The sequence below is a fragment of the Zootoca vivipara genome, chromosome 17 (genome assembly GCF_963506605.1).
Source record: "Zootoca vivipara chromosome 17, rZooViv1.1, whole genome shotgun sequence".
Taxonomy (NCBI): domain Eukaryota; kingdom Metazoa; phylum Chordata; class Lepidosauria; order Squamata; family Lacertidae; genus Zootoca; species Zootoca vivipara.
In genome coordinates, this window is record NC_083292.1 from 20,183,551 (window position 1) to 20,471,908 (window position 288,358).

Here is a 288,358-nt window from a genome sequence, read left to right on the forward strand (position 1 = left end):
GGAGAGAAGCAACACACTCAAATTTCTGCTGGGGACCACCTCTTCCTGTGATGTATGTATGATGTTTTTTTTTGGGTGGTCTTGAGCTACAGGGTAGGCAATTTCAAAAGTCTGTATAAGAGCTTGCACACCAATGTTTGGGGTTCCTCTCCTCCCTCCTGCTTGGGGTGAGTGGGGGACCCTGTTGCAACAGTTTAGTAAAGATCAGGCTTACTAGCTGCTTTGCTTCTCAATACAGTGGTGCCTCGCAAGACGAATTTAATTCGATCCGCGAGTCAATTCGTTTTGTGAAAAATTTGTCTTGCGAATCGCGGTTTCCCATAGGAATGCATTGAAATTTCTTTTTTTGCCCACAGGAACGCATTAATTAAATTTCAATGCATTCCTATGGGAAACCGCGATTCGCAAGATGAATTTTTCGCAAAATGAATTCGTCTTGTGAGTCACCATCAGATCGCAAGACGCATTCGTCTTGCAAAAAATTTCTCTTGCAGGGCATGCGTCTTGGGAGGTACCACTGTATTCTCTGGTTTTTTCTCCTACCGACAGAGAACCTACATAAGGACTCTATACGGGCTCTTGGGTACCCCATAAGGCGAAAAGGAGGTGTTTTTTTCTTATAACAGACTCAATGACCCTCAGGGTCCCTTCCAACTCTACAATCTATGATTCTATGATTCAGATTCTATTGTTACAAGCTGCCCCAATCTCCAGTGGTGAAAGTTGCCAGGGGTTCCATGTTTGTTTCCTTGGGATGAAGGTCAGCAAAAATTGTGATGTCTTTAGGACATGCAGTTTTTATTTACACATATTTACAACTTAAGATAGAGGAGCTCATACCCCAAAGTTCTTGCGTCTCCATTCGTCACAGCTTTGGGTCCAGCCCAGAGCAAGCAAGTCCCTGTGCCTCCAGCTCCCAGCCTGGTTCCAGCTCAGCTCTCTCATATACCGGTAGGTTTGCCATTTTTCAAAATCGTTGAGCTTTTTATTTAGGAAAACCCAGAAAACATAGAAAAAGGACACCTACCGTGTTTCTCCTTAAATAAGACACAGTCTTATATTTATTTTACTCAAGAAAATAAGCCTATGGCTTATTTTTTTTGGGGGGGGTGTCTTATTTTTTTTTATTACCGGTAAATACCGTATGGTTCTGGGCGCTTGCCTCCTCCTGCCATGGCCGGCGTTGCTGATGCTGGGTCCCACTGGCTCGGCGCACTGCCGCTCTTGCCGGCTCCCGCTCAGTCGGGGTGCGGCGTGCGCTGCAGCTCTTGCTGGCTCCCGCTTGGTTGGGGCTTGGCGCGGCGCGCGCTGCGGCTCTTGCCGGCTCCTGCTCAGTCGGGGCTCGGCGCGGTGCGCGCTGCGGCTCTCACCAGGTCCCGCTGGGTTGGGGCTTGGCGCAGCACGTGCTGCGACTCTCGCCAGGTCCTGCTTGGTCGGGGCTCGGCGCGGCGTGTGCTGCAGCTTTTGCCGGCTCCCGCTCGGCCGGGGCTCCATGTGGCACACGCTGCACATCCGGTTCCTGGCACGGACAGGCATCTTCCTTTTCCTCTTCCTTGGCGCCATCCAGACCAGCTCCCACCACTACCCGGTACGGCTTATTTTTGGGGTATGTCTTATATTTAGTCAACTCATGAAAATCCTGCCATGGCTTATTTTGTAGGTACGTCTTATTTTATGAGAAACACGGTACCTAGAGCAGCTAGGTAAGGTTTGGGCAGAGCCAGGAGGGCCCCGTTCTGGAGTTGTAGCGCTTGCAACCTGGTTCATTCTTTTGGTATGTTGATGAGGACACCTAAGTGGCCAGATAAGGTCATTGCCTTATGAAGAACTTTCTTAAATTCTATGCTTCTCTACATACAGGACTCAAAGTATTGGAAGCGACTCAGGACACATACAACCTGAGCATAGGACAGAAGGGCTCCCATCACTAGCACCCCAACAGATCTTGCTTTCCCGTTAGGTTTCCAGGGAAGCCTCAAGCAACAGCTTTGGGCCCAGAGACATGTCTGTGTGTCTCTTGGCTTCCAACATCAGCCCAAACTCAACATCAGGCAGAACTCAAGAGAGACGTTGACTCAGCAGACTCAGCTCATAACCGACGTGGTGTGTTCCTACTCCCATCAGTCCCAGTGTGGCCGATGGTCAGGTGGATGGGAGTTGTAGTCGCAACCCCTGCTATTCCAGCTTAGTTCAAGGACGGCCTTATCCTATACGTGCCCGTTCAGCCAATTCAATATGCAGAACTGACACTGTCACATCATGTTCATTCCATGCTTGCAAGGAATCGATCCTTCAGTGCGGCTGATTACTCTATGGAACTCTCCGCTCATTGATATTAGGCAGGTGTCTTTTCTGTTTTTGGCAGAAAAATCATTTTTGTTTCAGCAAACCTACCCAGGCATGTAATTTTAAGAGTTATTTTTTAAAAAACAACAACAACAAATAATGGTTTTAAGATTGCTGATTTTAATGATGTTAATTTGTTTTGAATATATATTGGTATTTTTAATATAGTCTGTAGTCCTTTGTAAACTGCTTTGTAAACAGTTGTCTTTTTAAATTATTCAAGCAGTATACAAATATACTTGAGTAAGCAGTATACAAATTTCATTGAATAAAAATAAATATAATATGCCTGATATATATGCAATATATCTGAGACTTTTCTCCCAGGGAGGTGGGGATAAGGGCAACACTAGAATGGGGCCTTTTGTAACAATCCTGTGAAGTAGTTTAGGCTGAGAGACAGTGATAGGTCCAAGGTCATGCAATGAGCTTCATGTCTGTGCCGGAATTTGAACCCTAGTCTCTTACAGGCCCTAGTCCAACTCTCTAACCACTGCACCACATACAAATGGTAATAATAATAATAATAATAATAATAATAATAATAATAATAATAATATAGTATTTACACTCATGGAAATGTAAGAATGCTGAGCTGAATGGAGCAGTGATTTCTAAATCTGTTGCAAATGGGACAACAATAGATGGCATTGTTGTCTGCCAGAGAGGGAACTGGTAAGGCTTTTTACAGGTGGTCTGAATTTCACAGTTCATGGTTTTCCATAATGATACATTACATCTTTTGAGGCCACGCTATTGCATCCTATAATTCTGGTCGCAGTCCAGGACTCAGAAACCCACAATTGTACAGCTGTATTCATTAGACATGCTCCAAGAACATATCCCAGTAGGATCCGGTTTTTATCTGAAGATTAAAAGCTCAATAAAGCCTTGATTAAAGAGAGAGGCGCTCTATTCTCAACACACACACCCTTGGATCGCAGGGTTGCCGCAACCCATATAAATTAGGAATCTTCATAAATGCGATTGCTCACGTTTCCTGAAGAAGGCGGCTTGGCAATTTTAACAGCTGCGGAAAGAAATAAGCAAATACTCCTCCTCCCCCACATTTCCCTCCCCACTATGGAACTGTAACAATGGGGCACCTGTTTGATTGCTGCCTGTTGGTCAGAGGCATTGCAGTTTGTTCAACAGGAGTGGCTATGGCAGGCACCCCCAAACTGCGGCCCTCCAGATGTTGTGGCCTACAACTCCCATGATCCCTAGCTAACAGAACCAGTGGTCAGGGATGATGGGAACTGTAGTCCAAAACATCTGGAGGGCCAAAGTTTGGGGATGCCTGGGCTATGGCTAGAAAGGTATGGGAGAGAGCACTTTCAGAGCATCCAACAAGACACGGGGAGAGGTGATAAGGCAGGTCAAACATGCCCGATTTGATACAATTTGCCTTCCTTTATTAATCTGGCAATAAGATCAATGCCCCCACTCTGGCCACTCACATTCATCTATGGAGGGGCTTCATAACAGATAAATAATATGTTTATTTGTACAATGTCCTAGATATAACTTCTGCTTATGTGCCTTGTTGTTGTTGTTTAGTCGTGTCCGACTCTCCGTGACCCCATGGACCAGAGCACGCCAGGCATGGGCGTAGGCATGGGGGGGCAGGAGGGGGCAATTGCCCCCCCTAGAAGCAGGGCCACTGGCCAGCCTGCCCCACTGCCCGCCCGGTGCCGTCTCCCTTCTCCCTGGCTGGCTGTGGGGCGGGCGGCGGGAAAGCACCAGAGCCGCGCAAAGCGTTTGGCTGGCTTTCCCTCCCTCCGCCCCACAGCCAGCAAGGGAGAAGGGAGACGTCCCTTCTAGCCGGCTGGCTGTGGGGCGGGCGGAGGGAAAGCCAGGCAACCGCTTTGCGCGGCTCTGGGGCTTTCCCTCCACCTGCCCCAGCGATTGCAGAGGGGGAGGAGGGGATCGGAGCAGCCCGATTTCGGGCTGATCCTGGCTCCCCCTCGTCCCGATCGTGGAGGGGGAGGAGGGAGTCGGAGCAGCCCGATTTCGGGCTGATCCTGGCTCCCCCTCGTCCCTTCCTATCGCGGAGGGGGAGGAGGGAGTCGGAGCAGCCCGATTTCGGGCTGATCCTGGCTCCCCCTCGTCCCTTCCGATCGTGGAGGGGGAGGAGGGAGTCGGAGCAGCCCGATTTCGGGCTGATCCTGGCTCCCCCTCGTCCCTTCCTATCGCGGAGGGGGAGGAGGGAGTCGGAGCAGCCCGATTTCGGGTTGATCCTGGCTCCCCCTCGTCCCTTCCTATCGCGGAGGGGGAGGAGGGAGTCGGAGCAGCCCGATTTCGGGCTGCTCCGATGTGGCCCCGCCCCCGCCCCTTGGCCCCGCCCCTGGCCCCGCCCCTTGCTCCCCGCCCCTGCCCCCCCTGATTTTCATCCTGGCTACGCCCCTGACGCCAGGGGTCACAAAGAGTCGGACACGACTAAACGACTAAACAACAACAAGGCACATAAGCAGAAGTTATATACAATGTCATACATATGTGCCAAAAAGATATAACTTCAGCTTATGTGCCTTCCTATATACATATAAATGTAAGGCTATCGTCACACTGCAGTTCACATGGCCATCAATAGGTGGCCCCACTAACTGCACTGAATGGCAGGCAAGTGAGTGAACAAGCAGCATGGGGGGGCAGCCAGCCCAGAAGAGTTGTTTAATGGAGGGGTTGAGGTGCTTCAGAGAGCAGTTTGGCAAACCGCTCTTTAAAGCAGTGTTTCTCAACCTTTTTTGGGCCACGGCACACTTGTTCCGTGAAAAAAATCACGAGGTACACCACCATTAAAAAAGTTAAAAAATTTAACTCTGTGCAGCCCTATATTATAATTATGACTGTAAGAAACACTTGCCAAATACTGCTTTCTGGCGGGTCAGTGTTGTGTATTGGCGGCCGCCAGGCTCGTTTGCACTGAGCTTTGGGAAAGAGGAGGAGAAATATTGCTTTCCGGCGGGTCAGTGTTGTGTATTGGCGGCCGCCAGGCACGTGACAAAGCAAATCGCCCTTCTCATTGCCGCACGTCGCGGCACACCAGCCAGCGTCTCGCGGCACACTAGTGTGCCGCGGAACAGCGGTTGAGAAACGCTGCTTTAAAGCACCTATCCCCTCCTTTTAAAAGGGAATGGGGCTTGGGGTGAGCTGTGGGGGGATAGCCGAGGGTGAGGTGTAAAAAGAGATGTATTTGGTCAGGTATAAAACCCAGTTGTTCTGGATTACAATCAGCCTTAGCCAGCCATGAATGGAACAATCTAGAATGTAGCAGATATACATGTACACACAACTAAAAACTTCATTTTGGGTTTATTGTTCAATAAAAGCACAAGTCTTATTTGGAAGAGGAAAAAAAAGGACATTGCTCCAAACAAGGGCATAATTTCACATGTTTAAGTATTTTCAGACTAATGACATCCTGCAGGTCTAGAACGTACCCACCCCACTCAAAAGTAGCTAATCTTGCGGTTCACATCAACTTTATGGGGAGTTGGATTGCCTTTAATTAAAAAATGAAAGCAGGAAAAGCTTCCTAAAGGCAGAGAATACCCAACATTTAACCTATCTATTCCTACTGTCATAAATATCTCACATACACCAAAATTATATTAATGACAAACGACTTGTTGCTACGTTCCACATACAGATACAAAATGCTGGAGCATGGCTTGTAAGACCTTGATAAAACCTGGGGTCATAGAGGCGGTTGCACCCAATTAAATCTTGCAGAAAGTAGGCCCATTGAAATGAACAGACCCAAGCTATCCATGGTTATTATTTTGAATGGGTCTACTCTGAGTGGGATTAGCATGGCCTACAACCCCAGGCGTTAATTTGCAACTAGGGAGTGTTTCTATAAAAAGGATTAGTTGATAAGGTGTTGTTGCAATCCCAAGTTTCTGTAAGACTGGCTTGGCCTGGCCTGGCCCAATGCAAGAACAGCCCTTGAGAGAACAAGCAATAATCATGAGAATCTGGCAGGGAACGGGATAAAGACCAGCGCACTGAGGACTCCATGTCTCTCAAGGACCAAGGCGTTCTCAGTCTTATTCAGTAGTTAGACATTGACGCTCTAGGTAGACTCATAAACTTTGGTGGATTACGGCAACCCAGAGGGACAACTTTAGTGCAAAATCAGGGGTGGGTGTGTTGGTGAACCTCCCGGAGCAGCCCATGGTTCAAAGGGCCCAAGAACAGCGCTCGATTGCAGTGAATAGCTCAGAACGTGACACAGAGGAGAGCCGGGTTTTCTGACACTCTGTGACATTTACCTGTCTGGTGGCTCCCAGAGCATCACATTTAACAGGGTGTGGGATTCAGTCACATCCTGGCAAATTCAGGTGATGCCAATAAAAAGAGGATTGGGTGATGTTTGCACAACAAACCTGCTTCTAAACCAAACCAAACTAATGGATGTTTTGCAGGAAGGAAAGTGATGGGGAAAGGCACTGGGAAAGTGGGTATAACAGCTGCTTGAATCAGCATCGTTTGCCTGGCAAACAGATCAGCATGGTTTCTCAATGAATGATGGATGTTGTATAACCTCCACACAAGCTTTGTGCAAATAAAAAGCAGGATGGATACTCAATAGACGGGCTGTTCGAGAGTGATTTCTGACCCTACACTTCTGTATGATTTCATCCAGGCAAGGGGACTACATCTAATCTTAGCATACGAGCCATAGGAGGGATGCCCTGGACCATGGGCACACAAGCCGGCAGCTTTCAAGCAGGGAGAAAGACCTCAGTTAACTGTGGCACCAGGAAGACTGTGCAGCTTAACTGAGCAGAGTTACTCCAACTGCTGGAGTAAAGGCGGTTGGACTTAGACAAGTTCTGCTGCAACTTTAACATACAGAGTCAGACCTATTGGTCTATCTTGCTCAGTATTTTCCATACTGAGTGGCAGCTGAGTCCAGGGTTTCAAGCACAGAATCTCTCTCAGTCCTACATGGGGGTGCCAAAGGGGGATTGACCCTGCGACCTTCTGCATGCAAAGTGAAGGCTAGATGGCAAATGAGCCCGTATACCTCTGCCCTGCCCCTCCCCAAGGGAAGGACCGATGACTGCCATAGGGCCCCTGCCCTCTTCAAGCTGAAGGAATTTCAAGTGTCATCGAGCTTGTTGCCTCCTCAACCTGTGGAACACCTGGACAGCCTTGGGAAGTTGGTGGGCTGATGTAGTAGAGATTCAGGGAAGGTTGGGCATCACCTGGGGGAAGCTAAGAAGGTCTCAGCACCTGAGAAAAGGCCCACTCCCACCACCCCCTCTAGCCCGTGACACAACCTGAGTGAGTGAGTGCTTGCAAGCTGGGTCAGTGGGAGCCACCATTTTAGTGTCCCACAATGCCCCAACACATCACAGTTGCTAGGAATCGTGGGAAATGCACACGGCAGTTGGAGCTCACCCAGGCGCCAAACGATCTGAACTGCCCTCCCTTCAGATGCCAAACAGATAAATAACCGCACAAAGTTCTGAAGACATCTGAAGGCGGCCCTGTATCGGGAAGTTTTTTTATGTCTGATGTTCTGCTGTGTTTTTATTATGTTGGAAGCCGCCCACAGTGCAGCTGGGGCAATTTTTTATAATATAACCACCATGGTTTTAGAAGTTGACCGCCACCTCTCACCTTCCTCTGAGAAACATCCCAGAGGTTGCATCTCAGATGGTGACAAGACTTCTGGAATGAATCCCTCTGGCACGGAGGTGGGGAGCCTCAGGTCTGGGGGCCAATTCTGGCCTCCGAACCTCTCTCTATGTGGCCTTTGGGGCTCTCCCCAGGGCATGCCCCTCGTTGTCCCTGTTTCGCATTCTCCTTGAGTGCTTTTCACTGGTTGAAAAGTGCCCTTGAACCCCGATAATGCCATTTTGCTTGTCTAGATGGAGGGAGGGGAGGGGAGGGGTGTTTGCGTGCCTATGTGTGTAGAAACTATCTGGCCACACAAGGGTAAAATTTGCATTTCTTGCCCCGCCTAACACTGACATGTGGCTGCCTAGTAGAGGGGAATGTGGCCCTTGGGCTGGAAAGTAAAGATTCCCTGCTCATGGCAAGGACCTGGGTCATGTGATTTTAAAAGGCTACTGATACGAAAGCCACACACTGATCTGATTGGAATACTGGGAGGAAGCAGCAGAATGTTTTGAGGAGGAAAGAATGCTCTTTATAAGAAAAAAAAATGTACAACATCAAGTGGCAATTGCATGTAGAGCGAGAAACAGGGCGTAGGGATGAAGGGAGCTGGGAACTTCTAGATGGGCCATCCTTCAGGCGCAAGTTGCTTCTTGGTTCTCCAGAGGTATTTCATTACCATAGCTGCCGTCTCCATACTGGATGTAAGGAGGTATTTGAGGAGCCTCGATGATCAGCAGCCCCTCTGGTGACAAGGATGCAAAAACTGTGACGGGATCCACTTCTCCAGGAAGCCTAGTGAGGGAACATAATGATTCATAAATAACACACACATTATCATTCAGCCCAGACACCGAGATCCATCTCTGAGGGCCTTCTGGTGGTTCCCTCACTGCGAGAAGTGATGTCACTGGGAACTAAGTACGGTAACAGGGCCTTCTCGGTAGTGGCGCCCGCCCTGTGGAACGCCCTCTCACCAGACGTCAAACAGATAAACAATCTGAAGGCAAAACAAAATAAAAAAAATTCCTTCCAGCAGCACCTTAAAGACCAACTAAGTTTTTTTTTATTTTGGTATGAGCTTTCGTGTGCATGCACACTTCTTCAGAGCACACAAAAGCTTATACCGAAATAAAAAACTTAGTTGGTCTTTAAGGTGCTGCTGGAAGGAATTTTTTATTTATTTTGTTTCGACTACGTCAGACCAACACGGCTACCTACCTGTAATCTGAAGGCGGCATATCAATTCTAATAATTAATTTTCTTATTTCCCACCTCTTTCTCTGAGGAGCTCAAGGCGGTGTACATGGTTCTCCTCGTCTAAACCCCGCAACAACCCTGAGAGGTAGGGCTAGGCTGGGTGAGGGATTTGAACCTTGGTCTCCCTGGTCTGACACTCTTCCCACTAACCCACACAACTAACAATGAATGAATCAGGCATCTCTGGTAGCTAATCATTTGGCCTTAAATGTAAACAGGGTACACACCCTACACTGAAAGGACACGATTCCCCACCCACCCACAAAAGAAAGATCCTGGGAACTGTAGTTAAGAATGTTGGGAATTGTAGCTATGCAATGGGGTAAAAGCTACACCTCCCAGGATTCTGTGAAGGAAGCTATGTGTTTTAAACATCTTTTAAATTTCTGGTGTGTATTCATAAAGGGGGGAAAGTTTAGAAGGGAAAAGGCTTAGGAGAGGGATTATGCTCGCTTTTCTTGCTTCCCCCCCTTATTATTTTTTTTAAAGGGGTGTTGTATTGTAATACAGGCTTTGTGTTAAATCTGTGCAAATTCTTTGGCAACTGGTTTGGCCAGATGCCTTCGTTTAAGCTGAGTACAAGCACATCAAAGGAAGCTTTGGCGTTGCAAGCAGGAAAGAAGCATTCCCAAATAAGGAGCTCTTGTGAAACTCAAGAGACAGGCCAGCCATGGCCTAGTTGGGTTCTCAGCGAGATGGTAAACCTGGAGAAGACTCTTCTACCCTTTGTGACCTGCAGTCCCCTGCTGTTATTTTTTTTCTTAATGGCAGGGAAAGTTCCGGAGCATGACTCATCGCTTAAAAGTAAACAACGAGGGCCCGAGAGCATGATGAGGCATAGATTCTAAAATAGACATCAAGAAACAACTTTGCAGAGCAACTCCAGGACTGAGCTCAAAGCCCTACCCGAACCATCCATTGAAAGCAGTATGATACAACTTTAAGCAATCTAGGCTTCCCGCAAAGGCTCCCGGGAAATCCATGTGGCTCAGTGTTATCTACACGGAGGCCTCTTCTGCACCGTACATTTAAAGTGGTATCGTACCACTCCAAACAGCCACAGCTTCCCCCTAGGGTTGCCAGACTCAATAGAGGACAGGACTTCTGTGCCTTTAATTGCCCTGCTCTCTTTTGAGTCTGGAAACCTTAAACCTTAATTTCCAAGCAAAGGGTCTGCTGGTTTCTCTTTAAGGTTTCCAGACTCAAAAGAGAGCAGGGCAATTAAAGGCACAGAAGTCCTGTCCTCTATTGAGTCTGGCAACCCTAGCTCCCCCCCCCAAAGAATCTGATGGCCATTTATACCTTTGGCACCTCCCTGCTGCTGCCCTCTGACTTTTTAGCACCCCCTAAGGCAGGCATGTCAAACCTGCGGCCCTCCAGATGTTTTGGACTACAATTCCCATCTTCCCCAACCACTGGTCCTGCTAGCTAGGGATCATGGGAGTTGTAGGCCAAAATATCTGGAGGGCCGCAGGTTTGACATGCCTGCCCTAAGGTAACCCCCACTGCCCAGGGGGCAGTGCCACCTGCTTTGGGATCCACTGCCCCACAGTGGTGGAGCTCTGGCCAAATGCCACCCTGTCCTGTGAGGGGTGGGGAACACCCAAGGATTTCCATGAATGTGCAGAACGCCCCTACTCTAGAGTTCTGAGGGGTCTGTCCCCCTCCTCCCCTCTCCCAATTAACCTCTGTCTCCGGACAGCCTGGGTGTTCCTCAAAATGCCTATCAGCTCTGAGCATCAGCACAAGATAGCCATGAGAGTGACCACGCTGCTGTCACTCCGGGGAGGAAAGGTCAACATTGCTCCAGCCTTACTGGCACCCAGAGAGCCCTGTATCATCTTTACAGGAAAAGGTTCCAGGAGCGTGATGGGCAGAGGTCAAAGAGTCAGCGAGCAAGTGAGAAGGAAGGAGAGGCTTTCAATCTGCTTGCCTGGTGAGCTGATTCTGTAATAAAAATCCTGCCAAGCGGGGAAGGGGAAAGCCTGAATGTCGGTTCAAGGCAGGGAGCACACATCCTTGAAATCCAGGGCAGGTTGGCCTCCGCAGCATACGATGCATTCAGCATCCCTAACAGCTGACCCCGATCAAACTAGTGTTCAGAGAAGTTAACCTAAAGGCAACCATTTATTTATTTATTTTCTGTTAAAAACAGGTTTCCACTAATTTTGTGCCCTTCAGATGTTGGCTGGGGCTGATGGGTAGGGCTGTCAGTTCAGGAGCATCCCAGACCCTGAGATTTCAGGGCCCAAACCTGAGACCTACTGGCAGTCCCTGGGGATGTCACGGTGACAGGCCCCGGTGATTCTTCCTCTGCACTCTCTCCCACCACTGACCTCTGGAGACAGAGGTTAATTGGGAGAGGGGAGGAGGAGGAGGACAGACCCCTCTGAAAGTCTATGGAATCATTTGTAGCTTGCTTCTGCCAGGCTTAAGCTTGCAAGGGGCACTCATAGTACATTCCCAGCCGGAGATTCAAGCCCTCTCTCTGCCACATGGAGGGGGCCAGGAAAAACCAGGAGAGTTCAGGTCAGTCCTGGAGATCTGGCAACCCTATTGGTGGGAGTTGCAATCCCAAACATCTGGATTTGGAGTTGGCTCAGGGTTGGCGAACTCGTGGCTAAGTCATTGTTGAACTCCAGCACCCAATCAGCATGACCCACCCCCATTTTAATTTGCCCCAAATCAAATGCCCTGTCCTATAGATCTATGAAATCTGGGTGCCCAGTGAGAAGGGTGGTAAGTGGTGGCACAGCTGGGTCATGAGGAGCCCTTTGGAGATGCTGGAGACCTTGGCTGATCGGTGGCACTGGACCCAGGCAGAGATATACTTTCCCCAGACGTATTTAGAAGCTCCCTGGCAAGGTAAGGTAAAGGACCCCTGGACGGTTAATTCCAGTCAAAGGCAATGAGGTGTGGTGCTCATCTCACTTTCAGGCCGAGGGAGCCGGCGTTTGTCCCGAATGGAGAAAAATCCCGGAAATCCCCCGGATTTCCTACCTGCCAGGGAGCCTCTATTTTGGGTGCCTCTCTTCCCATGTGTGGGCACCGGAAATCGGGCAGAGCGGCACCGGAGGTCGCTTCTATGCATGCCTGGCGGCCATCTTGGTGACGGCCGCTGCCATGCAGCCACCACCAAGATGGCCGTCTGGCATGCATAGAAGTGACTTCCGGTGCCGCTCTGCCCGATTTCTGGTGCCCACACACGGGAAGACTGGCCCCGGAAGTAGCTTCTATGCAACCTCCGGTGCCGCGCCGCTGCTGATCCCGCATTTTTCAGCGGGATACTTGGCAGGTATGAGCTCGTCTCGTCATGTAGATTCAAACCGCTGACCTTCTGATTGGCAAGCCCAGTGCTTTAGACCATGTGCCACCCATTTCCCTGGGAAATGAAGCTGTGAAATACTTACTGGATTTTCTTGGTAAAGTTTTTGGATACAATTCCGCCTTCCATCTGTTGTTCTTCATGTTTACCTGCAAAGAACAGAGGGGTTTTTTTTTGGTGTAGAAATTCCACAGCGCAACAAATTTCCATCAAGCTTGCCACACATTCTGGTTTGTTAACTCAGCTGGTTATTATAATTTCATGTTGCTGGGGAGCGGGGAGGGCGTTAAAGCAGCAGTTCTCAAACAAGCAGACCACCTGAAAATTGTAGGCGGGTCTCAGTGGACTACTTGGCGATCTTTCATTCATATAGCACCAGCATCATTTTCAAATCTAGCATGGAATTATCAAAATCACAGTCCGCGGAGGAGCGCCACTTACCTAGTACATTTTAAGAATGTACTAGGTAAGTGGCAATTTTACCTAGTAAAATTTTAAGAACAATTACCGGTAGCAACTACACTAGCTGCATCTGCACTATACATTTAAAGCTGTACCATCCCACTTTAAACAGTCATGGTTTCTCCCCAAAGAATCATGGGAATTGTAGTTTGTTAAGGGTGCTGGGAATTTTTTACTGTTGCCTTCTAAATAATGTTATGACTTTATACAGTTTCAGCTCTGTGGGGTTTTATTCCTTTGCCCTTACTTTTTAAAAATTGATTTGTCCCTGTAAAGTTTCTTTCCCTTTGTTCTCTGTCGTAGCTTTTTTAAAAAGAGATTTGTTAAACTACAATGAAGGCATTTTGCTGTTGCAATGAATTCATTTTGCTGTTGCAATTTTGTTTAATCCATATATATATATGGGGTGGCCTATGATTGCATGGGCGTACCCAGCGAGGGGCAGCTGCCCCCCCAGAAGCAAAAAAAATAAAATAAAAATACCGTATTTTACGGACCATAACCCACACTGAAAACTGAAGGGGAAAAGTCGCTGTGGGTTATGGAAATCGGGCTGTTTCCGCCCCCTCCGCGGCTGCAGCCAGCAACAGGAACGTGGGAGGGGGGAGGAGCAGCCTGAGCTGGGGGTGGTGGTGGACGGGAGCTCCATCCTTCCTTCCCCCCTCTTTCTTTCTTCCTTTTTCTCTCTCCCTCTCTCACCTCTTCTTTTCTTTCTCTTTCTTTCTTTCTTTCTTTCTTTCTTTCTCTTTCTTTCTTTCTTTCCTTCCTTCCTTCCTCCCTTCCTCCCTTCCTTCTCTTCCCTCCCTCCCTCCTTCCCTCTCTCTTCCCCTCTCTTGCCCCCCCTAGTTTTGATCCCAGGTACGCCCCTGTATGATTGTATAAATAAAATAAACAGTGGGATAACATGGGCATAAATAGCATGGGATGCAAGCTGAACTTCTCTGCCCTGAAGCAAAGCAGGATCATTTATTATTTTAACTACTAAATGTTGCTCCCATTTCTTACAATCAAGAAAACCTTATATATATATATATATACTGTATATATATATATATATATATATATATATATATATATATATATATATATGCCAAATATCCTCAAACTATATTAATGATTTTTTGCCCATTAGTTTTTATTAATTTTTCAAAATTGTTAACCAATTAACCTCAAATTACCATATTTTCCAGTGTATAAGACGCCCCTTATTTTTGGGGACTAGAAATTAAGAAAATGCACTATGCACTATCTGTGTATAAGATGACCCCTTATTTTAAACTTGAAAAAAATTAGGGAAAAATATAGTCTTATACACAGAAAAATACAGTAATTCAAATTTAAAAGCTGACTTCCCACCCTTCTCCCATGATGTTGCCATTCCTCCCCTCCCTTTTCTTGCTGCATTATATAACATAAAAAGGTAAAGGTAAAGGACCCCTGACAGTTAAGTTCAGTCACTCATCTTGCTTTACAGGCCGAGGGAGCCAGCGTTTGTCCGCAGACAGTTTTTCCGGGTCATGTGGCTAGCATGACAAAGCCGCTTCTGGCGAACCAGAGCAGCGCACAGAAATGCCGTTTACCCTCCCGCTGAAGCGATACCTATTTCTCTACTTGCACTTTTTAGCGTGCTTTCGAACTGCTAGGTGGGCAGGAGCTGGGACCGAGCAACGGGAGCTCACCCCATTGCAGGAATTCGAACCGCCGACCTTCTGATCGGCAAGCCCAAGAGGCTCAGTGGTTTAGACCACAGCGCCACCCGCATCCCTATTATATAACATACTTTTATCTAATTCAGAACTAAATTTATGATTTCATAGTTTTCAGAAACAATGGATTTCAGGAGAAAGTTTTTCTCCCTATCTCAGAACTAGAACTCAAGAGTCATTTGATAAAGCTGATTGTGGGAAGATTCAGGAACGGCAGAAAGAATGATTTAGTCACACAGTGCATAGTTAAAACTATGGAATTCGTTCTGACAAGAAGCAGGGATTGCTGCCGAATTGAGTGCATTTAAAGGAGGATTAGACAAATTCCTGGAGGATGCAGTTATTGATGACCCATAACCATGATGGCTGTGTTCTACATTCACTGTCGGAGGCAGGGTACTCTGTTGTTGGGAATCACAAGTGGGGAGAGGTGATGTTATATAATTAATAATAATAATAATAATAATAATAATAATAATAATAATAATTTATTATTTATACCCCGCCCATCTGGCTGGGTTTCCCCAGCCACTCTGGGTGGCTTCCAACAGAAAAATGAAATAAAATAATCTATTAAACATTAAAAGCCTCCCTAAACAGGGCTGCCTTCAGATGTATTCTAAAAATCTAGTAGCTGTTTTTCTCTTTGACATCTGATGGGAGGGCGTTCCACAGGGCGGGCGCCACCACCAAGAAGGTCCTCTGCCTGGTTCCCTGTAACTTGGCTTCTCGCAACGAGGGAACCGCCAGAAGGCCCTCGGTACTGGACCTCAGTGTCTGGACAGAACGATAGGGGTGGAGACGCTCCTTCAGGTATACTGAACGACCTGCATCCAGGACCTGCTTGTGGGTTTCGAAAGAGGTATCTGACTGGCCACTGTGAGAACAGGATGGACCTTTGGCCTGATCCAACGAGACTTTTATTACGCTCAGACACCAAATGCATGGTTGAACAGGAATGTTTTAAAACTCTACCTACAGGTTAATAATAAGGGAGGAGAGATACCGGTCTTTGCCAGCCAGGGCAGCAGCCAGCAGCGATTTAAAAACATGCTGTGCTCCAATTACTGTGGACGTTACTGATATGCTGTTCAGCTGCTGCGTCTATTTTTGACCTGGCCAATCCTTGTGCCTGGATTGTATTCTTCTAGCTACTGAATGGTAGCTAGATACCAAGGTGGGGTGGTACTGGTATATCTCTGTATTAAATACATATATAGTGGTACCTTGGTTCCCAAACGGCTTAGTTGTTGAACAAATCGAACTGTTGTGGTTTGCGGATGTTTTTAGGAAGCTGAACATCAGACGTAGCTTCTGCTTGAGTGCAGGAAGCTCCTGCAGCCAATCGGAAACTGTGCCTTGGTTTTCGAATGGTTTCAAGAGTCGAATAGACTCCCGGAACGGATTAAGTTCAAGAACTAAGGTAAGTTCAAGAAAAGGTAGTAGCCAACTAAATTTTACTATGAGTAGAACTATTGAGATTACTCGACCTAAGTTGGTTATGTTCATTAATGTCAATGAGTCTACAATGAGTAGGATTAGCACTAGACACAACCAAGTATCTTCATATTTGCTCCATGTTTTGCTTCTGATCACATTTCACTGGTGGGCAACTCTCGCTTGAAGCCATGAATCCGGTTGCAGCCTTTATGCTAAGCATAGGAGTGGAGGATAGGTTCATGGCTACCAGCCAATGAGACGCTTCTCCATGAATTGGTCCAAAAGTCTTTTAACTAATCCAAGTTCCTGTGGGAACGAGTTCCGTAGTTCAATTACGTACTGTACGAAGAAGCCCTTTCTTCTGTCTTTCAGCGCCTGCTAAACACATTCTTGTTTAGACAAGCCTACCCAGATTCTTAGAAATGCTGGCATGAATTTTACCTTTCTGTAAACCGCTTTGAGGTGCTTTTTAAACCCAACAATCAAGCAATGATTTTATGAAATCAATCTGTCCTGAATCTTCCAGCTTTCAGCTTCGTGGGATTCCCCTGAGTTTCAGTGTTATCGGAGAGGGAGAAAAACCTTTTCTCTTGCACTTTCTCTATGCCGTGCATCGTTTTATACATGAGGCTCCAGCATCGCCAGGAACAGCTGCTGTCTGAGGCACCGCCATAAAAAACGCTCAGAAAATCTCTACGGAATGGAATTCCCTGGCAAGAGGGCACCCACAGACTGCCCTCATGGCAGACAGGTTGTCTCTGCCGTCATTCCCAACAGCTTCTGGGCGAATTAGCGAGAGCCTCAGCAGGAGCGAATCCACCTCAGATACAGCTCTGGAGAAACAACTGCTGCTTGCTGACATTCTCTCCCTAGGCCACATTCACACCGCACATTCAAAGCACTATGGTGACATTTTAAACATCCTCAGCTTCCCCCAAAGAATTCTGGGAGCTGTTGTTCGCTAAGGGTGCTGGGAGCTGTCCCCCTCGCAGAGCTACAATTGCCAGAGTGGTTTAACAACAGCATTTATTGTTTATTTATATGCTGCCCACCTGGCTGGGTCGCCCCAGCCATTCCTCCTTCCTGGTCAACGCTGAGAATTATAGTTCCGGGAAGGGAATAAGGGTCTCCTGACAATTCTCAGCACCCTGAACAGACTGCAACTCCCAGAATGCTTTGGGGAGAGGCAGTGAAAGTGGTATCATAGCGCTTTAAATGTATAGTGTGAAAATGGCCTCAGTACATTTAGCATGGATTTCAGTCACCACACGGAACATTGCATAGCTGCCAAGTTCTCCCTTTTTTAAAGGGAAATTTCCATTATGCTGAATAGGCTTCCTTGCGAGAAAAGGGAAAACTTGGCAGCTATGCAGAACATGGGTACTTATTCTAGGCAGGCCGGATGTCTGACCAGCGCTGTGATTATCCATGAACCACCTGTTGATGCGCAGAACAATAATGTAGGGAGAGAGACAGATTGCTATCCATCAACAACCTGATTAAAACTGTTTGCACACTATACTTTAAAGGACATTCAAAACACATTCCTTTCCTCAAAGAATGACAGGCACTGTAGTTCCACCCCTTACAGAGTTAAAATTTCCAGCAACCCTTAAATTGCCCAGAATTCTTTGAGGGGAAGGGTGCGCTTCAAGTACGTTTTAAAAGTATAGTTTGTACACAACAGGTCTCCCAGATGGCTGCTATTTGCGGGTGAGATTCAAGGCTCATCCATACTGTCGTTCAATATTGATAGCCAGTTTCCTGTACCTCTGCATATTCTCCGTTGTCTGTATGATATTTCTCCTCTAAATCACTGTCTTCACACACTTTCTCCTTCCTCAATGTGGATTTTTTAATAAAAAAATACCCTCTTCTCCCTTTTGGAAGTATGAGGAAATCCAAACTGAGAGAAGGGTGTACGACGGCCGCAATTTGTAGGAGAACACCATACGGACAATATGATGGTCGTCAAATAGCCGGCTTTGTCTAACCTCCCTGAAAACCAATCACGATGAATGCTCATGAAGAGATTGTCTGGAAGTGACCTAAGGGATGTCCCCAACTTAAAAATAAATGCAGGAATACTTCCACCTCAGAGATCTCTTGCCTTGAGTGAGCATGTGTGTGCTGTCATAGCACATGGCATCACATGGGGATGGTGAATGCATTTGCAGTGTTACGCACATGCTAGTGCAAAACTGATTAGACCAGCTTCCCCCAGCCAATGACTAGTGGTGGTGTGTGGTAACACAGAGGCAGGCTTTTTCACTGGAGACACCAGTATTGTGGAATGCCCTCCCTGCTGAAATATGAGAGGCCCCATCACTATTGGCATTCCGCTGGCTCCTGAAGGCACAGCTGTTTAAGGAAGCATTGCCCCTGAATTGAACTTGTGATTTTATCATTGTAAATGTTTTCTTTTCTTTTCTCTCTCTCTCTCTCTCTTTCTTTTTTAAAACTGTATTAACTGTCATGCTTCCAAATTGTTTTAACGTGATTGTGCATTTGTGTATGTGTGTGAAATTATGGATTGGCTTCATATTTGCAAACCACTTACAACAAGTCATTTTTTCATATACGTGGCATCAATCTAATCATCATCATCCTCCAATGCCTTCCATATGTTTTGGACCACAACTCGCATCAGCCCCAGCCAATATAATCTACAGTAGTGTATAATTTACATGTGCCATCTTCTGTGGATGGGGGAATATTAGAACTGGTTCAGACATGCATGTTGATGACTAAACCATCAAACAAGGCTGGGCAGTGCCACTACTGGGGAAGTGGCATAGATCAGTGGTTAGGGCAGTTGCTTTGCATGCAGAAAATCACAGGTTGGATTCCTGGGACTGGGGAATACGTGCTGCCTGAAAACCCCAATCACTGCTCCTTCTTAAAGTAGACAGTATTGAGATACATCAGGCACCCCCAAACTTCGGCCCTCCAGATGTTTTGGACTACAATTCCCATCCTGTTAGCTAGGGATCATCGGAGTCGTAGGCCAAAACATCTGGAGGGCCGCAGTTTGGGCATGCCTGAGCTAGATGGATTAATGGCTTGACTTGGTATAAGACGGCTTCCTATGCTCCTTTTATATCAGGGAAGGGACGTAGCACAGTGGTAGAGCATCTGTTTTGCATGCATAAGGACGCAGGTTCGATGCCCAGCATCCCCAGCAAGGGCTGGGAGAGATCCCTTGCCTGAAAGCCTGGAGAACCTCTGCCAGGTAGTGTAGACCAGGGGTTCCCAACAAAATTTTCTCAAGGACCCCTCATCGAGCCGCTATTGTGACAAGGACCCCCATTAATTCCTAATCCTAAAATTAAAAAGTGAGAGCCAAATTAAGAGTCTTTTTATATTTTATATTTTTAACCAACGGTCCATTTTTAACTACGCGAACTGTAGCTTCCGCGAAAAACAACGCTTTGTTTACAAACACTACTGTTTTGCAAAGAGGCAGTGCGCACCAGGGAGGAGGGAGGGGAATGGAGAAGACAGGGTACCTGCGCAGTAGCGCACACATGAAGCCGACGCACGCAAAGCATCTTGGGGAGGGGAGCGTTAGTAGAATGCGCGCGCTGCCTCTTTGCAAAACAGTAGTGTTTGTAAAGCGCCACCTAACGGCATGCAGCAGAACTACTGCCTCTATCTAATTCTAGTTTTGCGCTAGACTCTGCTCATGCAGGAAGCGGCCAAAACAAAAAATCTGTTATCATACGAAATATATTTAATATATTTTTTATTCTAATAGCATCTTGCGGACCCCTCTGGCATAGCTCGCGGACCCCTGGGGGTCCCCGGACCACCTGTTGGGAACCACTGGCCTAGACAGTAGTGAGCAAGGTGGACCAATGGTCTGACTCAGTATAAACCAGCTTCCTGAGAATCACAGAACTCCAAACAGAAGGCGATCTCAAAAACAAGCAGTTCACACATGTGGCAACCAGCCAGGAATCAAATGACGCACTTTGCTCTCATTCTCCCTGTCTCACAAGCCCGACAGGCTTCAGCTAGATGTTGGGATTGAATGTCACTAACCCCCTGCATGCTTCGGAAAGCAGAGGCCTCCTCGCTTTCAACTTTGTCTCTTGAAGACCCTTGCTCAGGCCTTTGCAGCTGTTGAATCATTCTTATAAAGAGCCAGTCGCGTTAGTGATCATTCTGCATTGTTTTCAACGCTCCTTTAGGCTTCCCTGCATTTGTCTACATTCTTACATATCACTTAGGTATTTTATAGGAGTGGGTGGTATATAGATACTTTAATATCAGATGGGCAGCATATAAATAATAAATTATAATAATAATATTATTACAGTATTAATGCACGGATCCCAGAAAATCCCATTAAAGCACATTAATTCATTCCCCCCCCCCCCAGGTTGGGACAATGAAAAAAAGAGGCTTTGGTTGATTAGTTTCCCCGCCTCCCCGTCTTCAAACGGGAATTGAATTTCAGTGAATTCGGAGATTATAAAATTAATCACGATAGGTGCTTTCTGGATATAGTGAAGGCTGTCCAATCAGTAACATACATTTCTTCCCCCACCCTCCCAAAAATCCTAGGCAGTTTGTTAAGGGTGCTGAAAGTTGTTAGGAGATCCTATTTCCCTCACAGAACTACAATTTCCAGCATGGTTCAACAGTCAATCCCTCTTCTCGGGGAACTCAAACAAACAAACAAACAAATATTATACCCTGTCCATCTGGCTGGGTTTCCCCAGCCACTCTGGGAATTGCAGCTCCCTGGGAGGAATAGGGGTCTCCTAATAACTCTCAACACCTTTAAAAACTACAGTTCTCGGGATTCTTTCGGGGATGCCGTGACTGCAAAGTCAGTGATTTAGTGGTTAGAGTGTCAGAATAAGACCTGGGAGACCCAGGTTCAAATCCTCCCTTGGCCCTGTAGCTCACTAGGTAACCTTGGACCTGTCGCGGCCTCTTAAGCCTCACCTACCTCACAGGGTTGTTGTGGAGGTTAAAGAAGGAAGCGAAGAATCACGTACGCTTCATTGAGGGGGGAACAGGTGGGATAATACAGATGCAATAAAACAAATAATAAATAAGATGCGATCACACTGGCCTTAACTGGGTAGTGAAGATGGGTTCTTAGTCTTACACACATTTCGAACGCTTGCTCCGACATGTACCTCCCCACCCCACCCCAAATCCAGAATGACGCCCCTCTGCTTAATTTCCCCATCACTCACCTGAGACTTCCACATAACCGTCCTTGGTTTTCACTGTCAGCTCCTCAGGTTTAAAGCTCTGCACATTGACACACACTTTCCACGGCTCCCCGGAAAAGGGCGGAGGGCTGCCCCCAAAGGCCGGACCTTCTGTGTACTCCCCAAATCTGGGGCCATATCCTGGCGGGGATAGGCCGGTGGTCCGGGACCTCAGCGACCCTGGCCACGCTGGACCCAGTCGGGAGCGGGCCCAGTCCGGCCAGTCTGAGGTCAGGCCTGTGGGAAAGGAGGGCAGGCCAAAGTCATCGTCCAGAAGCCGCGAAGACAAGCTGGGTTCCCGGAACGTGTCTCGAAGGGTCCGGTGCCGGCCGGGATAATGGCATGAGAAGGGGATCTGGCTGTCACCCATGACAAGCTTCTTCTGAGTCTGAGCCGAGAGGAGTCACAGACTAAGGGAGAGAAAAATCCAACAATGATAACGCGGTTGAATTTGGGGCCCAAAAATGTCACTCAAGTGCTGTATGTGAAATTTCAGCTTCAAAGGTCCCGGTTCGATACCTGGATACTTCCCCCCCTTTAAAAGCACCCAAAATGAAAATGTTTCCGTCCACAAATCTGAAATGAGAAAGCACCTCTTCGACGCTGACTTGCAGAGAAATCCAAGCAGGTGAGCTGCTGTTTGCTTTTGAATTCCGGAGAGGAGGCAAGCAATCCTTTGGCCGCAAGGTTTAAAAGCAAATGCACCTGGCTGCTGTGGTTTCCCGATTAAAAACTCCCTCTACTGCTCCTCACACAGGAGCTTAAATAAACCTCTTTCGTAAGAGTCGCGAAACTTCTCTGAAGTTCCAGGCAGCTGCTTGCCCTCTATTTATAAGCGCTTTAGTGCTGCTGCTGCTGCTGCTGGTGTTGCAATGCGTGCCCAGCAAAGCCGTATTTTGGGAGTGGGTGAAACAGCCCTGGAGAATCTGGGTTGAAACAGCTGACTTCACCCCAGTGGGACAGACAAGCCCCAATGGAGAGCCAAGTTTAGACAGCCTCTCTCACCAGCCCCACCCTCTCCTTCCTTGGCTCCCTCCCTCTTAACATAGAGCAGGCAAGGCTGCTATTATTAGTCTGGGGTGTCAGGCCTGTTCCTCTGCAAACTTCTCTTAATATCACCTCCTGGGGGGTTTGCCCTGAAAACAAAGAGCCTTGGTGTTGTGGCACCTTTAAAAAGCCAAGGGACATAGGAAACTAACTTATGTTTTTGGAGGAAAGCCTTTTAGCTCAGTGCTTTGCAAGCAGAAGGTCCAATCCCTGGTTTCCATCTCCAGGTAGGGCTAGGAGAGATTCCCGGTTTGAAACCCTGGGGAACTAATCAGTGTTGACGATCCTAAGATAGATGGAGCAACTCAGTCTAATGGATATTTATTTGGGGGAAATCCATGGGTCAGTGGAAGAGGACCTGCCTTGCATGGATGAAGCTCCCGGGTTTAATCCCTGGCATCTCCAGGTAGGAGAGGGTTCTTCTGTGGCTGCTCGGTTATGCTAATGCATGGGTAGGCAAAGTAAGGCCCAGGGGCCGGATCCGGCCCAATCGCCTTCTCAATCCGGCCCATGGACGGTCTGGGAATCAGCGTGTTTTTACATGAGTAGAGTGTGTCCTTTTATTTAAAATGCATCTCTGGGTTATTTGTGGGGCCTGCCTGGTGTTTTTACATGAGCAGAATGTGTGCTTTTATTTAAAATGCATCTCTGGGTTATTTGTGGGGCATAGGAATTCGTTCATATCCCCCCCCCCAAAAAATAGTCTGGCCCCCCACAAGGTCTGAGGGACAGTGGACCGGCTCCCTGCTGAAAAAGTTTGCTGACCCCTGTCTAATGCATCAGGAAGAACCACCGGGACAAAATTGCAGTAAACTGTAAGGCAGGGGTCCCCCAAACTAAGGCCCAGGGGCCGGATGTGGCCCAATCGCCTTCTAAATCCGACCCGCGGACGGTCTGGGAATCCGCGTGTTTTTACATGAGTAGAATGTGTCCTTTTATTTAAAATGCATCTCTGGGTTATTTGTGGGGCATAGGAATTCGTTCATATATTTTTTCAAAATATAGTCCGGCCCCCAACAAGGTCTGAGGGACAGTGGACTGGCCCCCTGCTGAAAAAGTTTGCTGACCCCTGCTGTAAGGTCTAAATTGGAAAATATCACATGCTTTGTGAAGTCCGCAATCTACACGTGCATCTGCATTTTATGAGCGGGTTAGTTCAGGCAGCGGCTCTGCTTTTTATACACAGTTGTATAGTTAAATAGATATTTCTTTTCCCGACAGTGTTTGCATGGTTTTGTCATGGCCTTTGGCTAGTACAGTAAAGCTTATTTTGATTGATTTGAGGTAGGCCTGGGAGAGCTGCTGCAAATCCGTGTGGGCAATGCTGAGCAATATCTGTGTTTATGGGGCATTTGTTCTGGGATAGTTATATGACGAAGAGCATGACCACTATTCTTATTTATTGATGATGATTACGAGTGATTACATTTATTATTATAATTATTTTATTTATAATTATCCCAATTCATTCATCATGTTTAGGGAAGTTTTTAATATGCTGTATTGTTTTTAACATTCAATCGGGAGCCGCCCAGAGTGGCTGGGGAAACTCAGCCAGATGGGCCGGGTATAAATAATTTATTATTATTATTATTATTATTATTATTATTATTATTATTATTATTACCTGTATTACCGTATTATTATTATTTTGTCATTTTGATTTGAGGGGCGCTTATACCATCAGCCATTCATCCACTTTTCAGTGAGGGGTCTCCTAACAACTCTCAACATCATTAAAAACTAAAGTGCTCAAAAATTTTTTGGGGGAAGCCATGACTGCAGAGGTAGAGTGGTGTAGTGGTTAGAGTGTCAGACTAGGACCTGGGAGACCAGGTTCGACACCCCCCACTCAGTTATGAAACTCACTAGGTGGGCTTGGGCCAGTTGCTTCCTCCCAGTCTAACCTATCTCACAGTACTGTGGAGGAAAAGGTGGAATATAAATGCAATAATAATAATGAATATATTGCCTCATCTTGTGGCAGTGAGTCCCACAAGTTAATTACACACCGTGTGAAGAAGTACACACCGAGGTGGGGCGTTGAGGACACTTCCCTTGGGTGCAACCCTGTCTGGGGGCAATAGGCATCAAAATCATGCTGTAATAATATTATTTTAATACCTGTAATTATCATTATGTAATGTTTTCCTTTCAGCGTGGAATAATTAAAGATGAGCTAGCCTTGTGCAGTAGTGGTTAGAGCAGGCACCCCCAAACTGCGGCCCTCCAGATGTTTTGGCCTACAACTCCCATCATCCCTAGCTAACAGGACCAGTGGTCAGGGATGATGGGAATTGTAGTCCAAAACATCTGGAGGGCTGAAGTTTGGGGGTGCTTGAGTTAAGAGGGTCAGATTAGAATGCAAGAGATCATGGCTGAAGTCTCCACCCATTGAACAACTCCAGTCCTTTAGCTCAGTATTGTCTATCGAGGGAAACTTTGGCCCACCAGATGTTGCTGAACTACAACTCCCATCATTCTTGACTATTAGCCATGACTGCTGAGGCTGTTGGGAGTTGGAGTCCAACAACAACAACAACTGGAGGGCTGAAGATCCCCCCAAGCCCTCTTCTGACTGGCGGTGACTCTCTAGGGTTTCAAAAAGGAGTCTTTCCCAGCCCAGGAAACTGTGTTGTTGACCACCCATCCGCCTGCCCTTTGTTTTGTGCATACAGTGGTACCTCGGTTTTCGAACGCCTCCGTAGTGGAACGTTTCGGAACTCGAATGCCACAAACCCGGAAGTAAATGCCTCGGTTTTCGAACGCGCCTTGGAAGTTGAACAGGAAACGCGGCTTCTGTTTTGAGTTTTCCGTTTTGAGGCATCTGCTTTTCGAATGTTTTGGAATTCGGATGGACTTCCGGAACAGATTAAGTTCAAAAACCGAGGTTACCACTGTACTAGGAATGCCCTCAAGGAAGCCCGGGAATAGAAATTCAAGGTAAGAATTTCAGTTTCCCCCCAGCCCAAAGCATGTGCCGCACTGCTGAGCTATGACAATTCCTCTGGCACTCAGTCTTGAAGCTTATGGGGAGACCCTGGGCCACAATCTTTGAGTCTGTCCCACCTCACAAGGTTGTTGTGATAAAAGATGTCTATGGGAAGAACCACCTAAGACCCTCAGGACCAGGGGTCAAATGCAGCTCTCCATGCCCCTCTGTCTGTCCCTTGGCATATTCCCCAGGCCACACTCTGCACTAGCCCTGCTTCATGCCCCAAATGTTTTTGCCTGGCTGGAATGTGTCTTTGATCATGCCTCAATGCTTGTCTGGGTGGAAGACACAGAGGTGTGTGTATAGAAGGTAGCTTAATGTACAAAAGTAAAAATTCCATTCATTGCTCTACTCACTTTTGCCTCTGGCCCCCAGAATGTTGCTCACGAGAGAATGTGGCCCTCTGGTTCTAAAAGGACCCCGCCCCCCGGTTTAAGCCTCCCTGATCTCCTTGGATGAAGAAAGCAAAATGAGCCCTCTAAATAAATAAAGCTTTCCAGATAGTAGATTAAAAAGCTAGACGTCAGCTTTCTCGGAGGCTTAGTCAGGGCAGCAGGCCACACCCGCATCCTAACCCAGCATAGCACATTCAGCTTTGTCAAGAAGGATAAAATGTGTGTGTGTGTGACATCAAACAGTGGCAGTAGCCTGCAGGAGTTACCCGCAAGCCACCTCTCAACAGGAGCAGTCTTGCCTACGCAGCTTCAACATCATATCCTCAGTAATATCTTTTAAAAGCCCATGACAATATGCCTTAACCCACCATTGGTTCCGGGCGAACGGGGTGAAGAGTTCAGAAAGCTTGTCTCAGGTTTAGGAATGTCTATTTATGGCAGCGAGTGCCAAGGCTGTTTTTAAAGCACTGCTTTTAAAAGTTGGCAACCTTATTTGCAGGCAATAGCCTGCTTCTTAGGGTCGAATCATGTTGCCTGATGTTGAACCAGACCAGACTATGATTGGCATCAGGAGGGATTCCTATCACCGGTCACCCGAGAGCTCTTCTTAACTAGAAATGTGGAGGATTAAAACCTTAGATTTTCTCCATGGATGAGATGAACTAAATGCACGGGGTTACAATAAACAGGGTGGATTTGATTTGAATCACTGTTTTTTTACAGAAAGACTCATTCTTGCGGGTATAATCTTAATATTTACAACCAGAGGAAGGCTTTGGAATAATAAATTTTCAGAGTAGTTTTTACAGTTATATCAATTTTTTTTATTTGATTATACTATTAGAAATACATAGACCAATAATTATGAAATTATTGTGAGGTTTAATAAGTTAACTGTTTATATTTGGGCAACTTTTCTGCTGTACTTTTATTGGAAGGAGAAAAATAATCATTTCCTTAATGACAATTCAAACAATTTATTTAACTAAAATAATAACATTATAGCAAATGTATCTATGTTTGTTAACTGATGTGGTTAAACAATTAAAAAAAACCAAAAACTTAGACTGAGTTTTAGCACATATGAAAAACTTAAAACAAATCCTTATTTCCTGATGAATAGCCTTTGGACTATAATGTAACTTAAATAGAAAACTATCTTTAGAATGATTTTTCCTCCAAAAACATTTTATTTTAAAAACCCGATTTAAAAAAAATAAATCAGATTTAAATAAAAAATCTGATTTAAATAAAAGAATCTGATTTTTTAAAAAATCATTAATTTTTATCCACCCTGGCAATAAAGGCACTTGATATTATAGAAAAATAGGGGAGGGGCTCACTTAGAACAAAATATTGCGGTGTGGAGTGTTTTAAACTGTTTTTTAAATTGTGTTTTAAATGTTGTAACCCGCCGTGTGACATTAGGGTGAAGGGCAGATAAATAATAATAATGAGTTAAAAGGGCCTGACCCTCTTTTTGGATCGTTTTAGGATTCTCCTCATTCCGGAAACTAGTGTTTACCCCCGGCAGAGCTATAATTCCTGGCACCAAGAAACAAACTTCAGTTTCCAGAATTCTTAGTTTTAAGTGTATGGTGTATAGGCAGCCTAGGACAGAATACTGAAACTGTAGAAGCTAAGTGTCTTTACTTAAGGTCTATACAAACTGCTTGCCTTCAACGAACTATGCGTTCCGGTTTGAGCAGTTTAGAAAGCAGATTATGTCTCGCCACATGTGCGAAATTGACTGAGCCTGAGTCAGCACCCAAAGGGAGCGTCCTACTGTCAGTAGGTGTTGACAGCCGGTATCTAAGGAAAGTCTGGACCTGGTGGAGTAACTGGGAAGGATGAACCTTCAGGGTAAGCTGGTTTTTCGAGGTACCGTACTTCTGCACAATCTCAAGATTTCCCCAAGCCTGCTGGTGCTCCCATCTTGTGCCTGGATGCTGTGTTTTTGACAACATAAACAACAGCTCTCGTAGCTCCAGCACTGGAAATAGAGGGAATTTAGTCTGATTGGAAGGGACCCAGGTGGCGCTGTGTTAAACCACAGAGTCTAGGGCTTGCTGATCAGAAGGTCGGCGGTTCGAATCCCCGTGACGGGGTGAGCTCCCGTTGCTCGGTCCCAGCTCCTGCCAACCTAGCAGTTTGAAAGCACATCAAAGTGCAAGTAGATAAATAGGTACCGCTCCGGCAGGAAGGTGAAGGGCATTTCCATGCGCTGCTCTGGTTCGCCAGAAGCAGCTTTGTCATGCTGGCCACATGACCCGGAAGCTGCCTGCGGACAAACGCCGGCTCCCTTGGCCTATAGAGTGCGATGAGCACCACAACCCCAGAGTCGGACACAACTGGACCTGATGGTCAGGGGCCCCTTTAGTCTGATAGGGCTCTGAAGTAAGCAACTGTATATTCTAGCCTAAAACTGTAGTCAAATCCATACCACATACAGTGGTACCTTGGTTCTCAAACTTAATCCGTTCCGGAAGTCCGTTCCAAAAAACAAAGCGTTCCAAAACCAAGGTGCGCTTTCCCATAGAAAATAATGCAAAATGGATTCATCCGTTCTAGACTTTAAAGAACAACCCCTAAAACAGCAATTTAAACATGAATTTTACTATCCAACGAGACCATTGATCCATAAAATGAAAGCAATAAACAATGTACTGCAGTCACACAATCAATCAATAAGTAGCTGAACTGGGTTCCACACAGTCACAAAAAAACAAAACAAAAATAGACGCAAAATAAATAGCAAAAACAGACAGACCTCAGTGTAACACTCAAAACGGGAAGTGTGGCACTCAAAACGGAAGCGTAACACTTGAAACGGAGCACGTTCGGCTTCTGAAAAAAGTTCGCAAACCAGAACACTTACTTCCGGGGTTTGCAGTGTTAGGGTTCCAAGTTGTTTGAGTACCAAGGCATTTGAGAACCAAGGTACCACTGTATTTTAAGCACACAGTTCCCTCTGCCCCAAGAATGCTGGGATACTTCCCTTAACAAACTGCGGCTCCCAGGATTCTTTGGGGGAAACCGTGCACTTTAAATTTATGTTGTGGATGCAACCCGTTGTAATGAAAGTTCAGAAGCTGCTGCCAGTCAGTGTAGACAATATTGAGCTATATGGGCCAGTGGCCTGACACAGTATAAAGCAGCCTCCTATGAGAGGGAAATTAGCTCTGTGACAGAGCATATGATTTATATTCAGGTGGTCCCAGGCTCTATCCCTGGCGTCTCCGGGTAGGGCTGGGGCAGAACCTCACCTGAAACCCTGAAGAGCTGCTGCCGGTCAGTGTAGACATAATGGAGCTAAATGGACCAATGGTCTGACTTGGCATATGACAGTTTATTTACTTAATTATTTCAGGTTTATATATATAGATATATATAAAATAAATAAATCACCAAACCACTTTTTTAAAAAAGCATCATGGTGGTATACAGCATTCCCTACTATTCTTAACTTTATTTTGCTAGCGGTGTGTGTGTGTACCGAGACTGAGAGAACAGCTTACATGTAAATCTTGTTGAAGGGTGGGGTATAATAAATACCTAAAGTTGGGAGGCTCTAGAAGACATCGGTCACAGACGATAAAAGGAAATACCATTCCTGACTCAGTTGAGTTTAACAAGATCTCAGTCGTTCGACCACCCCTGGAGACTTAAGGCATGCATACCTGTCATCCACAGTCTGAATCCAATCTGCCTAACATTACATCACATGTGAGATAATTACTGTTTATAAAGGGGAACTAGGCACTCCCAATTGGGCCTGAGGCCTAAAAAGAGGCAGCATCGAATTCCTCTGTGAACTCAAAACTCAGCCATTCCATTCTGCACTCTGCAAAGTAGTTGAGGACGCAAATTTTAATCTTGGTTTTTAATCCTCTTTTATTTCATAAAATTTATACACCCCTTGATTGTAGAGTGCTCAGTCCCTGTATATTCCAAATGAACTGGCTGTTCCATCTCAAAAGGTTGGTGATGGAACTGAAGCCTTTTGCTGTTGCCTAGCGACCGCAGGGCACCCTCCCAAACCTCTTAGGGCTGGCCTGGAAGAGAATGGGATATGTTTCTCGCTGCTGTTGCTAGGCAACCACCAGTGTTTCCCTGTCCCCTGAATCCACAACACAGCTGGCTAGGAACAAGGGCCAAAAAGTGACCTGTGATGCAGGAGGTCTGCAATCATATCCCCTGACATTTTTAATTTTTTTTACTTCCTCTAAAGCAGCCAGATTTTGACTGGGGATAAGTTCCATTGTAAGACCATGACCTCAGCTAACCACTTAAAAGTGCCCTCATCAGCACCCCCAAAGAATAGGCTAGGTTGCAAGAGCCATCCCTAAGGAACGATGCCCTCCGGGCTAATGGGTGGGCATTCCCTCCAACCGGCCCTGTCCTAGCCCAGGCATCCCCAGACTCAGCCCTCCAGATGTTTTGGGACTACAACTCCCATCATCCCTAGCTAACAGGACCAGTGGTCAGGGATGATGGGAATTGTAGTCCCAAAAACATCTGGAGGGCCAGGTTTGGGGGTGCCTGTCTTAGCCGCTAGAAAGAAGAACAGTAGCCCTGGACATGGGAGTGAGTGACCTAGAAGCAGGCCGGGAGCTGGAGACACAAGAGACCTGCTTGCTCTGCCCTGGATCCAGAGCTGTGACTAATGGAGAAGCAAGATCTGTTGGGGTGTTCATGCTGTGAGCCCCTCCATCTTATGCCCAGGTGGTAAAGGTAAATAAAGGGACCCCTGACCATTAGGTCCAGTCGTGACCAACTCTGGGGTTGCGGCGCTCATCTCGCGTTATTGGCCGAGGGAGCCAGCGTACAGCTTCCAGCTCATGTGGCCAGCATGACTAAGCCGCTTCTGGCGAACCAGAGCAGCGCATGGAAACACCGTTTACCTTCCTGCTGGAGCGGTGCCTATTTATCTACTTGCACTTTGACGTGCTTTCGAACTGCTACGTTGGCAGGAGCTGGGACCAAGCAGCAAGAGTTGGGACCGAGCAACGGGAGCTCACCCCGTCGCGGGGATTCGAACCGCCGACCTTCTGATCAGCAAGTCCTAGGCTCTGTAGTTTCACCCACAGTGCCACCCGTGTCCCACATGCCCAGGTGGTATATATGTGTAAATAAAACTATATATCCTAAAGACACCACAGTCTCCAACGAAGCAGTATTTTTTCTGTTGTGAGACTAATTATAGCACTTTTTCCTCTCTCTCTTTTTTTGCTGGGGGATAGGGCAGTGGGAGATTTACTTTAGGAGGATGGAGACATGAGAATGGGCTTTTTCTGCAGTGTAATGCTCTCCCCAGGGAGGTTGACGGTGCCTTCATGATATACCCTTAGGTACCAGGTGAAAGGGACATGGGTGGTGGATGTGGTCTAAACCACAGAGCCTAGGGCTTGCCGATCAGAAGGTCGGCGGTTCGAATCCCCACGATGGGGTGCGCTCCCGTTGCTCGGTCCCAGCTCCTGACAACCTAGCAGTTCAAAAGCACATCAAAGTGCAAGTAGATAAATAGGTAGGAAGGTAAAGGGCGTTTCCGTGCGCTACTCTGGGCACGCAAGAGCCATGATCAGAGTTCAAGGGCACTCGTGACATAAATCAATAAAAATACATAGCAAGCTAAGGTCTTGTGTTTGGTAGCTATCCAGCTCAGACATGAAACATAGCAAGGAAGAATCATAAAGTTGGATGGGACTACCAGGGGCCATCTAGTTCAACCCCCCCCCCTTTGCTAGATATCCTAACACTCTTTGCCTCCTTAGCAAATCTCCATCTGGCACTTAACGCCACACCTCATTATCCCATTGAGAGTCGCTCAGCAAATCGCCTGTATGGCAAAGCCACACGGATGGAGACGCCCGCCTGCCCTGCCCTTCCCCTCGGCAGGAATGAAACAAGAAGTTTCCTCCCATCCGCTCTTCTCTCCATTTTGGTTTGTTGCCTTCTTTCCTTTGACAGGTGGCCACTCTGGTTGCCCCTCCCTCCTTCCCCTGTCAAGGCCGTTGCCAGTTTTTTGAGAGGGACCTGGGCAAAGTGCCCTCCCCCTGGCGTGATTATCTTCCTTGAACCCAGTGCTTCTGGGACCTGCCTCGGATATGTATGTCATGGCCCAGAGGCGTAAGGGTAAGGGATGGCGGTAGAAATTTCATGCAGTTTGCATTTAAGCCCTACCTATTTTGTACAGACAAACTAAAACAGCTACCCTTCAAAAATTTGCACTTTTTAGGAGTTTGCGACACAGTTCTCTAGCCAAGAAGTATGTACAAAAATGCCTATACTAGGGTAGTCTCCATAAAAATGCAGACGACATACAATAATGCATTATATCAGGGGAGATTGCTTTGCAAAAAAAATATGTTCCTTAAGAGCCACTGCCTACAAAAATGTGTATACAGTCATACCTCGGTTTAAGTACGCTTTGGTTTGAGTACTTTCAGTTTAAGTACTCCGCGGACCCATCTGGAATGGATTAATCCACTTTCCATTAGTTTCAATGGGAAAGTTCGCTTCAGGTTAAATACGCTTCAGGTTAAGTACAGACTTCCAGAACCAATTACACTCATACTTCGGGTTAAGTACGCTTCAGGTTGAGTACTCTGCAAACCCGTCTGGAACGGATTAATCCACTTTCCATTACTTTCAATGGGAAAGTTCGCTTCAGGTTAAGTACGCTTCAGGTTAAGTACAGACTTCTGGAACCAATTGTGTACTTAAACCGAGGTACCACTGTATTTGGATGAATTCATACTAAAATGCTGATGAATTTTCTTTTTTGTTAAAAAAGGCTAACTGATGTGGAGATGTAGTGGCCTGAACTGAAGATTGGATAAATGTGTAGGGTTGCCAGACTCAATAGAGGACAGGACTTCTGTGCCTTTAATTGCCCTGCTCTCTTTTGAGTCTGAAAACCTTAAAGAGAAACCAGCAGAGCCTTTGCTTGAAAATTAAACAAAGGGTCTGCTGGTTTCTCTTTAAAGTTTCCAGACTCAAAAGAGAGCAGGGCAATTAAAGGCACCGAAGTCCTGTCCTCTATTGAGTCTGGCAACCCTAGAAATGAGAAACAGAAAACGGAAACTGACAGATATCTCACCCATCTTTCATCTGGGATAAAGAAGATGGTGGTTGCAGCCACGTGGCCTAGCACTTTATTTCATGATTTATTAGTTTAACAATATGCATATACTGCTTTATTGTGTGGGTGGGTGGGGGAGAGAGAACCTCTTCTTCTCAATGGCAGGAAAACCATGGTTACATGGTTAGAGAGCTATACCATGAGCCCGGGTTTGGACAACATGCGAATCCAAACTACAACCGTATCTGTACTGCACCTTTAAAGCAGTATCACACCACTTTAAACAGCTGTGGCTTCCCTCAAAGAATCTTGGGAAGTGTAGTTTGTAAAGGTTGCCGAGAGTTGCTAGGAGACTCCCTATTCCCCTCATAGAGCTACTGTTCTCAGAGTGGTTTAACAGTCAATTCCTCTTCCCAGGGGATTGAGGGGGAAAGGGGTCTCTAACAACTCAGCATTTTTGAGGTGCCTTTGGGGGGAAGCCATGACTGTTTAAAGGGGGTATTATCCTGTGTTTCTGGGGATCAATATTGCAATCCTATACACAGTACAGTTATGTGGGAATAGGCCCCACTGATGCTATAAGACATACTTCTGGGCATCACGCACAGGAATCATGTGCTGCAAGGTTAAATTATTATTTCATCATCAAAACCTCAGACAGGGCCTACGGCTTTAATCAGCATGGTAAATGTGGAGAGCAAGGCTTATCTGAACCAAGACACCAACATATAAAGGAGAAAGTCATGAGGGAAGATTTGTTAACAGGCTTACATCTAAATTCAGAAACCTGTGAAATAACATTCCAGTTTCAGACGATACTCTTCTACTAACATGAAACCTGCTGCACCTGAATTTATTGGCAAGTTTGATTTAACTAATCTGGGACTCGGTTGAGACCAGGGTTGTCTCTACTGCTAACACTGTTACGGCCAGTCAGTATGGAACATTTGCTCCGATTTATTTCCCAATCAGCCTTTTGTCCATCAGTTTCAATGCATTCCTAACCACACTTTTTCAAAAATTGAGTATGTCATGCCACGGCGACAAAGCTCTTCATGCCTTTTAATTGCACCAACCAAAAGTTGCAGTATATGTACTCTTGAATCCCTCCTGCAAAAATACTGACAGTCTGGAGGCATTGTGCGTTCTCACCAATAACAGCTGTTGTGAAAGGTCACCGCAATAAACTAGGAGATATTTGAGCTTCACATAAACATGCCTCTTATCTCTGGCATTTCTTAACCCACTTTCTCTCTCACACACACACAGGTGTTGAGAGAGAATCTGCCAACCAGAAACAGCACTTCAGAGAGAAAGAGTCTTGTGGGGCCTTAAAGACTTCGTTTTCCGGTGCACAAAAGCTCGTGCTAGAAGAATATAGTTGTTAACCATTAAGAATATAGTTGTTAACCTTTGTTGCTATCGTTGCAGCAGACCCAACACTGCAAAACCCACCCCAGGAAAGTCTAAAACTTGGTGAATCCGATGCCCAATGTTTACTGTGGCACAATAAACCTTTAAAGTAGCACGTGATGCTCTGTTTATCTGTGTGGTTTGCTCTCCCAGGCTAAATCCCACCAGAACGGGAGGTCTGAAATGCATGCAGGAGATCTAATCTCTGAGACCTCCACATATGCAGTTTGAAAGCATGACCCCTCCCATAGCTCAAAGCATCAAGTCTTCCTCCCCCCCTCCCCGGCTTCCTTTGGGCGAGCAAGCTAGCAGTCTCTTACCCACAGAAGACTCTGTCTGGAAACGTCTCCAAAGGATGCCGGGCAGTGCCCAGTCACTGAACAAGGCTCTGGGGTGTTCCCTTCCCAACTGAGCAATGGCGCCTTCAGTGCTGAATCAGACGAGCACCAGTCACTTCTCCTACTCCTCTTGACAGTTCAGCAATGCAGATAGAAAAAGCTTTCAGCTGTGTCCCTGGCTTCCCTGGGCAAGCGGCCACACAGCAAAGCGGTGTTCTGGCACTGGGCAGAGGTGGAGCGAGGCAATGCGCCAGGAGAGGCCCTACTAGGAAAAGGAGCTTGGGGGTTGTTAGTTTTATTTTTGCTTGGCTTTTTCCCCCAGCAGAGATGGCCCTGGCTCAAAGCCCAGCACTCTCTCCGGAAGGCCTGCGATTTTTGCCCAGTCGCTTCTGACCCTGAGACTTGGAGGCCGGAGCGAGGAACTGCATTTAACTCCACCCAACCTTCATCAGCTGGAAACTGCTGATAGCAATTGGGCTTTTATTGGATGGAGGGGGAAAGAAGGGATCAAAGATACAAACGCAGGCTGGGTGGCTGCAGGCTGTTTTTCAATTAACCCTCTGGGAAGAAGAAGGAAAAAAAGGCCTTGAAATACCTATTGGCCGAAATGCATTTCCTGGAAATAAAAGCCACATTTTCCCCACACCTGCACCCTTTCCAGGATCTTGAGACGCCTTCTCTTTCATTTTGGTGTCCTGGATTTGAGCCAGCTGCCAAAATAAAGGAGTGAAATGAGAAATGAACCATGCTTTCAATTTCGTTTCTCTCTCTTGTTTCCCTCCCCCACCAGTCTTAAATTCATTTCTGCATCTATTTGTGGTTGGAAAAGAAGAAACCCTCATTTCACCTAATATTTTGGGCTCCTTTCTTTGGGAGAAAGGACAGGATATAAATTCAATAAATAAATAAATAATGCACACGTTTTTATACACAGCTTTAATACTGTACACACGTTTTTGCAAGTGATTTTCCCTAATGAAAAGGATCTTTTTGTATGTTACTTTACTAATGCATGCCTTTTCAATAGATTTGTTTTTGTATAAACATTGTCTGCAAAACATTGTCTGCAAAATTTGCCGCACTGTGAACGTTGAAGGGCAGCTGTGTTTAGATTCACACACACTGGTCTGAAAAGTGTGAATTTGTCTCTCATTAAAATGCAAGCAAAAACGGCATCTCTCCCCCCCCCCATCCCTGGGCCAGATCACTATTCCTGGGCCTTTTAAAAAACGCCATGCCTCACATTACCTCCCTCTTTTTCTGCTGTGATCAGTGTTGCCATTATTTTGTATTACCTTGGATCCCAAATGCCTTGGTACTTGGACGTTTTGGCTTCCGAACGCCGCAGACCCGGAAGTGAGTGTTCCGGTTTGCGAATGTTCTTTGGAACCCGAACATCCGACGTGGCCAAGGATGCTGGGAGTTGTTGTTGTTGTTGACATCTGTTTGTCTCGAGATGTTGGACTGTGAGGATGAAATGAAGCTGCTGCATTAGCACTGAAGTGACCGCTCCGCAGTGCAAGCCTGGGCAGTGTGTATTGAGGTCCTGGGCTTCCCAGATGACAAGACCCCCCCCCCCGGGCCTCACTGATGTGGTCCAAAGAAAAGCAGAGCAAGATGTTTGGCACCAGCTTGGCTGCAGGAGTAGCTGGAAGGAGGCGTACAAGGCACCATTCAGCTGTCTTAAGGACTCAACTCCAGATTTTTTTTAAGGCTTTACTCCTTAACCTTTTCTTCTCCTGAAGGTATCCTGCAAGGCAGCAGTGGTTTCGGATCAGAGTTTTCCTTCTTCTAAATCAGGCATCCCCAAACTGCGGCCCTCCAGATGTTTTGGCCTACAACTCCCATGATCCCTAGCTAACAGGACCAGTGGTCGGGGATGATGGGAATTGTAGTCCAAAACATCTGGAGGGCCAAAGATTGGGGATGCCTGTTCTAAATGGAACCTGGGCTACCTTCCCAGGTTGATGATACCCACCTGCCCCCTTTGTATTTGTAGTCCAACAATACCTGGAGAGTCAAAGGTTAGCTACCAATGCCCTGTGGTAGGGATGGAAGGTTATGCCAATTTCACTTATCTTAGTTTCTCATTTCCCCAAATTTAAACTCAGTTCTTCACATTTTGCAACAATTTGAGGGTTGCTTTTTTAAAATCCTCATGAACATTCACCAGCAAATTTATTGCAAATTTCTCCTAACGTATACATTTTTAATATGCAGTTCTGACTAATGTGCCTTCTGACTAATACATGGCATTTTGCAGGTAATTTTCAGTAATATTTTAATGCACCTTTCCCCTAATCTGATCTATGCATTTTTAGAAACAATTGATGTGAGAACTGCATTGCAACATTTCAGATAAGCCTGAATTTTCAAGGATAGCTGTGTCTTACTTTGCATTTTGTTTCGGAAGGTAGGGATTTGATAGATTTCACTTTAAACATGTATTGAATCAGATTTCTCTTCCACCCCTAGCCCTTGGTGTGAAAAACAGAATTGCAGCATGGGAAGAAAACCCTGGGCGGGGCTAGGAGGAACAGAAGCTATGCAAGGAAAGGGCAAATATTGTAAAGGGGTTGTTACAATATATATAGAAAAACTGGTTCAAGGTTGCTTTAGCTTCAGATGCAGCTAGAACAGGGTCCCCAAACTACAGCCCCCGGGCCGGATGCGGCCCAATCGACCTTCCAATCCGGCCCGCGACGACCCCCGCCGCCCGCTGCCGCCGCCCGCTCTCACGGCGCGCGGCGCAGCGACGATCTAAAAAATAGGCAAAAAATCGCCGAAAATCCTTTGTGCGCATGCGTATGGGCCTCTCCCGACCCGGAAGAGGTCATTTCTGGTGCACTTCCGGGTCGGGGGAGGCCCATACGCATGCGCACAAGCGATTTTCAGCGATTTTTCCCCGCCCGTGTGCGTGTGCGCATGTGCACGGGCGCGCACTCCCCCGCCCTCCGGCCCGCCACCGGCCCGCCACACGGTAAGTCTGGGGACCCCTGAGCTAGAACAAATGTTGTGGTTGCTCGTGTTATGGACGTGTTTATTATACTTATTTTTTTTAAAAAAAAACTGGTGAAACAGGAAGGGAGTTCAGAGAGCAGGGGTCTGATCTTGATGGAGACAATATTAGGAGTTAAGCATACATGGGTAAATTTATATAAGAACAAAATAATGTAAGAAGTGTTAAGTATAGTAATTTAATTCACTGAAATTGTAAATGCTTGTAGGCATTACTCTGTGCTTGAATTTGATTGGTTGGTAACTGAATTCTGGAGAGTTCTCTAGTAGTTCTTATATGATTGGCTAACGGTCACATGAGAGGCATCTAGTGAAGCAGAGACTCCATTTTATGTGAAGCAAGATGACTGTATTTTAGAATCCACTGTGAAGCATGTGACTGTAAATATTTATGCTTCAATTCGTCAATAACTATAGCTTTCTGCAAGTAAAGTTCTTGAATGTTGAAGTCTGGACATTGCTTTAATTTCCAAAGAAGGGTGTCAGTCATGATTTGAGCTTCTTAGCTGTGGTTTCGCTACTCAACAAGAAGAGCCTGCTGGATCAGGCCAATGGCCCATCTAGTCCAGCATCCTGTTCTCACAAGGACCAACCTGCAAGCAGGATTTGAGCATGAGAGCATTCTCCCCTCCTCTGATTTCCAGCAACCAAAGCCGTAAACAGTTGGCAGTTCCAAATGTAGGACCTGTTTATTGCTCTTTGGTTTCGCCACCTATGTAAATCTGACTGAAGAAGACTTGCACTACCATTGATACATGTCCCACCCCCCCACTCATTCACAAGTGATTTTCTACTAGAGCTGCAAAGTGGATTCCAGCATCTTGTTCTCCCAGTGGCCAACCAGTTGCCTGTAGGAAACCTTCAAGCAGGATCAGGGCCGGATTTAGGTTTGATGAGGCTCTAAGCTACTGAAGGTAATGGGGCCCTTTATATGTCCAGCTGCTCTTTGTCAGCAACAAATTGTCGCTGTTTTTTGTGTTGAATATATGCTATATGGTAATTGATGGACCTAATCGGTCTCTAAAGCCATTTGCTCATGTTGTCATGCAACCAGTCCGTGCAGAATGTAGGCATCCTATATATAGAAATGAGCAAGCCAGTGATATTTTAGGGAGCAGGCTAGAAGGCGAGGCCCATGACTTACATCAGAGGAGCCTACACAACACAAAACACTGTTGCTCTATGGGTTTTATTTGCTTTTTATCTTATACTAGCTGGCCAGGCCACGCATTGCTGTGGCTCATCCCTGTGATTCCCCCTAGCCTGTCCCGATCCATGACCTATCCTATCCCCTCCTGCCCCCAACCCACACCCAGGCGAGTCCCCACATCCATTCGGCCTAGTCTGTAAAGGTGAGCCTCCATTTGGCCTAGTCCGTAAAGGCGAGCCTCCATTTGGCCTAGGTAGCTGCAGTACCAGTGTAGCCTCCGATAGAGGGTCAAGGTTTTCTAGCTGTAGTACTAGTTTAGCCGCCACTAGAGGGCGCCGTGTTGCAACCTCTTTTGCCTTCTATTTCCCAGCTTCCCCGGATGTCCACTGGAGGGAGCACTTTTTTGTACAGAAATCCAGGTTTCTACCTGTGCTAGGTGTGTCATCTGGTCAATGTAAGTGGATGGTCCCCCCCCCACATGTGACTCTGATGTTGTGGGCAAATTTGAGGGCAATCGGGCAAGCGATTGTGGAGAAAGATGTGGAATAACAAACACGCACCTTCTACATATATATATATATATATATATATATATATATATATATATATATAATGTATATCCAGTGGTTTTTTCCTTTAATTTTTTTGGGGCCCCCCAAGAGAGTGGGGCCCTAAGCTATAGCTTGTTTAGCTTATACGTAAATCCGCCACTGAGCAGGATCTGAGCACAAGAGCGCTTTCCCCCTCCTGTGTTCTCCAGCAACAGGTATTCAGAAGCATCGCTGCCTCCAGCAGTGGAGGTAGATCAGGGGTCAGCAAACTTTTTCAGCAGGGGGCCAGTCCACTGTCCCTCAGACCTTGTGGGGGGCCACACTATATTTTTTTGGGAGGGGGGAATGAACGAATTCCTATGCCCCACAACAAATTACCCAGAGAAGCATTTTAAATAAAAGGACACATTCTACTCATGTAAAAACACACTGATTCCCAGACTGTCCGCGGGCTGGATTTAGAAGGCGATTGGGCTGGATCCAGCCCCTGGGTCTTAGTTTGCCTACCCATGATGTAAGGCATAGCTATAGTGGCTAATAGCCATTGATAGCTTTTTCCTGCATGAAGCTGTCTACAGTCAAACCTCGGTTTGCGACCGCCTCCGTTTGCGACAGCTTCGGTTTCCAACCACCGTGGACCCGGAAGTGTTTACATCTGGGTTCCGCGGCGCTCGGATGCACAGAAGCGACCTGCGCAGTGTGCGCATGTGCAGAAGCGATCTGTGCAGCGCGCACGTGCGCAGAAGCGCTCTAGCGGTGCTTCGTGCATGCGCAGAAGCGTGCATCGGGGAGCGACCGATTTGGGGAGCGACAGGCTCCGCAGAACGGATTGCGGTTGCAAACCGAGGTAGGACTGTAATTGTCTTTTAAAAGCATCCAAGTTGATGGCCATCGGTTACCAGCCACTGACAGCCTCATTCTCCACAAATTCATCTACGGTAATTTACTGTGATTTCTTGGTGTTGAGGTTGTACAACAATATGCATCCATGCTGATTTGCTTGTAGGGTGTTTCTGCATCTGCATGTTAAAATCATTTCTACATCTGCTTGTCAATTGCTTACTTTCTAGTGCCTTTCCCAATCGCTATCTCCTAAATGCAAGACATCCGTTCGTTTCTAAGTGGATTTGCTATGGCGACGGAAAGCTTCAAGGCCGTTTTATTGCTCAAACCGACATTTCTGGTATGTACTTGAACCCCTTCTGCAAAACAGTGGCATTTTGTGTGGATTAATTTATTTCAGGAACAAAACCAAGCAGTAACGACGGATGAGAATGAAACACAGCAGGATTTTATTATTATTATTATTATTATTATTATTATTATTATTATTATTATTATTATTTGTACATTTGTGTGTGTGTGAAAATTCTTCAGGAAGACTAAAGAATACAGCCATGTCAAAGGTCGTTTAAAAATAATAATTCTGAATTTCAATGAACCAATGTTTTGGAGCGGCTTAGTAGCTGCTTGTCAAAATGTGAGAATGAGAGGGATGTGTTACCTGCTACCCATCACACACAATCCATTCCATAGCTTTGTTCTAAAGGATTTGAATTCATGTCAGGACTGACTCTACCATTAGGTGGAGTGAAGCAGCTGCCTCAGGCGGCAGATTTTGAGGGGCAGGCAGTGGTGACAAGGAGTTGGAAGACAGCCTGCTATGCCCCTTAGGCTAGCCTGCTCCCCTCACAGGAGGGCAAGTAGACAGAATAAAATTCAACTGCCAATTGCGTCGGCTTCTGGATCTGAAATGAAGACCACATCTTGCCTTTTGCCTTGTTCTGCTTCAGTTCAGATGCTTCAGGGAAAAAACCCCTCTATCTCTCCTTCATGAAATGTTCTACTGTGTGTGTTCTTCTTCAGAATACGTAGCCGTCACATGTGAACAGAATTTAAAAGGAAAACACAACCTGGTCTGGGTCTGAAACATTTTAGATTTCTGAGATGTTCAGTTGCTGTTTTCCTTTGTTAGAGAGGAACTAGTGGTTCTCAAAAGGAAATGATTATTATTATTTTTTTGGGGGGGGGAGAAAACCACCCCTCAACAACCGAAAACCCAGTGACAGAATTGTTTTCATTTTTAAAAATCCAAATAAATAAACAAATAAATAAACAATAAATAAATAAATAAATATGTGACACCTGTCTCTCATCATATATACAGTGCATGATAAATTAACAACAACAACAACAATAATACCAGTGGTTTGGCTGGAGACATAAATGAAGTGGTAACATGTAAGGTGGAAGAACAGTTCAGCATTTAGCAGTTAAAGCAGAGAGGGAGGGAGAGAATCAAACCTTTAATGCGGAGACCACAATACTACCCCCCCCCCTACCCCAGGAAACCGCTGTAGCTTCAGGGGCTAGAGCATCTGCTTTGCATGCAGAAGGTCCTGGGTTCAAGTCCTGGCATCTCTAGGTACGGTTAGGAGAAAGACCAATGCCTGATAACCCAGAGAGCTGCTGCCAGTCATTGTAGACCAGAAAGACCATCGGTCTGACTCAGTATAAGGCAGTTTCCTCCATAACCACTGAATTCAGTGGCACTTACTTTTGAGTAAGCAGTTCATGTTTCGGATTGGGCTTTTTGAAATCTCTTGGAATGGAGGTAGCTGTCTTTTGGTGAGATTTCCCCCAAACGTTTTCCCATTCTTTGGATGCAGAGTGGGAAACCAGACTTGGGGGGGGGGGAGTAATTACATGCACAAAATGGGAAATATTTAAAGGTGTTTATTTTAGGGGAGTTTTCTTGGCAGGGATACTGGAATGGCTTGCCAGTTCCTGCTCCAGGTGGATCACGTTTAGTCAAAACTCTCCACTATGACCTGTCCATCTTGGGTGGCCCTGCACAGCATAGCTAGCTCATAGCTTCTCTGAGTTATTCAAGTTCCTTCACCACGACAAGGCAGTGATCCGTGATGTTGGGAAAGATGGAGGGCACTAGGAGAAGGGGACGACAGAGGACGAGATGGCCGGACAGTGTTCTCGAAGCTACGAACATGAGTTTGACCAAACTGCGGGAGGCAGTGCATGACAGGAGTGCCTGGTGTGCTCTGGTCGGACACGACTGAACGACTAAACGACAACAATTTTAGGGGAAGCTGGAGATTTTTGTGAGTGCAGAACAGGAGAACGTATTGGGCAGGGTTGCAATTCCCAGAGTTCCCCAGGGAGAGGGATCAATTGTTACACCACTCTGGGAATTGTAGCTCTGTGAGGGGAAGAGGGATCCTCTAACGCCTTTCAGCCTCCTTAACAAACTATAGTTCCCAATATGATAAAGAAGGCTGATCGCCGAAGAATTGATGCTTTTGAATTATGGTGCTGGAGGAGACTCTTGAGAGTCCCATGGACTGCAAGACGATCAAACCTATCCATTCTTAAGGAAATCAGCCCTGAGTGCTCCCTGGAAGGACAGATTGTGAAGCTGCGGCTCCAATACTTTGGCCACCTCATGAGAAGAGAAGAATCCTTGGAAAAGACCCTGATGTTGGGAAAGATTGAGGGCACTAGGAGAAGGGGATGACAGAGGACGAGATGGTTGGACAGTGTTCTCGAAGCTACGAACATGAGTTTGACCAAACTGCGGGAGGCAGTGCAAGACAGGAGTGCCTGGCGTGCTATGGTCCATGGCAGGCATGTCAAACCTGCGGCCCTCCAGATGTTTTGGCCTACAACTCCCATGATCCCTAGCTAGCAGGACCAGTGGTTGGGGAAGATGGGAATTGTAGTCCAAAACATCTGGAGGGCCGCAGGTTTGACATGCCTGGTCCATGGGGTCACGAAGAGTCGGACATGACTAAACGACTAAACAACAACAACAACGATTTGGGGGGGGGGAGCTACAAAAGTGGTAGCTAGAAGCAAGCTGGTTTAGGGGATAGTCTACGTGGCATGCGTTGTTCTGTCTTCTGGCATCTCAACCCTCCCCCCCCCACGGCCATACTGCTCCTTCCCACACCCGCCATTGGAAGCCTCTGCTTCAGTCTGCCTTATGGTAGGGCCAGTCCCCAATTTGGCACTAAACTCTGTGGAAGTTGCTGCTCATGACAGAGCAGTTGTCCCAAGAAATCCCTGAAATCTGCATGTCCACATTGGCTTCGGGGGGCACACCCTTAAATTTTGTTCTAGGAGGAGCACCACAACTGAATGCTTGGTTTAGCCGGTCACAGTTGTTGAGGGAGTCAAGCAGCCCCCAACCTAGGGTGGGATTGTGGGTAGAGGCAGGGGTATCGCAAGGGGTGTGTGGGGTGTGTGGTATTATGCCGTGGGGGGGGGCGGACGAAATCCCCCCAGGCGGATCTGCGTGGCGGCACTCGCACCCCTGGCAGGCAGATTTTCACGATTGGCGTGATCATTGTTATGAAAATACGCCTGCTGGTCGCGCAAATCCGCCCGGCAATCAGTCTGGCACACCCCGGCCGGCGGCGGTCACATTCCTGGCAGGTGGTTTTTTATGCGATTGGCGGTTGGATTTGCGTGATCTGTGGGAACTTAGGGGTACCCTTAAAAAAGCTCAACCTTTCCTTAAAAAACTCAACAACTTTGGGGCACCCTCCCTAAAACGTTCCCCAAAATTGCAGTGCGGGGTGTGTGTGACAAAAAATGTGCACCTGGTACCACCTGACCTTGCTACGCCTCTGATTGCATGCAGCACTGTTTCTGACTGCTGTGGTTCGTCTTCCATACAAAGCAATGTTCTTTTTCTCCAGGTCCACTGGGGCAAAATTGTGAAACTTGTGATTTAGGTTAACTAACTATGTAAATTGCTTTGCCATTGCAATAGGGCCCAACCCTATTTTGTGATTGTCAGTTGTTTTAAGCTGCTTTTAACGTTGCGTCTCGCCGTCCGCTGTGGTTGAGATTACGTAATTTCTGTAATCTCGTAGATTATGTTGTCATTGCATTATTTTCGTTGTCTCGTAGATTATGTTGTCATTGCATTATTTTCGTGCATTATTTTCATGACTGTAAGTTGATTTAAACTGTTTTTAACGTTGAGTTTCAATTGTTGCAATCCAGTGTGAGACCTTAGGGTAAAGGGCAGGTAATAAATTTAAATAATAATAATAGTAATAATAACAATGGTAATGTTTTTCCACCCATCATTTCAATGCAAAGAAAGCAGAAGGGGGATGTAATCAGCAACATATGATTTGCAGATTGAAACCAATAACAGTGAATCCCAATTGAATGCACTGGATTGATTTCAACTCCAGATATGGGACCAAACACCAGCAATTTCCACTCCTATTTCCATTTTCATCAGAGTTCCCTGACATTCCTATTTAGGGGGAAAGAGCCAGAGGCAGCAAAATATAGTAAAACTGAGCCTGAACGTCACTCGAGGGCCTCTACATCCCTGCATTAAATGAAACAAAACAACCCTAATAATAATAATAATAATAATAATAATAATAATAATAATAATAATAATAATAATAAATACTAATAACTTAGTGCTAAAAAATGGGAATAAATTAAACTTTGATAGCGACAGCAAGTGATTGACATGCAACTCAGCACCAAATCCCAAACGTAATAAATAATTACAGCAATCAATAAATAACAAAGGAACATATATCAGCAAACGGTCGGATTGAGGAAAAAAGAAGGAGCCTTTGCTTGCACGGACTCAAACGCCTGTGGACAGCCCCTCTCTAAGCAGGCACATCTTTCCAGGGTCTGCAACCACCCCTATGGGGTCTGGCAGGAAAGTTTGGGGTGGGTGCAATACAGAGGAGGAGGGGGTTCTTCAGAGATCCCTCCCACCTCCAATAAATAACACGGAACTTCTCTCTGTCTCTCCTTTCTTTGCCTCTATACAGGTTTTACAAAGATGAATGTTGCTACGGGCTGATGGGTGATTAATCATAGAATCGTAGAATCATAGAGTTGGAAGAGACCACAAGGGCCATCCAGTCCAACCCCCTGCCAAGCAGGAAACCCCATCAAAGCATTCTTGACATATGCCTGTCAAGCCTCCGCTTAAAGACCTCCAAAGAAGGAGACTCCACCACACTCCTTGGTAGCAAATTCCACTGCCGAACAGCTCTTGCTGTCAGGAGGTTCTTCCTAATGTTTAGGTGGAATCTTCTTTCTTGTAGTTTGATGTGTAAGCCTTCCTCAGAGTGACTTCACTTATCTATGTTGGAGATGGTATTTCACTTCACTTTACCCCCTCCCTCAAATTCCCTGCATCATTAGCTCAGTGGATTTTAACTCCTCCTCATTAATTTCGGAGGTGGGTTTGAGAATCGTAGGTTGGGGGTGGTCCTGGTTGTGGGGAACCCGTGGCCCTCCAGCTGATGTGGGACTTCAACTCTCCAAAAGAACTTAAAAAGAGCCCAGCCAAAGCCCATCTAGTCCACCATCCTGTTCTCCTGATGGCCAATCAGGCGACCCCATTGGGAAGACCACAGACACCCATGACTTTTGGCCATGTTGGCTTGGAGTTGATGGACGTTGGACTTAACGAGGAAGTTTGACGATCCAGTTTGACGTCCTTGGGAGGCCGGCAACTGGTTTGTCGTCACATGACTGTCACTCTCCGGTGGCAGAAAGCGAGATTTCGGCAGCTGCCTGCGTCAGCCAGGGAAGATTGAGGGTGCAGATCACAAGAGGAAGAAGGGCAAGGAGGACAGAAGCTGAAAGGGATCGATCACAGAATGGTAGAGTCGGGAGGGCCATTCAGGTCCAGCCCCCTGAAATGCAGGATTCTTAATGGATGACATAGTCTACTCCCCCTTAATGGGGAGCAACAGGAACCAGCAACGTGACCTGCTGAATAGTGGAGGAATTTGGGGTGCGGCATCAAAAGCATTTCCTCAACAGGACGGTCCAAAGCTTGCTGTGATACAGGCAAGAGGAGGATACACCCAGTTCTCTTGAGTTCCAAGAGCTGATGGACTGGTGTGAAGCACCCCTGCAGGAGAAACGTGCTAGAGACAGCCCAGGTTTGCACTCGCCGGTCTGCAATGACAAAGGATCAGTTTCATGGCTGGTTTCCCCCCATGGGTTGGTGGGTCAGGTGGAAAAAGAAAGAAAGATGCGTCCCTCTGGGGCGTCCCCCGCAACTTAGGGTTGCTAAACGAGTGATGTCGTTTGCTTCTGGTCAAGAACAGGATGCCTTTCCGGATCTGCCCCTTGAGAAACACATTCCGTTGACTCTGTTGAAGAGGGGACCTCCTGGCCATGGTCCGCTAACGCCGCAAGCTGTCGTAGCTGCCTGCCGACTCGCCGCTCCTGCTGCCGCTTCGCCGGCTGTTCCGTGCCCCTGAGCTGCTGCCACTGCGGCTCCGGTCGCTGCCGCTGCTGCTCCAGCTTCTGCTGCGGCTGGTCCTTTTGCTGGAGTAGCTGCGGCTACTACGGCTGGGGGAGGGGCTGAAGGGGCTGTGCCAGGAGGAATAGCTGCTTATGCTGCTGGGGGATGAGGAAGAGGGGCTGGGGCGGTAGTAGGGGATTGGGCGCTTTCGGGCACTGCGGAGACAAAAGAAACAAAGAGGGAAGCTTTTTTTTATTCCTTCTCTCATTATGCAAGAACTCCCGGACATGCAAAGAAGCCAATGAGAGCAAAAATTTTGTCCAAATTTTGAAAGAAATTTCAAAAAAGAAAATTAAATTTGCAGTTTACATTTATAAATTTGAATCAATTTAGATTGCTTTTAAATGCAAAATCCATTTAGATTATTTTTATAGATTACAGATTATATAATCTATAATATATATATTATATAATAAAATCTATAATATGTAGACCATATAATCTATTATATAGATTATGTAAACTAATCTATTATATATAATAGATTATATTATATTTATATAATTATATTTAAATGCAAAATGCAAAATCAGTTTTAAATTCATGAAGTTTTCATTAAATATAACAACAACAACAAAACCGTTTATTGTGAGGACCATGCCTGTACACAAATATCAACACAACAATAATTAAAAAATGTTAAAATTCATTGCATACTATCCCAACAAAACCTTCATCCCACAAAACAGAAAGAGAAGGAAAACAAGCAACGAGTTAAACAGACGATGAAGGGGTCTTTACTTTATCATCCATAAATCTTTCCCTGGCTTTCATGTCCTACATCACAAAGACCGCTACCACATGGGTAATTTGTGGGTTAGCATCAACTAACAAAAAATTTACTCTATCTTCAGGATTGATTATAGAGTTGGGTATAGTTTGCAGCATCGCGTCTCTAAAGCCCGAGTAAATGGGGCAATAGAGGAGGTAATGTATAAGATCCTCTTTAATTTTCATGAAGCAAGGGCATAAACGGTGTTCTGCTGGGATTTTTGTAAATCTACCGGTCAGGTATACAGTTGGCAATGTTTGAAACCGGGCCATTGTGAAAGCTCTCCGAAGGGTGGGATCAGTGATATCCACCAGGTAGTTGGCACAGATTTTGACTGCCTTTACTCGGGGGAACCAGTAGGAAAACCCAGAATTTTTTTATCTTCGTGGTGTCTAAAAAGGCGTCTTTTTCAAAGATCCATTCCCGAACTTTATCAGGGCTCCACAGTTTGAGAGTATTAAACTCGGGTAGATTGTATCTGGATACAATATCTAATAGTTTTAGATGCCAAATAGTATTATATTGTAAAGATACAAAGGCTTGTTTAGCAAATAAGGTGTTTGAGGCATTTGCGAGGTTGATGAAAAAACGTAGAAATCTTAAGTGGGCCCTGGCAGACACAGAAGGTAATCCTACTTCCACTCTTAAGAAGGCTGCCGGAGTACCTTCTTAAGAGTATCTATCCATTAAATATATAGATTTAAATTAAATATATAGATTTAAATGTGCAGAATCTTCACCCTGACGCTCTTTGTGCGCTCAAAATCTTTGCAACCGAAGTTGATCTCTGGTTCAAATTATGGAATTACAACATCAAGTTTACCGCATGTACGATACTAAAAGAGAATATTATGAAACTTATGTACCATTGGTATTTGACCCCAAAGGACAAAAAATGTTGGAAGTGCAAGGAGGAGGATGGTGATATATATCATATGTGGTGGCAATGTAAAATACAGTGGTACCTCTACTTACGAATAACTCTACTTACGAATGTTTCTACTTACGAACGGAGCTCCATCCGCCATCTTGGATGCGGTTTTCTACTTACGAATTTTTAGATAGGGTTGCTTCGACTTATGAATTTTTTCTCCCAATGCATTTCTATGGGATTCGACCTACAATTTTTTTTTGACTTACGAATGTGCGTTCGGAACGCATTAAATTCGTAAGTAGAGGTACCACTGTAGTTAAGCCTTTTTTGGGAGCTAATTTACAATGAGTTTAAAAGATTGTTAAAATATACATTCCCGAAGAAACCTGAGTTATTTTTGTTGGGCTTAATAGGAAGTGAAATAAGAAAGGAGGATGTAAGAATATTTATGTACGCCATCACAGCAGCTAGAGTGCTCCTGGCGCAGAAATGGAAAACAACTGAGATTCCATCAGTAGAGGATTGGAGAGGTAAAATGGTAGAGTATATAGAACTGGCTAAATTGACCGGGAGGGTAAGAGACCAAAAAGATCAGAAAATCCAGAAAGAATGGGGTAAATTTGTGGAATATCTTAAAACGTACTGCAAAACATCAACAATGCCTATAGTGATCTTGTAACACCTGCATCTGTAATAATAGGGACTATATAGAAGAGGACAAGGTATAGTTAAACAAATAAGAAATGGATTCATAAGAGCGCAAGTAGAAAAATTTGACAAATAAAACCAAAGTTGAGGGAAAGGGGAAGTCGAGTTCGGCAGAACATATGTTGAATATGTTGTAACTTAATGAGATATCCCTAAAAATGTATAATTTGGGATATATATATATGTCTATGTTGTGTTTATGTTGAAATTTTGACTATGTTTATTTGTGAAAAAAACAATAAAAATTATTATGAAAAAAAATCTTTGCAACCTGCAATGGTGCAAAATTCGACGCAAATTTAGTTCAGTGCTGTCAATATATATTTTACTGCATTTCTATCTCACCCTCACAGCAACATTCCGCCCAACATTTCTCTGATGAAAATAGGGATGTCCTGTTTAATAATAATAATAATAATATACCCCGCCCATCTGACTGGGTTGCAACATATATACAGTCCTACCTCAGTTTAAGTATGCCTCGGTTTGAGTATTTTCAGTTTAAGTACTCTGCGGACCCGTCTGGAACGGATTAATCCACTTTCCATTACTTTCAATGGGAAAGTTCGCTTCAGGTTAAGTACGGACTTCCGGAACCAATTGTGTTTGTAGACCGAGGTTGGCAGGAGCTGGGTGTAATTCCCAAGCGGGTGGCAGCTCAGCCCTGACACCCAACCTTTCAAGGTGGTTTGATCACCTTGACAGCAGCTGAGAAGGACAATCTTCTTTTTTACCTCTGGGACAGCCCTAGCTCACCTTGTTATGCGTCGGGCTTCCAGATGGCTGGGGGAATCTCTTCTCCGCTTCCTCATGGGTGAATATGATTGTTTGCGGCGCCGGCGGTCACGGTGCCTGTGAGACTCCTTCCCACTGGACCCATACTTGTGATCTCGTTCACGGTCCCTGAGGAGAAAAAAAGATAATCCCACGGACGATCAACAATGCTTATTTTAGTAATTGCTGGAGATGCAAAGAGGTAGAAGGAATGTTCTTTCATATGTGGTGGACTTGTAAAAGGGTAAAAGAGTATTGGGAAATGATCCATAATGAATTGAAAAAAATGTTTAAAAGTACTTCCCCCCGAAAAACCCAGAATCCTTTCTGTTGGGGATAATTAAGATTGAAATTCCCAGGTGTCAAAAAAGGTTATATATGTACATAGCTGCCAAGTCTCCCGTATTCCCCAGGAAACCCCTGTTTTTCCAGCCGTTTCCCGCTGGCAGCCCGGATTTTTTAAAAAAACCTGTAAATCCCCCGGATTCTTACTGGCCCGGGGAGGCTCCTTCTGCGCATGTCTGGAGTCTCTGGGCATGCGCAGAAGCGATTTCTGGCGCTGTGGCCATTTTGGAAATGGTCAGAGCATGTGTAGAAGCAACTTCCGGTGCTGCTCTGCCCAGTTCCAAAATGGCCGCAGCGCGACTTCCGGTGCCACGCCGCTGCAGATCCCGGATTTTTCAATCTGGGAGTTGGCACCTATGTATATGTATGCCACTACTGCGGGCCGTGTTTTGTTAGCCCCAAAATGGAAAATGAGCAAGGTTCCAACCAAAGAAGAATGGCAACTTAAGTTGACAGAATATGCACAACTCGCAGACTTAACATATAGAAGAAGAGAACAAGAAGAACATACAATTAGAGAAGATTGGAAAACGTTTATTGAGTATATGGGAAATAACTGTGTATGGCTGAAGACACTGGCAGCATTAAGATAAATTGAACAGTGTAAATAAGTTATGATGGATGTAATAATGGAATACTGAGTGGTATAGTTTCTGTAAATATGCAGGGATTTATGATACGTAAAATGAACCATGGAAAGAGAAGAAGGGAACTCATTGATATCTTAAGGATGTAAAAATGAGTAAATTGTAAAACAGAAAATTTAATAAAAAATTTATATAATGCTTATCTTAGCTCAGGCAAACACACACGTTCTTGTTGTTTACTGGATTTAGCAGCTGCCGATTTACTGCCCACCAAATCCAAGTCGTTCCTATCTCTTAAATATCTGCGAATGCCAAATCTCTTTCAACCATCTACAGAGCCTTCAAACATCATTCCGCAACCACCCTGTGAACTGCCCTGAGACCCCCAGGTATAGGGTTGTATATACATTCAATGAATGAATGAATGAATGGAGATCCTGGATGAGAAGTGTGTGGATGGTAAGATGTGGGCACTGGACACAGCATAAGCGAGTGGTACCTGATAGGACTATAGCGAGCATAGCTGGGACTTCGTCGTTGCCTGGAACTTCTGCTCCCGGGGCTTCTCTTGCCGGACTTGGGTGAGTAGCTAGGGGAACGTGAATAGGATCTGGAAACAGGTGAGATTTAAATATAAGGCTGATGGGAAAGCGCAAGAGGCGCAAGATTCAACCCCCAACAGATGCCGTATGCACTGGAAGGTGGTCATGCTGAGGTTGTGGTTACACAGGGCCACAGAACTGGTTCACAGAGACTTCTTGCTACCTGGTGTAGGCTTCTGTTGAGCTCAGGGGTGGAGAACCCTTTGGTCCTCTAGATGCATACCTTCCAACATTTCTCCGATGAAAATAGGGATGTCCCATTCCATAATGATAATTTTACTATTTATACCCCACACATCTTAGTGGGTTGACCCAGCCACTCTGGGAAGCTTCCAACATATGGATGGAAACATAACAAAACATTAAACATTTTATTAAAAAAACAAAAACTTTCCCTATACAGGATTGCCTTCAGACGGCTAGGGGGGTCAGATAACTCCATACCCTCCAACGTTTCTCCAATGAAAATAGGGACATCCTAAGGAAAAATGGGACATTCCAGGATCCAATCAGAAACCAGGATGGCTTCTGTAAATCTAGGACTGTCCCTGGAAAATAGGGACACTTGGAGGGTCTGTAGATGTTGTTGGACCTCAGCTCCCATCAGCCCCTGCCAATGTGTCCCACTGTCAAAAACGTTGGGAGTTTCATAGATCATAGAATCGTAGAGTTGGAAGGGACCCTGAGGATCATCTGGTCTGACCCCCTGCCATGCAAGAATATGCAGCTGTCCCATATGGGGATTGAACCTGCAACCTTGGCACTATCAGCACCATGCTCTGACCAACTGAGTTGTAGTCCAGCAGCACCTGGAGAGGCACAAATTTCTCAATCTGCCTGGTATGAATGGCAGCCAGTGTGGCACAATGGTTGGAGCATCGTACAAGGACCTGGGAGACCCCGGTTCGAATCCCCCCACTCAGCCATGTGAAGCAGCTTGGGGGCCAGTCACTGCCTCTCAACCTAACCACCTCGTGAGGTTGTTGGGAGGGTAAAATGGGGACTTGGAGAACCATGACCTCCTTGGAGGAAAAGGTGGGATATAAGCACAATATATAAATAATATACACATTTATATCATGCATTTTAAAATACTACCTGATCAACCTAAACCTCTATGTGGTTTCAAAACTTTTTAAAGCAAGCGCCCCCCCCCCCCCCGGACATGTATATTTGATATAAATTTAAACATGTAATTTTATTTGTGTGAAAACTGCTGATTTTGTTTTTGAATTCATTTTTAGGTTTACTTTTTTAAAAAAACATTTTGGTAAATTGAAATGTATATTTTATGTAAGCTGCTTAGAAGCTTCGATGACTAAGCAGCATATAATTCCAATGTAAAGAATGAGTTCGCATAAAAATGCAGACCTCTGCAGTTTCAAAACAAATATACATAATCAAATTCCACGTTAAAAGTATGTTTCAGGATAAAAGTAAAGGTAAAGGGACCCCTGACCATTAGGTCCAGTCGTGACCGACTCTGGGGTTGCGCGCTCATCTCGCATTATTGGCCGAGGGAGCCGGCGTATAGCTTCCAGGTCATGTGGCCAGCATGACAAAGCCACTTCTGGCGAACCAGAGCAGCACATGGAAACGCCGTTTACCTCCCCGCTGTAGCGGTTCCTATTTATCTACTTGCACTTTGACGTGCTTTCGAACTGCTAGGTTGGCAGGAGCTGGGACCGAGCAACGGGAGCTCACCCCGTCACAGGGATTCGAACTGCCGACCTTCTGATCAGCAAGCCCTAGGCTCAGTGGTTTAACCCACAGCACCACCTGGGTCCCATGTTTCAGGATAGGCTTCTCTAAATGTAAAATGCTTTGGTGGGTCCTGAAAATGATAAGAGTGAAGGTGCCTCTCTGATATCAATGGGGAAGGGAAGTTCTAGGGAGTCAGTACTGCCAATAGATGACCCTAAAGATACCTCACCTTGTCCCTGATGAACAGGATCTGCTGTGTGAAGACCGGGATCCCGCCTTGTGATGTAATAAATGGGAGTGGTTAGACTCTGGAGATGACCTGCTGGATGTAGAATCATTCCGGGCACATGACCTAAGAGGCGAGCCAGAAAAAAACAACGGTTGAAAACAAGACTTTCTTTTCTGAGTGCCCAGGAGATTGCAACAACCCTTTTCTTGAAAAGGGATATTTCACACCCAAAAATAGCATTCTAGCCTTACAGGAACTTGGTACAGCAAACCAGTTTCCACTCCAGTTTCACTCCCTTTAAAAGATGCAATTCGAAACACAGAAAGCTGCCTTATACTAGGTCAGGCTACTCATCCATCTGGCTCTATACTGGCTACTCTGACTGGCAGCAGTCTACTCTTTACCCATCACTGCTAACAGAGACCCTTTTGCCTTGCATGAAAAAGGTCCCAGTTTCAACCCCCAGCATTTCCAAGTAGGGCTATGTGAGAACCCTCTCTGAAACCCGTGTCAGCCATGAATTTGTCTAATCCTCCTTTAGAGCAATCTAGGTTGGTGTTCATCCCTGCCTCCTGTGGCAGCGAGTTCCATAGTTTAACTAGGCGCTGTATGAAGAAGGACTTTCTTTTATCTGAATCTTCCAACATTCAGCTTCATTGGATGTCCATGATTTCTAGTGCCATGGGAGATGCAGAGAAACCTTTCCCTGGCCAATCACGGCATGCATAATTTTATAAACTTCTTTCATCACCGCTCAGGAGCTACAGCAACTTCCTGTTGCTCCGGAGCTCAAGACTTTCGGGGTGGTTGCTCACCTTTCATCCTTGGCTCGAACCCTTGGAGATGGATTGTCTAAAGTTGCCCCCTTAGTCCGGGAGAAGCAGCTGGTGAAGGAATTTCCTGAATCAGAACTGCTCCCGCTGCTCACCTTCCCGGAAGAGAAGGCCCGGCTGAAACCATCACAGACTTGATCACATGGTGGTTTGGGGCCCCCCTTTGACCTGGATGCACTTGTCTGGGTGGATGGAGGGGAAGAAGTATCATTTCCTGAGTCGTATTCATGGGGCTCTCCATTCTGTTGGGCCAGCCTGCCAACCCGACCCTCTGCTTTTTTAAAGAGGTCAGCAGGACACCCAGACTTTGAAATCTGCAAGCAAAAAAAAGCCATTGGCCAGCGTTTAAATAGATTTTTCCTCAGCCCATTAGTTTTGTCTGATTTTATACACTCAATCATTATTTTATTTTATTTTCAAATAAACCTTTTTTCTTTTCTTTTTAACCATCATGATGCACAGTCTGTAATCAAAGGAAAGAAAGGAAGGAAGGAAAGAAGGAGAAAGGAAGAAACAAACAAAGAAAGAAAGAATAAAAAAACCAAACAACACATCTCCCTGAAAGAAAGAAGAAATGTCTGTTTTCCCCACCCAGATATAAACTGGAAGATTTTAAGGCATCATGCAAAGAGTCCTAGGCATGCGAATCAATGTTGAATGAAAGATCAAATAAAAAAATATATAAAGCAGACTTAAAACCAAAGCCTTCTCTAAAAACAAAGGGGTTGAAAAAGAAAAGGAGTATCTTTAAAAAGACGGACAGACATATGCCTTAGAAATTAAACAGAACAGAACAGAATCCTGCAAGCATAAACCAGCTAAAATTAAGCACTTCTAGTTCCCATTGATTGCAGCAGGGGAGCCTTAAACAGCCATCGCTGACCTGGTTCCCTCCAGATGCCCCCTGCTGGTGGGGGCTGATGGGAGTAGTAGTCCAGAACATCTGGAAGGCATCAGGTTGGCAAAGGATGGTATTAATCGTGCACAGGTTCTTCCTTGAAGAAACCAACAGAGTATAAGGAGGTAATCCTATGCACCTGAATCCCCCAACTTGGGAAGTCCTCCAGCCTGTTTTGGATGACAACTCCCATCAACCAACATGGTAAATTGTCTGGGGTAATGGGAGATGTAGTCGAGCAAGATCTGGAGTGCCACAGGCACCCCATCCCTTATACAAACAAATGTCCTGTCTTGCCCTGACTTTGACTGGATGCCACTGGAAGGACATAAGGCTGGCCAGTGGTTTCAGCACCATGGAGAGCTCCAAGTGAGCTACTTGCCCCAAGAATGCCTGGGACTTAATTGAAGCCTTCATTGCCTCCAGGAGCCAGAGCAGCTCTTCTGAGACACCACACCTTCCTCAAGGTGTGGAAGGACATACTGTCTGGGACTGATGGGAATTGTAGTTCAAAACATTTGGAAGGCACCAGGTTAAGGAAGGCTGCTGTACACATGATATGAGATTAAATCCCATTTGAATGCAGTGGGGCTCGATCCCCATTAGATATGGATCAATTGCATGCTCCGTTGAAAGGAGTGAGACTTAACTCCTAAGGGAACATGCCTGGAGCCAAGCTGTAGAAGAGCTTAACTTTGGCTGGGATCTTGCCCTTTTGTGATTGATCTCCATTTCAAATCAATCAATCAACTCTCGACAAGGAGATGGGATGTCTATCACAAACTTTAAAATAAAAGGAATATCTTAGGAATGGCATAAAGGAAATCTGGCAGGCAAATTGTAATGCCTTGAAACAATAATCAAAAGAAGAAAATTAAAGATAACTTTAAGAAAACAAAAAGCAAAAACTCCCTCTGGGAAAAAAAGGTAGACATATATATATCTCTTGGTGTGTTTCTCCCCCTCCTAGAAGGCACAGCTCAGGAATGGGGAACCAATGGACCCCCCAGGTGCTGCTGGACTCCATCTCCCAGCATCCTCAGCAGCCAGAATGGCCAATGGTGGAGGACGCTGGGATTTGTATTCCTGCAATATCCAGGAGGCCACAGGTTAGTCACCCCTGGTACAGCTCATACTTTCCAGTGACCTCTAGTAATAAATGTCCTAGCATCTTGCGGTTTTCATCCACTTACCAATCAAGATTTCCTCCTTTAGTAGGGTAAGGTGTAAGAAAAAGGGAAGAGTGGGCATCATAAGTCCATCATTAGAGTCTCAAATTACAAGAGAAGATTAAAAAAAAGAAGAATCCACAAACCCTCTCTCTATCTCTCTCCACTCAAGTGTTGGGTGGTGTTTTGTTTTTGTCTTGTCCGATTTTAAACAGCTTTGCCACCATTTTTTCTCTCTCTCTCCAAACAATCCCTTTCGAGCTATTTCCTTTTGATCACTTGTTTATCTGGGATTTATATGGCATCTATTCATATCATCACCTTTGGCTTTTAATGCTGACCCACATAAAAAATAATAATTAAAAAACCATTAAAAGGAGAACGGAGATTTATTTTCATTTATTTTTTTGTAAAAGAAAAAGAAAAAGGAAGATTTCCCGCTTTGCTTTTTAGTGAGGACCAAAAGGAAGACATAGGCACTGGCTACAAAGTACGAACACACCTGTTCTCCCATTGATGCTTTGTGGCTCCCCACAATATCATCAGATCCATGGGGAGATGTTCCTGGGTTCTACGGCAGCTCATACTAGCCTCCCCTGCAGACTGTCCCAATGCAGATTGCAAGATGTAGCAAAAAACAACAACCACCTCCAAATCTCACAAAGCAAGCTGCCTTATACCAAGTCAGCCCCCTGACCTTATCTAGCTCAGGACTGCTTTTGCTGTCCGGCAGAAAGGGACAGCTGGTGCCCATTGAGACTGCTGGGGAAGAAGGCAGGGAGTCCAACAGTAGAGGGCGCCAGAGCCAATGACAGGCAGAACCAACTGATTCTAGTTCCCCATCCTTGTCCCTACTGAGTTATGCAAGGGGCAAGACTGCGACTAAGGGAGAGGAAGCTGAAAGCCAGGGCTGCCCCCTGGAAGTGGAAAAGCAGGCAGCAGAGATTGAGTTCTGGTGGGGGCAGTGCCCCATTCTCCACTGGCATCCTTGGGCAGCTGTCAGGGCCTCGGGGGTCCCATCTGCCAGGTGGCCGGATATGGGATCTTTCCAGCATTTTAATTACCCACAATGCCCCTGTCATAGTGTTGCTACTCCATTGTGAGCAATGAAAACTAAAAAGGGGTCGGTCTTCTTCATTTCTTGCAATGCCCCAGAATGATGTTACACCAGGGGCATTGTGGGTAATTAAAGCGGTGGGTGGTTCTCAAAGCCCTTTGCCACAGACCCTTGCCAAGGTGAGGAGGAATGTACCAGGGGACACCCTCAAGCAGGGGTTCCCAAAGTGGGTGGTACCATCCCTTTGAGGGGGATTACCTAGGGGGTGCTAAGAGGCAAGTGGGAAGGTGTAAATGGCTATCAGACTTTGAAAAGCTAGTATTATGGGATCATGTTCATCAATTTTGTTGAATTAATAATAACACATAATAATAATTTTATCATTTGCACTCAGCCTACGTGACTGACTTGCCCCAGCCACTCTGGGCGGCTTCCAACAGATATAAAAACACGAGAAAACATCAAACATTGGAAACTTCCCTATACAGGGCTGCCTTTAGATAATAATAATAATAATAATAATAATAATAATAATAATAATAATAATAGTAGTTTATACCCCGCCCATCTGGCCGGGTTCCCCAAGCCACTCTGGGCGGCTTCCAAAAAAACATTAAAATACAGAAATCCATCAAACATTAAAAGCTTCCCTAAACAGGGCTGCCTTGAGATGCTTTCTAAAGGTCTGGTAATTGTTGTTCTCTTTGACCTCTGGTGGGAGGGCATTCCACAGGGTGGGTGCCACTACCAAGAAGGCCCTCTGCCTGGTTCCCTGTAACGTGGCTTCTCGTAGCGAGGGAACCGCCAGAAGGCCCTTGGAGCTGGACCTCAGTGTCCAGGCTGAATGATGGGGGTGGAGACGCTCCTTCAGGTATACTGGACTGAGACCATTTAGGGCTCTAAAATGACTCAAACTAAATGGTTTATACTGGATTTTCAATAAATGTGCAATTAAGGGCTACTTGCTTTGAATTTTGTCATGATACCACCTTCCTTAGCAGGGATGCCAACTTGAATAAAATATTGGGGGAGGGGGCACGTAAGCCCTGCCCTGCATAATTGATCACAAGATGTGGTACATGTACACTATCTGAATGGCAATGTCCATCAACTTTGGGGGTCCCCGGCCCCCTCAAATATTTTATGGGGGCGACGACGTAAAGACCTCGGCCCCTGGGAGTTGGCTCCTAGGTTCCTTAGTGGGTTGTGCAGACTGCTATTCTGAGCACAATCATACCTTGGTTTTCGAACAGCTTAGTTCTCGAATGTTTTGGCTCCCAAATGCCGCAAACCCGGGAGTGAGTGTTCCGGAGTGCAAACTATTTTTGGAAGCCAAACGTCTGACATGGCTTATGCGGCTACTGATTGGCTGCAGGAAGCTCCTGCAGCCAATTGGAAGCCGCACCTTGGTTTCTGAACGTTTTGGAAGTCGAACGGACTTCTGGAATGGATTCCATTCGAGAACCAAGGTACGACTGTGATGGTCAGGGTAGGGGGAACTGGGGGATGAGTTTATGGAACCAAGAAAAAGTTTCAGAGCAACTACCCTAGACTATCTGCATATAAAGAAACTGAAATATTAACTCATTTAATGTGGGGCCCGGGAACTAACCCTCAGACCAATGTTCCACAGTTGCTGCGCAGATACCTTCTGCCATTCATTCTCAAATGCGTTAATTTCACGGTGGGTGCTTTGTTTCATATCGCTTTGCTTAGATCTCCATCTAGGTGAAACGATGGAAATTGCTCAGTTCTCTTGTCAAGAGAACATTGCTGTTACCATTTTGCCGCCAGGCCATGGGACTGTGAGACAGGCAAGAGTCCTGCAGGGGGAACTTCACTAAGCCTACTTACTGTTATCAAAAGTCCCATTGAACTCCGCAGGACTTAACTTCTAACTAAACATATTTGGGATCAGGCTGTTTGCAAGTTTCTGGTCGGGTCAAAACATTATTTAATTGAAGTGGGAGGAGGAGAAAAGAAAGGCTCGTACCTCGGGCTTCAATTTCCACCGAATGCTTAGCTCAAGAAGCAGGGTAGCCCAATAGGTTACAAAAGTATAATTGAAGCGAATTTTCCAATTAAACTGAACAAGCCTGTTTGGTGTGCTTTAAATGCCTCCTTGGAGAGAAGTTGCTATCAATTTTCTAAACCATATGGAACCAGCAATTTTGCAGCATGCTTAAGAAACCTCTCTCTTTCTAGGGGGTCTTTCTTGTGTTTTAAAGCTCCAACTTCAAAGTCAGAATATCCTTCCCTTCCCTTAGGTGCCTGGCGGCGGAACAAGCCTGCACAAATCCACAGATTTTCTGCATGAAGTCCCAGATTTTTCTTTGGCTGTTCTTTCCTTTACTCTCTCATACAACACTCCCACCCCACCCTGAAAGTGTGCACATCTATTATCAAAATGTGAGTGACAGCCGCCAGCTTGGTTGGTTTCAGAAAAGGATCCAGCAAATCCACGAAGGATATGGCTGTCGATGGCTGCTAGCCACAGTGGTTATGTTCTACCACATAAGCATGTTGGAAGAGCCTGCTGGATCAGGCCAATGGCCCATCTAGTCCAGCATCCTTTGCTCACAGTGGCCAGCCAGATGCCTGTGGGAAACCAGCAAGCAGGATTCGAGCACAAGAGCCCTCTTCGCTCCTGTGGTTTCCAGCAACTGGCATTCAGAAGCATCACTGCTTCCGACTGTGGAGGCAGAGCATAGCCATTGTGGGTAGTAGCTATCGACAGCCCTCTCCACCATATTGGAGGCAGTGTGCTTCTGACTGCCCAGTGCTGGAAACTCTGGGATGAAAAACTCTGGGATGAAAAGAGGGTGTGGTCTGTTGTACTAGCATGGAGGAACACACAACCTCCATCTTCTGATCAGTGTGTGTTTGCCCTTTTGTATGATGCTGTGTGTTTGGAGAAGTGACTGCTTAGTCCAGTGATGGAGAACCTATGACACGCGTGTCGGACATGACACACAGAGGGCTCACTGCTGGCACACGCCCCATCGGCCCATTTGTGCTGCTGTTGCTGCTGTTGTTTTTCCCCCATTTGTTCTCCCACTCCTCCTACAGCTTGTCTCCGCTAGAGCTTGTCCCCGCTGTTAAAACCCAGATCCTTTTTTGTTGTTGTTGTTGCTGGTAGCCAGAGATTGTTTTTTAACCCTTTCTGTGCTGAGAATACCTCATTGCCGACACCTGACCCACTACCAGCTGGCTCAGGAGAGGCTGAGGCGGCTCCTGGGTCCAGTAACCCTCCGGCGTCTCCTGAGCTGCAGAGACTCAGAGCTGAGAGGAGGAGAGACCTGAGTACTCGCAGGAGGAGTGCTTGCCTTCAGGTGAGACAGGGTGGTGAGTCATCGGGGGATCGGGACCGGCCATTACCTCGTCAGAGATAAAAGGCGGCCAGACCCTGCCCCAGGTTGCAGGAGCAACATTGCTGCTTGTCAGATCCTGCCTGTGGTCCTGTTCCTGACCTTGCCTAGTTTCCTGCCCTGCACCCTGCCTTAGCTTCATCGGACTGACCCCTCGTTGATTCCTTAGACTTTGGACTGGCCATGGACTTTGGCCCTTGGACCAGCACATCAGGTCCTGTTTATTGGCTTCTCAGAAATGTCATCTGGTACTAGCCCACCATGAGAACAGGATGCCATTTGCCGTGAATCAGCAGTGCTCCTCCTAATCCTCCTCCTCATCTTACTTGCAGTATTTGTAAACAACAACAACAACAACAGGCTGGCCTCCTGTTTGGTGAAGAGCCTTCTCCTTCTGCTCATCTGGCCATAGACTTATTCAGAATCTTGAGAAGCCACCCACAATGTTCCAGAGGAAGGCTACATCAGCCGTTCCAAAGCACTGTGGGAAATTCAAAGCGATGGGTGGTTTCCCAGCGCCTGCTGTTGCTAGGCAACTGTGCGGGGCTTGTAGGCCACATGTCAGCAACAGTAAGCCTTGTCAGTGTGCTGGAATGCCAAAGCTGTCTAGACCAGGGTTAGCCTTCCAATACAGTGGTACCTTGACTTACGAACAGCTCGACAACCGAATTTTTCGACTTGCGAATGGGGCAAATGGCCGCACGCTTACGGATTTCTCGGCATCTGAACGGAAACCGCGGTGGTTTTAGATAGGGTTTTTTCGACTTACGAATTTTTCGATGGGGTTGCTTCGACTTACGGATTTTTCCGTTCCCAATGCATTCCTATGGGAAATCGCGTTTCCAATGGCGCTTTTCGACTTACGAATTTTTTGACCTACGAAGGTGCCTTCGGAACGGATTAAATTAGTAAGTCGAGGCACCACTGTACTGGGAACTTCAACTTCCATCACCCCTGAACATTGGCTGGGGCTCATGAGAATTCTCACAAGTATCTAGAGGGTGCCATGTCAACTTCCCCCGGTCCAGACCTAGATCTGAACTTTCCCCTGCCATAGCTCAAGTTTAACCGTCCTTTTTTTAAAAAAAATTAACTCAATTAGTGCTTTTGCTATTAAGCTCCCCAGGAGGCATCCTGATTAAATTTAATGGGCAGTGGAATAATAATGCTTAACAACGAGTGTTCAGAGTTAAAGTATAGCAACAGCAACTATCTCCATAGCTTCCCTCTCAGGCTACCCTTACCGATAGGAACAGACAACCCTTGGTCATAGAGTGGGGAGACTGGTTGCCTTTCTCTCCTTTGATGCTCAGCTTAATTCTATTGGATCTGACATTTACAAAGATCCACTGGAAAAAGCAAAGTTTGTGCTCTCCCTCCTTCTCTATCTCTTTCTGGAGCAGAAAGTGGCTTTGCGTGGCACCCAAGGCACTTGCTCAAAAATCCAAATCTGCTCATTAACTGAAAGAGGTGGGTGACCCCTCTTTCAACTGTTACTCAATATGTTAACTACGCTAAACGTTCAGAGTGAGTCATAAATAGGGGTGGGTGACTCTGTCTCTTTCAATTTCTCATTTTTCCAATCTTCAGTTCTCCACATCAGCTTGCATTAAAAAAAAAATCCTCATGAAAATCCACCAACATTTAAGAGCACATTTATCCTAATATGCTCATTTTAAAAAATTCAATACAGTGGTACCTCGACTTACGAATGCCTCGACTTCCAAAGGTTTCAACTTATGAAGTTGGCAAACCTGGAAGTATTTTCGCCTCGCGCGTGCGGTCTGCGCCTGCACAGAAGCGGCATGCGTGGTCTGCGCATGCGCAAAGCGCAAAATTGCGCTTCGTGCATGCGCAAAATGGACGCTTCAACATCCGAAGGTTTTGATTTACGAAGAGCTCCGCGGAATGGATCGCCTTCGTAAGTCGAGGTACCACTGTATTGCACAATATACACTTTTTTTTTTTTGCAAAACCATTTCCCCCTAAAACATTGAATTTTTGTGTGTTACTACTAAATAGATGGGACCCAGGTGGCGCTGTGGTTAAACCACTGAGCCTAGGGCTTGCTGACCAGAAGGTCGGCAGTTCGAATCCCTGTGACGGGGTGAGCTCCCGTTGCTCGGTCCCAGCTCCTGCCAACCTAGCAGTTCGAAAGCACGTCAAAATGCAAGTAGATAAATAGGGACCGCTACAGCGGGAAGGTAAACGGCGTTTCCATGTGCTGCTCTGGTTTGCCAGAAGCGGCTTTGTCATGCTGGCCACATGACCTGGAAGCTATACGCCGGCTCCCTCGGCCAATAATGCGAGATGAGCGCGCAACCCCAGAGTCGGTCACGACTGGACCTAATGGTCAGGGGTCCCTTTACCTTTACCTTTTACTAAATAGATAGATAATTTTTAATGGACACTTTATCCCAGGATATGAACGTAAGAACATAAGATAATGAGAAGAGTTTGTTGAATCAGGCCAATGACCCATCTAGTCCAGCATCCTGTTCTTACAGTGGCCAGCCAGATGGCTCTTGAGAAGTCTGCAAGCAGATTCAAGCACAAGAGCAACTCTCCCTTCCTGTGGTTTCCAGCAACTGGTATTCAGAAGCATTTCTCCCTGCATAGCTGCCAAGTCTCCCGTATTCTCCGGGAAACCCCCGTTTTTCCAGCTGTTCCCAGCTGAAAAAACGGATTTCCCCCCGGTTTATTCTGCCGCCGCGGCCATTTTGGAACTGGGCGGTGCATGCTCAGAAGCGACTTTTGATGCTGCTTTGCCCAGTTCCAAAATGGCTGCAGTGCGACTTCTGGCGCGATGGCCATTTTGGAACTGGGCAGAGCAGCATCAAAAGTCACTTTGGAGCATGCTCCACCCAGTTCCAAAATGGCGGCAGCGCTACTTCCGGTCTGCTACTTCCGGTCTGGTCCCTTATTTCTCTGACAGGAACTTGGCAGGTATGTCTCCCTGTGACCATGGAGGAAGAGCATAGCTATCATTGGCTAGTAGTTTTTGATAGCCTTCTCCTCCATAAATTGATCAAATCCTCCTTTGAAGCTATCCAAGTTGGTGACCACCACTGACTTCTACCTGTCCTGAACCTTACAACATTCAGCTTTAGTGGATGCCCATGAGTCCTAGTATTTCTCCATATCATGCCTCATTTAGAAACTTCTATCATGTCAACTTTTTGACTCGCCTGTTCTCTAAATGAAGAAATCCCTTACATCTCCACCTCGCCTCATAGAAGAGTCACTCCACCCCCTCCATCATCTGAGTCGCCCTTTTCTGAACCTGTCCCAACTCTAGAATATCCTTTTTTGAAGTGAGGCCAAGTGTGGTTTGCACCATCAATATACATTTTTGTACACATCACTCGACTCGAGAACTTGGATTTGCAAACTCCAAAGAGGCGCGAATTCTGAAGGATGGCTAAATTTCAGTTCTCCTATTGTAGATTCACCTTTAAAAGCAAACTGAATCAAATTCCGCCCCGGTTTCCAGCACACGTCACCTAAAACCGAAGGCTGTGCTTTTCATGCAACACAGCTTCCTTCTTCTAGCATCTCTTTCAAAGTACAATGGTCTGCTTGTAAACCTACCTAGGAGGAGCTATTGCAGAGAAACTTCTACACATAGGGGGCAGAAGTGCCCAGACCAGATTTCACACACAGCACAGTTTCCATTTTGCTGCAGTTCACATTCTGCTAAAAACCATGCTATTTGTCTGCTGTCCCCAGTGGCAAAATTACATATGCAATGTACAAAATCAGTCAGATACATTCCGCAAGTCACTTTGCCATTGTATCATTTGCAGACTGAAAGCAACAACAACAGTGAATACTGATCGTTTTTGCTGGATTGATTTCCAATACAGACATGGAACAAACAAGGAAACGCCAGCAATTTCTGCTCTCATTTCTGGTTTTGTTGGAACGCTCTTACATCCCTACTTCCGAGTCTTTTTAGTTTCTACGCCTGAGGGCAGGGCCCAACTCTCTCTGTCTCCGTCCCTGTCTCTCTCGTTAATGTGAGCCACTTGGGGCCCTGCCATTGGGTAGTTTGAGATGGCAACCTCAGGTGGCATATACTGTAGGATGGCAGCAAAATATTGAGCTCCGTAAACCACATGCCCTCAGGCGTGATAAAGGATACTATACTGTCACCGGTGTTAAAGTCTGGTCTGTTGGTGTACAAGGAACGGGGGTGGGGTGGGCATCTTCTCACCCTTTGCCTCAGGCAGCAGAATGTCATGGGCCAGCCCTGACATAGGGCAATGATATTTGCTTGAAATGACACACACACACACCAAATAAATACATTTTTGAGAGTATGCACTAACCAAGGTGAGGCCATGAAGATTCCGCACACTTTCACTTGAATGCTCTGATTTAGGGAAATGGGGGTCTCAGGATGTTGGGGTTCGAACAGTGGCGTAGCAAGGGGGGCGATGGGGGTGGGTCGCCCCAGCTGCCACCCTGGAGGGGGTGTGACACTTGGCGCCCCACCCCACTGGGGAACATTTTTTAAAATTTTCTGTTGCATGAGATTTTTCAACTGTTCTTATATGTTCTTTCAATGCTGATTTCATATCTGAAGTCGGTTTTGTTCTGTAAGCTCTAGTTTTTTTGCAAGTCATGTTTTTCACTTTTTACCAGAGCCGCATGGGGGGGTGACAAAAAAAATTCCGTACTGGGTACCACCTGGGCTTGCTACACCTCTGGGTCCAAATGCAGCCATCCAGACCTCTCTCACCTGACCCTTGATACTCTCCCTGGACCACACCCTTCTTCATAGACCACATCCCTCACCAGCTCCGCATCACACACCCACCTAAGTGATCATCTCTGGCTGGACTTCTGAGTGATAATGCCTCTCGCTTACCTGGTTTGAGGACAGGAGAGGGTTTGGTGTGAGTGTGCGGCTAGAAACCAGCCTACTGTATGAAGGTGAAACTTACATCCATTGCTCCACCTGCTTTTACATCTGGCCTCGCCCACCACTAGCATGTGGCCCCTGGAATGTAGCCGAGAAGGAAATATGGCCCTTGGCTGAAAAGGGTTCCCCAGTCCTCTAACACCTACACAGGAACACTTGTTTGCTTGTTTTATATAAAAAAGGCCCTAGCAAAAAAGCAAGCACATTAAATTAACACTGCATGGCCGCTCCTCTGTCTGGCTTGGAGGTGGAGGAAAGGCAAGCCTTGGTGCCAGAAGTAGATTCATCCAGGCAGGCTTTGAGCACAAACAAACCCGGCCTTGAGCTCACAGTGATTGCTGTGCCCAAGCCAGCCCTGTTACATCCGTGTGTTCAGAGGAAGAAGGATGCCCCCGGGAGCCGGATGCCCATTTTCTCCTCTGATGCTCACAAGGTGTCTATTAGCATCCATGGGAGCAGCCACGGGGCCTGGTTATCGAGAGTCCTCCAGTATCCCCCTTTGTCTCTCACCACCCTTGCACCTCCGCTCCCACCCAAATCAATGCAAATGTTGCTTTTTTAAAAAACAGGTTTAATCTTGCGTGCCTCAGAGGACCGAACCGCCTGGGTGCAAGAGGCAGCGAATCCACCGAGCGGAAGAGGCACGCTACAAGAGACACCCGTGTAAAATATCATCGCTGGAGGCCACTGCCTTGGTAAATGTCTCCTCTGTATTATTCATGGGCTACAGCCTAAGCAATCTCTCGTCCTCCTCCCCACCCCACCCCATCCTCCGCTCTCCCTTTCTCTCCACCCTCTGTGCAAAAAACGGCACGCTCTCTATACATCAGAGAGCCATGCCGTTAATAATGCATAGAGCTTTGAAACCGACTTTTAGTATAACATGCCTGTAATTGAGTCATAAACATTGCATAACGGATCCTTGGGGCCTTAAACCAAGGGGCAAAGCAGAAAGATGGATACTTACAGCTTCCGAGGCAGGGAGCAAGCTGTCGTTCTGGGGGGTGCAGCCGGGGAAAGGAGTTGTGGTCAGCTCTCTAGTGCCATCGGGCTTTCGAGGGCTCTTCAATGAGTGCCAGGAGTGTTTCCATCTCGCTTTGCGGCCTTCCTCCCGTGACCTGGCTCCCGGCCTGGAGGGAGAAGGGGGTGGCTCCTACTTAGGAAGATGCCTCATAGTGTCAGGACGAAGAAGAATTGTGGGAGGCAAGGGAACCCCCCCCCCAAGGGAACCCCCAGAGGAGGAAGGTTCAGAGCCAGGGGATTGGTGGTGGGAAACTGAGGAGAGGTCAGAGGGAGAAGATTGGGAGGAGGTGCCGGATGTCGAAGGGGCAACAGGGTTTAGTGAGCAGGAGGAGCCTGTGACGGGGAGCAGTTCAGACTCTGAGGCTGAAGCAGAGGAGGGGGGTAAAGAGACTGCTGAAGAGTCCAAGGAGTCTCCCTCTCCTTTTTTAAAAATTATAGTAATATTTTACTAATATTAACAACAAAATATAACAATATGCCAAAACAAGAAAGAAACAATTCCAAATCTTACAGATTAAAACATGAAACTAAGAATGAAAGAAAAGAAAAAAGAAATGAAGATAAAGGACAAAGAAAAAAGAAGAAAGACTGACATATTCCCAACACCATATTCATCGTTACATAACCAAAATGGATAAAATAAAGATTTCCACTGACCTCACAACACTTCATTTCAGTCTCATTATATCTTTCTGTATTTCCCTATTATCTCAATCCTAATTTATTTAGATATATATATGTCAATATTCCTTCCCCTTTCTATTCACGAGGTCATTCTAAACTCAACCAGATATTTACCCTTGAACCTTATTTTTTTTAAAAAAATATTCATTCAAACAGTCCCATTCCTTCTTCACTAGACTCTTTGGTTTTTGTCAGTTTAGCTAACTCCAAGTATTCACAAAGTTTACATAGCCATTCTTCCTGGTAGGTATTTGTTTCCCTTTCCAGTACTTAGCTACCAGGATGCTTGCCGCTGATGTCGCATATAAGAATATTGTAACTTTATCTTTTGGAATGTCATCGTTTAATATTCCTAATAGTCTCCCTCTCCTGCTGCGACAAGCACCCCTCCCCCCTGGTCTCCCAGAACACACAAAATAATGAGGAGAGCAGAACAGAGGCTAGAGGTGAGCAGACACAGTTGAAACATCCCACAGTTGGGATAGAAGGAGCCTTTGAAGAGATGGAAGGCAGGGACCTTCAGTCCAGGCAACTGCTTCACAAGGGCAAGGCCTACTGGGAAGTGTTGCTGAATTGTATACCGTTTCCTTGAATAAAGAGGATTTCAGATAGGGTTCTCTTCCAACCTTACATGGAGGTGCCACTGGGGAAGAGACTTTGGCTATGGCCCTTCCCTTAAGACAGTGGTTTTCAACTAGTGTGCCGTGGCACGCTGGGGTGCCTTGAATGATAGTTGGAGGGGCTGTGGACAACACTGGCCTCTGTCCCTCTTTTCTTCCCTCCCTTCCTCCGATGCCCTCTCACGTCTTTGCCTCCCAAAGGCTTGCACACCTGTTTGTTGCAGCAGCACCTGGCTACAAGCTCCGCAGGTGAATGGTGCCTCTGGGGCTGGCCAGGGGGTGCTTCCCAGGCCACTGTGGGGCAGTGTGAGGAGGCACCTCCCTTTGGGGCAGGAGGGCAGCTCAGAGGCCTGGGTGGGGGGGCAACCGTGGCTGCCCAGAAGACTCCCAAGGAGAGGGGAGAGGAGGCTGAGGGAACACTCCACAAGGGAGGGTGTTTGAAAAAGGGTGAGAGGCTGCCAGCTCTGCAGGCGAGGGGTGACAGAACTGGGCTCCTGAGCCCCACAGGGGTGCTGAAGGAAGAATGTGATTGGTCCAGGGAGCCGTGGACTCAGAAAGGTTGAAAACCTCCGATGCCTTAAGACATAGGAAGATAGGAAGCTGCCTTCTACTGAGTCAGGCTGCTGGTTCATCCAGCTCAGTATTGTCAGCACTGACTGGCAGCAGCTCTCCAGGGTTTTAGACAAAAAAAAAACCCCAGGTAAGATTCTTACCTGCTTCCACAGCTCTCTGTGAGGGAATTGGTGCTCTCTGAGCCAGAGTGGCAGCGGCGATGGCGGCGGCGATGGGATTTCTGTGATTGATTGCGAGAGCTTTTGGGGGAAAAGACAGAAAAGCAGAACACCTTAACATTCACCTGCAGGTGGGAAGCTGTCTTTGAAAGGTTCATGGAGCATTGGGAGATGTAGCCAGTATGTTTCCGAGCACAATTCAAAGTGTTGGTGCTGACCTTTAAAGCCCTAAATGGCCTCGGTCCAGTATACCTGAAGGAGCGTCTCCACCTCCATCATTCTGCCTGGACACTGAGGTCCAGCACCAAGGGCCTTCTGGCAGTTCCCTTGTTGCGAGAAGCCAAGTTGCAGGGAACTAAGCAGAGGGCCTTCTCGGTGGTGGCGCCTGCCCTGTGGAACGCCCTCCCAACAGATGTCAAAAAGGAAAACAACTACCAGACTTTTAGAAGACATCTGAAGGCAGCCCTGTTCAGGGAGGCTTTTAATGTTTAATAGATTATTGTGTTTTATTTTTCTGTTGGAAGCCGCCCTGACGGCTGGGGAAACCCAGCCAGATGGGCGGGGTATAAATAATAAATTATTATTATTATTATTATTATTATTATTATTATTATTATTATTGCCAGAAAATACAGCTGGCAAATGCTAGCTCATCAGTTGTAGGGCTAAATGAAAACAGCTTTCCTAAAGCCTCTCCAATGGCCCTCCCCAACCTGGTTGTCAGACTACAACTCACCTTGTCCATGACCATTGACCCTGCTGGCTGGGGCCCATGGGAGTTATAATCCAACAACATCTGGATGGCATCTGTTTACAGAAGGCTGTGACATGGAATTCCTGCCAAATTGGTTTATCAGTGAGCCCAGTGTCACGTATGCAAGAATCTGACCTGACTGCAAAACTGGTAAGAACCACCTAAGGAGGAACCTAATGGCAGAACGCTGCAGTAAATTGGAAAACAACTCCATATAAGGTACAAGGAGGGTTCTAATATGTACAGTAAAAAAACACCGGGTTGAGTAAGTGTTTTCAAGGGCTATGGTTGTATGGGAGATGATGTGGCGCAGGGGTGGGGTGGCAAAACACGGACATGACGTCATGCACGCCCACCTACATGTAGTGTGTGTGATGTCGCTCGCACTATGTGGGTGGGTGCATGTGACATAGCACGTCCGCATCACAGCGGCAGACATCCACAATCCTGAGGGAGAGATGGCGCTCCTGCACACGGCTTCATAAATAAACACGACACAAGTCCCCACTCCCCAACAAACGCTTGAAACTATTAAGAATGCTTTCTCAGTACATACAAAATATTTAAAAAATCCTTCCAGTGGCACCTTAGAGACCAACTAAGTTTGTCATTGGTATGAGCTTTTGATGCAGGTGGCGCTGTGGGTTAAACCACAGAGCCTAGGGCTTGCCGATCGGAAGGTTGGCGGTTCAAATCCCTGCGACGGGGTGAGCTCCCGTTGCTCGGTCCCAGCTCCTGCCAACCTAGCAGTTCCAAAGCACGTCAAAGTGCAAGTAGATAAATAGGTACCGCTCCGGCGGGAAGGTAAACGGCGTTTCCGTGTGCTGCTCTGGTTAGCCAGAAGCGGCTTTGTCATGCTGGCCACATGACCTGGATGCTGTACGCCGGCTCCCTCGGCCAATAACGTGAGATGAGCGCTGCAACCCTGGAGTTGGTCACGACTGGAGCTAATGGTCAGGGGTCCATTTACCTTTACCTTTTAAGGTGCCACTGGAAGGAATTTTTTATTTTCTTAACACGGCTACCTACCTCTAACAAGTTCTCAGTACATGTACACAATGGTTTTCAAGCAAATGCAACATGGTTAGCACAGATTTGGTTTTTTTATTTATTTACTCTGGTTTTACATTTTAAAAACGCTTATATCATTATCATCTTCTTCTTCACCATCATCAATGGTACTTATATGCTGCCTAATAGCAAAGTTTTCTGGGTGGTTTATAGTAGCAATAAGAACCTAAGTGTGAGGGCAGCAGCATTCCAATAACTAGGGTGAACAACCATTACAAATGACTCTCTTCCTTCTCTTTCAAGGACACAGATGGTATCATTTCCTTTCATTTTAATTTCCTTATATATTAATCCACTTTCCATTACTTTCAGTGGGAAAGTTTGCTTCAGGTTAAGTATACTTCCGGTTAAGTACAGACTTCCGGAACCAATTGTGTATATCAGTGTTTCTCAACCAGTGTGCCTCCAGATGTTTTGGGACTACAACTCCCATCATCCCTAGCTAGCAAGACCAGTGGTCAGGAATGATGGGAGTTGTAGTCCCAAAACATCTGGAGGCACACTGGTTGAGAAACACTGGTGTATATAAACTGAGGTACCACTGTATTGCTATTATATGGATTTTTCTTTTTCTTTTCTTTTGGGACAACAGGACTACCTCCCCCCCCTTTTTTTTTAGCCTAAGAGCTTATTTGAGGCAACGACCCCCACCCACCCACCCATGTACGCACCAATTTGCATGCATGCACAAATCAACCACGAATGCTGCTGCAGTCATAGCGGCTGCCTCCACTTACTGTTTCTTGTGTTTTCTCTCTTCCTTCCTTTTGCCTTTGGGGCTTGGGGAACTAAATAAGAGGGTGGGAAGAAAATATAAGCTAATGAACGGGTAACCGGCCATTTGATTTAGAGAGCTGGTAAAAGTTCAACGGGGGCATGCAAACCTGTGCCACTGTGCTTGTTTATTTATTTACTTTTATTTCATACAATTTATATACCATTGATGGTAACCCCCCCGAAAAAAACACTACCCTCTGAGCAGTAAAACCATAAAATTAGCAGCAAGAACAATTAAAAACAACTACAGTATTCGGAACAGGGGTCAGCAAACTTTTTCAGCAGGGAGCCGGTCCACTGTCCCTCAAACCTTGGGGGGGGGGGCGGACTATATTTTGAAAAATAAATGAATAAATGAAGGAATTCCTATGCCCCACAAATAACCCAGAGATGCATTTTAAATAAAAGCACACATTCTACTCATGTAAAAACACCAGGCAGGCCCCACAAATAACCCAGAGATGCATTTTAATTAAAAAGGGTACATTCTACTCATGTAAAAACATGCTGATTCCTGGATCATCCGCAGGCTGGATTTAGAAGGCGATTGGGCTGGATCTGGCCCCTCGACCTTAGTTTGCCTATCCATGATTTGGAACATTTTTTAAAAAAAAACCCTGAAACAAGCGATATACTAAAGAAGGCATTGAAACTGGCTGGGGCAACCCAGTCCGATGGGCGGGGAATAATAAAAAAATAGGATATCCCTATTTTCACTGGAGAAATGTTGGAGGGTATGTGGTAGTGATCAGCAACCGGGAGCCTTCCCCATTAGATCTGGTTGGACCAAAATGGTTATCCTCCACTGACCACTGGCGAGCTGGTTAAGCCTGTGATTCTAGAATTATTCCAGACAGTTTAGGCAAGTTTTTCCAAAACCCTCACTATCCTTACCTGTGTCTTCTCTTCTTTGAAGAAAACCTGGAACATAAAATGCAAAATATTAAAATAAAAATAAAAATGAGTAAACCAGGCAAGAGCATCACCGGACAGAATCAGCAAACATTTTGTGTGAAAACCAGCCTCAGATAACCAAAACGCTTAAGCCTAATTAATACATGAAAGGGTTAATGGTATAGAGTAAGCTGCCCTGCTGGGCTTAGCTGAGGTCACTTCCCCTCACCCTGGGAGGAAGAAGGTTACCAAGCCTTACCAGTCGACTTACGGTAAGAAGCTTAAACTGTGAAGAAGTTTGAGCTGGTTGCTCCAGTTCAGCCGCATGGCTCTTATCAGTCACTCTTGTGTTCCTATACTAATACTGGTAATTTAGGAACTTTTACCACTTTGTAAGTAAGCTAAGTTTTGCTGCCTCTGCAGATGTATGGAATAGCACATGAACCAGACCTTTGAAGAGTTTGTAAGTAAACCAATTTTTAACTTACCAAATATGTGGCTTTTTCTTACGCGGGGGGAAGTGGGAAACTTTGGAAGGAACTTGATCTCATGGTTGGCACATTCCTCTTAAATATGCTTTTATCTCTATGTATGAATACATAATATTGTTACAAAAGTCGAGTGCCACCCTCTTTCTCTGCCGAGCAGCGGCAAGAGGCCATGAGGTTCTGGGAACTCACCCAGGATCTGTGTTCCTTTGGAGAATTGAGAATTGCAGAGACTGTCGTAGCTTTAAGAAATATGGTTTATTCCCTGATTTACACCTTCGGTCTGCATGGAGGGAGTTCCGATCTTATAGCATGGTTATTTCAAGAGGGGCTTGTACCCCACAGCAGTGTAGCCCTGGAGTCCAAGGCCTCTCTCCCAGGCAGCAAGCAGCCAGCCTGCCCAAGATGGATCCCATTCGTTCTTTTCCTTTCTTCTTCCCCACAGAACACCTTGCTAAGAAACTGTCCTTTTCTGTCACCTCACACCTAGTTATCCTGTCAACCTTCCAAATCCGCAGTCTCTGTTCACACCTCAGGGCAAGGAGGGACTTCTCTCACATTGCCAATGGCCCTCAAGGGCCCTGTATTGTTTCTTTCTGGCCCTAGCTTGGCCAGGTCATTTTGCATAGGTTAGCCCATTCCTCTGCAGCTTGCATTTCTCCCTTCGCATCCCAAATCATCAAAATCTTACCATTTATTAATATCTAGGGTTTAGGGGGAGGGTCCCCCCAAACCTATAACACTTTATTTTGTATAAATACGAACCTTGCATCCCAACGTGGAATATATTTTATGCTATTCATTAGTTTTTAAGCTCTTTTAAAAATGTATTTTTACTCCTCTTGAGCTTATGACTTTTCCATGATGTATTTTAGCTTGATGTTTCGTTTGCTATATTTGCAAATCATACTAGTTTTTTTAAAAAAGAAAAAATGAGCAAAACCAAGGCAGCTAATATTTTATCTTGGCTCCGTGACTGTTCCTGGCAGCTTATAAAATTTTGCCAAACCTAGGGACGATAGAGAAATTCATTTGGGTCCCCATTTTAAGGGGGACCCCTCTGGACAGCAGAGAAAGCAAGAAGACAGGTGCGTGGGGGGTGTATGGCTGAGGTTGGTGGGATAGTCCTGTGGGATCTATTCCACTGGGAGCAGTCAAGTACAACATTCCTTGTTTTGCTAGAGTGGACATGCAAGGGAATGTTTGGTCCAGCCAGTCAAAACTTCCTGTTCCTCCTGGCCTGGAGCATCCTTCCTTGCATGTGACTACTTGGGTGGGTGTTACCTTTCCATACCTGGTAAAAGGCCAAGGTATGCTGCCACTCTTTCCCTTTCCCATCTTCCTTTCTTCCTGCGAACTTCCCGGACTGCTAACTGCAGTCACTAGGTCAGCCCACATATGGGGTAAACCTGTTTGTATATGCTTGTAACTTTATGCCTTAAGCCTGCCTTCAGGGATCACACTGTGCTCTGCCTGATGGTGAGCAAACTTTCTGTTTTATTGCTTATGAATAAGTCTGTGGTGTCTTTATTCGTTTAGGAGGGATTCAAGGGGTCTTACCAGGAAAACATCAGAACACATTTCAGTCTGGACAAGCCAGATTGAATTGTGTATTGTCTTAAGAAATGCACAGGAGTTTGCAAGTAGTTTTCTGCTGTGCAAAGGGGAATGCACTCTTTTAAGTAAAGGAACTTGCTAGCGCAAGTTAGGAAGGATATTAATAAACAATATATCCTCTCCTGCCACCCTGAACATTCCCACAGGTCCACCCTAACTGACTAGCCTCCCCTGCCTTTCCCCCCTGGCCACAGTAGGGATTGAGGCCAGGGGTAGGAGGCAAATGAGCAGGCAATGGTGAGCAGAAGGACCAATAACATCTCTCCCCAAATCTGGAACCACCCGTACAGTGGAGTCCTCTTGAGTAGGAGGAAATTTGGCAAGCATTCAGGGGTGGGAGCACAGCAGAAGAAAGACTTGCCTGTTTCTTTTTCTTTTCTTTGAGCTCTTCTTTTTCTTCTTCTTCTTCAGTGGGGAGGGGCTGCAGGACGGAGACCTAGGGAGAAGTCACAGAATCATAGAATTGCGGGGTTGGAAGGGACTCCTGAGGGTCATCTAGTCCAACCCCCTGCAATGCAGGAATCCTTTGCCCAATGTGGGTCTCAAACCCATGACCCTGAGGTTCAGAGTCTCGCGCTCTGGTGACTGAGCTAAGGCAGGGCACTCATTTTGCCAAGAAGCCAAGCCCATTGCTGCTAGCCGTGCAAACGAAAGGGCCTCAACATCTTTCCCTGCTTTCAGGGACAACCCAGATGTTTGAACGCAGCAATATGGTTTATTCTTTCTAATAGAATTTAGAAAATTCTTTCTAAATTACAGGGGTCTATGTGTGCAGACTTGCAGGGGGCAGGTAAAGGTAAAGAAAGGTAAAGGACCCCTCAAAGGCAACTATGGGGTTGTGGCGCTCATCTCGCTTTTCAGACCGAGGGAGCCAGCGTTTGTCCACAGATAGCTTTCTGGGTCATGTGGCCAGCATGACTAGACCACTTCCGGTTTAGTTTTGGGTTTGCCAATTAGAAGGCCGGCAGCTGAATTCGGGAGATGGGGTTACAGGAAGCACACCCTTCTGAGTAATACCCCTCCCCACCCTCTGACTATACATAAGGGTCTGGTGACTTCTGTTTCAGTGTATCTGAAGAAGTGTGCATGCACACGAAAGCTCATACCTATGACAAACTTAGTTGGTCTCTAAGGCACTACTGGAAGGATTTTTTTTTAATAAAAAAATTATTATTATATTATTCCAAGATTCTGCATTCTCAAGCCTCTCTTTGTAAATACTGAATAAAAAGCAGTTGGTAAGGATTTTTCCTTGTCTTATCTGTTCCTGGCAATCTGCAGTGGGGGTTGGTTCCTCTGCTGCCTGACACTGGTGCAGAAATAAGGCAGTGATGGATTTCCACTCACCTCCTTCTCTTCTTCCGCGTAGATTTCTTCTTTTTCTTCTTTCCCTTGGTAGGAGGTGGTGTGAATTCCTCAGTAGTACAGGATGGGCTTTGGATAGAGGAAGGGAAAGAGAGAGAGAAGATATAGAGTTTGTATGATGACTACGAACCACGGTGGCTGTGTTTTGCCCCCACTGTCAGAGGCAGTAGTACAATGTGCCTCTGAAAATGGGTTGCTGGGAATCGCGAGTGTTGTTGCGTTCATGTCCAGACTGCAGGCTTCCCGCAGGTATCTGGTCGGCCACTGTGAGAACAGGATGCTGGACTAGATGGGCCACTGGCCTGATCCGGTAGGCTCGTCTCATGTTCTCATGTGTCAATCACAGCCATCTGTCAACATCTTGACAGGTCTGATCCCCAAAGTATGGTTTCCTGTGAAGGATGGGGTCTTGCGGGAGATCCGTAACGTAGGGCGAATGTTTAATTGCCATGTTCCGGGTAATTTAGCCATGCTTGAAATTAACTGTCTCCTCCAGGGATTTATTGCAGATCTAATGAGAGAGTTACTGTATGTTAACTGGCTTGGCACCGAGTTATTTAAGACATATTTATCGAGGTTAACAACTCTATAATAGATTTATACATTTGGCTCCTCTCCGTAAATATGTTTTAAAATAAATTAATCAGACTTTAATTTGCATAGGATAATGGTTGCAAAGTACGGGCATCCGCCTAATTTATTTTTAAAAGAGACTTGGCAATGTTTATTAAATAGCAATCAATTACATAAATAGGAGATTTAGGCTGCAATCCCAAGGTTTGGACATGGTGGTGTGGAACTGATAGAGGCTTGGTCACCTTATCCAAGGCTCTGCCAGGCTGCTGCCAGAAGGGCAGAAGTGAGAGCGGAGAAGGCCTCTTGCATCCCTCCATCCTTTCCCCGTGCACAAAGGTTTTTTCAGAGGTGCCCCATGCTATTGGTCATCTTTTCCCCAACTGCAGGCTAGTCATTGCATTCTGCACCAGCTGGAGCCATGAGACTGTGCACAAGGGCAACCCTACATTGCAGTAGTCCAGGGGCCATTGGATTGTAAGGCCAATTGCAAGAGTCCCTTGGAAAAAAATCACAGGGAGTTGTTCCAGCTATAACAGAGGCTCATTTATGTACTACCTTTGAAGGTGACCCGGAAACTACAACTAATCCAGAATGCGGCAGCTAGGCTGGTGACTGGGAGTGGCCGCCGAGACCACATAACACCGGTCTTGAAAGATCTACATTGGCTCCCAGTACGTTTCCGAGCACAAGTGTTGGTGCTGACCTTTAAAGCCCTAAATGGCCTCGGTCCAGTATACCTGAAGGAGCATCTCCACCCCCATCGTTCAGCCCGGACACTGAGGTCCAGTACCGAGGGCCTTCTGGCGGTTCCCTCATTGCGAGAAGCCAAGTTATAGGGAACCAGGCAGAGGACCTTCTTGGTGGTGGTGCCCGCCCTGTGGGACGCCCTCCCATCAGATGTCAAAGAGAAAAACAGCTACCAGATCTTTAGAAGACATCTGAAGGCAGCCCTGTTTAGGGAGGCTTTTAATGTTTAATAGATTATTTTATTTCATTTTTCTGTTGGAAGCCACTCAGAGTGGCTGGGGAAACCTAGTCAGATGGGCGGAGTATAAATAATAAATTATTATTATTATTATTATTATTATTATTATTATTATTATTATTACTACTACTACTACTAGATTTAGATTTTTTTAAAAAAACCTTGCCCTATCTGAAAGCCTCAGAACAACCTACAACCAAGAAGCAAAATGCCTTTGTCCTCTGTGTGAGGAACAACCCCAGGCATGGCCTCAAGGCAGGTGATGAGTCAACTTTGTCATATCCAAGCAGCTCTGGATCTAGCTAGCACTGACAAGTGCCTACGTGCCTTTCTGAATTCATTGGAAGGTAGGGTATAAACTGAATACATACATATGTACATACAGGAAACCAAAAACAGCTCAGGAAAGAGCACCTAAAGTCACGATCCCATGCACACTTACTTGAGAGTAAGCTCAACTGAGCACTGTGAGAGAATTATTTCTGAGTAGTGATTTTAGTTAGCTCTATGTTGCAAACCACCTTGAGCTTGAGGAAAGGTAGTGTGTGATATGTATATCTCTAATGCTTTGGTGATGCCACCACTGGGAGCTGCCGTGGTTGGCAGTGACCCATGTCAAAGCCTTTTCAGTTGTGGCTCCAGCGGCGTAGCGAGGCACCGCGACACCCGGGGCGGCAAAATGCCATGCACCCGGGGGGGGGACGGCATCGCTACGTAACAACGCATACATCGCTACGTGGCAGGGTATCGCCGCACCCCGCGACTCCCAAGCCGAGCCTCCAGCCTCCTACGCTGGAGGCTTGGCTTGAGAGTCACGGGGGTGGGGTACCAAGTGGCACCCCCCCCAGTGGAACTCGGGGCAGACCGCCTCCATCACCCCCTCAATTGCGACGCCCCTGGGTGGCTCCCTGTTTTGGGGAATGTTCAGAAAGGTGTGCCTGTTGCCCTCATTATTAACTTTTAGGAGGAATTAGTTGACCCAGGCATAGAACCTGTGATCACTGTATGGTGTGTGTGTGTGTGTGTGTGTGTGTGTGTGTGTGTGTGTGTTCGTGTATGTGCATGCGTATAACAACTCATACATATTTATCAAGGTTAACAAGGTTAACTGTATAATAGATTTATATATTTGGCTCCTCTCAGTAAATATGTTTTAAAATAAAATAATCAGACTCTAATTTGCTTGGGTTAATTGTTGTAAAGTACGAACATCCGCCAAATTTATTGTTAATTGTAATTTCTTTTGTTTTAACCATTTTAGAATGCTTTTATTTTTAAATTATGCATCTGCTTGCTGCCCATGGCTCCTTTGGGAGAAAAGGTGGGATATAAAGTCAGCCAACCAATCAACCAACCCTGTGGAACGCCCTCCCATCAGATGTCAAGGAAATAAACAACTATCTGACTTTTAGAAGACATCTGAAGGCAGCCCTGTTTAGGGAGGCTTTTAATGTTTGATGTTTTATCATGTTTTTAATCTTCTGTTGGGAGCCATCCAGAGTACTTGGCCAGATGAGCAGGGTATAAATATATTATTATTATTATTATTATTAGAATTTATATACTGCCCTATACCTGGGGGTAAACTGGGTTCAGCATTTAAAGGAGGATGTACCTAACTTTCTCATTCCAGAAGAGTATGCAAACTGAAACACTGCCATCCTTTGAGAGTTGCATTTCTCTGAATTTCGCATTGCGGTTCTCTAGCCAATCAAATTTTGGGGAAGTGGCCATAAAAACGCAGATATGAGTAAAAGCAGCATTCCAAAGATGCATTCCAACAGGGAAAGCTGCTTTATAAATACCTGCAAAAAAATATGCCTATCCTCATGAAAAATCATCGGTATTTTCAGGTGGACTTCAAAAAAAAAATGTAGTGTAGTTCTCTAGCCAAGCAATACGTACAAAAAGGCCTACACTTTTTGGGTAAAGGGTGTGTGGAAGCACAAACATGAGAACAAAGATACAAAAATGCATTGTATCAGATGGAATGGATACAATTTCTATAATTAATAACATTGATGTAACAAATAATATAATAAAATTGATAAAATTGTTGCAAGAAGGTGTCTATTAGGCAACATTGCATACCAACATATGAATACAGTGGTACCTCAGGTTACAGACCATATCTGCCAAGTCCCAGTTAGAAAAATATGGGATCAGCAGCGCCGGCACCGGAAGTCGCTTCTACGCATGTCCAGACATGCATAGAAACAACTTCCGGTGCTGGCGCTGCCTGATTTCCGGTGCCCAGACATGGGCAGAGCGGCACCGGAAGAAATCTGGGGGAATTACGGGATATTTCACCATTCGGGATGACAGCGGGAAACGGCTTTAAAAATGGGGGTTTCCCGGGGGAAACGGGAGACTTGGCAGCTATGTTACAGACACATCAGCTTACAAACGCTTCAGGTTACAGACTCCACTAACCCAGATATAGTACCTCGAGTTAAGAACTTTGCTTCAGGATGAGAACAGAAATTGCACGGCGGCGGCAGCAGCAGGAGGCCCCATTAGCTAAAGTGGTGCTTCAGGTTAAGAACAGTTTCAGGTTAAGAACAGACCTCCAGAACGAATTAAGTTCTTAACCCGAGGTACCACTGTATTAGGAGAAATCTACACTAAGATGAATTTTTATGTTACATACATGTTACATACAACAACAACAACAACAACAACATTTGCAAACTAGAGTGGATTCCCCTCTGTTTTTATCATGTATTTGTTGTTTGCATATCGTAAGGGGAAGGGCTTATAGAGAACAGCCCCCCCCTCATCAGAAGCAGCCCATCTCCAAGCAGTCATGAAAGCGAAGGGACGGATGAGGAAAGTCAGGGGATGAAAAGGGAGTGCCAGACCTCTGGCAACATCCAGGAGCCCCTGCTCCACAGGCAGGAAGAGAGGGAGAGGGGAGGAGAGGAGAGGACACAGGCAGAACATAGACCCTTCCCCCCCCCCGACTCCGGAATTGAGGAGGAGGAGAAAGGGGAGGAGATTCGCTGTCCCGAGGCTTTTATGCTGGCCCAAATCGTGGAAGGGGGTAGTGCCGGATTCTGATTCGGATTGAGAAGACATGAAACTGACAGCTCACTACACTGTAAATAATGCGCACTAATAAAGACTTTTGAAAGACAAGTATGTGGAAGGTCGTTACTCAGGAGTAGTCGCAAATACACATATTGTATTTTTGTGTTGTGAACTGCCCCGAGGTCTGTGGATGAAGGGCGGTACACACATTTAATGAATAAGAAGAACAGCAACTTACTCCTGGAAATCTACCTACCTGCCAGTGTGATGCAGTGGTTAGAGCGTTGTACAAGGACCTGGGATTTTTTTTTGATGCGGTTTATGTATTGTTTGTGACTTTTGTAATTGTGCTAATGCTGTATTGTTTTAATATCCGATTGGGAGCCGCCCAGAGTGGCTGGGGAGACTCAGCCAGATGGGCGGGGTACAAATAAAATATTATTATTATTATTATTATTATTATTATTATTATTATTATTAGGGTTTGAATCCCCACTTGGCCATGAAGCCCATTGGGTGACAGAGGCGCCATCTCGCGGCCAGGATTGGGGCCCAGCATGACGTGGCTTCCTTCCTCACCGTGCTTGGCCTTCTCCACCCCCTGAACACAGCCTGGCCCCCCTGCCAGCAGAAATTGAGGGGGCTGAAGACATCTCTGCCCCTAGGAGTTGGTGCGCCTCCTGGATGACCTTAGATCAGTGATTGCCTCTTAGCCTAACCTATGTCACAAGGATGTTATGAGGAATAAATGAAGAGGGGGAGAACCATGTAATGTCACCTTGAGCTTCTTGGAGAAACAGGTGGGAAATAGATCCAATAAAGAAATAAATACTACCGGTCTACTTATCTAATTTCTTTCCATCCCCCTCTCCGTGTGTGTGTGTGTGTGGGGGGGGGGGGGAGAGAGAGAGAGAGAGAGAGAGAGAGAGAGAGAGAGAGATTCAGTTAAGTGGCACCCTGAAATATTTCAGAACCAGTAATGAAGGATGAGTCACTGTGAGCCAGCTCAGCATGAAAGAGCCGAGATATTGGCATGATGCAAGCAAAGGCCTTTGTGTTTTTGATCAAGGGCGTACAGTCCCTCTCATGCCGTCCGTTGCCGTTTAAAAGCATCCTCTTCACTATTTCCCTCTTGGTGAGGGTTTCAAAGATCCCAATGAAGATTTGTTAAGTGATCCTCACAGCACCTACTGCTGCCTTTTTTCCTTTTTAAAAAATAAGGGGTGTGATGTGCTATTAAAAAAAAGAAAATCTGCATCAATGATATCTTTACAAAGAACTCGGTCACCTTATTTAAGATCAAGCTGTCTTTTAAGAGGCTCGTGTTATCAGCAGATGAGCATTTGTTCTTGGGAAGCGTGATGAACGCAATTCCAGGAATGTCTCCTTTGTCTCTAGCCCTACCTAGTTCCTTTGGTCCTTGTGAAAGATGCTCTTAGAAGCGCTGGACCCTCCCAAGGTTCATCTTATGCCCACAAAAGCAACACAGTTGTTTAAAGCCTGGATAGCTCAGATGGTTACAGGGTGGTGCTGATAACACCAAGGCTGCAGGTTCGATCCCCGTATGGGTCAGCTACATATTCCTGCATTGCAGGAAGTTGGACTAGATCAGGGGTGGCCAACTTCCAAGAGACTGCGATCTACTCACAGAGTTAAAAACTGGCAGTGATCTACCCTCTTTTGGGGGGGTTCAGGTCAAAGCTGTTGAGGTGTTTTTAGGCAGGAAAGCCCTGTTTTTTTTGGGTTCATGTAAAAGTTGTTGAGCTTCTTTAGGAAGGAGGAAAGCAACATTGAGCTTTTTTTTAGAAAGGAAAGCCCTGGTTTTGGTGGTTCAGGTCATTTTAGGGGTACAGGACAAAGGTGTTGAGTTTTTTTAGGGGAGACAAAGGTTTTTTAGCTTCTTGGGGGGGGGAGCCACTGATCTACCGGTGATCTATCACAGACATCCAGTGATCTACTGGTAGATCACGATCTACCTGTTGGACATGCCTGGACTAGATGATCCTCAGGGTCCCTTCCGACTCTACAATTCTGTGATTCTATGTGCTTTATGAACTCAGCAGCAGACCAACTACCTCAACCTGACCGAGCTGGTGATTTATATGTGCCGTTGACTAGGACAGGAAGCACAGGTTGGGTTGATTGTACAGCACAGAGGGCTATTTTTAAAAGAGGGGCCGTGGGTGGCGCTGTGGTCTAAACCACTGAGCCTCTTGGGCTTGCCGATCGGAAGGTCGGTGGTTCGAATCCCCATGACAGAGTGAGCTCTCGTTGCTCTGTCCCAGCTCCTGCCAACCTAGCAGTTTGAAAGCACGCCAATGCAAGTAGAAGATAAACGGCGTTTCTGTGAGCTCTGGCTCCTGTCACGGTGTTCCCTTGTGCCAGAAGCAGTTTAGTCATTCTGTAAACATGCCCCAGAAAGGTGTCTGTGGACAAATGCTGGCTCCCTCGGCCTGAAAGTGAGACGAGTGCCACAACCCCATAGTCGCCTTTGACGGGACTTAACCGTCCAGGGGTCCTTTACCCTTTGCTATTTTAAAGCTATGGAGTCAAAGTCAGCTGGGGCCTGACATGGCTCAGATGCAACCTTCTCTGATGTTTTAATTTTGACAGGTAACAATGATTCAAGTTTGTGCTTTTCGCGTGGTTCATTTCTATGGATCATAGAATCATAGAGTTGGAAGAGACCACAAGGGCCATCCAGTCCAACCCTCTGCCAAGCAGGAAACACCACCAAAGCATTCTTGACATATGCCTGTCAAGCCTCTGCTTAAAGACCTCCAAAGAAGGAGACTCCACCACACTCCTTGGTAGCAAATTCCACTGCCGAACAGCTCTTACTGTTAGGAAGTTCTTCCTAATATTTAGGTGGAATCTTCTTTCTTGTAGTTTGAATCCATTGCTCCGTGTCCACTTCTCTGGAGCAGCAGAAAACAACCTTTCTCCCTCCTCTATATGACATCCTTTTATATATTTGAACATGGCTATCATATGACCCCTTAACCTTCTCTTCTCCAGGCTAAACATACCCAGCTCCCTAAGCTGTTCCTCATAAGGCATCGTTTCCAGGCCTTTGACCATTTTGGTTGCCCTCTTCTGGGCATGTTCCAGCTTGTCAGTATCCTTCTGCTGTGTGGCTGGTGTAAGCTTAAAATGAAATATACCCCCTCATGAACTATCTGTAACCCTGGAACAGGCTCCCATCTAATGATATGACCTGGAACGAATAAGAAACACCCTGAATAGCTCAACTGGTAGAGCATGAGACTCTTAAGCTCAGGATCATGGGTTCGATCCTCACATTGGGCAAAAGATTCCTGCATTGCAGGGGGTTGGACTAGATGACCCTCGTGGTCCCTTCAAATTCTACAGTTCTATGACAGTCACAGAAAAGAGCAGCATACTAATCTTTGCGTTTACCAGCAAAACTTAATTGTCACTCTCCAGAAACCAAGTTTGGCACAGACAATGAAATCTCTCTCAGTGTATGTTTGTTATTCAAGAACTTGTTGCCTCAGTGTATGTTTGTTATTCAAGAACTTGTTGCCTTTCCACAATTAGAGTTGTGTCTCCTCCATCTAACCTAACTTATGGAGGAAGGCCATCTCGCAGGTAAACTGGTTCCAAATTGTTTAGGGCTTTATATGCTCACTTCATGCCCACCTCTCATTTTTATTTGGTTTAGGGTTTGGGCGTTTCGTCTCCTCTTTGAGGCCTCCTAAAGCTGATGTGGATTTAATTGCACCTCTCTGATTGCAATCTGATTGCAATCTAAGTCTAATTAAGAAAAGCAACTACAATGCACTTCAGGCCGGTACAGCAGTAAGCTCAAAAATCTGGGCATCTGTAGCGGCCTCACCTCCCACTTTCCTGCAGCAGTTGGAAGCAAAACAATTACATGCTTTAATTCCGGGGACAGTTTGGCAAATAGGGCCCTTTTAAACAACAATCCGCTTGCCGCAGGCTTCATTGCCCCTGCCTTCAAAGTGACAAAGAGCAAAGGTCGGTCGATAGCAGAAAGAAGCTACAAAGGATGGGGCGGAGGGAGAGGTGCTCACACTCTTTTTCATCCTCCTTCATCCATTAGAAAGACTTTGGTCTTCAGACAGCGGAAGCAGGAGCAGGGGTGGGAGTGGTCTCCACAATTGTCCCCAGCGACAGGGTGGAAGGCAGGGAGCCCAACAGCAGGTGGCGCCTGAGCCAATGACAGCCACAGCCAACTAATTCTACTGTTGTCCCCATCCTCCTCCCTGCTGAGTTCTACAAGGACAACGGTGAGACTAAGGCCACATTGACACCATGCATTTATTATGGGCAGCGCTGTATCGGAAAGTTTTTTATGTTTGATGTTTTATTATGTTTTTATATGTGCTGTAAGCTGCCCAGAGTTGCTGGGGAAACCCAGCCAGATGGGCAGGTTATAAATTGTTGTTGTTGTTGTTGTTGTGTTGTTGTTTGCACTGTGATTCTACTTTACATGGTCACAGCTTCCCTCAAAGAATTCTGGAAGCTGCATGGTTGGTGGCCTTCTCTTTAGGGTGGTTTGCCTTGAAGCAGTACGGTGATTTAGGCTCTATTTTTACTCTCTTCAAACTCCCCGGCATGCTTGCACTCAGGTGCTGAAAACATGAGGTCCAAGCCCACACAGTGCCTTAAATGGATGGCAAGGACTACTTCTTAATTGCCACCCGGGCTTATTATATCCGAAAGAGAGACAGGCAACCTTGGAATGCAGAATCTTAAAAAAATAAAATAAAATAAAAAAACAAAAAAACAACAACCCCAGGCTGCTCTGAAAGACTGCGGCAAAGACTGCAGTGCGGGGAAGCTGAAGCAGTCAGCTTTCTCTTGACTTGGATGTAAAGCCCTTTCTGGGGAAGTCGGCAACTGAGCCATCTCGCCAGCCTCTTGGAGGACACGTGGGCGCAAATGGGTCCCCTTTAGGCAGAACTCTCATTACTTTACCATGTTTTATTGAAGAAGCGGCAGAAAGCATTTCATCCGAAGACAGCAGGGAGTAGGAAAACAAAGGATTACTTAAGGAGGCACGTTCCTTTGCTGCTAGCCCTGGGTCTAATGACCAAGCAAGGCTAAACTAAAATAAAAAAAAATGCAAATGCTATTCTAAAAGCCTTTTGTGCCAGCCATTTCAAAGGAACTAGGTGCCCTGCAGTCTGGAGGGCACCTAGTTCCTACGGGTCCGTGACTGCAGGGCACCTAGTTCTTACGGGTCCGTGAATAACCTGTCTTCTATACCAAAAGGTTAAACGGAAGGTAGACTGAGACCTGCTGTTAGATTCCTGCGTGGTTTTCAGCAAATCGGGGGGAAACATTTGTCAGCCTGAAGGTCACATACCTTTCTGAGCAACCTGCCACGGGAGCCACATGCCAGAGTTGGGCAGGGGAAGAGGCCAGAGATGCAATGCTAGAACTCATGCGCAGCCAAGGAAGTGGAATGTTGGAGGTTTCAGGACAGATAAAAAAGAAGGACTTATTTCACACAGCGCATAGTTAAACTATGGAACTCACCCCTGCAGGAAGCAGCGATGGCCACCGACTTGTATGGCTTTAAAAAAAGGATGAGACAGGTTCATGGAGGATATGGCTATCGATGGCTTTGGGGCTTGGTGGAGGCTATGCTCTGCTTCCACAGTTGGAGGCAGCAGTGCTTCTGAAGACCAGTTTCTGGAAGCCACAGGAGGGGCAGAGATGTTCTTGTGCTCATGGTTTCCCACGGGCATTTGGTTGGCCACTGTGAGAACGGGATGCTGGACTAGATGGGCCCTTGGCCTAGTCCAGCTAGCAACAAATGTGAATTCTACCTTTGTACAGGAGGCTTAGTTTCCACACACACTAACCCCCGTTCTCTCCTCCACGCAGGCAAGCAAGAGACATGATCAGACTTCAAGGACACATTCCAGTCAGGGAAAAACACTCAAGGAAAGTACAAAGCAGGTGTAGCCTGTGGAGAGTCTCGAGGGGCAGATGGAGTGACCTGGAGAGGCCTCAGGCCCTGAGTCTTACCTGCACGATTTGTACTTCGCATACTCCTGGCTGTCTTTCAACCTCACACAGCCATTGGTGCTAGAGGTCTCTTGAGTTTGGCATAGCTCCTCCGGGTGCTTGTTGTCTGTCGGAAGCGGCAGGCAACTGAGTGCCTCAGTGCTGGAACAGAAGGAGGCAGAAGAAGAACCTTGTCAGTGAAACATTCACAGGGGTGGGTGGGGGCAGACAGGGCTTCTATTGCAAGCTCCATGGGGCAGAGAACTCTCAGGACCAAGAGAGCACGGCCATTTACTTTGGATCTGCCTAGCCTGTATTGCTAGGGATCAGTGCCCACAAAGGAAGTGGCAATGGATGCCAGAGGCTCGTCCAGATCAGGTCAAAGACAAGGCAAAGCAAATCAGGACCATGGACACTTCCCAGGGCCTCCTGCTACCCTGTTTCTCCTAAAATAAGACATACCCATAAAATAAGCCATAGCAGGATTTCTAAGCATTTGCACAATATAAGCCAGGGGTCCCCAGACTTTCTGCGCGGCGGGCCGGTGCCCGCCGCGCCGACCGCGCGGTGCGCCGGAGGGCAGGGGAGTGCGCGCGCAGCGGGCCGGAGGGCGGGGGAGTGCGCGCCCGTGCGCATGCGCACACGCACACGGGCGGGAAAAAAATCGCCAAAAATCGCTTGTGCGCATGCGTATGGGCCTCCCCCGACCCGGAAGTGCACCAGAAATGACCTCTTCCGGGTCGGGAGAGGCCCATACGCATGCGCACAAAGGATTTTCGGCGATTTTTTGCCGATTTTTTAGATCGTCGCTGCGCCGCGCGCCGTGAGAGCGGGCGGCGGCAGCGGGCGGCGGGAGTCGTCGCGGGCCGGATTGGAAGGCCGATTGGGCCGCATCCGGCCCGGGGGCCGTAGTTTGGGGACCCCTGATATAAGCCATACCCCGAAAATAAGACATAGTGATAGGCGCAGTTCTGGAGGGCCCCAAGGAAGAGGCGAGGCTGGACGCGTAATAAAAAATAAGACATCCCCTGAAAATAAGCCACTGTGGGTTTTTTTTTAAAAAAGGAAAAATAAATATAAGATGGTGTCTTATTTTCAGAGAAACACGGTACCTGAGCGTGGGAAGATGTTGCAGCAAAAGGCCAGCAAAGATAGCAGAGCCACTGGGAGCTGTCCACGGTCCTGATTTTATTTGCCTTTGACCTGACCTAGAAGTGTCTGTTGCCACATACTTTGAGGGTCTCCAAGCCACGCCACCACTCAGTCCACCTAGTCCAGTGTTTCCCAAACTTGGTTCTTCAGCTGTCTTTGGACTACAACTTCCATCATCCCTAGCTAGCAGGACCAATGGTCAGGAATGATGGGAATTGTAGTCTAAAAACAGCTGGAGACCCAAGTTTGGGAAACACTGATCTAGCCCATGTGGTCAGACTCCAACACACATGAGCCCCAGTCAGCATGAGTAATGACCAGGGGTGACGGGATTGAGTCCAGCAACATTTGTAGGGCCAAAGATTCCCCCATGCCTGCAATTTGGATCTGGCTTTGGATCTGGTGACTCTCTTGCTACAGATTCCCCCCTCCCTGTCTCCATGAGATTGTTCTGTAAAAACAGTGTTTGAGGTGGTTCAGAGCATATTGAAAGCAGTCCAAAAGACACCTGGGTACTTGTGGTGTACATTCAAACCCTTTAGCTTCATAAAAGGCATAACAGAGGCATCCCACTTACTGAATAGATCAGTAATAAAGTATTTATTTTTTAAACAAAAACAAATGAGTTTCGATGATACATAAGAGAAGAAGAAGAAGAGTTTGGATTTGATATCCCGCTTTATCACTACCCGAAGGGGTCTCAAAGCGGCTAACAATCTCCTTTTCCCCTCCTCCCCCACAACAAACACTCTGTGAGGTGAGTGGGGCTGAGAGACTTCAAAGAAGTATGACGAGCCCAAGGTCACCCAGCAGCTGCATGTGGAGGAGCGGAGACGTAAACCCGGTTCCCCAGATTCTGAGTCTACCACTCTTAACCACTACACCACACTGGTTCCCAGTGTGGGGCATAATAAAGAGTGGGGCATAATAAAGCAGTAGTTGAGGGTGCAGTTTTGAAGATTCATTTTAAGCTTTTCCAGTGGCAGGAGTACCTCTCTCTTACACACACACACACACACACACACACACACACACACACACACACACACACATACACCTGCTACAGCTCCACATCTATTTCCAGACCTTCCTCCACAGGTGTTACCCCACTCTTCCAGGACAGGAACTTGACCTGAGGCACTTAAGAGAAGCTGCACTCCTTAGGAAGCCATAAAGTTAGCGGAACCTCCAGGAAGGAATCATTTACCTAAAGGTGTAGGAGGTCCTGGAAACCACAACAGCATTTTTCCTGCTCACTTATGCATTTATTTATTTTTAAATCACCAAGCTAGAGGACAAACGATGTCGATTCCAGGGAAGAAAGATAGCACAGAAGTTGTCTGAGTGTGCCCTGGTGGTGTCTGAGAATCTATGGCTGCCTGAGATTTTAATTTTAGCACATCCATTTGCCACATTACCCCTTCAGTTCCTTGCACCGTGGCTTCCAGACCTCTTTCTCTCCCAGAAAAGTTGTGTTTGGCAGCTGGGATGAGAAGCTGCTAAACCAAATCAAGCCATCCGTTAAGAAATGAGGGCTTGGGGGTGGAGGCATCGAGTGGCCAACCCCCCCCCCCCGATTGATCAGGGCACTGGGAAGCCGGGACACACTTTCAGATTTGCACAAGCCAGTGGTCTTGTCAGGAAGCATTTAGCAAACAAGCAGTTCTTTTGTGCTGCGATATGGCATCTAATGACAGTCTGGGAGCCCCAGCCATGCATAGCTTTCCTGGAAGCAGGGAAGCAGCTCGAAGAGAAAGCTGGAAGAGAGGACAGTTGTCAGGGTGACATGCTATGCTGTGAGTCACAGATGTCGGGAGCGGGCAGGGAATAGGCATCACCAGGTCTGGAGAATGAAGAGGAGCAGGAAAATCACAAGTTGGACCTGTGACAAAAAAATGTTGCTGAGTGGGGCAAACCCCTGTTTAGGGTTTCCAGCCAGCCATGCCCCTTTCCAGGAGGCTCCATTCCATTATTTCTAGGACACTCTACAGTGGTACCTCGACTTACGAATTTAATCCGTTACGAATGCAGAAAAATTTGTAAGTCGAATCGCGATTTCTCATAGGAATGCATTGGAAACGGATTAATTCATTCTGGAGCCTAGAAAAAGCCCCAAAGCCGCTGGGAAAATGGCCGCAGTGGTCTCGCACCACGGAGCAGGGAGCACAGTGGCGGTGAGGGCAATGATCCGGCAGGAGGCTGGCAGGGCACCGGCAGTGAAGAGGGCCAGATAAAAGGCTCCCTCGAAGAAGCAGGAAACGCAGTAGCGCGGCAGGCACGGTGGTGGCGGTGGGGGGTGAAAAGCGGAGTGCTGAGATGTGACCGCTGATCAGTTGTTCTGCGGCTTTAAAGCGGTCTCCCTTGGCAAAGCCGGCAGAGCGGTGGTGGCGAGGGCAACGATCCTCTCGCTGCCCGGATTGTTGCCCTTGCCGCCGCGCTCCCTGCTGTCTTCGGATGTCGAAAAAATTCGTTAGCACGCAGCCATTTTTTCCCTTCATAAGTAGAATATTTTGTAAGTAGAGTCATTCGTAAGTCGAGGTACCATTGTATTCCTTTTCCACGCCAATGTTGCTGTGTGGAGTGGTCCTTTTTAGGGTTCCAGCCAGCCAGCCATGCTGTTTTCCTTCTCACCCACCCCAGGGCACTCCATTCCTTTTCCATACGACTGTGTGGAGGGGCCCATTTCAGGGTTTCAGCCTGTCAGCCAGGACAGTCTTTGGGCAATTCTCCTCGATTAAGTTTCCTGCAGGGAGTTCTGCGATAATCATTTCCTTTAAGATTAAAATAATCGTTCATATTAAATTGCAAACGCATTTCCCATCATAAACATGAAAGTCTGCAAAGAGGAAACACACACACACACTCACACACAGCCATTTATCTGCTGCTGCAAGAATCCAGCCCAAAGAGATTACTAGTATTTTAGGGCTCCGGGGAGCTTCGGGAATCAATGAAACAGAATATTGGGATGAAGCAAAAGCAGACTTTGATGGGATTGGGGAACAATTATTTGCATCAATAATTGCTCTCCACCCCTGGGGGAATAGTTCAGAGCTTGCTCCACAATTGTAGCACTACATCGTCCTAAGGCCAGCTATGAATTAATTCAGGAAACAAACATGCTATTTAGCAAATGCTATCGGTTAAACCACAGAGTCTAGGGCTTGCTGATCAGAAGGTCGGTGGTTTGAATCCCTGCAACGGGGTGAGCTCCCGTTGCTCGGTCCCAGCTCCTTCCCACCAAGCAGTTCGAAAGCACATCAAAGTGCAAGTAGATAAATAGGGACCGCTCCAGCGGGAAGGTAAATGGCATTTCTGTGCACTGCTCTGGTTCGCCAGAAGCAGCTTTGTCATGCTGGCCACATGACCCGGAAGCTGTCTGCGGACAAACACTGGCTCCCTCGGCCTATAGAGCGAGATGAGCGTCGCAAGCCCAGAGTTGGACACGACTGGACCTGATGGTCAGGGGCCCCTTTACCTTAACCTTTAAAAAAAAAACCTGTAGTTAAAGGTTGTTGTGGGGAGGGCTGCCCCTTTCTCCAAGCAGAGATGGTGCACTGCCTCTATTGCATTCAAAACCAGAGTAACACCACACAGATATTCCAGTGGAGGGGGCAGGGAGAAACAAAAACAGAAATGAAAAACACCAATCAAAATTCACCAAGGAGTGAGGAAGCTTTCATGTTGCCCATAGCTCTTCTTCAGACTGACAGCTGAACAAAGAAAAAAACAGGGGAGGGGGAGGAAATACTTTTGCAGCAAAGTAGGGCACCTCAATCTTTGCTGGGGCTCGAACCTGGGACTTTCTGCATGCAAAACAGGGGCTTTACACACAAGTGACCTCATCACTGAGTTGGGTTGCTTCATTCTGCTGAACGCAGGCTGAGACCCTACCTGCCTGCAGACTGTCTCGCCAGAGTGGTGCATGCACTGGTTATCTCCCGCTTGGACTACTGCAATGCGCTCTACGTGGGGCTACCTTTGAAGGTGACCCTGAAACTACAACTAATCCAGGATGCGGCAGCTAGACTGGTGACTGGGAGCGGCCGCCGAGACCACATAACACCGGTCTTGAAAGATCTCCATTGGCTCCCAGTTCGTTTCCGAGCACAATTCAAAGTGTTGGTGCTGACCTTAAAAGCCCTAAACGGCCTCGGTCCAGTATACCTGAAGGAGCGTCTACACCCCCATTGTTCTGCCCGTACACTGAGGTCCAGCGCCAAGGGCCTTCTGGCAGTTCCCTCATTGTGAGAAGCCAACTTGCAGGGAACTAGGCAGAGGGCCTTCTCGGTAGTGGCACCCGCCCTGTGGAACGCCCTCCCATCTGATGTCAAAGAGAAAAACAACTACCAGACTTTTAGAAGACAGCTGAAAGCAGCCCTGTTTAGGGAGGCTTTTAATGTTTAAAGGATTACTGTGTTTTATTTTTCTGTTGGAAGCCGCCCAGAGTGGCTGGGGAAACCCAGCCGGATGGACGGGTTATAAATTATTATTATTATTATTATTATTATTATTATTATTATTATTATTATTATTTAGTGGGATAGTGTTGGCTCTGAGTGAGTTTGCTGGGCGTTTTCAATTTCTTCTTCCTCTCACCATAAGGCTTATAAGGCTTCTGAGCCCTCCTGCGGTTCAGAAAAGGGCTACAAAGAGACTGTTGCAGATGTAGCGGATGTTTGTGAATGAACGCCTGCGAAATTGCTGCGGTCCACAAATAGACTGATCAGGATGGAGCAGTCTTTTGTGAAGGAACACCTGCAAAATTGGCACAGGCCACAAAGAGGACTGAGTCACCCATCCCTATTAGAAAGCCCCTCAGCATTAAGAGGGACTAGAAAGTCACAATTGATTGGCTGACGCGGCGAGAAGCCACGCTTGGTCCAACGAGAGCCTGCAAGATCTTGTTTTCATTCTCTTCCCCCCATTTAATTTTCAATCACAAAGTCCCTGTCCTCACAGGCAGAGGAGCAGCAGCGAGGGATATGATTGCCCTTTGGCACACCTTCCCATCACAAAGACACATCAATTGGAAATGCCAGCGGGAGGGGACCTCTGAGATGATCTTCCTGGCTTGAGTGACTTGCAGTTAATCAAGGGGAGAATATTGCTCTGCGGCCTGAATGGCAGATTTCAAAATGCAGCCTCTGGAGAATGTGCTGGTTAAGGGGCATGACGTCTTGGAGGGCAGAGGAACATATAATCAAACCCAGTAGGAAGCTGCAGGAGAAGCTCGTGCTTTAATGCATGCGCCTTCCACCGAGCTTCATAAAGGAGAAGAAACCCACAGGATGTGAGTTGAAGGGTGCCCCAGTCTCCTACCTCACAGGGGGAATAGCCCTCTTTTCGGAGGCATCCTCTCTTGGGTGGACTGGCTGGTCCAAGGTCAGTTTCAAGGTCAAGATGCCTAAGAAAAGTGAGCAGGCACTTGAAGTTGCCAGTCCTCAGTGAGTACCTGGACAGCCAGCTGAGGAGGCACGCAATCCATTTGGTCACAATCCACATTGTGTTTCTGCTTAGATCAGTGGTTTTCAACCAGGGTGCCGTGGCACCTTGGGGCGCCTTGAATAATGGTCAGGGGTGCTGCGGGCAACACTGGTCTCTGTCTTTCTTTCCTTCCTTCCCTCCCTCCTCTGATGCCCTCTTGCATCTCTGCCTCCCAAAGGCTTGCACAGCTGTGTGATGCAGCAGCCCTGGCTACAAGCTCCGTAGGCGAATGGTGCCTCTGGGGCTGGCCAGGGGGTGCTGGTTGCCAGGAGTTGAGGTGGCCTCGGAGTAAGCAAGCAAGTGGGCGAGGGAGCCCAGCCAGCCAGTCCACAAGCCCTAGCTGTTGGGAATGGACAGACAAGTTCCTAGGCCCCTGTGGGGCAGTGTGAGGAGGCACCTCTGTTTGGGGCGGGGCAGGGGCAGGACCAGAAGGAGAGGAGGGAAGGCTGAGGGAACAGCCCACAGGGGAGGGTGTTTGAAAAGGGGTGAGAGGCTGTGAGCTCTGCAGGCAAGGGTGACATAACTGGATTCCTGAGCCCCACAGGGGTGCCGCAGAAAGAATGCAGTAGGTCAAAAAACGTTGGACTCAAAAACGTTGAAACCCTCTGGCTTAGATCATAGTGATTATTTCTCAGTTTGCATCTCTCTGCATATCAGTTAGGTTTTACATAGCTGTGCCATCTTTCCTCCTCTTATTTATTTAAATATTACTTCCTTCTCCGGCCCTTTAGCCTCCCAAAAGCCGCTGGAGCATTCCACAAGTCGTCCCCCCCACCCAATCAGGCTTATACAATCTAGAAAGAATCGACACAAAAGGAAAACAGATGGAGAGGGGAAATATCCAAACTCGGGTTCAAGTTCTTCGCAGGATGCTTTGGTCTGCTCTCACCCCACCCCAGAACTTCTGGGTGCAAGTGTGAGAGAGTTTATGCGCAGCATTAGTATAAATGCTCAGGCAGTTTGCATGCCTGATACCCAAATAAGTGCAATGCTGTAAAATAGGTCCTCTGGAAGGTCTGCAGTTTTAAGGCAGTTATAGCGCCCACTCCTTGTGCCCACCAAAAATTCTGCATTAAGAAGGGCTGTGCAACTCAGTGACAGAGCACGTGATCTACATGCAGAAGGTCCTGGGTTCAAATCCTGACATCTCCAGATATGGCAAGGAAAGACTCTTGTTTGACTGCCGGTGTTTCAATGTGGACAACACTGAGCTAGTTGGGTAAAAAGGTAAAGGAGCCCTGGACGGTTAAGTCCAGTCAAAGGCAACTATGGGGTTGCGGTGCTCATCTTGCTTTTCAGGCCGAGGGAGTCGATGTTTGTCCACAGACAGCTTTCTGGGTCATGTGACCAGCATCACTAAACTGCTTCTGGTGCAACGGAACACCACGATGGAAACCAGATTGCACGGAAACGCCGTTTACCTTCCTTCCGCAGCGGTACCTATTTATCTACTCGCACTGGTGTGCTTTCGAACTGCTAGGTTGGCAGGAGCTGGGACAGAGCAACGGGAGCTCACCCCGTCGCGGGGATTCGAACTGCCGACCTTCTGATCAGCAAGCCCAAGAGGCTCAGTGGTTTAGATCATAGCGTCACCCACGCTAGTTGGACCAATGGTGTGACTCAGTAGAAGGCAGGTGCTAGATGCAGTAGTGGAAACTCTTTGTCCAGGTGGGGCCAGTGGTGCTCCAAGATCCAGCCCCACTGATGGCTGGATCAACTGGTGATAATTTTGTTCCCATGATACCTCCACAGATGGTGTTGGCGGATGATTTTGGGCTTGTGCCCGGGTCCCAACTGGATTTGGAACACCACCTCATTCAACTTTAACCAGTTTAACATTAACCTCATTTAGGTAACCAGTTTGGGGCTCCTGCCCTTTTTCCTGTTTCAGTTTATAAAACTACCCAAGGTCACCCTTCGCAAAGCTTTCTCCATAGGGGCTGACACACCATACAGTCACATATATTGGTAATCAACAAAGTTTGTAGGTTCTTCCGTTCCAGCTAATTGATGCCTGACCTTCTCCGAAAGCCCCATTTAAAACTAAAACCCCTTTTGAAGCGAAGTCTTTTGGAATCAATTTTGAAATGTTTTCTGGAACCGGTGACCTGGGTTAATGACCAATTAGGGTGCATTAGTTACAAAGTGAGCCTTGGGCTAAATATGGCTCATAGGGAGTCAATAAATAGGAGACACTTCTGGAAGGAAAGTAGGGTTAGGTCAGCCAGGAAGCTGAGGAACCTTTGCTCTCACCATGAAAAGCCTTTATGTGGTCTCCAGCACCTAGTATTTGCAAGGATTAGTGCCTCAGACCATGGAGACAGAGCATAGCCATCACGGTTAGTAAATACATAGAAATGTAGAGTTAGTTGGGAGGGGTCACAAGGCTCATCTAGTAGTCCAACTCCTTGCATTGCAGGAATCTTTCATCCAAAGTGGAGCTAGAACCCTGGGATTAAGGGTCTCATGCTCTAGTGCAGGCACCCCCAAACTGCGGCCCTCCAGATGTTTTGGCCTACAACTCCCATGATCCCTAGCTAAGAGGACCAGTGGTCAGGGATGATGGGAATTGTAGTCCAAAACATCTGGAGGGCCGAAGTTTGGGGATGCCTGCTCTAGTGACTGAGCTATCCAGCCTCATCTAGTAGCTATCAATAGCCTTGTCCTCCGTGAATCTAATCCTCTTTTGAAGCTATCCCAGTTGGTGATCATCACTGCCTTTTGTGGAAGTGAGTTCCATAGGCTGATTATGGGCCGCATGAAGTACTTTCTGTTCTTTGTCTTGAATCTTCCAACATTGGGTGTCCAGAGAGAGAGAGAAAAGGGTTCTCTATTTAGCTCAGTTGGTTACAGCATGGTGCTGATAATGCCAAGGTTGCAGGCTTGGTTCCCATATGGCACACCTGCCTTGCAGGGGGTTGGGCTAGATGATCCTCAGGACCCCTTCCAACTCTACAGTTCTTTGATTTTATCCATTTATTGCCTATTCTCTGAATCAACATTTCCTCATAGGGGGAGTTGCTCCAGAAATAACAATGCAGAGTTTGAGCCTCAGTGCTGTCAAACAGTGCCTTAAAATGCAGCTATAGGAGTAATTGCTAAAACACTTAACTCTGAGCACTTTCTGGTTTGGATTTTCATTCCAAGATACCCTCTGCAAAGGGCACTTCAGGTCGCAGCAAAGGTCAGTCTAGCTCAGTGTTGTGTTGCAATACAGAAACCCAGTGCTCCATCAACCTCTTGCATTTTTACTTTTTTGCATTTAAAAAAACCTCAAATAAATTCACTTCCCACTCAGAATCAGAGCAAAAATTTGCATTGCAATTTGCATAATATGCAAAGCAGTCTTTCGATGCTTTCATGAACCGGAATATGACAAGGCTAGGTGAAAATTTCTCAGCAAAGATTCAATACCTGGATATATTTAGGATGGTTAAATTACCAAAAAGCATTTTTATATACATAAAAAAATAAAATCAAAAGTATTTTAATAATATTGGCTCTGCGTGTAACCACAATGTTATCTACACAAGTCAAACAGTCAAGATGATTTGCTCCTTTGGCATGTATGCTATGTACACAAGGCTTGTTCACAGTGCAATCCTAGGCCTTCCTACTCAGAGAAAGCCCTATGAAGTTCAAGGGAAATTACTCCAGGACCCCCCCCCCCAAAAAAAGTGTCCCTGTTTTTCAGGGACAGTCCTGGATTTACAGAAGCCATCTCAGTTTCTCGTTTGATCCCATAATGTCCCGCTTTTCCTTAGGACGTCCCTATTTTCATTGAAGAAATGTTGGAGGGTACCCCCAAGGCAAGGACTATACAAACTATATATACTATATATATATATATATATATATATATATATATATATATATATATATATACTATACAATATATACTATAATGTATATATATTATACAAGTAACTATACAAACTTTAGAAGACATCTGAAGGCAGCCCTGCATAGGCAAGATTCTTTTTTAATGTTTAATGTTTTATTATGTGTTTATATATATTGGAATCCTCACAGAGTGGCTGGGGTGACCCAGTCAGATGGGTGGCGTATAAATAATAAAACCATCATCATAATCACCATTGAATAGGACATCCCTATTTTCATCGGAAAAATGTTGGAGGGTTTGTTACTATCAAGTAACTTTGTTTAGGGCTGCAGCCTTAAAATCAGGCATCCCCAAACTTTGGCCCTCCAGATGTTTTGGACTACAATTCCCATCATCCCTGACCACTGGTCCTGTTAGCTAGGGATCATGGGAGTTGTAGGCCAAAACCTCTGGAGGGCCGCAGTTTGGGGGTGCCTGCTTAAAATCATCTCTCTATCCATCCTACACAGTTTGCAGAACCAGTGAGTCAGTTAGAATGCTGGGGGAAAAAAACCTAAATGGAACCACTGGCAGAGGAAGGGGGGTGCAGAGGATGTGGTCCGCCCCAGGTGTCATCCCTGAGGGGGGGGTGACATTGCAGCCCCGCCCCCAGGGATGCCTGCCATGAGCACCGCCCCCCCTGGGACGCTCACTCCGCCTCCGCCGGCGGCTAGCCCCGCCCCTGCTTGGGACTTTTCCATGTCCTACCTTGAGCAAATACAGAGCAGTTCTTTCAGGGAGTGTCTCATTCCAAACTCAGAACCCTGGGCCTTATAAAGATGGATGCAGATGGATTCAATCGGGAGGGAAATCAATTAAATTTTAAACAGGGAGGAAGATTAGAAACCAGGACCAATGCTTTCTTAATTATAGCACCTAATCACTGACTTTAGGAAAAAAATTAAGTTGAGCTCATTTCCCTTCCTCTGTGCGTAGATTGGATAGCTCATAACAAGTGACTCCGACTCTTCTCAAGCACTCATTCACCGGGGAGGCTTGTCGGATTCATAAAATGATCGGGTGTCACAGCAGAGTGTTTCATATGGTTTCACTCTCACCCACCCCTGAGATTTTCCTCCCCCCCTTTTTTTGAAAGGTTTTTGTCGCTTATCACCTCCCCTTGGACTGTGGGTTTATTGTGCAGAGATAAGACGGGAGGGAAAGCTTTATGGACAGAACGTGATGAAACGAGTCTTTGCAAGGCTGCCGGAACGAGGCGATGGCAGGAACATCAAGCTCTAAAGAAAATAGCTTGAATTGCAATCAGTGTCAAGTCGCCCGAGATATAAATTACTTGGAATGGGATCCTCCTCCAGTAATTGTTCTCTCTTCCTGCTCTGTGTATTCTCTCCCAGGCCCACCTTGTAGAATAGAGGCTGAGCTTAGCACTTCGCTATCTACCATGCCATCTGCAGTGTATAATGCAACACAATCCATTCCTTTTTTTTAAAAAAAATAAGAGAGCCTTTCACAATGGAGGGAGCACAGAAGACAGAGGACTCAGCTACCTGGGGGGGGGGTCTTCTCTCCTATCAGTCTGCCTAGTCACTGAGGCCAGCTAATGAGGTGCCCGTTGTTTTGCCGCAGCCTGAAAAAGCCCACCTTGAAGCAACCAGGGGCAGGGCCTTCTCTGCTGTGGCACCCTCCCTATGAAATCATCTCCCCTCTGAATTGAGTCAACCCTGCTATCATTCAGACACCTGCTGAAGACATTTCTTTCCTCTCAAACCTCCTGGGAATTGCTGCTCAAATGAAGGGGACTAAGGGTCTCTCCTCGAAACTCCCAGCACCCGTAACAAACTACACTTCCCAGAATTCTCTGGGAATATTTGAAGTGACACGGAACTGCTTTAAATGTACATTGCAGATGGGGCCTAAGCACAGCGAAGGGCCTTAACTTGGTTGGTAGACTCAACAGCTGCAGATCTGAACCAAGAAGCGGGATGGCTGATGGGAGCCTTTTAAAGCAGCGAGACAGAAGAAGGTTCTCTTAATTGATATTTTAAAAGTAATAACCACATTCCGTTACATCACGGCAAAATATTTCCCTGCTCGTCACCAGCATGTTTTCCAAACTGTATGCCTGCCCATGATGATCTGGAGTGAAATAAATACAGGCTGTTTGTTTTGAAACGTATACAGCTGGTTACTATCAAACCTTGATTTAAAACAGGCTGCAATCACTCCCATAGTTTACACAACGAGGCTTTTCTTCGCCTTTCTTTGAAAGGGGGATCATTGCATGATTTACACCATCACTGGGCCAGAGAAATCAGCTACGCTGCTGCTAAAAACCATCCTAGATCAGATTCTGTCACCCCCACTTTGCATTTTCTGGAACATATTCCAACAACAGTAGGTAACATGTCTGGTACTGAACACCCTTGTCACAATATTTATAGCATGCAAGGTGTCTTTTCAATACTTTCTCAGGGAAGGCGGGTATTTAAAGCACAGGCTGGGTTAGCATGGTGGGAAAGGGATCTCTTTCAGCCCAACATTCCTTCCTGGGCCATCTCCCAGGGGCCACATGTCAGTGGCAGGCAGGCCAGGGGTGGGAATGAGTGGAGCAATTAATGTAGATTTTGCCCCGTACAGTAGGCTAGTTGTTATACACCCTCCTCCATCTCAGCAAACAAAAGGCACGATCAAGGACGACAGATCAGTTCAAGGATGCATTCTGGCTAGGCAAAAGCATAGGGCCAGGGAGGGGTGTGGCCTAGGGAAAGGAGGTGAGGCTTAGAAAGGGTGTGTGGCCAATGGATAATTCCAAGGGCCAGGCAGAGATGCATTTGGCCCCCAGGCCTGAGTTTGCCCAACATCTTGGTTAGCAGGAGCAGGAAGATAAACCCTCAAGCTGCCCATATTCTCCTCCCTGTTCTCAGGAGGACTTAGAGCTATCTCTCTCCTAGTGGGGTTGCATGTCTGAAATGAATCTTACCTTAGATTGTCCATGTGTGAAGGGAGGGGGGTTTCGTGAGGTGCAAAGGGAGGAAGGGGTGGTTGTGTGTGTGTGGGGGGAGGGTGGTTGGCAAGGTAGGTAGGATTGAGTGGGGTGGCAGCCCCAGCCATAATAAAATAAAATAAAATAAAGTGAAGTAAAATTTACTATCTCTATATCTATCTATCTATCTATCTATCTATCTATCTATCTATCTATCTATCTATCATCTATCATCTATTCCTGCATTGTAGGGGGTGGACTAGATTGTCCCTTCCAACTGTACAATTCTTTCAAATCTATCACCCGTATCTATATAGGTACCAGTACTATTGCATTCACTATAAATATACACTTTAAAGTTCTTTATGTGGTATGTAAAACCATTTTAAAAAGAATTATTTCATAAAATAAAAATAATAAAATTAGAATTGATGCAAACTTTCAAATTTCCTCTTTGTAAAATGTATACAGGATGTGCACAAATACACTTTGCAATGGGAAAACAGCAACACATAAATTAATTCCAATGCCTTCTAATTTCATAATTAATAACTCTCCTTTACATCTGTTACTTCCTAGAGCAGCATGCAATCCAGGCTTTTTACGTACTACACCTAGCTTTATGAGAATCATGGAGAATCCTGAAATGGCAGTGCCACAAGCCACACCCATCTCCGAGCGGCGAGAGACTCCGGGGTTCCTGGCGCTTACCCAGTTTCAGTTTCCTTGGAATGAAGGTCAGTGGAATATGTCGTGCCTTTAGCATACATGGTTTTATTTACACATATGTACGACCTGAGCATGAGATGGAGGGGCTCGCCGCATTACCAGCCCTACAGATCTTGCTTCTCCATTTGTCGCAGCTTTGGACCCAACAAGGAGCAAGCAAGTCTCTGTGTCTCCGGCTTCCAGCCTGTTTCCAGCTTTGCTCAAACACACCCCTCCGGCTATTGTACTCCTCCTACCTAGCTGCAAGGTGGCAGGGAGTGGGATGGAGAAAAAGCACCCATTAGCCTGGAGGGTCCCCTCACTTATTGGTAGCTCTTGCAACCTGGGTCAATCAATCAATCAAGTTTTATTACGGTCATATACCAGCTATTAAAAATAAAAATGCTTTACAAGGCTATGGGAGTTGTCATTCGGGGTAGATATAAGAGTCTATGAGTTTGAAGGGGCTATGTTTCCAGAGGGCGGGTCCAGCTGGCCTTTCCCCTGGTGCTGCTCAAAGTTCTCAGTTTCGTACCCGAGCGAAGGAACTACTTCCCACAGTCCAATACCGAGTTTGCTATTCCAATGGCTGGGGGGGAAGGCTGATCCTGCAGATCTGCGTGCAGAATCTGGCTACCGTCCGAGTTAACTTTTGCTCCTTTCCTAATAGTAGGGCCTTTAGTTTGGCCTTATCTGGGAGGTCGGCCAGGCTCTCCAGAATGGGGGCGATGGTATCTCTGCGTGCCTTATTGAACAGAGGGCATCTAAAAAAAAAAAAGATGTTCGGGGCTGCCTACTTCCCCCAATGGGCAGGAGCAGAGTCTCTGCTCGTATGGGATCTTTCTGAAGGAGCCTAACAGCACTGGCGAGGGCATTCTTTAGGGATGTTGATGAGGACACTTAAGTGACCAGCGATGGCCCTTGCCTTGCAAAGAAACCTATCTGACAACTTTAGCAATAGAATCCTCTGCAGGTTTCAGTGGCTGAAGCTTGGATCTCTTGGCACACAGAAGATGTGGCCTCCCCACCTAGAGCACCTCTTCAAATCTGGGGTTAGAGGGAGGGCTTCTGAAGTGCTGGTCCCAAACAGGCTTAAGGCCTGGCGCCTCCCTCTCCCTCTTTCTAAAATGAAGCAGGAGGCAGCAAACAGGCTTGCAGGTAGCTATGCAAAGCATCGGCAGGCAACGTATGACTGGTCTGTTCAATTACTTTCATCTATAGGTAAACAGCTCTGGTGTAATGGGCTGATTAATCTTCTTATCACACAAAACCCATAAGTGTAATTACATCAGAGACTACGGATCCCTGAGCATAGTATCAATCAAGCAATCACAGATTCCCTCCCCTCCCGTTCACACACACTCTCTCTCTCTCTCTCTCACACACACAACACCTCCAGCTGAGATGGAAGGAGAAGAAAAGAGAAGTTCTTATATTTCCTTTGTGTTGCCAAACAGGACTGATTGAGGGGGCGGTTTGCTACTTTAAGAAGGGTATCGACAGCCAAGGTGATCAAGGGTCTGGAAACTAAGCCTTATGAGGGATGTTTGAAGGAGCTGTTTACAGGTAGGTAGCCGTGTCGGTCTGCCGTAGTCGAAACAAAATAAAACAAATCCTTCCAGTAGCACCTTAGAGACCAACTAAGTTTGTCATTGGTATGAGCTTTCGTGTGCATGCACACTTCTTCAGATACACTGAAACAGAAGTCTCCAGACCCTTATATATAGTGAGAGGGTGGGGAGGGGTATTACTCAGAAGGGTGGTGGGAATGGGTGATTGGCTGATAGGTGTGGTAAACCTGTGGACGACTGTTAACGACTGATTGGTCTTACAGGAAAAAGCTACTTGTAACTAGGAAAAAAGCTGTGTATGTTTAGCCAGGAGAAGGGAAGACCGAGATGTGATATGGTAGGCACCTTCAAATATCTGAAGGGCCGTCCCATGGAAGATGGAGCAAGCTCAGGCATCCCCAAACTGCAGCCCTCCAGATGTTTTGGCCTACAACTCCCATGATCCCTAGCTAACAGGACCAGTGGTCAGGGATGATGGGAACTGTAGTCCAAAACATCTGGAGGGCCAAAGTTTGGGGGATGGCTGAGCAAGCTTGTTCTCTGTCACTGCAGAGGGTAGGACCCGACCCAATGGATTCTAAAGACACGGAAGGAGATTCCAACAAAACATTAGAAGGAGCCATTTGACAGTGTAACGGACTACATTGGAAGATGGTGGACTCTGCTTCATTGGAGGTTTCTAAGCAGATGTTGGGTAGCTACCTGTCAGGAATTATTCAGCTATGATTCATACATTGCAGGGAGTTGGCCTTTGGGTCCCTTTCAACTCTACATTTCTGTTATTTTAAGATATTGATGTTCTTCAGAGGGTCATATTGGAAGGGTTCCAAACAGAACTTTTTCCCGCAGGATGTGTTGGAAGTTGAGGTGCAACTCAGTTTGCTTAGAAGGGGCTGCATAGGATTAAGACAGATCCCTAAGCGGTCGCTGTTCATTTGATCTCTGTGCTAACCTGTCTTTTGATAGTTTACGTGAGATGCATTAAGTTGCATCCTCTTCCACTTCCTCGCCCCCTTCTGCTGGACTTGAGTAGTGAGGTCATCTTGGGTGTATTTTCAGAGGAAGAAAGGAGCAAGCATGGCTTCTTTATTTCTCCAACCAGTTAGTTAAAGGTAAAGGGACCCCTGACCATTAGGTCCAGTCGTGACCGACTCTGGGGTTGCGGCGCTCATCTTGCGTTATTGGCCAAGGGAGCCGGCGTACAGCTTCCGGGTCATGTGGCCAGCATGACTAAGCCGCTTCTGGCAAACCAGAGCAGTGCACGGAAACGCCGTTTACCTTTCCGCCGGAGCGGTACCTATTTATCTCCTTGCACTGCGTTCTTTCGAACTGCTAGGTTGGCAGGAGCTGGGACCGAGCTCACCCAGTTGCGGGGATTCGAACCGCTGACCTTCTGATCGGCAAGCCCTAGGCTCTGTGGTTTAGACCACAGCACCACCTGCGTCCCTATTGAGAATGGACTTTCTTTTCTAAGTCTTATGAAATATACTCGGAGTCGAGAGTGAATTTCATGCTCTTTATTCAGCTCGTAGTCATCAAGGAGAAGAAGAATGCCCTTTCCCCAAAACCATCTGCTTATATACATTATTTACACAATGGGCTTTGCCTGATTGGCTACTTCAGGGCTACACCTGTGGGCCAATCAGTTTGTGCTGACTTCTGCCAGCAGCCTGATTGGCTGCTCCTGCAGGCCAATCAGGTTGCGGATTCACTTCTGCCAGCCGCTTGATTGGCTGCTCCTGCAGACCAATCAGGTTGCGGATTCACTTCCACCTGGAGTTGGATTGGGTGGCTCCTGTGGACCAATCAGACTGCTGATTCTGGATCCTATTGTTCTATGATTCCGCTCAGTACATAACATCTTATTAGTAAGAAAGTTTCTTATTTTATACTAAATCTTGGATTACCGTACTTCCAGTTAAAGGTGCGCTCCACACAAGGATTCATTTTGCTAATGGTAACCTCTGCTGTTGCATGCAAATGTCGTATGCTAACAGAGTGTATGCCAGGTCACTTTAACAGAGCTCCAGTACCAGCTGACCTTGGGGCTGGGAGAGAGTCTGCTGGTGTTTTGCACATCTGACTGCTGTTAGTTTGTCAGCAAAGGGCCACTATTGAGGGCTCTCTTGCAGGCTTTGCATCAGGGCACAACAGCCTCCTGCACCGTGACTGACAGTGAATGTCCCTTGCACAGACAACAACCCATGGAGCAACTTGACAGTAGGCTCTCACCCAAAGGGAGAGAAAGTATGTGCATATGGGTTGGTTGAAATCCTAAGAAGAAATACACTGTGGTGTAGTGGTTAGAGAGTTGGGCTAGAACCTGGGAGTCTAGGGTTGAAATCCTCATTCATACATCAATCTTCCTACTGTAGCTTACCTTATAAGGCATGAGTAGGCAAACTAAGGCCCGAGGGCCGGATCCGGCCCAATCGCCTTCTAAATCCGGCCCGCGGACTGTCCAGGGATCAGTGTGTTTTTACATGACTAGAATGTGTCCTTTTATTTAAAATGCATCTCTGGGTTATTTGTGGGGCATAGGAATTCGTTCATTTAATTTTTTTTCAAAATATAGTCTGGCCCCCCACAAGGTCTGAGGGACAGTGGACTGGCCCCCTGCTGAAAAAGTTTGCTGACCTCTGTTATAAGGTGTCTGTTGGGGTGTTTAATGTTGCAAATCTCCATCTATGACCAACCTGTAGGGTAGCTAACCTATGGCCTTGCAATTGTTGTTGGAGTCTTCAGTGGTCAGGGAATGGACGGCCAATGGTCAGGGAATGATGGGACTTGTAGTACAACAACATCTGGAAAGCCAAAGGTTAGCCACCCATGGTGCAAAGAATCTATAGGGCACCAGAATGTCAAAAGTCCACAGGGATCTAACTCCTAAGGAAATAGAAACCGGGCACCTCCTGCACCCCTAGAATTCTCACTGCACAGACAATTGGAGCGTGCATTAAAATTCATTTTGAGTTTTTTCTTCCAAAGAAGGAATTATCCATTCAAAACTGTAAGGCAGGGAGAGTGGAAGGCGAAGCAGGGGGAACCTCTTGAAACAACAGCGTCAAAGAATGCACCGCTCGCCCTTCAAATTAAATGAAAGGAAGTAAAACAAATGTTGTTAAGTTTTCATGATTTTCGCGCCGGTGACATCAGTGGGGATTTTGATGTGGCTATTATATTCATCTCACAGCCTGTCTTCTAAGCTCCTTCCTCTCCCCCCTTTTTTTTACCGGGGGGGGGGATCAATTAACTTTTAACAAGCACCTTTTATCGCTTTTGCTTTTGGATAAAAACAAATGCCGCTGCTCCTTTTTGGGAGGGAGACCACGTATTGGCTGCACTGTCAGTAGCAGGCCCCCTCGTGGAGCCGAGATATCAAGGAATTCTGGAGCTTCGAAACCTACCTGGTGGGGATTACTGAATTGAAGGCTTGTGCTAAAGAAGAGATAAACTAGAAAACAGCAGGCAGGGGAAGGAGGGAGGGATCTGCAGCCAGTGGTGGTGATTTGGTTGGGGAGAGGGTTGGTTTAAAAAAAATACCAAATAGAGACTGGGAGTTAGCTGTGTGGTTGGATCTGGGTGGGCATATATACGAATGAAATGTGTGTGTGTTGTGTGTGTATAAAGGTAAAGGGACCCCTGACCGTTAGGTCCAGTCGCGGACGACTCTGGGGTTGCGGCGCTCTTCTCACTTTACTGGCCAAGGGAGCCGGCATACAGCTTCCGGGTCATGTGGCCAGCATGACTAAGCCACTTCTGGCGAACCAGAGCAGCGCACGGAAACGCCGTTTACCTTCCTGCCGGAGTGGTACCTATTTATCTACTTGCGCTTTGACATGCTTTTGAACTGTTAGGTGGGCAGGAGCTGGGACTGAGCAATGGAAGCTCACCCCGTCACGGGGATTCGAACCGCCGACCTTCCGATCGGCAAGCCCTAGTCTCTGTGGTTTAGACCACAGCACCACCCGTGTTATGATTTAAATCTTCCTTGAGAAAACTTCATGTTATTTTAGCACACCAAACAATCCCCAATGCCATCTTGGCTTTTCTAATTACCGTTTTTTTCAGTGTATAAGACTAGTGTTGTAAACAAAACCTGCCCTTATTCCCTTATGGGGTACACAAGAGCCCTTACAGAGTCCTTTGTAGGTTCTCCATCGGTAGGAGAAAATAACAGAGGCAAACCAGATAATATTGAGAAGCAAAGCAGCTAGTAAGCCTGATCTTTATTGAACTGTTGCAACAGGGTGCCCCCTTACAGGCAGGGGGGAAAGGAGGAGGACCCAGAACAAAGGTGTGCCTGCCCTTATATAGACATTTTGAAATTCCCTGCCCTGGAGCTCAAGACCACCCCTCCATACATCATACAAACATCACAGAAGGGGCAGTCTATACAACAGAAATCTGAGTGCGTTGTTTATCTCCTGTCTGGCAGGTTACCTGTTAATGGTCACTTGATTGGATTACCTGGGGAGCCTGGCCAGTCTTTTTGTAATGATAAATACTTAGTTCCTGAGCCAGGTCACAGGCTCACCCTATTCATACCCAGACATACCCTTAAGACAGGATTTGTGAATGAAAAGAGAATGGGGAGGCTTTCCCATTTTCCTTCGACCTTGCAGAGAAATATTTGAGGTCAATTTGGGAGGGACAAAATGGTTTCAGGACTTTTTCTGTGGGGTTTCAGACATGTGGTTTATATATTTATGTACGTGTTTGCTTGGTACATTTATGAACATTTATTACATATCTAATACCTTAAAATTCTTATAACACTAGGTTTCCCCACCAAAAAATAATGTCCAAAAAATAATGTCTTATACATGGGGGCGTCTTATAGACGGAAAAATCTGGTGCTCTAAATATTTCCTCTGCAGAAGGAGGTATCTTGGAGAAACCTTTCCCAGTAGTTATTTTCACTTACAAATCCTATATGCATTACGTCTGAGATTTCCCAGACATATCTAGGATTTGTCCGTTGAAAATAGGGTCCAGGCGGAATTTCTGAAAACTGGTAAAAATGTCCAGGAAAACGCGAGTATGGCAGCCCATGTCAGAAGCTCAACAACTTTGCAAAAAAAACAACAACGTTTGTGTCCAGATTTTCACTTTTTGAAATAGGGCAACCCTCGTTTGAAGGGCATATTTGTGTATGAATAGGGTATGCCTGTAACCTGGATCCGAGAACTACAGTATTTTCCATCTCAGAAGAATGGTCAGGCTGCCCAGGTAATGCAATCAGTAAATCTTTATGAGGGATCTTGGCAGACAGCCACACTCTCAAATTTCTGTGGTAGACCGCCTCTTTCTGTGATGTATGTGTGATGCTTTTAAGGTGGTCTTTGGCTAAGGGGTTGGGCAATGTCAAAAGTCTTTTAAAGTTCCTGCACACTTTTTTCTGGGTCTCTCTTACCTTCTTGCAAGGCGTGGAAGCAGGGCCGGATTTAGGTTTGATGAGGCCCTAAGCTACTGAAGGCAATGGGGCCCTTTATATGTCAAGCTGTCTTTGGTCAACAACAAATTGTCGCTGTTTTTTGTGTTGAATATATGCTATATGGTAATTTATGGACCTAATAGGTATCTAAAGCCATTTGCACATGGTTTTTCTCCCTCTCTTGCGACATTAAAATTCATGAACATCCAATGAAGCTGAATGCTGGAAGATTCAGGACAGAGAAAAGAAAGGAATTCTTTATGTTGTTGTTGTTTAGTTGTTTAGTCATGTCCGACTCTTCTTGACCCCATGGACCATAGCACGCCAGGCACTCCTGTCTTCCACTGCCTCCCGCAGTTTGGTCAAACTCATGTTCGTAGCTTCGAGAACACTGTCCAACCATCTCATCCTCTGTCGTCCCCTTCTCCTTGTGCCCTCAATCTTTCCCAACATCAGGGTCTTTTCCAAGGATTCTTCTCTTCTCATGAGGTGGCCAAAGTATTGGAGCCTCAGCTTCACGATCTGTCCTTCCAGTGAGCACTCAGGGCTGATTTCCTTAAGAATGGATAGGTTTGGTCTTCTTGCAGTCCATAGGACTTTCAAGAGTCTCCTCCAGCACCATAATTCAAAAGCATCAATTCTTCGGCGATCAGCCTTCTTTATGGTCCAGCTCTCACTTCCATACATCACTACTGGGAAAACCATAGCTTTAACTATACGGACCTTTGTCGGCAAGGTGATGTCTCTGCTTTTTAAGATGCTGTCTAGGTTTGTCATTGCTTTTCTCCCAAGAAGCAGGCGTCTTTTAATTTCGTGACTGCTGTCAAAATCTGCAGTGATCAAGGAGCCCAAGAAAGTAAAATCTCTCACTGCCTCCATTTCTTCCCCTTCTATTTGCCAGGAGGTGATGGGACCAGTGGCCATGATCTTGGTTTCCTTGACGTTGAGCTTCAGACCATATTTTGCGCTCTCCTCTTTCACCCTCATTAAAAGGTTCTTTAATTCCTCCTCACTTTCTGCCATCAAGGTTGTGTCATCTGCATATCTGAGGTTGTTGGTATTTCTTTATGTAGTGCATATTTAAACTATGGAACTCCCTCCCACAGGAGGCAGTGATGGCCACCAACTTAGATGCTTTTAAAAGAGGATTAGACAAGTTCACAGAGTATAAGGCTATCGATTGCTGCAAGCCATGATGGCTATGCTCTCTGCCTCTACAGGTGGAGGCAGCCGTGCTTCTAAATAAGCAGTTGCTGGAAACTGCAGGAGGGGAGAGTGCCCTTGTGCTTGGGTCCTGCCTGTGCGTTTCCCATAAGGACATCTGGTCAACCACTGTGAGAATAGGGTGGAGGACTAGATGGGCCATTGGTCTGATCCAGCCGGCTCATCTTAATGTTCTCGTTATTTAGCTGCATCTATTTCTCTCCCACCACAGTACTCACAGGGCCACTTAGATAATTTTAAACAAGTCAGAGAGTTCCACTATTTTTTTGTGCAGGATCTGGATTCCCTGAATGCAGGACTTGGGTTTTGTTTGTTTGTTTTGCAGCATGGAGGACATAGAGCCATGGATGTGACTCAATCTGGCACAGACCCAAAGAGGAGCTTTTCCTTGTGAATGTAAAGTAGCAGTCCTGCATTATTTCCATCGGGCTGAAGAGGAGTGGAAAGGAGAGAATGGAAGGAGCTATGCCATCCGTTCTGCTAAGAGGGCAGCTGCCTTCGGTTCTGCCTCCAATGCCAACCAGCAGGAGCCTTTCTTGAATTGTTTCCTTTACAGCTGTTATGAAAACCCTTAAGAACTGACACCCAACTTTGCTTTCCGCTCCCTCCTCTTCCTCCTTCCTCCCCATCTCCTTTTGTGTCAACCTCGTGAAACCTTGGAGAACCACCACTAGATAGAGCTGGAAGTCTCCCCTGCCTGAAACCACTGAGAGCTGCTGCCAGTCAGTGTCAACTGTACTGAGCTAGCTAGCTAGACCGAAGGTGTTGCTCAGTAGAAGGAAGCTCCCTGTGTTTTTGTGGAGGAAGAGCTGTAGCATAGTGGAGCACTTCCTTTGAACGCAGAAAGTCCTCGGTTCAATCCCCAACTGCATCTCCATGTAACCATTGCTAGAAACCCTGGGGAGCTGCTGCCAGCCAGGGCCAGCAGAACTGAGATAGAAGAACCAATGGCCAGGTACTTCCTAGCTGGTCATACAAATTGTTTACACTATTGCTTCTACACTCACCCATCCCGGGGATGTTTGGCACATTGCTGCTTCTCCCTCTCTCACACCCACACCTCCCCAGTCAGAATCGTAGAGGGGACACGACCCTGAGATTAAAAGCCTCATGCTCTACTGCAGGGGTAGGCAACCTAAGGCCCATGGGTCGGATGCGGCCCAATTGCCTTCTCAATCCAAACGGATTGTGTTTTTACATGAGTAGAATGTGTGCTTTTCTTTTAAATGCATCTCTGGGTTATTTGTGGGGCATAAGAATTCGTTCACCCCCCCAAAAAATATAGTCCGGCCCCCCACAAGGTCTGAGGGACGGTGGACCGGCCCACAGCTGAAAAAGGTTCCTGACCCCTGAGCTCTACTGACTGACTAAGCCAGTCATTTTAAAGATTATTCTGTTTTGTTTGAATGGTATTTTTTTTGGGGGGTGGGACACACACACTTGTAAACCACCTGATATTTGTATTTTGTATATGATGAATAGGGAGCAGGGGGTGCTCTCTCATATATATATATATATCACCCCCTGCTCCCTATTCATCATATACAAATATCAGGGTGGTTTACAAGTGTGTGGTGTCCGTCCATCCGTCTCCCCCCCCCCAACAAAAAATAACATCCAAACAAAACAGAATAATCTTTAAAATGACTGGCTTATCTTAAGAAGAGTCCCATGGACTGCAAGAAGATCAAACCTATCCATTCTTAAGGAAATCAGCCCTGAGTGCTCACTGGAAGGACAGATCCTGAAGCTGAGGCTCCAATACTTTGGCCACCTCATGAGAAGAGAAGATTCCCTGGAAAAGACCCTGATGTTGGGAAGGATTGAGGGCACATGGAGAAGGGGACGACAGAGGATGAGATGGTTGGACAGTGTTCTCGAAGTTGCAGAGTGAAGAGCCACTGTGAGATCATCTGCCAGTAAACCAATCAGTTCCCTCTAACTGCTCCCCTTATTTGCATGCCTGAACATTCTAAATAGCAATCTCACACAATCATAGAATTGTAGAGCTAGATGGGACCCCGAGGGTCATCCAGTCCAACCCCCACACAGCGCAGGGATCATTGGTCCTGCGTGGGTTTTGAACCCAGAACCCTGCAATTCAAAGCCTCATGCTCTGCTGACTGAGCCATCTAGCCCCACCACCCCATATGCTGCCCTCATCCCAAACCCTATCTAAAGAGCCTCTGTGGAGGAAAAGCAAACTCTGCCATTTTAAGTTCTCTTGCATTTGCACAAAGCTGGCAGTTTTCGAGTCCACGGCTTTTCGACTCTACTGAGCCGGCATTTTGCTCGGGACCCCCAGGGCGGAAGGCCCCATCCAGCCACAGCTTTTCGACTCTACTGAGCCGGCATTTTGCTCGGGACCCCCAGGGCGGAAGGCCCCATCCAGCCGCGGGGTGTTTTGCGGCCCTCTGAGTTATCTGAGTGGAATGCTTTGGAGCCGAACATATGGGGGCGGGAGGCAATTTTCTTTTTCATGCTCTGATGGCTCAAAACCAGCTTGAGCAAAGGCAGACCCCGATGCCTGCAGTGGGGGTGCGGGAAGCTATATCCATCTTACTTCAAAGCTGGCAGCCAGCAGAAATGGCATCAGGTGGGGGAGGGGAGAGGAGGGAAAAATTTAGCTGGGGAAAGTTAGAAAGCAGCTAGTGGGGCAACTAAAAGGTCTACTTGTGGGCATCCTGTGAGAACAGGATGCTCTGGTTATCTCCCGCTTGGACTACTGCAATGCGCTCTACGTGGGGCTACCTTTGAAGGTGACCCGGAAACTGCAATTAATCCAGAATGCGGCAGCTAGACTGGTGACTGGGAGCGGCCGCTGAGACCACATAACACTGGTCCTGAAAGACCTACATTGGCTCCCAGTACGTTCCTGAGCACAATTCAAAAGGTTGGTGCTTACCTTTAAAGCCCTAAACAGCCTCAGTCCTGTATACCTGAAGGAGTGTCTCCACCCCCATCGTTCATCCCGGACACTGAGGTCCAGCTCTGAGGGCCTTCTGGCGGTTCCCTCACTGCAAGAAGTGATGTTAGAACCAGGCAGAGGGCCTTCTCGGTAGTGGCACCCACCCTGTGGAACGCCCTCCCATCCGATGTCAAGGAAATAAACAACTATTGGACTTTAAAAAGACATCTGAAGGCAGCCTTGTTTAGGGAAGTTTTTAATGTTTGCTGTTTTATCGTGTTTTTAATATTCTGTTGGAAGCTATCCAGAGTGGCTGGGGGAACCCAGCCAGATGGGCGGGCTAGAAATAATAATAATAATAATAATAATAATAATTTATTATTATTATTATTATTATTATTATTATTATTTTCTCCATGCCATGTATCATTTTATAAACTTCTATTATGTTAAGTTTAAAAGCATTTTTTTTAAAAAAAATGGTTGCAACAAAAGAAAACTAAATGTCCATTTGTTTAAAGGTAATGCGTGTTGCATGTTATATACATCACAAATAATAATAAAAGAACCAGGGCAGTAGGCTTTTGGGATGGAGGAGAAATTTCATTCAGTTTACTTTACATCCTACTGTAGGAGTCGTATCCATTGCTCTGCTCACTTTCACCTCTGGCTTCACCCACCACTTTGCCTATATATTGCGTGTTTTGAGTAGAATCGCACTGTAAACGGCGCAACCCTGAATCTTGTCCTTGTAAACCTAGGTTAGGATAAAACGGCATTCTAGGTTTCTCCTGGTGTAGCTGAAGTTATGTTTGCTGGGCTAAATCTGCATCACTACGAGAGAGAGAGAGAGAGAGAGAGAGAGAGAGAGAGAGAGAGAGAGAGAGAGAGAGAGAGAGAGAAGCAGCAACTGGCTGGGTGCTTTGACTTCTGTCCTTGAGAGGAGGAATGCAGTTTCCTCACTTGCCGGACGACAATTAGTGTCAGAGTCCTTAATCTGTGGCTGCGAGGCTCTGTTGGAGCGTGGATGCTCTGGGGCTGAGAGTGTCACAGTCTTTTAAATCCAAACAACCCCTGGGAAACAGAGGTCCTTCAATACAGGCAAAATGCATGTGGTGTCTGTGATGAGAAAACAGGTGATGTCTGTGGGCAGGGGTGGAGAGACGGAGATTTATTTCTCTACTCACTTGGGGATGTGCACTTGGTAAGGACGGTGCAGATCAGCTGCGGCATCTCCTAGGGGTTTGGGAAGAATCTATCAGGTCTTTTCTGAGCAGGGAGGATGCTAGATTATTTTTCAGTGATATGAGACTTTGTAAGTGATATGAGACTCTTGGGTTGTTGGGGGTATGTTTGGATGATGCCACGGGCCCCTTCCAGTTCTTGGGGTTTTGTATTTGTGGGTGTAGAATGTATAAGAGTGCCAAACCAACACCTTTTTTCAGACAATGGCTTTGGCTAGCTAGTTAAGCACCACAATCCGCATAACCAAAGAAGTTGTTCTGTGCCATTGCTGGCATGTGGCCCTCGGAAGGATGCTATGAATGAAATGTGGCCCTCGGGTTGAAATATGCTTCCTCACCCCTCCCGAACAAGGCTTTCTGCCTAGATCCAAATCTTTCCTAGACTTTGACTCAGCCAACTTCCTCCATTGACCAAGGACTCCTGGGACAACTGAGGACTGTTCCCAAATGGGGCTCAGCTAGAGGACCTCTAGGCACCCTTTGTGGTTACGATTCTGCCACCGTGTCTCTGCAAACATTGCCATCAATTCTCGGGGAAGGAGAGATAAAAAGGTATGTGGATTATTCAATGCCACATGTTTTCTTCCCTCCCTAGCTCACATTTTTAATTATTTCTCTTTATAAAAAATAATTAGTCTCAATCAAGGCAGAAGCTCTTCAGAATTACAGCTCATTAGCCACTCTCCCGCTTCCCAGTTGCTATAAAAAGTCAGGCTCTGCTGATGAAAATTAGACCCTTGGAACTAGTTTTGCATACAGGGAGGGTGAGCTTCCTATATAACCACCATCTGCATCTGTTTAGCATAGCCAATTGCCACCAGGAACAAAGAAGAGGAATTAGGTCTCTGGGCTGCTGAGCAGCCAAAGTCCAGAAGGAAGAATGGGAGACCACCAGACCTCCTAGGTGCTAGGAATGGGGAATCTCTCCATCAGCTCCAGCAAGCATGGCCAATGGCTAGAGATGATGGGAGTTGTAGTTCAGCAACATCTGGAGGGCCAAGGTTTCCACCACACCTGTCCTAAGCCCTTCAGGAATAAGATGTGGGATGGCTTGAGGGTCTCATTCAATTTCATCCATCTATTCCAAAGAAGCTGCATGTTTGGAAGGTTCAGGGTGGAGAAAAGGAAGGACTTCTCCACACAGCACAGGGTTAAAGTGTGGAACTTTCTCCCACAGGAGGCAGTGATGGCCACCAACTTGGAGTCATGGACCGTGCTGAGGAGGGCTGTACTGAGGAAGAATGGTAGGAGCCTCCCCTTGATCCTGATCCTGAATCTTCCCAGGAGCAGGAGGACAGCATAGATTTGGAAGAGTGGTTTGCAGAGGGGCATAGTTCAGAAGGCAGAAGCTGGGAAATACTGGATGGGGAACAGCTAGCAGAAGAAACACTAGAAGAGAGAGTTAACAGATTCACAGTCTTGGGATAGCATCCACCCCGCTTCTCCAAAGTCACGGAGAGCTCAGAAAGTGTCAGAATAGAAAGCGCAGAGGGTACAAGCTCATATTACAAGACGTAGGAGTGACGTAGATTAATGGGGATGGAGGGGGGAGTGAACCTTAATTGGGAGCACCGCCATTTCTAGGTAGACGTGTTCTTTGTTCTCTCGGTGTGATTATGAAAGATTCTAACTGGTAAGACGTTCCTTTCGTTTGATTTCCTTATCTAATGCCCCGGGGGGAGGAAGCTGATTCCAAGAAGCCTGACACTTGGATGCCTTTAAAAGAGGGTTGGGTAAGTTCATGGTGGAGAACGCTATTCATGGCTAATAGCCATGATGGCTATGCTCTGCCTCCATGGATGGAGGCATGGTAGACATTTATGAAATTACCCATGGCATGGAGAAAGTGGAGAGAGAGAAAAAGCTTTTCGCCTTCTAAACACTAGAACTCGTGGGCATCCCATGAAATGAAATGCTCAGGGCAGATGAAAGAGCGCTCTGCACAGTTAAACTCATTCCTGTAGGGGGCAATGACGGCTTTCAAAGAGGACTGGACAAATTCATGGAGAAGGCAAACAAGGAAGCCACAGTGGCTATGCTCTGCCTCTATGGACAGCGGCAGTGATGCTTCTGAGTACCAGTTTCTTGGAATCACACATGGGGAGAGTGCTGCTGTTGTGTTCAGGTCCAGGGCCGTCTTAAGCATATGCGGCACCGGGGTGCAAAGATCCGCCTGGCACACACACACACACACACACACACACACACACACACACACAGAGGTTGCACAGAGTTGTTGACCTTTTTTAGGGGGGGAACCTCATAGAATCATAGAGTTGGAAGAGACCACAAGGGCCATCCAGTCCAACCCCCTGCCAAGCAGGAAACACCATCAAAGCATTCTTGACAACAACCTCAAAGTTGTTGACCTTTTTAAAGGAAAGGTTCCCCAGAGTTGTTGACCTTTCTTTAGGGAGCTGACACCACACTTATCTCTGCTCAGGAAAAGAAAACAGGAAATGCAGCGCAACAAACCAGCCCAAGGCGTTGGCGTTGGCGACTGAGCGAAGACGGGCGCCTCGTGCTGTAAGCAGCGTGCGCTGGGCGGGCCTCTTCACAGCCCTATGCCAATCCCAGGTGTACAGTAGGGTGAAGCCGGCTGGCCACCTCAGCACCTCACTGTCTCGCTCGCCCTGAAATCGCAGCGCAGAGCTGCCTGCAGCGCTCCGATCGATGGGCGGGCTCTTCACCAGATTCCAACTCTTGGGCCTGGCGCCCCTGAGAGCCCGGTGCCTGGGTGCCCCGCATCCCTGGCGCCTATGGTTAAGATGGCCCTGCTAAGGTCCTGGTTCTGGGCTTCCCTTTGGGGGTGTTGGGGGGCCACCGTGAGAAAAGGACGCTGGACTGGTTGGCAGTGGATTCAGGGCTCTCAAATTACAGCGGCGCCCTGTGTGATGCTAAAATTGGACTCCCCCTGTCTTTCTCACACTCCGTTCTACAGCATTGTTGTGGCGGCCCCTGCAGTGCAGCGCCCACTGTGGCCAAACCGGTTGTGTTACCTAGAACCGCCTCTTTAGGTGGGCCATTGGCAGTGCTCTTCTGATGCTCACTTCAGGCCACACTTTGAAGTGAACTAACTTGATCCACACTTTTCCAGACTGAAACAGCCCCCCCCAATCAGATTTTGCACTGAATTTTGCTATTACGATTGAATAGGATGTCCCTATTTTCATTGGTAGTGATGTATGGACGTGAGAGCTGGACCATAAAGAAGGCTGATCGCCGAAGAATTGATGCTTTTGAATTATGGTGCTGGAGGAGACTCATGAGAGTCCCATGGACTGCAAGAAGATCAAACCTCTCCATTCTTAAGGAAATCAGCCCGGAGTGCTCCCTGGAAGGACAGATCCTGAAGCTGAGGCTCCAATACTTTGACCACCTCATGAGAAGAGAAGACTCCCTGGAAAAGACCCTGATGTTGGGAAAGATGGAGGGCACAAGGAGAAGGGGACGACAGAGGATGAGATGGTTGGACAGTGTTCTCGAAGCTACGAACGTGAGTTTGACCAAGCTGCGGGAGGCAGTGGAAGACAGGAGTGCCTGGAGTGCTATGGTCTATGGGGTCACGAAGAGTCAGACACGGCTAAACGACTAAACAACAAAATTTTCATTGGAGAAATGTTGGAGGGTATGCAAATGCAAATTTTGACCTCTGCGCCAGTGGTTGGTTTCAACACCCCTGGTTGCTTCTATGAACTGCATGCAGACAAGCAAGAAGCATCATAACTATTCAAAGGCACATCCTGGCTCCGCAAGAACACTCACAAATGCAAAGAAGCAGTGCTAGTGAGAGGGAAAGTTCCAAGGGCCAGATAGGGAGGGTTGGAGGGCCGCAGTCCCTGTTTTATTGCGTTGCTCTCTTTCAAATAAAAAACTGCAAAGAAATAATAAAGGAGTCCCGTAACCCCAACGTGGCGTTTGATGCGTAGTAGTTTGTTCATAAACGCCAGGTAGGACTTGATGCTGCAGGTTAGTGAGTGGTGAACCTGCTATGTGCAGGCCAGACCTAGGAGGGTCAGGATTGTCCCTGAAAGGACCCCCCCCCCCAGCTTACAGCACCCCTCCGCTCCCCAGTAATGGGCACAGGAGGACAGAGTTTGCACACAGGCATTCAGCAATTGGCAGGCTGTCACGGCTGATTTGTAGCCCTGAGCTTATGCGTTTGGATTTTGCCTGCTGGGGTAGTCGGCCCACGCTCAGAGTTTCCGTGCTGATCTGCTCCGTCCAGCGACTAAACTCTGCACTTCCTGCAGGAGAATTTTTAAAGCGGCCGTGGCTCTTTGGTTCAACTGAGACAAGAGAGAGAGAGAGAGAGAGAGAGAGAGAGAGAGAGATGGTTCCACGGGGGAAAAGAAGAGAGAACAGGACAAAATTTCCCTGCGGGGGTATCCTGAGACCACTCGGGGCTCCAGGACACGGCTGTCACTTCCCATCAGTCTGACGGGCCTTGACCGCTGACTGCATCACTCAGCCCAGAAGCAATCTAGCCAAAGTCAATCCGCTTGTTCTTCACTTTTGTTTTGCTTTGCTCGGCTTGCAGTGGCTCATTGCGAAACCAGGCTGCTTTTTCTCAGTTGCACAGATCCTGCTTTGCAGTTTGTGCAGCTAAAATCTGGGGTCGTGTCATTTATGCATTTAATAAAATCCACACACCCATTTGATTGTAACTGCGCCTCCCGAAAAACACACACCTCAAAGTGGTTTACCAAAGAAGATAAAGCAATAGAATAGTCAATAATAGCAAAAATGTTTTCAGACTTTCAGGAAGTTAACAATAAATGAAAGCAAATTAAAATTTGCACCTAAACATCTGGGTGGGCTTGTCTAAACAAAAAAAACAAAAACAACAAAAGTTTTATCAGGTGCCAAAAGAGTAAAATGCATTAATTAAACCCAGGTGGCGCTGTGGTTAAACGACTGAGCCTAGGGCTTGCTGATCAGAAGGTCGGCGGTTCGAATCCCTGTGACGGGGTGAGCTCCCGTTGCTTGGTCCCAGCTCCTGCCAACCTAGCAGTTCGAAAGCACGTCAAAATGCAAGTAGATAAATAGGAACCGCTACAGCGGGAAGGTAAACGGCGTTTCCATGTGCTGCTCTGGTTTGCCAGAAGCGGCTTTGTCATGCTGGCCACATGACCTGGAAGCTATACGCCGGCTCCCTCGGCCAATAATGCGAGATGAGCACGCAACCCCAGAGTCGGTCACGACTGGACCTAATGGTCAGGGGTCCCTTTACCTTTACCTAATAATAATAATAATAGTAGTAATAATAATAATAAAGTATAGTGAAGGCACCTGCCTGATGCTGATAGGCAGTTCCTCATACGAAATATATATATACTGAAATTTGAAATAGTGCTTCTCCAGTTCAGAAGCATTTTCTATTCCGCCCCCCTTGCCAACGCCTTTACCTCAAGGACATTCTTAAACTTCCAAACCCTTTGCCATCTTTTGCTAATTGTTTGTGTACACACTTAAAAGAATTCAGATCCGACCTCCCTCTCGGCACTCCATCAAGGCTGTAATTATCTGCTCCAGCTTTTATTTATTAAGAACTGTACAGAATGAGCTGCAGAATGAGAAGGTGTGGCCTTCAAGGAAACAAACAGTCCCAAACAGGCTCTCCCTGGGCAGCAATGGTATTTTGAAGAGAGGCTGCACACCGCTGCTGTTGGCATCACATGACTCTGGGGCCGGACTCCCCATATTCAGGGGAGAAGACCAGGTCTTCCAAGTTGAAGGGGGTAAGGGCCATAGCACAAAGGTAGAGCAGCTGTCTTGCAGTCAGAAGCTCCTAGGTTCAATCCCTGGCCTCCCCAAGTACGACTGGGAAACATAGCTGCCAAGTCTCCCGTATTCCCCGGGAAACCCCCGTTTTTCCAGCTGTTCCCACCCAAAAAAACGAATTGTTTTGTTTTCCCCCAGTTTATTCTGGCACAGCGGCCATTTTGGAACTGGGCGGAGCATGCTCTGAAGCTACTTTTGATGCTGCTTTGCCCAGTTCCAAAATGGTTGCAGCGTGACTTCTGGTGCGGTGGCCATTTTGGAACAGGGCAGAGCAGCATCAAAAGTAGCTTCTGAGCATGCTCCGCCCAGTTCCAAAATGGCGGCAGCGCCACTTCCGGTCCGCTACTTCCGGTCCAGTCCCTTATTTCTCAGGCCGGAACTTGGCAGCTATGCTGGGAAAGACCTCCAGTCTGAAATCTGAGAGAGCTGCTGCCAATCAGTGTAGACAATGGACCAATGATGTGACTCAGTTTAAGGCAGCTTCCTGTGCTTCTAGCTGCCCAAGGGTGAGTTCATTGATGTCAACTTGAAGGCACCAAGATGGTGAAGGCAAGTGGTGAGAGCTGGAGAAGGAACTGGGGAACAGACCCCCTTGTGCACTTCAGGGTGGTAGGCTGTGACCCAGATGCTTGCGCCTGCGTATGTGTGCATGAGATACTTGAAAAGGTGTCAGCTGAGAGGTGTCCAACTGGGGACAGACTTCAGACCATATTAGGCTTGGCCTAAGTGCGGGTGGCGCTGTGGCCTAAACCACAGAGCCTAGGGCTTGCCGATCAGAAGGTCAGCGGTTCGAATACCCACGAATGGGTGAGCTCTTGTTGCTCGGTCCCAGCTCCTGCCAACCTAGCAGTTCGAAAGCACATCAAAGTGCAAGTAGATAAATTGGTACCACTCTGGCGGGAAGGTAAATGGCGTTTCCGTGCGCTGCTCTGGTTTCGCCAGAAGCGGCTTTGTCTTGCTGGCCACATGACCTGGAAGCTGTACGCCGGCTCCCTCGGCCAATAACGCGAGGTGACCGTCGCAACCCCAGAGTCGGTCACAACTGGACCTAATGGTCAGGGGTAATACCCTTTACCTTAGGTGTGAATGTGGATCCTATTGGATTGTTTGGCCCTCTACAGTTGTAAGCTTCATTTAAGATATTTGGTATTGCCATTATCTATAAAGTTTTGGCACTAATGGGCCTTGTGTCCAACCCCCCCCCCCCATTTTTTAAAATTCAGTTTTACATTTAATATTTACATTCATATATAAATCATAATCATAAAAATATAGGATTCCCTGAATCCTTGGACTTCCCTCCACCTTTCCATGGGTTCCATTGTTAATCTTTTCCCACCTACATTATATAATGTTCGCCATTTCCCCTTAAAATTCAGATTTCACTACAGTTCTTGTTACATTACAAGTATTGTTAAAAACCCACCAATGTTTTTAATTGTTTACAGTGTTAGGCAAGGTAACTTATAAATTTCCCCCATTCTTTATTAAATTTATTGTCTTCTTGATTCCTGATCTTCCTGGTCATTTTCGCCATTTCGGCGTAGTCCATCATCTTTATCAACCATTCTTCGTTGGTAGGAAGTTTTTGTGTCCAAACTTTTAATTCTATAACAGGGGTCACCAACGTGGCACTCTTGGGCGCCGGGTTCCCTTGAGTTTTCCGCTGGGGCCCACAAAGCCTCTTAGCCTTTTGTCTGTCGTGAATCTTCCAAAATTGAGCATGCTTTTATTTTATTCTTAATTATTAAATTTCTAGTCCTTGGATGGCCCCGAGTTCTAGTACAGTGGTACCTCGGGTTAAGAACTTAATGCGTTCCGGAGGTCCGTTCTTAACCTGAAACTGTTCTTAACCTGGGGTACCACTTTAGCTAATGGGGCCTCCCACCGCGCTGCCACCACACGATTTCTGTTCTCATCCTGAAGCAAAGTTCTTAACCCGAGGTACTATTTCTGGGTTAGCAGAGTCTGTAACCTGAAGCGTCTGTAACCCAAGGTACCACTGTACAGTACTATAAAAAAAATGCTTCTGTGTTCTCATCATAGCTGCCAAGTCTCCCGTATTCCCCGGGAAATCCCCGTTTTTCCAGCTGTTCCTAGCTGAAAAAAATGGATTTATTTGTTTCCCCCCGGTTTATTCTGGTGCGGCGGCCATTTTGGAACTGGGCGGAGCATGCTCAGAAGTGACTTTTGATGCTGCTCTGCCCAGTTCCAAAATGGCGGCAGCGCTACTTCCGGTCTGCTACTTCCGCCCGGTCCCTTATTTCTCCGACAGCAACTTGGCAGGTATGGTTCTTATCAAGTGATGGCAGTATATAAGAACATAAGAAGAGCCTGTTGGATCAGGCCAATGGCCCATCTAGTCCAGCATCCTATTCTCACAGTGACCAGGCAGATGCCTGGATCTGAACAAGAGCCCTCTCCCCTCCTGTGGTCTCCAGCAACTGGTATTCAGAAGCATTGCTGCCTCTGACTGTGGAGGCAGAGCAGAGCCACCTGGCTAGTTGATAGCCCTCTCCTCCTCCATGAATGTGGCTAATCTTCTTTCAAAGCCATCTAGATTGGTGGCCACCACTGCCTCCAGTGGGCGTGAGTTCCAGAGGTTAACTGCACGTGTGTGTGTGTGTGTGTGTGTGTGTGTGTGTGTGTGTGTAAAAGTTAGGCATTATTCCTGTAACAGGTACGGCTGGAGGGCCTGGACTTGCAAACTGTCGAGCACAGGAGCTGAGCCAACCTGGTGGAGGTTATATAGGGCTTTCCCCGCAAATCAGAAAACTGGGATGTGATCCAACCAGGGCCCAAAGGAGCCCTACAGGAGCAGTGCAAAATGGGGGAAGTGTCTGTTTTTAAAACGGCATACCATGTTTGCTGCCGACTCTGGAGAGGTATCACCTGCAGGTGTGAAAGGAATAAAATCCTCTGCATTATGGCTCCTTCCGTTGGGCTTTGAAATATTCCAGTCACATCCTCTTCTTGCAAAATGCACCCAGATATTAGCCCACATTTTAAAAACAAACCTGCTCACATAGACTGACGCAAGCCCGTTTCTAGCAAGAGCTCCATCCACAAGAGTAAAGGAAACAACCTCTCTCTTTTCTAGATGTTCTTCGTTGTTCTTAAATGTTTTGATCACGCTTTATTTTACAGTAATTGTATTGTTTCCCCTGCTTTGTTGCTTGCTGCCCTGGGCTTCTTTGAAAGGAAAGCTTGGAACTTAAGAATAACAATGATGACAATAATTACACTCCCCTCCCTGGAGGCAAAAGTCTGCTCGCCATAGGCGAGTAGTAGACAAGAAGCTCATATACTAAAATTGGAACGACACAGAGAAGATTAGCATGGCCCCTGCACAAGGATGACAAGCAAATTCGTGAAGCGTTCCATATTAGTTCTTAAAGAAATGGGAGTGCCTGATCACCTCATCTGTCTCCTGAGAAATCTTTATGTGGGACAAGAAGCTACAGTTAGAACTGGATATGGAACAACTGATTGGTTCAAAATTGGGAAAGGAGTACGACAAGGTTGTATATTGTCTCCCTGCTTATTTAACTTATATGCAGAATTCATCATGCGAAAGGCTGGACTAGATGAATCCCAAACCGGAATTAAGATTGCCGGAAGAAATATCAACAACCTCAGATATGCAGATGACACAACCTTGATGGCAGAAAATGAGGAGGAATTAAAGAACCTTTTAATGAGGGTGAAAGAGGAGAGCGCAAAATATGGTCTGAAGCTCAACATCAAAAAAACCAAGATCATGGCCACTGGTCCCATCACCTCCTGGCAAATAGAAGGGGAAGAAATGGAGGCAGTGAGAGATTTTACTTTCTTGGGATCCATGATCACTGCAGATGGTGACAGCAGTCATAAAATTAAAAGAAGCCTGCTTCTTGGGAGAAAAGCAATGACTAACCTAGACAGCATCTTAAAAAGCAGAGACATCACCTTGCCTACAAAGGTCCGTATAGTTAAAGCTATGGTTTTCCCAGTAGTGATGTATGGAAGTGAGAGCTGGACCATAAAGAAGGCTGATCGCCGAAGAATTGATGCTTTTGAATTATGGTGCTGGAGGAGACTCTTGAGAGCCCCATGGACTGCTAGAAGATCAAACCTCTCCATTCTGAAGGAAACCAGCCCTGAGTGCTCACTGGAAGGACAGATCGTGAAGCTGAGGCTCCAATACTTTGGCCACCTCATGAGAAGAGAAGACTCCCTGGAAAAGACCCTGATGTTGGGAAAGATGGAGGGCACAAGGAGAAGGGGATGACAGAGGACGAGATGGTTGGACAGTGTTCTCGAAGCTACAAACATGAGTTTGACCAAACAGCGGGAGGCAGTGTAAGACAGGAGTGCCTGGCGTGCTATGGTCCATGGGGTCACGAAGAGTCGGACACGACTAAACGACTAAACAACAACAACAACAACAAAGACAAGAAGCTATTTTATACAATCCTATACTTGTTCATTTCTACTTGCCTTGGGCTGTTGAGTTTATCCTTTGTTTTTATATTTGTAAGCAGCCTATCTTGACCATCTGCTTATTTCCACTGCCCCGGGGGAGAAATATGCTCACAGGGACCTTAGCAGCACATCCTCAAATAGCTGACAGCTGCAGAGGTTTCCGGCATGTACAGCAGTCCCTTGCAGGGTCTCTTGTTTCTTCCAGAGCTCGGTTGGGCTCTATTAGACTTGCGGATTTACTGCACTGCCCCAGAGAGAGATCTGCTCCTGGGATACACAAAGCTGATCAGAAAGTAGTTGGTTGGCATCCTGTTCTCACCATAGCAAGCAGATGCCCTGGTGGGGACCCTGAAAGCACAAGAGCCCTCTCACCTCCTATAGCTTCCAGCAACTGATATTCAGTAGCATTTCCTCCCTTCAGCAGTGGAGGTGGAACTTCTCCTCCATAAATTTGTCTAATTCTCCTTGAAAGCAATCTAAATTGGTTTGCCATCGCTGGCTTCTTTGGGGGGGTGAGTTCCATAGTTTTAACTATGCCCTGTGTGCAGAAGTCCTTTATTTCGTCTGTCCTGAATCTTCCAACTTTCAGCTTCCTTGGGTGTCCCTGAGTTCTAGGGTTATGAGAGAGGAATAAAAAAATTCTCTCGATCCTTGAAGGATAACTGCTTGAAAACAGGGGCGGAGCAAGCAGGGGGCAGGGGGGCGGCCCTGGAGGGGGTGTTACTCGCCGCGCAGGTGCCTGCTGATGGAATATGTGCACCTTGCAGACCTAATTTATAGAACAAGAGAACAAGAAGAACATACGTTTAAAGAAGATTGGAAAACGTTTATTGAATATATGGGGGGAAATTGTGTACACTTGGAAACGTTGGCAACGTTAAGATAAATTCAACAGTGTAAATAAGTTTTGATGGATGCAATAACGGAATACTGAATGGGTTAGTTTATATAAAATATGCAGGGATTTATGTTGTGCAAAATGAACCACGGATAGAGAAGAAGGGAAGTCACTGATATTTTAAGGTTGTTTAAATGAATATTTTAAATTGTACAACAGAAAATTTATACATATATAAATCTTCTCTCTCTATCCACTTTCTTATTTAATTTTAGACACCTCTACCATGTCTCCTCTTGTTTGCCTTTTCAGATGGTTCCCCAGGCAAGGAGCATCTGCTGCGATGCTTCTACTTGTTCAACAGGGTTGCGGGTTCGAGTCCCACCTTAGGCAAAAAGATTCCTGCATTGCAAGGGGTTGAAATAAATGACCCTTGTGGTCCCATCCAACTTTCCTTTTCTAGGGTTCTTTCTATTTTATTGCAAAACTGCAGCTTGTTTCATGACTTGGAGGCAGAATCTGCATGCATGACCTTTCCCCATCACATAATAATACATCTGCACACTTGGATCTGAACACAAATCACTTGCAACACAGACAGCCTGGAGAACTGGCACTTTCCCCGTGTAACACCATATGGGCCACCTAGGGCAGTGTTGGTATTATGGCTATTATTAATTACCCGTCCGTCAAGCCCAAGGTCCCAGGGCTGGTTACAACAATGAAAACACAGCATTGAAACCAATGCACAGCTCCAAAAATAAGGAGGGTCCTAAAAAATACATCTCAGGTGTCAGAAGTCAAGGTAAGGAGGTGCATCTTCAGCATCTGCTGAAAGCTGTGTAGTGAAGAAGCCAGACACATCTCCATAGGGAGAGAGTCCCACAACAGAAAAGGTCCTCCTCTCACATGACCTGGAAGCTATACACCGGCTCCCTCGGCCAATAATGCGAGATGAGCGTGCAACCCCAGAGTCGGTCACGACTGGACCTAATGGTTAGGGGTCCCTTTACCTTTCTATGGGACCCAGTTGGCGCTGTGGGCTAAACCAGTGAGCCTAGGGCTTGCTGATCAGAAGGTTGGCGGTTCGAATCCCTGTGACGGGGTGAGCTCCTGTTGCTTGGTCCCAGCTCCTGCCAACCTAGCAGTTCGAAAGCACGTCAAAATGCAAGTAGATCAATAGGAACCGCTATAGCGGGAAGGTAAACGGCGTTTCCATGTGCTGCTTTGGTTTGCCAGAAGCGGCTTAGTCATGCTGGCCACATGACCTGGAAGCTATACGCCGGCTCCCTCGGCCAATAATGCAAGTTTCAATAATGCACGCAACCCCAAAGTTGGTCACGACTGGACCTAATGGTCAGGGGTCCCTTTACCTCGTGGGCTGCAGCTCTCAAGTTTCTTAGAATGGTGGAACCAAAATAATCCCCTCCCCCCTTCCAGTAGCACCTTGGAGACCAACTAAGTTTGTCATTGGTATGAGCTTTTGTGTGCATGCACACTTCTTCAGATACAGTTGGTCTCCGAGGTGCTACTGGACGAATTTTTTGTTTTGTTGTTGTTTCGACTACGCCAGACCAACACGGCTACCTACCTGTAACTAGAATTAGAGTGGTGGAACAACCTCTGCCCATCTTAGCACCTGAGAGGGTCTGCAGTGAAGGAGATGGTGTTTTGGCTATTTGGGACCTGAGTCGTTTCAGGCTTTGAACACTAATGGGAGTACCTTGAATTGGGTCCGGCGATGAACTGGCAAGCAGTGCAGCCAGTTGCATAGCGTGGTTTGCCAGAGCCCCGGGCATGGCAAGTATCTTCGGCACTGCCCGCTAATAAGCTGGAACGAAGGGGCAATAGTTTGTGACCTGCCCCAGTGACAGCTGTGGTGCTCCATGAGCATTGAGGATCATTTTCTGATCCTCAGTCTGCCTGCACAAACATTAGTAGCTTTTCTGTGTGAGGGTAAGGGGCACATTTTTAAAATTCCTTGTTATAATTTTTTCCCCTTTAAAAATTTTGCATCCCTAAATTTTGCGCCTGGGGCAACCCCCCATGCTACACCACTGAGTGCTGTTGTTTCGAAACAGGGGGTGCGTGAGATCTAAATGGAACCCCAGCTAGCAATCTGGCTTCTGCGTTAGGGACCAATTGAAATTTGTCAAGTCGTCTTGAGTCGTCAGAGTAGGGAACACTGAGCTTAGATGAACCAATGGCCTGACTCCATCATATAAGGTAGTTTCAGGGGTTCCTGTGTTCAGTGGCCAATGCTTGACTGTCCACCAGAGGGCAGCAACACAGCTTGGCAGATGTGCTCTCATTATGCTGTCTCCTCCAGAGACAGGTGTTCTGCACCTGCAAGCATGGGGCACAAGATAAAGCAGGCGAAGTAGGCTTCCTAACGTCTACCGTACTTAACAAAATATAATCAGCTTCGCCCTGGGCAACTGTGGGAAACAGCTGGCAAATTCTGATTTACAGGGGGGAGTTTGAAAAATTGAGCACAGTCGACATTAGGGCTAGTGTATTATTAGAACATGCCTGGGAATTTGTTCAGAAAAGCCGAGCTTTTGGGAAGGGGGAGCCTCTATGTTTCATGCAAATCCGGCTTCTCTTGATATTTTCCCAAGGAGTGTTGCCAACGTACTAAGGAAAATCAAACCTGGTCTGCTCTTCTGTCTGTAAGACGAGCCCAGTGCATAAAAAATAGCAGGTGAGGCTTTTCAGTGCATGGAGGCAAAGGTAAAGGCACTCCTAACCACTGAGGACACTTGTCCCCCTACCAAGGGGGCGGGCAGGGGGCAGCTGCACCCCCGATCAAGTAAAACAATAGAAATACTTAACTGACCAATCAAGTCAGTTCTCTCCCCCAAAAAGTCCTGCCCCCCCTTAACAAAAATCCTTGTAACACTCATGCCTCTAGTTACAAAAATGTATCCATCCAAAACAAGGAACTTGCCAATTTCCTGAACATTTCCATCTCCCCAGGATTCCACAGTTTATTGCAGTGTTTCTCAACCTTTTTTGGGCCATGGCACACTTGTTCCGTGAAAAAAATCACGAGGCACACCACCATTAAAAAAGTTAAAAATTTTAACTCTGTGCCGCCCTATATTGACTATATAATTATGACTGTAAGAAACACTTGCCAATTGCTGTGTTGGTTGCAATCTCCTGTAATAAGGCTTCACAAGCCGCTGATTTCTCTGCCAGCACAATCCTTTGCTCAGCAAGTTTCAGGTTGAGCTCATCCAGCCAGCTTCTTTAAGTTTGTCTAAAACCACCCTCCCGTGGTGGTGGCTGTTGAGAACTGCGCTCACCCCGCGTCGTGACCCGGCCGGCTTCCTTTCCGGCGGTTCAGTGATAGTTGTTGGCGGCCGCCAGGCACGTGACAATGCAAATTGCCCTTCTCGTCGCCGCACGTCGCGGCACACCAGCCAGCGTCTCGCGGCACACTAGTGTGCCGCGGAACAGCGGTTGAGAAACGCTGGTTTATTGGACCTCATCCAGCCCACCACTGCATCCAGACACTGATTCAAAGCTTTCACCGGTCTAGACAATCAGTCTCATACAGGAACACCTGGGCACTTAATGTACACCCCCCCACCCCATGGCAGGAGCAGCTCCTTCACACAGGCATGGCCAAGGGTGAGATCAAATATTTAGATAAAGTTCTGAGTCACCCTTTCCTTGGCTGCCCATTCAGTTCCCACCTCTCAGCAGCCGGCTTCCTTCCACACTGTTTCAGGCTTGGCTTTCTGCTAAGGGTTGGCAACACAGGTACCTGCCTTCACAGCCCCCCCCTCTCTCTTGCATGGGGCACACCTTGGCCTCAATTGCACAGGTGTGAAAGAAGTGGCATGTTTGCGCTCACTTATGGGACTTGCTCACCTTGTGGGAAGGTCGGGATTCCAAACCCATGCTCCTTTAAGGCCACGTGGGTCTTCTCCTACCTGCAAAGGCACTCCTAACCACAAGGACACTTGCCCCCACCCCCCCACCCCCGCCAAGGCGCCTGGTTCTAGGCAACATAAGAAAGAGCCAGATGGATCAGGCCAGTGACCCATCTAGTCCAGCATCTCCTTCTCACAGCTGCAAATCAGATACCCCAATGGGAAATCTGCAAACAGGACAAAAACAAAAGAGCATTCTTCCCTCCTGTGGTTTCCAGCAACTGATATTCCAGAAGCATTGCTGCCTCTGACTGTGGAGGCGGAGCATGGGCATCCTGGCTAGTAGCCGTGGATGGCCTTCTCCTCCAGGAATTTGTCCAATCCTCTTCTAAAGCTATCCAAGTCGTTGGCCATCACTGTCTCCTGCGGAAGTGAGTTCCGCAGTTTAACTACGCACTGTGTGGAGGACTTTTATCTGTCCTGACTCAGCTTCATTCTAGGGTTATGAGAGAGGGAGGAAAACTTTCCTCTATCCACTCCCTCCATTCCCGTGGTTCTCAAACTTTTTTTTTCATGGGCCACACTTTCAGAATAAAAATTTGCTCGTGCCAACAGATTTTTATTTATTTTATTGTTATGAAATACATTGGAAAACAAAAAGAAACAGCTAGCAGTGCTTGATTTATAACACACAGCACAATTACTTTATAATATGATCATGGGACTTCCGGAAAGTATACAACAACGAAGAACGTGAATCATTCCGAAAATATAATTATAAACGAGCCTCTTACACATGTACCTTAAGTATGTATACAAACTCAGTGAGAGGTATGAGCTTGCTTTTGCCGGCTAATCTCATTTATATCAGGTCTAATTTGAGGCAAACAAGCTCTCCTCATCAACACAAAGAAGCCTTTCTCTTTTCTGATCTTTCATACTCACAGAGTTGAAAATGCCTGTTGACAACAATATGTCATGGAGAGCTGTAGAAGAATAGCCAATGCTCTTGAAGAGAGGCGTGGATACGGTTTCTGGGAGTATATCCCAAAAAATTATTTTGATACTAATACTATATTATACTAAAAGGGGGAAAAAAAGAAAAAAGGTAAATGTAAAGGACCCCTGGATGGTTAAGTCCAGTCAAAGGCGACTCTGGGGTTGCAGCGCTCATCTAGCTTTCAGGCCGAGGGAGCCGGCATTTGTCCACAGACAGTTTTTCATGGTTTTTTTTTCCACGGGAGGACCGTGACGAGTGCCAGAGCGCATGGAAATGCCGTTTACCTTCCTGCCACAGTGGTACCTATTTATCTACTTGCACTGGTATGCTTTCAAACTGCTAGGTTATCAGGAGCTGGGACAGAGCAACGGGAGCTCACCCCCGTCGTGGGGATTCGAACCGCCAACCTTCCGATCAGCAAGCCCAAGCGGCTCAGTGGTTTACACCACAGCGCCACTTGCGTCCCTACTATGCTATGCTATACTGTACAGTGGAACCTCAGTTTACGAATTTTCGGTTTACGAACGCCACAGACCTATCTGGAACGGATTAATTCATTTCCATTACTTTCAATGGGAAAGTTCGCTTCAGTTTATGAACGCTTCAGTTTATGAACAGACTTCCGGAACCAATTGTGTTCATAAACCGAGGTACCACTGTACTGTACTATACTGTACTGTACAGAAATGTTTAAAAATGTATTTGATTGTCTGTGAATCTTCCTGCCACATCTGCCATATTCCCTGCCACACCAGTGTGGTGTGCCACACCCTTTGAGAATCTCTTCTCTTTGGCATGCTTCATTTTATAAACTTCTATCATTTCCCCTCTTTCTCACCTTTTATCTAAACTAAGTTGTCCGAAATGCTGCAACCTTTCTTCCACGGGGAGTCGCTGAATCCTTGCCCTTTTCTGAACCTTTCTGAACTCTGCAACATCCTTTTTTTTTTTTTTGAGGCTGGGGCAACCAGAACTCTTTGCAGTATTCCAAATCGGGTTGTACCATAGCTTTGGTACTCTCCTCTCCTCCACATGCAGCTGCTGGGTGACCTCGGGCTAGTCACACTTCTTTGAAGTCTCTCAGCCCCACTCACCTCACAGAGTGTTTGTTGTGGAGGAGGAGGGGAAAGGAGATTGTTAGCCGCTTTGAGACTCCTTCGGTTAGTGATAAAGCGGGATATCAAATCCAAACTCTTCTTCTTCTTCTTTGGATAACAATGTTATGATGTCAGTGGTTTTATCTTCAATTCCTTTCCTATCCTCTCTGCCCCCCCTTCCAAACCAGCTGAAGCTGGGGTGGAATGGGGAGACCCTCTCCTCCTCCAACCAACATTTTCACCAACCCCTGACACCCCCTCTCATTCCTTCTCCCTCCCCCTGCTCACAACCATATTGCTCTTCCATCAAGCAAACATGCATTTCGAGCGTAAATTTGGCAATGCAAATGATCGACCCACAGTGATTAATCTGCATTGGCTCGGTCACACATGGACAAGTGCCATAGTTTAGGGAAGGCGCCCGGAAGCTGAAGAATGGCAACTCTGGCAACAGATTGTGCCTGCTAACAAGATTTTAAGAAGGCAGCCCCAAGTGATAAAAGAGTAAGGAAATAGGAAGAGTGATTTATCAGAGAAAAGCAACAGAAAACAGGGATCGTTGGACTGTTTTGCTTCAGACAAATGACAGGATATTCCCCCATTTGGTGGAAGGTGTTTGATGTCAAAGAGTCCCAGTGATGAAGTTATAATGTTCCAGATATGCGAGCAAATGAATTTACTACCACCATCACCGTTACTGCTAGAGAGGTATTGGCAGTGTTGAGAAGGGGGGGGGGGGAGAAGAAGAAATATTTAGGGAATATGTGCCCATTGACATTTTATTTTGTTTTTATTTTTTAAAAGTATTTATAGATCTGCCCCACCTCCAGTCATATAAAAACACCAGGATGGTTTGCAAGTCCCCCAAACAGAAAATACTATCTCATGGGTAGGCAAACTAAGGCCCAGGGGCCAGATCCAGCCCCATCGTCTTCTAAATCCGGCCCATGGATTCGGGAATCAGCATGTTTTTATATGAGTTGAATGTGTCCTTTTATTTAAAATGCATCTCTGGGTTATTTGTGGGGCCTGCCTGGTGTTTTTACATGAGTAGAATGTGTGCTTTTATTCAAAATGCATCTCTGGGTTATTTGTGGGGCATAGAAATTCTTTAACCCCCCCCCCCAAAATATAGTCCGCCCCTCCACAAGGTTTGAGAGACAGGCCCCCTGCTGAAAAAGTTTGCTGACCCCTGTACTGTCTAAACGACACAAAATTGAATAATAGATCATAGAATTGTAGAGTTGGAAGGGACCCCCCCCCGCCCCGCAATGCAGGAATATTTTGCCCAATGTGGGATTCGAACCAACGACCCTGAGATTAAGAGCCACGTACTCTACTGACTGAGCCATCCCAGCTGACCTATGCTGCCAATCTCAATTGTTCCAACCATTAAGTGAGCCTCGCCATTGGTATAAATCTAAAAGGAATCCAGGAGGCCATTAGAGTTCCAGGTCTCCCTCTTCCCAATTGACTTACTGCCAACAATCCAATGCGCACACACAGAGTTAGAAAGGCAACATTATGAATCTTGCACTTCCAAATTAAAAGGCCACCGCTCAACTTTTGCAACACTTTAAATAGGCCCCGTTGTCAAAATACCACTTTTCCTGCCTGCAGAGCATGCCTGCCATTTGTCATTTATTGGCCATTAAACTTGGCCTCTGCAGGCTCCCTGGCAATGTGCGACCCGGCGACATTCCTGACAGTGCTCTCAAGATGCTCATAATTTCCCTGGAGATAAAAAAATGGAGCCGGTAATCCGATCTCAGTTCCAAAGAAATTGGTCCCAAACCGATAACTTAATTCGACTTACGAAGGCATGCACAAGGACATAAGAAGAAACTGCTGGATCAGGCCAATGGCCCATCTACTCCAGAATCCCCGTCTTCCCAATTTAAATCAGGGCAGAGTGCGTCCTGGCTCTGAATCACAGAACACAGAAGCTACATCTTAATGAGGAAGAAGAGATCAGAGCCTGTTCTGCTTTGATTGTCTACTCGGTTTAGAGAGCCTCCAACTGCCCTGTGGGAAGGATTCCAGGGGCAGGGGGCAGGAATAAGAACATAATAAGGTAAAGGGACCCCTGACCATTAGGTCCAGTCGTGACCGACTCTGGGGTTGCGGCGCTCATCTTGCATTATTGGCTGAGGGAGCCGGCGTACAGCTTCCAGGTCATGTGGCCAGCATGACAAAGCCGCTTCTGGCGAAACCAAAGCAGCACACGGAAACGCCGTTTACCTTCCCGCTGTAGCGGTACCTATTTATCTACTTGCACTTTGACGTGCTTTCGAACTTCTAGGTTGGCAGGAGCTGGGACCGAGCAACGGGAGCTCACCCCGTCACGGGGATTCGAACCACCAATCTTCTGATCGGCAAGCCCTAGGCTCTGTTGTTTAACCCACAGTGCGACCTGCGTCCTAAGAAAATAATAATAATAATAATAATAATAATAATAATAATAATAATAATAATAATAATTTATTTATACCCCGCCCATCTGGCTGGGTTTCCCCAGCCACTCTGGGCGGCTTCCAACAGAACATTAAAATACAATAATCTATTAAACATTAAAAGCATCCCTAAACAGGGCTGCCTTCAGATGTCCTCTAAAAGTCTGGTAGTTGTTTTTTTCTTTGACATCTGGTGGGAGGGGGTTCCACAGGGCGGGTGCCACTACTGAGAAGGCCCTCTGCCTGGTTCCATGTAACTTGGCTTCTCGCAGGGAGGAAACCGCCAAAAGGCCCTCAGAGCTGGACCTCAGTGTCCGGGCAGAACGATGGAGGTGGATACGCTCCTTCAGGTATACTGGGCCAAGGCCGTTTAGGGCTTTAAATGTCAGCACCAACCCTTTGAATTGTGCTCAGAAACATACTGGGAGCCAATGTAAGTCTTTCAAGACCTGTGTTAAGTAGTAGGAAAAACCCCAAGAGCCCATCTAATCTAGCACCCTCTTCTCACCAAGGCCAACCAGATGCCCAGATGGCAAACCCTCAAGCAGGACCCAAGCCCTCTCCTCTCCTGCTGTTTCCAGAAACTGGTTTTCAGAAGCACAACTACCGTACCTCTGACCATGAGTGTAGCCATCATGGCAAGCAGCCACCAATAGCTTTCTTCTCCATGAATTTGTCCAATCGTCTTTCAAAGGTGCCTAAGTTGGTAGCCATCACCGCCTCCTGTGGGAGTGAGTTCCATAGTTTAACAGTGTGAAGAAGTCCCTTCTTTAATCTGCCCTACATGCCACACGGAAGGCAGAAAGGCATCTACCCCAGGAAGATGTGCTATTCTGAGTCAGACCATTGGCTCATCAACTTTATATGACCAATGCCAAGGTTGCAAGTTCAATCTCCACATAGGAAAGCTGCATATTCCTGCATTGCAGGGGGTTGGACTAGATGATCCTCAAGGTCCCTTCCAGCTCTACCATTCTATGATCCTATGATTCACTGCCTGGGTCTAGGGCTGGAGATCCTCCCAGCCCAACCTGGAGAGGCCGGAGATTGAACCAGGGACCTTCTGCACATAAAGCAGATGCTCTGCCACTGAGCAACAGTCCTTCCCTGAGTTCAACCTAGTAGTCCCAAGGGCCAGATAGAGAGGTCTGGAGGGCCACTTCAGCCCACAAGCTTGAGGATCCCAACTCCTAATATACAAAACCTGTCTGCAAACCAGGAGGAAGGCTGACTTCAGTCTTGCAAATGGTGAACGGTCATTCTAAGCACATTTCTAATACCACCAGTTCCTTCTAATGATGCAAATCTTCAAAACTGAGCCCCAAGGGTCAGGTGTGTCCATGCTCTGCTGGCGTGCTGGCAAAAGAAGCCATGTCAGCAGCTCGCTTCTCTGTGTCTCTCCCCGCCGGGAGCCTGGCATCACCTGAGTCTGCCACACCTGGTTTCTACAGCTCTCTGCTGCAGTGTCTCTAAGACGGCATCCTTCCAGAGTTCTCCAGCCTACCAGAACTCCTTTCTTTGCTCCTGTCTGTCTCAGCAGAGGCGCCTGAGGATTTCATTCGGTCTGCACTTTTAAGCGAAAAGGACTGGATTTGTGCTTTTCTGCCACTCGTGCACATTTTTAGCTGTGATCCCTGCATTGCAGGGGGTTGGACTAGATGACCCTTGGGTACCTTCCAATGACACATTTCTGTGACTCTACCAAAATCCAACAGCATCTGGTTGGCCACATGGAGAACAGGGTCATGGGCTAGATGATGATGATGACATATTCAAATATATAAAAGGATGTCATATAGAAGAGGGTGAAAGGTTGTTTTCGGCTGCTCCAGAGAAGTGGACACAGAGCAATGGATTCAAGCTACAAGAAAGAAGATTCCACCTAAACATTAGGAAGAACTTCCTGACAGTAAGAGCTGTTCGACAGTGGAACTTGCTGCCAAGGAGTGTGGTGGAGTCTCCTTCTTTGGAGGTCTTTAAGCGGAGGCTTGACAGCCATCTGCCAGGAATGCTTTGATGGTGTTTCCTGCTTGGCAGGGGGTTGGACTGGATGGCCCTTGTGGTCTCTTCCAACTCTATGATTCTATGATGATGATGATGAATTGAATTTATATACCGCCCTATACCCGGGGGCCTCAGGGCAGTTCACAGAATAAAATCAAGATATGAAACCATAAAATACACAGTAAAAATGTAGATGAGACACTGGCCTGATCCTGCAGGCTTTTCTCATGTTCTTATTATCCGACTTTGGCCACGAAGCTCACTGGGTGACCTTCGGCCAGTCGCTGCCTCTCTCAGCCTAACCTACCTCGCAAGGCTGTTGCGCGGATTAAATGAGGAAGGAGAACAAGGTGGGGGCAGAAATGCAATAAAAGAGAAGCAGGTAAATAGAACGAACTCGGGCAGGTAGAAGAAGCAGACAGCCAGCGCATGCTGCCAAGGCGACAGGCAGGGGTATTTCTCATAATATCCAAACAGCTAATGAGAGAGGCAGATGGCAGCGAGGGGATGTGTGTGGCCGAGAGAGAAAGGGAGAGAAACGCAGGACCCCCCCAAAAGATCCACTTGTCCTGTGACCAGAAGCCCTTTCTGCCTTGAGAGGACACCCCCTGCTCATCCCTTCCTTGATCCTAGCTTCTTCCCATCCCCTTGGGTCCTTCGTCATCCTCTCTCTCCCCCCTTCAGGCCTGCCGTCACTGCTGTGTGGACTGGTAATTAGAGATGTGAATCGCCTCGGCAGACCCAGGGAGGGCCGCTGTACAGCTGGAGTCCCCACCCCACCCCGGGGTCAAGGAGCAGGCGGACAGCTTGGCTCTTAAAGGCTTTCTTTCCCTCCCTCGCCTCCGCCACCCTCAATTCACCCACTTTGCAGTTGGGCTGAGGAGCCCCGAGAGGGGCTCATTATGAGGATGCGTTTCGGGGGGGGCGGAGGCGAGGGGGGGCGGCCGCTGGGAAGGAGCAGATGGCAGACAGGCGGGTGGCGGAGCGCAGGCTGCTCCTCTCTCTCGCTGAGCAGATGCCCCAGAACAAGAGCGGGGTGAGAGAGAGAGAGAGAGAGAGAGAGAGAGAGAGAGAGAGAGAGAGAGAGAGAGAGAGAGAGAGAGAGAGGATTAAAGGCCTCTCTGTATCAATTAACATCTAAGGTCAGAGAGAGGCAGAGAGTATGGCAAGGAGGCAACAGCAGGTCCCAGGAAGAGCAGGGATTTGGCAAGGTCAAGAAGGGGGCTCTGAGGAGGAAGGGGAGAAGGAAGAAAGATGACCCCAGGCTCAGACGGAAGCCGACCAGTCCATTTCAGTCCCTCTCCAGTTTGGTTCTCCAAATTTCCGCCTTTCATTCCTATTCGAGGCTCCCGCTCTCTTCCTCTTGCTACCCCCCCCCCTCTTTATATACCAGATTAAAACTGGACAGTTCTCAGTCAGAAGGTGCTTTCAAAATACTGCATTTATCAAGTTGATGGATAAATTAACTGGGAAGCTCAGGAATCAAGAAGACAAGAATTTTTTTTTTAAAGAATGGGAAATGTTTATAACGTATATCCAAAATCATTGCAAGCAGGTCGAAACATTAGCAGGGTTTTAAATGCACTTGTAATGTAATAGAACGTAGAGATAACCTAGGAAGATGGGAAAAATAAAGGAGAAGTATTGATATGCAGTTGAAAATAGAACCCAAAGGACCCACAGAAGGGATGGGGGGAAGTCCGGAGTAATCTCAGTATTTGGATTTTGAATTGTTTTAAGTTTATATTTTTGAAAATCAATTAAAAATATTATAAAATGAGTAAAATACTATTGCATTTGTTTTTATTTTGCAAGTTGATAGACCGCTTACTTGGACAAAAGAACTCTAGGGGGAACACTAAGAGGCAAGGGGGGTAGCAGGGGGTCATGGGGGGGGAATTAAATGACTACCAGTCTTGGAAAAGCTAGTATCACTGCTTCAAGTTCATTAGTTCTGTTGAATTACAGGCACCAACCATTTTAGGCATGTCTGATATGTTGTGTGGCTTCACATACATTCCCAACATAATTTCTCCCATGAAAATAGGGACATCCTATTCCTCCACAATAATGATTCTATTATTTATACCCCACCCATCTGACTGGGTTGCCCCAGCCACTCTGGGCGGCTTCTAACATTGTAACAACACAATAAAACATTAAACTTTAAAAAAAAAACACCTCCCCTAGATGTCTTCTAAAGGTTGTATAGTTGCTTATCTCCTTGCCTCGAGGTGGCATAACTCCATACCCTCCAACATTCCTCTGGTGAAAACAGGGACTCAACGGGGTGAGCTCGCGTTGTTTGGTCCCAGCTCCTGCCAACCTAGCAGTTCAAAAGCACCTCAAAGTGAAAGTAGATAAACAGGTACCACTCCGTCGGGAAGGTAAACGGCATTTCCGTGCACTGCTCTGGTTCTCCAGAAGCAGCTTTGTCATGCTGGCCAAATGACCCAGAAGCTGTCTGCGGACAAACGCCGGCTCCCTCGGCCTATAGATCTAGATGAGTGCCGCAACCCCAGAGTCGTTCGCCACTGGACTTAACTGTCAGGGGTCCTTTACCTTTACCTTTTAAATGAAAAGTGGGACATTCCGGGATCAAATCAGAAACCGGGATGGCTTCTGTAAATCCGAGATTGTTCCTGGAAAATAGGGACACTTAGAGGCTCTACTCACGTGAGCATTGCACCCAACCCAGAAGTGACCAAAAACATCCCCAAAAGGGGTGGAACGGGGTGTTTTCAGGCTTTTTTGATTGTGTTTCAAATTTACATGATTTCACTTAAATGCGCTCAGAACATAACCCCGTATAAATGGGGCGTTGCCCATAATTAAACTAGCTTTAACTGGAATCTTGAATAAATGTGCAGTTGATGGTTACTGCTTTGAACTTTATTGTGTTATCTTCCTTAATTGGTCATGCAAACCACTATTTGTAATGATGCTTTTTAATAGGGTGGGGCCGGGGGGCCCTGGGAACCCAAGTTTAAGGAACCCCCAAAATTAGGAAACGACGCTCCAAGCAGTTTACAAAAGACAGTTGAAAATATTCATTGAACATGCCAACAACATTAAAAACAAGTTACATATTTTTCTTTCTTTCTAAAAAAATAAAACGAAATACAAAATGAAACCAGTATCTTTATCAAACTACTAAAATCACATGTCAAGATTACATGCTAAAATGACATGACCGGGTCAGCCCAGGGCTGCCTGCCCTTCAAAATAGAGGACAGTCCTATGCAATGTAGAACATGCAGAAGCCCTCGGAGGGATTCCCGGGGTCAGCTTGGGCCTTGTGCCCGACACGCAGGCTGCACACGGGTTCCCGAGATTAGCAACCAACTGCGCAAATCTCCCTTTTTAATCTTCCATGGAAACAGATCAAGCGACCAAATCTCTCCCACCCACCCATGTGCTCTTGCGCATAATGCTCTGCCGTTCCTCTGACAATATGTCTCGGAAGATTAAGGGTTAACGGGTGTATCGCTCCAGATCTCTAGCCCCAAGTGACTCCGGGGAAGAGGGAAGAGGCAAGCCTGCCATCTGGCCCATTTGTCATCCTAGAATTTGCAGGAGTCTGCCCATGCCCCCCCCCAGCATTCTCCAATTTCCCATGGGACACGATCAGTTTGGGGTTGTTCCAAACTCAATCTTCCCTGAGGCATTTGAAGTGTAAGGGAAGGGCCGTGGCTCAGCGGTAGAGCATCTGCTTTGAGTGCAGAAGGTCCCAGGTTTAATTCCCAACAGCATCTCCTGGTAGGGCCGAGAGAGGACCGTGTCTGAAATCTTGGAGAGCTGCTGCCAGTCAGAGTAAACAATACTCGGCTAGATGGAGGGCTGCTGCCAGTCAGAGTAAACAATACTGAGCTAGATGGACCAATTATATGACTCAGTATACGGAAGCCTCCTATGATGGGGAAAGGGCAGCAGCTCAGTGAAAGTGGGTTTATGTTGCACGGAAAAGGTCCCAGATTCAATCCTCAGCATCTCCAGGTAGGGCTGGGAGATAATCCTGTCTGAAAGTTTTCCCCTCGGCATTTGTCAGGGGAAGATATCAAAACATTCCTAGAAACAAGAGATTCTGCAGATGTTCTATGAATGTATCGGATACTGTAGAGCAGGGGTGGCCAACTCCCAAGGGACTGCAATCTACTCACAGAGTTAAAAGGACGCAGTGATCTACCCCATTTTGGGGGGTTCAGGTTGTTGAGCTTTTTTAAGGGAGGAAAGCCCGGTTTTGGGGGGTTCAGGTCAAAGTTGTTGAGGTTTTTAGGGTAGTCAAAGTTGTTGAGCTTCTTTGAGGGGGAGCCAGTGATCTACCACAGACGTCCAGTGATCTACCGGTAGATCACGATCTACCTGTTGGACGTGCCTGCTGTAGAGTATATTCTCTTTCATTGTCCATTGTACAGTACGCTCCGTCAATGTGTGCTATCCCCTCTTTTGGGTGGTCTGGAACCCTAGCAAGGTGAAAGGGTGGGATTCTGCCTATCTGACGCTGACCAAAAGGTAACGGCGGGGGTAGCCGAGTTTTGGGTAGCAGTCCTCCAAGGAGCACGTTAACAGGGAAAACCCCAGATTCTTATATGTGATTTTCTCTTTTATGGTTTTATTTGTAAAATGCCTAATAAAGGTTTGATAAGTGTGATAATCCTGTCTGAACCGGGATTTGAACTTGGGGTCTCCCTGCTTTAAGTCTAGCACAGGCGTCCCCAAACTGCGGCCCTCCAGATGCTTTGGCCTACAACTCCCATGATCCCTAGCTAACAGGACCAGTGGTCAGGGATGATGGGAATTGTAGCCCAAAATATCTGGAGGGCTGAAGTTTGGGGGGGGGTGCCTGGTCTAGCACTGCATTGCACTAGCTCACCAACAGCTTGAGCAGGTGTGTAATTGAAAGTTGAGGAGCAATTCCCCCCCTGCTCAAGTGGAAACGCAACCATGGATTTATTCCCACGTCTGAAACAAACACTGGGGCTCAACCACAGACTCTTGTAGTTTCCAAGTTATTTGCAGGTGTTGTCATGGCAATGGCATTTGCGTTCTGCCTCAGAAGTCAAGAGACGACTTGTTTCTCTAGCCTTTTCTCTGTCACCTGATGCTCGCTTAATGAGTGCTGGTGGCCTTTGCTGACTGATGGCTTCTAGCTACCCAACAGATATCACGAAAGCATTTTTTTTATCTTGCTCTTTACCCGCTTCCCCTCACCTCAAAGGCTGTCAGAACAGCTTACAAATGTCAGCGATAAGACAGTCTCTGCCTTTAGGATGATAATCTGAAAGGCACGGCACAAAAGGAAATGGGTTTGGGAGGGATGAGGGGAAAGGAAAACCCCAGGTAGCATTTCTCAGTTACAGAGACATCTGCAGGAGGCTGAAAGAAACTGACTGTGGTCCTATAAGAATCTGTTGTAGGAACTTTCTACAACCAGGGGAAATAGGAAGCAGGACAACTCTGAACCACCCCCCAAAATGTCAAGATCTAGTGTTGTTTTGTTTGAAACATACTTTTTATTGATTTTCACAGGTTTTACAAATTTAGAAAAGGGTAAAGGGACCCCTGACCATTAGGTCCAGTTGTGACCGACTCTGGGGTTGCGGCGCTCATCTCGCGTTATTGGCCGAGGGAGCCGGCTTCCAGGACAAAGCCGCTTCTGGCGAACCAGAGCAGCACACGGAAACGCCGTTTACCTACCTATTTATCCACTTGCAATTTGACGTGCTTTCGAACTGCTAGGTTGGCAGGAGCTGGGACTGAGCAACGGGAGCTCACCCCATCGCGGGGATTCGAACCGCCGACCTTCTGATCGGCAAGCCCTAGGCTCTGTGGTTTAACCCACAGCACCACAAATTTACTTACATTTAAATATATATTTTCCTTCTCTATTTCACTTAGCATTGTTTTCATTCCGCTGCTCGTGATTCTAACCTTGCCCATGTTGTCATTTGACTGCTACAGTTGTTCAAACGGTCCGAAAAGATCTAGTTGCTTTCTTGGAAAAATCCTGGAAAAATTCTGCCACCTAATCTACCTATTGGGTGGTTTTTTTCTGCTTTACATAGTATGTGCTGCATTTTGAGTACTTTGCAAAACGATTCTGCTTTTGCCATGCAGGAAAAACAACAAGGTATTTTATGCATTCACGGAGAGGCACACATTCCCATGTGCCCATGTGCGCACCCAGTGGGAATTGAAGCTCCACCCTCTGACAACTAGAAATCTTATTCTATCGCTTTTCTCCGGCTTTGAAATTCCACCAGGCGCCACTCCCAATGACATTTTCTCTGGGAACATATGGACTAGGGCCTTGCATTTGGAAATGAACAAATCTAGAAGATTAAAAAGCCGAGATTCTAGAACAGAGCTTTCCAAACTGTGTGTTGCTCCCCGCTTTCTTGGGGCTGGAAACTCGGCCTTCCAGAAGTTTTGAGACTACAGTTCCCATCATCCCTGACCACTGGCCCTGCTAACTAGGGATCATGGGAGTTGTAGGCCAAAAACATCTGGAGGGCCGCGTTTGAGGAAGCCTGGGTTAGTTTAACTTCTGCTTTTCTAGAAAAACTGAATTACTGTGTTGCGAAATGATGCACGCCTAAAAAAAAGATCTGTAGCATTTCAGAACTGCACTACACCCGGAATAAAATTCTGTAATGAAATTCATTTCTGCTGTCGGTCCGGATCCACCTGCTTCCTGCGGTGACTTCTGAAGACATGTTCTGTTTTACATCTCCCCCTTTAAGCCCTGTGAATAAAGCTTAAATATAAAATAATAAAAGGATTCTTTCTCTTGTCTCTTTACAGCAGTGGCGTTGAAATGAAATTGTGCCAGGGATTTAAATAGGGCTTACATATAAATTTGCCAGCAGGAGGGAGAAATAGCCCTTGAGCTGCTTAGATTGCAGGCAGGGATATTGGGCGGCGGCGGGGGGGGGGGGAGAATATTTATGGGGCGGGTGGAGGGCTGGAGTTTATCAATCGGGAATTTCCTCTGCTCTGGTGCTCCCTAATTTATAACTGGGCTAAATATGCTCTTGTCACCTGGGGGCTTTTTAGCTGGTGACCCACTTTCTCTGTGTCATTTGGAAGCCAGGCATGCCTTCCTGTCAGCACAATTTTACAGCAGGGAGGGGGACCTGCTGGACTGTAGCTCCTCATCGTCCCTGACCATTGGGTTGTGGTGTCTGGACTGGTGTGTGTTGGGGTCCAGAAGCATCTAGAGGGGTTTGGCAGCCCTGAATGAGAGCCGAAATCTGGGAAGGGGTAGGACTTTGAATGGGGTGCTGCTGGTGTCTAACTGAGAATATGAATATCTAAACACAGTGGTGGCTGATGCCCTCTGGGACTGGTAGGGCCGAAGGCAGGGAGCCTAACAGTAGGGGGCACCATAGCCAATGACAGGTAGAGCCAACTCACTCTAGTTTTGTCCCCATCCTCTTCTTTGCTGAGCTCTACAAGGGCAACTCTGAGATGAATGAGGAAGCTGACAAGCAGTGTTCAGGGCCGGTGCGTCCATTTAGGCAGTTGCCTAGGGCACCAAAATGGAGGGGGTGCTGACCAGCCTGCCCCCCAACCCCCGCGCCATGCCATCGCCCGGCGCCACCCTCCCACGGCACACCTGTGTGCTGTGGCTTCCTTTTTAATTTTTTCTTCTCCCGACGTTGCTGGGCGAGGGGTGGGCTAGCGAGGTGCCACGCTAGTGGCTGACTGGCGTGACGCCCCTCCTCGCTGGCCCGCCCCTCGCCCGACAACGCCGGGAGAAGAAAAAATTAAAAAGGAAGCACCGGCTGAGCGAGGAGCCCCGCCCAGCAGTCCTCCGGGCACAGAGCCTATGCCTGAGCCAGCGGGCACGGTGTGGCAGCCCTGCCTGCCAGGACGTGCTGCCAAGCGCAAGGGCCGGGGATGGCTGGGCAAGCCAGCAAGCCTTGGGTGCCTGGTTCCTCAGCGGAGTCTCCTGGGTGCGTCGCCGCTGGGACAGGGAGAACTTAGCTGAGGAAAGAGAAGGTGTGTGTGTGTGTGTGTGTGTGTGTGTGTGTGTGAGAGAGAGAGAGAGAGAGAGAGAGAGAGAGAGAGAGAGAGAGAGAGAGAGAGAGAGAGACCTTCTCTGTTTCTTCCCCTCCCTCCCATCCCTAGTCTGTACAAAGTGGGCCAATGCCATGTGGGGAATTGCTTGATAGGCATGGAGTGATCGGCCAATAGGGGTGTAAGGAGGGGAGGCCGAAGAGGGAGGCTAGTCAGACTTTACCCCACCCTCTATGAGAGGCATCATAGAATCATGGAATGGGGTGGAATTGGAAGGCACCCAGGGATCATCTAGTCCACCCCCTGCAATGCAGGAATCTCAATTAACGGATCCATTGGCAAATGGTCCTCCAACCTTTGTTTCAAAAGCTTCCCGGAAGGAGAGTCCACCACCTCGGGGGGGGGGGGCAGAAGGTGATCTTGCCTAGGGCGCAAAAAACCCTAGCACCGGCCCTGGCAGTGTTACTCCCTTGACTGGTTGCAAATAAGCACACAGGCAGGTTGGGGGAAGGGCTGGCTGAGGGCAGGCCGAGGTTGGTGGGACAGCATGCCAGTCACGCTAATGGATCAGCCACCACTGCCTGAATAAACTGGGAGTGAAACTCATCTTACTGAATACTGCTGCTGAATACTACCAGTACCAGCTTATTCTGTTATGGTTTATTTTGGGCTGATAATGATGCTGCTGATAATACAACAACAACAACAACAACAACAACAACAACAACAACAACAACAACAACAACAACAACAACAACACAGTCCCTTCTCTGGTTGCTTGGTGGCAAATGTCTACTTGTCAAAAGCGATTAGGCAAGAAGCTTTTTAATTCTTATTCATTTCTCCTGTCCTTTTATAACCCTCTAGTGTTGACCTTCAGACAGAGTGCCATTGCTTATGAATCCAAAATCAGCGTGAAAACAAAACTGTGCCGCGATGACTCCCTGAAACAAGGTATAGGTAAGATGAAAAAAACTCAACCAATAATTCCTCACAAACAAATAATAGATTTAAATATTCCCCCAAATTTTTTTGATATAGAAAAGAAATAAATATCCCAAAATAACCTCTAAATATCCCAAAATAACCTCTAAAATGGCATGTCCAAGCAAAAGGAAGAAGTATCAATGGGAAACTCCAAAGTTTGCAGAAGTGGGGTTTTTTTGGGGGGGGAGAGTCAAAGGAGGAAGAACTCCCATAGAGCTCAATGAGAAGTAATGGGATGTTGGCTGGCTATTGGCAGGAGGGAAATGGGAAGCCGGGGGAGGGGAGGGAACAGAACAGAGTGGATGGAATCTAAAGCATCATGCTTTATGCTGTAATATTTTGTTGTAAGGCCCAGTTGTAGAAGTGGCAGCAGCAATGATAATAATCACAGCGAGAACCCAGAAACCATAGATCACATGGTCTTTAGACATATTTTCTGGGACAACTCCGATCATTTGTCAAGACCCAATCAACTCGCGAAAAAAAAACTGATCACAGCCACCTGACAATGAAACAACGAACTCTTTGTTTTGGTATCGGCACTACACTACGGCAATACGTGCACTATCTGAGCTTAGAAAAATGCAGATTCGGTAATCATCTGGATGAAAGCTGTTGAAGCCAACCAAGCAATAAATTGTCAGATGCCAGATTCAATATTTCCAGACATAAATAAGAAACAAGCCATGTCACTGCTAGCCGCAATGGCTATGTTGTTCTCCCTCTGTAGCTGACTCTGAATACTGTTTGCTGGGAATCACAGGCAGGGAGAATGGTCGGCTGCAGGTGAGAGGGGTTAGAATCATAGATTTGTAGAATTGGATGAGACCTCAAGGGACATCCAGCCCAGCCCCCTGCAATGCAGGAATCCCAAAACCCCTATCCAACCTCAAAGGAGAGCCCACAAACTTCTGTTGTACAGTCATACCTTGGTTCCCGAATGCCTTGGCTCCCAAACAAATCGGCTCCCAAACGATCAGAACCCAGAAGTGAGTGTTCTGGTTTTCGAATGATTTTCGGAACCCGAACATCCAGAGCGGCTTCCGTGGCTACCGATTGGCCGCAGGAGCTTTCTGCAGCCAATCAGAAGCAGCGCTTTAGTTTCCAAACGTTTTGGAAGTTGGAACGACTTCCGGAACAGATTCTGTTCGACTTTCTAGGTACGACTGTAGTCCGTTCCATTGTCAAACAGCTCTTGCCCTCATAAATTTCTCCCTAAGAGAATCTCCTTTCTTAGCATTTGAATCCATTGGGTCAGGCCCTACCCACCAGAGCAGCAGAAAACAAACTTGCTCCGCTCCATTTCCCATGGGGCAGCCCTTCAGATATTTGAAGATGGCCATCTCAGCCTTCTTTTCTCCGGGCTAAACAAACCCAGCACCATTGACCGTTCCTCAAAAGTCTTGATTTCCAGACCAAGAATTGTAGTTTCAAACATCTAGAGCAGTGGGTGCTAAAGTGGGTGGTACTGTCTCCTAAGGTGGTGGTGTTAGGATTATCTCAGGGGGTGCTAAGAGGCAAGGGGGTGGCAGAGGCAGGGGCTGGGTTGGAGGTGCCAATCAGACCTTGAAAAGCTGGCATCCCTAGATCAAGTTCATCAGTTTTGTTGAATTAATCAAACTAAATACAGTGGTACCTTGGTTTATGAACACAATTGGTTCCGGAAGTCTGTTCATAAACTGAAGCATTCATAAACTGAAGCGAACTTTCCCATTGAAAGTAATGGAAAGTGAATTAATCCGTTCTAGATGGGTCCACTGCGTTCGTAAACCGAAAATTTGTAAACCGAGGTGTTCATAAACCGAGGTTCCACTGCAGTTATAATTGTATTTTGAATAAATGTGCATTCAGTTGTTACTGTTTTGAATTTTATTGTGTTCCTGAGTGGGGGGCTGTGATTTTTTATAGGGTAGGGGGCACTGGGGATGAGTTCATGAAACCAAGGGTGCACAGCTCCAAAAATGTTTGGGGACCCCCTGATCGGGCACCAGGTTGTAGAAGGTTGACCAAGGTCCACCTAGGCCAGGGAGCTACATCCAGAGGTCACGCCAGCAGCAGATCCAACACGCGAAGGAGAAGATGTGGAGTGGTTTTGTCCCTGCTTCAGGCCTCAATGCCAGGCTCTGACAAGCTCCAGGAAAGGTTAATTGGAAAAAGTCCTTTCTCCTGATTGTCTTATTTATTCTGCCACGGTACAAGCAGCTCAATAATCCATTCGCAGAGAGACATTGTTCCGACCGCACAGGGGAAACCAGAAGCCCCCAGGCCTCACTGCAAAACATTTACAAGAATCTATACGAAGGAGGGAAGGAGGGAAGGAGGGAAGGAGTAGGCAACAACAGGGGCCGGGGGAGGCTTCCCTCCACCCCTTATTTTTCTCCAGATAAACAAAGACAAGCCAGGTATGTTTCAATTTCGGCTTCTTTGAGGGGTTTGCAAGGAACGCTGGCAGCAATTAAAATAAATGGCCCAGGGTGTTTAACACAGGGACTGGGAGCATGTCCAGTCACTGCCAGGGACAATGGTATGCTGGCTGAGTGCAGACTCTCCAAGTGTCCCTATTTTCCAGGGGCAGTCCCAGATTTACTATCCCAGTTTCTGATTTGATCCTAGAATGTCCTGCTTTTTCTAAGGAAATCCCTTTTTTCAGCAGAGAAATGTTGGCTGGTATGGAGTTAGGTGACCCCACCCACCCACCCAAGCAAAGGAAGCCACGGACCTCCCTGGGGTTTTTTTTTGAGCCAGTTGCTGCCTCTTAGCCTAACCTACCTGGCAGTGTTATAAAAGGTAAAGGGACCCCTGACCATTAGGTCCAGTCGTGACCGACTCTGGGGTTGCGGCGTTCATCTCGCGTTATTGGCCAAGGGAGCCGGCGTACAGCTTCCAGGTCATGTGGCCATCATGACAAAGCCGCTTCTGGGGAACCAGAGCAGCACACGGAAACGCCGTTTACCTTCCCGCTGTATTTATTTACCTATTTACCTATTTACCTGTACCTATTTACAGTGGTAGCACTACTTACGAATTTAATGCGTTCCGAACGCACATTCGTAAGTAGAAAAAAATTGTAAGTCGACTCCCATAGGAATGCATTGGGAGAAAAAATTCGCAAGTCGAAGCAACCCTATCTAAACATTCGCAAGTAGAAAATATCCTATCTAAACCGCATCCAGTGGAACCTCGGTTTATGAACACCTCGGTTTACAAATTTTCGGTTTACGAACGCAGTGGACCCATCTAGAACGGATTAATTCACTTTCCATTACTTTCAATGGGAAAGTTCGCTTCAGTTTATGAATGCTTCAGTTTATGAACAGACTTCCGGAACCAATTGTGTTCATAAACCAAGGTACCACTGTATTTAGTTTGATTAATTCAACAAAACTGATGAACTTGATCTAGGGATGCCAGCTTTTCAAGGTCTGATTGGCACCTCCAACCCAGCCCCTGCCTCTGCCACCCCCTTGCCTCTTAGCACCCCCTGAGATAATCCTAACACCACCACCTTAGGAGACAGTACCACCCACCCAAATGTCCAAAGTCCGAGTAAAATTTAGCAGGTTATAGTGACTCATCGTGTTGTTCTGCTTCTGGAGGCAGAGCATAGCTGTTGCGGCTAGCCTTCTCTTCCATGAATGTGTCCAACCCTCTTTTGAAGACATCCAAATTGTTGGCCATGGCTACCTCCTGTGGGAGGGAGTTGCATAGTTTAACAATGCTCTGTGCGGAGAAGATGTCCATTCGTTGGAGGTCTTCGAGTTCTAGTTTTATGAGAAAGGTAGATAAACTTCCCTGTTATCCATTCTCTTCCCTACCATGCACAATTCGGGAAACTTCACTTGCATCCTCTTACTTGCCTTCCCCCCTAAACTTAAAAAGTCCCAAACCCAGAACCTTCCTTCATCCCCTCGATCATTTGGGTCACCCTTTGCCGAACCATTTCCCACTTTACAATATCCTTTCAGAGCTAAGGTGACCAGAAACCAGAACTGTAAACACAAGTATTCCAAATGACAAATGTGTCAATACTCTCGCTCTGGGCTTTGTTGACGCAGGCAGTCGAACGAGGTGGTGGTGGAATCTTTAGGTGGCCACAGTATTTTATTTTATTTTATTTAACTTATTAAATTTTCGCCCCACCCTTCCTCCCCAAGGAACCTCGGAGAAGAAAACGGAGGAAGAAAATCAAAAGCACAGTAATGCATCTGTGGCCAGGCATAGATGAACTAACATTTCAACAAACTAAAGGGGCAAATGTTCCATGATGCTTTCTTGGCCACATGTCTGTTTTGAAAATTCTCTGGCAGAGAGCCTCGCGGTCTCATGAAACTCCCCATTTCCACTGAATGCAAAGCATGCCTGCTTATTCCACCCCCCTCCTTGTCAAATTCTGGAGAGCAGGCATCCTTCAAAAGCGGATTTTCACTGACAGTTTCCCCCCCCCCATTCGATTCAAAGCCTCTCACACCACTTCACAGATGGTCCCTCTCGCCCACTGGAGCGTTCTTGCAAAGGAAAGGAAGCCTTCTGCCCCCTACCAAATGCCCCACTTCAACTTCTGGCCAAGTCTGAAATAACCCCCTCTTGCTTTTGCTCAGGCAAAGACGTCGCTCTGACATTGAGGCCTGTGCAGAGCAAGCAGCCCCAAAAGAGCTGAAAACTTGATCTCGGGTGAGCCCAACACAGGGGCTGAAACACAGAGGAACTTGAATTTATTAGGAACTTGCTAGGTGCAGGTCTAAGGCTATGGACATACCAGACTTTTAAAGCACACATTTCCCCCACCCAAGAATCTTGGGTAGTGTTGCTTAACCCTCACAGATCTACAATTCCCAGCACCCTTAAGAACTACAGTTCCCAGGATTCCCCCTTTTTTTTTTAGGGGAGGGGAATTTAAACGCATGCCCAAAATATTACAAAACATATGAAGCTTCTGCTGAAAATAGTAGCCTTGAGTTTTATCTGACAAGCATTTGTGAATCACTTCCCATAAAATATCTCGGAGCAATTTCACAGTCAAAGCATCGACAGCGCTAAAAACCCAGTTAGAACACACACACAAGCGATCCAAACCAATTCCATACGTGAAAACAATTTCAAATCCGATTATGGAGACAGGAGTGTGATAAAGATCTCCATCCTACCACACACACCAAAAGCATACTACTAGAGAAAGTGTCTGTGCAAAAAGAGGGCAGACCCTCCAAATGTCCCTATTTTCCAGGGTTGTCCCTGAATTAGAGAAGCTGCCCCAGTTTCTGATTTGATCCTGGAATCAAAGTCCCCCTTTTCCTTAGGATGCCCCTATTTTTACTGGAGAAATGTTGGTTTATTGGATCTGGTAAGGCGGAAGGCAGGGAGGCCAACAGCAGGTGGCGCCAGAGCAGGCAGGGGTGACTAATTCTAGCTTTGTCCTTCTAGCCTCCTCCCTGCTGAGTTATACAAGGCGCAACACAGAGACTGAAGAAGAGGGGGCAGCTGATGGGCAGTGCCAACTGCCGGACTGGCGGTTAATCAAGAGACTGGCAAGCGGGGGCTGGCTGAGGGCAATATTAGGTTAGCGGGGCAGTGCCCCATTTCCCTTAATGGACCAGCATCCAATCTCTGGAGAAGGCACTCTCCTGCAGAGATCATAATGGGGAAGGGGGAGGTGGGGAGTTTCATCTCTCCCAGCCAAAGATTTGAGGCCAGCTAAATGTCTCTTACCATGGAGCAGGAATGGGACACAGGTGGCGCTGTGGGTTAAACCACAGAGCCTAGGGCTTGCCGGTCAGAAGGTCGGCGGTTCGAATCCCCATGACGGGGTGAGTTCCTGTTGCTCGGCCCTTGCTCCTGCCAACCTAGCAGTTTGAAAGCACGTCAAAGTGCAAGTAGATAAATAGGTAGCACTCCGGCGGGAAGGTAAACAGCGTTTCCGTGCACTGCTCTGGTTCGCCAGAAGCGGCTTTGACATGCTGGCCACATGACCCGGAAGCTGTACGCCGGCTCCCTCGGCCAGTAAAATGAGATGAGCGCCGCAACCCCAGAGTCGTCTGCGACTGGACCTAATGGTCAGGGGTCCCTTTACCTTTTTATGGAGCAGGAATAGAGTCACCATTTTCTGCCAAGGGCCACATTCTCTCAGGGTTAATCTGTTGAGGGCCGCATAGCACCACTGGTGGGGCAAAAAAGCACCAGCTTGTGACTTAAAAAAAATCCTCATGGCACTTCACCAGCATCTTAGCATGTATTTATGCTAAAATACCGCCCCACCCCCTTTTGTCTCAGTTGGTTACAACACCGAGGTTGCAGGTTTGATCCCCATATGGGACACCTGCATCTTCCTGCATTGCAGGGGTTGGATTGGATGATCCTTAGGGTGCCATCCAACTCTACGATTCTAGGATTCTACACCCACTTGCACCCCATTTTTGTAGGTAATTTTCACAAATATATTAAAAAGAATTATGGCACACTTTCCCCTGATATAAACTATTTGGGGTGTGGGTGGGTGTGTAGTTTTTGGATGAAGAACCGCATTGCAAAATCTGGAGAAACGCAAATTTCGACAGATAGCTGCGTTTGTGAATTGTTTCAGGAAGTACGTTAGCATTAAAAGGATCACTCGGCCGGATTTCTCTGCAGTCTCTTTTCTCAAAAGCCATCATTTTTTAAAATTCACTCCATTGTCAAAATCAATCAGTGTGTCCCACGATTATCTGGATGTCAAAGGACCGTCTCAGGACAGAAAGTAATTGCTTCTGGACAATTGATATTCATGTTTGCAATTGTGTCACTTGACTTTAAAAAAAAGGGGGGGGAATCAAACATGTACACCAAGGAAATCTTGTGTCTCCACCATGTTCTGGATGGGAGGCATCCAACCCCAAAAGGATTGTGTGTACTTCATCACAATGACATTGGCAAGGGAGTCTTTGCAGGTATGTCAAGCTACAGCTTTTAGCCAGCTCTGTGGGAGAATTATTTGCATCAAGCCTGGGAAGAAGAGCCCTTGGAAAAGTTTATGGGCTCAGACTTCTCGCCAAGGCAGGTCTGTATGTCTCAAGGCTCAGAAAAAAATATGGAAATTCTACGCCTGGGCTGGGCATACTGCAGTCAGCCTGTGCTACACAGCTGGGGTGTGAAATGTTTTTCTTGTTGAGGACCAGAGCCAGGGGTGGGGTGAGACAAAGGCCAAAGTGGGTCGGGCAGCCCCTTTTATTTATCTTAATTTCTGGCACCCCCCCTCTCATTGACACCCCCTTTCTCTTTCTGGCACCCCTTTTCTTCTCTTTCTGACAATCCCTTTTTTTCTTTTTCTCTTTCTTTTCCTCTTCTCGCGGTTGGAGGTTGGATGGCGGCTAACAGATTGAGGCTGAATCCTGACAAGACAGAAGTACTGTTTGTGGGGGACAGGAGGCGGGCAGGTGTGGAGGACTCCCTGGTCCTGAATGTGGTAACTGTGCCCCTGAAGGACCAGGTGCGCAGCCTGGGAGTCATTTTGGACTCGCAGCAGGTTAATTCTGTATCCAGGGCAGCTGTTTATCAGCTCCATCTGGTACACAGGCTGAGACCCTACCTGCCTGCGGACTGTCTCACCAGAGTGGTGCATGCTCTAGTTATCTCTCGCTTGGACTACTGCAATGCGCTCTATGTGGGGCTACATTTGAAGGTGACCCGGAAACTACAACTAACCCAGAATGCGGCAGCTAGACTGATTACTGGGAGCGGCCGCCGAGACCACATAACACCGGTCCTGAAAGACCTACATTGGCTCCCAGTACGTTTCCGAGCACAATTCAAAGTGTTGGTGCTGACCTTTAAAGCCCTAAATGGCCTCAGTCCAGTATACCTGAAGGAGCGTCTCCACCCCCATCGTTCTGCCCGGACACTGAGGTCCAGTGCCGAGGGCCTTCTGGAGGTTCCCTTGCTACAAGAAGCCAAGTTACAGGGAACCAGGCAGAGGGCCTTCTCGGTAGTGGCACCCACCCTGTGGAATGCCCTTCCACCAGAGGTCAAAGAGAACAACAATTTCCACCTCTCAGGCTACCCTACCTCACAAGGTTGTTGTGAGTTAAAAGTGGGGGGGGGGAGAGAGCCATGTGGAGCTCATTGGTGGAAAACGGGTGTATCGATGTAAGATGAATGAATGAATGAATGAATGAATGAATGAATGAACAAGTGATACCTGTAGCCTTGAATGATCTAGAACCAACTCCATCTATAAATCGGACAGAAGAACAAACAGAGTTGCAAGATGCTATCAAGGATCCATGGCAACATATCCTTAACAGAGGACAAGAATATAGACTTAAGCAACTGCTTCTTGACCAATATGAGATTAATTTAACGAATGGAGTTTGGTTCTAAATCGCCTAAAATTGGTCTTCTCAAATTTTCTTAAGCCTAGAGCAGGGGTCAGCAAACTTTTTCAGCAGGGGGCCGGTCCACTGTCCCTCAGACCTTGTGGGGGGCCAGATTATATATTTTTTGGGGGGGGGGAATGAATGAATTCCTATGCCCCACAAATAACCCAGAGATGCATTTTAAATAAAAGGACACATTCAGGGAGGCTTTTAATGTTTAATAGATTACTGTGTTTTATTTTTCTGTTGGAAGCCGCCCAGAGTGGCTGGGGAAACCCAGCCAGATGGGCGGGGTATAAATAAATAATAATAATAATTATTATTATTACTATTATTATCATGTAAAAACATGCTGGTTCCTGGACTGTCCATGGGCCGGATTGAGAAGGTGATTGGGCCGCATCTGGCCCCCGGGCCTTAGTTTGGGGATGCCTGGCCTAGAGGTATGCTTACCCAGACCCAGCATAAGATACTTTTTTTTTTTTTTTGCAACTAGTAGAAGCAATAATTCCATCATCTCTCAGTATATAGAGGATACCGTGTTTCTCATATTATAAGACATGTCTTATATTTATTTTTTCCTAAAAAACACACACTATGGCTTATTTTCAAGGGATGTCTTATTTTTTTCCTCCTCCTCCTGCCGCGGCCGACATTGCTGCTGCGCCTATCACTATGTCTTATTTTCGGGGTATGGCTTATATTCCTTGAATGCTTAGAAATCCTGCTATGGCTTATTTTATGTCTTAAATATGAGAAACAGGGTATATCAAACCTAGAGTACCTTTTCTATGATTACCACTATGCTTGTCCAGTGGCCATTTTTAGAACTTGGAACATCACTCATGGAGTATATGAGAAAAACCTCAAACTTCTGGAAGTTGGCATAGAGGTGAACAGATATTTTGAAAACAATGTAAGATGAATATTCTCCCGCAGGAGAACCTCCAATCTGTGTACAATATATGCACAAATCAGCTTCCCTTGTTTTCCGAAACTGAATCTGGTTTGGCTACTCCTGGGTGAAGAACTCCTCAATCCCACTCCCAACCACTGGGAATCCTGCACAGTCCCCCACACCAGGCCTTGCTCACACACTTTCAGGCTAGTTTCCTAGCAACGAGGACTAGAAGCTTGCTTTTTTTGGGGGGGGGGATAGAAAATTATCTGGAAAGTGAATCCTCTAGGTGAAATCGCAGCATCCAGACAGGAGTACCCAGAGCCCATAAAGATCAGAAGACAATGTACGTAACATTTAATTCGTCTAATAAGGGGACCTCGCTGCAGGCTAAGTCGCCCTGCCTTTGACTATAAATGGCAGCGTGGCCTGACCGGTGATTCAAAACCAATCACACTTTTTCCCCAAGAAATATGGAAATAGCACCCAGCTCTTCAGCTTACGGTACATATTTAACTTGAAGGTTGTGGTTTGCAGTGTGTGTGTGTGTGGGGGGGGAGAGAACCGCGCCCCGCAAGAGGCAGAGATGATTACCCCTCCGAGCAAAACACCCATCAGTTCTGAGAGCCCGACCATCCATTATGGAGCTCTCGAGATAGCCAAGTGGTCGTAACCACAGGCTGTCAAAGGGATGAGAGTGAAAGGTAGACTGGGCCACCCGCAACAGCCTTTGAATATATTCCAGGCAAGCGAAGGTTAGAATTGCAGGCAGATCTTTGGGTACTACGACGCCACAAAATTTGATTGAACCAAATGGGGAGAGGAACAGAGGAGGGAGATGCTCTCTGTTCTGTCAACATGACAATCTCTTGCTTCTTTTAAGATGATGAGCCTGACAGTTGCCTCTAAATTACTTCCCCCCTCCCCCCCACCTTAATTTCCCCAATGAGCATCCGATAGAGCAGAACTAAGGGGGGGGGGTGTTACAGGAAGGAAGGAAGAAGAAAAGAAAGTCAAAAAACGATTGTTGAATTTCTTGGATCAGAATGGGTGCAATTTCCTCGGAGTTGCCACTTCTGAAAGCTTTTATGCGCTGCCTGAGTTTGGCAGGGAACGGATGAGCAGAAATTGCTCAGGAAAAAATATATAGATATATAGATCGGCCGACAAAATAACAAAATAAATTGCTGGAGGAGAAATTGCTTGACAAAATAAAATGGTTTGAGAAGATGCCTCCGCCCGCCCCCCGCCCCTCTGAATTCCCGTCAAGAAAGTCACACAGACAAAGGTGATAATTCTACTATGGAGACTGTGGGCACATAAGAACTTAGCAGGAGCCCACTGGATCAGGCCAGTGGCCCATCTACTCCAGCATCCTGTTCTTACAATGGCCACCCAGAGATGCCTATTTGAGACCAGCATGCAGGATCTGAGCACAGGAGCCCTCTCCCCCTCCTGTGGTTTCTAATAATAACTGGTATTCAGAAGCATTGCTGCTTCTGACTCTGGAGGCAAACCAGAGCCATCCTAGCTAGTACCCACTGGCTGCCTTCCCATCCTCCATGAATTTGTCCAGTCCTCTTAGAAAGCTATTCAAGTTGTGGACCCAGGTGGCACTGTGGGTTAAACCACAGAGCCTAGGGCTTCCTGATCAGAAGGTCGGTGGTTCGAATCCCTGCAACGGGGTGAGCTCCCGTTGCTCGATCCCAGCTCCTGCCCACCTAGCAGTTCGAAAGCACATCAAAGTGCAAGTAGATAAATAGGGAGCGCTCCGGCGGGAAGGTAAACGGCGTTTCCGTGCGCTGCTCTGGTTCGCCAGGAGCAGCTTTGTCATGCTGGCCACATGACCAGGAAGCTGTCTGCGGACAAACGACAGCTCCCTCGGCCTATAGAGCGAGATGAGCGCCGCAACCCCAGAGTCGGACACGACTGGACCTGATGGTCAGGGGCCCCTTTACCTTTACCTTTACTGTCTCCTGTGGCAGAGAGTTCCACAGACTGATTGATTGATTGATTGGATTTGCATACCGCCCTTCATCAAAAGATCTCAGGGCGGTTCGCAATATAAAAATACAGGATAAAAGCACAAATGAATAAATAGTTGCAATCTATTTTAACTATGTGCTGCCAAAAAAAAAAAGTCATTTCTTTTATCTGCCCTTAATATCCCAACATTCCTCTTCATGGGGTGCCCACCAGTTCTAGTCTTGTGAGAGAGGGAGAGAAATTTTCTCTGCCTACTTCCTCCATAAGATTTATCATTTAATAAACTTCTAATAGGTCAGCTTGTACTCACCATAGGTAACAGCATGATGGAGCAGAATACTACTGAGCATGAATAGCTCAGTTGGAGGATTGTTGTTGCTGTTGTTGAGTTCATATACTGCCCTATACCCAGAGGTCTCAGGGCTGTTCACAGAAAATATCACAACATATATAATCAGAATAAAAACAACAACCCACTATCCCAACCTAAAAAGAGCCACATTTTAAAAGGGCATAGGATGTCAATCAGGTCAACCAAACGCCTGGTTAAAAAGGAACGTTTTTGACTGGTGCCTAAAGGTGTGTAATGAAGGCGCCAGGCGAACTTCCCTGGGGAGAGCATTCCACACATGGGGAGCCACTGCAGAGAAGGCCCCGTTCTTGTGTTGCCACCCTCTGGACCTCTCAAGGAGGAGGCACACAAAGGAGGGCCTCAGAATATGATCTCAGGGTCCGGGTCGGTTCCTATGAAAAGAGGTGGTCCTTGGCTAGAGTATGGTGCTGATGACGTCAAGGTTGCAGGTTCGATCCCCATAAGGGACAGCTGCAAATTCCTGCATTGCAGGGGGTCAGACTACTAGATGATCCTCAGAATCTGTCTCAACTCTATGAGTCTGTGATTCTCCACTGGTCTGTATTACACACAGTGTCTGGTGTGGGGTGTTTGGCCTCCAGGCCAAAAGGTTCCCCACTCCTGATATGTGTCATGCAGCAGTCAGCAGAGAGACAAAACCACGTTTGCCGGATGAGAGCTTAGGTAAGAACCTGCTCTATGCAGCAGACTTTCCTGGGAAATGATTCTGCTTGAAGCTGGGTGTGCAAGGAAGTACTCGAGTGCAAAGAGGCCCAGAGAGCCAGAGTTGGCTATAGATATCTTTCAAGCATACACTCAGTTGCAGACATGAGTTTTCTGCCATGTTGACCCAGGGAACACCCTTTGCCGTTTTATGCATAAAGCCACCCTGTAGATTTGCATTATTTCATGCTAGATTTCATTGTGCTGCTTTGCCCCAAAGACTCAGATTGGAAAGGGAGCGAGACAGTGATGGATACAGGCCAATGCTTTCCATCTCTCTCTCTCTCTCTCTCCCTCTCCATGCAAGTGTGTTTCTTTCAAAATAGCATGGGGGGGAAGCTGCCTGCTAGCTGACTCTGTAATAAAGAGAAAGGTTCTGGAATTAGCTGCGCGGCAGTAAATTTCCAGGATAATATAAAAAACAACAACCCATCTACAAAAGCATTTTCATCTTTGTTCAAAACTGCAGTCAACTAGCAGAATTTCTCAGGCATCAGAGGACGAAGTTAATGGCAGCCACCCAAGGCATCAAAAAGGGACAGGTCGTAAGCACTCACAACCACCTACTGTGTCTCATTTCGATCTCCCTGCCTCTCCCTGCAAACGCCATCTCCCCACTTCACCCCCACCATCACCTTCATTGCTCCCCTCTGGAATGAGTACCAGCAATGTGGTGTAGTGGTTGGAGTACAAGGGAGCATTGGCTGGGGGAACCAAGGCTCAAATCCCCTCCCCACCCCCACTCAGCCATGCTGAAGCTCCTTGGGCAACTTTGGGCCATAGTCACTGTCTCTCAGCCTAACCTACCTTGCAGGGTTGTCGTGAGCATAAAGTGGAGAGGGGATTAATTTATACTGGGGGATTACTGGTTTGTTTTTGTTCTTATTTTTTATTATGCATTTTGTGTTTTTTATATTGTAATTCTATTTTGTGAACTGCCCTGAGACCTATGGGTATATAGGGTGGCATACAAATTTAATAAATAATAATAATAATAATATATTATTTTTTCTAGGCACATATCCCCCCCCCAATATAAACTATTTCCCACAATATCCTTTTTAAAAAGTGAATATTGAGGAGAAGGCTATCACTGGCTGCTAGTGACAGTGGCTACATCCTCCCTTGATTATCAGAGACAGGATACCTCTAAATGCTGGTTGCTAGGGACACACAAGCAGAAGAGGACTATTACTCTCATCACGGACTGCCTATGAGCCACCTGATTGGCCGCTGTGGGATACAGGATGCAGGACTAACTAGGTGGCCCTTTGCTCTGATCCTAGCAGGTCTCTCTCTCTTTTTTTTTACATCCTTATTTATTAGAGAAAGCTCCTCATTATGAGCAGGTCCATTTTTCTGAACATAAAGGCGGCTGTTCCCGTTTGGCTTATCCGTTTCCAACACTAACAGTTTGCAGACATGAAAAAGCACATCGGTGCTTCGCTCTTAGCAAGAGGCTTACAGAAGCTTCTGTTGGTTGCGAGATAAATCGCTCCTTGTTCGTTCGTTCCTTTGAAACCTCTTGGAGTGGGGTGGGGGGTGGGGAGACGGTAGCCCCACCTCGCATGGAAGGGTGTCTGTGCCTTTATATAAAGGGTTGGAAACTTCCAGCCCACAGGCCTAATGTGGCTCACCAAGCCTCCCCATTTGGCCCATGAGGCCATTTTAACTAAGCCGTTCCCACCTGACACCCAGTTCAGAGAGGCCACCAGCTTCCTTCTCCTTGGTGGCAGTATTGCCTTTGCGGAACTCAGCAAGGAAGGGGGGTGAGTGCAAAACTAGACTTGGTTGGCTCTGAGCCTGCCTGTCATGGACTCTGGCTCCGCCTCCTGTTGGTCTCTCTGCTTTCTGCCCACCGGTCCTGATGGGCACAATCAGCCGCTGGGTTATGGAGTTGGGTGTTAAAGACTAAGTCAGTGGTTCCCATATAGCTAAGTACTACGAATTCCCTGTTTTTCAAAAGCCAAGACATGGACCCCCTACTTTTGAAAATTTAGATATCTCCATGCAGTGCTGTCTTTCTAGAAAAAGAGGTGCTAGAACTCTCCACGAATGCCTCCCTTGTTCTCTTATAATAGCAATGGCCATAACAGAGTTTTGGTGAGTTCTGGCTGAAAAAAAGCCCTGTCTCTATGAGTGCCATGGGTGGGTTATGTAGACCCCCAGGGCCCATGGACCGCCAATTGGGAACCACCGGACTCAATTTTTGTTGGCTTGAGTCGACACATCTCCTTTCTAACTGTCACAGTGGCCGGAGCGGACTACTTCAGAGTAACGATGCTACGCAGCTCTGCATTTTATTCTTTTATTGGTGCTGCGTATTTACAGTGCTTAAGTCATTGCTATTTACACGGAGTGATGTGGTCAGTCGGTTTCAGAACCTCCTAATGGCTTTTGGCGCGTCTTTCTCCAACACAAAAGCTTTGGCAGACCCATCCTCTTTCCCCTCCTCTTTCTGCGTAATTCCGGAGTTGGGGGGATGGGTCTCCCGCCCTTATTCGCCCCTTCCTGTCCCACCTGGGACCCTGGCTCCTCTACCTTGCCTGAGCCTCGGACACGACTTCCTGCTTCCCCACTGGAATCGGAACTCTCTCTGCTTCCCCCTGTGCTCGGGGATTGGCTTGAACTCAGGAGGGGAGGGACTTCGCGATATCCCCTGTCCCTCACATCCACCCCCCTCCCAAGCTCTCCTTCACCCCTCCCCAGGTCCCCCCCAGGTGTCGGTGACGACTGGAAGCCTAAGAACTCAGTGCTTTCCGAGCCCGTTGGTGTGAACACCTCCCCCCAGTCCTGCAAGCCCCCCCCCTTCCGCCTGGGAGGACGGGAATCCCAAAAAGTCTGTGGCGTCAGAGCTGGTGGGGGTAAAAATGTTCTGCCAATCTGCTCCTTCCTCTGACTGGGTGGATCTCGGTGACACCCATACCTCATCCTCTGGTTCCTCAAACTCCGCTTCCCAGCGCCATGGTGAACTGCTCTCCCGTGCTTCCTCCCCCTCCCCCTCCCTTTCCATGTGCCAGGGCTTGGGTCTATGGGGAAAGAGGGCGTGAAATTCTTCTACCAGGACTTCCTCCTGTATCTGAGTGGCTGGGACCCATTCATTCTGGGACGGTGGAGCATCCTCCCATGCCATGAGGTACTCCAGTCCCCCCACCCCCCACCTTGAATCCAGGATGGCTGTGGCCTCATTGAGTTGCTCCCTGGCTTCCCTCTCCCCCCCTCCCTCAGGGGTTTGTTCGCTGTCTCGGAGCCTGCTGCTTTCCCTGTACGGCGACAGCAGCGATCTATGAAACACTGGGTGCACCCTCATGTCCTCTGGCAGTGCCAGCCTGTATGCCACCGGGTTGACCTGTTGCGTGACCGTGAAGGGGCCCAACCTTCTGGGCGCCAGCTTTTTGCATCGCCCTCTGATGGGAAGGCCCTCCGAGGACAACCAAACTTTGTCCCCCACCCTAATGACCTCCCCCGGTCGCCTGTGGCGATCTGCCCCCCTCTTGTACGCTTCCTTGGCTCTCTCCAAGTGTTCTCTGAGCTGCTGGTGCACCGTCTCCAGTTCCTCTGCCCAATCCTCAGCCTGTGGGCCTTCCTCCTCCTCCTCCCCCTCCCTCTCTGGGAAAGATCTGAGGTCACGCCCGTAATTGGCCTTAAAGGGCGACACCCCTGTGGAGACGTGCACCGCATTGTTGTAGGCAAATTCTGCCAGTGGCAGGCGATCCACCCAGTCCGTTTGCCTCTGGCTGACGTAACATCTCAGGTACTGCTGCAGAATGGCGTTGACCCTCTCCGCCTGTCCATTGGTCTGCGGGTGTCTAGCCGTCGACAAGCTGACCTCCACCTGCAGGAGGTTCATGAGCCGCCGCCAGAACCTGGAAACAAATTGGCGGCCACGATCCGAAATAACCCTTAAGGGTAATCCATGCAGTCTGAAGACGTGATCCACAAACAGTTTGGCTGTCTCTTCTGCAGAGACCGCCCTGGCACACGGTATAAAATGGCACATTTTGGACATGAGGTCCACCACCACCAACACTGCGGTCTTGCCCCTGGAAGAAGGCAGATCTGTGATGAAGTCCATGGACACCACTTCCCACGGCCTGTGTGGCGTGGCTAAGGGCTCCAGCAATCCCGGTGGCGCTGCTCTGACCACCTTTGCCCGCTGGCAGGTGTCACAGCCCCTTACATAGTCTCGAACATCTTCCCTCACCCCTGGCCACCAGAAGTGTCTCATGACTAGGTGAGTGGTTTTGTCCCTCCCAAAATGACCCGCCGTTGGGTTGTCGTGCATCTGCTTGAGGACCGTACGTCTAAGCTGGGTGGTGGGCAGGTACAGTGCACCTTTGTAGAAAAGCAGCCCCCTGCGTTCTGCAAAGTCTTTTGCCTGCTCCCCCCCCCTCTCAGTTCTCTGAAGATGCGGTTGGCAAATTCATCCGCTGCCGTCAGTGCTGTGAGTTCTGCCTCGCTCACCACTGCTGCTCCGCAGGACCAAGCTGACGGGGGGGAAATGTGCCTGGGTGCCGGTGGCGCCTCCTCCTCCATGTACTCTGGCTTGCGGGAGAGGGCATCCGCCCTGACATTCTGCTCTCCCGGGATGTAGTGTATGGAGAAGTTGAAGTTCGAGAAGAACTCTGCCCACCGTATCTGCCGCTGGTTGAGCACCCTGGCAGTTCTCCAGAACTCCAGGTTTTTGTGGTCCGTGCACACTTGGATGGGGTGCTTGGCGCCCACCAGGAAGTGTCTCCAGTGCTGGAACGCAGCGTGGATCGCAAGAAGTTCCCGATCAAACACCGTGTAGTTTCGCTCTGGCTGGGTCAACTTCCTGGAGAAGAAGGCACAGGGTCTCCACTCTCTGTTGGCGTCCAGTTGCAACAAAATGGCGCCCACAGCTTTATCAGAAGCATCTGTCTCCACGCGTAGGGGCGCGTCCTGAACCACGTGGAACAGGTTCTGGTCTGAGGCGAACACCCTCTTGAGGCTTTCGAACGCTGCTTGCGCCTCTGGTGTCCACCTGAACTTCTGCTTGCCTCTCAGGCAGTCAGTGATGGGAGCCGTAACGCGAGAGAAGTTCTTGATGAACTTCCTGTAGAAGTTGGCGAAGCCTAGTAGGCGTTGGGCATCTTTGCGCGTCCTGGGGCTGTGCCAGTCCAGGATGGCCTGCACCTTGTCCTTGTCCATCGCCAGCCCCTTGTCTGACAGCTTGTAGCCCAGGAAGTCCACCTCCTTGGTGTGAAACTTGCACTTCTCCAGCTTCACATACAGGTGGTTCTCCTTCAGGCGCTGCAACACCTCCCTGACATCTTTCACATGCTGCACTGGGTCATTGGAGTAAATAAGGATGTCATCCAGGAAGACCAAGCATTTCCTGAAGAGGAGGGACCCCAGGACGTGGTGCATGAAGGCCTGGAAGCATGCTGAGCCCCCTTGCAACCCGAAGGGCATCACCAGATATTCAAAAGAGCCCAGAGGCGTGAACATCGTGGTTTTCCATTCATCGCCTTCCCGGATCCTGATCAAGTTGTACGCCCCCCTCAGGTCTAGCTTGGTGAAAATCTTGCCCCTGCGTGCCGCTGTCAGGAGATCATCCACTCTGGGCATGGGGAAAGCCACTGGCTCTGTCACTGAATTCAGTCGTCTAAAATCCACCACCAGACGACGCTGTTGCGTGTCTTTCTTGTCCACCCAGAAGACCGGGCTGCCCCCTGCTGCCTTGCTTTCTCTGATGAACCCCCGCTTGAGGTTCTTGTCGATGAAAGCGCGCAGATCCTCCAGTTCCTGGTCTGACATGGCGTACAGCTTGGCTGGGGGTATAGTTGCCCCTGGCACCAGGTTGATCTGGCAGTCAAAAGGCCTGTGTGGGGGTAGGTGGTCGGACTCCGCTTCGCTGAAGACCTCCTGCAGGTCCCAGTACGGCTTGGGTATCGCCTCACCCCCTTTGACGTGCATGGTGGCCACCGTGGCTATCGGAGGCCCCTCCCCTGGTTGGTGCTGCATGCAATGTTCCAGGCAAAAGTCCGATCCAAAAGTGATGCATCTCTGGTGCCAACTGATGGAGGGGTCGTGGCGCGCCAGCCAGCTCATGCACAAGACGATGGGGGGGTCTGAGATGGTGGTGACGTTGAATGCCAGTGTCTCTGAGTGCCTTCCCACCGTCATTTTCATGGGGGGGGTTTGATGAGTGATGGCCCCTCCCAGCAGCTCTCTGCCGTCAATGGTCGCCACGTGCAGAGGAAAATCCAGCTGCAGAAGCTGGATCTGGTGCTCTTCTGCAAAGTTCCTCGAGAAGAAGTTCGCTGACGCCCCACTGTCAATTAAGGCGAGGACTGTCAGGGGATAGCCATTTGGGAGCGTGAGCGTCACTTCTAGAACCACTCCTGCTCTGGGAGGGGTGGGCTGGCTCTGCTCCTCTCTGTGCGGGTGGGTGGGCTGGGGCTGTTGTCTGCTGACTGTGCCTGGCTGCTGCCCCTTGTCTCCTGCAGCCAGGCTTTCCCATTTCCCTGCTGTGGTGCTGCGTCAGTGGGGGAGGGCACAACCGTTCCCGCCTTTCCTTGCCACTCCCTGCGATGTGGGCAGTCTCTGACGAGATGCTGGGGGGAGTTGCAGAGAAAGCAATTCCCACCCCTTCCCTCCTTGCGTCTTGGCGCCGCTGGGGTTTGAAAAGCCCGCGCGCGCGCGCTATCAATCTGCATGGGTTCCTGGTCCTGACTGGCCCCAGGCGTGGCTTGAAAGGGTTGTTGGGGGGGTGGCTTCTCCTGCGACCGTGGGAACCAAGCCCGCTTTGCGCGCGTTGCTTGCTTGTCGCTCCACCGGGATTCCTGTCTCACCCCCACCGCCAGAGCCGCTTTGCTCAGCTGATCCATATTACTGGGCTTTGGACCTCTCGAGAGCTCATCCTTCACCTCCTCATGCAACCCCAAGTAGAACGCCGCTTGCATTGGGGGTGACTCTAGTTCCCACCCCAATCTGTGCACCAGCATGGTGAATTTCGCCCAATACGCGCGAACTGTCATATTTCCTTGGCGTAAATTGTGAAGTTCCTCCTTAGTCTGGTCCATATGACTATCGGACGAATACATCGTTTTCAAACCTTCTAGAAATAGTTTGACATTCTTCATGCAAGGATTCTTTGTTGCAATTAACGGTCTTAGCCACTCCCTGGCTGCCCCGGTAAGGTGCTCCACAATAAACGCTACCCTGTGCTCATCATCAGGGAACTCATCGTGGTGCAGCTCAAGAGCATACACAATCTCAGTCTCAAAGCCCTGATATTCCTTCGGGTCTCCATTAAACTTGCTTACTAGCGTCCCGGCTCTCCTTCCTGGCAGCACTTGGACTTGGGGTGCCCCTCCCGCCTTGTTTTTCTCTGCATCCAGCTTGTTTTGGAGGTCTACCGCCACCGCCCTTAATTCCTGCTCTCTTTCCTGTAGCGCTCTCACCTGTTCCGCAAGTTGTAGCCGGTCGTCCTGGACCTTCTTAGTCTCTTCTTTAGCTGCCTTCAATTCCCCCTGCGCCTGCAGCGACAGCTGCTGCAGTTCTTGCTGGGCTTGCTCCGCGATCTGCCGCCATCTCTCCGCCTCTGACACGCTCATCCCGGCAACTCCAAAGTAGCCCAAAAAGGATTAGGAGGTTGCTGTCACAGTGGCCGGAGCGGACTACTTCAGAGTAACGACGCTACGCAGCTCTGCATTTTATTCTTTTATTGGTGCTGCGTATTTACAGTGCTTAAGTCATTGCTATTTACACGGAGTGATGTGGTCAGTCGGTTTCAGAACCTCCTAATGGCTTTTGGCGCGTCTTTCTCCAACACAAAAGCTTTGGCAGACCCATCCTCTTTCCCCTCCTCTTTCTGCGTAATTCCGGAGTTGGGGGGATGGGTCTCCCGCCCTTATTCGCCCCTTCCTGTCCCACCTGGGACCCTGGCTCCTCTACCTTGCCTGAGCCTCGGACACGACTTCCTGCTTCCCCACTGGAATCGGAACTCTCTCTGCTTCCCCCTGTGCTCGGGGATGGGCTTGAACTCAGGAGGGGAGGGACTTCGCGATATCCCCTGTCCCTCACACTAACCATTGACTTAAAGGTTTGCATACAAAGGTATTATTATTATTATTATTATTATTATTATTATTATTATTATTATTATTATTTTAACTGCCTCTTGCGCATTTTTCTCATGAGAACTGAAAATGAAAGTCGGTTCATTTAAGAATGTGAGAAGACCCCTGCTGGATCAGGCCCATGGCCCATCTAGTCCAGCATCCTGTTCTCACAATGGCCAACCAGATGCCTCTGGGAAGCCTGCAAGCAGGATCTGAGCACAAGAGCTCTCTCTCCCCTCCTGTGGCTTCCGACAACTGGTGTTCAGAAGCATTATTGCACCTGTCTGTCTGTGGAGGGAGAGCATAGCCATTGTGGCTAGTAGTCATTTGTGCAGACTTGGTTACTGAACCTTCTTCAGCCTTAACTGGGGCGAACTTCCTTGCAACTGAGCCTGAACTGGAACCAAGCCAAACAATGTCAACTGTTTGCCTCCCTGCTAACCACCCCGTTCATCCTCTGCAAATCCTATTTATTTATTTATTGCAAAAACAAAAACGAATTTCAAATGTCGACATATCACATAGAATAATCAATGCAAAATAAGACGACATAAAAAGAATAAAAAACGACTTCCCTCCTGGGCGTACCCAGGATCAAAACTAGGGGGGGGCAAGGGGAGGGGCCAAGGCACGGAAGGGGAGGGGCCACAAAGTGGGCGGGAACGCTGAACTCGCGCTCCGCCGGGCTGTGCCCCTCCCTAGAAGCAGGGCTGGTGGGCGGAGGCGGAGCCCAGCCCAGCGGAGCGCGAGTTCAGCGTTCCCGCCCGCCGCGCTGCGCTCTCTGGTTCCCCGCCGCGCTTGGCCTTGCCAGAGGGCGCGACGGGGAGCTGGAGGGAGGGTGCGGCGCGGTGCGGCGGGAATGGCGAACTCGCGCTCCGCCGGGCTGTGCTCCGCCTCTGCCCACCAGCCCTGCTTCTAGAGTAGGGCAGCTGCCCTAACTTGCCGCATGGTGGGTACGCCCTTGCACCCGTATGTGACTTTTCCTTTTAAATTTTACTTCTCTCACTGTGTTTCTTGTGCTATCTTATACCGCCGTTTCTGTTATGCCTGTTATTACTCTTCTCCTTGCGATATCTTAGACTTCATATCAATATTTCAGTACTCATCCTCTGCAAATCTTGTGGCTCCTCCTTTTCTTTCTCTTCTTTTGCTTCCTCTCCCACTTTCAATTACAAGATCTTTGGGGCTGTATATCTGTATACAGTCCTGTATATCTTAAAAAATGCTTATAGAGTATACTGACTGTGACAATAAACAGCAACAACTCCTCTTTTCATGTTAGGAAATAGGGATTCCCCTCCACTGTCAGGACATCTGTAGTTCAACTCCAATCAACATTAGGGATTATGATAGAAAAGGAATCAAGGTGACCCTTGGTCTCCTGCCAGGTGAGATTTGCTCTGGATTAATACAATCAGAATTTGTATTTAAAAAAGAAAAAGAATTAGATGTCATGAACAAGTCCGGGGATTCAGTGTTCCCTTCCCTGCATTAACCCAACAGTAAAAGGTCTGGGATGAAAATGCCATCGGAGAATGAGACCTTGACCGCCTCTGCAGTCTTTGTTACAACAACAGATGCAGCCAGTCATTAGCCGGTCTCCTAAGAAGATCTTGTTATCTAGAGCTGCACTCTTCCCTCCCAGTCCTTTGCCAGCGAGCCGAGAGCTTCCCTGTATCATTGCCCCCCCAAAGCAGCCCACAATCTGCCTCGCCAGAGCTTGGCAATGCTGCCCTCCAACAAGATGCCTGGCAACCTTGAACATGGTGACATCATCACCACCAGCACCTGCCTTAACTGCCCCACTCGAAAAGTAGGTTCAAGGCTCGATCAGTGTCGCCAAAGCTCTTCAAATGCCCCGGAGGCAGTCTGGGCATTTCTCTCCATGTATATGTTCAATTGCAGGGCATTTTTAATAATGAGAAAGGTGAGGATCACTTTCTCCATCACTTGTGCTCATGCTTGAGCTCGTTTACCAGTTGATAACCATATTCCCACCCGGAATGAGATTTATTAAAAAGATTTTCAAGCGTTACAAATGTTTAAGTGAAATAAACGATTTCAACAAGCAGCACACAGGAATCCGGGAAGCTGCCTTATATCAAATCAGACCATCCAGCTCAGTGCTGTCTACACTGACTGGCAGAGGCTCTGGGTTGTTGTTGTTTGCATATATAAGGCATTCCCAGCCCTACCTGGAGATGCCAGGGACTGAATCTGGAACCTCCAGCATACAAGGTACTGTAGCTACTCTACCACTGAGCCAATGTCCATTTGCAAATATCAGAAACTAATTTGGGATGGAGATAGGCATTTTAAAAAAATAAAACAATGAAGAAATAGTTTAAAGGAAAAAGAGGAAATGCAAGAGGAACTAAGGCAGTCTAGCAAGGGTGCAGCCTACCCTCTGTATGTTTTGGACTACAACTCCCATCAGCCTCTGCCAACGGTGATGTTCTGATCCAATACAGGTACAGTATGTGAATGTTGGCATAATGAGTCACCCACCTGAAATAAAGACTTGCACATGATTACTTTGGGCACAGATAATGAAAGGCAATCAAATGAGCCGGGAGTCATCCATAGGAGTCGGGTCTCATTGGGCTTTCATTTCGTGAGATATTTTTACCCAATTTGAGAAGGTTTTCTCGAACCATTATTTTAATAGATGGTACCGTCTCACTGCAATAAGGAGGAAAATGATGTAAGCAGTGCTTTTGTAGGTTTTTTTTAATGCTTCTAATGGCGTAACAAATGTGAAGTGTGGGAGACAAGCTTGTGTACTCGGAGCGTACAGGGATTTGGGCTTTCAAACGTTAGCACCTATTGCTTCATCATTCCAGCTGTTGATGTTTGCTTGTAATTAGGGTTAATTGCTGCAATATGCACTCTTTGGGAGCCCAACAGATGCAATACTGCTCTTTAACATAAGATTAAAAACTACAGTGCAAAATATAAATTGAAAGAAATCCTGACCACAGTGTCAAGGTATCTTTTCTCTTTGTTGTCTATTCAGGGCTGATAAAAGAACGTACTTTTTCACACGGCACATAGTTAAACTACGGGACTCACTCCCACAAGAAGCAGTGATGGCAACCAGCAGGCTCTTCTTATGAGGAATGAAACAAAGCCTCTGTTTCCAAATTGTCCCTCTCTAAAGATTTTGCAAGCACCACACCTCCTTCCTTCTCAACAAGAACAGAAATGCTGTAAGAATGTTATTCTTTATAGACAGTCAACACCTGTCTATATACACAGGTGTATCCCAGGCTATCCCAGCCTGGTGCCTTCCAGACATTTTGGGCTACAACTTCCATCAGCCCCGGGGAAAGCTGATCTGAACCTTAAATTCGAAGCTGGGACAACCAGCCCTGTACCAATTTACACAGATGGTCAGATTCTTGAAGGAAGCTATCAATTATCGGTAAGAAGTTCATAGGTAGGGAAGATTCACCCTCAGAAGTTATATGTGGGGAGGGGGTGGCTGAGGAACCAAAGTGCTTTATGAAAGACCCCCAAGAGAAGCAGATTGACAGTTTTCGGTCCCCTTTCCAGAAAGGAAATGAGAAACCAACCCAAATGGAACCAACATGAACTTAATGAGCTGCCATATAATGAGTTGGACTGGTGGCTCTCTAGGGTTTTAGATGGGGAATCTTTCTCAGCCCTACCTGGAGATGCCATTGGGGATTGAACCTGGGAACCTTCTGCATGCAAAACAGATGCTCAACCTACTGAGCTATGGTCCTTCACTATATTGAATCAGACAATTCATCCATCCAGCTCAATACTATAGAAACTGACCGGGAGTGGATCTCCAGGGTTTCAGAATGGGAGTCCTACCTGGAGATCCTGGGCATGGAACCTGGGAACTTCTGCATGCAATGCAGATGCTCTTCCACTGAGTGATCACAGGCTCAATAGCTAGCTGTTCCTAATGCCAGCGATAGTGGAGAATGATGTACGCTGTTCCATATCAACACCTTTTCCCAGACTGTGAAAGCAACGGAAGCACCATCACGGAGAGATGGACCCAAAGCCTGCACAAATGTTTGCACTCAAAATGGCATTTATGTGCTGGGGTGGAGAGGACCTCTGCATGTGACCCTACAGTGCCGCCAGCCCCTATAAGCGCCACTTGGCAAGAGTGCTAATTCTTGCGCTTATCCATGCAGTAATCTGGGAGAAGCCACATAGATTGCTGTACTTGCCCTAAGCCTCTTGGAAGAGCTGCAGCTCAGTCCTGTGGGTAATCCTCCTGAATTCTAGCAGAAATGTTGCGAAGCAGCAGTGCAGGAAACTCCAGCGTCAACAAACTCCCCAGTGTGCCGCTTGGGGAGTTTTATTCAAAAAACGCTGTTGTCTTTCAGCCCCAAAGTCCATTTATTTCTTTAGCAAAATGTATGCGCCTCTTTATTTATTTATTCCCCAAGATTGCCATAATGCTTGATGGTAATAAAATAAAAGCCAGTGGTAATGTAGTATTTAGCGTGTCAGACTAGGACCTTGAGGGGGGGGGACAAGGGTTCAAATCCCCACTTGGCCATGAAGTTCACTGGGTGACCTTGGGGAAGTGGCGGTCTCTCAGCCTAGCCTACCTCACAAGGTTGTTGTGGGGATTAAATGAGGAGCTTGCCTGCCACCCTGAGATCCTTGGAGGAAAAAAACCAAGGGATATAAATGCAGTAAAATAAATAATAAAACCTCAAAGGAGTTTACAAAAAGAACAAAGCCATAGTTTTTTCATTAAAAGGAAACATTTAAAAACAAATATTGAAATCATTAAAAAAATATCATTTAAAAAAATATATAATTGTAAATAAACCTCTGAACAGTTTAATAATATGTATGTGTACCACATACAATTTCCTTCCTCATCACCTTCACCTTTGGACGTTACACCTTTTAAAGGTCAGAGCACCACAGATCAGTGAGCCCAACTTTATTTTTCAAACATCCAGTTGCCCATACACCATGGCTTTTTACAAAAGTGACTAAAAGGTCAGACTCCCCTTCCATTCTTCTGCACTCCTGACTTTTTGTGTTTAGGTGGATGCAATTCTAATATCTTTTTTTTAGTCATCCTCAAACCAGGGCACACTTGCTGTGTTCTAGATGCATCAATTTCAATCTCTTGCTCACCCTGTCCTGAATATTGGGTAGTGGAGGAAAGTAACCGTACATAAAAAAAAAAGTTGTGTTTTTTAATGCCGTTAAATCTGTTTCAGATTGATCGGAGAATGGGCACATCAACAAGGCTCAACCATCACCACCTTCATAATCAAGATATTTGATTTGCTCCTGCAGATGCTCATCTTTACCTCCCCTGCTCCCACCAAAGCCCAGCTGGTTTAGCAAAAGTTTTCCTGCCCATCTCCTCCATTCACAGAGATGCTCGGAGCACAAAACCAGGGCAGAGTCATTGTTTATTCTTGATGTACATTTTTCAGGATCTAACCCACCCCATCCTGAATTCTGCAGGGTGGAACTAAAGGATTCAGGTGCTGGAAAGTGACAGTATATTAAATAGGATGCTTTTTTAAAAAAAAGTCATTAAAACCCGAACATTCAGAGAGATTGGACACATTCATCAGAGCTCAACCCCAAAACTGTGCTTGCTCCTTAATAAGCCAACCACCACCATCCAGGTATCTGATATGCTCCTGCAGGCTCTTAATTTCTACCAGGAAAAGTTTTCACATCCACCTCCTCATTTACACAAAGACTCTTACAAACCCCTGATCTACCCCAATTGGGGGGAATATCTCTTAGCCATTGATCAAACAGAAGGCGAGAGGGTCCCTGACTCCCTGCACCCACGGGGCTGGAGCAAAGGGTCCTCTTCCTCGATCATTTTTATTTACCGTTTAATACGCAAAATCCCCAAGTAGCTTACATAAAACATAGTAAGATAGGGGGGGGGAGCAAAATGCATATACCACATTGAAAACCCAAACCACAGAGAAATATATCAGTCAAGACAGAGAAGTCATCAATAAAACATGCGGTTAAACACCATTTATTTATTTGTTTGTTTATTTATATCCGCCTTTTCCCCAAGACCAGGGCTCAAGGCGGCTTACACAATGCAGATAAAACAAAGAAGGTGGAAAAGCATATGCAAATTTATAGTTAAAAAGTATAATAGAATTAAAGCAAGATTTTAAAAAACCCAGATCTACTAAAACAGAGAGAGTAAAAGCAGTAAAAGCACTATTTTCAAAGCTCTTTCCTTACAAAACGGTCAATCTCCCCCGCGCCCCAGCATGTTGGAATAAAACAGAATAAACCGCGCAAGGACGGTAAGGAGGCAGCCGGTCTAGCTTCAAAAACAGAGCAATGCGAACAAGTTTCCTACCTGGCCAGGGGCTTGCGGGAGGTGATGCTGGCCACGATGACGCTGCCGGGTCTTGGCGTGGCCACCGCTTTGAAGGTCCCTCTCCAGAACTTCTCGAAGAGCTGCTTTTCGCCCTGCTGGACGCTCGCCATGGCCCGACCGCCAAAGCGCCGCCGCGCTCCGAACTGTCCAGGGTGCTGAAATGTTACATTTCCGCCTCTCCAAGCCCGAGGGCTCTCTCACCTGGCCGGCGCCTGCCTAAGACGGTTTGCCCTGGCGGGGTAATAGCCTGGATCGACAATATTTTTTGGGGGGAAATTACCAAGCCCTGTGTTTCGTGCGTAAGGGAAGCGCCTCCGTCTGCCTCCCGACCCGGCTGTGCGTGCGCGCTAAGCCCAGGCAGGCGGGCGTTTTGTCTTTGCTCCGATGTGACGCGCAGCTCGGGGGGCTGGTCAATTTTCAAGAGCTGCTGCGCTCTCTCCTCCTCCGTCTGCCTGGAAAACATCAGACAAAAGACGGAGAGGCTCCTCCAGCCCGAATCAGCATCACAAAGGGCGGCTGGTCCCCGGGTCCTCCGGGCGTGTGCCTGCCAATGGCCTGGGAGGGGAGATCGGGGGTGGGGAGGACGGGGCGAGGCGCTGACTCAGACGCGATTTAATTGAGAAGGGGAGGTAATGAACAGAAACGCACGCTCGCCCCTCCAGCTGCTTGTATGCATCTCTTCCCCGCCTCCAGCAGAATCGGGGAGGGAGGGAAGGAACAAGCCTAATTAAATAACCTCAGCCCCCCCCCCCCATTTTGAAGAGAGGCGGGGTAAGGACAGGCCCTCAAAGGCTCAGAGCAATGGCACTTCCTAAGCACTCACAGTCTGTCGCAGGCAAACAAAGGGTTGAAACGAACACTTGTTCGTTTCACGAAATTTATTGTGTCCCGCTCGATTGCGAAATAAAATAAAGCCTCAAAGCGGTTAACAAGAAAACAAAACAAAACAGTGAAATTATCAGTAAAAACAACTGTTTAAAAAACGTCAGATTAAAATCATACCGCGAATGTATTCGAATAAGCTATGATAAATTATATACTGTACATCTGATTGTCCCCAAAACGATGCTAATCAGGCCTTTTAAAGAAAAGTTAAATTGCTATATCTACCCTCCCCCCTCCAAAAAAATTGCAAGCTAAAAACGAATTGCAAATAAAAACAGGTTGCATTCAATTTTAGTTCTATCTAGACACATGGAAATGGATGGGCAACTTAGGTCCTTAATTGCAATGGGTCTACTTTGAGTAGTTGTTGCATACAACCAATAGAATCTTGTGGTACCCTAAAGCCTAACAGTCCCTGTTCCTTTTTGTGGGCTAGGAAAGGAAGGGATATTTCAGGCTTAGAATCATAGAATTATAAAACTGTAGAGTTGACCCATCCTGTCATCTAGTACACCCCCCTGCAGTGCCTGCAGAATCGACTTTGTTTGGGGCTATATATTATTTACTTGTGTGATATTTGTATCCTTACCTTTCTTCCACGGAGCTCTAGGTTGTGTGAGTGGATCTACCCTTTCTGACCTTTCAGCATCCTGATCCAGTGAGGTGGGCTAGGTTGTGACTGCCACCCCCAGGTCAGCCAATGTGTCTCACAGCTGGATGGGGAGTTGAAACCCGGTCTTAACCCTCTCACCACTTCAACCTGAGATCCATCAATCAAGTCAACTCTTTCCTTTCCTGGCAGTTTCCACTCAAAATGGCCCATTGAGGGGGGGGTGGAGATACAGATACCTTTCCCATTGTGTTCCACTCCTACCTGATTTGAAACACCCCGATTGATATCAATCCTCTGGTTTACACAGGCTAATCCAAAGCATGTTTACTCAAAAGAAATCCTCACTGTGTTCAATGGGGGTTTCGCTCAGGTGTGGGCAAACAGAAGGTGTAAGGAAAAGAACCTGGTTGGTGGGACATGACTCCTCATCAATGGACTTCTGTAACTCTTCCTGGGGTCGGGGATAGGAAAACTGGGGGAGAGAGGTTCATATTGTTCTTCTATTTCTTCTACAACCTATAGAAGATAAACAGATTTTTTTAAATAAAAAAAACCATATATAAATCTTCAGAACATATGATGATTTTACCTTACACACACACACACACACACACACACACACACACACACACACACACAAAATAAGGAAAACTCTGCTGGATGCAGCCGAAGGCCCATCTAGTCCAGGGCGCTGTGGTCTAAACTGCTGAGCCTCTTGGGCTTGCCGATCGGAAGGTCAGCAGTTCGAATCCCCGCGACGGGGTGAGTTCCCGTTGCTCAGTCCTACCTCCTGCCAACCTAGCAGTTTGAAAGCACGCAAGTGCAAGTAGATAAATAGGTACTGTTGTGGTGGGAAGGTAAATGGTGTTTCCATGCGCTCTGGCTTCCGTCACAGTGTTCCGTTGCGCCAGAAGCAGTCTAGTCATGCTGGCCGCATGACCCGGAAAGCTGTCTGTGGCCAAACGCCCGATCCCTCGGCCTGAAAGCGAGATGAGTGTCGTAACCTCATAGTCACCTTTGACTGAACTTAAGTGATATCTTTGACTGAACTTAAGTGATATCTGAAGAAGTGCATGCACACGAAAGCTCATACCAAAATAAAAACTTAGTTGGTCTTTAAGGTGCTACTGAAGGAATTTTTTTATTAAGTGTCCAGTGTTCCTTCTCCTTTTTACCTGTACCTTTTTACCTTGGATCTGGTATAACGTTTCACCTGCTTAATTTACACCAGCTTGCTCTATGCCAGCTTCTTGTGCATAGGCTCACTCCCGAAGGATGTAATGAGTTTGAGGCTTTCCGTCTCGTAGGCCATGCCTTGCCTCATTCACTTTTAAACCTAGGCAGGTGGTTTGGCCCATGAAATGAAATACAAGCAGAGACAGCAACGCAGTACCTTGACAAGGCCCTAAGAGCATAATTAGCAACATCTCTCTCCTCTACTCTTCCCTGCTCCTTGCTTAACATCAAACCTAAGGAAGAATTCTGCAAATCCAGAGGATATCATTCTTTGCCTTAAGACAAAATGATATCACTGTCCATGTTTGGAGTCATTAGATTGATATCTTCCAGACTTTTGATAGTTGAGACACAGGCTATTAGGAGCATAGAATGGAAGAGTTGGAAGGTACCCCAAGGGCCAACTATTTCAACCTCCTGTAATGCAAGAATTGCAGCTAAAGAATCTCTGACAGCTGGCCGCTCAATTTTTGTTTTAGAAAACCTCCAGTGAAGGAGAGTCCACCACCTTCCAAAGTAACCTGTTCCACTGACAAACAGCTCTTACTGTCAGAAAGTTCTCTCTAATGTTTAGTTGGAATCTCCTTTCTTGTCATTTGATCCATTGCTTCAGGTCCTAGCCTCCAAAGCAGGGGAAAACAAGCTTGCTCAACTCTTCAATGTGACAGCCCTTCAGGTTTTTGAAGATGGCTCTTATATCACCTCCCAGTCTTTTCTTCTACAGGTTATTATTATTCATAATATTATCATCATTTCTGGATTAAAACATTTGGGGGGGGATCTAAGCTGCTTGCAGGTATAAGACACCATAAATTAAGATGAGAGAATAGCAAATATATTATGATAAAAGGAAAGAAATGGGTTCTCAATAGACAGTTAAAGCACCCAGCTGATTGAATGTTCATAATCTCTTTTGGGAAGGTATTCTGGGGAATTGATGCTACAGCTGAATGCTGGAAGGTTTGAAAACTGCATGTTGGAAGATCCAGAAGAGACAAAATGAAGTCCTTCTTCACACAGTGTATAGTTGAATTGTGGAGTTTGCTCCCATAAGAGGCAGTGGTGACTGCCACATATCCTTCAACATTCCTCGGATGAAAACGGGAACATTTTTCATCCCCCACCCCCTCCAACTGACCCTCCTCAACCACCCATTTTTTTTGTCCCCCCCCCACTGCAGAGCATTTCCTACAAGAAGAAGGGCAAGTGCCGTCATCGCTACACCAACAGGATAAAACACAAACACTTTCCACCATCCTGAGAAAACCCCTTAATCCCAATTTTATTTTATTACTTGGTAGATTTACAAAATGAAAAATGCACACTGATAAATAAACTTTAGAAAGGGGCAAGGTTAGATACACACTCATAAAGCATTTTTTTTTAATAAAAAAAAATCAAGATTCCTTGCGCTCTGCTCTGCTCCACTTCCCCTCTCTTCCTGCCCAGGGAGACTTGCCCCTCTGCCTGCCCCTCGAAGCTGGTGTGTCATGTGGGGCTGGGCCCAGCGGTGGCAGCCTCTCCTCTCCCTTGCCTGCTACAAGCTGCCCAAGGAAGTAGGTTGGCAGTGGCGACCATGAAGGGGCCATAGAGAGGCAACTGGAGGCTCCCTTGCAGCAGTAGCCCCCCCCCCCACCACTTGAAACAAGTGTCGTCTCGTCCTCCTCCCTGAGCTTGGTGGCAGCAGCACCGATAGAGGTAACAGGAACATTCCTGGATCAAATCAGAAGCTGGGATGACTTTCGTAATCCCAAGGCTGTCCCTGGAAAATTGGGATACTTGGAGGGTATGCTGCCAACATGGATGGCTTTAAAAGAGGCGTAGATGATTTTGTGAAAGAAAAGTCTATCTTAAAAAGCAGAGACATCACCTTGCCGACAAAGGTCCGTATAGTTAAAGCTATGATTTTCCCAGTAGTGATGTATGGAAGTGAGAGCTGGACCATAAAGAAGGCTGATCGCCGAAGAATTGATGCTTTTGAATTGTGGTGCTGGAGGAGACTTTTGAGAGTCCCATGGACTGCAAGAAGATCAAACTTATCCATTCTGAAGGAAATCAACCCTGAGTGCTCACTGGAAGGACAGATCCTGAAGCTGAGGCTCCAATACTTTGGCCATCTCATGAGAAGAAAAGACCCTGATGTTGGGAAAGATTGAGGGCACTAGGAGAAGGGGACGACAGAGGACAAGATGGTTGGACAGTGTTCTCGAAGCTACCAACATGAGTTTGACCAAGCTGCGGGAGGCAGTGGAAGACAGGAGTGCCTGACGTGCTCTGGTCCATGGGGTCACGAAGAGTCGGACACGACTAAACAACTAAACAACAAGTCTATCAGTGGTTGCTAGCCACAATGAGTATGCTATCCCTCCCCTGTTGGAGGCAGTAGACTTACTGGGAGCCATAAATGCAGACGGTGCTGTTGCGCTTAGGTCTTGCTTGTGAGCTTCCCAGAACAGGCACCTTGTTGGCCACTGTGAGAACAGGATGCTGAAATAGTTGGGCCATCTCCACAAGCTTTCCAGATGACAGTTCATGAGCTTTGCTATGTGCACGAGAGATGGAAAACCAGAGGCAGTAAGTAACCTTGCAGACTGTGCTTTGCCATACTCTGTCCCAGGGGTGCCAACTTGAACATAATACTGGGTGGGGGCAGATAAACCCCACCACACATAAGCAATTACAAGATGCAGCACACACATAACATTTGAATTGCAATGTCCATCAACTTTTTTGGGGGGGAGCCCCCTCAAATATTTTACTGGGGGGGTGAAGGGACCTTGGCCCTTAGGAGTTGGCTCCTATGCTCTTTCCCAATCACTGCATTCATTCAAGCAACTGTAGGAAGTCAACTCTCCCTCCCAAACAGTTCTTCCTCCGGATTCCTAACATACATTGCACTTGGACTGGAAAGCCATCGTGTTGCATTACCATTACACTATTATTACACTCATCTCTTGCACCAGCCGCTGTGCGGAGAATGGGAACCAAGGGGCGGACAGCGAATCGAACAGCCTAGACTGCTCAGAAACACAACAAGATCGGTGGGTAAGAGTGCCCTCTAGTGGTTCCTTGGAGCTGTGCCCGAGAGAGGGTGCTTCCCAGCCATACTCTTGAGAACAGCTAGTTTTTGTTTCGTTGCAAAATTTTACTTGATTTTGAAAAAATCCCTTTCTGTTTCCAGTTTTACTACAACATGTTTCCTTGCTCTAGATAAGCTCTGGGCTTTCTATTAAGGCATTTGCTAGGCCACTGTGAGAACAGGATGCTGGATGAGATGGGCCATTGGCCTGATCCAGCAGAGTTTTATACATACTCTTTTTTTTGTGGGATGTAAAGCAGGAGCAGTCAAGTCACAACAGTTCCTAGAGTGACCACATGGAGGGACACCTGACCAGGTCAGCTGTAAATCTCCTGCCACTGATCTGGGATGGGCTTCCTCTACATGTAATTGAGATGGGCGTTACCTGGCCAGGTAAAAGTCACTGGCCAGCGGCCATTTCACTCTTTGGATTTTGTCTTCAGAGAAGCAACATCTTAGAACAAATGGAGTCTGACTTCATATAAGTAGACTTCACATGTATATATTACTTTTTCTAAGCAAGCCTGCCTTTCTGAGATTATGCCCCCCCCCCACTGTTTAAGTCAGCAACAATTGACAAATGTTGTGGCAGTGAATTTCAACATGGCAACCTCTAGAAATTGTTGGACCACCAGCTCCATCATCCTTGCCTAGGACTGATGGGAGTTGGGAGTCTATTAGTTCTGCAGTCACTACCCCTGGAATAAATTAATATTCTGAGTGAAGAAGTGCTTTGTTTTGTCTGTCCTCCTCCTGCCATTTATGGCATTTATATCATGCCTTCCTCCCCTCAAGGAGCTCAAGGTGGGCTACGTGCTTCTCCTCTTCCTCATGTCATCCCCACAACAACCCTGTGAGGTAGGTTAGGCTGAGAGTGAGTGTCTGGCCCAAGGTCACCTAGCAAGCACAATGGCCAAGCGGGGATTTGAACCCTGGTCTCCCAGGTCCTAGTCTGACACTCTAACCACTATACCGCACTGACTCTAGTCTACCACCAGTCCTTTTCACTGGATGACACCCCCCCCCCCAAGTTCTAGTATTACAAATGCATTGTCTTACCCACAGGGAAATTCAGTCTTAGGAATTATTAGGAAAGGAATTGGCTTTTTTGGGGGGGGGGTTAAGCTACTTTTCAATCTAAACCATGTAGTTTTATTTTACCTCCAAATTGCTACTCTGAGATCCATGCTGTTCCTGTTTATACCACTGTTTATATCACTCTGCTTTACAGCCAGCCTTTTATATGCTTATTTTGTCTGGATAACATGCCCATGTCTTGTGGCTATCATTTTATAAATGATAAAATAGGTCAAAACTTGAAATGCTCCATCATCTCATTGAATTGCAGATCATCACATCCTAGAAAACGTACAGGATCTGGGATGTGCCAGGAAGTGTGTTCACTGCTTACTTGCCAGGAACACAGGAAGTTGTCTTTTATCAAGCCAGATCTTCCTTCCTTCCCTCCCTCCCTCCGTTCTTTCTTTCATATCCCACCTTTCCTCCAAGGAAGTCAAAATGGCGAACATGGTTCTCCTCCAACCCATTCCGTCCTCACAACAACCCTGCGAGGTAGGTGAGACTGAGAGCGCTTTGCCCCATCTAGCTCAGCATGTGACTGTCAGTGGGTCTCCAGGATTTCAGACAGGGAGGTCTCCCAGCCTCAAAGAGGCTCTGACACAGGGTGCTGCAGCTCTTCCCCTACGAATAAATTAAGATACTAGTCCATGTGGTTCTTTAACAGCTGAATTAAATATAACAACCTAATATAACAAATGCATAAATAAATAGCCAGACCTGTTGGATTTCTGCCTGCTGTATTTCTATTACAGGAGGGCTAAGGGTTCTAGTTTTCTGCCTACCAGCATACTTCTGGCCTGAGCGGCACAATGAAGATTTCCCCTGACACAGAGATGAAACTTCATTGGATCTCAGGTTTGGCAAAAGGTTCAGGTGCTCAGCTAGGGAAAAGAAAGTTGGCATTTCTACCTTCCAGGATCTGACCGTTGAAATCTTTCTCACTGCTAGGATTTGCCCCCAGGAGAGAGGGGCAGTTATTGGTTTGCTCTTGCTCTTGGTTTTTTTTTATGTATTTGTTTTTACCTTGCATTTTTATGCTGTGAACTGCCCTGAGATCTACGGATGAAGGGCGGTATACAAATTTAATAAATAATCATAGTAATAAGCAGGAACAGAGGAAACTGCCTTATACCATAGGTCCATCTGACTCAGCATTGCCTACACTGACTGGCAGCAACTCTTCAGGGTTTCATATGGGGTTCTCTCCCAACCCTACCTGGAGATGCCAAGGATTGAATTTGGGACTTTCTGCATGCAAAGCAGATGTTTTACCCTCCCCTTCAAATCCGCTTCATGAGCCTATCTGCTCTCTAGGTCTAGAATCTATTCCTAGAGAGGGATACAAGCAGGTTACTGCAATGCATGCCTTTGTTCCTAATACAGACACCTAGCTGGGGCATAGCTGCAAAGTTTTCCCTTTTCTCGCGAGGAAGCCTATTCAGCATAAGGGAAAATCCCTGTAAAAAAGGGATAACTTGGCAGCTATGAGCTGGGGTGGCAAGAGGAATTATGAAGTCTGTCCTTCCTTCCTTCCTTCCTTCCTTCCTTCCTTCCTTCCTTCCTTCCTTCCTTCCTTCCTTCCTTCCTTCCTTCCTTCCCCATCCAGGAGGAATGACAAGCTCATACTTAAAACAAGCCAATTATGTCACTTGCTCTGCACTGCATGGATCTAATGATAGAGAAAACAGCAGATGGGAAATCTGTGTGGGGCTTAGGAAACAGTGCCAGAGAGAAGAATTCCGTTCAGGATCCATGCCTCGCCTGTTTCCTTCTTTCTGCTGCTCTAGCTGTGACTGCTTCTCGGTTTGGAACAGCAGCTGAAGAACTTGGGTTGTCAGTCCATTGGTGAGTAAGCGAGACATGATGGAAGTTTATGAAATGATGGAGGGGGGAAAACAGATCGAGAAAAGTTTTTCTTCCTCTCTTGTAATACTAGAACCCGTGGACGTCTGATGAAGCTGAATGCTGGAAGATTCAAGACAGAGTAGAGAAAGGATTTATTCATGTAGTGCATGATTGAACTGTGGAACTCACTGCTGCAGGAAACAGTGGTAGCCACCAACCTAAATGGCTTCCAAAGAGGATTAGATGAATTAATGGTGGAGAGGGCCACCGATGGCTACTAGGCATGGGGTCCATGCTCTGCCTCCACAGTTAGAGACAGCAATGCTTCTGAATCCCAGTTGCTGAAAAGGAGGGAAGAGGGCTCTTGTGCTCGAATCCTGCTTGCTGGTTTCCCATAGGCATCTGGTTGGCCAATTTGAGAGGCTGGATTACGTGGACCCTTGTCCAGATCTGGCAATGTTCTTATGTTCTTACCATGCCCCAAGTCACCAAGATGTTCAGAGCCATTTTCTTGCCTGATTAGCGTCGCCAGCAAGAAGAATATCTCATCCTATACCCAGATCTGTGCTCAGCCAAACAGAAGGCATTCTCTCCTCTCTGGTCCTTCCACACAGGGGTGATGACAGCACCTGGCATCCTCAGGCAGATGACTCTGGCCAAAAGTGGCTCTTCCTCCTCTTCCTTCTCCACCACCTGTGTCATCTGCCACAAACTGAGTGCCACCTGTTTTTTCGATTTCCCAAATTCTCTCAGAGTGATCCTACACTGGGGACATTGTGGGTAATTACAATGGCAGGTGGTTTGTGCAGGTCTCAGATAAATTCACCGAGTGACCACCAATGTGTGTGTTGGGGGGCGGTGGGGGGGCGGTGAGAAGGTTCTTTAAACTTAGAGCTAGTCCAACTTAAGGGACCCAGGTGGCGCTGTGGTTAAACCACTGAGCCTAGGGCTTGCTGATCAGAAGGTCGGCGGTTCGAATCCCTGTGACGGGGTGAGCTCCCGTTGCTTGGTCCCAGCTCCTGCCAACCTAACAGTTCGAAAGCACGTCAAAATGCAAGTAGATAAATAGGAACCGCTACAGTGGGAAGGTAAACGGCGTTTCCATGTGCTGCTCGGGTTTGCCAGAAGCGGCTTTGTCATGCTGGCCACATGACCTGGAAGCTATACGCCGGCTCCCTCGGCCAATAATGCGAGATGAGCGTGCAACCCCAGAGTCGGTCACGACTGGACCTAATGGTCAGGGGTCCCTTTACCTTTTTAGTCCAACTTACAATGGTTCCAACAAAACTGCTTTCTTGAAAGGGTGGGTTGGATGAGGCCCTTCTTACATGAACACCTGGGCTCCTACTCCAGCTGCAGAGCCTTCTGGGTAATGCCAAATCCAATGCCTCCCCCAGCAAGCACAGTTGGCAGCTCTTCAACAGCCATTGATCCACAGCACGGAAATAACAGCTTTTAGCAGCAGCCATTAGACTTGAAGACAGTAATCAAATCCTGAGCCGTTTCCAGAGGTGCCCCTCAAAATCCTAGAGGCCGACGTGCTTCCCATCACAATGCTCCCTGCCTCCCAGCAGCACAACAGCTGCAAGGGTAAGCAGAAGTGGGCAACGTCGACCTCCAGGTCCTTAGAAATCCTTGGGAAAGGTTCCGGAATCGGTGACCAAAATAGTCAAGGGGATGGAGCAACTCCCCTTTGAGGTAAGGGTGAAGCTTTTCAGTTCAGATGAAAGGCGAGTAAGAGGCAACATGTTGGCTGTTTATAAAATGGTGGGTGGCTTGGAGTAAGTAGATAGAGAAATCTCTCTCTCTCTCTCAAGACTAGAACTCATGGACACCCAATAAAGTTGAACTTTGGAAGATTCAGGACAGATTTTGAAATATACTTATTCACACATCTCATAGTTAAGCTATGGAGCTCCCTCCCACAACAGGCAGTGATGGTCACTAACATGTATGGATGGCTTTAAAAGAGGATTGGACACAAATTATGGATATAAGGCTATTGCTCTACCTTCATGGTCAGAGGCAGTTATACTTCTGAATACCAGTTGTTCAAAGCCACGAGGGGTGGGGGAGTGTGTTCTTGTGCTCAAGACCTGCCTGTTGGTTTCCCCCAGATATCTGGTTGGACATTGTGAGAACAGGAAGCTGGGCTAGACCCTGACCCAGCAGCCAGTTCTTATGGCTCCGTTCGGTTCTTGTCACAGGACTGTTATGAATTGATCAGTGTATATCTCTCTCACACACATCAGTCAGAGGACTGGCCAGGGATATACGAAGTTCCACTTGGAATCTGTCATTAAGTCTTCTCCCTCCCCCCCCCCATATATACAGCTTCCACCTTCAAGAGGGGGCATAGCTCAGTGGTACAAATCTGCCTCCCTAGAATCTCCACCCATTGGTTCTAGCTCTGAAAGTTCTGCCAAGACTAGAGCACACAATACTTGGACCTCGGCCTCGGTCCACTGAAGGAGCGTCTCCACCCCCATCGTTCTGCCCGGACACTGAGGTCCAGCACCGAGGGCCTTCTGGCGGTTCCCTCGTTGCGAGAAGCCAAGTTACAGGGAACCAGGCAGAGGGCCTTCTCGGTAGTGGTACCCACCCTGTGGAACGCCCTCCCATCAGATGTCCAAGAGAAAAACAACTACCAGACGTTTAGAAGGCATCTGAAGGCAGCCCTGTTTAGGGAAGCTTTTAATGTTTAATAGATTTTAATATTCTGTTGGAAGCTGCCCAGATGGGTGGGGTATAAATAAATAAATTTATTATTATTATTATTATTATTATTATTATTATTATTATTAGAAAATGAGGATCAGTGGTGGCAGAAGGCAGGGAGGCCCAACAGTAGACAGCGCCAGAGCAGAGAAGACGACAGGCATAGAAGCCAACTAGTTTTGTCCCCATTCTCCTCCCTACAAAGGCAACACTGGGGCTAAAGAGGAGGAAGCTGATTGCCAGGGCCACCCCACTGGTTGTAGGAAAGAAGACAGGCAGGTGGAAGCTCCTGAGGTTGGTAGGGCACCACTGACGAGGACTCCTGTAAGGAAACAAAAAGGGGCCATGAGAGTTGTCAGCCCAGCCCTGCTCCTTTGCACGACTCTCCTCCAACTCTGGTGTGACCTGTCCAGGGTCCTGATCTTTTGCCTGCCTTCCCAGACTTTCACAATGTGCTGTGGGCTGCCTGCTGATCACCCAAGTTCCTCTATTGCTAGGATACAGGAGACACTCCGGAGTTTCACCACACCACCACAAGGCAGCAGTGCCTCAAACAAGGAGGGGTTGTGACTGTGCAACAGAGCATGTGCTTTACATATAGGTTCAATCCACAGCTTCTCCAGGTAGGACTGGGAATGTACTTTGCGCTTTGTAATTGAGTATCTGATGATGGATTCTCATACACTAACCTTGAAATACCATGTTTTGACAAAATATTTATAGGAGCTGCCCCTTTTTCTCAAAATCGAGGAGGAAGAGGGGCTAATAAAGTTTCATTGTCACTTTTTCCCATTCTGGGTCTCTGTATCTTTTGGTTCTTCTGTTCTTTGTGAACAAACTTTAGAACCTGCATTTTACCTCTTTTTGGAGGGGGGGGGGAAATCTCCATGGAAAACCTGATGAATCAATGGAGCACGAAATCCTTTTATGGAAAGATGTTTTCTGGTAGCAAAACTAAAATCTTACACTATGTATTTATTTGTGTAGTTTTTTAAATTTAAAAATAGTACTAATATTTTTATATCACCTTCACAGTACTCCAGGCGGCATTCGTGGGATTCCCGTGTGCTCTCTCATCCAGGCACTGCCTAGATCCAGGCTGGCTTAACTTCAGCAAAGTGGCTGCATTATGTGCCCTCTGACTACACCTGTTTTGATTGGTGCTTGCAGGTTGTCCTTTTCTCCAGGTCCATAATAAATGATGGACAGGTGGATGGGTGACCCCTGGCTTGAGAGCAGTACATGTGAAAAGGACCTAGGAGTCTTGGTAGACCACAAACTTGACATGAGTCAGCAGTGTGATGCAGCAGCTAAAAAAGCCAATGCAATTCTGGGCTGCATCAATAGGAGTATAGCGTCTAGATCTAGGGAAGTAATAGTACCACTGTATTCTGCTCTGGTCAGACCTCACCTGGAGTACTGTGTCCAGTTCTGGGCACCACAGTTCAAGAAGGATACTGACAAGCTGGAACGTGTCCAGAAGAGGGCAACCAAAATGGTCAAAGGCCTGGAAATGATGCCTTATGAGGAACGGCTTAGGGAGCTGGTTTAGCCTGGAGAAGAGAAGGTTAAGGGGTGATATGATAGCCATGTTCAAATATATAAAAGGATGTCGTATAGAGGAGGGAGAAAGGTTGTTTTCTGCTGCTCCAGAGAAGCGGATACGGAGCAATGGATTCAAGCTACAAGAAAGAAGATTCCACCTAAACATTAGGAAGAACTTCCTGACAGTAAGAGCTGTTCGACAGTGGAATTTGCTACCAAGGAATGTGGTGGAGTCTCCTTCTTTGGAGGTCTTTAGGCAGAGGCTTGACAGGCATATGTCAAGAATGCTTTGATGGTGTTTCCTGCTTGGCAGGGGGTTGGACTGGATGGCCCTTGTGGTCTCTTCCAACTCTATGATTCTATGATTCTACTCCATCTGAAGCCCTGGAGACCCACTGTCAGTGAGTGTAGAAAAATACTGGCCTAGTTAGACCCAGGCTCTGACTCCATATAAAGCAGCGCCCCATGTTCCCATGATGGTAGAGAGTTCCAAACCTGGGGACTTTGTTTTACAGCAGACCTGCTTGTAGAAAGCTGCAGTACCAGTTGTAAATAGAATACATAGTGTCAACTGACCTTCATGGGTACAGAGAGAGAAATTGCAAGGATATTCTGACTAAAGATTAGGAAGTCATTTCTGATGGTAAGGGCTGTTTGACGATGGAATGAGCTCCCTTCACTGGAGGCTTTTAAACAGAAGTTGTGGGGCCATCTGTCAGGGATTCTTCAGCTGTGATTCCTTCATTGCAGGGAGTTGAACTAGATGGGCCTTTGGTACACCTCCAACTCTGAAATTATATGATACTATGAAGATCAAAAAAACTAAGATCATGGCCACTGGTCCCATCACCTCCTGTCATATAGAAGGGGAAGAAATGGAGGCAGTGAGAGATTTTACTTTCTTGGGTTCCATGATCACTGCAAATGGTGACAGTAGTCACAAAATCAAAAGACGCCTGCTTCTTGGGAGAAAAGCAATGACTAACCTAGACAGCATCTTAAAAAGCAGAGCCATCACCTTGCCGACAAAGGTCCATATAGTTAAAGATATAGTTTTCCAAGTAGTGATGTATGGAAGTGAGAGCTGGACCATAAAGAAGGCTGATCACCGAAGAATGGATGTTTTTGAATTATGGTGCTGGAGGAGACTCTTGAGAGTCCCATGGACTGCAAGAAGACCAAACCTATCCATTCTGAAGGGAATCAGTCCTGAATGCTCACTGGAAGGACAGATCGTGAAGCTGAGGTTCCAATACTTTGGCCACCTCATGAGAAGAGAAGACTCCCTGGAAAAGACCCTGATGTTGGGAAAGATGGAGGGCACAAGGATAAGGGGACGGCAGAGGATGAGATGGTTGGACAATGTTCTCAAAGCTACGAACATGAGTTTGACCAAACTGCGGGAGCCAGTGGAAGACAGGAGTGCCTGGCGTGCTCTGGTCCATGGGGTCACGAAGAGTTGGACACGACTAAATGACTAAACAACAACAACAACAACAACAACAACAACAACATGAAGATCAGACTGGTACAGCATGACCTTTTGGCAGCAAGCAAGGGCTACCAGTTCCCACGACTTCCAGTGTAGACTCCCTCCCTCACTTGCGCTGCCTCAGGTATGATAGTCACTGGAAAAGACAGCATGTCCTAAGTGGAAGGAAGGATCCTGATTCCCACAGCCGACTCAGCACGGTACCTCATTGTAAATATTTCCCCTTTCTCTGTCGCATCCCTTTACAGCCTGAATCCTACTGATTGCAGTTATGATGTGTTCAGTCCCCACGCTCTCTCCTGCTTCCTCTGGCAGCAGGCTGGCTTTCCATTTGCAATGCAATGCAAGCAAAGCCGACATCAGAACACAGCATGCTCCAGTACCTTTGAAAAACAACACAATAAGGGGACACACACACACACACACTTTAGTTCCTGAGTGAGGCCACCGGGCGGGAGAATCACATGGCTCTTTGTCTGATGCTTCCTCTTTAACAGGATTGTAAAGAAAACCAAAAACACCCAAACCTAACCCAAACAAAAAGCCAGCCTTCATTTCTTCCTTTCTTCTCTCCAAATAAAAGAATCCCAACAATGTGCAGCCCATTAGCGACTGCGGCAGCGTTTTTCTGCGCCTGCACTCAAATGTTCGAGGTAAAAAAAGAAGCAAGCTTCAAGGCGATTTCTTTAGAAAAACAATATCATGGCCCACAATGGCCCATAGATTCAGAGGACTGAATGGGCAGGCAACAAAGCTGAACGCTGGAAGATTCAGGACAGGTAAATGGGAGAAGTTCTTCATGCAGTGCATAGTTAAACGGTGGAACTCACTCCCGCAGGAGGCAGTGGAGGCCTCCAACTTTATTTTATTTGCTGCATTCAAATCCCACTTTTTCCTCCAGGGTGCTCAAGGTGGCAGACATGGTTCTCTCTGTCCTCATTTAATTCCCATAACGACAATCTTGTGAGGTAGGTTAGGCTGAGAGGCAGTGACTGGCCCAAGGACAACCAGTGAGCTTCATGGCTGAGTGGAGATATCAGGTCCTGCTTGTGGGTTTCCTATGAGCATCTGGGTAGACACTGTGAGAACAGGATGCTGGAATTGATGGGCCATTAGGCTGATCCAGTGGGGCTCATTCTGCTCTTATGATTATTAGCATCAACTCTCTGAAGAATCCTTTTATGGTTTTTTTATGGGCTTATGCAAGAAGCCAACCAGGCCTACATTTTCAATGTGAACATGTGGGTTGTTTTTGTTGTGGCACATTGTAAATGCAATCAAACCTCCCGGGTTCTTGCTCACGTTATCTGGTTACAAATACAGGCTTTGGAAAATATTTGTTTCATGCAATTGTGGGCGTTATTTCATTCACACCTATCTGGCTTGTCAACGTGGCTGCAAATGGGGTTGAATCTACTTCTTGGCCTTCTCGGTAGTGGCACCTGCCCTGTGGAATGCCCTCCTACCAGATGTCAATGAAATAAACAACTATCTGACTTTTAGAAGACATCTGAAGGCAGCCCTGTTTAGGGAAGCTTTTAATATTTGATGAATTATTGTATTTTAATATTTTGCTGTAAGCCACCCAGAGTGGCTGGGGAAACCCAGCCAGATGGGCAGGGTATAAATAATAAAATTATTATTATTTTATTTTTATTATTAGCCAATAAGAGGACTAGAAGGTCACATTAGGCCCCTCTTCCCTGAATCTGAGGTTTCCTACCCCGGATGAGGCTGTTGAACTAGGTCAACTAACACACAGCCCTCCCAAGGAGAATGCCAAGCAATTTTAACCCCCCCTCCAAAATATCAAAGCCACACCCTCTTTCCTACCACACACATTATATGCCCTCATTTGAGCTCTTTGAGATGTTTCTGTCAATCCCCTGTCCCCTGGCCAACCAGCTCACTGCACCTCTCATCCAATCCAGAATATGGCAAGGAGGTCCCACCCCTGTGTCTCTGGGCAGAAAAATCATGTAAGATTCATATAGTACAGGGTCTCTCAGCTGCGCAGCTGCGCAGGTTCCCACTTTTCCTAGTTGTCGTTAGGGCAACTTTCCTGGCACATGGCTTTACTGGGTGATCTTGGGCCAGTCACTGCCTCTCAGCCCTAACCTACCTCGCAGGGTTGTTGTGGGGGTGAATTGAGGTGGGGGGAGAACCATGCATGCCACCTGAGCTCCTTGGAGAAGAAGGTGGGATACTGTTCAATAAATGAAATAATAAAAACACTGGGTGAGCTTCAAACATTGTCTTCAGCATAAGCGAGAATGGGGATTTGAACTCGGGTCTCAGAAATCCACACCTGGCACTAGCTGGCACGGTTCCTCCTTGCAGGTTGGGAGGACCAGCCACTCAATTCTCAAAACAAGCTTTTCCAAACGCTTTTTAGTCAACAGGGAGGATTATTTTTGCAATAGCGAACATTAAGCAGAAAGAATGCCGTGCCTAGTTTAATGGACAGTTTAAAACCGAATTAAGCAGCTGTCAAAAGGCAGCAGAGGCATCATACTATTAAAACCACATTATCTCGATATTTGGGAAAGCATAGAGGAGGAGAAAGAGGGAAAGGCAAAAAGATGATGGGGGGGGGGAGCTGAGCAAATAAATAACAAAAACATTGAGAATCATATTTCACAATCTAAATTGGGTTTGATCTTAAATGCAAAACTACCAGCAACTCTGGAATCGTATCTTTCAGTTCAAAAAGCATTTACATGAGAAACTGATGAGAATCAATGGGCCCTCAAAGGCATCAAAGAGAATATCCCCTTTGATGCAGGGTGAAAAGGGGAGAGAGACTGTGGTTTATGACTGCCCTGCAGCAATGAGGTAAAGCCTAAGAAAAACCTTTCTTTCCCTCGGGAGCCGGCAGCCCAGGCAATCCAGTGAGTTGATCAGGATTTATAAGTCAATTTTTACTTCACTTTGTATTTCTGGACTTTGTGGAATTTCTTTTTTGGCTTAAGTGCTTGTGAAATGTGAGTTCGAACTTTATTGTTAACAAGACTTGAAGAATGCAGCCAGCTTGTTAAAATGGAGTCGAGAAAATAAACTGTGATCATATTCCACCCCACGTGATAAGTTTTGACCTTGGCAGGACTGAAATATGTCAACAAAAAAGTGTTCCCCTGAGTTCCAGCGGTCTGTTTTGACCTTAATGTGGGAAACAAGAATAGAGTTATGTCAAGAGGAGACACGACGACAGGAGTTACAGCAGAAATTTCAGGAGGTGATGGCGGAATATGATTTTCTAGGAGATGAAGCTTTTGACACTGAAAAAGAGCAATGTGAGAATGACAATGATGGGGAAGGAAAAGATGAAGATGAGGACTGTGATGATTCAACACAAAATGAAACACACCATGAAAAAAATGATGACTCTACTCTACAAAAAGTTGGATGGAGTGCCCTGCCTTTGAGGGGGGCACGACTGGTATTATTGGAACTCCAGAACGCCCACAGGGAAGAAGGAAAAAATATGCAGAGAAGAGAAGAAATTCAGGGGTCCTGTATGGTGACCTGGATGGCAAGAGACTGTAAACAGGGGGTGGGGTGAAGGGAAAGTGATGTTGTGATTATAAGGATGGATTAACAGGTTTATAACTGGTCTGCTGATTTTGGAATTTGCTGGATTGGGGGGGGTGGAGCCGGTAATCGGGGATGTAAGGTTAAATTGAGAATAGTTATAGTTTTAAAAGTGAATGGATTTTGGAAAATGTGAAAATATGGAGGCTTATAGAGGGAGAAAAAAAAAATTAGGCACGGGAAGAGAAAATGGGAGTTTGAATTTTCAGTGATTTGAATATTAGATGAAAATGTTAACAATTGATTTATAAGTTGTATAAGATACAAAGGTGTATTTTTATAAAGTAAGAAACTGTTGCAGATGATAAAAAAGGGATGAAAACCGGGGAAGGGGGGGGGAAGCCCATAAAATATGGTTTTTCAACTATGAATGCAAGAAAATTTTTTCTGTTTTGTGTTGTTTTTTTCTTTTTCTTTTTTTTCTTCGCCCTTTCTTTTTCCCCTTTTTTTCCTATTTATATTTTTCTCTTTTTTTGGTATAACAATAGATGGTTGGATGGATGTCCTCCTGCGTACTGCCCTGGTTTGCTGGAGCTCCCTGGTGGCAGGGGGGGGCTTTGGGGTCAGGGGAGGGGGAGGAGGACAGAAATCCAAGCATAAAATGGACCATTTCTGACTGTTCACAAACATGGGATACTTCTGTGGCAGGGGAGGACCCATGTGGGTGGGTAGGAAGGAGGTGGAAAAGGGGTTTAAGTATGTACCGTTTTTTTGTTTTTTTGTATTTTGTAAAATTAATAAAAAGTATGTTAAAAAAAAAAAGAGAATCAATGGGCCGATAAAAATAAAATAAACTGATATCCTTACGCTGCCAGATATGTTGCAATGGAGACCCAGTGTGGTGTAGTGGTTAAGAGTGGTAGACTCGTAATCTGGGGAACCGGGTTCGCATCTTCGCTCCTCCACATGCAGCTGCTGCGTGACCTTGGGCTAGTCACACTTCTTTGAAGTCTCTCAGCCCCACTCACCTCACAGAGTGTTTGTTGTGGGGGAGGAGGGGAAAGGAGGATGTTAGCTGCTTTGAGACTCCTTCAGGTAGTGATAAAGCAGGATATCAAATCCAGACTCTTCTTCCTCTTCTTGTGGAGTGGGCCTTTCTGCAGGTGAGAGGGCTTGCTGGAGAGTAACCTGCCTTTAAATAGCTAACAAGGGACATGGTTGGCACTGTGGTCTAAACCGCTGAAACTCTTGGGCTTGCAGATTGGAAGGTTGGCAGTTCAAACCCCTGGAATGAATGGGGTGAGTTCCCGTTGCTCTGTCCCAGCTCCTGCCAACCTAGCAGTTCAAAAGCACACCAGTGCAAGTAGATAAATAGGTACCACTGCGGTGGGAAGGTAAACGGCATTTCTGTGCGCTCTGGTTTCCGTCACGGTGTTCCATTGCGCCAGAAGGGGTTTAGTCATGCTGGCTACATGACCCAGAAAGTTGTGGACAAACGCCAGCTCCCTTGGTCTGAAAAGTGAGATGAGTGCCACACCCCATAGTCGCCTTTGACTGGACTTAACCAGCCGGAGTCCTTTATCTTTTTTTCTTTTCTTTAGCTTAAATAGTTAACTCAGAATGCACATATTAATTGAAGCTCTTCCTTGCATTTGTAGTACAAAGGCACAAAGCAGCCTATTCTGTGTGTGATAAGAACTGGGGGGGGGGGAGGAGTGCCATAGCTCTAAAAACTTGGAGAGCCACTGCCAGTCAGTAAAGGCAATACTGAGTTTCATCTGTGTTTCCCAAACTTGCTACCTGAACGTGGGAAGATGTTGCAGCAAAGGGCCATCAGAGATAGCAGAGCCACTGGGAGCTGTCCACGGTCCTGATTTTCTTTGCCTTTGACCTGACCTAGAAGTGTCTGGTATTCGTTGCCACATCCTTTGAGGGTCTCTAAGCCACTCCACCACTCAGTCTACCTAGCCCAGTGTTTCCCAAACTTGGGTCTTCAGCTGCTTTTGGACTACAACTCCCATCATCCCTAGCTAGCAAGACCGGTGCTCAGGGATAATGGGGAACGGTAGTCCGAAAACAGCTGGAGACCCAAGTTAGAGGAACCATTTGTACGTCTCATGTAACAACACCATAATGAGTGCAAATCACCACCTATCTGGAGATGCCCACTTCTCAGGGGTCATGTAGCAGTGGGTAGTTTTTCCTTTTTTTGCACCATCAGGGGTTGGTCTGGACTAGATGATGTTTGGGGGTAACATTCCAGTTCTGGAAGCACCAGCTTAAACAGTTATCATTGGGCAGCTCTCTGAGGGATATCTTTGGAAGGCAGCAAAATGTTATTGAATGCATTGCTGCATCACTGCCCAAGCAGAAAATCCCACCTGAAGTTTTTCACACCCCATGAGCAAGCCTCACGCTGATGATTAATAACCCACCCTGGGGTATGATATGTGTGAGAGAGAGTAAGAACAAGTGATGCTATCTTTAGGAAGCAGAATTTGAAAGGTGCAAGATCCTGGGAGATCACAAGGTCACACACGAATGGTTAACTTGCCCTAAATGTGCCCCAGCTGTCATTACAACTGTGTCATTACAACAGTGAGATTGCGATGGCTCAGGAATTTTTGGACTCTCTCTCTCTCTCTCTCTCTCTCTCTCTCTCTCTCTCTCTCTCTCTCACACACACACACACACACACTTAGACTGCCTAATTCCAAAAGCTCCAGCTGTGTACCACAAGCTCCTTAATCAAATTGATTGCTAGATTAATCAACTCAAGTCTCGATTCATCTAGTTAGCCAGATTTAATTGATCAGCTGTGGTCAGGGAGGGGCAATTTTAATTAGCAATAGGCAAAATTTCATGGATGTGAGTGACATGTACACCAATTTGATTTTTGAGGCTATTTTGGCTCTAACACATTGATGTGATGGGAATTCCCCCCCCCCCGCCGCCGCCAAAAACAACAACAAACCAAAGACCTTTTACACCCTTATCCTGCTGATGGGCTTTCCATTAAGGCATCTGCTTGGCCATTGTGAGAACAGGATGCTGGATTAGATGGGCCACTGGCCTGATCCAGTAGAAAGGCTCTTCTGGTGTTGTTAAAATCAACATGACTAGCTGGAAAATGCAATGGGACAAATGCAAACAAATTTAAACACAATGGAAGAGATGACAATGGGCAATTCAACTCAGCTGTCGAGACTGTGTTGTCCCTGTTATCTGCTCGTTTCCATCCTTCTCTGTATGTTTTGGCCATTAAATGTAAAATTGTACATACCACCAAATGACCTGAAGGAGCAGTCAGTGAGGCAAAGAGAGCACACCAGAAGCCTGCTCCTATGTGAGGAGAAGGTTTGTATCCCCTACCCACACCCTCAAGGTCCTTAACTTACAGTTAAAGAAGGTCAAAAGAGCCCTACTGGACCAGTGGCCCATCTAACCCAGCATCCAGTTCTCACAGTGGCCAACAAGAGGAACATGGGGAGCCTGAAAATAGGACATGGATGCAACAGCACTCTCTCTCTCCCCCCCCCCTGCGATTCTCAGCAACTGGGATTCAGAGGTATACAGACCATCCAACATTCCTCTGATAAAATAGGGATGTTTCTCTCTCCCCCTATAGTTGACGCTCCTCAACCCAGCTTTTTTTTTGTCATCATCATCTCCCTACCCCATGGCATTTACTATCAGAAGAAGGGCAAGTGCCACCATTACTACATCAACAGGACATGGCATACATGCACCCCAATAAGTCAATTTTAGAGAGCGGCAAGAATGGCCATGGAGAGGCAATGGGATGTTGCCTCACCGCGGCTACATGGGACAAGTGCCAGCTCATCCCCCTCCTTGAGCTCAGCAGCAACAGCACTGGTGGGGGAAATAGCGACATGCCAAGATCAAAGGGACGTGGGTGGCACTGTGGGTTAAACCACTGAGCCTAGGGCTTGCCGATCAGAAGGTCGGCGGTTTGAATCCCTGTGACGGGGTGAGCTCCCATTGTTCAGTCCCAGCTCCTGCCAACCTAGCAGTTCGAAAGCACATCAAAGTGCAAATAGATAAATAGGTACCACTACAGTGGGAAGGTAAATGGCGTTTCCGTGTGCTGCTCTGGTTCGCCACATGACCTGGAAGCTGTATGCTGACTCCCTCGGCCAACAACGCGAGATGAGTGCCGCAACCCCAGAGTCCGACACAACTGGACCTAATGGTCAGGGGTCCCTTTACCTTTAAGATCAAATCAGAAGCTGAGATGGCTTTCATAATTCTAGGACTGTCCCTGGAAAATTGGGACACTTGGAGGGTATGGGGTATATATACTGCCTCCGACAACGGAAGCGGAATAGTAACCATTGTCCATCTCGGCTAGAAGCCATCGCTAGCCTTCTCCTCCATGCATTTGGCTAATCCTTTTTGAGATCTGCCTTAACCTGCAGTTTTCAATGAGGAGTCAGTAGCTCTGGGAAATCTACTACAAACCAGAATCACAGAGTTGGAAGGGATGCAAAGGGTCGTCCAGCCCAACCCCCCTGCAATGCAGGAATCATAGCTAAGCGGTGCAGGAATCGTGGCTAAATTCCCCAAGCTGTTTTCAGCTTACCAGTTCAGAACAGGCTACCCCCGCAGCAGCTAGCAAAAAAAAAAAGCAAAATAAATTATGCAAAACAATAAACATGGCCGGCTAATTTGGGCAAAAAACAAAACAAAAACAGAAGAGCCGTCCCATTCCAATTTGTTTTGTTTTCCTGGCGCAGAGCACCCCTCAGCACCATGTTTACCTTCCTCTTCATCCCCTGCTCGGGAAGGGGGGAGTGCCAGCTCTTATCTCCCCATTGCCAAAGGAAAACTAGAGGCAGGAATTATCGAGCTAAATGGGATCCTCATTCGAGGCAGTGGCGGGGGCTTCTCTGCGCCGCTCCCCTACCTGCCTGAATCAAAAGGCAATCAAAGGGAAATGTTCCTAGTTTCCCTCGCGTCCTTTGTTCCCATTTATAGAACACATAAGCAGGGACTCGGGGAGGTGATTAAAGCTTCGAGGAAGATTTGCTAGCTATTTTATTTTTTCGAGCAACAATTTTTGTTAAAAAAGGGGGGGGGAAATGTTTTGCCATTGGGAGGAAAAAACCACAGGTAAACAAACATGATAAGAACATCCTGAAATTAAATGCTTGCTTTTGCTATCATGCTCTCTTTGCTTTGCTTCTATTCCCTCCTTCCTCCTCCTACATCTTTTCTGGTAACAATGGCTGAAATATATTCTAGGAAAAAACAGCTGGAGAATAGAAAGGACCTGTGTTTGTTTGTTAAAAAAAAACAACCAAAACCAGACCAAGCAAACTCTTCCCAGCTGGATTAATTATTATGGGAAGCCCTGGTTTGTACAGAGGCAGGTGGAGGATCTCTGCCGGAACGCAAACAGGTGTGGCGGTGGCACACCTGGGATGAGATCCTTTTGCATCTGGAAGCAGACGCTTAATCCATTCAGACAGGTTGGCATCAGGAGCTGGCAGCTGGCAGGGTCTCAGTGCCAAAGTTTGCTCGGTACCAATGTTAAAATCAAGGCTGGCTCAAGACATGTTGCTGCCTGAGGCAAAGGACAAGATGGTACCCTCCTCCGAGGCATATATGGAAGCCATTTGGACTGGTGAAAATATAGTGTCTTCATGGGCGTAGCCAGGATTTTGGTTAGGGGGAGGCAGGAGTTCGTGGGGCGGGGTAGAACTGAAGTGATGGGTCAATTGGCTCCCAGTACGTTTGGCTCAGTACATTGGCTCCCAGTACATTGACTCCCAGTACGTTTCCAAGCACAATTCAAAGTGTTGGTGCTGAACTTTAAAGCCCTAAACAGCCTCGGTACTATATACCTGAAGGAGCATCTCCACCCCCATCGTTCAGCCCGGACACTGAGGTCCAGCGCCGAGGGCCTTCTGGCGGTTCCCTCCCTGCGAGAAGTGAGGTTACAGGGAACCAGGCAGAGGGCCTTCTCGGTAGTGGCGCCCACCCTGTGGAACACTCTCCCATCAGATGTCAAGGAAATAAACAACTATTGGACTTTTAGGAGACATCTGAAGGTATAGGGAAAATTTTAATGTTTGAAGTTTTATTCTGTTTTTAGTGTTCTGTTGGGAACCGCCCAGAGTGGCTGGGGAAACCCAGCCAGATGGGCGGGGTATAAATAATAAAAGTATTATAATTATTCAGTTAGTTAAGCATTTCTATTGTTTTACTTGATCTGGAGGGGGGCAACTGCCCCCCTTGCCCCCCTTAGCTATGCCCATGTCTTCCACTGCACTTGAGGGCTAGCACAGGGTACAAGGCAGGCCACACGGCACTCACGGCTTTGGCCACTCCCTCCACCTTAGCATCGACTGCCTGAGGCAGCTGCCTCAGTCTGCCTCATTATAGAGCCGGCCCTGGTTACATCTCTAGTCAACCTGACTTCAGTCTGTTCAGCAGGCAGTGCACTGTCTCCCCGGGAAAATGACCCCCAAAGCAGTGAGGTTCAGGTGGATCAGAATGCTCTTGCCCTTCCACTTTGAGTTCCACCAAGATGAAAACCTAAGAATTCATGAAAAGCCTGTTGGATCAGACCAATGGTCCATCTAGTCTAGCATCCTGTTCTCACAGTGGCTGACCAGATACCTGTGGGAAACCCACAATCAGAACTAAGAATTTGTTGGGGGGAGGATTTTGATAAAATAATAATAATAATAATAATAATAATAATAATAATAATGGTCAAGGACAAGGGGAGGGGAGGGCCATTGGAGAGGCTTTAGGAAAGCTGTTTTCATTTAGCCCTATGACTGATGAGCTAGCATTTGCCAGCTGTATTTTCTGGCAATAATAATAATAATAATAATAATAATAATAATAATAATAATAATAATATATTATTTATACCCCTATACCCCGCCCTTCTGGCCGGGTCTCCCCAGCCACTCTGGGCGGCTTCCAACAGAAGAATAAAACACAGTAATCTATTAAACAATAAAAGCCTCCCTGAACAGGGCTGCCTTCAGATGTCTTCTAAAAGTCTGGTAGTTGTTTTCCTCTTTGACATCTGCTGGGAGGGCGTTCCACAGGGCGGGCGCCACCAGCGAGAAGGCCCTCTGCCTAGTTCCCTGCAACTTGGCTTCTCGCAACGCGGGAACCGTCAGAAGGCCCTCGGTGCTGGACCTCAGTGTCCGGGCAGAACGATGGAGGTGGAGACGCTCCTTCAGGTATACTGGACCAAGGCCATTTAGGGCTTTAAAGGTCAGCACCAACACTTTGAATTGTGCTCGGAAACGTACTGGGAGCCAATGTAGATCTTTCAAGACCGGTGTTATGTGGTCTCGGCGGCGGTTTTGAATTGAACTTCTGCAAAAAAAAAAAAAGATAAAAAGAAAACAAAGATTGAGTTCTTCCAGGGATGCTGATCCCTGCCCCTTTTTTCTCAGTGGTTTCATTTGGGCACCATTTATATCAGCGCTCGCCACCTGACGCTGGTATTAGAAGGAGCGAAGGACCCTCAGCGGCTCCGGACCCTGGGAAATCTGCGCTGACAGCTAAACAGAGCTGTACAAACCGCCTAGATGTCTTCCGACAACGCAGACAAAAGGTACAGCTGTTCTCCCGCGGAGTGATTGCAAATCACCAGCAAAGCCCAGATTGGCCTTGACGGAGGCATCACCAAGACAGAGGCTTTTATGCAAAATGTGCATGGCGCTGAATGAGCAATTTGAGGAAGTGGTCTCCTGCCAGCATTGGGGAAAGGCATACTAACAGTCACAAAGTCCTCATCAATGGTTATCACGAGACCAAGTCACCGTGCTAATATCTGCAACGTGTTATTATATTTCCAGGAGTCGCCCGTGACGGTTTGGCAGATGAAGGGCCCCCCAGCTGGTAGAATCAGGGTCCTTGCCAAATTCCACTCAGAGCAGTAGCTCCTTTGAAAGGTGCAGTCCGTAAAAATAGGGAAAGCACCCTGGAAATGCTAGCTGGCTTGAAGGGTAACAGGGAGAGGTGATGAGAGCTGGCTAATCTATCATCATCATCATCATCATCATCATCATCATCATCATTTATTACCCACCCTTCACCGGCAGGTCCCAAGGTGAGTTACAACAATTGAAAATTCAGAATTAAAAACAGTTAAAACAGATCATAATAATATAATAATAATTTTATCATTTATACCCCGCCCATCCGGCTGGGTTTCCCCAGCCACTCTGGGCAGCTCACAGCATATATAAGAACATATGAAAACATCAAACATTTTTAAAAAACATTAAAAACTTCCTGATACAGGTATGCCTTCAGATGTTTTCTAAAAGTCAGATAGAAAGCTTATTTCCTTGACATCTGAAGGGAGGGTGTTCTACTACCGAGAAGGTAACCTGTAAACTCATTTTCCAGAGTGAGGGAACCAGCAGAAGACTCTCAGAGGAGGACCTCAGTGTCCGGGCTGAGTGATGAGGGAGGAGATGCTCCTTCAGGAATACTGGACCAAAAGCTGTAATGTTAGAGAGGGAGAAAATCTTTTCTGTGCACACTTTCTCCAAAGCATGTATAATTCTACACACTTCTACAGCCTTCTGTCTTCACATTGAGAAAGGAAATGGCAATGTGCATAACCTCCAATGTTTCTCTGATGAAAATAGGGACATCCCATTCCAAAATGATAATTTCACTATTTATACCCCTACGTCTTATTGGTTTGCTCCAGCCACTCTGGGCAGCTTCCAACATATATAAAAACGTAATAAAACATTAAACGTTTAAAAAACCCTTCCCTATACAGGATTGCCTTCAGACAGCTCAGAGGTCGGATAACTCCATACCCTCCAACATTTCTCCAATGAAAATAGGGACATCCTAAGGAAAAGCGGGACATTCCATGATCAAATCAGAAACTGGGACGGCTTCCCTAAATCAGGGACGTCCCTGAAAAATAGGGACACTTAGAGGGTCTGAAGGTGGCAACTCCACCAACTCCAGCCTGATACCAGCTACTGGTGCAGAATATACAAACATCGCGGCGGCAAGTCTGAATTTGATAGGCAGCAAAAGGCATTTACTTGATGACAACCTTCACCAACCTGGCATTCCTCTAGATGTTTTGGACTACAACTCCCATCAGCCCCAGCCATCACAGTCCATAGTCAGCGCTGATGGGAGTTGTAGTCCAAAAAAATCTGCCAGGTTGGTGAAGGCTGATTTATGTCACAATGTTTGCCGGTGGTAGTGGAGAATACGGCATTGAGAATGTTTGGTAGCTTATCAGCTTGCTCCATCGGAGCACACAGCTAGAATAATTCCCTCGAAGCAAATCATGATATTTTAAAATAATAACTTGAGAAATGCTAGGGATCATCCACTACATTAATTTGTTTCCCTTTTTAAAATAATAATATGCACTACTTGTTTTAATCCTTTGCAGCTGGAAGCGCCCTGCTGTTCCACAGGCAAACAAATGATTGCAGGGCTGTAATCTAAGATGGGTTTTTGGTGTTGAGTGTGTTTGAGAGAGTGAGTCGAAATCTCCTCCTCCAAACAGATCGGCCTAAAGACTCCTATGGGATCCAGGCAATCCAGAAACCACAGAGAGGATGTCTGGTCGCCGTCGGACACTTCTCCTTGCAAGTTTAAGGAAGCAAGTGCTAGCGGTTCGAAAAGCCTGCCAAATACACAGTTTACAGGGGGTGTGTGTTCCGTCATTAGGGGATAGCAAAAGGTGGAAATAAGAATCTAAGGGCAGGAAGCTGGCTCAGCAAAATGCTGTCTGTGGTGCAGAGCAGATCAAGGGCAATGCAAGTGCAAGCAGACAGAGAAGATAGAGACAGGAAGGTGCCATATTCTCTGAGGAAATGAAGCCAAAAGACAAGTGTCATTTGTCTAGAGCAGAGGTGGGCAACCTTAGGTCCAGGGGACAACGGTGACCTTCCAGGACCTCAAGATTCTCTGCAGGCCACACCTTTCCAGGCTCTGAATCTCATCAGTCCTGCTACACAGGAGCCTCCAGCCCATGGGGCAAATATGGCCCATGACCTCGCCTCTTGGGGTAGCCAGTGGCCCATGTCATACCTCAACTCCCTAGGCCAGGGAGAGTCAAGGTGGTGCCCTCCAGGTGTTGTTGAGCTCCATCCCCTGCCTAAAGGGCTAAAAATATGAGATGATGGGAGCTGTAGTTCAATAGCATAAGAATGTCAGAAGATCCTGCTGGATGAGGCCAAAGGGCCAATCTCATCCAGCATCCTGTTCTCACAGTGGCTAACCAGATGCAGGGTTCAAGAACAAGAGCCCTCTCCCCTCCTGTGGTCTCCAGCAACTGGTATTCAGAAGCATTGCTGCCTCCAGCTGTGGAAGCAGAGCAGAGCCATCATTGCTAGTAGCTATTGAAAGCCTTCTCCTCCAACACCCAAGCTGGTGGCCATCACTGCCTCCTTCTGGAACAACTCCTCCATGAGTGTCATCTTCACATATCTGAAGGGCTGACACATGGAAGATGGAGCAAACATATCCTTCGCTGCTCTAGAGGGGAGGACTTGAACTAATGGATCCAAAATTACAAGAAAAAAGATTCTGACTGGGAAGAACTTTCTGACAGTAAGAGTTGTTTGTCTGTGGAATGGACTACTTCTGAAAGTGGTAGACTCCCCTTCATTTGGGGTTTTCAAACAGAGTTTGGATGATCATCTGTTACGGTTTCTTCAGCTGTGATTTCTGCATTGCAAGGGATTGCATGAGATGACCCTTGGGGTCTCTTCATAGAATCATAGAGTTGGAAGAGACCACAAGGGGTCCATCCAGTCTAACCCCCTGCCAAGCAGGAAACACCATCAAAGCCTTCCTGACAGATGGCTGTCAAGCCTCCCCTTAAAGACCTCCAAAGAAGGAGACTCCACCACACTCCTTGGCAGCAAGTTCCACTGTTGAACAGCTCTTACTGTCAGGAAGTTCTTCCTAATGTTTAGGTGGAATCTTCTTTCGTGTAGCTTGAATCCATTGCTCCGTGTCCGCTTCTCTGGAGCAGCAGAAAACAACCTTTCACCCTCTTCTATATGACATCCTTTTATATATTTGAACATGGCTATCATATCACCCCTTAACCTTCTCTTCTCCAGGCTAAACGTACCCAGCTCCCTAAGCCGTTCCTCATAAGGCATTGTTTGCAGGCCTTTGACCATTTTGGTTGCCCGCCTCTGGACACGTTCCAGCTTGTCTGTATCCTTCTTGAACTGTGGTGCCCAGAACTGGACACAGTATTCCAGGTGAGGTCTGACCAGAGCGGAATACAGTGGTATTCCAACTCTAGCATTCTATGATAAGTGTATAGAGGATTGCATCTCTTGAGTCCACTATAAATAGTTGACTTGCTTGCCTTGCCAGTAATGAATCTAGGAATCGAATGGAATTGCATTGACTTGGAAGGATGGGAGACACTGATGTGATCAGACATCCCCTTATGTTGTCATTATAAGAATTGGAAGGACACCAAATGATGCTCTTTTACCAATGGAGATGGCTTCTGTCCCCTGATTACACAACACGTAAGGCTTAATTAAGCCTGGCATTTAACCTGCCTGATTATGAGGATCGCTAGTAGAGGAAAAACAATAGTCACATTGAACACCATGCGCCCACACATGAACTTGTGGAAATACCCTGTTTGGTTTCAGACTACACCTGTGCTCGTGAAACCCTTCACACATAACGCTAGAAGCCAGGGCCATCCAATGAAGCTGAATGCTGGGAGACTCAGGACAAGGCACTTCTTCATGCAACACATGATTAATAAACTACAAAGCTCACTCCAAAAGGAGGCAGTGATGGTCACCAACTTGGAGGTCCGTAAAAGGGGATTAGGCACATTCATAGATGATAAGGCTTTCCATGGCTGCTTGTCACGACAACTATATTCTACCTCCACTGCTGGAGACAGTATGCTTTGGGATTCCAGTTGCTGGGGGGAATCAGAAGTGGGGCGAGTGCACAGAGGAGGAGTGGCTTTTAAAAGTTATGGACTACGCAGAAATGGCAATGCTGACAGCCATATTAAGAGATCAAAATAATGAACTTTTAATAGAAGAATGGAAGCCTTTAATTGAAATATTTTGCAAAGTATTATAAGAAATTGCGGGCAGGATTTGAGATAGGAATAGAGGAAGAAAAATGATAAAGGAATTGGTAATTACATGAGAATTTTATATATAATGCAGTATTGCTGCTCCTGTTAGGTAAAGACCAGATGATAACCAGGACGGTCGCCAGATTCTGTGTCCAGATATGCAGACATAGACTCCCTCCTGAGAATAACCAGCCCGTCTGAATGTCCCAAAACACGGTTCCCCGAGCGACCCAGGCTCACTTTTCTGCGGCAGCTTTTAAAGTTTTACGTTGTAAGCTTTAAGCCAGGCGTCCCCAAACTGCGGCCCTCCAGATGTTTTGGCCTACAATTCCCATGGTCCCTAGCTAACAGGACCAGTGGTCGGGGAAGATGGGAATTGTAGTCCAAAACATCTGGAGGACCGAAGTTTGGGGGTGCCTGCTTTAAGCACTCTGATCCCCATTGCTTTTATACATATCAATTTTATTGTTCTTTGGAGTTGTTCTTCCAAATGAATTTTTATAAGAGCTGGTCTTCGACCGAAATAAAGTATTCATGCAGTATTATTATTAATTAAATTTATATACCACCTTTCATCCAAGGATCACAGGGTGGTTTACAATATAAATACACAAAAATTGACAACATACTGTAATAACAAACAAAAACAATAACCCCCAGTTTAATTAGCCAAAGGCCTGGGAAAAGAGGAATGTTTCTACCTGGCACCTAAAGATATGCAACAAAGGTGCCTGGTGCTGCTTTAAGAGAATTGCCATATTTCAAACAGTGAAAATCCAGACGCAAAAGTTATTGAGCCCCAAAAAGTTGTTTTAGACATTTCCCCCCCAATTCGTTATAAATCATTTCCCAGAAGGCTTTTACAATCTTACAAGACCACCACATATTTCTGCCCAGACACTGCTGCTGACTGCAGTATTCTGGATATGTCCAGGAAATTCCTCACGTATGGCAACCCTACCTAAGGGCTATACTGCAGGGTGCATTCTAAATAATAACTATGATTGCATGTTAATAAAATTTAACTTCTGTGAACCAAAAAAGCTCAAGGAAAGGGCTTGATTAAAAGCCCTGTGGAGAGGGAAGCTGCCTTATACTGGGTCATTGGTCCGTTTTAGCTCAATATTTATGTTGTTGTTGTTTAGTCGTTTAGTCGTGTCCGACTCTTCGTGACCCCATGGACCATAGCACGCCAGGCACTCCTGTCTTGCACTGCCTCCCGCAGTTTGGTCAAACTCATGTTCGTAGCTTCGAGAACACTGTCCAACCATCTCGTCCTCTGTCGTCCCCTTCTCCTAGTGCCCTCAATCTTTCCCAGCATCAGGGTCTTTTCCAAGGATTCTTCTCTTTTCATGAGGTGGCCAAAGTATGGGAGCCTCAGCTTCACGATCTGTCCTTCCAGTGAGCACTCAGGGCTGATTTCCTTAAGAATGGATAGGTTTGATCTTCTTGCAGTCCATGGGACTCTCAAGAGTCTCTTCCAGCACCATAATTCAAAAGCATCAATTCTTTGGCGATCAGCCTTCTTAATGGTCCAGCTCTCACTTCCATACATCACTACTGGGAAAACCATAGCTTTAACTATACGGACCTTTGTCGGCAAGGTGATGTTTAGTCACCTTGTCAATATTTATACTGACTGCTTTACCTGGAGATCCCAAGGCTTGAACCCAGAACCTTCTGCATGCAAAGCAGATGCTCTACCACTGAGCTACAGCCTTTTCCCTATCATAGGAGGCTTCCTTATACTGAGTCAGAAGCTTGGTCCATCGGATCAGTAATGTCTACACTGACCAGCAGGGGGTCTCCAGAGTTTCAGACTTTGCACTTCCCATTCTTTCATGTATAATATTTCATGTCCCACTCAAAATGGGATACAGATTCTCCCCTTCTTAGAGGCTGGAGGTTAAGTGGCCATCTTCTAGTGACCGTCAGCCACTTGGGGCCAAGCCATGTTCACCTGCAACTCTGAAAACCACTGAACTGTGCTTTGATATGCCACTGCATGTGACACTGTATGCAATCTAGTTTTCAAAAATACTTCAAAGGGACTCAGTTTGGTCTTCCCCTTTGAAGTCCCTTTGTGGAAGGCTGGTAGAACAACAGAACTTCAAAGGGCAATATGGTGGCATGAAATTGCTGGGTAAGAATTTACCAGCAAGTTGGATTCTATTCACTTAGGACCCAATCAAGACTGAGGTTATCTTCCCCAGGCCAGGTCAGTGTGCTTGAATTATGGTAGTGGATTTTACGAGTCCTATCAACAAGTTTTGTATCCTGACATCCTCTGCATTGTTTAAATCATATTGTTGTCCCCATAGTCTTTGACAGATAGTAGCTAAGGGGACTTTTGCAAGGGATCGTGCCCACATGACCTGAGCTAAGGTTGACTGGCAATGTGGTCTGCAGCAGTCACCATTGTTAGCAGTTCTCCCAGAATGCACCTTGAATCTGGGCATTTTGGAGAAAAGCATGGTACCCAGTAGGTTGATGGAACTTGCAGGGCTACAATAAGCACCTCCCCTCCACCGGTCCAATATTCTCCATATTCCTCTACAAATTGCAGAAACCAGAGCTCTACTTTCACAATCTTTCTCCTTTGAGGAAAGCTTGCAGCATTTTTAGTTTAGAGAAAAGGTGAGCAAGACATGACATGTTGGAAGTTTGTAGAACGATGCATGGCATGGAGAAAGTGGATGGAAAACAGTTTTTCTCCGTGACTCATACCACTGGAACTCATGAATGTCCAGTGAAGCTGAATGTTGGAAGATAAAAGGAAGACCCTGTTGGCTTTAAAAGAGGTTGGACAAATTCATGGAGGAGAAAGTTATCAATGGAGGAGAAAGTTATCAATGGAGGAGAAAGTTATCAATGGAGGAGAAAGTTATCAATGGAGGAGAAAGTTATCAATGGCTACTAGGCATGCCGGCTATGCTCCACCTCCTTGATTGGATGCACTAGCACTACTGAATGCAAGTTGTTGGAAACTACAGAAGGGAAGAGCGCTGTTGTGCTCAGGTCCTGCTTGCTGGTTCCTCACAAGTATTTAGTTGGCCACACTAGGAACAGGATACTGGACTAGATGGGCCATTGGTCAGATCCAGCAGGGCACTTCTTATGATCTTATGTAGTGTGAGAATAAGGCAACCAGTTTGAGGAGTGTGACTTAGCACAGGGATAGCCAATGAGTTGCCGTCCAGATGCTGTTGAACTACAGCTCCCTAGCCCAGATGGCCAATGGTCAAGGATGATGGGACTGGGCCTGAACTGAACTGCTACACGTAGAAGGTCCCGCTCAATCCCCAGCACCACCAGGTTGGGCTGGGAACATCTCCAGCCTGAAACCCCGGACAGCCTTTAAATGTGAACCAAATTCAATTCCTCCCTCCATCCCTAGAGAATGTCTGTTTTTAACTCAGACCACCAACAGGGAATGGCAGAAAGGAAAGCTAGGCTAGGAAAAGGAAGCTGAGAGCAGTAAGACATGGGATAATTTTTGTTTGTTTGATGGGTCTAGAAGATGTTCCTGGATGGGTCAGTCCATCATCACAAGGAGCCTCTATTTGCCGTCTTCAGCAAGTAGCCTCAAGGACGAGTGTCTGGGAGAGATGGGGAGAAAGGTGCTGAGTCTTCTCAGCCAGCCTGTCGATCAATAAGTGGCAGGCACCATGTTTGGAAGTGCAGCCTTCCATGAAGATTGCAGGTCTCAGTACATACATCACCAGCAAGGAGCACCCCTATCTATCAAAACTTCAGGAGCAGCATCACAGGATTCGACTTAATTAGCCCCGTCTAGGCATGGAAATGGATTTGTGCTGGAGCAGGAGGGATAAAAACATGGGGGCTCTATGTGCCCCCCAGGAGCATCAGAGTAGTTGTCCAAGGTCAACACAGGATTCTCCCACCCCTGTTTTCAAGTATCCTTAACAATAGTGCTGGTAGTCTGAGTCAAGAGCAGATGTTGCTAGCAGAGATATTTGCAAACAACTGAGCTCCTTTGAAAGCCTTGCAGAACCTCAGCTGTCTGGTCCAAGCAATGCTGCACATGATTGGCTTAGCAAACAGGAGCTCACGGGTCATTTAGGGCTGTGTCAGTTATTAAAGTATACGAGGCAGAAATGCTTCTGAATACCAGTTGCTAGAAACCACAGGAGGGGAGAGTGCTCTTGTGCTCAGGATGTGCTTGGAGGGGTTGTTAGTGTGTTAGCTCCAACCCTTTGGTGTCACGGTCCCGTCGGCGGGCAGTTGAAGCCCTGGCTGAGGACGTCAGGACCAGAGGCAAGATGGTGGTGTAGAAGCAGGAACAGGTCAGGGCTGAGGGTCCAGCAGCAGGCAGTTGCAGGGTCAAGGAGCAAGGCGTCGGCAAGGCGAAGGTCCAAGGAGCAAGAAGCAAGGCAAAGGTCCAAGGCTCAAGGAACAAGAAGCAAGGCGTCGGCAAGGCAAGGGTCCAAGGAGCAAGAGGCCAGATGCAACAAGGCAGGGATAGCGTTGCTGTGGCAAAGAGCTGAAGGGAGCCTGACTCCCCAGAGCCTGACTCCTGCCCATACTCTTGACATTTGGGGTTCCTTTTACAGCAGAGTCTTCCTGCATCTTCACAGCAGCAGTCCAGTTGCATAACTCTATTCCACTGCTACTGGTCTACATTAACTATGTGGGAATTTTCAGGGTGGCAGGAGAGAATATATTGTTTATTAATATCCTTCCTAACGTGAGCTAGCAAGTTCCTTTACTTAGCAGAGTTTACATTCCTCTTCTCACGCACAGCAGAAAACTAGTTGCAAACTTGTGTGAGTTTCTTAAGACAATACACAATTCAATCTGGCTTGTCCAGATTGAAATGTCTTCTAATATTTTCCTGGTAAGACCCATTGAATCCCTCCTAAAAGAATAGAGACCCCACAGTCTTACTCATAAGCAATAAAAAGAAAGTTTACTCATGATCAGGCAGAGCACAGTGTGATCCCTGAAGGCAGGCTTTAGGCTTAAAGTTAAAAAGGTAAAGGTAAAGGGGACCCCTGACCATTAGGTCCAGTCGTGACCGACTCTGGGGTTGCGCGCTCATCTCGCATTATTGGCCAAGGGAGCCGGCGTACAGCTTCCAGGTCATGTGGCCAGCATGACAAAGCTGCTTCTGGCAAACCAGAGCAGCACATGGAAACACCATTTACCTTCCCGCTGTAACGGTTCCTATTTATCTACTTGCATTTTGATGTGCTTTCGAACTGCTAGGTTGGCAGGAGCTGGGAACAAGCAACGGGAGCTCACCCCGTCACAGGGATTCGAACCGCCAACCTTCTGATCAGCAAGCCCTAGGCTCAGTGGTTTAACCCACAGCGCCACCTGGGTCCCTTAGGCTTGAAGTTACAAACGTATAAAAACAGGTTTACCCCATAGGGGAGGTGACCTGAGGGACTGCTTGGCTGGCAGCCAGCAGTTCATTCCAGGAAGTTTGCAGGACAAAAGGAAGATGGAAAAGAGAGAGAGTGGCAGCATGCCTTGTCCTTTTACCAGGTCTGGAAAGGTCACACCCACCCAGTAGTCACATGCAAGGAATGATGCTCCAGGCCAGGAGGAACAGGAAGGTTCGACTGGCTGGACCAAACATTCCCTTGCATGTCCACTCTAGCAAAACAAGGAATGTTGTATTTGACTTACATCCCACAAACTACATACAGAGATTTCAATCCTCTCTGCCCCCTGCAGCCTTCTGCCAAAAAAAAACTCACAAAAACTCATAGGTACTGGCTCTCTCCTCCCCCAGACATGCCCAGGTAAAGACACCTGTTCCTGGGGAGAATTCTCATTTCTAAGCAGACTTGCTTCAAAGAAAGCCCTGTTTCAAGTTTATTTTTTGGAATACATCAACAGGGGTTTCCATGGGCATAGGGTTGGCCACTGTGAGAACAGGATGCTAGACTAGATGGGCCATTGGCCTGATCCTGCAGGCAGGCTCTTCTGAATGTTCTTGTGGCTCGCTTTCAGCATGCAAAAGAGCAGGAGTGGGGAACTTCAGGCCTAGGAGTGAAATGTTGCCCGTTCTTGATCTGGCCCTTGGGAATCTCTCCAGTGGTCCTGCTTTGCAATTTCTTGAGTGTTTTCACTAGTCTGTCTCCTTGCACTCCCATGATGATCCCTTGCTTACCTGGGGAAAGAACAGAAAGGTGTGCATGCATCAATTCCCACCAGTTGCTCCACCTACTTTTGTTCCTGGCCCCGCCCAACTCCACCGTAAGGTTGCTTAGAAAGGCTTTCGTGCTGAAAAATGTTCTCGGCCCCTAATGTAAAGGTAGCTGGGAAAGGTAAGCTTTGCCTTTCGGGGTGATGGCATCTCCCAGTCCCTTGACCTCCACCTCTTCCTCCCTTTCTCACTGCGGTGTTTAGCACTTCCTAGGTGCAGAGGTGAGATGAAATACTGCGGTGACAGGTAAACGTCGCCACTTTTAAGGTGAATCGATTGGCAGCCTTGGAGAGCGGGAGAGGGCAGAAACATGCCTTTGCCTCCCCTCCGACTTGTGGGCTCCAATGCAAGAAGTGGCTATTTGGAAGGAGGGGTGGGGGGGTGGGGATGTAGATCAAAATGTAATTTTCCCTTACAAGCTTCAGGAGAACAGGAGGCCTGGTAGGTAACCTGCCCCAGGGGCCTCCAAGCAATAACTGCGCTCGCATTTCTTTTCTTTTGCACAGAAGTGGTGCTTATTAAAGGTCAAACGCAGCTGCAGGGTCTGAGAACGGATGGAGGTTGGGAAGGGAGAAGCGGGGCTTTGCAGGAAGCCACAAAATTGAGCAAGCAAATATTGGGGCTGGCGAGGTGGCCGCTTCCGTGCGTAATTTCTGCTAAGGTCAAAGGACCCCAGCTGGTTCTCATCAGCCAGGGATCAAACCCAGAGACTGGAAGGCCCTTTGCAACAGTCAATTGGCCGGGAATCTTTGGCAAGGTGTTTAACGTAGGAGGACTAAGTCCCCCATCAAAAATAGGGAGGGGCCAGAGCTCAGCTGTATGTAAAGCACCAGCTCTGCAGGCAAGCCATTGCAGGATCCTGCCCTGGAATCTCCAACTCAAAGGACTTCAAGAGGCAGGGCCATAAAATGTGGCCTAAGACACAACCCATGCCCCGCTGGATGCCATTGGACTACAATTCCCATCATCCCTGACTAGAAACACACACCTGTGGCACTGTGGCACAATGCCTGGCATGCCAGAGGAGCACCTGAGAGACCAGGGTTCAAATTCCCACTTGACAGCAAAGCTCACTGGGTGAGCCTTCAGCCAGTCACTGTCATGTAGTGGCAGGGGTGACAGGATGAGAATGACCCAGAGGAAGATGCCAGAGGGGCTGGGGGACAAGAGGCCAGTGGGAGAGCAGGCAGGCAGCATGGAATACCAGGAATGCAAGGAAGAAGAGATCACACTACTTTCCAGCACAGAGGGGGCGCTTAGGACCCTGGGGGATCATGACTCCCACAGTTGTCTCCAAGAGCCAGGAGCAGAATTAGGAAGGCAGACAGCTGAGGTGCTGGTGTGAAGGAGTACAAGATTGGGGGCACATGGCTCACCACCTGAAGCCAGTTAAGAGTCCGGCCAGGACCTGAAACCATTGGAGCCAAGACCCAGGTGGTGAGTCTCTGCCCAGCAATTGAGGGAATAATAATAATAATAATAATAATAATAATAATAATAATATAAATGTAAAAGGTCCCCATTTGTACGCATCCAGCTACCTCCGGAACCGCTTGACCGATTGAGTTGAAATTTTGACATTTAGGTGGTAGGATTTTCTCTCTGTCTTGCTCTAAAAATTTTCTATTATAGAAGTCATCACCTCTGGAGAAAGGGGTGTTGGATAAATAAATATTGTAAAGGCTGCAAGGTTAGCCCTCTTGCTCCCTAGCTATTTCTGAGATTTCTGAGAATTAAGTGTATTTTTATTGACTTGAAACTACGTTATTAAAGAATGAATTTAAATATTGTTTCATGGAATGTGAATGGCTTGAATAATAAGGCAAAGAGAAACAAGATAGAACACATTCTAAAGAAAGGAGCGTGGGACGTAATCTGTCTCCAGGAAACTCATGTTTCAAAAAAACATGAAAGAATCTTGAGAAATAAGAGACTGGGAGAAGATTACGTTTCACTGGATAAAAGAAAGAAAAGGGGCGTAGTAACATATGTTAAGAAAAATATTAAGGCTGAAAAGCTATTTCAAGATGGAGAAGGACGAGTAGTAGGTGTAAGGCTGGAAATACCAGGAGGTAATGTGACCGTAGTAAATATTTATGCACCGAATGGGTGTAAGGTAAACTTTTTTCAAAAGTTGGGAGATCAAATGGGAGAAAACATTGAAAGAGATGAAATAGTTTTAGTAGGAGACTTTAATGGGGTGGTAGATGCAAGCAAAGATAGAACAGAAAAAGGAAGAAGAAACAAAGGAGAATTACCAAAAACATTTAAATATTTGGTCGAAAATTTTGAATTAAAAGACAGTTGGAGGGTACATAATGATAAAGAGAAGAAATTTACATATTATTCAGGCCCAAATAAATCTGCAGGAAGGATAGATATGATCTGGCTCTCAGTGAAATTATTAACGAAAGTGACAGAATGTGAAATATTAACGAAATCTATAACGGACCATAATCCAGTGATGATTAGATTAAGAGACAAAGAGAGGAAATTAGGGAGATGGAGATTAGACGAGAATATATTAAATGATGAGACTTTTATAGAAAAAGTTAAGAGATTATTGGAAGAATTTTTTAAAATAAATTGTACAGGAGGAATGGAGATAACAACAATCTGGGAGGCCAGCAAAGCTTTTATTAGAGGCATATACATCCAACAGAAAAGTAAAATTAATAAAGAAAGAAGAGAAAAAATAGGTAAAATAGAAGAGGCGATAAAAGGAAAAGAAAAGGAATTGGCTAAAAATCCTAAAGATAACAAAATAGTATTACAAATTAAGATATTACAGAATGAATTGTCGATGTTGGTAGGGAATGAAATTGAGAGAAAAATAAAGTGGGCAAAGCAAAAGACATTCGAAATGGGAGGGAAAGTAGGAAAATTGCTAGCGTGGAAGTTAAGAAAGGAACAAAATAAGAGGACAATTACGGCAGTGAAAGAAGGGGAAAGGTATTGGACAAGGATAGAGGATATACACAATTGTTTCAATAATTATTATAGAAAATTATATAAGAAAGAAGAAATAAACAAAATGAAATTAGAGCAATATTTCAAAAGAAGGAATATGGAGCAAATAAAGGAAGAAGAAAGAATAATGTTAAATAAACCAATAACAGATCAGGAGATAATGGAAGCAATTGGGAAATTAAAACAAGGAAAATCCCTGGGGACAGATGGGCTGTCGACACAACATTATAAGATATTCAAAAATGAATTAAAAGAAATATATAAAAAATTAGTGAATGAAATTTTGGAAAAAGGGACCTTTCCCAAATCTTGGCAGCAAGCGTTTATTACATTAATCCCAAAGGGAGAAGAGAAAGATGAAAGCGTAGGAAATTTTAGGCCGATTTCATTATTAAATTTAGATTACAAAATATTCGCATCTATTTTGGCAGAACGCCTTAAAAAAATATTAAGCAGATTGATTGGTAAAGAACAACAAGGGTTTCTGCCAAAAAGAAGAATGGCAAATAATATGAGGGTTATATTAAATGCGATAGAATACCTAGATTGGCACCCAAGCCAAAAAGTGGCGTTCATTTTTCTGGACGCCGAAAAGGCTTTTGACAACCTAGCTTGGGTGTTTATGGAAAGGGTACTGGAGAAAATCGGCATCGAGGGAAATTTTTTAAACGGGATTAGAACAATCTATAATGAACAATCGGCGAAATTAATAATCAACGGGGAGATATTGGAAGATGTAAAAATTAGTAAAGGGACCCGACAAGGATGCCCTCTATCGCCTCTACTTTTTGTATTGGCGATAGAGTGTCTCATTAAAGATATAAAAGAAGACGATAATATAAAGGGGCTAACAGTCAAAAATAGTATATTTAAAATCAGAGCGTTCGCTGATGACATTGTAATTATATTGGAAAACCCGACAAATTCAATCCCGCTCTTGGAGGAAAAATTGGAAAAATATGGAGAAATTGCAGGACTAAAAATTAATAAAGGAAAGACAAAAATAATTACCAAAAATATGAAAGGAAAAGAATTAGAGGATGCAAAAAAGATATCTAAATGGGAGACAGTAGAAAAAGTAAAATATTTAGGAATAAATTTAACATCCAATAATGTAAATTTGTATGAAGAAAACTATGGGAAGGTCTGGAGACAAGTTAAAAAAGATTTAGAAAAATGGGGGAATCTAAATTTATCAATGTCAGGAAGAATAGCCTCCATACAAATGGCAATTTTACCTAAATTTCTCTTCCTTTTTCAAATGTTGCCTATAATCGGGAAAAATGAAATTTTTGAACAATGGAGAAAGGAACTAAGTAAATTCATTTGGGGAAATAAAAAACCGAGGATCCAATATCGGCTGTTAACAGATGCTAAAAAAAGAGGAGGTTGGGGAGTGCCAGATCTCAAAATCTATTATGCAGCAGCAAATCTGTGTTGGATAAAGGAATGGATCGTACAGGAGGATAAAGACATATTGGAGCTAGAAGGTTTTAGGAATGTGTTGAGCTGGCACACCTACCTGGTGAAGGAGAGAGAGAGAAGCTATAAAGAGTTTACCGATCACATTATAAAAAGGTCATTATTAAGAGTATGGGAGGAGAATAAGAAAATCTTAGAGCCTAAAACACCCTGGTGGGCCTCTCCATTCGAGATGACAGCCATAAATAGAGGGGAAAAAGAGGGGAATTGGAAAACATATCAAGAAATAGTTAGGAGAGAAGAGGGGGAATATATATTGAAATCATATGAAGAGGTAAAAAAGGAATGTGCAAGCTGGCTCCATTACAACCAGGTCCAGAGTCTTTACCAATGCCATAAAAAAATGGGATTTCAAGAGGGGAAATCAAAATTACAGGAATTATTAATTGAAAGTGGGGATAAACAAATTACTAAATTATACAAATTCTTGTTAGAATGGAATTTAAAGGATGAGGTAGTCAAAAATGTAATGGTGAAATGGGCACAAGATATTGGCAGAATTATATATTGTACACAATGGGAAGGACTCTGGAATGGAAGTATGAGATTCACAGCTTGCACGGCAATAAAGGAGAATATGCAAAAAATGTTCTACAGATGGCACCTAACTCCGGAAAAATTACATAAAATATATAAGACAGGATCCAACAAATGTTGGAAATGTAAAGAAAAGATAGGTACATTCATGCATTGCTGGTGGCATTGCAGAAAAATACAAGAATTTTGGAATAGGATTTATGAGAAATTAAAAAATATTTTAAAATTAACATTTGAAAAAAAAACCGGAACTATTTTTGTTAAGCATGCTACCAGAAAATATCCCTAAAGAGAAGAGAAATGTAATACTGTATGCGGGAGCTGCAGCAAGAATAGTGATAGCGCAAAAATGGAAAGGGGAGGAGGTGCTTTCGATTCAGGATTGGTTAATTGAAGTGATAGAATATATGAATTTGGACAAAATGACAGCGGCCATAAGAAATGTAGCAAAACAGAGAGTACAAAAGGAATGGAAACCAGTGGAGGATCACCTGAAGAAAGAGGGTTTGAACTGTGAATTAGTAGTTTGTCTAAGTTAATTTAAGGATTGCTTAAAGAGAAGATAGAGGAAGCAATGGGAGAAGAATTACCCACAAAGGGTGGGAAAACAAGAAAGAGGAAAACAGGGAAAATTAAAAATGGTGAGGAACAGTATATTAACAATCGGAAGTTCTTTTATTCTTTTATTCTTATTTTTTGAGTAGATGCATATATACATGTATGCATTTCCTTTTTACCTTTTCTTTTTTCTTTTTTCTTTTCTCCTCCCCCCTTCTTCTTTTTCTTCTTCTTTTTTTTTCTTTTTCGTCCTTTTTCCTTATCTTAGGGTGGTGGTGTACAATTTTGTACATATTATTTGTAACTATATTTGTGTTCGTTTTCTTTGCATTGATTTGGTTGATCTTGTAGTTTGTATGTATGTAACTTTTTTAAAAGAATAAAAATAAAGCTTTTTTTAAAAAAAAAAGAAAAAAGAAAATTTGACACAACGTTCCATGTGAATATGGGAGTGTTTGCATATACTTAGATTATACAGATCTCACACCTGCCACAGGTAACCACATACTTTTGGGGAAAAGCAAGAAAAACAGGAACAGGAGAGGTTGCAAAACATCGCCCTCTAGCGACTCCACTGGTACTGCAGCTTCCAAAGTTTCCCTCTCCAAAGCAGCTCAGCTCAGGTTTCCAGGGAACCCCCACTGGACAAGAGCAAAACTGCAGACTGAACTGAGTGGAGGTGGGGTTCGGCTGGGTTGGGGGTGGGGGGAGGATGGGACCAAAACAAGTTTCCATAAAAAAGGTGGAGAGCCACGTGGAAGTGGAAACCCCCAAAGGACACAAAAGCAGCGGCCTTAAGGAGGGGAGACAGATGAACAAACCATGGGGGGGGGGGAGGACTCAAAATACCATCTTGGAAACGTCCAGCTTCTCTTCTCTTTCTTTTCAATTTAACAGACTGAGCCACAGCAACACGTGGCCAGGAACAACAACAACAACTCATAATAATAATAATAATAATAATAATAATAATAATAATAATAATAATACATTGTTGTACCCCGTCTATCTGACTGGGTTGCCACAGCCACTCTGAGCAGCTTCCAACATAATATACAAAAACAAGAAGAGAGCATCACCTGGGCAGTGGAGGTTGTACTAGGGAGCTGCTGTGATGCCAGATAGTGGGAGGAGGCAAAAGCAAGTGCCACGGGGAGAACCATCATTGCTGACACCTAAGAAGCACCAGGGATGGAGAACTGCAGCATTGTTAGCCGGTGCAGAGGAGCCACTGGTCCTGGTGTTGAGACTGAGAACACTCTAGGATCAGCTTGACATATGGGCTGCTGAGCTCAGCATCAAACATCTATGAGACACTCACCACCTTTCAGGCGAACTGACCTAAAATGAGGGAAGGGGAGAACCTTGGGATATAAAGGGTGGGGTATAAATTGAATTAATATACTGGGTAATCATCAACATAATCCTCATTTCAAGCCATCTGATTGTATGGAAACAGTTGTGATTCCTGGTGGAGACATCCTGATCCTCAGTCTCCTTACTGTGGCTCAGCAGTGTGGGAGGTGCGATCCTGCCAATGTCCTTTGCCTTGTAGCAGAGCAGTTAGTGAGTGATGTAGCTGTTCAGCAGCTGATCTAACAGCAGAGAGAGTGTTTGCCACCCTGAGCAGTCGACTACAGCAAGCCTCGGTTGCTGGGTAACACCTCATTTTGCATCTTGGTACGAAACGGTGGAGGCAAGAGTGTGTGAAGGACGTTGGGTGGCTCGTCGTGTTTTATTTTTAATGCAGCCATGGAGGCGGCTGGTGTTTGCCAGGCGCTGCAGACTCCCAGCTCTGAAACCGTCCCGTGTTGTTTCATATCTAACCTGGGGAGATCTGTAGCTCCGTGGTGGAGCATGGCTTGAACGGCTTGGTTTCCTAATCCTGATGGCTCCTTGTTCTGTTATAGAGCCCTGGCTGCACCAGGCCAATGGCTCATCTAGCCCAGGATCCTGTTCTCACACTGGCCACCCAGATGCATCTGCTGAAGCCCCAAGCAGGACCTGAGCACAAGAGCACTCTCTTCTCCTGTGGCTTCCAGTAACTGGTATTCAGAAGTGTTACTGCCTCCAGCTTTGGAGGCAGAGCATAGCCATCATCCTATATAATAAAGTGCAAGAGTCTCTGCGTCCAGTCCCTGTGTCCGCGCTACTGCGCATGTGCCCCACGGACACAGGGATTGGACGCAGAGACTTGACGCACACACACACACGCTCTCCCCCCCACCCCTCTGCCTACCGTTTCCCTTGCAGTCCTCAGAAGAATCGCGGCCTTCTCCTGGGCGCCCACTGGCCAGCTGGGCTCAGCGCAGCGCCCCGATGAAGCGTCGACCGTGGGAGGGGCCAGCCGGCACCCCCACGCGCCACCGCCGCAGAAAGAGGCCGAATCGCGGCCTTCTCCTGGGCACCCGCTGGCCAGCTGGGCTCAGCGGAGCGCCCCGACAAAGCGTCGGCCGTGGGAGGGGCCAGCCGGCCCTCCCACGCGCCACGGCCACCGAAAAAGGCGAATGTTCTAGCGCCCGTTTATTAAACGGGATGAATGACACTAGTGGCTAATATTCATCCATAGCCCTCTCCTCCATCATCTGTCTAATCCTCTTTTGAAGCCATTAGATAGGTTGCCATCACTGCCCCCTGTGTCCAACCTCCGAAGCACACCAGAAGCTACAGAGAGGTCTTTCTCCATCTCGGCTTGCATGTCTAAGTACTTGTGGGCATTTGTGGGTGGCTAACATCCATTGGAGCTGGTAGGGCGGATTGTTGGGACCCCAAGAAGTAGGCGGAGCCAATGACAGGCAGAGCCAACAAGGGCCACATTTCTCACCATACATTAAAAGCACTATGATACCACTTGAAACAGCCATGGTACAACAACAAGAATCTGCCGACAGCATACAAGTCAATCTGGCTAACCTAATCCTAAAACACACACACACATACATACCCCACTCACACAGAAAAACAAATCTCACTACAGCCAACCAAAGACAACCAGCCACACCCTAGGCTATGCTGCTGAAGAAGCGTCTCCACCCCCATCGTTCAGCCCAGACACTGAGATCCAGCTCTGAGGGCCTTCTGATGGTTCCCTCATTGCGAAAGGTGAGGTTGCAGGGAACCAGGCAGAGGGCCTTCTTGGTAGTGGCACCTGCCCTGTGGAATGCCCTCCCATCAGATGTCAAAAAATAAATAAACACGTTTAGAAGACATCTGAAAGCAGCCCTGTTTAGGGAAGCTTTTAATGATTGTTGTCTTCATGTATTTTTAAACTTTTATTGGAAGCCACCCAGAGTGGCTGGGGAAACCCAGCCAGATGGGCGGGGTATAAATGAATGAATGAACAAACGAATGAACGAACTATTATTATTATTATTATTATTATTATTATTATTGGCCACCCCCAACCTCTTTCACCACCAAGAAAATACAACAAATGAATAGTAAGAGAACCCACACAAGCAACACTAACGCAAAACCCCACACATACACCAAGTAGAAGAATAGAAGCATTGCGACCTGACCCCCACCCCACTCACCATTCCCCCTTCTTCCCCCCTTTTCTTCCTAACCTAACACTGTATGTTAATGTCTCACAACAACTGAAACTGACCTGTAGAAAACGCAACTTGAAAAATGCGACAACGCACGGTTTTTTGTAAACTAAGAAATCTTTAATAAAAAATATTTTTTAAAAAAAGAAAAGCAAAAGAAACAGCCATGGCTTCCCCCAGAGAACCCTGGGAGCTATCATTTATTAAGGTGCTGAGAGGTGTTTCGGAGACCCCGTTAACCTCACAGAGTGACAATTCCCAGACTGTTTGAACAAACAATCCCTCTTCAACAGAGAATTCTGGAATATGTATCTCTGTTAGGGGAATAGGCTCCCCCAACAACTCTCAGCACCCTTAATAAACTACAAACATTGTCAGCCACATCCCTCCTGCCCACCTGCCTGCCTGCCTGGGCTGGGCTGCAGCGGGGAGAGAATCGACCTGCCAGACCCAGCACATCTGCGCCCCCCGCCACGCAAGTGCACTGCCGGTGAGGCCAGGCCTGAGGGAGGAGGTGGATCATGGCCGCCTCCATGATGGGCACCCGGGCGGCGGCGGCAAAGCCGCTGCTGGGCTGGGGCTGTGCAGAGCAGAGCGCCGCTACCAAGGTGAGCGGAGCTCAGTCTCCCCCTGCTCCGCGCCCGTGGAGGGACAGAGCGAAGGAGACAGGCAGACAAAAACGGGGGCAGGGGCAGGGAGGGAAGGCCACCGGCCGCCCCACCGACAGGCCTCCGGGGCAGAGCCAGCGGGGCAAACGGGAGGGCTCTGGGTGCGGGGCAGGGGAGGCCAGTTGTGGTGTCCTTCCGCGGCCCCCGGGGGGAGGCAGCGGTGTCGCCGCAACGCGCCCTTCAGTCCAGGGGGGAAGCCGGTCAGTGTGATGGTGTCGTATATATAAGTGCATTGTTAATAAATGAGCTTGTTAATAAAAACGAACATTGTTAATAAAAAAAGTTTATGTTTCCCGTTTCCCCCCCCCCCAAGCAGAGATAATGTGTAAGTGTGGTGTCAGCTCCCTAAAGAAAGGTTGACAACTCTGGGAAAAGGGGGGGGGCAGAGGGATCTTTGCACCACGACGCCAGATATGCTTAAGACAGCCCTGGCCAGAAACAAAAGCGCATGGAGCAATGAATGTAAATTTTACCTTTGTACAGCAGGCTAGTTTCTACACACACCTCTCTCTCTCCATCCAGGCAAACAGGAGGCATGGTCTGAGTTGAAGGATACATTCTAGCCAGGTAAAAGCACTCAAGGAGGGTATGAAAGAAGGCTGCTCCCCAGAGAGTTTCCTTCCAGGTCTCCTTGACCAGGTTTTGTGTGTGTGTCTCTCTCTGTGTGTGTGTGTCCTGATGCTAGCTGCCCACCGACCCTCTTCTTACTATCTCTGCCCATTAAAGAAACCCACTACGTTTATGGCAGAAACGTGGTCGCTCTCACTCCTGTCTGTAGTGGTACCACTTCTTCTTTTCCCCTCTGCAGCTATTTGATGGCAATTTAGCCGGGTTTAATGGGCGTTTAAATGAGCCACAAATGGAAGCACACCAGCAGCTACAGAAAGCATGCAAACATACATACACAATTATGGCCTAGTAAAACATTTTCACATTTCATTAGTGCCTCTTAATGGGAAGTGCCTCCTCTCGCAACCCTCTGCTCGTTCGGTGGAGCCATAAAAGTTTCACCATTAGCAGTTGCACTAACGATTAATAAGGCCGAGTGATCCACGGCAGTTTTGCTTTGTCTTCCTCTTGGACTATCCGGGGAAGGATGGGGAAGGTAAACAGATGCTGGCAGAGCGGGCATTTAATGAAACAGGAAGGTGGTTGTTGCTGCAGCTGCAGCTGTTATATTTACTTCTATAATAGGTGGTGAACTCACCTTTTTTTTTTATAAAAAAAAGAGGTCAGGTGACCATCTGTCAGGGATTCTTTAGCTGTGATTCCTGCATTTCAGGAGTTTGGACTAGTTGACCCTTGTGATCCCTTCCAACTCTGCAATCCTATGGTTCTATATTCCTCCTTTCCCCCAGACCTGGACTTGAGGCAACTTACACCGATTAAAACAACTCCCTCAGATAGTGAGGGAGACACAGAGTGAGGGAGATACAAAGAGGTTGTAGAAAATACAAGGGTGTGAAATAAGTATTGATAGAAGATAAGGATAAACTAATTAAGAAGTAAGATATAGATTGAGTTTATAAGGACAAGATATAAAAGATATAGCAACAAGGTAATATTGAAGTAATAATTAGAGTTTATATAAGATTTAGAATTTACTAAGTATGAAATGTAAAGAATCGCAGTAGGAGGTGGAAAGAGGAAGTCAATAGATTAGAAGTAAGGGTTATAAGTTAGAATTTTTGTTTTTGCACTTTTGTATTTTTTGTACTTTGTATTTTTCGTGTTTTGTATTTCTTTTTTGTGTTTTGTATTTTTGTATGTTTTTGTTGTTTGAAAATTTTTTTAATAAATACATTTTTTAAAAAATTAAAACAACACAGATCAAATACACAAGGCCAGTAACATAATAATAATAATAATAATAATAATAATAATAATAATAATAATAATTATACCCCGCCCTTCCCAGTCAAGACCGGGCTCAGGGCGGCTAACCACAAGAATATCAAAGCAAACATAAAAGAAACAATTAAAATACAGATTAAATACAATGTTAAAATTCAATTTTAAAATTAGGAATCTACAAGTGGAACCTCATTTAAATATCTGTAGGATAAAACCTTAGGGGAGGGTAACACCGGGGTCAGACTCAGTCAGTCCAAAGGCCAAGCGGAACAAAAAGATGACAACTCCCACTGGGCCCTAGTCTCCTGAGAGAGAGCATTCCACCAGGTCGGGGCTAGTACTAAGAAGGCCCTGGTCCTGGTCGAGGCCAGTCTAACCACCTTGTGACTCGGGATCTCCAGTATGTTATTATTTGTGGACCTTAGTGTCCTCTGCGGGGCATACCGGGAGAGGCGGTCCCATAGGTACGAGGGTCCTAAGCCGCATAAGGCTTTAAAGGTCAAAACCAGCACCTTAAACCTGACCCTGTATTCCACCGGGAGCCAGTGCAGCTGGTAAAGCACTGGATGAATGCGATCCCGCGGTGAGGACCCCGTAAGGAGTCTCGCCGCGGCATTCTGCACCCGCTGGAGTTTCTGGGTCAGTTTCAAGGGCAGCCCCGCGTAGAGCAAGTTACAATAATCAAGCCTAGAGAGAATTGTAAATAAACTGTAATAGATAAAAGCAATTTTATTAAAACACCAGTAGTAAAAACAGCACAGCGCTATTAAAAACTATTCTTTTTTTTTTAAGTCACTTCCCAAAAGCCTGCCAAAATAAGACAGTCTTCACCTGCCGGTGGAAGGATAGCCAGGAGGGAGCCACTCTAGCTTCTCTAGGAAGGAAGTTCCAAAGTTCCTTCCTAGAGCAGCCACTGAGAAGTCCCTGTCACGCATCTCTACCAGCTTACCGTGGGGCAAGAAAAACCTGTGATGTTATACATCTGAGGCAGTTATGGTTCGGTTATGGCAGTTAGCTAACAGTTGTAACAGTTAGAGCAGCAGGTATGTTGTGTTGTGCTGCTGTCTGCCTCATAGTTAGTTAGACTGTAACAGTTTAATCTATGTAATATGTTTTAGCAATTTAAGCATGATCTACCTGCATTGTATATATGTTAATTTGTGACTGCAAGTACACCTAGTAAACATGATATGTTCTTTAAACTGTAAAGGAGAGTGCATTGCTTGGCTTTTACAGGAAGGAAAAGGGGGCCAGTTAAAGGACCAAACAACCCAGCTCTGTCTTCCGCATACTTTGCAAATGGGAAATGGAGTCTAATTCCCACATTTTATGCTGCATGACAACCTTTTATTTTATATAGAAATCAAAGTAGTATACAATATACTCCATCTGCAAGAGGGATGGGGTACCTACAGAGTTCCAGATGTTGTTGGACTGCAACTCCCATCAGCCCCAGCCGGCCTGGCCAATCACAGAATTGTAGAGTTGGGAGGGATCCTAGGATCATCTAGTCCAACCCCCTGCAATGCAGGAAGAGTGGCCAAGAGTTATAGGAGTTGCTGTCCATTAGTATTCTGAGGGTCACAGCTTCCTCATCCCTAATCTGCAGCATTGAAAATACAGGTGTCACGAAAGCGTTTAGTAACAAGGTGTTTTATTTTTGTTCCCATTTCAATATTACTTGCAAGAGCCCTAGCCATTCTAATTCCCCTTGGGCTGTCTTCGCATAATACCTAAATATAGAAATAGATAGCAATTTACAAATTGTTATTATAACCAAGGTGAAGAAGATTATTCTTGGTTATGCTCAAGCCTCCTGGGGCGGGGCGGCATTTGAGCTGGTGTTCTATTCTAAACATGGCTTGTGAAGGGGCCTGAACCAGAGTTCAGCAACGGATACAGGACCACGGACAGTGCCGAGTGGAGATGGGTGAAATTCATATAGGGCAGGGACGTCCGGGTCCCAAGAGACTGCAATCTACTCACAGAATCAAAAACTGGCAGTGATCTACCCCTTGGGGGGGGGAGGTTCAGGTAAAAATTGGAAGCTTTTTTTAAGGGAGAAAAGTCCAGTTATGCAGAGGAAAATGTCAAAAGCCGCTCACCAAAAGATCATTAAGGAAACAATCTGTCACGGTCCAGTCGGCGGGCGGTTGAAGCCCTGGCTGAGGACGTCAGGACCAGAGGCAAGATGGTGGTGTAGAAGCAGGAACAAGAGCAGAGCTGAGGGTCCAGCAGCAGGCAGTCGCAAGGTCAAGGAGCAAGGTGGAGGCAAAGGTCTGGGAGTCAAGGAGCAAGGCGTCGGCAAGGCAAAGGTCCAAGGGTCGAGGAGCAAGGCATCAGCAATGCGAAGGTCCGAGGAGCAAGGAGCAAGGCGAAGGCTCAAGGGTCGAGGAGCAAGGCGTCGGCAAGGCAAGGTTCCAAGGAGCAAGGGGCCAGATGCAACAAGGCAGGGATAGCGTTGCTGTGGCAAAGAGCTGAAGGGAAATGCTGAGCTTTTATCACTCCCAGCTCCTGCCACCAGGTGCAGTGAGTATCAAGTGGCCTCACCTGAGTGGCCACTCCTTGCTTCTCCAGCACAAGCTGAGGCAGGCCCCAGTCCTGCAAAGCACTACAGGCCCCAGAGCCTGACTCCTGCCCATACTCCTGACACAATCTGCCTCACAGCGAAAACTCTGTCTTCCATTCCAGCGATCATGCAAAAAGGGAGGACAGGGCGAGGGGGCAGGGCCAGGTGCTCTTATGCCACCGCAAACCTCCCGGGGATCAACCAGTCGATCGCAATCGACCTATTGGACATCCCTGATATAGGGGACGAATAAAGTTAAGTGGCTCTTGGGCAAATTCTTGATGATAAGAGGCACCAATATAATAATCTTCCAGGTGGGGGTTATTTAAAGAGCACCAAGCTATGAATAGCTCCCCAACATTCCTGGAGCTGCCATTCCCAGAGTGTTTGAACAGTCAATCCCTATTCCAGTGCTTTTCAACCAGTGTGCCATGGCACCCTTGGGAGCCTTGAATGATGGTCAGGGGTGCCAAGGGCAACACCAGCCCCTGTCGCTCTTTCCTTCCCTCTGATGCCTTCTTGCGTCTCTGCCTCCCAAAGGCTTGCATAACTCTTTGTTGCAGCAGCTCTGGCTACAAGCTCCCCAGGCGAATGGTGCCTCTGGGGCTAGCCAGGGGGTGCTTCCAAGGCCCCTGTGGGGCAATGTGAGGAGGCACCTCTCTTTGGGGCAGGGTTGGGGGAGCAACGGTTGCCTGGAAGACTCCCAAGGAGAGGAGGTTGAGGGAACACTCCACAAAGGGAGGGTGTTCAAAAAAATGCAAGAGGCTGCCAGCTCTGCAGGCAAGGGGTGACATAACTGGGTTCCTGAGCCCCGCAGGGGTGCCACAGAAAGAATGTAGTTGGTCAAGGGAGCCATGGACCCCCCAAAAGTTGAAAACCTCTGCCCTATTCACTCTGGGAATTATAGCTATGGGAAGGGGGGAATTGATCCCGTGAGACCCTCCAGATGTCACTGAACTAAGGCCAAATTCACACCATACTTTTGAAGCACTGTTATGCCACTTCAACCAGCCATGGTCTTCCCCCGCCCCCACCCCCCCAAAAAAAGAATTGTGGGAGCTGTAGTTTGTTAAAGGGGCTGAGAGTTGTTAGGAGGCCGCTATTCCCCACCCCCAGCTACAATCCCTAGAGTTTCCTGTGAAGAGGGATTGATTGTTAAGAGAATTATCACTCCATGGAGGGAATAGGGGGTGTCTCATAGCACCTTTCAGCACCCAGGACTCTGGGTGAAGCCGTGACTGTTTCAAGCGGTATCACAGTGCTTCTTTTCGAAAGCCCTTTATTGTCATTTTTCATAACAAAAGTGTTACATACTTGTACAGAGGTTTAATACGGTAGTAATATAAAAAAATTCCTTCAGTAGCACCTTAAAGACCAACTAAGTTTTTATTTTGGTATGAGCTTTTGTGTGCATGCACACTTCTTCAGATACAGTGAAATAGAAGTCCCCAGGCACTTATGTAGAGAAGGGGTGGGGATGGGGAGGGGAGATCACTCAGAAGGGTGGTGGAAGTGGGTGATTGACTGACTGATAGCTGTTGATGACTGAAAACGACTGCAAATGGTTTTGCATGAAAAAGCAAGGGTTGAGATGGCTGAAGATCGCTTATCATGTATAATGAGATAAGAATCCGATATCTCTGTTCAAACCAGGTCCCTCCATGGTTTTGAGCTTGGTGATAAGTTGTAATTCAGCAACTTCTCTTTCCAGTCTATTTCTGAAATTCTTTTGTAGTAAGACAGCTACTTTGAGATCTTGTATAGAATGTCCTGGGAGATTGAAGTGTTCTCCTACTGGTTTTTCTGTCTTCTGGTTCCATTTGCAGTCGTTTTCGGTCATCAACAGCTATCAGTCAGTCAATCACCCACTTCCACCACCCTTCTGAGTGATCTCCCCTCCCCATCCCCACCCCTTCTCTACATAAGTGCCTGGGGACTTTTATTTCACTGTATCTGAAGAAGTGTGCATGCACACGAAAGCTCATACCAAAATAAAAACTTAGTTGGTCTTTAAGGTGCTACTGAAGGAATTTTTTTATTTTACTTCGACCCAGACCAACACGGCTACCTACCTGTAACCAGAACTACGGTAGTAATGATAGTCATAAAACATAGGGAGTTGGGGTTGGGTGGGGGACCAGGACATAACAAAATGTGCAGTGCAGCTTAAAACAGCAATTGTATATGAAGAAAGGAAAGAAAGTTAGCTTACTTTTCTATAAAACCTCTCCTTAATGTTGTGAATGTGGCCTTGGTCATGTCAGTCCACGTTTCGTTTTCCTCTGTGTCCATGTTACTTCCTTGTCTGTTCTCTCTCTCTCTCTCTCTCCCTCCCTCTCTCCCTCCCTCCCTCCCTCCTGCCCTAAATCCCTCTCACTTTCTCTTTTCTCTGTGCACAACATTCTACACCTACACCTTCCCTCCTCACTTCTCCCTGGGTTCTATATCAGCACAGAAGTAGACCTGAGCACTCATCTCATGGGATACAAATGATAAAATAGAGCTTCCTTGTCTGATCATCAACAGAATGGGAAGCAGCTCCACGGGGGGTGCCCTACAGCTCAGCCTGCTGAAACTTTGAAAGTACGGCTTTGTCTAGAGAATCTCTCACACACACACCACTGGAGAAGTAAGACTGCATTGCCCTCGTGCACGCCGGGCCCTATAGCTGGCATCAGAGCAGATCCTTTGTGTCCTATCCTTTGTCCTTCTGAAAGACAACCTCAGCCGCCCTATCCATCTCACACTCACAGGGAAAACATCCCCGCAGCCCCATCAATGCGGGACTGTCAAAGGAGCAAGAATGGTTGGAGCCATAAATAGAACATTTTATTTTTCATCCCCCTACGTACTGCCCTAGACAGTCTTTGTGGAGGAGATGATTGTCTACTGGTAAGCATCCGGGGGTGGGGAGCACAATTTATTTCTGTGGGGGTATACAGGCGAGGAGCGGAGATGTCGTTTTTTTTTTCATTTTCTTGGAAGGATACCTGTCAAGCTGGAGGTGACATCTTAGGATGTATCTGCACTGGGCTTTGGGGTGGGATGATGCTCACTAAGTGCTGTCAAGGAGGGGGTCGCTTTCCCAAGTCCTCCCTCCAAGCTACTCATCAATCACATGCAGGCACCGAACGGGTTACTAGGCTTTATTGGCCAGTGTGGTGTAGTGGTTAAGAGCAGTGGACTCGTAATCTGGTGAACCAGGTTCGCTTCCCTGCTCCTCCACATGCAGCTGCTGAGTGACCTTGAGCTACTCACACTTCTCTGAAGTCTCTCAGCCTCACGCACCTCACAGAGTGTTTGTTGTGGGGCAGGAAGGGAAAGGAGATTCCTTCGGGTAGTGATAAAGCGGGATATCAAATCCAAACTACTCCTCCTCCTCCTCCTCCTCCTCCTCCTCCTCCTCCTCCTCCTCTTCTTCAGCAAGCCTAAAACACAATGTGTTCTCTCTCTCCCTTGGCAGGTTAACTCAAAGATTAATAGGGGCTGGGGAATGTTGGTAACCAGCCAACACATGCCCCCCACTTTGGGGACTAATTGTTACCACCTGCCTGAGGGGCACTACCCAGCAGCACTTGCTTACAGGATCACTACTTCATGACATCCCTTCTTTTCTCTGAAGATGAAATTCTAAATCTTAGAATTTTCATCTTCAAGTAGACCTAAACCACAAACAATATATCAGGGGTGGCCAACTCCCAAGAAACTGGCAGTGATCTGTCCCCTTTTTTTGGGGGGGGGGGTCCGGTCAAAATTGTTGAGCTTTTTTTAGGAAGGAGGAAGGAAGGCCCATTGGGGGGGGGGTTCAGGTCAAAGTTGTTGAGTTTTTTCAGGGAGGAGGTAAAATGTTGAGCTTTTTTAGGGGAGCCACAGTTGTTCAGCTTCTTTGGGGGGAGCCAATGATCTACTAGGGATCTACTGCAGATGTCCAGTGATCTACCGGTAGATCACAATCTACCTGTTGGACATGCCTGCAATATATGTACTATAACCATTCTAAAACCAATAAAAACAGAACAAATAAGTTACGAAACAAGAAACAGACATAACAAAAAATATATCTATAGTACATACTGCAAGATTAAAGCACACCAGTTAACATTAATCCTCATAATCCACATAGAGGCTAGATAAAATGTCAGCAACTTTATTACCACTTCCTTTTATATGAACTGTGTCAAAATTGAGACTTTGGACTCAATGGAGGATTGTAATTTCGATGAATTTTAATATGCAGTTGACAAAGTATTTAAAGGACCTATGGAGGTGAGGAAGGAAGCCCTAAGATTTGGAAGAATCTTGTTTTATTTTCAATATTTTTAAGAATGTCAATTGTGTGTGTAAAACTAAATAAAAATTATTTTTAAAAACCAAAACCAAAATTGAAATCCTGAAGAGTGAGAGTCCACCTTAAAAGTTTTTGGTTAGAATTTTTTACCCTGTCTAACCAACATAACGGGAACCAGCTTCTGAAGTGTCGGTCTGAACTACGAAAGGCTGAGACCGCAGTAAAGTTTGCTTTAGGGCATTAAAAGCATTTCGACAAATTTCTGACCCTTCCCTGGTTCCAGGAATTGCCCCCCCCCCCCCGAAAAAACATATTGATCAAGTTGCATCACCACATTGCCCCGTTCCAGATACGATTGGAAATTGTGAAAATTGCTTTTCACTATGTGAGTGAGCTGTGGATCACCACAGGTTTGTGAGCTCCATGCACCACAAGAGAAAATCACGAACATCTGCTTCCAGTGTTTTGTTTTGTTTTTTAAAAAACACACAACCAGTTTCCCATGACATCAGATCTCAGAGAACAGTGGCTTTTAAAGGATTACAGTCAGTGAAAACAAGCTAGGTTCTGAAACCCCACTTTGATCCTGACTTATTCTAATTAATCATTATTTAAACAAGCCAAGGTTTCCCTGAGTTTGGATGTTACAGGGAACTGTGGTTTGTTTCGTATCACAAGGCTTGCCACACTTCATCCCATGTAGTGGGATGCTGTTTTTGCATTGTGTTTGAACCGGCCACTATCGGGCATTTCATCAATGACTAAGATTGTGGTTGGGTTTCTTTTTCACCCTTGGTAAGTTAAACTTCGTAAAGAAAGGAAAAGAAAAGGAAATGTGTAAACAGTTTAACAATTCCAAAATTTGCATACTAAAATTTGACAAAATTCCAAACACACAAAATGCAACTCCCATCTTCAAGAAAAACAACAACAACAACAACAACAACAACAACAACAACAATTTATACCCCGCCCATCTGGCTGGGTTTCCCCAGCCACTCTGGGCAGCTTCCAGCAGAATATTAAACATTAAACACTTCCCTAAACAGGGAATCAGACTTAGTTGTATTGAATCAGACTTAGTAGCCACGAAGCAGGAATCATCAGATGTCTTACATAGACTTTTTTTTTTATCCAGACTTTCCCTGGTCCACAAGGTTAGACCCTCTTGTATGGGTTAGAATCCTCTGGATTTCTTTTTTATTCGCTTTAATGTTTTTTTATATTACTGTTTAACTTTTAGACACATCAAAAAAACCTTTAAGGAAAACGTGTTGTAAACCTCATAATGGGAAACCATGTTGCCGAAAGATGGAACTCCACAGCACCCTCTGGTGTCACAGTGTATTAAGGCATTTAAAACGCTTTTTAAAACTTATTTTTTCAAAAAAAATATTTTTTTTAGGTTTTACAGTTTTATATTCATCACAGTAACATTATTCCAAAGAAAAAGAAAAATACAATTCCCACATTCCCCCTCCCCCTCCCTACAACTTCCCTCAACTTCGTTCTCTGTTCTTTACACGTTAACTTCTCCTGCTTATTTTATTATGCCTTAATACTACAACCTTTAAATTGAATAAATCAATATTATTATATTCTCCTTTTTATACCATAACTATTTTCATGTTACCTCTTACATTTTAATATTTTCCTGTTATTACATCTTAATCTCTCTATTTTGTTGATTGTAAGTGATTAATCAAACCCTACTAGTGAGTCCACTTTTTTACAATATTTCTGTAGGTACAACATAAATGGTTCCCAGTCTTTTTTAAAGTCTCTATTGTCCTTGTCTCTGAGTTTTCCAGTTAGCTTCGCCATTTCAGCATCCTCTATCAATTTTTCTTGCCAATCTTCTTTAGTTGGTATCTTGTCGTCTTTCCATTCTTGGGCTAGTAATATCCTAGCCGCAAAATGCTTTTTCTTTACTTATGTAGCTGACTCCTTGGATTCAATTATCGTTTCAGTTTTAATAAGAAGGCTGATCGCCGAAGAACTGATGCTTTTGAATTATGGTGCTGGACTGGAGGAGACTCTTGAGAGTCCCATGGACTGCAAGAAGATCAAACCTATCCATTCTTAAGGAAATCAGGCCTGAGTGCTCACTGGAAGGACAGATCCTGAAGCTGAGGCTCCAATACTTTGGCCACCTCATGAGAAGAGAAGACTCCCTGAAAAAGACCCTGATGTTGGGAAAGATGGACGGCACAAGCAGAAGGAGACGACAGAGGATGAGATGGTCGGACAGTGTTCTCAACATGAGTCTGACCAAACTGCGTGGGGCAGTGGAAGACAGAAGTGCCTGGCGTGCTCTGGTCCATGGGGTCACGAAGAGTCAGATACGACTAAACGACTAAACAACAACAACAACAACAGAATCATAGAATCGTAGAATTGGAAGGTACCCTAAGGATCTTCTGGTCCGACCCCCTGCAATGCAGGAATATGCACTTGTCCCCTGCGGGGATCAAACCTGCAACCTTGGCATTATCAGCACCATGCTCTAACCAACTGAGCTATCCAGGCTGATTCTTTGGGGGGTTTTCCTGCACCATCTAAAGTGGTATATAAATAAATTCTAATAAATAAAATGCAAGAAATGCATCAGACATGTACTGCTGATTAAATCAAACTAATCAATAGCAGCAGCATGAGAATGATAAAACCAGCGGGTGGTCTTCTAACTTCCTCCCGTGATAGAGTAAGTTAATTCAGGCAGTGGGTTAAGAAGGGCTTTAGGGAATCTGCTGTGCAGTCCCGTCCCCCCACCATGCTGAGCTGCAAATTAGCTCTTCAGATCACCTGATTTTGTCGGGCAGAAAGCTGCATTAGATATCCCGCTTATCTTTAAGGGCGTGCATTCAGAAAAGGGCAACCCAAACGATCAAATGGATGGAATGACTCCCCCCATGAGGAAAGATTTGCAGCACTTGGGACTTTTTAGTTCAGAGACAAGGTGCGTCAGAAGCGACATTATAGAAGTTTGTGAAATCATACACGGCATGGAGAAAGCAGATAAAGGAAAAAAAATTCCTCCCTGTTTCGTAACGCTAAAACTCATGGGCATCCAATGAAGCTAAATGTTGGGAAACCAAAAGAACGGACATCTTTATGCAACACAGAGTTAAAACTACGGAACTCCTTCCTGCAGGGTCACTGACTTGGAGGACTTTAAAAGAGGATGAGACCAATTCACCTTTCAGAACTGTACTGATTCTAATCATTTTTTTTTTTTGCATGATGGTTCCCGAGATCAAGGAGCAGGTTTCTGTCTAGCTTTGGGTGCAAGTGGACACTATTTTGGTTCTAGATGGTAGAGTGAACCTTTCAAAACTGCAGTGATTTTAACCACTAATCTCAAAACTGATATTTTGGTTTCCTTGAATTCCCAAGCAATGAGGCTGCTAGCCTGGTTTAAAACCGATAGACGTTTGTCCAACAGCAGATGTGCTCTGTTTCTGAATTCTTCCCTAAAGAGAGCTATTTCATTTCTTCTTCCATTTGTCCCTTAACAAGCAGCTGTAAAACAAAAAGCCGGGCACAATGTTTCCAGTTCTTGCAGAAGAATTAGCCTCACGCTGCCAAAAATAGGGGTGACAAGAGCTGCCCATGTCCTATGCCTCTATTACTTTGCGCTATTACTTAGAACAATGAGGCAAAAGGCAATTTTCTTGAGACACGCACAAATCCATCCCCTGTTCCTCTCCAATCACTGGGGTGGTGGTTGGGGAGAACACTTGATAGAAGAGTGAGAAAATAAGAACTCAAAAGACCTCCTCTCACATTCTGTGGCATCTAGGAGCTGGCAGACAAGGTGTGTGTTTCTCCGCATCTTGCAAACTATGGGATGTGGGTCATTCCCTCCCTGCCCCATAGCCTTGAAACTCCAACTATTTCTCAGACCCACCAATTATTTTTGAAACATCTGTATCTACATCTATCGATATGGATATCTTCCTATATACATAAAAATGGAATGCTGTCGTCACATAGGCTCCATTGCAGGATTTGCAGTGCCTCATCACAATCCGGGATTTTCATGAATAAAAACTCAAGAGGCCAAGAAAAGCAAGCTTATCTGCATGAGGTGTGTGTGTGTGTGTGGAAGCTCTAGGGAGTTAATTTGGGGGGAATGGCGGGGAGGGGGTGTTGGTGAGTAGAGCAAGTGAGGATATAGAATATATGTGTGTGTTTGTATCCTGTATCATCATCATCATTTTATTTATTATTTGTTAAATTTGTGTACCGCCCTATACCAGTAGATCTCAGGGTGACTCACAACATAAATTTACAACATGAAAAACACAAAATATATAATAAATCACCATCAATTATTTATGGCATTGGCATTTAGCCTCAACTAGGGCCAGGGCCTTTTCAGTATTGGCCCCGACTTGGTGGAATGCTCTCTCATAGCAGACCAGGGCCCTGAGGGATTTGACATCTTTCCGCAGGGCCTGCAAGACGGAGCTGTTCTGCCTGGCCTTTGGGCTGGTCTCAGTCTGACTACTATGGTTTTGATTTGGGCCATTTTAAAATGAGGCTGCATTTTTAAATAAATAAATAAATAAATCTGGATTTGTATTTTAATCCGCATTTTAATCGATTGTTTTTCTTTCTTTTACATTTTGTTGTGATCTTGTTGATGTCAGCCGCCCTGAGCCCAGCTCTCACTGGGGAGGGCGGGGTATAAATAAAATTATTATTATTATTATTATTATTATTATTATTATTATTATTATTATTATGCCATAACAAAAATAAGAACAGAGACAAACCCCCCTTCCATAGCACATTTAAAAGGGCATCGGATGTCTATCAGCAAAAGGCCTGGTTTAAGACCAGGTGTATAGTGAAGGCACCAGCCGAACCTTCCTTGGGAGAGCATTCCACAAACGGGGAGCCACTGCAGAAAAGGCCCGTTCTCATGTTGCCACCTTCCAGACATCTCATATCACACCCAGAGCAGGAGGCATACCCAAGTGCCTTCTGGGTGGGTGAGTAAGATCGCAACAGCTTAGAATGAGAGACGGCTAGTGTGGCTACATTTCTACCAGTTTAACACCTTAGGAACTCTGAGAATTGAAGCTTCGTAATTTCTCGGAACTCTCAAAATCTCTTTAGGTTGCCTGAATGGAGCTTAGACAAAAGTGTGCATAGGAACTAACCTGCACAGAGGCAAAATATACACACATCTCTGGCCCCATCCACTTTCACCCCTGGCCCCTCCCACCACTGGTATGTGGCCCCCAGGAGATTCCCCAGACTGGAACGTGGCCCTCAGTTCAGAAAAACCCCACCCCCACCCCAACCTAGCTGTTCTCTGATGGACCCTCATTGACTATGGTGCCTGGAAACCCCAAATTAGCAACAGAGGCTCGCCGTCCCGTGTTCCCCAAAGGGGGGGGCAACTGGCATGATATCAGAGGTGCTATTTGTGGGATAATTAATTCTCTTCTGATCATCTGCTTTGCCAAACACTAGCTGGCAGGAGTTAATCATGCATAGGAAATGAATCCGTTCTCCGCCTTAATGAGTATTGAATCAAGATCAGCATCTGTTTATTCCCCTACACTTTTTCGTTGTCTTGGCAGTTTGAACAATTAATTGCACCAATAATCCGCTTTCTGCCGTTAAAGGGAAAGGGGGGCCCCTCAAAGCAGACAGGCTTCCACTCCTGTCTTTGTCTGTCTTCCATCTATTAGTTTTATCACTTCATTGAACGTTATTTATCGGGGGGGGGGGGTAAGTATTGTTGGAGGCAGAAAAGGAGTCGGGGAAGAAAGATGAGTCTGGAAAGGTCCATAGCTCAGCACCAGAGCATGTGCACCATAGATCACGAGGATTTGCACAATTGCAGTGGCTGTCTATACGTTGATGGACCAGATTCAAGAAGGAGAGAAAGAGTTTGGATTTGATATCCCGCTTTATCACTGCCCCTAAGGAGTCTTAAAGTGGCTAACACTCTCCTTTCCCTTCCTCCCCCACCACAAACACTCTGTGAGGCGAGTGAGGCTGAGAGACTTCAAAGAAGTGTGACTAGCCCAAGGTCACCCAGCAGCTGCATGTGGAGGAGCGGAGATGCGAACCCGGTTCACCAGATTACGAGTCCATCGCTCTTAACCACTGCACCACACTGTGTCAGTTTTAACCAATAAAGCCTTACATGGCTCAGAACTAGGGATTTGGGAGAAATTCAATTCGGTTTGCACAAGAGCCAGTGTGGTGTAGTGGTTAGAGCAGGCTTCCTCAACCTCGGCCCTCCAGATGTTTTGAGACTACAATTCCCATCATCCCGGACCACTGGTCCTGCTAGCTGGAGATCATGGGAGTTGTAGGCCAAAAACATCTGGAGGGCCAAGGTTGAAGAAGCCTGGGTTAGAGTGTCAGACTAGGACCTGGGAGACCAGGATTCAAATCCCCACTCAGACATGAACCTCTGTGGGTGGCCTTGGGCCAGTCACTCACTCTCAGCCTAACCTATCTCACAGGGTTGTTGTTGTGAGGATAACATGGGGGGGAGGAGGAGAAGTATGTTTGCTACCTTGGGCTCCTGGGAGCAAAGGTGGGGTATAAACATAGCTGCCAAGTTATCCCTTTTTTACAGGGATTTTCCCTTATGCTGAATAGGCTTCCTCGCGAGAAAAGGGAAAACTTGGCAGCTATGGGTATAAATGTAATAAATAAATGATTTAAAAGTGAGCCTACCAGATTTTCAGGGACGTGGGTGGCACTGTAGGTTAAACCACAGAGCCTAGGGCTTGCCGATCAGAAGGTTGGTGGTTCGAATCCCTGTGACGGGGTGAGCTCCTGTTGCTTGGTCCCAGCTCCTGCCTACCTAGCAGTTTGAAAGCACATCAAAGTGCAAGTAGATAAATAGGTACCGCTCCGGCGCGAAGGTAAACGGCATTTCCGTGCGCTGCTCTGGTTCGCCAGAAGCGGCTTAGTCATGCTGGCCACATCAGCCAGTGCGAGGTGAGCGCCGCAAGCCCAGAGTCGTCCGCGACTGGACCTAATGGTCAGGGGTCCCTTTACCTTTACCAGATTTTCACTTTCTGAAAAAATACGACCCCCCCTTCAAAATTCAAACTCCTCCGAATTTTGCAATGAAGCTTTTTTCGAAAATGTTTTCACAATTACACAAGTATGCTAACCAGTTGCAATAACATAATAATAATAATAACAAAATAACAAAATAACAATAATCCCTTCCTCCCCGCCCCCCAAAGTGGGATTGGGCAGAATTTTTAAGGAAATACTTTCCTCCTGAGTTGCAGCTGGGTGTTCAGAGAATATCATACTGCAGGATTATCAACTGAGAAGGCAATGAAATGGTATAATAATAATAATAATAATAATAATAATAATAATAATAATAATAATTTATTTATACCCCACCCATCTGGCTGGGTTTCCCCAGCCACTCTGGGCGGCTTCCAACTGAATATTAAAAACAGTACAGCATCAAACATTAAAAACTTCCCTAAACAGGGCCGCCTTCAGTTGTCTTCTGAAAGTAGAATAGTTACTTATTGCCTTGACATCTGCTGGGTGGGCATTCCACAAGGCGGGTGCCACTACCAAGAAGGCCCTCTGTCTGGTTCCCTATAACCTCACTTCTCGCAATGAGGGAACTGCCAGAAGGCCCTCGGTACTGGATCTCAGTTCCGGGCTGAATGGTGGGGGTGGAGACGCTCCTTCAGGTATACAGGACCGAGGCCATTTAGGGCTTTAAAGGTCAGTACCAACACTTTGAATTGTGCTCGGAAACGTATCAAGTGTCTATAATGTCATTCATGCCTTGTTCACCCCACAAAGCTTTCAAGTGTTCAGTAAGCTTCTCCAGCCCTGCCACTGCCCATATTCTTTTGCCTCCACAGGGATGGATGTAAATTGTCCAGATCTTTCTAATTCTGAGCAAATTGCTGGAACGTTTCCTAGAACTCCGACAATGCCTGTCACTTGCCTGGATGGAGGGTGGAGAAGGGTGTCTCTCTGCAGGAACTACCTTCCTGCACAAGGTTCAAATCCACACCAGTTCTTCCACCTGCATTTGTGTCTGACTCTGCTGACCCACGGCCCACAGAGGATTTCCTGGGGAAATCAGCATTGCCAACTCTGACTGGCAGCAGCCTACTCTCCGGGGGGGGGGGGGACTCTTCCCTGCCACCTGCAAACAGCAAGGGATGAAGCCGAGATTGCCTGCAGGCAAAGTAGTGCCTGACCATATCTCTCAGTCACAGCACAGGGAGGGCTGCTGGTTTTTATCTGTGAGCTTCCCAGAGGCACTGTGTTTCGATGCCCTTAAGCCAGCCAACCGGAGAGTCGCATATCAGTCCTTCCAGTACCAGGGAGAAAAGGAATACAAATATCCAATCCAGTTGGCCCTGGTTAGGTAGCAAACACAGGACCATTCTACATGCAGATGTCGCTGGATTAGGGAAAGCAAACATAATCCTTGCAAGCATATGTTTGCTCTTCTGGGAGGGGCTGAGTGAGGCAGGTTTGCCGCCAGGGCACCTTCCTTTACAGTGGGTTGGAGGTAGCTTCTGAATACCAGTTGCTGGAAACTGCAGGAAAAAGGAGGCCTCTTGTGCTCACTGGTTGAGAGCCAGTGTGGTGTAGTGGTTAAGAGCAGTAGACTCGTAATCTGGGGAACCGGGTTCACGTCTCCACTCCTCCACATGCAGCTGCTGGGTGACCTTGGGCTAGTCACACTTCTCTAAAGTCTCTCAGCCCCACTCACCTCACAGAGTGTTTGTTGTGGGGGAGGAAGGGAAAGGAGAATGTTAGCTGCTTTGGGAGTCCTTCGGGTAGTGATAAAGTGGGATATCAAATCCAAACCCCTCTTCTTCTTCTTCTTCTTCTTCTTCTTCTTCTTCTTCTTCTTCTTCTTCTTCTTCTTCTTCTTCTTCTTCTTCTTCTTCTTCTTCTTCTTCATGTCCTGCTTGCAGGTTTCCCACACTGGTTGGCCACCGTGGGAAAATGATGCTGGGCTAGATGCTCCTTCGATCTGATCCAGATGCCACTGGCCATGATGGAAGTAATGCTGCCCCAGTACCAGTTGCCGGGAATCACAAGTGGGAAGAGTGCTCTAGAGCTCAGGTCCTGCTTGGAGGTTTCCCACAGGCATCTGGTTGGCCACTGTGAGAACAAGATGCTGGCCTGGATAGCTCAGTTGGTTAGAATGCGGTGCTCATAATGCCCACATTGCAGGTTCGATCCCTGTATGGGGCAGCTGCATTGCAGGGAGTTGGACTAGAGCAGGCATAGGCAAACTCGGCCCTCCAGATGTTTTGAGACTACAGTTCCCATCATCCCTGACCACTGGTCCTGCTAGCTAGGGATGATGGGAGTTGTAGTCCCAAAACATCTGGAGGGCTGAGTTTGCCTATGCCTGGACTAGAGGATCTTCAGGGTCCCTTCCAACTCTACAATTCAATGACTCTATGGCAAGATGGGCCCTTGGCCTGACCCAAAAGGGTTCTTCTGATGTTCTGATGTTCTCCATTTGAAGGACTGTCTGGTCTGTGTCTAGTTTAACGATTAAACAAAAACATCAGGAAAAGAAGGCACCTTTTATCATATGTGGTGGAAATGTAAGGTAGAAAAAGAATTTTGGGAAATTATATTTAATGAGTTGGATTTTAAAAAATAATAATAATAACCTTTTCTTTAAAAAAAACCAAAACCCTGAAGCTTTCCTTTTAGGAATACTAGGTGCCGAAATCCCAAGGGAGCAGAAAAGACTATTTATGTATGCGACCACAGCTGCGTGGATGTTATTGGCCCAGAGATGGAAAGAAGATAAAGTCCCTACCAGAGAAGAATGGCAGATCAAGTTGATGAATTATGCCGAAATGGCTAAAATGACCGGAAGAATCAGAAATCAGGAAGACCAACATTTTAATAAGGAATGGGGAAAATTGATAACTTATCTTAAAGACCATTGTAAACAGTTAAGATTGTTAGCAGGATTGGAATATTGTTTGCAGTTTAATGGTGAATTTTGGATACGCTGGAGAGATAAAATATCTGGATTATTATAAAAGATGCAGGAGGAAATGATTAACAGTAGGACCCACAAAGGGAAGGAGGGAAGTCCAAGAGATTCCCTGGAATCTTGCTTTTATGTTGTATGTTGAATATGTGACTGTAAAATTTCAATCTGAAAAACCAAATAAATGAATTTCAAAAACAACAACAACACTGGGAAGGGAGAGCTGAGAGGGGAGCCTTGAAGCTACCCATCAACACTCAGGCATTGGACAGTGCAGGGACACAGGTGCACCTTATCCATCTTCACTGCTATGGTGAGATGCACTGCATTTCTGCATAAATGATGGTGCATCTGGTTAGCCACTGTGAGAACAGGCCGCTGGACAAGATGGGCCATTGGTCTGATCCAGCAGGGCTCTTTGGGTTTTCTTATGGATGGAAGCTCAATGGTAGAGGTCTTCACTGATATGTGGAAGATTCTGATGAGCAGTGAGTGGTGGCCATTGAGGCAGGAAGCAGGAGGCCCAACAGTAGGTGGCGCCAGAGCCAAGGGCGGGCAGAGCCAACGATACGATATGATACCTTAATCTTTATCGTCATTGTCCCAAGCAGAACAACGAAATTGAGAATCTACATCAAACTTACAACAACCACCAGCCTACTATCGAAAAAAATGCATATCGACTCACTTCCCATCCCGCCTATACACAATTAACCCCCTAAAAACCTCTAATACCCCTCCCTGTTTTGCTCCCTAAAACTCTGATGCCCCGCAACTGAATACAGACCCTCCCTCACAGACTGCTTTTCGCTGCCATCAAAACAGAAATCACTCTTGGGTAGAAGTATTTCTCAGGCGGCTAGTCCTGGTCTTTATGACCCTATACCTCCTTCCAGAAGGCAGAAGCTGAAAGAGATCATTTCCGGGGTGCACACTATCCTGCACAATATCTGCAGCTTTCTTATAGCACCTGGAGGCATAGATTTGATCCAAAGTGGGAAGAGTGCACCCAATTATCCTCTCCACAGTCTTTACGACCCTGGATAGCGCTGTTCTTTCCCCAACCATGCAACTCCCAAACCACCCACACAGACCATAGGTTAATACACTTTCTACAGTACAGTGGTAAAATGCCCTCAGCAGGTCCTTTTTCCGGAGGATTCTCAGAAAGTATAGCCTCTGCTGTGCTCTCTTCATCAGGTCTTTGCTATTTGCTCCCCATGTTATTCCCAGAAATCGAAACACCGAGACCTATCTCATGCTAGCTTTGCCCCTATCCTTCTCCCTGCTGGGTTCTACAAGGCTAGCACTGAAAATAAGAAGAGCCTACTGGATTGGGCCAGTGGCTCAGCGGGTCCACCACCCTGTTCTCACAGCAGCCAACCACTGGGAGACCTGAGCACGAGAGCCCTCTCTCCTCCTGTGGTTTCCAGCAGCTGGCATTCAGAAGCATTGCTGCCTTCAGCTATGGAGAAAGAACATACTAGTAGCCACTGATAGTCCTCTCCCCCAGGAGGCTGAGGAGGTAGAAACTGACAGCCGGGGCTACTCCCTGGACCGGATCAAAGTGAAAAGGCAGGCAGGTGGGGGCTGGTTGAGACTGGTGGGGCCGTTCCCCGTTTGCCTTCACAGAGCAGCCACCACGGATCCCAAGGCTCATCATAGAATCATATAGTTGAAAGGAGCCACGAGGATCATCTAGTCCAACCCCCATCAATGTAGGACTCTTTTGCCCAATGAGATTAAGAGTCTCATGCCTCAATCTCTGGCTATGTCCACAGGAGTTATGGGGAAATGCCTGCTTACAGGAAAGGTTCTGGCAGTGCTGTTCACCAGAGAGCCAGTGTCAGTGTGGTGGTTAGAGCATCGGACTAACACCTGGGAGACCAGGGTTCAAATCCCCACGCGGCCATGTAGCTCCCTGGGTTAAATTGGGCCAGTCACTGCCTCTCTGCAGTTGCTCCTTGTGCCATCTTTGCTTATCAGCAGATCTTCTTGGGCTATCTTAAAGATCTGGGGACGGAGGGAGCCCTGACAGATCCTTGATCCCTGAGCCAAGCAGAAGCCGTCTCAAGCACTGCTTTGCATTCCCCCACCCCCAGATGTTAACATGCTTAATATTTAACAAAAATCACCACTGGGTGGGTGGAAGGGTCTGTTTCTCTGGAACTCTGCAGTCAATGCTGCCTTCTGCATCACTCCATCATCTCTCTCCCCTTTTGGTGACGCTTCCTAAATACCGACAGCAAAAAACCTTGGAATGCCTGGCTGGTATCGCATATGACAAACTGAGGCACGAGGCAAAAGTGCTTGAGGAAAAGGCTTCTTCTGACTCCAGCCCTGTGGCAGAAGCTGGCCTGAGATGCTTTGCCACCTGAGAGGAAGGAGCAGATGGCGCCCCTCCCCATCAGTAGCATAGCATGGGGGTGGCAGGGGGGCCATGGCCCTGGGCACAAAATTCAGTGGGGCGACCATGCAGGCAACGGCTTCCATGGGGATCCCTGGCGAAGGCAGCAGAGCAGCTCAGGCCCATGGTGAGCAGTCACAGAGGGAGGCGGGCAAGGGGGCAACCCCAGCGTGGCACGGTCCGGCGCTCCTCTCTGCGGGGGTTGGGGAATTCTCTTGCCAACGGCCATGTCGGCGGGCCAGGCTCCCCCCTGCACTGGCAGGCAGGCGGCACAGCATGGCCCCACTTGGCTCCAGTGTGTGTGGAGATGTTCCAGTGCCATCAGCAACTTGCCTGCCCTGGGCACCAGCAACCCATGCTATGCTGCGGCTCCGCATTCCAAGCCCAAAACCCTGAGCAGACTGGCTGACGAACCAAGGCACCTAGCTCAGTTTTAGGGCAGAAGGCACCTAGCTCAGTTTTGTCCACACAGACCAGCGCTAGTGGCTTTCCAGAGTTTCATCCAGGTGGCATTCCCAACCCTACCAGGAGATGCCATTGGGGATTGAACCTTCTGAATGCAAAGCTGATGCTCTGATAATCGCTGAGCTATGGACCTTCCTCACTCAGACTCACTGTCTGCTTCCCACTTCTGCGATTGTATATATCTCCCGCAATCCCAGGTAAGTAAAGAGAGACAAGCAAGCTGCAGCCAGAAACCTTGTCTTCCTCACAAAGGAATTGCTCTCCTCTTACTCCAAAAAAAGAAGCAGTTGTCCCAGGAACCTCATGCTACTGCGCTGTGTTTTTGTGTGTGTGTGTGTGTGTGTGTGTGTGTGAGAGAGAGAGAGAGAGAGAGAGAGAGAGAGAGAGAGAGAGAGAGAGAGAGAGAGAGAGAGAGAGAGAGAGAGAGAGGTGATCTCTATATAGGCCATAGAAAGACATCATATTTGGCCAACTTTCCCTCCAGCCTCCCTTCCTCTTGTCTGGTTAGATGCAGCTCATGTTCCATGGGACGGTGGTGAAAAGAACAAGATCATCGGGCTTATCTAACGCTGCCCGTTCTGTACAATCTGGTGAGCAGGCCTGTCGGCTGACCTTTCTTTTTCATGCTGTGATCGGCAAGAGAGATGTACACACACACATTCACACACAGAGAGAGGGGGGATGGGGGGGGAAGAGAGCGCTACGCATCAGCCAGTGCCGTGCCCTCACTTTTGACTGAGCTGCAAGGTGCAGAGCGGTTGTCTGCTCTTCAGCCCCCATCCCCTTTGTCCCCCCCCCCTCCTAGTCCCTTCCACAAAAGGGATGGAAATGTCAAAACCGGTCCAGGGTGCACGCCCTCCATGTTATTTCAAGAGAGAGCCCCTGGTTAGCTGAGCTCCTCGTATCTTTCTCCCTGCTTCTCCAGTCTGCACCAATTAAGATCCCTGGAGCCCACACGCTGGGGACTTGGAACAAATTGCCCCGGCCCCCTCTGACACTTAGGCTGACCTAGATAGCAGTGACATCCTTGGTAAAGTCAAGGCGGGAAGCTGATTGCTTCTGATGGAGGGGCTGTGGGGCAGTCGGAGGCAAGGGAAGGCTCACGTTTTGCAGAAGACGGAGCAGAAAGGGACACCCTCTGACCACGCGGGTTCCCAGTCTAGCAACAGTCAGGCTGATGACTGAGTTTCCCCACATTGTACGCTGAGTAAAGAAACACAGAAAATAAAATTGACCCCTTGGCACATCCGGTTTTAAGCAGGTGAGGTGGTCTGCGGGTGCTCCAGATGTTGAGGGACTCAAACCCTGTCAGCCCTGGCTTAGTTGAATCTGGCCCTCAGGACTCTCTGCAGCCACACACCCCATTGACCCATCTTGCTGCCCTGAATATTTTTGCCTGACTGGTGTGCATCTTAGATCTCCAATCTGGACAGAGGAGAGAAAGAAGGTGGTGGTGGGGAAACAGCTGACTGTACAGAGGTAAAATTTACATGCATTTCTCCAGCTATACGTTTGCCTCTGGGTCTGCTGCCCACTCCTGGCATGCAGCCCCCCCCATGCTATCCAGAAGAGAATGTGTTCCCCAGCTTTGCTTTAGAATCGTATAATCATTTCCAATGAAAACTAAGCGGGGGGACCCAGCCCCCCCAATATTGAGAGGGCCAATGTCCCCCACCGCCACCAAGTGTCCTATCTATGCGCCCCCACCCCCTGCCTCCTTGAGCTCTCCTATAAACCCTCTTCATTCTGTCAGCACTCTTCACATGCCCTGGAACTACTTGCCTCTTTTAGATTTGCTGCACATGGGAATTGTGCAAGTGGGGGTGGGACTTTTTGCAAGGACCAATGAAAGAGGGGGGTCCCGGGATAAAGCTTTCCCTAATGTGGGATTCAGAGGAGTGCGCACTCAGGACGCATGCTAATGCCTAAAATGGTGCGTGTTTTGTGGTCCTCAGAAGATTGCCCAAGTCCACCTCCTTCCCTGCAGACCCTCTTGCATGCTGAGATGGGCAGAAGAGGTCCTCTCAGTAGTTCCTCTGCTCTCTGAGGTTAGGCGGCGGTGTGGCCTGACACAGGGCCTTCTCTGTGGTGGCCCCTAAGCTGTGCCACTCTCTTCCCCAAAGAGGTGCACCTGGCACCTTCATTATAGAGCTTCCAGAGGAGGCTGAAGACGCACCTCGTTACCCTGGTTCTTGCATCTGAGATTTATATTTTTAGCACCCACTGATTGGTTTTAAACTGTTTTGATGTTGTAACCCACCCTGGGACCTTAGGGGGAAGGGGAAGAGGCCCCTGATCTGGAAAAGCTTCCCCCACCCCACCCCACCCCAGCTCTGTAGGCATTGCACTCAAATCATGGAGAGGATGGGCCTACTCCAAAGGGGTGCACCTCTCTGAGCACATCCCTTCTGACTGGGCGCAGAGGAGGAAATGTTGGAGGCAGTCCAGACTGTTTTGCCTTCCCCCCCCACCACCACCACCACTTGTCAGCTGCTCAACAGAGCTATAACATCGGGCTGACATTTGCGACGGAACAAGCTGACACCGTCGGAGGCCCGCGGAGCTAATTAGGACTCAAAGCGGATGTGACAAGGAGACAGATTCCCGGGGAAGGGATGTCCAGGACAGCTGGGGTGCGTGGGATCCAGAGACCAGAGAGACTGCCAGTCGTCTGGCTTGAAGTGGGTAACTTGTCGCCCGCCCGGTTCATTTCAGAGTTGTTTGTTTTTGAAGTTACAAAACCTTCCCGGTTTGGGGGGATTTCTTGGGGGGGGTGGGGGGAGGTAATTGAGCTTGGGAGCTCAAGCGCTGCTTTTTCTGGGCAGCACTGGGCCCACTGGAGGGCACCCAGGAGAGATAAAGCAGCTTGGGTACCCTGCCGCCCCAGTTCTGCCCAGGGCACCCTGCTCCTCCCTTCCTAATCTACTGTCTCCCTCCCTGAGCTCTCTTCTGTTTTCATTTTGAACTGAGCCTGGCACTGTAGTCGTGCAAGAACCAGTGCAATAGATTCTCAGGCCTTGCGGTCCCCGTTAGTAATCTGGCTGCTTAATTCTGCACTAGCAGCGGTTTCCAAACCGTCTTCAAGGGCAGAACATAACGAACAATCCAAAAAATTTCCCCCAAATGTTCAGCATGGGTCTCTTCATGGGTGTAGGCAGGGGGGGGCAGGAGGGGGCAGCTGCCCCCCCCTAGAAGCAAAAAAATTAATGTATTTTACAGACCATAACCAGCACTTTTCCCCTTCAAAAACTGAAGTGGAAAGGGCTTTGCTTTAGCAAGAGCAGCTAAGTCTCCGCTTGCTGGGGGGGGGGGGGACACAGCAGTAACAAAAACACATCAAATAAATAAAGCAAAGTGGCTACCAATAGTTAAGCAGTTAAGACAATGGAACATATATCCCCAGGCAAGATTCGATAGCTGACCATTTCACCCTATTGTTCTTAAGTGGGAGTTGTTAATGAGCATTCAGGAGCATTAAGAGTTCTATTGGCGATTTAATGAGGGTGCAGACTCAGAGGATTCAATTTGACTAAGGTGGCTCTGCAAGGCTAAAAAGAAGTGAATAAGAAAGGGGGGAGGCTGTAGCTTTGGCAGACACAGTGATGTTTATAAAAAGCATTGGTGTTCCAGTCTGCCCCTCCTCCTGCATCTGTATACTGTAAATCAGGGGTGGCCACCTCCCAAGAGACTCTGATCTACTCAGAGTTTAAAACTGGGGGTGATCTACCCCCTTTTGGGGGGTTCAGGTCAAAGCTGTTGAGTTTTTTTAAAAGGAAGGGAAGCCCTGTTTTTTGGGGTTTAGGTCAAACTTGTTGAGCTTCTTTTAGGAGGGAGGGAGGCCCATTTTTGTTTAGGGCTTCAGGTCATAGTTCAACTTTTTTGAGGGAGGAGGAAAAATTTGGGTGAGCTTTTTTTAGGGGTGCCAGTGACCTACCAGTGATCTACCACAGACATCCAGTGATCTACTGGTAGATCACAATCTACCTGTTGGACGTGCCTGCTGTAAATCAAGCAGAGAGAAAGCTGCTTACAAGGCTCCTCTACATGCAGAGTTCCAGCATCACAGCCTCACCCAGAGGCACCCACAAATATGAGTTATCCCTCTCTCTATTTCTTCCTTCCTTCCCTCCCTCTTCCATCCTTAATAAAATACGGGGGGGGGGGCAGATAAGCCCCACATAGAAAGCCCATCAACATGGGGGGATGACTCTTTCAAATACGGTATTTACCAGTAATTGGGGGGGGGGAGAGGCACCTAGGCCTCTAGGAGTTGGCTGCTATGCCTAGGAGTAGGACAATTCAAGAAAGCAGAACGATGCATATGGTATGGTAATATATCAATAGAATCGTAGAATTGTAGTCGGAAGGGACCACAAGGGTCATCTAGTCCAACCCCCTGCAATGCAGGATTTTTTTCCTAAGGTGGGGCTTGAACCATGGTTGAAATATGCTGATATGCAGCAACGCCTCGGAGCCGTCGTGGCTGCGGCCATGCCTTGCCTCGCCCTCGCCCGCCCTGCCACCCCCTCTCACCTGCCCGACCCTCCTGTCCTCTTGCTGCAGAGTTCCAGCATCACAGCGTCATCCAGAGACACCCACAAATATGAGTTATCTCTCTCTCTATTTCTTCCTTCCTTCCCTCCCTCTTCCATCCTTAATAAAATACGGGGGGAGGCAGATAAGCCCCACATAGAAAGCCCATCAACATGGGGGGATGACTCTTTCAAATACGGTATTTACCAGTAATTGGGGGGGGGAGGCACCTAGGCTTCTAGGAGTTGGCTGCTATGCCTAGGAGTAGGACAATTCAAGAAAGCAGAACGATGCATATGGTATGGTAATATATCAATAGAATCGTAGAATTGTAGTCGGAAGGGACCACAAGGGTCATCTAGTCCAACCCGCTGCAATGCAGGATTTTTTTCCTAAGGTGGGGCTTGAAACATGGTTGAAATATTATGCTGATATGCAGCAACGCCTCGGAGCCGTCGTGGCTGCGGCCATGTCTTGCCTCACCCTCGCTCGCCCTACCACCCCCTCTCGCCTGCCCGACCCTCCCGTCCTCTCCAGCCAAGCAGGGTAGCCGCCAATGCTACCAGCCCCAGAAGCACAAGGTGGCCGCTGCTGCCACCGCCACGATGTCATCAGGCCCGCTGGCCCTTTAGCCCCACCCACTTCATGGCCCCTCCCCTTCCGTGCCTTGGCCCCGCCCCTGAACGACCATGGCTTGCCCCCCCCTAGTTTTGAATCTGGCTACGCCCCTGGGTCTCTTGCATTTTAGCCTGCTGTTAAAAGCAGCAGCCTGCAGTTGGGCAGCAGGGGTGGGGCTGGGGTGGGGGCTGTCCTGCCAACCCTAAATAACAACAACAACAAACAACAAACAACAACGAACAACAATGATTTATTATTTATACCCTGCCCATCTGGCTGGGTTTCCCCAGCCACTCTGGGCAGCTTCCAACAGAAAAATGAAATAAAATAATCTATTAAACATTAAAAGCCTCCCTAAACAGGGCTGCCTTCAGATGTCTTCTAAAAATCTGGTAGCTGTTTTCCTTTTTGACATCTGATGGGAGGGCGTTCCACAGGGCGGGCGCCACCACCGAGAGGGCCCTCTGCCTGGTTCCCTGCAACTTGGCTTCTCGCAATGAGGGAACCGCCAGAAGACCCTCGGTACTGGACCTCAGGGTCCGGGCAGAACGACGGGGGTGGAGACGCTCCTTCAGGTATACGGGACCGAGGCCGTTTAGGGCTTTAAAGGAATTGCAAAGGCATGCAAAGGCACCTTGCTTCCTCCCTCTGAATGGATTCTCTCTCTCTCTCTCTCTCTCTCTCTCTCTTTTCCAACTGTCAACAATGTATTGCATTTGCAAGATAAAGTTGCCTGGAGCCCCCCAGAAAGAAAGGGGTGTGTGGAATAGTGAGTCGGAAGGGGTGGGAAGCCTCCATGTTAATTGAGACATTTGCTTTAAACCAGCCAAGGGCTTTGAGTGTTTGCTTGCATTATGATTAGTGTTTGTTATCTGCTGTGCTTAGCCAATGTTCTCCTTGTTCCTCTATTAGTGGAGCTCATTTCCTCAGTCAATGAGGAAATGGAAACCCTGAGGCCAGGCAACATCGCTGTCTTTGTTTGCTTCAAATTAGCGAATACTCTCCAGTTTGGATTTTTCAGGTCAAAAATAGCCGTTGGTTTGGCGCAGAAACATTTCCTGACAATATTGCTCCCCCCCCCCGCACCTACCCACCCCATATTCTTTCCTAAAACTGTTGGGTGTCATTGTTTCTTCTGGTCCAGGTCTCACCCCCCTCTTGGTTTCTCCCTCCCCTCCCAGCTGGTGCTTTGTCCTTTGTCACAGATTGGCCAGGACATCAACTAATCAAGCAACGCACAATGAACTACAGTTTGCAGAACAGGAGCATCTGAGACCCTGAGAATTCAGGGCCCAAAGCGGAGACCTGCAGGTGGCCCATGATGATGTCACAGAGTGCTTCTTGGTGATGTCACAGGGACTCCCTGGTGATGTCATGGGAGCTGGCCCCAGTGATGTCATTAAACACAGCACTGCAAGTATGACCCACAATTACTGGGAGCATGCCATTATAATAAGAAAAACAAAACCTAAAAGGTGAGCAAATGAGTCACTGGTTGGAAATTAAGACCGAAACTTTAACGAAAGTGGCATGGGGGTTTCCCAGGTCCATCAGGGCTCCCCGCAGAGAACAGGATGACATCACACCTGGCTTTGCAGCCAATCAGATTTGGAATGCAATCAGAAATGAGAGCAGTGTTGAATGAGAAGGCAAGTAATATTTGCGGAAAGAAAGCCAAAAGAATGAATTAAGAGGAGAGGTATTTTTCAACACGGCTGTCAGCATTTGCAATCAAAACAGAAACACAATAACCTGTGAGTCATTTTGGCTCCAACTGGCAGCCTGTTTCCTAAGCAGGTGCTTGCTTTTGGAACTCCTTCTTGGAAGGGTGACTGGGGGATCCCAACATTGCGCTTCACACAATAATTGTACAGAAGTGTGCATGCACACGAAAGCTCATACCAATGACAAACTTAGTTGGTCTCTAAGGTGCTACTGGAATGAATTTTTTATTTTATTTTGTACAGTTGGAAGTTACACCCAAGAGATATCTAGTCTGAGCAGCTGCAATGCAAAACACAGCAAACACACACTTTCCTTCCTTGCTCCTCAGTCTTATTTATGACATTTATTTCCCATGTTTTCCCTCAAAGAGCTCAAGGTGGCATGCACAGTTCTCCTGCCAATTAATCTTCACCACAACCTTGCAAGGTGGGTTAAGCTGACACAGAGAGGGGGGGAAGGGAGAGAGACTGGTCCACAGTCATCCACAGAGCTTTATGCCTGAGTAGGGATTTGAACCTGGTCTCCCTGGTCCTAATATAACATTCAGGCTTCCCATTGGAAGCATCTGATTGGCCACTGTGAGAACAGGATGCTGAACTGGCTATGGGCCACTGGCCTGATCCACCAGGACTGTTCTTACATTTACTCTAAGCCGTACATTATGCTGGCTATCACTGTCTAATGTAGGAAAATGGAACTCGTCTGTGGCAAAGGTGTCAGTGCCCAACTAAGGCTGTGTGTCTTGCTCAGTAAACAGTAGACAGTCAATCTGGAGGCCCCAAATAATCCTGGGAATCCTGGAATTTGTTGAGGGTGCCAAGGGCGCTCACAGAACTACAGTTCCCAGAGTTGCTTGGGAAGAGGGATTGGTTGTTAAACAACTCTGGGAATCGTAGCTCTGGGGGGAGGGGGGGTTAAAGGTTCTCCTAACAACTCTCAGCACCTTTAAGAAACTATAGCTCCCAAAATTCTTTGGGCAAAGCCATGACTGCTTAAAGTGGTATCATAGCACTTCTGATGGTTCCCTCACTGCGAGAAGTGAGGTTACAGGGAACCAGGCAGAGGGCCTTCTCGGTAGTGGCGCCTGCCCTGTGGGACGCCCTCCCAGCAGATGCCAAGAAAATAAACAACTACAGTAGTACCTCGGGTTACAAACATGATCCGTTTCGGGACGCAGTTAATAACCCAAAATAGCCGTAACCCGAAGCGCCATTTTGCGCATGCGCATGCGCAGAATGCATGCGTGGCGAAAATACTTCCGGGTTTGTGGAGTTTGTAACCCAAGGTGTTCGTAACCCGAGGTACGACTGTATCTGATTTTTAGAAGACATCTGAAGGCAGCCCTGTTTAGGGAAGTTTTTAATGTTTGATGTTTTATTGTGTTTTTAATATTCTGTTGGGAGCTGCCTGGAGTGGCTGGGGCAACCTAGCCAGATGGGCGGGCTATAAATAATAAAATTATTATTATTATTATTATTATTATTATTATTATTATTCATACTGAATAGCGTGGATGTGTCCCGGAGCAGAAGCCTAACCTTCTGTTGTTTACACCAAGCTTAACCAATCCAGAGAGGCTTTGCACCACCTGCCTGTTCCACCCCTTCTCTTCCAGTCTCCAGAGACATCTCACCCATCACAAGCCCTGGCAAAGTGGTTCAGGAGGAGCAGGCGGCATGAGTCAGCCTGGAGTGGAGCGGAGCATGATTACAGTTGATGAGAGGCTCAGATTGGCCCTAAATATGTGGTTGAGGCATCTTCTTCCCAGTCTGTAGGGTAGCTTGATTTCATCTTGTGATTTTCTCTCTCCCCCCTCTGGAGTGGGAGGCAGGCAATGGTCATCCTGGCTTATCTGACAGGTAATCACTGGCAATTTCTCGCAACCAAGTCTCTCTCCGAGTAAAAGCACGAAAAGAGGAAGCCAGCCAACCCGGTGATTAGCAGAGGCCAGTCCGTTTATAAGGATACCGGCTTCTGAGAATCACACAAGATGGCATTGCCAGGGCCACTTACAGCAATTGACTTCAACAGGTTATAGAATCATAGAATCACAGAGTTGGAAGAGACCACAAGGGCCATCCAGTCCAACCCCCTGCCAAGCAGGAAACACCATCAAAGCATTCCTGACATATGGCCGTCAAGCCTCCGCTTAAAGACCTCCAAAGAAGGAGACTCCACCACACTCCTTGGCAGCAAATTCCACTGCCAAACAGCTCTTACTGTCAGGAAGTTCTTCCTAATGTTTAGGTGGAATCTTCTTTCTTGTAGTTTGAATCCATTGCTCCGTGTCCGCTTCTCTGGAGCAGCAGAAAACAACCTTTCACCCTCTTCTATATGACATCCTTTTATATATTTGAACATGGCTATCATATCACCCCTTAACCTTCTCTTCTCCAGGCTAAACATACCCAGCTCCCTAAGCCGTTCCTCATAAGGCATCGTTTCCAGGCCTTTGACCATTTTGGTTCCCCTCCTCTGGACACGTTCCAGCTTGTCAGTATCCTCTTTGAACTGTAGTGCCCAGAACTGGACACAGTACTCCAGGTGAGGTCTGACCAGAGCGGAATACAGTGGTACTATTACTTCCTTTGATCTAGATGCTATACAAATGAACCAGCAACCAGTGCAAATATTACCTAGCCTGGAAGAAGCCTGATGCCTCCAGCACATATGTGGTTAGTTATGGGGCTGCGGTGGCTTCCCAGCCTCTCTGCAGTGCCGGTCGGCCTAAGGCTTCCCCTCCCCCCGCCGCCCGCCTCAGCCTATTTCTTGCCACCTCTCGCCGTTGCCTGGTTACTTCCCTCTGCGGACAGACAGCCCAAAAGTACAGCAAACAAAGCAGCGATCCGTCATCTCCTTTTGTCCAAACTTATTTACTCCCCCACCCCCTTTCCAAGCAGCCTCTCACGCAGATCCTCCTATTATTCGGTGTTTTGCTTTCGACAGCCTTGGGATATTCATAGACTTGTTTCCTGGCCTTCGAGCACAATAGGCTTTTGTGCTATCTTGCCATCGTGATTGAATCTCACAAAGGACTGTGCATGCAGAGAGTCCTCTCCTCAGCTTCCCTCCCTCTCAGGTGACACGGGGGTCAGTGGGGGAGAGTGGGTCACATAAACCATTCGTGGGCAAAGTGTGGCGACACCCACAACATGGGTGTCCTTTGTCCTGCCCTTGAAGCTCCTCTGCCCACCACCCTTCATGGAGGATAGCCAGAAAATGAGAATTTGTCGGGGTTTCCTGTCATCGGTTCTGGCGCCACCTAGTGTCAGGCTCCATGCCTTCTGCCCTATGTGCACCAGGTATCACTGCCAACTCCACACATTCCCTGCCTTCTGTTCCTCAAAAAAAAAAATACCCACTCTATTTGAGGAGTATATGAGGAATCAGCATGCACACTGCCTGAGATAGCTTTTGGCTACCTGTAGTTTAAGTGGAGGCAGCCAGGAGCTCAACTATGATAGGCCCCTCTTACCAACAGCAGCCTGTCTGAGCTGGGCAGAGAGAGAACTTGGCATCATTCAAGCACCCTGCAGCATGGGGGATCGGGGGCTTTGGATTACTCTGTTCAACACATTTTATCCATTTCTCATGAGTCCCATGGAGATGCCTTGGAATGGATGGTCAGATCCTGAGGAGGAATGGGAGGAGCTTAAGGAGTTGGATCTAGATGACCTTGGGGTCGGTGGGTGCAATTAGGACCCCGAGAAGTGTCTGAGTCTGGGGAGGAGACCCAAAGTCCAGAGAATGGAGAGCTGGCTCTAGAGGAGGGACCAAAATGGTTGGCAGAAGAGTTCTCCACCCCCATCACACTGGACACTCCGTATCAGATCCCTCCTGCTGTGCAGCTCCCCCCCCCCCGGTGCCTACTCCTTTGTGGGGTGGGGTGGGGTGGCGGTGGCAGCTCCTATTTCAGAAGAGGCAACTGAGAGCAAATTGGATGCTGAGATGGTGTTGACCCCACCTCCAACTCCTAGGACACAGAGCTGCCAGCCCAACCCACTTGAATGAGTGCCCGTTTGCTTACCCAGCCCTAGGACACATGCTAAGTGGTGTGCTCACCCCAGTCTTCAGAGAATCAGAGAATTCTAGAGTTGGAAGTCATCCAGTCCACCCCCTGGAATGTAGGAATCACAGCTACAGAATCCTTGACAGATGACCATCCAACCTCTGTTTAAATACCTCCAATGAAGGAGACTTCGCCACTCTCCATGATAGTCCATTCCATGGTTGAACACCTCTTACCACCAGAAAGTTCTGCCTCATGTTTAGCCGGAATCTCCTTTCTTCTCATTTGAATCCATTGACTCAGGTCTTAACCTCTGGAGCAGTGGGAAACAGGCTTGCCCCATCTTCCTTGTGATAGCCCTCCAGATAGTCAAAGCTGTCTATGATAGCATCTCTCAATCTTCTCTTCTCCAGGCTAAATATAGTCAACTCCCTCTCATAAGGCCTGGTTTCCAGATCCTTTCATATCTTCTTTGGACATGTTCCAGCTTGTTAGTTTCCTTTTTGAACTGTGGTGCCCAGAACTGGCCACAGTACTCCAGGTGGGGTCCTTCAAAAGGAAGATGCAGGGTGGGTGGGTGTTTGTTACTTGTTGGATCAACATCTTAGCTAGCACTTAGTTGTGTCTTCTGTACTTGCTGTAGCTTGTGCCTCGCCTACTCGCTGGATCATCACCCCTTCGTGGGGAGTGGGCCTGCATGTTCCTATGACCCTTGTGAGTGAAGCCGTCAGGAATCTCGTACTCCCAGCAGGGTCATCCAAGGCAGTAAGGTCAAAGGGAAGGAGCTAGACAAAGAATGATCCAAGAAGTCCTCAACGGCAGAACAGGCGGATGATAACAAGCGGTATGTTACAACGGCTGTGAAGGCAGATGAAGGCTGCAACAGATAGGAATCTACCGGTTTGTCGTGACTACTTCATGCCATTGGAACAGAGCCACACCGTGATCAACTCCCACCTGGAAACCAATTTCCCCACTGTGGAAGGACATGTGGATCCAGAATTGGCCTCCACAGTCACTTACGGACCCATTGTTAAAATCATGTTTATGGAAGACAATCTTACTCGGCTACGAGTGATCGCCAAAGAAGCAGCAGCTTGTGCCTCGGCTACCTGCCACTCTGATGGATGGATTAAAGACTTTGGCAGAAACCAAGCTGGCAGTTCCAAGTTCTTTCTTCCAGCAGTGAGGGCCAGGACACCTCCTCTGTTTTGATCGATGTGGCTAAAGCTTGGCCCGCCACTCATCCAGAAAGAAAGCAGATAGCTTCCAGTGGAGCTACCATCATCCCCTACCAGAATGGCGCTAAAATCATCCCAATGCATTATGGGAATTAAAACATGCCAACCAATGAAAGAGAGGCACGTCAGTGAGTTTGGCACCCTCTGCTTTCAAAATCTGCCCTGCACCTTGAAATGTGAAGAAACCACGCAGCTTCAGCCCTCACTTCTTCTCTGCAAAATTCAGAATCACTTTTCAAATATCTGAAAGCTCAGCTGAGCCCTGGACAAGAGAGACCTTCCTTGGTCCCAGTCAATTTGCTTTTCGGATCAATCTTGGCCTTTGTGGATTTCTCTGAAATGCAGATTATCTTCCCTTTGACAACCTATAAATTCAGCAAAAGCTTTCCCATTGTCTCTGGGTGTTATCAATCGTGAGTTTCTCAATTGTATCGTGTCTTCTTAATGGCCAAGGTCTGCTCTGGCCCCAACTAGGGATCTTTTTCGGTTTTCTGCCTTATACTGAATCAAAAGGTTAATTAGCTATAGATTAAGTCGATGTCAGCTATTGCATCTTGAGTAGGCCTGAGCTCCTTGGAGGAAAGGTGAGATACAAATGTTCAAACTGTGGAGGTTGGTCCATTAGTGAGAAATGGAGCACTGCCGCACCAACCTCAGCCTGCCCCCAGCCAGCTCCTACCTGCAGACTCTCTTACTTATAAACAGTTAGGGAGTAGCTCTGCCTGCCATTGGCTCTGGCGCCACCTGCTGTTGGCCTCCCTGCCTTCTGCCCTACCAGCCCCAGACCTCACTGGGTATGAACAACAACACAAATAAAAACAAGGGGAAGGAACGGAAACGAGGCCATTCTACCACTTTGTGAGTGTAGTGCAGATATGTTGGCGAATCCGGCGGCATTTTGCGATGCCTTCTTGCCAGGGAGAAAGAAAAGGCTCCGTTCCAAAGCTCCAGATTGTGAGCCGGCCCCCAGAACTGCCACATTCCAGCACGGCTCTGCCGTTTGCCGTTAGAAAACGCCCACGCCTGATCCCGGCGTGTCCTTCCTACAGAATCGGAGCTGTGCAGACTGCCTCGTTCATGGCAAGACTACGAAAGCGGCATGATGGCAATTGAAGCAACAATATGTTTTTCCCAGGGACTCCGAGCGGTGGCCGTCATCAAGTCTGAAGGGCAGCTGCAACGGGAAAAGGCTGTTGCAGGCAGCCACGAAGCGCGCAGCCATCTGCCGGTGTGAAACCCGGACTCCCAAATGCTTAATATCCGATAGAGTTACTGATAACACCACTTGATCTTAGCCAGAGGGACTGAGATTGCAAGTGCCCAGGGCTCCTGGCTAGGGAGATTACCGTTGCTGTGAACACAGTATAAAAAGATATTATAGTTTGCAGAGATTGAAACTGGTTGTGTTTTTATGTGGGTTTTTTTAAAAAAAAAACAACACAGTGCTTTGGGGGAAGGGCTGCAGCTCAAGGCAGAGCATCTGCCTTGTTGCAGAAGGCTCCAGGTTTAATCCCCAGCATCTGCAGGGAGGCCTGTAATCCTGGAGCCACTGCCAGTCAGTGTAGACAATACTGAGCCAGATGGACCAATGGTCCTGACTCAGTGTAAGGTTGCTTTCTACGAGTTACTCTATGTCAGCACCTGTAGCAGAGAAACCGTTAGGAGTTCAGAGCTACAAATTACCATGTTACCCATGTGCAATTTCATCCTCCTACAAAGCTATTGTACTACCAACCTTAGTAAATGATTGTGAAACATGGACCACTTATAAACTCCATCTCCAACTCCTCGAAAGATTCCATCAACGGTGTCTCCGAATTTTTTTTCACATCGCTTGGGAAGGTAGGCGAACTAATATCAGTGTACTGGAAGAAGCAAAGATCACCAGTGTTGAAGCAATGATTCTTCAACATCAACTTCGTTGGACTGGTCATGTTGTGCAGATGCCTGATGATCGTCTTCCAAAGCAACTACTCTATTCCAAACTTAAAAATGGAAAGCGTAATGCTGGTGGTCAACAAAAGAGGTTTAAAGACTGTCTCAAGGCACATCTTTAAAAATGTAGAATAAACACTGACAACTGGGAAACACTGGCCTGCGAGTGCTCCAGTTGGAGAACAGCCTTGACCAAAGGTGTCATGGGCTTTGAAGAAACTCGATCTCAGGACGCAAGGGAGAAGCGTGCTAAGAGGAAGGCATGCTTGGCAAATCCACACCGTGATCGACTCCCGCCTGGAAACCAATGTCCCCACTGTGGAAGGACGTGTGGATCCAGAATTGGCCTCCACACTCACTTACGGACCCATTGTTAAAATTGTGTTTATGGAAGACAATCTTACTCGGCTACGAGTGATCGCCAAAGAAGAAAAAAGAAATTGGGATAACATCTGCTTTGCATGTAGAAGGTTCCAGGTTATTGTTATTGTTATTATTTATTAAATTTGTAAACCACCCAGGGCTGACTTAAGCATATCTGACGCCCTGGCGCAAAGATCCCTCCGGCGTCCGCCCCCGCCCCGTTTCCCAGTGCCCGTCGCACGCCCCCCCCCTGGCGGCCCGGTGCCCTGGCGGCCTGCGCCACCCAGCCTTGCCATAGGGCTGGCCCTGAAACCACCCTTCATTCGTAGATCTCAGGGAGGTACACAACACAAAGATACACTGTAAAAAACACAAAATTCATAATAAAAATAAGAACAAAAATAAACCACAACACATTTAAAAGGTTCAATCCACAGCATCTCCAGGTTGGGTTGGGAGAGGCTCCCTGCCTGAAGGTGTAAGAGTTGCTGCCAATCAGTGCAGGCAACACTGAGATAGATGGGCCAATGGTCTCAGTATGAAACAGCTTCCAGTGGAAATGGAAATGGAGGCAGTATGCGCTGCTGCTCTCCGTACAGTTCCTGGGATGCAGCCAGCAGCTTCAGATCTCCTGAGAAACGCATTCCTCCTTGACCAATGAGAGGAGCAGACAGACTTCTTTGTCTCCTCTCTTTTCACATTTGGCCAAGCCACTGCTGCATGCTGAGATTACCACCTGAAAAACAAAAACAAATCCCTTCTGGGAAATGAACAGGGTGAGAATGGCGGGTCTACATGCCGTTGCCCCTTGTGGTGAGGCTTTGGAACTGCAGGTTGGAGCTGAGCTCAATAGCGCCTCTCCCTATTGGCTGCTCCATCTGATGTAAAAGAACAGTCAGAACACACAAGGTTGTTTCTCAAGGCCAAATGTCTCTAGCTTCAGGATAATGGCCAGGATTAGGACCAGGGAGAGGCAGAGCTCCATCACAATCTAGTCGAGATTCCTGCATTGCAGATGACCCTCGGGATTCCTTCCAACCTTACAGTTCCTTGATTCTATTATTCTATGAACTGACTGGTCTGGCTTGCCATCAAAGGGAAATGTTTATTTACTTATTGCATTTATATCTTACTTTTCCCTCCAAGGATGGTTCTCCCCTTCCTCGTTGAATCCCAACAACCCTGTGAGGTAGGTTAGGCGGAGAGGCAGTGATTGGCCCAAAGATGACCAGTGAGCTTCAAGGCTGTGTAGGCAGTGCTATTTTTCTAGAAAAAGAGGTGCCAGAACGCACCACATTCTGGATTAGTTGTAGTTTCCGGGTCACCTTCAAAGGTAGCCCCACGTAGAGCACATTGCAGTAGTCCAAGCGGGAGATAACTAGAGCATGCACCACTCTGGTGAGACAGTCTGCAGGCAGGTAGGGTCTCAGCCTGCGTACCAGATAGAGTAAACATACTAATATTTAATATTCATAGAGATAGAGATAGATAGATAGATGATAGATAGATAGATAGATAGATAGATAGATAGATAGATAGATAGATGATAGATGAACATACTCAGATTAATTTGCATACATTTGTCCAGTCGCAGAATTCAGTTGTCAGAATCAGTTAGTGCAGAATGCCAGCCACAGGCAAACATCTGCTGCAATGTTGATCTTCTGCCACTCTAAGCACCCCCACAACCACTGTGTACACCGGTAGCATTTTGCTAGAGGAAATATGACCCTGAAAAAGCCAAAGTCCTCTTTGTCGCCTTTGAGACTAATATAAATGCCATAATATGTGGTGTCGGCCATAAATTTTTAATGCAGAAATCATTGCTTCTCCTGCTCTTTGGCTGTTAAAGTCGGAAGTGTTGAAAAGGCTTCACCGCTATAACAATTGCATCTTGCATTAAAAGATGGAGCCCTTTACACTTTTTGTTTTGTTTTTTATGGCAAGGGAGAAATCATCCAGGAGCGCGACCCAGTGCTCAAACTCCTTTTCTTATCTTGGCACTGCCATCAATACTCTTGGCTCCTTCCTCTCCATCTCTGATGAAGGTTTCGGAGCTCTGCCCCTCATCTCCAGATGCTGCGATGTTCAGAGAGTTGTTGCTGGGTGTGCGAAAGGCTGGGGGAGAGAATTAGATTTGCTCACACCATAGCTGCCAAGTTTTCCCTTTTCTCGCGAGGAAGCCTATTCAGCATAAGGGAAAATCCCTTAAAAAAGGGGATAACTTGGCAGCTATGGCTCACACTGCTGGCAGAGCAGAAAGAGATGGAAAAGGTTGTGCCCAGGCAGGTAGGAGGAATAGGTAAAAGGTAAAGGTAAATGACCCCTGGACGGTTAAGTCCAGTCAAAGGGGACTATGGGGTGCAGCGTGCATCATGGATGGCAGCTAACAGATTGAGGTTGAATCCCGACAAGACAGAAGTACTGTTTGTGGGGGACAGGAGGCGGGCAGGTGTGGAGGACTCCCTGGTCCTGAACGGGGTAACTGTGCCCCTGAAGGACCAAGTGCGCAGCCTGGGAGTCATTTTGGACTCACAGCTGTCCATGGAGGCGCAGGTCAATTCTGTGTCCAGGGCAGCTGTTTATCAGCTCCATCTGGCACGCAGGCTGAGACCCCCTAAATGGCCTCTGTCCAGTATACCTGAAGGAGCGTCTCCTCCCCCATCGTTTTGCCCGGACACTGAGGTCCAGCGCCGAGGGCCTTCTGGTGGTTCCCTTGCTACGAGAAACCAAATTACAGGGAACCAGGCCTTCTCGGTGGTGGTGCCCGCCCTGTGGAATGCCCTCCCACCAGAGGTCAAAGAGAATAACAATTACCAGACCTTTAGAAAGCATCTCAAGGCAGCCCTGTTTAGGGAAGCTTTTAATGTTTGATGGATTTCTGTATTTTAATATTCTGTTGGAAGCCGCCCAGAGTGGCTGGGGGAACCCGGCCAGATGGGCGGGGTATAAATAATAAATTATTATTATTATTATTATTATTATTATTATTATTATTATTATTATTACAGTGGTACCTCGGTTTATGAACACAATTGGTTCTGGAAGTCTGTTCATAAACTGAAGCGTTCATAAACTGAAGCGAACTTTCCCATTGAAAGTAATGGAAAGTGGATTAATCCGTTCCAGATGGGTCCGCGGAGTACTTAAACTGAAGCGTTCATAAACTGAAACATGGGTGTAATAGGTTCCGGAAGTCTGTTCATAAACTGAAGCGTTCATAAACTGAAGTGAACTTTCCCATTAAAAGTAATGGAAAGTGAATTAATCCGTTCCAGATGGGTCCGCGGCGTTCATAAACTGAAAATTCATAAACCGAGGTGTTCATAAACCGAGGTTCCGCTGTATCTCGCTTCAGGCCGAGGGAGCCGACGTTTGTCCACAGAATACACCCTCCCTTTCAGGGCACAACAGGAGTGTCTGTCAGAGTTTTCTCTATCAAGCTTACAGGAAAACTCCGTGAGCGTCCACTCCTATCAGGTGCCTATCTAGCAAAACATGACTTGTTGCTCCAATTGCATTTTAAATATCTCACACTAGCTTCTACACCACGCAGGCTCGCTGTGCTGCAAAACTCCCTGATCCACCCTTCCCAAAACCATACACAGACCGAACCATGGCCATCCTTCACACTTCCCCAGATCAACATTAGATGGAGCCCATGGTTCATCCCCTACTTCCTATTTTATCCTCGCAACAACCATGTGAGGCAGTTTAGCCCAAGGGAGTGTGTGTGGCTTGAGGTCACCCAGCGAGCTTCGTGGCTGAGTGGGGATTTGAACCTGGGTCTCCCAGGTCGCGGTCTGGAACTCTAACCGCTACGCTGTCCTGCCTTTCTCTATGGTGAGCAAAAACTTGAATTTTGACCTTGCACGTCTTCTGCGTCAGAATTTCCCTGGTGGTGAGATCAATGCCCCAGAATCTTGCATTTAGAAAGGATCCATTGGTTTCATCCCTTCTGTATGCTGCTTGCTCCCCCTCGCCACTCGCCTTCTCACCAATATTTAAGAATCAGGGACACGCTGCGTTTATTTAACTGTTCTGTTAAGCACGGTCTGTTGGGTTGAAATATGGCGAGTTTCCCACCGAGCCTGGCTCCCGTGGTTTTATTAGACAGTGTGGTGATGTCTGTTTTGCATTATTGCTTCTGCTTAGCTGGACGCCACAGATCGTTTGGCAGAAATCTAATATCTGGGCACTTGAGAAATATGGCGTTGGTTCCAAGATATCTATTATTTACTGAGCCCTGCGCAGATCTCTGTAGATTCCTCCGAGCCTTCTCATCCTGCTCTGTTCTGAGAGACATCAACAGAACGGTCTGTGTATATGCTTGGATGTGGCAGCAGACTCATATTTTTTTTTTATTTTAAAAAATGTAGCATGTGGCATTTGGCCACAGAAGTCTGCTTCTTAAGATTCTCAGCCTTCATTTTTGAAAAATAAAAACAAACCCCTTCAAAGCTGTTAGGATTGCGCAGCTTTGAAGGATTCCTACAGAGATCTCAAGAGTGGTCAGAAGGGGCAAGGGCAGGCATTCTATACCCTTCATAGCTCTGTGACCCCTGTCCTAACTAGCTGAAGGAGATACGATTATTCAGAGTAAATTTATACAGAATTACAGCGCTGGTTTAGGCATACTTACTTGGAAGCAAGTCCTGTGTTGTCTTTTGTAGCTCACACATCGCATCCATGCCATACATTTAAAGCACGTTTAAAGAGTATAGCTCCCCCCCGATTAATCCTGGGAACTGTAGTTTGCTCCTTGCAGAACTACAATTCCCGGCGCCCTTGACAAGGGACTGGGCATGCAACAAACCTTGCATGCATAGGGCACTACTGAGTGTCTCCATCAGGAATCAAAGTAACCAAATAGGGGTATACAAGGTAAGACATCCCTAGAGGCCCTGGTTCTGTTACTTAATTGAGGCAGGGACTTTGTCATTTGTTCTGATTTGCCTGTTGCCAACTCCAAGTTGTTCTGGATGGTGGTCAAAAGGGTCTCCTGGCATGATAGGAAGAGAGCTGTTGACACATCATCTTGGTACCCAGCACAGGACTTCCAAGAGGGGTTCCCCCAACTCTATGGTTGTGAAAGGGACGTCTCACCACATGCAGTTGTAAAGCCCTAATAACTCTTCACTGCTGAGATCCTAACTATGGCAGCTTTAATGGCAGCTACGGTGATTCTGCATCCTGTATTTAAAGACACTGTGCTGCTTTCTGATTATTAAAACAGCCTTGAGGGCAAAAGGCCCACAGGAACGGACTGAAGCCTTTATCAGCCCTCGTGCTTTTAATCGTGGAGATTTTTGCTTTGCAGGGGAGTCCCTCTCTTCCCCTCCAGCCGTGTCCCGAGGCAAAGCTGATTTCCAGCCACATCAAAATGTGAGATCCTAGGCTTTAGGCATCATGTATATTTCAACCACTGCTCAACGCCGGTTGTTCTCACCACTGCAAATTGTTCTCCATAAAAAGGAACAAAACGTTTAAAGCTGGGGTGGGGAACTTCACACTCACAGGCTGGATGTGGCCCTTCAGGGCTCCCTATCATAACTCTCCCAAGCCCACACCCCTTCTTAACCCCCCTCTGGGATGTGGGTGGCACTGTGGTCTAAAACACTGAGCCTTTTGGACGTGCCGATCAGAAGGTCAGCAGTTTGAATCCCCATGACAGGGTGAGCTCCCATTGCTCTGTCCCAGCTCCTGCCAACCTAGCGGTTCGAAAGCATGTCAGAGCAAGTAGATAAATAGGTACCGCTGCAGTGGGAAGGTAAACAGCGTTTCTATGTGCTCTGGTTTCCATCATGGTGTTCTGTTGCGCCATAAGCAGTTTAGTCATGCTGGCCACATGACTTGGAAAGCTGTCTGTGGACAAACGGCGGCTCCCTTGGCCTGAAGTGAGATGAGCGTCGCAACCCCATAGACGCCTTTGACTGGACTTAACCATCCAGGGGTCCTTTACCTTTACTTTTACCTAACCCTCCTCTATGCCCTGAATGTTTCTGCTTGGCCGGAATGTGTCCTTGAACTGTGATCATGCCTTTGGCTTGTCTGGATGGAGGATAGAGAGAAAAACTTGCCTATGGTACAAGGTGAGATTTGCATTCACCAACTTTTTACTATGACAGACAGACTTGTAGTGTTGGAAGGGATCACCGGAGTCTTCTAGGCCCCTGCAATGCAGAAATCTTTCACCCAATAGTAGATGATTTTATTGTTGTTTCATTTGTTCTGTAAACCGCTTTGAGGTTTTAGTACAGTCGAGTGGTATATAAAATTTGTGAAATAAATATAAATAGCAGAGTTGTACTGGAAATCCTTCGTGAAGATCCAGGGTTTGGTATGCCTGTTGCACCTGCCCCAGGAAGTCTCCAGTGTTCATACAATTAACCTTCAAAGCCGTAGTTCATGCTTGTTTGCTTCGATCTGAAGTTATATAGAGCTGCATCAATGTTCTCCCCGAGACACATCATCCCTGTGATCTTTATCAATTGGTCAAAGTCTCCTACCCACTGCCCATCATCGATAGCTATAACAATTAGCTGCTTAAATTGGTTTTCTTTTTGCAAGAGCTGAGCTGAAATGACTCGCTGTTTGGGGGAATAGTTTCAACAGTATCAGTGAGCACCTCACTTCCTATCATTTTAAAGTTAGCAATAATTGTCACCTGTTTATCTCCTTGCTGACCTACTGCTCAGTTGGCTCCATTTGACCCGGTGATATTACCAGGAAGCCAAATCTGAATGCATACCATAGAGATGATTCTCTACTAAATGATCCCCCAATTGAATGGAATCAACAGTGCAAGGGATCCAGGAAGCTGGCCCTAATTCTCAATTGACATTTGTTTGTCTTCACTGATGTCGTCACATAATCAATTCTGATTGGCTATGTATCATCACAGACCCTCCAAGTGTCCTTATTCCCCAGGGACAGTCCCTGATTTAGAGAAGCCGCCCCGGTTTCTTATTTGATCCTGGAATGTCCCACTTTTCCTTAGAATGTCCCTATTTTCATTGGAGAAAATGTTGGAGGGTATGGATTTATGCGACCCCTTAGCCAAGGAGATAAGTAACTATACAACCTTTAGAAGACATCTGAATGCAGCCCTGCATAGGGAAGTTTCTTAAGGTTCAATGTTTTATTATGTTTTTATATATGTTGGAAGCAGCTCAGAGTGGCTGGGGCAACCCAGTCCGATGGGCAGGGTATAAATAACATCATCATCATCATCATTTATTGAATAGGACGTCCCTATTTCATCAGAGAAATGTTGAAGGGTATGTCATCATCCCATCATTCTTGATTGGCTTCCAATTGTTCCTGGGCCTAACCCTAGAAGAAAGAAACAGGTGGAAAAGTTTGAAAGAACAGCATCAAACCCGTTTGTAAAATTTGGATATTCTCCCAGTGAATATTATCCCAGTAACAGTTTCTACCTTGCTCTCAAAATTAGCACTTATGTATGAAGAACCTGTTATGTATTCAGTGGTCTGTGTTTGCCTGAGCTTGAGTCTGGACTAAGGATTCTAAGCCCCTGTGTTCTGATTCGATATATGAGATCCAATCACAGAACATTTCAGGATTTGGGCCTCTCCCATTGGCCCTTAAACTCTGAGTCATGATTCGCAGCTTGGAAGTTTAGACAGCCAATCACGCTGGGAGTGGGAGTGGCCTAGGCCTTCAGAAATATATATAAGCAGTTGTTTTGCCCCTGTTGACCAGTTCTGTTAGTTCAATAAAGGTTCTTGTTGTGTCTTGCCTTGTGGCAACCCACCTAGGCTTCAGGACCTTAGGCCTTCCAGGTGCCGCTGAACTACAACTCCCATCATCCCATCCTGGCTGGTGCTGACAGGAGATGTCATTCAGGAACACCTGGAAGGCCAAAGGTTCCTCATCCTTGACATATGTCCTAAAAATAAAAAGGGGGAATAATATTTGGTTCAACTCTGTTTTTATTTAATTTTGCTTGTTCTGTGTCTAGCGGCTGCTAGATTGATTTGCCTTCAAAATGTCATAAGGGCCTCCTTTTGCTTTCTGCACATTTGCAGGTGCTGAAATCCAGACACACAAAAAAGGTATTCTTTAGCATTGCTTTCCAGAAAACACCCATTGCTTTGCTCAGGAAGCGACTCCTGAGCCCCATTTGCCCAAAATTTATGCCTCCACCCCCCCCACCTACCCCACAGCTGTGGAAAAATGCAAGCAAGGGCTGGGAGGCCATGAATTAAGGGAAAGATAGGGGGATCTAAATCACTGTCGCACCTCATTACGATGCTGCTGGGAACAATGTTCCTTTTTGCATTCGTAATTAAAGGGGGAGAGGCAGATGGTGGCTGCCATAACCAAAAGTGATGAGTCTATTAAAATAATACTTAGCCCTTCTCCCATTGTTTTGTGATTGTAAGAGCTCTTTGTCACTCAGGAGAGGTGATGGACTGTGTTACACCTGACTCTGATCGCACAGGTTTTATTTACAACAAGGAGCAGGAGAAGATGCTACCTTGGCATTGTTAAGGTGGGGGCGGGGGAGATTAGAAAGTCGCCAGCACAATTAAATAGGCAAGTTGAAAAAGAGACAGACAGGGGGAGGGGGGGAGAGAGGGCTCTGTGCATCTTTAATAGCTGAATAGAATTTAGCTGAAATCCTCTCTTCTACACAACTATCAAAGGTGCTTGAGTCCTGTCCATTTTGGTATCTGGTGAGCTTAGGTGCAAACTTCGAAGGCAGTGGCCCCCAAACTTCCCTCCCCAGCCACAACATGGGCCATTAGGTTTTCAGAGAGATCCCCAAGTCATAGCTTGGGATCCAGCACAGAGCAAGACAACCCTCTGTGTCTCCAGTACCAACCCAAATTCTCTCTCACGTCCAACTCACCTTCGCCTGTTGTTCTGCATCCTTCTATGATGTGGCTCACTGTTTGAGATGATCACAGAATCACAGAATTGTAGAGTTGGGAGGGACCATGATGATCAACTAGGCCAGTGGTGTCCAAACTTTTTTCAAAGAGGGCCAGATCTGATGAAGTGAAGGGCCGTGAGGGCCGACCAAAGTTGTTGACCATTTTTTTAGGATTGAAGTTGTTGAAGTTTTTTAAAATTATTTTACCCCAGGAAATAAACTGCCACAGGGGCTGGATTAAACTGACCAGCGAGCTGGATTAGGCCCCCAAAACGGACTTTGGACATGCCTGAACTAGGCCAACGCCCTGTAATGCAGGGATCTCACCCAAAGTGGGTCTCAAACCTACAGCCCTGAGATTAAGAGTCTCACGCTCTACCGACTGAGATGATTACTTAGCTGTGTGGTTAAGACCAGGCATCCCCAAACTGCGGCCCTCCAGATGTTTTGGCCTACAACTCCCATGATCCCTAGCCAACAGGACCAGTGGTCGGGGAAGATGGGAATTGTAGTCCAAAACATCTGGAGGGCCGAAGTTTGGGGGTGCCTGGTTAAGACCATTACCTTCACAGATTGACTGGTCCAGCGGGTTTCTAACCTTACAGATACAGGATGGCAGGCCCAGAAGGAGCCCACAGATATCCTCCAGACCCCCCCCCCCCAAAATCAATAACAATAGAAACAGAGGAAGCTCCGTGGCAGAGCATCTGCTTTGCATGCAGGCTCAATCTCCAACATCTCCTGGTTGGGCTGGGAGCATCCCCTACTGAGAGCCCTGGAGAGCTGCTGCCAGTCAGTGTGGACAACAATCAGCTAGATTGGATCAGAATTGGGGGAGGACAGCTTCCTGTATTCATAGCTAGGCGACAACACCCAACCACACGACCCCCCCCCCCAACAGCCTGCACTTCTGTTTTTCTGAGTCGGTTGCCAAAACAGAACTTCCCTCCTCTCCCCATCACCTGGAGGTCACTTAGACCTCAGACGGTAGCCTTGGGTGAGATTGGATGGCAGCTCGAAAACTGTGATGACACTAACAGGGGTTTCTTTTAAAAATAGCAACCTGTGTGCGGGAAGATACACCCCCATCACTATCCAATTTGCAAATCAATGTTACTGCTTGCCTAATGAATTTAGTCTGATTATCATGTCTGTTTCCAAGTCTCTTTAATTCCCAGCGGAGTCACCTTGAGACTCGAAAGTCAGTTCACCCAAAGAGAGGAGAAGCAGGGAGTGGCAGGCGAGGCTGATTGCAGCATCTGATTAGCAATTAAAGCCAGAGCTCTTCCGACTACGGGACTATTCCTCTGCCAGGAGAAGAGGATTGCAAGTTCCCTAAAGAAAGGGGGAGAGGCTGGCAGAGGCAGCCAGTCCATCAAAGCATCCGGGGCACTGACCCACCAGCCTCAACCTGTCCTCACCCACCCACCCAGCCAGCCAGCCACCTGCCTGCCTGCCTGCCTTCCTGCCTACAACCTGTCCAAAGTGTGCTAGTGGCTGCCAGCTTCGTCCTCCTCCTTAGCCGCAAGGTCACCTCTGCAGAACTCGGGCAGGGAGGAGGATGCTAAAATGAGTTGGCTCTGCCTCTCATTGGCTCTGGCGCCACCTACTGTTGGGCTCCCTGCACCTTCAAGTCAACATGCTCTCCCTTCTTAGGGTTCATTATCTTAAAGTCGGACTTTCCTTTCCACTAGAGGTCTCCTTCAAATAGAGGGCTGTACTCTGGAAAGTTGGGTACATTGCCACCCAACCTCCTATACCAAGGACAGGGAATCTGTGTCCCCATACAGACCTGGAATTCGTTGGCTCCACTAGCCATTGGCTCTGGCTCCACCAACACTTTGGGTTCCCTGCTTTCAGCCTCATCAATCACTAGCAGAATTTCAACGCACATTACAGCAGGAGTGGGCAACCTCCAGCCCGAGGGTCAAATGTGGCCCTCGAGCCTTCTCTAGCTGGCCCTTCAGTCACATCCCCTGGCTTGTGCCTCCTTGGGAATGATAATGAGTTTGCATTTAAAGGGGAACGCCCATTTAAAAGGGCACCACATTGGCCCCCCGCTCTCCCACTCCAATGCAGCATCGCTCTGTGAAACAGCACAAATGTGACAGGCTCGGGTGGGACAAATCTTCCTCCCACCCTTCCTCTCCAGCTGACCCTAGTCTGCCGTCTAAAGAGCGCGTGAGATTAGATAGCAAAGCACACACAAATACAGTACTTACTTTCAGCCTTGGGGTTTTTTTCCTCTATGCGAAAAAATGGGGTTAGTGCATGGTCTCTAAGCAGCAAAGGAAATCAATGTTATATGGCATGGCGTGCGGGTTCCCCTCGCCCCCTCCGTAGCCTAATGGGTAATTACCTTCTCATGCAACCTAACTCAACAGACCATGCTCAAAGGCATTTATGAGTTGTGTTTTTAATACTAAAGCAAAAATATTTGACCAATAAATTCGTGGCCACCAAGTTACAGATTGCCTCTTAGGTGTTATTAATAAACCTGTTATGGGTGTATTACGAACGACGGCTTCCTTATTATATACCCTTCCTTATTATATACCCTGTAAGGTAGGTTAGGCTGAGAGGCCCAAGGCTTCATGGCTGAGTGGGGATTTGAACAGTTAGTCTTCTAAGTCCTAGTCTGACATTCTAACCATATTGGCTTCTCGCGGGCAGCCCTGAGCTCTGTTTTGGAGAAAGGGCTGGATATAACTCTTTCAAATCATTAAATACATAATTCGAAAAGAAAAATCTGAATGTATTTTGCACACACACACACACCAGAAAAACCTACAGATGGTGAAGAGTGGTGGGAAGAGCAGGGAGCTGGCAGGTTGAAATACACACATGCAATCTTTTCTCAGGATTTCAAGATCCCCCAGTGGTGCCAGTTGGGTATGATCAATTAAACTTCTCAATTGCTAAACAAAAGTAAAGGACATGATTTAGATCTCATCATATTCAAAGCCAGCATGTTCAAGCATTGGATCTGAGGCCTGCTGTAGAGGCTGCAAGGAAACCAGGCGGGTGGGTGATGACACTTCTGTTTTTAATTATATCGAATGGGAAGTTTATTATTTGCTATCCTTTTTTTTTTTTTTTTTGCAATTCCATGCGATGGCGGGATGTATTTCACTCCACTGCTTCCGAAAAGGCTTGCACAAACATTTCCAGAAACAAGCGGCCTTGACGCAGATTTAGACAAGAGAATTTTTCAGCCCTGTCACTATATAGACATGTCGGGAAAGGAAACAGGAAACGAAGCTGAAACTCTACAAAGGATTTAGGGAGCCTGTGGCCTTCTGGATCTTGCTGGACTACAATTCCCATCATTCCTGACCACATTAGACAAGGTGGCTCTGGGCTACAATTTGGGCATGCATTTGTAAGTCGAAAAAATTTGTAAGTCGAATCCCATAGGAATGCATTGGGAGAAAAAAATTCGTACGTCGAAGCAACCCTATCTAAAAATTCGTAAATAGAAAAAAATCCTATCTAAACCGCATCCAAGATGGCGGACAGAGCTCCATTTGTAAGTAGAAAAATTCATAAGTAGAGTTATTTGTAAGTAGAGGTACCACTGTATAAAGTATGGGACCCAGGTGGCGCTGTGGGTTAAACCACAGAGTCTAGGCCTTGCTGATCAGAAGGTCAGTGGTTCGAATCCCTGCAACGGGGTGAGCTCCCGTTGCTCGGTCCCAGCTCCTGCCCACCTAGCAGTTCGAAAGCACATCAAAGTGCAAGTAGATAAATAGGGACTGCTCCGGCAGGAAGGTAAACGGCGTTTCCGTGCGCTGCTCTGGTTCGCCAGAAGCAGCTTTGTCATGCTGGCCACATGACCCGGAAGCTGTACGCCGGCTCCCTCGGCCAATAACGCGAGATGAGCACCGCAACCCCAGAGTTGGTCACGACGGGAGACCTAATAGTCAGGGGTCCCTTTACCTTTACCTTTCTTATAACAGTGTGGGTCTTGACCAACCGGAACCAGGGAATGCTTGAGAGGATGGAGCCCATGTCTCAAATGGCCCTCCTTTTTCCTTCCCAGTGAAAATGCATTTCAGAGCCATCCCTCCTCCTCCTCCTCCTCTGATTTTCTTCTTCTTCTTTGAACAGCCCTGTGAAATGTTACACTTTTTAGCCAGCGATGGAGTTTGATGTGTCAGTTGCTCCAGTAAGCAGAACTAATCTGGACAGATTAGGTGCCATTTTCATAAGTCACGCTGAGCTGCATTCTTCGGGCCAATTAGACCAAGAGGGATCTCTGGAGACAGGGTCTTTCAGGGGTGGATTGAGGTTGCCGGGATAAGGGAAACATGGCTGAAATGGCAGGTCTTCTGAGAGCAACTCTTGTGTTATGTAAAGATGCCAGGGATGTTTTTACAATTTGCGGTCCAAACTTGCGCAGCTGTCTCCAGTGCTTGAGAAGGGGCCGGTTCCTCAACATGGCACCGGGGAGAGATGATAACTTCAATTCACATGAAAAGGTAACTTAAAATAATATGAGAAGAGCATTCTGTTCTCACAGTGGCCAGCCAAATACGTCTGAAAAACCCAAGCACAAGAACTCTCTCCCCTCCTGAGGTTTCCACCAACCATTATTCAGAAGAATAACTTCCTTTGATCTTGATGATACAGCATCTTCATCATGGCTAGCAGCCATCGACAGCCCAGGAATTTGTCCAATCTTCTTTTAAAGCAGCATTTCCCAAATCGGGGGTCTCCAGCTGGTTTTGGACTACAACTCCCAGCATCCTTAGCTAGCAAGACCCAGTGGTCAGGGATGATGAGAACTGTAGTCCCAAAAACAGCTGGAGACCCAAGTTTGGGAAACAGTGTTTTAAAAGAAGATTAGACAAATTCACGGAGGAGAAGGTTGTCAGATGTTCACCATCCACGTTGGTAAACATCGCTGCCTCCTGTGGGAGTGAGTTCCACAGTTTAGCTATGGGCTGCGTGAAGAGGAACATTGCAAACTACCTTATAACCAAGCAACCACAGTGGTCAGTAATTTTCCTTGGTGAGGATGAGATCAGACAAGCATAAAAGTGCATACAGACACTGAGCTACAATGGCCCGTTTAGTCCAGCATTCTGTTCTCACGGTGGCCAATCAGATGCCCGTAGGAAGCCCGCAAGCAGGATTTCAGCACAAGAGCACTCCCTCCCCCAGTGATTTCCAGGAATTCGCAGCAAGTATGAATTATCTAATTCATACTTTTCAAAACCGTGCAAGGTCCAGATATTCCTATGCAGTTTTCCAGCCAGGTAATGAGTACGGAAATGCATTTTTTGTCAAAATAACCCACACAGATGCATTATACTGAGAAATACTTTGCAAAAATGTGTAGATCGGACAAAATTGTGTACCCAAAAATGTTTGTGTACCCAGAGAAATTTGCACGAAAAGCTGATGAAATTTCATGACTGGCAGGGGCAACCGAGACAGATGGGCGGGGTATAAATATTAAAATTATTGTTGTTATTATTTAAAAATCAAAACAAAAAAAGCCATCAAATATGGCGATCTGGATTGAACACTGGAAAACAGAGAAATTGAGAGAAACTGAACTGAGAGATTTGCCTATCCCTACATAGTACCTTCCTAGGCCACTGGGCAGCCTTGCCCAGCTCCTCTAACTGGCTTCAAGCAGACACCTCTTTTGATCAGCAGGCAAGATTTTAAATTTCCCAGAGTGCCCTGGAGTGTCTACACAGCATCACATCAGAGTATCACATGCCATTCTCTTATATTTCAAACCATTATTGTAAAATGTAAACTAGGGGCTGCATCCAGCATTCTCAGTCTGGCCTGGTGGAGGGGTCAGTTTTAACGCTGTGCATCAGTTACATTGGCAGTAATCTAGTGCACAACCTATTTTACAGGCTATTCTACCAAAAAAAAAGCCAGCGACCGGCTTCTGCCTTCTCTCTTGTGACAGCACCTCAGTGGCACAAAACATTTTGCCAGCAGAACGAACACACAGCTTAAGTGGCTTTCACTGAGTGCATTACACTGGATGCAACCTTATCTTGTGTTCTCAGGCCTGAAAGGCAGGATGCAAACATGGTAACTAAATGAAAAGCAAACACCTCAGTTCCCCTGAAAGCAGCCACACACTGGGACCAGAGTGAGGGGGTGCCATTTGCTGCTCGGTATCAGTCGGCAAAACGCTTTGGACCACCCTGGTGTTATTTTGCATGGTGCCATTAGAACCTCTGCTTTGCATGCAGAAGGCCCAGGGGCATACCCAGGATCAAAACTAGGGGCGTGGCAAACCATGGTCGTTCAGGTTGTGACACTTCAGCACGGAAAAGGCGAATGAAACCAAAATTTTAAGAAAATTATATATAATTATAGCAGTGCTTTATTAGGGTAGTTATTACAATTATTTGCTTGAATTTTTTTAATTTTTATTCTAGTTACATGTCTTATACTAATATCATTTTTCTTGGGTTTGGAGAAAACTTGTTCAAAACTTTCGTTTCAATCCAGTCCTGATTTTCCTTGAAGAATTTCCGATGGACGCTCATCAAACACAACCCAGTCAGTCTGTCCTCTCCCATTGTACTTCTGAGCCAGGTCTTTACCCTTTAAAATTTAATTTTCTACAGAAATTACTTCCCATTTTGGAACCAGTTTCTTATATCCATGTAGGCAGCCTCGATGTCTTCTAAATGTAAATAAGAAGGTAAACTAATAGCGGGTGGCTCGGTTTAGCGGCGGGCGGCTCAGTTTAGTGACACGGAACTCACTAGACCCCTCTAGAAGATTCCATCTTCTCTCTGCTAGAGCCCGCTAGAGACCTCTCCCTCCCTTGAATCCCAATGGCTGGCTGACATAGATTCCTCTACCAGTCGCTAGGTGGCTCTAGATACTTCTCGGTTTTTACACCATTTCAGTGTGGTAAACAACTGATTATTCGCCATCGCCCTACCTAATTTTGTTTCGTTTCATCACTTTATAACTTTTTTTTGCTTGGGGGGGGCAGCTGCTCCCCCTGCCCCTCGCTGGGTACGCCCATGAGAAGGCCCCAGGTAGAATCCGAGAGATATCCAGGTCGGACTGGGAAGACTGAAACCCTCAAGAGCAGCTGCCAAGCACAGGGATCTTCAACCTTTCCAGACCCTGTGGGAATGTTCGGGAAGGCAAGAGAGGATATATTGTTTATTAATATCCTTTCTAACTTGCGCTAGCAAGTTCTATAACTTAGCAGAGTTTACATTCCCCTTTTAACGCATAACGGATAACTGGTTGCAGGCTTGTTTAAGCCTCTTAATATTAGATTCCTGTTAAGTTCCCTTATTTCCCTCTTAAAAGAATTAACACGCCACCATTTTGTGTAAAGTATATACAGTGATACCTCTGGTTATGAACTTAATTCATTCCGGAGGTCCGCTTTTAACCTGAAACCATTCTTAACCTGAGGTACCACTTTAGCTAATGGGGCCTCCCGCTGCTGCTGCTGCCGCACCACCACCGCGCAATTTCTGTACTCATCCTGAGGTAAAGTTCTTAACCCGAGGTACTACTTCCAGTTTAGCAGATTTTGTAACCCAAAGTGTTTGTAACCTGAGGTGTTTGTAACCCGAGGTACCATTATAAAAGAAGTTTACTCACATCATCAGTTCACAGTTGGATCCCTGAAGGCAGACTTAGTTACAAAGTATATACATGTGGGTCTATCCCATATGGAGATAGTCCCTTTGTCTTCTGTTGGCAGAGCATCTTTAGCTAAAAAGCTGCTGGTCCAATGATGGAACAAGTCAAAGAGAGTGAGATGGCTGCGTGTCTAGTCCTTTTGTTACCTGGACAGGTAACGTCACACCTACCTCTAGTCACATGCAAAAGGAAGGATGCTCCAGCCCAGAAAGAAACAGGAAGTTTCGACTGGCTGGACCAAACATTCCCTTGCATGTCCATTCTAGGAAAACAAGGAATGTTGTAATTGACTGCTACTTATGTATCACATCCCAAAGACCCAGGACCCACTTTCAACCCAAACAGGCATTTGGGGACTCATTTCTTAATCACATACTCTCCAACATTTCTCCAGTGAAAACAGGGACGTCCTAGCGGGACATTCTAGGATCAAATCAGAAACCGGGACGGCTTCTCTAAATCAGGGACCGTCCCTGGAAAATAAGGACACTTGGAGGGTCTGTGATCATTAACCATTTATCTGCAAGCTAGTAGCACTCCTGTTGTGGCCCACCCCTGTATGTGGGTCCCAACCAACCACATGAAGACCAGTGGCTGTAGATAATGCTTAGCTAGACAGACCAATGTCCTGGGCTCAGTATAAGGCTGCTCCCTGTGTTTGCACCAGCCATTAATGGAGAACTATGACATACCCTCCAGCACTTTAAAGCTAAAAATCTGAGACGCCATCTTCCAGGACGCCATCTTCCTATTTCTTATCGTGACAGCAGGGCGGCCATTTTGGCTGCTGTGATTCTACACGATTTTGTGTCGTGGGGCCCGTCTCCCCAAAAGCACTTTTTTCAGGCGCAGCACCCAAAAACACGCATTTTGGGTCAGAACGTAGCCCTGTAAGTGTACTTTTGGGGGGGGGGAATTGCGGCGCAAACTCATGCAAGATCAGTTACCAAATGGCCTCCATTTTCTCATGATGAAAAGTGGGATGTGCCGGTTTTTCTGCAACGCTTGCGAGGTATACCATGAGAAGTGGAAACTTGTTTAATCAGTAGAACACATGCTTCACACATAGAAGGCACTAAGTTTAATCCCTGAGATCTCCAGGTAGGACTGAGAACATCACCTGCCTGAAACCCCAGAGAGCCTCTGCCAGTCGGTGTAGGCAATGCTGAGCTAGATGGAAGAAGGCCCAAGGCTTGGTTTAAAGCAGCTCCCTACGTTTTTTTGCATCTATTTTTCTTGCCCTTTTGATAAAGCCCATATCAGGGCAAGAGACAGTTCATCTCTTTTGATTTGCAAAGCTCCAGCTCCAGCGATGGTAGAAGGTCTAGAAATATTCCCATTTCCCCTCACACTGCCTCGGCTCACAGCCCACACAGAATATTCTTAACATTGCCTTTTTCTTTCTTTCTTTCTTTTCTGCTTCGGGGGAAGAAAGGAAACACAGAGGGAAAACCCTAAAGCAAGACGGCCTAATCTTCACAGCGCCGTCTGTTTGCCACCCAGCCATTCCAGATCTCATTTCAATCGGGCAGCCGCATCCCATCACCGCAATATGTTAACCATCAAAACAAATAAATAGATAACACACAGCCAGCGAGCTTCACCGGGGACATTGATTTCATATAATGCACCATTTATTTTCAATTATCGTGGCATTTCCCCTTGCTCCTCCCCCCTCCATGCACTCAAAAACGCACACGCTGTTCCATATAACACCCTTGTCAGCTCGGCACAGGAAAGTTTGCAGAGTTGCAGAATGGAGGGGGCCGTCTAGAGGAAAAGGCCAGCGTTGAAAGGCAAAGGTGGCGGAGGAGGAGGAGGCGTAGATTTTTCACGCCGAGATTATTAAAATGTCACCCAGGGAAAACAAGGTCGCTTCTTGCATTACGATGCAGCGATGAATGAAGCCTCAAACGGCGCCTTCACGTCATCCTGCCTCAGATCATCAAGCAGAAGCTACTGTCACACTCCTGTCCTGAAACACAATTGCAGCGGTTCTTACTCATGGAAACATACAGTTGGAAGGCAACCTAAGAGTCATCTAATCCAACCCCCTGCAAATTCAGGAATCACAGCTATAGAATCCCTGACAGGTGGCCATGCAAGTAGCCTAAAGGAGCGTCTCCACCCCCATTGTTCTGCCTGGACACTGAGGTCCAGCTTCGAGGGCCTTCTGGCAGTTCCCTCACTGCGAGACGTGAAGTTACAGGGAACCAAGCAGAGGGCCTTCTCGGTAGTGGCTCCCTCCCTGTGGAACGCCCTCCCGTCAGATGTCAAGGAGAATAAAGAAATACACAACTTTTAGAAGACATCTGAAGACAGTCCTGTATAGGGAAGTTTTTAATGTTTGTTGTTTTTATTATGTTTTTATATGTGTTGGAAGTCACCCAGAGTGGCTGGGTGGGGTATAAATAGTAAAATTATTATTATTATTATTATTATTATTATTATTATTAGCGAGACCACATACAACACAGAGCAGGTTGCTTGAAGGATAACAGGGAGATGTGATGAGAGCTGGCTCACCCATTAATATTTTATTATTATTATTATTATTATTATTATTATTACAACCCCAATTTAAAAATCTCCACTGAAGGAGAGTCCACCAGCTTCTGTGGACCAAAAGCTATTGAGAAGGCATATCTATCTATCTATCTATCCATCTATCTATCTATCACTCACTCCAAGGATTTTGCTCCTTCCAGATGCCCTTGGTCAATGTTCTCAATCTGGCCAATGGACAGTGGCGACAGGAGTTGGAGCACACCAATGCCAGGAGGGTCAGACACTCCCCTCGCCCTCCACCCAAGGACTTGTGCCACCAACACAAGTGGAGGGACATGAGGGAGGGCCAGGGTTTGCGGGGAGAAGCTCAAGGATGTTGACAAACCTCACTGCGCACTAATTATTCCTGGCATTATCTGTGCGGACAGATAAGGCTTTCCATTTAACAAACTCAAGGGTGAGAACCCTCCGTGCCAAGTGAGACCTGCAAATTAACAAAGACAGGCAGACAGCGCCAAGAGGGCAGAGAGGCGTGATTCGGTGACGGGCAGGTGGTGATGACGGTGGCTATGGCGGCAAAAACCTTGGTTGGTGTGTGTGTGTGTGTGTGTGTCTGTGTGTGTGTGTCAGAGCTAATTAGCTCTGCTCTTGGTCGTTGCCTGGCCTCCTTCCTCTGGCTGCCTCGTAATTCTTAACATATTGGAAACACAATAATTTCCTGCACAGGGCCCTCTTTTTATTCTTTGATTTAGGGCAACGCCGGACTGTACATACGATAAATGAGCGGGGAAGGGATGAAGATGAGAACATCAGGGAAGCGCAGATGTCCTTACTGGATGATGTAATTCAGAAGCAATTGGACATGACTTATATTTTTTTTTAAAAAAATATGGCATGGTTTTATTTCTTATACAAATTTTGAGGCACACAGTCACGAGGGTATGCAAATGTCTGGCTCATTTAAGACTATACAGAATCATTATTTGAAATAATGATGGAAACCACTGGTGGAAAATGCTTTCATTTTTTATAAATCGTTATTATTTGTAAAGGAAATCTTGCTTTGAGTTAGCATTTTATTATCTCTTTGAGCAGCGCTGCATCTTGGCACTTTTGCCCTTCCAGGCTGTGATGCTTTGAATTTTTGATTCTTTCATTTTGTTACATTTGCACTTTGTTTGCTAACAAATCAATAAAACATTTTTAAAAGAAGCAGCAGCAGCAATTGGATGTGGCATGTAACTTATGCCATAGGGACATGAGAAGAACCTGCTGGATTAAGACAATGGCCCATCTAGTCCAGCATCCTGTTCTCACAGTGGCCAAGTAGAAGTCCCAGTGGGAAATATGCAAGCACGGTCTTAACAGTGAGTCCGTAAGTGACTGTGGAGTTCAATTCTGGATCCACAAGTCCTTCCACAGTGGGAGTTGATCATGGTGAGGGTTTGCCAAGTGTGCCTTCCTCTTAGCACGTTTTGTCCTGAGTTTGATTGTCTTCAGAGTCCATGACACCTTTGGTTGTAGCAATGGATAATCCAATAACGAGACGGGAGACAAGGCTGAGTTCCCCAAAGGCCAACACCGGGCGGAGCTCGGGAGCCTGTATTTATTGACAGCAACTTTGACAGCTAATGATTAACTTGTAATGCAGCTTCCAACCAATTACAGAGTATAACCTCATGCATAGTAATGTACAGGTACATGTCACTTCCTGCCAACACCCCAAACCTTCCGCCATGAAGGAAGTGGTGAACTGCACATCCCACACATCATGTATCTGTCACATGCCCTGCTCTTTAAACATCCCCCTCCTCTAAATCTTGCGACACTCAGTACTTTTCCAAGGCTCTACCTGCTTCCATTGTTTCTCTCTAACCCAAGTTTGACCCATCCTGGTCTCCTCCTGTCAAGCCTGCTTCAGCCAGATCTATCCCAATCTTTCCAGATCCACCAAGCCTCTCCCAGGACAACTGACCTATGCCTTCACCTCCTGACCTGTCATTGTACTGGCTTGCCAGTATTACACTTCCTAATCCTAGAGGACCGGCGGGTGTGCCACGCCATTTTCTAAATCAACCTCACATTTGGTCAAGGCTGTTCTCCAACTGGAGCGCTCGCAGGCCAGTGTTTCCCAGTTGTCAGTGTTTATACTACATTTTTTTAGATTTGCCTTGAGAGAGTCTTTCAACCTCTTTTGTTGACCACCAGCATTACGCTTCCATTTTTAAGTTCGGAATAGAGTAGTTGCTTTGGAAAATGATCATCAGGCACAACATGACCAGTCCAACGAAGTTGATGCTGAAGTATCATTGCTTCGACATTGGTGATCTTTGCTTCTTTCAGTACACTGGCATTACTTTGCCTGTCTTCCCAAGTGATGTGTAAAAATTTTGGGAGACACCGTTGTTGGAGGCAGAGCACAGCCAGCCTGGCTAGCAGCCACTGACATCCTTTTGCTCCACGAATTTGTCCGATCCTCTTTTGAAGCCATGCAAGTTGGTGGCCATCACTGCCTCCTGTTCCACAATTTAACTATGGGCTGTGTGAAGACCGTTGCAAACTGCCTTTTACTGAGACAACCATGGTGGTTGGTCATTATCCTGCTTCAAATGTGTATTGGCAAGGATTAAGCTGAACACACACAAACAGGCACAAAGCCAGGATACAAATATTAATCCCATGTTTTCCCTTTGTACATAGGAAGCTACCTTCTCCTGAGTCAAACCATTGGTCCGTCAAGCTCAGTGCGCCAGCTGGAAAAGATATCCCGGGTTTCATACAAGGATCTCTCCCAGCCCGACTTGGAGATGCCATTGGCATAGCTGCCAAGTCTCCCGTATTCCCCGGGAAACCCCCGTTTTTCCGGCTGTCCCCGGCTTTTTGTTTTTTCCCGGTTTATTCTGGCGCGGTGGCCATTTTGGAACTGGGCGGAGCATGCTCAGAAGCGACTTTTGATGCTGCTTTGCCCAGTTCCAAAATGGCTGCAGCGTGACTTCCGGTCTGCTACTTCCGATCCAGTCCCTTATTTCTCAGGCCAGAACTTGGCAGCTATGGCCATTGGGGGTTGAACCTGGGACCTTCTGCATGCAAACCAGATGTTCTACCACTGAGCTATCTCTATCATCGGAGGGTTCCTTACACTGAGTTAGTTCCTGGGGTTCATCTAGCTCAGTCTGCACTGACTTAGAGAAACTGTCATTTCATTTCATTTCATTTCATATACACTTTGAATTTTTATACCACCTTTCTATACACAAGGCAGTTTGCAACCTTATAACAAACGGATCCAATACAAAAATGTCAAAATAAACTTTAAATTAGACAACGTTAATCAAATAAAGTAATATTCAACAATCCATCAGAATATAAAAGAGCACAATAAAATTCAGTATCAGCAAATACTAATTAAACGGAAATTCACTCTTAACAATGACAATGAATTAATTCTAAACGCTAATAAAAATGGCAGCAGGCCACGGTGCATAAAATAACACAATACAAATTGGGAAGCCATGACACAAGACTTATAAATAATATTATCTTTTAAAATATCCATGAACTCCTCTTCTCTCTTCCCAGCTGCTTTTTGCTTTTCCTAAAGTCATGAAAGGCTTCTATGTAGGGCTGGAGGGAAGGACAAGGTAGGTGGGAAAAGTTTGGGATTTCTCCTGGAGATGAAATTAGGGGTTTGAACCTGGGAACATTTGCATGTCTTGCACTAATAGAACACAGTTGTGCAAAAGAATGCACAAATGGGTTGCTAGCAACTTTGTTGAGCATAGGGTTGCACACACCCCTTGGGGCAACAGATTCATCCCCTGTTCCACAATATTAAATCTCACTCATCTGCTCATGCTGGAACCCTCGCACTACCAGGCAGCGGACACTGAAAATAGCCATGCAGCGGACACTGAAAATTTCCCTGCTTGAAAATTAGCAAAGCCGCAAATATCACAGCAAGAAGGGCCAGGAATTTGACTGCCTCAGCATTGCAACGTCATGGCAGCTGAACTCGAGGCCGGAAAGAGTTAAAGCTCTGCATCTCCCCAGCCCAATAAAGAGCCAATTGCAAGGGGACAGCAAGACATTTTCCTGATGTCTTCTGAAGGAGCGGCCTCATCGGAAACCAAGGAAGGGCTGTGCAATGGACGTGTTTTCTCCAATAAAGGCAAAAAGGTCAGGCCCGCAGCAACGGATTGCTATCTCTAGGGTGGTCTTCATACATATTCAGACATGCCCAAAGCCCCGAGCATCCCACGAGACCAGACCTCTAAGAATTAAAGAAACAGGGAAGCAGGCGAGATGCTGAAGTGTAGAATAGTAAAAAATACGGAGTCCAACAACAGTGGAAATGTAAAGGATGGAGAAGTCGGTGTGATTTCAGCCCGGAACAAACAACCAATTGTTGCAGGTGGTGGGAGATTGAGGCCATATTCACACCAGCCTTTGATCATTTGGGTTGTCCTAAATAACTAACAAACTGTAGTCCATGGATTATGTTAAGGCCAAACATGAGAGGCAAGATTTAAAAAGAATAAGGGGAACTCCTATGTCCAATATCCACATCTCATTTTACCGTACCAGGAGCGAAAAAGCCACCAGTGTACTGTAGCTGTTTTGAGTTCCAAAGTCATGAAAAATTTGCACAGATGGTGGATGTTTCTTGGGAGAGAAAGGGAGGGGAAAATTAGTGTATGAGCCACTAGGAAGCAAGCAGGATCCATCATATCTAATTATTTGTTCTTAATTGTCAGGGGAAAGGGTGGATTGATGAAAAGCAGCTGGGTGATAACATTAAGTTTCTCAAAGCCAAGAACTGTAGTAGATTGAAAGTTTTGCCTTTTCATAATCCACGGACTGTTAATTATCTAAACACAGGTCCCTTGGAGCTGCCGGAGTGAAGATTAATTAGTTTTTGAAAGAATAGCTAAATTGATGCCAAAAAAGGGGGCTTGGGCTTTGAAAATAATGGCTGAAAATTAGCCAAGCCTCTTTCTTCATTTCTCTTTGTGGGGCTCCAGATGAGATTTGTCTCTGCTGTTTTGGTGGAGAGGAGCCATTAATCAAACAGGCAGACGTTCCTTCCCATAGTCGGGAACGCGGTGGAGTGGGCGACAAAACCATCCACACGGAAGGGAAATGACGAGAAAGCGTAGCAGATTCCATGCTGCGTGGATCTGCACAGCTTCCAGCTTTGTCTCTGCAAGGCATTCTGCATACAATTGCATTGGTAAGACTTGACTACTGCAAGGTGCTCTGTGCGGGGCTATTCTTGGGGGCCTGGTCCAGGGGTCCAGCTGGTGCAAAACACTACCACTAGGCCATGGATGGGGGCAGAAAACTGCTAGCACATACTCAGAATGTGGGCGGGGCCACGTGGCCTGCGCCTCCCAGGTCTTCGGAGGAGGCGGCCCCAGGCTCCCGCTCCCGGCGCGAAGCTCCAGAGTCACGCCGGGAACGCGAGCCTGTAGCTGCCTCCTCCGCGCCTCCCAGGTCTTCGGAGGAGGCGGCCCCAGGCTCGCGTTGGGAGCGGGAGCCTGGGGCCGCCTCCTCCGAAGACCTGGGAGGCGCGGAGGACGCAGGCACAGGCTCGCGTTCCCTGCGCGACTCTGGAGCTTCGCGCCGGGAGCGGGAGCCTGGGGCTGCCACACTGCTGCGCCCCTCAGCCTTTGCTTCTAGGGGGGGGGGCAATTGCCCCCTCCTGCCCCCCTGCCTACGCCCATGGTAAGTTCAATATCTTCTGGCGTCGCTGGAAAGCGTCTTCAGAAGGGTCATCTTGAGTAGTGATGCTGGAAGCTTTGTTAGAGCTGCCCAGAGCTAGCTGTTTGTTTTTGCAATAAATCTCCCTTTTTAATTACCTACACCTTCTGTGTTATCAAGCTGGGAACCTGGACTCCTGACACCCTGCTCTCTGCCTACCCCTGGGCCACCCTGGGTGGGAAGAAAGAGGAAGTGAAGCAGAACACAAGGAGTATTGATTTATTTATTTCCTTAATGCTTTGTGCATCTAAGTCTAATCTTGCCCCTTTGCTAAAATTTATTCATTGGTGCGTGTTTTACTTTTTGTAAATTTACTAAATAAAATAAAATAAAATTAGGATTAAGAGGTTTTCTCAGGATGGTGGGGGGTATGTGTCTTGTGGCACGTTTGCGTGGTGGCGGTGGCACTTCTTCTGATAGGAAATGCTTGGGGGACACAAAAGTGGGGGGGGGTTGGGGAGGGTCGGTCCGGGGAGAGTGAGAAATGTCCCTATTTTCATCTGAGGAATGTTGGAGGGTATGGGGCAGTAATCTTGTTAGAATAAAGTTATAAACTCAAGCATAAAAGCAGGTGGTACCAAATAGTGTGGGAAACAGCCTTACTAGAAAAATTAACCAATTAGCTGAAAATGACACGGGGACAAATAGAAGAAGACAGCTTCACCCCGATATGGCTCCCCTTTATCATATACACAGCCCAACAAGACAATGACAAAAATCCACCAACAGCATACAAATCAATATGGCTAACCTGATCCAAAACACCCACCCACCCACCCCACTCTCACATGAAACAAAGACCACCACAGCCAACCACAAATGAACAACCATACCCTAGGCCAGTGATGGGCAACCTTTTGAGCTTGGTGTGTCAAAATTCGCCAAAAAACCGAGCATATCTCGGGTGGTGTGTCACTTCGAGTAAAAAACCTCCCATAATTTTGTGATATTTATAGTTTAAATAACAAAAATGTATAATTGTAATATATAACTGTATTTAATAAACCAAAAACTAATTATTTAACCTAACCAAACCAAAGTGCCCAGAGTTGTTGAGCTTTTCGGGGGGAGCTGCTGACCAAGGTTTTGGAGGTTTTTTGGGGGTGCAAAAGTTGCTTTGCTTTTTTGGGAGGATGCCCCAAAGCTGCTGCGCTTTGGGGGGGGGGGAAGAGAACAGAAATAAATAACGAATAACACCTTCGCTGGAACTAACACGCAGCACCAACATAGTCTGCCAAAGCGCCAAAAAACCCAGCACAGAACAGGTTAACAAATAAACGCTGTTACACCCAATCATCGTCTGCCAAAGTGCCAGAAAAAACAGCACAGAAAGGGTTAAAAACCAATCTCTGGCTACCAGCAAAAAAAAAAAAAAGGACCCGGGTTTTAACAGTGGAGACAATGACAAGGGGTTTTAACAGCGGAGACAAGCTGGGGGGGCAACAACAAATGGACAAATGGGGGGGGCAACAACAGCGCGAATGGCGGATGGGGCACGTGCCAGCAGTGAGGGCTCTGCGTGTCACGTCTGACACGCGTGTCATAGGTTCACCATCACTGCCCTAGTAGGGCGTGTCATTTAAGGACGAAATTTTTTAAAAAAATTTGTTCAATGAGGGGTTCTAAAAATATGTTATTGCACATGAGGAATCCAAATCTGCAATTATTTTTATGATTGGTTGATGTTTAGCTTGGTAAATTGAGATCTGTTTGAAATACACTTTAAAAAAGCCGAAAACTCGCATTTTGAAGCAAAGTTAAAGTTTTTAATCATTTTATACAAGCGAAAATATAAAGAAATTTTGTTTCCAGCTGTAACAACATATCATTACTTTATCTTAGGCACCCCCAAACTTCAGCCCTCCAGATGTTTTGCCTACAACTCCCATGATCCCTAGCTAACAGGACCAATGATCAGGGATGATGGGGATTGTAGTCCAAAACATCTGGAGGGCCGAAGTGGGGAGGCCTGCTTTATCTTATAACGTCCTATTATAGTAAAAAAAGAATAATAAATTAACAACTTCAAGGGCTGGTGTCACATGATCCTGTATCTGCTGAGGGCGCACATCTGAGTAGGAGAGCCACAGGCAGAAGCCCCCTGGGACATGCTCTTCAAAAGAAGTGTACACTGTTAAAATTTGATTCCTGTAGAATCTAAAGGCCTGCTCTTGATCCTCACAAAGATGGTGTCAGACTTAGAGAAACCATATTCCATGCAGGTCAAGACTTCTGTTCATTTAATGGTTCTGAAGCAGGAGAATATATAGTATTTCCATCCTTCCATCACTGTGATAGAAGGGTTAAAGGTAAAGGGACCCCTGACCATTAGGTCCAGTCGTGACCGACTCTGGGGTTGCGCGCTCATCTCGCATTATTGGCCAAGGGAGCTGGCGTATAGCTTCTAGGTCATGTGGCCAGCATGACAAAGCCGCTTCTGGCGAACCAGAGCAGCACATGGAAACGCCGTTTACCTTCCCGCTGTAGCGGTTCCTATTTATCTACTTGCATTTGTCTATTTTATCTACTTGTCATCAATCATTATCTACTTGTCATCAATATGCTGATGACACCCAGATCTATCTGTTGATGGACGGCTGCCCTGCCTCGGCCCCGGACACACTCACCAGGTGCTTGGAAGCTGTGGCTGGATGGCTACGTGGGAGCCGACTGAAGTTAAATCCTTCGAAGACAGAGGTCCTCTGGCTAGGTCGGGGCGACATGGGGTTGGGGGGCCAACTCCCATCTTTTGCAGGGGCTCAATTGGTACCAGCACCTTCTGTCAAGAGTTTGGGTGTAACCTTTGACGCCTCCCTTTCCATGGAGGCGCAGGTTGCATCCACAGCAAAGGTGGCATTTTTCCATCTCCGCCGCATCAAGCAGTTGGTCCCTTACCTCTCTCGCCCCGATCTGGCCACAGTGATCCATGCGACGATCACCTCCAGGCTTGACTATTGTAACTCGCTCTACGCAGGGTTGCCCTTAAAGCTGACCCAGAAACTCCAGCGGGTGCAGAATGCCGCGGCGAGGCTCCTTACAGGGTCCCGGCCGCGGGATCACATTCATCCAGTGCTTTACCAGCTGCACTGGCTCCCGGTGGAGTACAGGATCAGGTTTAAGGTGCTGGTTTTGACCTTTAAAGCCCTATGCGACTTGGGACCCTCGTACCTACGGGACCGCCTCTCCTGGTATGCCCCGCGGAGGACCTTAAGGTCCACAAATAATAATATTCTGGAGATCCCGAGTCATAAGATGGCTAGATTGGCCTCTACTAGAGCCAGGGCCTTTTCAGTACTGGCCCCAACCTGGTGGAACGCTCTTTCCCAGGAGACCAGGGCCCTGCGGGATTTGTCATCTTTCCGCAGGGCCTGCAAGACAGAGCTGTTCCGCCTGGCCTTTGGGTTAGACTCAGCCTGACCCCTGTGTTTTTCTCCCTCATGGCTTGGATTTATGGCCTACTTGAAATGAGGCTGCACTTTAAATTTTAATACTGTATTTTAATCTGTATTTTAATTAATTGTTTTTATGTTTTATTGTGGTTCTGTTGGTGTCAGCCGCCCTGAGCCCGGTTTTTGACTGGGGAGGGCGGGGTATAAATAAAAATTTATTATTATTTATTATTATTATTATTATTTTGACGTGCTTTCGAACTGCTAGGTTGGCAGGAGCTGGGACCAAGCAACGGGAGCTCACCCCGTCACAGGGATTCGAACCGCCGACCTTCTGATCAGCAAGCCCTAGGCTCAGTGGTTTAACCACAGCGCCACCTGGGTCCCATATGGGTTACCATAATGCTTATTATCCATGCTACTATTGAAGGAACTAAAATCTTGTCTTTCTTAAAATGTGGCAATCCTTATCTTAAGATTGGGTGCCTGCCCAACAGCCTTAATCCTACACTATCAGAATGCTGTTTTTGCACCCCCAATTTATCCAATAAGGAAAGACCGTCACTCGACTGAACTTTGGTACCTCTACTTTACAGTGTATTTTTAACACCTCCAAGTAGTTTATCCAGTCCTCTGCATAGACTTCCTTATCGTGTTTATCATCATAGCTATTCTTCAAAGAAAACATGCTTTTCTCCTTCATAAGAATAAAATTTTGTTTGCAAAGGGTGGGAGTGAGCAACAAAAGGACACAATTCTCTGCTGAATATTGTGTATGTATATATATATATATATATATATATATATATATATATATATATATAGTATAGTATAATAAAATGATGTTGGTGGGTGAGGATCCCAGCTCCTTTGATGACCACACAATTGTTCTGGTACCAGAGATGCTCTGTAACATATTCAAGCAAGACCCCAGCCCCCAGTCTCCAATGCAACACAGAAGACAATTACTAGGGCTGGTTAGATGTCCTCATGACACCCCATTCTGTCTATCTCAGATAGATGAGAAATCTACTTGTCAGAGCATTTCGGCTTTGAAACCCCAACGACCTCAGTGGGTGGACTGGTGGTAGAAACCCCAATCAGGATTTTTAAAGATGAAAAATTCAACATGCCCTGCTGCCCTAGGCCAACCCCAACATCTCTCACCACCAAAGGAACACAAGCAAACAGCAGAGAACCTGCACAAGCGACACTGACAAAAAAAGCCACCACATATATTAAGTGAAATAGAAACATCGTCACCCAACCCCAACCCCACCCATCTTTCCCCCATCTAGCTCTTTCCCCCTTTTCTTCCCAATGTCTCAACAAATGAAACTGATTAGTAAAAATGTTACGAGAGACATTGCACATATTTCTGTAAATCAAGAAAATCTTTAATAATAAAAATAAAAATAAAAGCAGGTGGTACCTGGAAGGGCCCCCCAACCAGCTTAGCCTTCCAAGGCCCAGGGCAAGTATACTTGGCTGCCCCCAAACCTCTGCACAGGCCTGCCAATCACTGAGGTCTTGGGGGGGGGGGGAGATACTGCTAGTGGTTCCCCCACGGCTCAGTTGCACAGCTCGTATTGACCAGAGCAGGCATAGGCAAACTCCAGCAGGCTAGATGTTTGGGACTACAATCCCCATCATCCCTAGCTAACAGGACCCAGTGGTCAGGGATGATGGGAATTATAGTCCCAAACATCTGGAGGGCCAGAGTTTGCCTATTCCTGGACCAGAGCATTCAAGATTGCGGGCTCCATTCTGAACAGGTGTGTGCGTTTCTGCAGTTTCTGGTGCAGGAGAAGGAAAGACAAGTTGAGTAATGGGACACAGTTACTCCTGGCAAGGTCTGAAGAGGGCAGTCTGTGCGGGATCCGTGTGTGTTTGTGCACGAACGCACGGGCGTTCATGTGTGCAGTGAGACTTCAACTGCCTTGGGTCCTGCTCTAAGTCATTTTTTATCCTCAGCAAGCAAACAATGAAAAATCCACCCCCCAAAAAACTCGGGAGGGAGGTGATGGCAGCAGCAGCAGCTTGGCTTTTCCCAGATAGAGAGATGCTATTAATCTATGGCGGGTCCAGCAGCCAAGTGAGACACCCAAGCATCCCGCAAAAACCACCACCAGAAGGTGATGCATTTCTTCAAGCTCAGTCAGAGTTTTTGAAGATAACAGAAGACATCTTTTTTAAAAAAAAAAAAAAGGTGCATGAGCTCAAATGGAGACATGAATACATTCCTTCTACCTGGTCAGGTGAAAAAGTAATTGTTCAGGTGCAGGAAAGGAACCTCTTCCATAATACTAGAACTTAGGGACATCTAGTGAAGCTGAGTCTTGGAGATTCAGGCCAGAACAAAGAAAGGACAGCACATCGTTATGCGACCCATGAGCCAAGACATCTGAAGGCAGCCCTGTAAGGAAGTTTCTTATTGTTTTGTTAAGTTTTTATTGTTTTGTTAACTTCATTATTATTATTATTATTATTATTATTATTATTATTATTACAGTGGTACCTTGGTTTATGAACACAATTGGTTCCGGAAGTCTGTTCATAAACTGAAGCGTTCATAAACTGAAGCGAACTTTCCCATTGAAAGTAATGGAAAGTGAATTAATCCGTTCCAGATGGGTCCGCGATGTTCGTAAACCGAAAATTCGTAAACCGAGGTGTTCATAAACCGAGGTTCCACTGTATTATTATTATTATTATTATTATTATTATTATTATTATTATTATTATTATGTCTGTTGGAAGCTACTCAGAGTGGCTGGGTCAACCCAGTCAGATGGGCAGTGTATCTATATATATAAAAATGTAGGCATTGCGCACGCGGATGTAACAGCCTTTCTGCGTAACCGCTGAACTGTAATGAAACAAATTTGGCCACAACGTTCCATGCCCATCAGTGAGAGATCTGGCATAATTTCCCCCCCTAAAAAGCAAACCTTTCATACCTAAAATAATGATTAAACACAAAAAAGTGGCAGCCAAATTAGACGTCACCAGCAGAAGCTCTGAAGACTCCAGCAGCATCCAATAGAAAGGCAGATCGCCCATTGCTGCCTGCAAAGCCGCGCCACCAGATGACATCACAAAATTCCACAGCAACCAACTGAAAACAGGCCTTTTGCAGCAACAAGGCCCAACATTGCCAACAAGGAGGTAGGGGCCTGCGGGGGGGGGGGCAAATAGGGGGCAGGGATAATGGGTCAGAACAGGGTGGGGAGAGACACAGGGATGAAACCTGCCCTCTCCACAGTATCTCGCCTCAGCTTTGCAGACTAGGCTGAGTGAATTTAGAGGCCTGCCTGGGTGGGGGATGGGGGGGGCGAATAGGCCGCAGCATAGAATCAACTGAATATGGGCCTTTTACAGGGCCGTGCCTTTGGGTAGAATAAATGTTATTTCATATAACACACGTGGGTAGGGGAGTCAGGGTTGGGACAGGGCAAAATTTTGCAGAACATGCGCATTGGGGGTATGATTGTGTGCAAAATGTATGGGTCACAGGGATAATCGGGGAGGTTGGACGGAGGAGAGGAGGGAAATCACAGGGGTAAGTGGGGGGGTTAGGGGGAGGAGAGGGGGGGAAATCACAGGGATAAGCCGGGGGTGGGGGGAAGAGGGGGCATAATAGGTCATGGATCAGGACAGAGTTGGGGGGTTCATAGGGATGAGGGGGGAATCACAGGGCTAAGCCGGGGGTGAACCATACAGTGGTACCTCAGTTTTCAAACACCTTTGTTGATGAACATTTCAGTTTTTGAATGCCATAAACTCGGAAGTAAATGCTTCGGTTCTCAAACTCGCCTCAGAAGTCGAACATGAAACACGGCTTCCGTATTGAGGCTTCCGTACTGAGTTTTTTGTTTTCGAACGTTTCAGAACTCGAACGGTCTTCCGGAACAAATTATGTTCGAAAACTGAGGTACCACTGTATTTGTTATTCACATTTAAGATTATTTGTTGTCTTTAGAGCAGCATGATTAAAAAGAAAAAAAACAAAGCTAGTAGCCACCAGCCCATCCAAGATTACTGAGCAATTATCTTCAGCTAGCAAACAATATTTGTTGCTGTTTTGTTCCCACCCCTTTTGAGTAGAAGTAGTGGCGCAGCAATAAAACTGCTTGCACATTTGCAATGCTAAGCAGGGTCTGGTATGGTTTCAAATTGGATGGGAGACCTCATGTTGAGATTCCTGCCTTGCAGGGGGGCGGTTCAACTAGCTGACCCTCAGGGTACTTTCCAACTCTACAGTTCTGTGATTCTGCGACAGTGGCCTCCAGTCCATCAAATATGACTGAGCAAGCATCTTCTTCAGACAGCATACAAAAGCTTCGGGACAAGGTCATTTGTACGTATTGCAGCAAGCCCAAATGTGACAGAGGGTAGACAGAGGGAACTAGGAAACGTCAAGGCTAGACAGCATCCCTGCATAATGCCGTATCTTTAAAGCTACAGGCACTGCAAGGCGTCAGAAACTCACCCCACCCTTATCCTGTCCCCCACCCCCTTAAAAACCTCCACCAAGTGCTTCGCTCTTCCTGTTTGGCTGACGTGAATCCTGAATGCACAGTTGCCTTTCGCTTCTCAAAAAAACCTAGCAAGCAGATAGGTGTGGAGAGGAGATAAGAGAATCAACCTCCTATAGCAGCCTCTTATTAAAGCAAGTCTGGCGGGGAGATCGTATCTCTTTCCCTGAGATATCATCCAGTTTATCCTTGACTGTAACTTGAATTGAAGCCTATTAAGGGGGAAGTGAGATAATCAGACTCTCCTCGAAGTAAGACTGTGGAAACAGAGGTGGATCGGCAGGCAGCCACAGGAAGACAGTTGGATCGACAAACTTAGCTTGCGGGGAGGGGGCTGGCACCGGATGCCCGTTTCTTCATGGTGCTCGTGCCAATGTTTAAAGCCCTAAACAACTTAGGCTCCAAATACCTGAAAGACCACCTCCTCCCGTGGCATGCGGTGAACATTTCCGTAGGGGAACAGTTAGGGCCAGAGACGCACGTGAGCATCACTCCTCCCTCCCTGAGCCAGGCAGAAGCTCCCGGGCTTTTGGAAGGAGGCTGCAGCAGGCTTTAATACTTTTTTAAAAAAATCATTTTTATTGATTTTCCAATAAAAACAGCCAATTAACATATCCATCAAATCATAATCATAATCCAATTAAAAACAATAAACTAAAATAAAAAAACCAAATTACAATCCGAATTATTGATTATTAATTTTTCCAGGCTTCCCATAGTCTGGACCTTGAAGTATATCTCCAATATCTTTGTTCCTGCCTTCTTGTTGTTCTCATATATTCCACATTCCGATCTTAACGCTTTAAAGATCTCCGTCCCTGGCTATGCTATTCTCAATCATGTCAGCAATCATATATCCTTTCATCCATCGAGTATAGCTTTATTTGTGTATATATATTTTTCAACTGTCTATTTGCCAGCGCAGCTTTTCCTGACTTCATTCCAATCTTCCAATCCGGGCTGTTGTCCAAGTCTGTTGTTTAAAATTTAATGATGCAGTAACTTTCACATTGTTAAGTTGTTACTGATTTCCCATCGTTTAATTATTGAGCATGCTGTTTGCAATATTGTAATGTAAATGAACTGTATTCCACAGATATAAGTCATTTGGTGATCAATCAGCTTTCCCGGAGACCACACAATCCCCCCCTCTAGGCCCTAGACATCCATTTAGCCTCTCTCTCGCTCATAATGAAGAAATTCTGCAAACAGTATGTTATCCCAAATGTTGTCTCAAGTCATATAAAGTCATTATAAAGTCAGCTAGCAAGTGTTTCCCACTTCCCTCAAAAAAGGGAGGAATTCTCATTTTTCCGTGCTGCGTCATATTAACAAGCGCCATCTTGTTTCTTCTTTTATCTTTATCAAGTCTTTCAAGTCTAAGTAAAGCTGCGCAATTGAAACTTAATTATAAATAGAAATCCATCTGTACATTTTTTAAAAAATTAGGTTTCTTAATGAAGCTTGACATAGAAAAACAATTGTAGGTATTGAGAAGAAGAAAAAACGTACCAATCACCCCCGTAATCCAAACACCATGATGAGAATCTCTTTGAAGTCCGAGCTTAAACACCAGGGACTGGTCAGTTCTGCAGGTTTTTTCTCAGTCTTCTTCGGTCCAGACTATGTCTGTTTATTGTCCAGATCTAATTATTTTATCAAACAGATATTTCCAGCTATGAGAGTGGCTTCAGAGAGTGCCAACTGTGTCATGCTCTGGGACCCAGCATCCTGCCGCTTGAACCTTGATGTAAGCTGACAATCTTGGACAGTCTGCGAGTCTACGAGACAGTCCTCCCCCACCCTGGGGACTCTGCCAGGGCTAATTACCCCCATACCAACCCTGAATTACTGGCATGGCTGAGGTCCGATCATGTGGGAGTCAGCCATTTCTCACCGCCGGAAACAGGAAGCCCTGCAGGCTTTAATACTTTAATACTCTAATTTAACGGAAACATTTAGGGAACTAGCCTAGACCCAGGCGCGTAGCAAGGGAGGGGCGTAGGGGGCGGGCCACCCGCCGCCGCAAGGGAGGATATGCACAGTCCGTCCTGGCTCGTCCTGGCGCACGCGTCGTGCATTGTGACATCAGGACGCATGCGCGCTGCAGAGCGATGACCCACCCCCAGGGGGCGCCGCCCCGGGCAGCTAAGTGCCACTGTTCACCACTTCCTAGACCAGGGTCCCCAAACTAAGGCCCGGGGGCTGGATGCGGCCCAATCGCCTTCTAAATCCGGCCCGTGGATGGTCCGGGAATCAGCATGTTTTTACATGAGTAGAATGTGTCCTTTTATTTAAAATGCATCTCTGGGTTATTTGTGGGGCCTGCCTGGTGTTTTTACATGAGTAGAATGTGTCCTTTTATTTAATATGCATCTCTGGGTTATTTGAGGGGCCTGTCTGGTGTTTTTACATGAGTAGAATGTGTCCTTTTATTTAATATGCATCTCTGGGTTATTTGTGGGGCCTGCCTGGTGTTTTTACATGAGTAGAATGTGTCCTTTCATTCAAAATGCATCTCTGGGTTATTTGTGGGGCCTGCCTGGTGTTTTTACATGAGTAGAATGTGTCCTTTCATTTAAAATGCATCTCTGGGTTATTTGTGGGCCATAGGAATTCGTTCATATTTTTTTAAAAAATATAGTCCGGTCTGGCACAAGGTCTGAGGGACAGTGGACTGGCCCCCTGCTGAAAAAGTTTGCTGACCCCTGGGCCCTAGACCCTCTAGCCCACTGAACGTACACCTCTGACCTCCTTGCCTACAGATCCTCCGGAGCACTAAGATCAGCAGAGGGTGCCTTCTTGGTAGGTCCACCTCCCTTACAAATTCAGGGGGAGGGTGGCAGCCCCTCAGTTGTGGAAAGCCCTCCTCACAGAGATGCATCTGTCTTCTTCACTGTACAGCTCTCGGTGAATGCCGTCCCAGCTTCTGATTTGATCCTGGAATGCCCCGCTTTTCCTTGGGATGTCCCTATTTTCATGAGAGAAATGTTGGAGGGTATGGTAGGACGTCCCTGTTTTCATTGGAGAAATGGAACAAGACGTTTCCCAGGGCTTTTTTTTTCCAGCAAGAAGTCGCCGAAACTCAGTTCCGGCACCATTGCCATTATAAGAGAACAAAGGAGAGTTCTAGCACCTCTTTTTCTGGAAAAATAGCACCGAATGTCCCTATTTTCATTGGAGAAATGTTGGAGGGTATGATGTTCCTGTGTCTTATGGTACTGAAAGGGCTGTAGCTAAGATGTTGACATCTCCAAGAAGTTGACATCTCTAAAGAGGCCTGGGAGAGATCCTTGTTCAAAACCCTGCTAAGTCAGTGCAGACCAGTTGTGAGGAAACTCTGACCATCACCCCTGACCATTGGGCCATGATAGTTGGCACTGATGGGATACGTAGTCCAACAAAATATGTAGGGCTACATGTTCCCCATCCCTGGGTGGACAATACTGAACTAG

General features: G+C 46.8%; 2 protein-coding genes, 1 long non-coding RNA gene and 1 other non-coding gene across 6 annotated transcripts; 2 read left to right on the top strand and 2 right to left on the bottom strand.

Moving 5' to 3' along the window:
- Positions 1 to 5,644: 5,644 nt before the first annotated feature.
- HSPB8 (heat shock protein family B (small) member 8) lies at positions 5,645 to 34,933 on the bottom strand. Of its 2 annotated transcripts, none has more exons than XM_035098141.2 (4): positions 34,659 to 34,933; positions 21,387 to 21,814; positions 12,651 to 12,714; positions 5,645 to 8,775 (listed from the first exon to the last, which is right to left on the bottom strand). In XM_035098141.2, the coding sequence occupies exons 2-4, from the start codon at positions 21,772 to 21,774 to the stop codon at positions 8,616 to 8,618; spliced, it is 612 nt and encodes a 203-aa protein (XP_034954032.2). In that variant the 5' UTR covers positions 21,775 to 21,814; positions 34,659 to 34,933; the 3' UTR covers positions 5,645 to 8,615. The 2 variants fall into 2 exon arrangements, with proteins under 2 accessions (XP_034954032.2, XP_034954033.2); XM_035098142.2 differs by lacking the exon at positions 34,659 to 34,933 and adding an exon at positions 21,998 to 22,353.
- On the top strand, positions 22,414 to 66,286 carry LOC118075824 (uncharacterized). Of its 2 annotated transcripts, none has more exons than XR_004691448.2 (3): positions 22,414 to 22,857; positions 40,466 to 40,578; positions 66,142 to 66,286. It is a non-coding gene; the product is annotated as an uncharacterized LOC118075824 (long non-coding RNA). The 2 variants fall into 2 exon arrangements; XR_004691447.2 differs by lacking the exon at positions 66,142 to 66,286 and adding an exon at positions 45,230 to 45,287.
- Positions 46,588 to 170,164, bottom strand: SRRM4 (serine/arginine repetitive matrix 4). The gene is given in 15 exon segments (XM_035098140.2): positions 46,588 to 46,880; positions 49,836 to 49,982; positions 51,285 to 51,395; positions 53,321 to 53,494; positions 53,496 to 53,525; positions 54,136 to 54,467; positions 66,540 to 66,702; positions 68,613 to 68,711; positions 71,193 to 71,243; positions 72,127 to 72,153; positions 74,593 to 74,667; positions 75,579 to 75,665; positions 82,928 to 82,942; positions 86,254 to 86,352; positions 170,034 to 170,164. Coding segments are annotated over 15 exon segments (1,818 nt in total). The 3' UTR covers positions 46,588 to 46,603.
- Positions 121,815 to 121,922, top strand: LOC118076621 (U6 spliceosomal RNA). The gene has a single exon (XR_004691527.2). It is a non-coding gene; the product is annotated as a U6 spliceosomal RNA (small nuclear RNA).
- Positions 170,165 to 288,358: the final 118,194 nt, after the last annotated feature.

What these genes read in the sequence shown, in the direction of transcription:
- HSPB8 (XM_035098141.2), bottom strand. Translation starts at nt 21,774, where the DNA reads ATGGGTGACAGCCAGATCCCCTTCTCATGCCATTATCCCGGCCGGCAC. An exon ending in CGGTTATGTGGAAGTCTCAG is followed by an intron (nt 12,715 to 21,386) that starts GTGAGTGATGGG and finishes TGTTCTTTGCAG; the next exon opens with GTAAACATGAAGAACAACAG. An exon ending in AACTTTACCAAGAAAATCCA is followed by an intron (nt 8,776 to 12,650) that starts GTAAGTATTTCA and finishes TTCCCTCACTAG; the next exon opens with GCTTCCTGGAGAAGTGGATC.